This window comes from Spermophilus citellus, assembly GCF_964194105.1.
Source record: "Spermophilus citellus genome assembly, chromosome: 16".
Lineage (NCBI taxonomy): Eukaryota > Metazoa > Chordata > Mammalia > Rodentia > Sciuridae > Spermophilus > Spermophilus citellus.
In genome coordinates, this window is record NC_138196.1 from 74,464,865 (window position 1) to 74,747,009 (window position 282,145).

At 47.2% G+C, this 282,145-nt stretch overlaps 8 protein-coding genes across 26 annotated transcripts in view; 5 read left to right on the forward strand and 3 right to left on the reverse strand.

The window, feature by feature from the left end:
* Positions 1-14,436: 14,436 nt before the first annotated feature.
* PPP3CC (protein phosphatase 3 catalytic subunit gamma) lies at positions 14,437-86,346 on the forward strand. Of its 2 annotated transcripts, XM_081268936.1 has the most exons (14): positions 14,448-14,927; positions 40,281-40,478; positions 40,808-40,932; positions 44,297-44,408; positions 53,247-53,392; positions 54,736-54,875; positions 62,235-62,312; positions 62,399-62,493; positions 66,444-66,569; positions 67,464-67,529; positions 75,743-75,824; positions 76,395-76,492; positions 84,679-84,708; positions 85,821-86,346. In XM_081268936.1, exons 1-14 carry the CDS (start codon positions 14,879-14,881, stop codon positions 86,003-86,005), a joined length of 1,530 nt encoding a protein of 509 aa, XP_081125062.1. In that variant the 5' UTR covers positions 14,448-14,878; the 3' UTR covers positions 86,006-86,346. The 2 variants fall into 2 exon arrangements, with proteins under 2 accessions (XP_081125063.1, XP_081125062.1); XM_081268937.1 differs by lacking the exon at positions 84,679-84,708 and having other exon boundaries at positions 14,437-14,927.
* Positions 86,347-94,831: 8,485 nt separating this feature from the next.
* SORBS3 (sorbin and SH3 domain containing 3) lies at positions 94,832-119,700 on the forward strand. 8 transcript variants are annotated; one of them, XM_081269034.1, is made up of 22 exons: positions 94,832-94,849; positions 95,739-95,889; positions 100,281-100,437; positions 100,700-100,817; positions 102,066-102,259; positions 102,962-103,025; positions 105,727-105,765; positions 106,198-106,294; positions 107,893-107,983; positions 108,178-108,270; positions 108,367-108,420; positions 109,509-109,598; positions 110,070-110,116; positions 110,621-110,814; positions 110,942-110,994; positions 111,094-111,140; positions 111,315-111,429; positions 113,910-114,035; positions 115,670-115,981; positions 116,673-116,776; positions 117,048-117,154; positions 119,279-119,700. In XM_081269034.1, exons 2-22 carry the CDS (start codon positions 95,783-95,785, stop codon positions 119,344-119,346), a joined length of 2,277 nt encoding a protein of 758 aa, XP_081125160.1. In that variant the 5' UTR covers positions 94,832-94,849; positions 95,739-95,782; the 3' UTR covers positions 119,347-119,700. The 8 variants fall into 8 exon arrangements, with proteins under 8 accessions (XP_081125160.1, XP_081125162.1, XP_081125159.1 ...); XM_081269036.1 differs by lacking the exon at positions 94,832-94,849 and adding an exon at positions 94,962-95,044 and having other exon boundaries at positions 100,745-100,817; XM_081269033.1 differs by lacking the exon at positions 94,832-94,849 and adding an exon at positions 94,964-95,044.
* Positions 119,701-122,965: 3,265 nt separating this feature from the next.
* PDLIM2 (PDZ and LIM domain 2) lies at positions 122,966-135,032 on the forward strand. Its single transcript, XM_081269409.1, has 10 exons — positions 122,966-123,307; positions 124,681-124,818; positions 125,545-125,696; positions 127,842-127,911; positions 127,996-128,147; positions 128,311-128,389; positions 132,263-132,342; positions 132,546-132,691; positions 133,759-133,876; positions 134,484-135,032. The coding sequence occupies exons 1-10, from the start codon at positions 123,149-123,151 to the stop codon at positions 134,659-134,661; spliced, it is 1,272 nt and encodes a 423-aa protein (XP_081125535.1). The 5' UTR covers positions 122,966-123,148; the 3' UTR covers positions 134,662-135,032.
* A 4,268-nt stretch (positions 135,033-139,300) lies between these two features.
* LOC308635133 (uncharacterized protein C8orf58) lies at positions 139,301-144,643 on the forward strand. The gene is made up of 7 exons (XM_081269403.1): positions 139,301-140,075; positions 141,179-141,666; positions 142,011-142,151; positions 142,290-142,398; positions 142,540-142,652; positions 142,857-142,963; positions 143,719-144,643. Exons 1-7 carry the CDS (start codon positions 140,030-140,032, stop codon positions 143,825-143,827), a joined length of 1,113 nt encoding a protein of 370 aa, XP_081125529.1. The 5' UTR covers positions 139,301-140,029; the 3' UTR covers positions 143,828-144,643.
* Positions 144,644-145,233: 590 nt separating this feature from the next.
* On the forward strand, positions 145,234-160,042 carry CCAR2 (cell cycle and apoptosis regulator 2). Of its 2 annotated transcripts, none has more exons than XM_081269401.1 (21): positions 145,234-145,426; positions 146,287-146,382; positions 146,651-146,742; positions 147,132-147,223; positions 147,418-147,532; positions 147,753-147,882; positions 148,057-148,153; positions 153,400-153,519; positions 154,464-154,686; positions 154,771-154,884; positions 155,221-155,384; positions 155,817-155,979; positions 156,072-156,302; positions 156,411-156,665; positions 157,280-157,424; positions 157,536-157,618; positions 157,970-158,116; positions 158,266-158,377; positions 158,472-158,660; positions 158,810-159,015; positions 159,242-160,042. In XM_081269401.1, exons 2-21 carry the CDS (start codon positions 146,325-146,327, stop codon positions 159,284-159,286), a joined length of 2,781 nt encoding a protein of 926 aa, XP_081125527.1. In that variant the 5' UTR covers positions 145,234-145,426; positions 146,287-146,324; the 3' UTR covers positions 159,287-160,042. The 2 variants fall into 2 exon arrangements, with proteins under 2 accessions (XP_081125527.1, XP_081125528.1); XM_081269402.1 differs by lacking the exon at positions 145,234-145,426 and adding an exon at positions 145,599-145,987.
* A 132-nt stretch (positions 160,043-160,174) lies between these two features.
* On the reverse strand, positions 160,175-197,557 carry BIN3 (bridging integrator 3). Of its 5 annotated transcripts, none has more exons than XM_081269404.1 (10): positions 197,466-197,546; positions 180,289-180,337; positions 175,361-175,401; positions 175,115-175,265; positions 174,942-175,003; positions 169,681-169,817; positions 169,134-169,174; positions 163,973-164,114; positions 163,656-163,790; positions 160,175-161,153 (listed from the first exon to the last, which is right to left on the reverse strand). In XM_081269404.1, exons 3-10 carry the CDS (start codon positions 175,374-175,376, stop codon positions 161,007-161,009), a joined length of 831 nt encoding a protein of 276 aa, XP_081125530.1. In that variant the 5' UTR covers positions 175,377-175,401; positions 180,289-180,337; positions 197,466-197,546; the 3' UTR covers positions 160,175-161,006. The 5 variants fall into 5 exon arrangements, with proteins under 5 accessions (XP_081125530.1, XP_081125531.1, XP_081125534.1 ...); XM_081269406.1 differs by lacking the exon at positions 160,175-161,153 and adding an exon at positions 161,160-162,840; XM_081269405.1 differs by lacking the exon at positions 175,115-175,265 and having other exon boundaries at positions 197,466-197,557.
* A 16,516-nt stretch (positions 197,558-214,073) lies between these two features.
* Positions 214,074-219,901, reverse strand: EGR3 (early growth response 3). 2 transcript variants are annotated; one of them, XM_081269472.1, is made up of 3 exons: positions 219,117-219,254; positions 218,654-218,706; positions 214,074-217,828 (listed from the first exon to the last, which is right to left on the reverse strand). In XM_081269472.1, the coding sequence occupies exons 2-3, from the start codon at positions 218,691-218,693 to the stop codon at positions 216,819-216,821; spliced, it is 1,050 nt and encodes a 349-aa protein (XP_081125598.1). In that variant the 5' UTR covers positions 218,694-218,706; positions 219,117-219,254; the 3' UTR covers positions 214,074-216,818. The 2 variants fall into 2 exon arrangements, with proteins under 2 accessions (XP_081125598.1, XP_081125597.1); XM_081269471.1 differs by lacking the exon at positions 218,654-218,706 and having other exon boundaries at positions 219,117-219,901.
* Positions 219,902-236,947: 17,046 nt separating this feature from the next.
* Positions 236,948-282,145, reverse strand: part of PEBP4 (phosphatidylethanolamine binding protein 4) — a 190,713-nt gene continuing 145,515 nt past the window's right edge. For all 5 annotated transcript variants that reach the window (XM_081269476.1, XM_081269475.1, XM_081269477.1 and 2 more), the window contains 3 exons: positions 249,807-249,852; positions 247,603-247,719; positions 236,948-237,217 (listed from right to left, as the gene is read on the reverse strand). In XM_081269476.1, coding sequence (XP_081125602.1) covers positions 237,069-237,217; positions 247,603-247,719; positions 249,807-249,852 — 312 coding nt within the window. In that variant the 3' untranslated portion in view covers positions 236,948-237,068. The remainder of the gene's footprint in view (positions 237,218-247,602; positions 247,720-249,806; positions 249,853-282,145) is intronic.

The following is a 282,145-nucleotide window of genomic DNA, read 5'->3' on the forward strand; positions in this document are numbered from 1 at the left end:
CCTTGCTACTTAACCATTTGTTGGAGTTCAAAATGACATTCACTGCATCCTTTGGGGTGTGCCCCCTCCTCTGGAAATCCTCTCCTGTCTGCCCTGTTTCCTGCCTTCCCCAGCTGGCTTAGGCTCCTCTCATCATACCTGGGCTTGCACTGTACTGTTTTTTTGTAGTACTGGGTATTGAGCCCCGGGGTGTTCTACCACTGAACTACATTCCCCCCCACCCTCCACCTTTTAAGTACTGGGTATTGAACCCAGGGCCTTGCACATGCTAGGTAAATGCTGTACCACTGAGCCACATCTCCAGCCCATTTTTTTTTTTAAATTTAACTTTGAGACAGGAATTTGCTAAGTTGCTGAGGCTGGCTTCGAATTTGGGATCCTCCTGCCTCAGCCTCCCATGTCTCAGATTATAGATGTGTGCTACTGCATCCAGTGTAATTGCTGATTTTGCACCAAACTCCTGGGTGGGACTATATCTGGTTTCTTTCTCTGATTTTGGCACCTGCCATGCAGAAAGAATGGGTGAAAAGACCGAGTGAGATACCTGTGGATACTGGATGGGTGACCTGCTCCTTCTCATTGGCAACAGCTGCTGGTGTGTTTTCCTGTTTGGTGATGGTTTTCCTTGTGTCCTCTTTCCTGGTCCACCTTCATTTAGAAACAAATTTTGAAAGGAGAATTTGTGGCCCTTACAGAAGTAAATAGGTCATTAAGAAGATTAAAACCTTGACCTTAGCCATCTTTGTAATACTCTTAACCAGTTAAGCCACTTAGGACATTTTTGGTAGAAGGTGAAACACAGTAAAATGTAAAAGGTACTATAAATTAGTACTCTTCTATCTTGTTGCTTTGCACATTCTTTTTTGAGGGGGGCGCTGGGGGGCTTGTGCATGCAAGGCAGGCACTCTACCAACTGAGCTATATACCCAGCCCCCTTGCACACTCTTTTTTACCATTCAGTGATGCTTAGATCTGATTTGAGTGGCATCTCTTCCAAGAAGTAAAGGGCATTGCATGTGAACCCAGGCTTTGATCTGCAGAGAAGCTGAACGCCCGTCTATTTTTAAAAATTTGTCTTCTTCACAATGTAGTATGAGATACCTAGACCTCTGAAGAATGACAGGTTCAAATCCCTGTACAAGTGAATCCCTTTGTCCTTCTGGTATAAACGGAATTACATTCCACTCATGGTAGGTTGGTTTTTTTATTTTTTAATACAATAGGGAAAAAGCCAGCGGTTGGGAAAGATCCAAAGGTCCCTCATCAGCTTTCAGCAAGTGTGTTAAGAGTCAAAAGCGCATATTCCTCTCCAATATCACAGCCCCTTCTTACTAGGTGTTTCTCAGGGTTTATTTTAAAGGAAGGGAGGGAGTTACCAGACTATCCTCCCTGTAAACAGCAATCTTTTTTATTATTGTATATGTATAAATATACATATATAGTTGTAGTTGAACACAGTACCTTTGTTTTATTTATTTAATTTTATGTGGTGCTGAGGATCGAACCCAGCTCATCATACATGCCAGGCAAGTGCTCTACCACGGAGCCACAACCCCATCCCCTATCACAGCAATCTTTGACCCTGGAGACAGGCGAGATTCCAGGAAGGTAGTAGCCTCACTTGTAGTTAAGGAACAACCCAGAACTGTTCTAGCCCTGCTAATCAAAAGCCAAGAGGTCGTTGTTTCTTCCACTAGGTTCTAGATGGGTTGTTGGTTTGTCTTTGGGCTTTTCCCCCATACGTCTGTGGTTTGTTTATAGATCTGTTGAACACTGAGGTCGCCTAAGAATAAATTTAGGCAATAGTCCCCCAGGTTTTCACAACTATAGTAAAAGAATCATCAGTTAATTTCCCAGTGGAGGCCCTGACAGATTTTTTGGGGGGATGCTGTTACTGGGAATTGAACCCAGGGGCACTTTACCACTAAGCTACATCCCCAGCCCTTTTTATTTTTTATGATGGGTCTTGCTAATTTGCTGAGGTTGGCCTTGAACTTGCACTCCTCCTGCCTCAGCCTCCTGAGTGACAGAGATTACAGGGTGTGTGAACCAATGGGCCTGGCTCTGACAGATCTTTTGATGAAATAATTCTAGATGAAATGCTTTCTTACAATACACATCTCCCTGCATCTGGCTAATGTTTTAAATGCATCAAGATCAAAGAATGACACCCAAGTCAGTTAGCTGGAGATTCCTTCTAAGAATATGATACCACACTTGTGGTTTTAAAGAAGAAAAACAACTAATTCAATAAAGGGAATGCTTGTTTTGCACACATAAAAAGTTGGATCTTTACTTATAGATGCTAGCAAGGAGGGGAAGGAAATCTTTGATCTTAAGTATCTTCCCAGATTGGGAGATTCTTTCAAGTGCCATGTTCCTATAACTACCTAAGATTTACAAAAGGAGTCTTTTGAGACTGTTGTCTGCTTGTGTCTTATAGACATAGCCTTTGGGAAAAGACACTGCCAAATTCACAGAGTTATGATAATATAACCCAAATAATGTAGAGGTTTATTTGCTCTTCTTTTCTTGAAAATGAATGTATAGGAGAATTATATTTTTTTAGATATTTATTTTCTAGGAAAGATCTTTGTTTGTTTGTTTTAATAACAGGAATGGAACCCAGAGGTGGCTAACCACTAAGCAACATCCCCAGCCCTTTATATTTTTTATTTAGAATCAGGGTATTCGCTAGGTTGCTCAGTACCTTGCTAAGTTCCTGAGTCTCACTTTGAATTCATGATCCTCCTGCCTCAGCCTCCCAAGCTGCTGGATTATGGACATGCATCACCATGCCCAGTGGAAAGCTAATTAAAAATGTACATATTATAGTGATTTTTTCAGTATAGATGATTCAATTATATATTCTAACAAAAAGGGCAGATAAAATCTAAACATTAGAGATCTCAAAATCATCTTCATTTGGCTTTAAGATGTATTTATGCCTACAAATCTAGTTTCTCAATTATACTCTACTTAGCCTAGTAGAAAATTCTTTTGTATCTTGGTTTACATGTTACTTTAACATTCTGTTTTAAAACTTCGGCTTGATAGCATGGGAAGACTGCCTTGATCTGTATAGCCAACGGTAATATTTCTTCACTGAAAAACTTAATGCAGTTTATTGGCTAGTTTAAATGGGAAAGTCCTTAGAACTAAAGTGTGTAAATTTGCTGATTTTTGAAAAAAAAAATGTATAAAATAAGCAAGCACCAATGCAATCCCCCCGAGTTCTGGATTCTGTCCTTATGTTCAGCAGAAAGAGCACAAGATTTTGAGTCCAAAGAATGTATTTGCATCAATTCCATCCTTTTTTTTTAAATATTCTTTTTTTTTTTTAAAGAGAGAGTGAGGGGAGAGAGAGAGAATTTTAATATTTATTTTTTAGTTTTCGGCGGACACAACATCTTTGTTGGTATGTGGTGCTGAGGATCGAACCCGGGCCGCACGCATGCCAGGCAAGCGCCCTACCACTTGAGCCACATCTCCAGCCCCCATCAATTCCATCCTTGACTCTCTGTGTGATCTTTAATAATATGTTTAACCTGTATGTTGCACTTTAACGTATTTATCCACAAAATAGAAATGATAGTCTCTGTTCTAGATCTCTAAGCATAGCAAAAATTAAATTTAGGAGAAAGTGCATTACCAATTACAACTCCCTACTAGTAGTAATCAACATTCTGTTGTTTGGATTCCCTTAAGAATCTGAAAAAAAAAAAACATTTTCCCACACATTTCTCACACCCCAGAGGATATATACTCAAAACTTAAATTCATTTGCATGTGGGAAAAGGATGGGGAGAAGAGGGAGAGGAGCAGGGAATGATTTCTTGAAACCATTAGTCCCAGGTTAAGAACTTCTGCTCTAGATAAGAATAAGATGATACCAGGGCTGGGGGTGTGGCTCAGTGGTAGAGCACCTGCCTGACATGTGTGAGGCACTGGGTTCAATCCTCAACATCACAGAAAAATAAATAGATAGAGAAGGCTATTGTGTCCATCTACAAGTACAAAAAAATTTTTTTTTAAAGAATAAGATGATACTCAGCAAATTGTTATGTTCCCATTTGGTGGCAGGAATAGAATGACAGCAATGGACAAGAAGGTAGACAAAGATCCTCTTCTTGGGGAGTAATTGTAGGGTGATGAGGTAGAAGATGGGTGGACAGGTGTAGCCTTAGCTGTGGGGGTAGGGAAGGGCCCTGACTGAACAGGTATCATTTGAGTTGAACCTCAGCTTTTCAAAGATGTAGGAGAATATACCAAGAAAAAAGGCCACCAAATACAAGAGCACTGGTACAGAAACAAGCTTGATGTGTTTGAGGCTAGCGTGTATAAACTAGTGTATTCAGCACAAACAAGGTCAAATTGATGTATAGAGGGCACCAGGAAGAGCTGAATTTAGAAGCAGACCCCAGGCAGACCAGGAGGAAAGTGCGAGGCAATTGAGGGCTTTAAGCAAAGGAATGACACATCAGCTTTGTGCTTTTAGAAAGATCTGCTACGCCCGGCTCAGTGGTGCTCACTTGTAATCCCAAGGGCTTGGAGGCTGAGGCAGGAGAATTGCAAATTCAATGCCATCCTCATTAATTTAGCAATCTCCCTATCAACTTAATGAGACCCTGTCTTAAAAAAAAAAAAAAAAAAGAAAGAAAGAAAGGGCTGGAGATGTGGCTTAGTGATTGAAGGTCCCTGGGTTCAATCCCTGGGAATATCAACAACACAAGAACAACAAAAAGAAAGACAGGAAGCAAGAGAGGGAGGGAGAGAAGGAAGGGAGGGAGATAGATCTGCTGTATAGAAAAATGACTGTAGGGGGAGTAAGTAGACAGGATTCTAAGTTTGGGGCTTCAGGATCTCAGTGAACCTCGGTGTTCTTTACCTATGGCATCTTAGCTGTGGAATTCTGAAAACCAGGCATGAACGAGGTATTGAATTCTATTCTAGACAATGCATCGTGCAGGGGTGCCACCATTTTCTCCTGAAAATAACAGTAATAGGGAGGGGTGGCAGGAAGAACTGGCTCCAATACTTATCACAGTTCTCAGAGTATTGGGTTCTTCTAGGGAGACCAGGTAAAAAACACACCACTAAGGGGTTTGCATGGTACCCCAAAAATTGCACTGAATACACTTACCAGTCAGCAGAACTTTCATCAGCATTTTTTTAAACTTATAACCATCTAAAGAGATTTTTAATCTGATAGCAAACAGGATGTTTTGCTTTAGGTCTTGCTTTTCTAATTACAAAACATATATATGTGTGTGTGTGTGTGTGTGTGTGTGTGTGTGTGTGTGGTTTTTTTTTTTTTTTTTTTTTTTTTTTTTTTTTTTTTGCATTACTGAGGGTTGAATTCGTGGTCCTGAGCTATAAACCCAGGCCCTCCTTTAAATTTGCCCAGGCTTAGCCTTGAGCTTACAGTCCTCCTGCCTCAGCCTCCCAAGTAGCAGAGGTTACAGGCATATGCCACCACACCTGGCCAAACATTTTTATCTGAACTTGATAATTTTTTTAAGACCCTAAGATTGAAGAGTGTCCATACCAAAGTAATTTAATCAAAACTACACACACCTATAGAAGACATGTATTAAATATGGTGTCCATACAACATGTTTTTTTTTTTAAGATGTTGGTGGACCTTTATTTTGTTTATTTATTTATATGCGGTGCTGAGAATCGAACCCAGTGCCTCACACATGCTAGGCAAGTGCTCTATCACTGAGCCACAACTCCAACCCAACATGTGTTATCAATACAAACTCATTTAGTGCTTTTCATATAAAATTGGATAGCTTACACTACAAAAATGCCTTTTATTCTGCATAGCTATTTCAGAAATGCTTATTCTACTCTAGTTTTTTTATTTTGTTTTTAAACCAGGGATTGATTGAACCCGGGGGTACTTCAACACTAAGCCACACCCCCAGCCCTGTTTATTTTTTTATTTTGAGATAGGCTCTCACTAAGTTGTTGAACCTGGCTTTGAACTTGCAATCCTCCTGGCTCAGTTTCCTAAGCCCCTGGGATTACAGGAATGCACCACTGCACCCAGATCTACACAACTATTTTTAAAACTTTTTTAAAAATATTTTTTTTAGTTGTTGATGGACCCTTATTTTATTCATTTATTTATATGTGGTGCTGAGAATTTTACCCAGTGCCTCACACATGCTCAGTAAGCATTCTGCCACTGAGCCACAACCCCAGCCCAACTACACTATTACTTTTTAAAATATTCTACAATTCTTTTGCCTGCATTTAACATAGAAGCTTAATATTTAATGGTCTTATATAAATAGAAACTGAAGCCAGATTACTTTTACACAACAGTGAAAACAAGGACTCCCTGTGCTTTTGTTAAATTAAGAGTTCATAATGATTTCTCAGAGGAGCTGGTCATTAATTAAGACTTATGAAGTGCTTAGGGAGTTCCAACTACCAAGTCTCACAGCCTTGTACAAAGGAACCTAAATTTGAAGCAATTAGTAGACATGCCATTTAACCATGGATCTTGGACATTTCAAATATTTGTGTCCATTCTGATGAGTGCAGAAAGGAAGAGGAAAAAGATCATGGGCTAGAAAAGTAGCTTAGAGGTAGAGTGCTTGTCTGGTACACTGAGGCCCTGGGTCCCCAGTACTGCAAAACAAAAGAAAGAGGTGAAATTCACTAATTAGGTAAAGGGGCAGGTGGGGCTGTCCTCAAACTGAGTGAAATAGGGCTCCAGTTATTGTTGGGAACTGTTAATGTGATGACTCTAAAAAACACCACCACGGCCAGGCCCAACAGCCTCTAATCCCAATGACTGAGAGAGGAGAATCGCAAATTCGAGGACAGCCTTAGCAATTAGCGAGGCCCTAAGTAACTCAGCGAGACCCTATCTCTAAATAAAATATTTAAAAATGGCTGGGGATGTAGGTCAGTGGTGGAGTGCCCCTGATGTTCAGTCACCATATCACAATGAAGGTAAATTTATTCATTGCAGAAAAAACGGGAAGGGAGCTTAGTTAAGAGTTTTTTCCTTTCTGTATTTTCATTCATTGCACTTTCCCCACCTCCCAGTGCTGGGAGTTGAACCCAAAATTTCAGGTGTGACAGGCAAGTGCTTCTACCTTTGAGCTATATCCCCAGCCCTTGTTTGTTCTGATCAGAGAAGTCATTGAGAAATTCTCCCAAATGAAAGTTTTATAATATTCTCTTACCAATGAAAATTGGAAAAATATTTCAATGAGACTTTTCTCTGTGGAGCCAGGCTGGCCTTCATCCTGCCTTAGCCTCTCAAGCAGCGTTTTTTTTTGTTTTGTTTTGTTTTGTTTTGTTTTTTAGTGGTACTGGAGATCAAACTTAAGGCTCCTGCATGGTAGGCAAGCACTGTACCACTGGGCTGCATCTTTTAACTCTTGCACAAGTTTTCTTGAAATACTATTTGATCTTTCTACGCAAGATGTACTTTGATCTTTTCTTTTTTAAAAAAAAAAAATTCTATTTCTATCTTATTCAGAGATTTTTTTAAGAGAAATACTGATTTTAATTATGCAGAATAAGGTAAACTCTAGGCATCCGTCATTTTTCAGCCTAAAAATTAGCAAAAACAGTTGAAAACAAGGCACGTTTTTTCCTCATACTTGTTATGTGGCTCCATTTAGCAAAAAAAAAAAAAAAAAAATTAATGCAAATGTTAAACATAAAAATAGAAGTCTTGAGAGTATTTTTAAAAAGTGTATAAAAAGCCCCACAAAACATGTCAAGGTTGTTCCTGATTCTACAAAATAGCACCAGATAAGAGGAGTAAAAGGTGTTAAAAACCACTACAACAGCATTTCTGAAATGCAGCTTGTCCGACCTCCATTTCCCCTAAAAATATGATGTTATCATGGAATAAAAGAGGATTTTAAAATCTCTGGAGGGAGGATGGAGCTTTTATTGCAGCTTTCCCCTGCCATCTCTTAGATGGGGGGAAAGTGTGAGGAATGTGCTTCTGTCCCTGGATGTCCAGAAAGGATGAGGAATGTGAGCATCTGAGTTCTCATCCGGGGACCTGTGCCTGTCGGTGCGGGATGGGGGGTCTTACCTAGCTCAGCCCCCTCCTTCACGCCCCTCACACAGGAAAGAGGGAGATGACTGAGAAGCCAACTTCTCCTACATAATATATGCAGCTTATATATAATTCTGGTCCACCCCTTCCTGAGTGCCCAAGAGGCTTGTATCGCAGTTTCCAGGAGGGATTTAGCTAAGGGGGATCCTGCCCTTGGGTTTGTGGAGGGGAAAATGCCCTGAATGAGATGATGATGATGATGTCATCCTTGCTGAATCACCATCATGGTGGCAGATAATCTAATGGCCTAATGGCCTTGGACTGAGGCAAAGGGAATGTGCAGGTTAAGATTCACACAGGTATCACTTCCTCTTCTGGTAGCCCTAGGAAAAAGCCATTCATGCTGAGCCTACAGTCTACAACTGCACGCAGAGCTGTAGACACTTTTAAAAAGTCTGCAATAATAGTCTTGGGTGATTTGGCATTCTAACCTGAGTATAGGAGGGCTGAGGGTCTGTGGTTTTGGTATTTTAGCCATTGTTTCTCTGAGTAGTAAACCCAGGAGGGAGGAAAAAAGCCATTTTACTATCTACTTCAAGTTTTAAAGTTTTAGAAGAAGAAAATGAGCTGCTCAGAGCAGCCAGGTCGGATTTGTGCCCAAGGGGGTGGCACCTTGGCCGCCCCCTGCAAGAGAGGGTCAGGTGGCTCAGAGCTTTTTTTAAAAAAAATATTTTTTAGATATACATGACAATAGAGTGTATTTTGACATATTATTTATATATGGAGTATAACTGATTCTAATTAGGATCCCATTCTTGTGGTTGTACATGATGTGGAGATTGACTGTGGATTACTCATATATGAACATAGAAAAGTTATGTCTGAATCATTGTACTGTCTTTCCTATTCCTGTCCCCCCTCCCTTCATTCCCCTTTGTCTAATCCAATGAACTTCTATTCTTCCCCTCCCCTCCTTGTTATGTGTTAGCACCCACATATCAGAGAGAACATTTAATCTTTGTTTTTGGGGGGATTGGCTTATTTCACTTAGCATGATAGTCTTCAGATCCATCCATTTACTGGCAAAAGTCATACTTTGATCTTTTCTATTCCACTATTTTCCATTACAACAAAACAAAAACTAAGATCATACCTGTAGTGTCCAAATCAACTGATTTTATAAAGTTTAACTTATTGAGTAGAATCAATGCATCCCAATCTGGTCTATGTTGGTTAATATGAATAAAAGCTGGCCTCATAAATATCATGAATATAATATCTTTAGTAGCCGGGCACTGTGGTGCATTCTTATAATATCTCAGCTCTGGAGGCTGAGACAGGAGGATTGCAAGTTCAAAGCCAGCCTCAGCAAAACTTGTCTGTAAATAAAATACAAAATAGGGCTGGGGATGTGGCTCAGTGGACAAGTGCTCCTGAGTGTGTGTGTGTGTGTGTGTGTGTGTGTGTGTGTGTGTATGTATATATATATATATATATATATATATATATATATATGCACATGTTTGTAAATATGTATATATTGACAATAGCAATGAACTGCTTTAAGAAGGAAACTGGAGGGTTGTGGATTAGGGATTGGAGTGAGAATTTAATTTTCTTGTAAAAAATTTCAAGTATTCAATTTTTTAAAACCACAGGTATATGTAATTTTTTAAAATATATTTGTCCCAAGCACCATCCACAAATCAAAATAGAAATACACACCATGTCTCTGTGTGTGTGTGTGTGTGTGTGTGTGTCTAACACCAAAAAGACAAAAAGCCTGAGAATAGTTGGGTTCACATTGTAGTTTCAACAACCTGAGAGTGGGTAAGTTATTCAGTATCTTGGGCTCATTTTCCTTTTCTGTTATATAATAATGTTGGCCCATGTGAATGCCTGGGCCTTGGCTTTAGATATTCAAATTTGCTCAGTCATGCTTTGAGTCACCCTTTATCTAGTGGAACATACTGAATTATTAGATATGAGAAAAGCAGGTGACATTGTCATTCATTACAACAGCAACACTCACCAAGCACACACACACACACACACACACACACACACACTAAAAAAAAAGAGCAGGCTACAAACTAGGGATTGAGCCTCAACAGCCTAGCAGGGAAAGATCCACATATAAATGAATTATTCTCTGCCATGTGATAGATGTTGCTGAGCAGTTCATAAAAGGCTCCTGGTGCACAGAGGCAGGGGTCTTTACCTCCATCTGGAAGGATGACAAAAGCTTCAGAGAGTGACTGCCTCCACACAGCTTTACCCAGTCCAGGATACCTCCCCTCCTTGCTCTTGAAATCCTATCCTTCCTTGAGGGGCCACAGCCCTCAAGGGTTTAGGTGAAAGAACATGTATGCAGCCGTGCTGGGACTTGAACCCAGGTTCATTCTTTTATTTATTCATTTGCTCATTCAACAAATCCTTGCTTTTTCTGTTGGTTTAACACACAAATGAGGTACTTATTATGTGCTAGGTATACTTCTAAATGCTTTACAAATATGCATTTTATCCTCACTACAAACCTATATGATAAACACTATTATTATCGCTATTTTATAGACAAGGAAACTGAGACACAGAGACATGACACAAAGCCACACAGCTTAGGAGGCAGCCTAGTAAGCACCATTGTTGTCAGGGAAGCTGCCTGAGCCCCACTACAGCACTGCTTGGAATGTGGGGCACTGGGTCCCCAAGAATCCAAATGTTGTTCTGTTGTTTGGTTTATCAAGGAATGTAAGCATCCTGCAGTTCCATCTTTTCTCATCGCCACCCTTTCCAATGAGATTCATTGCACAGCTCTGCCTTTTAGCCTGCCTCATCCTTTACTTCTGAGTAGCCCTGTGGGCTGCATGCAAATGCCTATGACTTCCAGCAAACAATGACACCCCAGGAGCTCTGACGGACCCTGATGCTGTCCTTCCACCTGTGGGCGTGGGTAAGTTCCTTCACCTCTCTGGCAACATGGGTCTGATCAAATTAGACCCTGCCCATGGTAGATGCTGGGGTGCTCTGCTTAGACCCTCTTCGCCAGGCTGGGTACCCATCCTCTGGCTGCTGCTTCTTCCTCTTTTTTAAAAAAGTTATTTAATTAGTTATACATGACAGCAGAATGCATTTCAACTCATAGTATACATATAGAGCACAATTTTTCATGTCTCTGGTTGTGCACAAAGTAGAGTCTCACCTTTCATGTCTTCATATATGTTGTTCATCTCATTCCACTGTCTTTCCTATCTGCCTCCCCTTCCCTTCCCCTCCCTCTCCTTTGCCCTATCTAAAGTTCTTCCATTCCTCCCATGCTCCTCCCCACCCCCAATTATGGATCAGCATCCATATATCAGAGAAACATTCAGCCTTTAGTTTTTTTGTGATTGGCTAATTTCACTTAGCATGATATTCTCCAACTCCATCCGTTTACCTGCAAAAGCCATGATTTTATTCTCTTTTATTGCTGAGTAATATTCCATTGTGGATATATGTACCACAGTTTCTTTATCCATTCATCTACTGAAGGGCATCTAGGTTGGTTCCACAATTTAGCTATTGTGAATTATGCTGCTATAAACATTAATGTGGCTGCGTCAGTGTAGTATGCTGTTTTTAAGTCCTTTGGGTATAAACCGAGGAGTGGGACAGCTGGGTCAAATAGTGGTTACATGCACATCAGATAGAACACTCATCTCTAAGATATATAAAGAACTCAAAAAATTTAACACCCAAAAATAAAATAAAATAACCCAATCACTAAATGGCCCAAGGAAATGAACAGACACTTCTCAGAAGATAATATACAATCAATAACAGATAATATACAATCAATCAAGAGATACATGAAAAAATGTTCATCATCTCTAGCAATTAGAGAAATGCAAATCAAAACTACTCTAAGATTTTATCTCACTCCAGTAAGAATGGCAGCTATAAGAATACAAACAACAATAAGTATTGGTGAGGATCTGGAGAAAGGACCACTCAAACATTGCTGGTGGAACTGCAAATTGGTACAGCCAATCTGGAAAGCAGTATAGAGATTTCTCTAGCTGCTTCTTGACGGCTGGCTGCAGATGGCTCTTTGGAGACTCACCTTTGCTTGAATGCCCTAGGAAGTTATGGCGACTTCTCCCTTCACTAGGGACAAAGCCTTACCAGTGGGTTTCCAGGTCAGATTGACTTTGCTTCGAGTTGAGGCTGTGTGGTATAACTCATGTTCTGGAGACTGAGGTGAAACAAGACTGAACTTCAAAAAATTCTTTTTTTTTTTAAAGGGAGAGAGAGATAATTTTTTAATATTTATTTTTTAGTTTTCGGCGGGCACAACATCTTTATTTGTACGTTGTGCTGAGGATCGAACCCAGGGTCGCATGCATGCCAGGCAAGCGTGCTACCGCTTGAGCCACATCCCCAGCCCTTCAAAGAATTCTTTAAATCAGGTTCACTTTATTTTGAGGTCAGGGGTGGCTCCAACTTAAGATTCAAATAGTCAGTGAAATTTTCCACTACTATTATTGAATAGTTATTCCTTTATATTGGTTTGTGATGTTTCCTGAAACTTTTATTTTTAATGATCTTATTTATAATCTTCTAGGCGAATTTGAGCATCAGTTGTATTGCTGGGCCCAATGTATTTCTGATCTTTAGAGGTATGCTCTGTTGATAGAGATGTGAACCTCTAATCATGTGTTTGTGTGTGTGTGTGTGTGTGTGTGTGTGTGTGTCTGTGTGTGTAATACCAGGTATTGAACCCTTTTGAGACAGGTTAAGTTGCCCAGGCTGGCCTCTAACTTGAAATTTTCCTGCCTCAGCCTCCCAAGTAGATGGGATTACAGGCATGTGTCACTGTGCCCAGCTCTGATTATGTCTTTCTTTTCTTTCTTTCTTCCTTTCTTACTGAGGATTGAACCCAGAAGCATTGTACCACTAAGCTAAATCCCCAGCCCTTTTTGTTTTGAGACAGGGTTTGGCTAAATTGCAGAAGCTGGTTCCTAACTTTAAATCCTCTAGCCTCAGCCTCACTAGTTGCCTGGCTCTGATTACTTCTCTCTCTTTTTTTTAATGTTTATTTTTTTAGTTGTAGTTGGACACAATATCTTTATTTAACTTATTTATTTATATATTTATATATGGTGCTGAGGATCGAACCCAGGGCTGCACACGTGCTAGGCAAGTGCTCTACCACTGAGCCACAACCCCAGCCCCCTGATTACTTCTTCTTTTTTTTTTTTTTAATTATGATTACTTCTTAAATGTAGAACTTCCTCAGACTATCCAAACATTTGTTTCATTTGGAATCCTGAAGGCAAGACCCATGAAAACAGAACCCAATTCTGTATATCCCCTAAAGTTCTTCTACCTCCTGGGGTTACTATGAAGAGTCTTAGGTCAAAACTCCAAGGGATAATTTAGGGTCTAATTCCAGTGTGTATCTCCAGATTTCCTTTTAATTCATAAATCTATGCTAATGGAGATTTAGGCTTAACTCCTACAGTCTTTTAGCAAGGAGCTGTCCAATAAAACTGTTATGATGGAAATGGCCTATTCTACCATGTGCAATAAGGTCACCAGAATACGCACTAGAAATGCAGCTGGTGCACAAGAGGAACTGAATTATTTAAATTGAACTTAAATATACATAGCCACATCGGCCGCTGCAGTAACTGGTTTGCCTCTAACCTGCATGTGCTTCCTTGGATTTCAGTTTCAATATGCAATGAGCATTGCTAAAATCAAAATACTTTTGACTTTGCCAGGTCCTGTATTCAGTAAGAGAAGACAGTTGTAGCAAGATGGTTCGTATTTTATTCTAGGCTTATACTTTAAGAAGCAATAAAGTTCATTTTTTAACCTAGAGTTGAGCCAGACTGTCAAGAATCTAATAGAGACTGCCTATGGTGATGCAAACTGTCCCGAACACTGCAGAACTACAAACAGCATGTGACATACAAGTACTATGTCACTGAATCAAGGGGGAAGGGACCCCTCCAGGTGGGCAGGTGACATACAGAGTTAAGGCAAAGGTCAGTTCCTTTCACCCCTGACGTGTGGCCCTGGAGTCCCAGGGGCAGGCCCTTCCCTCCCCAAACCCCTTTCTCTTGGACGTAGAAAAGAAGGGAAGGGTCCTTGGACTTCAAGTTTGGGTAGGAACTAGGATGGACGCGAAGGTCCATCTTACCATACTAAGTGCACTCAACAAATATGAGAACTTAAACCAGGCGGCTTGGAGATTTGGGTCGAAACGGGGGAGGATGAAACAGTGGGGGGCAGTGGGCCTGACCGCTCTGCAGGGACGGGGCAGGGGGATCAGGCTGAGGCTGCAGGGTCGCCGGCCGGGGCAAGATGGCCGCGCCTCGCTGGCCTCCCTGCATGGACCTCGGGGCTGCTTTTGGCGTTGGCGCGGGGACAGCGACGAGCTGGAGAAGGGAGTCAGCCGCGGAGACAGCGCGGGCCGAGGAGCCCCGCAGACGCGCCGGGAGCAGGGACCCAGCCGGCAGCGCGGAGCAGGCGCGCGCGCGTGGTGGCGCGCGCGGCGCGGGGTCGCGCACGCGAGCGGCTGCGGTCGCCCTGGTTGCCTCGCTCCGCCGCGGTCGCCGGCGCTCTCGACGCGGTGGTCCCCGCCAGCCGCGGGCGCCGCAGGAGGGAGCGGCCGGTGCGCCCGCAGCCTGTCGGTGCAGTTGGAGGCGGGTCCTCCCGGTGGCGCCGTCCCGGTCGGGGCCGGGCTCGGCGGGCTGACGGCCGCGGGAGCCGAGAGCGCCTGAGAGGAAGGCGGCGAGGCGGAGGCGCGCGTCCGGCCGTCTCCGGGAGCCGGGAGGAGGCCGGGGGACCATGTCCAGGAAGCAATTACAATTCTCCACCACCGAGCGCGTCATCAAAGGTGCCAAGCGGGCCGGGCCTTCCTCGGCGACCCTCTGGAAACGGCCCTCGCTGGGCGGCGGCTCGGGCGCCGGGACCCAGGGGCGGCGGGCGGGAGGCGGGGGCCCGGCCGCGCCCACCCGAGCGGGACCCGGAGGGTGCGGAGCGGCCGGCGGGCGGCACCGGCGTCCTCGGCGGTCCCCGGCGCCCGGACAGCGGGAGCGGTGCCGCGGGGACTTCGCCTACCGCTCCCGGAGGGACGGCGCCTCCTGATTTTTCTTTTACGAAACGGTCCCTCCTTTCTGGTCTCCTGTCCGGCGGCAGCGGGGCTGGTGTGGGCAGGGACTTTCCTGGACTTTTCCAATTAGGATCTTTTAGGATCAGATCTTTCTTGACCCCTCTCCCTGCCCTCTTTTTTAGGACATGTATCGGGTACCTTTGGCCTACTTTCTCTAGACCATCGCTCCATTGCTAAAGGAAACTTCATATGCTGACACACAGAGAGAAGTGTGCGTTATCTTTAAAGCGGATTGACAGACCTTTAAACATGATGTTGGTCTTTTATATTTCCTTTGACTGTAGAGACTTGGAGAATAATGTTCTCTATTCAGATGCCCACCTTATTAGATTTGTTGTTGTTATTGTTGTTCTTATAAGAACAAAACAAAAAGTGCTCCTTTCTGAATCTCGCAGGGTTTTATGTTGAAGTCGTTTCTGTCTTTACACTGACAAGACCTGTCAAACATGACCACTAATTCATCTGCTTCTTTTGTCCAGCCTCGAGACTTAAGCCCAGCCCTTTCTCTCTCTCTCCTGTTAATAACCGGTTTGAAAACACTAAAAGAAAGGAAAAAACTTAGATTAGCTGTGTCAGTGGCCTCTGGATGAAGTGGTTAGCATTACAGCATTATAGAGGAAAACTATTAAAATACTTTTTTTTTTTTCATTTTGGTATTGGAGAAAGGAAACTAAGATTGTGACAATAATACATTTTTTTTTTAAGGGAAAAGCCTATTGCCCGTTTAGGGAAGGAAAACAGTATCAGTATCTTAAATGTTGAATGTTTACACTATCTAATACTTACTAAATATGATAGTATTTTTTGAGACTTATCTGCTCAGTGTTGGATATCATTAGGGATTTAAGTCAATTGCTCATATAACAGCTGAATTATTTTGACCATTTTAATGTAAATCTTCCTAATATCTAACCCATAAGGAGTATATAACCTTCTTTTAAGACTCAGAATATGCTACACATAACCTTTTTTGATGAATCAAGGTCGTCATTTTTGTACATTAACTTCTGTGCTGTACTGTTAATATGGCTGGTGTGTTCTGATGGGTGTTGGCAGTTTCCTCCTGCACTAAGATGACTCCTCACTACTATACCATTTTAGTGTTTTGTCTGTCTTTATCTTTGCAGTACTGTTCTCTGTCAAATATGTCCTTATTGCCTTCTAATCTGCTACTTCTAAGCCAAAGTGGGTAGGGAAACCAGATAAATCAGAACTGTGTGTCAAGTCAGGATAAATAAGATCTAAGTAAAGCTTAGTGGCAGCCCTCAGATCTTCAGGAATCTCAAAATCTGACCACCATTGTACAGCGTAATTTCTACCATAAAAAAGGAGAATCTTATATGACCCTTTAAGACCCTTTAAAAGAAGTAAAGTAAAATACAGCACTGAAATTTTAGGTGCTTGTTATTGCTAGGCATGATCATACCTAAGTGAACGCCACCCTCATAGTCTAAATAATATAAATTTGTTCTTCAGCCAAATTACCATATGTTGTATACTTTTAATACTAATACTACTCCTTTTTTTTTTTTTTGAGACAGTCTTACTATGTTGTTGTCCAGCTCAGTCTTTAACTCCTGAGCCCAAGTAATCCTCCCATGTAGTTGGGATGACAGGCATGTGTCACCATGTCAGAGCAGGCATATATATATATATATATATATATTCTCCTGTATATCTTGTATTGCCCAGGTTGGCCTTGAACTCTTAATCCTCTTGCCTCAGCCTCACAAGTAGCTGAGATTAAAGCATGTGCCATTGTGTCTGATTTAGACTATTCTTAAATAAGTGAAACATAAGCATTTTCAGGCCCTTAAATATGTGGATTTATCTCACATATAAAAACTTTAGCATAAGAACTTGACCACAGTTGGTAACAATGTTGCTTTTTTCCCCTCTGTGCTTTCCAGAGGTTGAAATAGTTGGAAGTTTCTTTTTAAGGATATAAGGTTTGTGCCAGGCATGGTGGCACATACCTATAATTCTAGCTACTCAGGAGGATGAGGCAGGGGTTTGATAAATTTGAGACCCTGTCTCTAAGTGGAAAAAAAGGGGGGGGCAGGATGAGAATGTGATTAGTGGTAAAGTACCCCTGGGTTCATCCCCAGTACCACAAAAAAAGAAAGGAAATATAAATAGTTAAGGTCTATTGTATTAGGCACTAAATCCTGATCTCATGTGGTTCTGTTTGGCCAGATTATCTATGTTTATTCACAGCTCAAAAGCTTCTTCAGAGGTGATGCCACACCCCAGTTATTTTTGGTTTTGTTATTTCCTCTTAACTTTAAATTCTGCTTAATTGTTTTGTTTGAGCAAATCTTGGAGGAGAGAAGGTGGGTGGGAGAAATTTGTATTTTAAGTGTCCTTTAAATGGAGCTTTCTGAAACTGAAGGAGGCTAGACTACTAGTCAAAAAAACCTAGGTTTTACTTCTGCTTCTGGACAGGATTTGTGACCTTGGGTTTGTTTGTTTGTTTCGTTTCTTTTTTCTTTTTACCCTACTGTGTATTCTTGCATTTACATTAAAAATTTCATCTGTAGGGCTGTGGTTGTGGCTTAGTGCTAAAGTGCTTGCCTAGCACATGTGAAGCACTGGGTTCGATCCTCAGCATCACATAAAAATTAAAAATGAATAAAATAAAGGTATTGTGTCCCTCTATAACTAAAAATTTTTTTTAAATTTAATCTGTAATAATATCTTCCCTGACAAGTGCAGGTCATGCAAATGACATAACTGTTGTGGAAAGCTTAAGGTAAATATTATGAATATGACAGTACTTTGATAACAGACCTCTTACTATGTAAGTGGTTAGTAGAGAAACCATTAATGTTTGAAAAATGTCAGATTAGTATATGAAATTACATTAAGAAGCCCTTCTTAGGAAATATTAGTGCTCTGGGTGGAGTTGCACTGGTATAATGTGAAGAGACAGATACTCCTGCTTTAGAACGTCTCTGGCTGCTGATTTCTTCTCTAGCTGTTGAAGGTATTCATTTTATGTTTAAAAATTCTTTTTTTTTAAAGAGAGAGAGAATTTTTCAATTTTTTTTTTTTTTTTTAGTTCTCGGAGGACACAACATCTTTATTTTATTTTATGTGGTGCTGAGGATCGAATCTAGTGGCCTGCACAAGCCAGGCGAGCGCGTTACCGCTTGAGCCACATCCCCAGCCCTTTAAAAAAATTCTTATGCTTTCACCCATTAAATGTTTTTTTGAGTGCTATTTGCAGTGTGCCCTAATAGATGCTCATTTGTCTCTTTTGAAAGAGGCTGAAAGGAGGTAGTGTGTACTCATGAGCCCCTACAGCAGCCCACCCCTTGCATTAGGGTATCACTGTGATAGGCAGCAGGCCACAAGCCCTGCTGGGATTCCCCTGGACTGGATTTAGTCATTTGATCCTATCAGAAATAAGAGCAAACATATAAAAAAGAAAAATGAATTTAATGGCAGTTTGGCCAAAACTGAGGAGGACTTATACCTCCACCTGCCCTAGAGGAACATTACAATTTATAGGAGCAAAAGTTAGGAAGTACAAATATGTAGATTTAGCCAAGCTGTGCTAGCCAGAGATAGGTTATAATTCCAGGTTTTTTTCAGCTTTTCCTGGCACTGTGCTTCCTGCCTGTGCTTTCTGACCAGTTCCTCAGTTTCCATCCTCAGCATGAGAAAGTTCAGTTGCAGAAAAACAATTTTTAAGGGAAGTGGGGAGATTGAGCTTTTAATTTTAAAGGGGCTCAGATACATTATCATTGGTATGGTATTTGGAGCAGAGAACTAGAATCTCAAAAGGTTTGAATTGTGAAATTCTTTCAGTTTGATCCCCAACCACCTACCCCCTGGTTTCCAAATTCCTTTTCCTGCAGAAATTACAATACTGACATGGGGAATCCATTCTCTTAAGTTTGTCGTTTGGTGGCTGAATAGGGTCTATGACTGAAAGTCAGGCGTCTTTTCAGTAAACTGCTGGCCCCTTTTATCTCATTCTCTTGGAATTCAGACAGGCTGTATATTGCCCATGTCCTGTGCTACTACTGACTCCTTAACGTTCTGGCTTTAGGATAAAGTGGCTGTGACTTTCTTAAAAGATGTTTAAGAAGAGTAGTATAGCCATTTCCATGAGTACACACTACCTCCTTTCAGCCTCTAGTACCTATACTTCATTTATTTCCATTGCTCTTGATGCCCTAAAATATTCTTTTCCCTTTTAAATATAACATAACCCAATCAATCATAAAATTTGAAAGGCATAAAGGGAAGAAAACAAAGACTTCATATTCCTTACATCCAGATATAACTGCTTTTAATACTTTTCTACATTTCTATCTGTTGGCATATTTTGAATTTAAAGAAAAATGGATCATACATTTAAAGCTTTTTGGGGGGTGTGTGTGGCGGGGGAATGGTTCTGGGGATTGAACTGAAGGGCACTCAACCACTGAACCACATTTCCAGCCCCATTTTGTATTTTACTTAGAGACAGGGTCTCACTGAGTTGCTTAGGGCCTCACAAAGTTGCTGAGGTTGGCTTTGAACTCTTAATTCTCCTGGCTCAGCCTCCTGAGCCGCTGGGATTACAGGCATGCACCACCACACCTGGTCCATTTAAAGCTTTTATGATGAAAATATTGCATATTATTTTAGCGTAAATTTTGTAATTTAAACATTTTCTGTGATGGTTTGAAAGTGCTAATACTCATATTTAGTTTTCAGGGCAGCACACTAATAATTTATTAGAATACCAATTCAGAATCATTTTTAAGTATAAAATTTCAATGTCAAATAGTGTATATCCGTTGTATTTGTCAACAACATTTGTTTAACTTACAATTGTAACTAACAAGCTGCTGAACTTTTGAAATATTAGAAATTGATGCTATTTGAGATTCATACATCGAGTAAACTCACAGAGCCCTGAAAGGACTTACGTTTACTAGGGCTTGAACCTGGGGCCTTGTACATGCTAGGCAAGTGCTTTGCATTGGCTGCTGCATGCCCAGCCCCAAACTTTTTTTTTTGGGGGGGGAGGTGGTACCAGGGATTATTGAATCCATTGAACCCAGGGGTACTTCCTCAGTCCTTTTAAAATATTTTATTTAGAGACATGGTCTCACTGAGTTACTTAGGGCCTTGCTAAATTACTGAGGCTGGCTTTGAACTTACAATCCTCCTGCCTTAGCCTCCAGAGCTGATGGGGTTACAGGCGCCACTGCTCCAGGCTCCAAACATTCTTAAAAGTTTGTAAAGCATTGAGATTGTGGCAACTCATAAGAGATCTTTTAATAGCTATTGATGATGATAATGATGATGGTGATTACCACAGCAGCTGACATGTATGCAGCACTTCCCCTGTGCTCCTGCTGTTACACTTGTAGTTTATTTGACCCAGTAAGCTAGGTTTTATTAAACCTCTCATACAGATAGGCAAACTGAGGCAAAACAAAGTTAATTTGTCCATGGTCAAGCAGCTACTAAAAGAATTTGAATCTAGGGATGCCTGACATCAATGTCCATATTCTATAAACCATTACTCTCTGCAGCCACCTGGCAGAGTAGAGAAATCTTCTCAGAAATCCTCTTAGCTAACTCATAAACAGATAGGGAAGAAGCAAGCTGTGGGACAAGATTCTACACAGAAGTAAGACAAAGAGCCCATTTATTATAAAGCATTCCAGGGACGTACAAGCAGTGACAAAGTGGGTTGGGGATGGGGGTATGAAGTGTGAAGGAAGAAAACTTAGTGCAAGGCTGGAGAGGTGTAGCATGCAGGGGGATAAACTCAACTGTTCATCATTGATGGTAACTCGAGGTGCAAGCCTGTTCATCAGTTGAGTTTATCCCCCGGCAGGAAGTGCTCACAAAGATGTCAAGCACAAGAAGGTGATGTAGTTTAGTGGTAAAGCACTTGCTAACATGTGCGAGGCTCTAGGTTTTATCATCAACACCAAAGGGGGAAAAAGTGGTTTTCATGTCTTTTGTTCACACAACATGGTTCTTTTCAAGGGCAATAACTGAATCCTTAGTGCTGAACACAGTACCTGGTGTAAATGGTTAAGTGCATAGAAAATGTTTAAGTAAATGCAGGCATAAGAAACATTTTATAAAGGCTGTAGAAAAGAGCATAGTCTCTGCCAATTACTAGCTGTGTGGTCTTTGTTATTTATTCTCCTTGCCACAAATTTAAAATGGGAGAGAGAGGACAGGCATGCTGGTACACACCTATAGTTCCAGCTACTAAGGAGGCTGAGGCAGGAGGGTGGCAAATTGGAAGCTAACCTCAGCAATTTAGGGAAAGCCTGTTTCCAAATAAATAAATAAATAAATAAATAAAAGGCTGGAGATGTAGCTCAGTTGTAGAGCACCCCTGGGTTTAATCTACAGTACCCAAACAAGCAAATAAGTTATCCTGGGTCTGAGAATATAGTTCAGTGGCAGAGTACCTGCCTAAGTATGCTCAAGTATCTAAATTGATCCCCAGCACCATGGGAAAAACAGTTAATCTTGAATCTTGTGAAATTTGACAGCATATCTATTTTACTTAAGTTAGCATATGTTAAATGATTTTAAAGTAATATGTTGTACCCAGTGACTTGGGAGAGTGAAGGAGGAGGATTGCAAGTCTGAGGCCAGCCTGAGCATCTTAGCACAATAGTCTCAAATTTTAAAAACAAAAAAATAAAAAGGCCTGGGGATGTAGTACAGTGGTAGAGTGCCACAGGATTCTTCTCACCACACACCCAAGTGTTGTATAATTTCCCACCTTAGTTTTGTTAGCTTTGAAAGGATTTAAACCTAAAATACTTAAGGGCCAGGTGTGGTGGTGCATACCTGTCAATCCAGCGTCTCAGGAGGCTGAGGCAGAAGGATCACAAGTTCAAAACCAGCCTCAACAACTTAGCAAAGCCCTAAGTAACTCAGCGAGACCTTATCTCTAAATAAAATATATAAAAATGGGGTTGGGGATGTGTTTCAATGTTTAAGTGCTCTGTGTTCAATACCTGGTACCAAAATAATAATATTAATAATAATAATAATAATAATAAATACTTAAGGTGAAATTTTCCTTTTTTGGCAGCATATGTAGAATTTTGGAAATCATGTACTCATAAACAAATATTTGATGAATTCCTGTCATTTCTGGTTATACTTAGAAGCTTAAATACTGCATGAAATGTATTCACACAGTATAGTATATAATAGCTTCCTAAAAATGTAACAGAAAATTAAACCTATGGAGCTGCCTATGACTAATACCACTAGAAAAAGAGCAGTTGACTAAACTGTAGACTATGTCTGGTGTGAAATGTCTGCTCTCACACTCTGTAAATTGATGGTCCTTTAAAGTTTTAAACTTCGTGATCAGTGGCCTAAAGAGATGAGACTTAATTTGTGTTCTTCCAGTGTGGGCACTTAGGTTTTGTTATTCTTATGACCTAGGGCTTTGTGGAAATTTTAAAGTGAAACAGAGTGGTTTTAGTGTATGACTGGAGTAATAAAAGTGGATTTATCCATGGTAACAAGTTGGTTGTTTTTTAGTATTGTGTATTGTTTTATGCAAAATATATGATGTCAGTATAGAAGTTATTGTTTCTGTTGTGTGGAGGCTCCTCAGAGAACTAAAAATAGAACTGCCATATGATCCAGTAATCCCACTGCTGGGCTCATATCCAGAGAAACTGAAAGCAGTGTGCTGAAGGTGTATCTGTGTCCCATGTTCATTGCAGCATTACTCACAGTAGCCAAATTATACAGTCAACCTGAGTGTCCATCAACACTGAGTGTCCAGCACATACATACACAATGGCTAGCATTCAGCTTTAAAAAGGGGGGACATCCTGCCATTTATGGCAACATGGATGAATCTGGAAGATAAAATATTAAGTGAAATAAGCTAGGCACAGAGAGACAAAAATACTGCTTGATCTCACATATAGAATCTAGTAGAATTGAACCCAAAAGTAGAAAGTAGACTGATGGCTACAAGAGGCCTGGGGGGTGATGAGGAGGAATGGGGAGTTGTTAAAGGATACAGAGTTTCAGATAGGAAGAATAGGTTTTGAGGTCTGTCGCACAGCAGAGTGACTATAATTAATACTAATGTGTTTTATATTTCAAAATAAGTAAATTTATCACCATAAAATGACAGGTAATTGTGGTGATGAGCATGTTAATGAGCTTTTTAGTTTGTTCCATATAATATACATGTATCAAAGCATCATATCCCATAAATATATACAATATGATTTGTCTTTTTTGTGTGTGTGTGCCAGGGATTGAACCAGGGATGCTTAACCACTGAGCCACATCCCCAGCCCTTTTATATATTTTATTTAGAGATAAGGTCTTGCTAAGTTGCTGGGGCTGGCTTTGAACTTGAGCTCCTCCTGAGGTGTTGGGATTACAGGCGTGTGCAACTGTACTCGGCTTATCATATTTTTTTAAAAAGCAAAACCACAAGACAAATAAAAACATTATAAGCAAAATATACCAAACTAGTATTCCATGAAGTTGAAAATGTGACTTTGTTTCCAACATGACAGATAGCCTAATTTTTAAAAATGGCACTGCACAAAGAAAGTATCTCTTTATGCCTTCTAGGAAAAAAGCGTTATTGTTTCTGTTGACTGTCACTGAGAGTTGTGATTATTTGGTTGGTTCTAGGAGGGCCATATCTTAGCCTTACTTTGAAAGTGAGCTCCGTGACCATCAAATTGCAGAGGGAATGACTTCAAAGAGCTTGATCAGATCAGTGAAATAAAATTACTTGTTCTATTAAGTTATGAAAGTCTGAAAGGCAATATTATTTTCAGCAATAATAGTTAATATAACCTCTTCAGCTGTTTGAACTGGTTCATGATTGGGAAGGCAGGTGAGCAGATTAGGAAATGAGTTTGCAAAAGTAGGGCAGGCTTGCCAGCTTAAAATAGCATGAAAGCAGAGTCATTTGTAGTCAACCGAGGTAGCTATTTAGGTAAACCCTAGTATCCCAGGAGGCTTAGGCCATACAGCCATCTTAAAATAGCAGCTCATAGGCCAGTAACTTTTCAGGCATGTCTTAATGGTTAAACCCAACATGGCCTTTTTTGTTTATGCAGATTTGCATCAGATTTTACTTATATTACCAGCATATATACATTGTTTATGTAGTGGGTGTATATTATAGCAGTATACTGAGTTGAATTTGATGGTGAAAAGTTGCAGAATTTCTTCAGTGAACTTTAGAAACTGAGTTTTGAAAATTTTATTTTCATGTTGATAATTATAGATTCAGGGATGTTGCAAAGAAATGTACAGGAAGTTCCAAAAAACCCTCCCACAAGCCCCCTTTGGCCACTGCATCAACCTCACATACTATTACAGTACTATAGCAAAACCAAGAAATTGACATTGGCATAATCCAGAGGTTTTTTTTTCTTATTTTATATCACACATGCACTCCATCGTGTGTGTCTATCCATGCAGTACACATGTATTAGCCTTGCCTTACCAGAACAATCGAAATACCCCACAGTGGGCGGAGGTTGCAGTTCAGTTGTAGAGTGCTCAGTTAGCATGCATGATCCTCAGCATTAACAGAAAGAATAAAAAAAAAAAGACACTGAACAGGCTGTCAGCCTAAGACTTCTCTTACATTATTTCCCCTTTATAGCCACACCAACGCCCTTTGCCCACTAGAAACTTAATTTTTATAATTTGGCTTTTGTTTTGAATCATGTGCAGGCCTAGTTTGATTAAGGTTTTGGCTTCTAAGTTAGAAGCCTTGTAAAAGAATTTCTGTTAAAATAAAGGTAATCTAACAGCAACTGACACATGGTAGAATCAAGGTTTGGGAACATTAACAGATGAACTGTCTTAGAATGATGGTTTTCAGTTCTGGTTACCAAACAAAATTACCTGTGGAGCTCATAAAAAACATGAAGAAAAAAATGGTAACATGGCTCTATTTCTGATCTTGAAAACTATGTTAAATATAAAAATGCAGTTTGAGCCAGGCATAGTGGTGCACTTCTGTAATCCCAGTGACTTGAGAGATTGAGGCAGGAGGATTTCAAGTTGAAAGCCAGCCTCAGTAACTTAGCAAGGCCCTAAACAACTTAGAGAGACCCTGTCTCAAAATTAAAAACTGAAAAAGGACTTAGCAGTTTAGCACCCCAGAATTAAATCCCCAGTATCACCCCCCTCCACAAACACGTGTACATATATATTTGAAATGAATATGGAAAACTTAAAAGGCTGAGGCAGGAGGATCCCAAGTTTGAAGCCAGCCTCAGCAACTAAGGGAGGACCTAAGCAGCTTAGTGAGACCCTGTCTCAAAATAAAATATAAAAAGGGCTGGGGATATGACTCAGTGGTTAAGCATCCCTGGGTTCAATCCCCAGTACTAAATAAATAAGTAAATAAATATTATTTTTGTACTGGAGTTTGAACCCAGGGGTGCTTAGCCACTGAGTTACAACCCTAGCCCTTTATATATTTTATTTTGAGATGGTCTTGCCAAGTTGCTCAGGACCTCTCTAGGTTGCTGAGGCTGGCTTTGAACTCACAATCCTCCTGCTTCAGCCTCCTGAGCTGCTGGAATTACAGGCATGTGCTACCATGCTCAGCTAAAATATTCTTACACACAGTATTTACTGGAATTTTCTGTTTTCTCCCTTGTAGTATTCCTTTAGATACAGGGGTGGGTGTTTGCTGTAACAAATTCCTTAAAGTGTAGAAGTAGCTTTGGACCTGCCAGAAAACTTACCTCCAGGCTCAAATTTGTACCTTCCTTGATTTCATATTTGATTCCCCTTATAATCTTCTGTACTTAGTCTTTACCATGCAATGTATTATTTCATGTTTCTGTGGGTATACTCTATCTTGTTTTATGTGAATTATTTGCTTACTTAACTAGAGCATAATGTTCTCCAAGGTAAACTCCGCATGTTAAACTTGTATATTTTACACATTACCCCTAGTGTGTGAATGTGTGAGCATGTGCTAGGTACAAGATAAATAATTATTTAACTAGAATATAATTATTTATATTTAAATATAAATTTAAATTTATATTTTAAAATTTTACCTGTATAACCCTTTGTTTGCTAAAGATTCCAAATTTAACTTTTAACAAATGTCATTATTCTCCCCGGGTACTATGGAGGTTAGCTATTAAAACCTTAGATCTATTTAGTTATTGAATTTTTTTTTCAATTGATAATGTGCAGTCTTTCAGCCTTTAGAAGGATGACACTGAATGACTGGACTGAAATTATAAATCTCCTCAACTGGTGTTAGAGATGAGACTGAACTGTTTGAGTTCCGGAAAGAAACATAAGTTTGTGATTCTACACCAGTCTTTCCTAGCTGTTGTTATTAGGAAAAGAGGAAGGTGGTGTTAATTGTGCTCAGTAGATTTCTTCAGAGTTTGCTGCTTTTAAATCAAATTAAGGAGGTCACCAACCATCCTCTTTAAGTAACTGTTACAAAAATAAACTGTTTCATTGTTATAAAGAAGAGTGCAGTTTTTTCTTGTGGCATTATGTTTCACATATTGAAGTTGATACCAAACAGGTAGAGTTAGTGATTTATTATTTTTAGCTTTTTAAAAACAGAACTGCAAGTTTCTTACTATTCCCCAGTGCAGTACAGGTGTGAAGTGTGTTGTAATTAGTTTGTTACCAACAGGTTTTGAAATCTTGAATGATTTTGTGTCTGTGTAAGAATGAGAGTAGATTCAGGATTACCTCTAATGATAACTTCACTGTTACTTTGGTGTGTGTATGAGAAAAAGGGAGTTATAGTTAATTAAAATTATACAAAATCCATTTGTTTCCATGGTATATCTTGCATATGAATGTTATTTGTTGTGTGTTTTACCTATGTAGTTGTTGTTTGGACTTTAGTGGTCTTTCAGAGAGAGATTGTTTTCATTCTAGCCTATGCCATACTACTCTAATTTATAAAGAAAAAGTGTTAATGACTTATATGGTACTATGGTCTGAATGTCTGTGTGACACTCCCAAATTTGCAAGTTGAAATCCTTATCCTCAAGCCATAGGAGTTGGGTCTTGGAGAGATGAAGTATTTATAAATTTCTAAAAGAAAATAGAGGAGAAATATTTGTGATTTTAGGGTAGACACAGTTTTCCTAGGTTCCAAAAAGCATGCATCATAAACCCTGGTAAATGGGTTTCATTAAATTAAGATCTTATTCTTCTAAAGATGTTTCATTAAGAAAAGGAAAAAGCAAGCCAGACTGGGAAAAAATATTTACACTATGTATGTCTTATGAAGAACTGATATCCAGAATATATGAGGAACTTACAATTCACTAATAAGTGGAAAACCAGCAAAAATTTAAAAATAGGCAAAAGTTTTAAACAGATAAGTCACAAGTGAAAATATACAAATGGCCAGTAACATACAAGAAGACATTCAAAGTCATTAACTATTGGGGAAATGAGATGCTACTACACAACTAAGAGAATGACTGAAACTAAAAGACATTGACTAAGTTCTGGCAGGGATATATAAGTGACTGGAACTCATACACTGCTGTTAGAAATGTAAAATTGTGAAACTGCTTTCGAAAATTGGCAGTTTCATAGTATGTTAATTATACACTTCCCCATACTACCCTGGCATTCTACTCCTAGGTATTTACCCAAGAGAAATGAAAACACAAGATCCATACACAGATGTTTATAGCGTGTTTAGTTACAATAGCTCAAATTAGGAAATACCCAGTAGGTAAATGGAAAATCTTAATATGGTATATACTCACAATGGAATACTGCTTGGCAAATAAAAAGATACAACCCGATTGACTCATGCAAGGTATGGATAAATCACAAAATCATTATGCTCAGTAAAAAAAGCCAGACACATACTGCATAGTTCATTAATGTAAAACTTTAGAAAGTGCAAATGAATCTGTACTGATAAAAAGCAAACCAATGATCATTGTCTAGATCTTTTCAGGGTGGTGGAAATGTTTCTTACCTTGATTGGAGTAATGGTTTGACAAATGTAAACATGTCAGAGCTTATCAAATTCAGCACATCGGTGGGTGCAGCATATAGTCCCTAAATAAACCCTACTTTAAAAAAGTTGTGACCGTGGTTGGCTAGAGGAAAGAGAACCTGTGCTCCATTTGTGTACAATGTGTCAAAATGCATTCTACTGTCATGTATAAATAACAAGAACAAATTTAAAAATAAAAAACAAAAAGCTGTGGACAAAACTCTGGACTTCATGCAGATGATTTACTTTGGCTAAAAAGAGGTTGCAGGGACTGGCAGTGTAGCTCAGTGACATTGTGCTTGCCTAGCATATGTGAGACCCAGGGTTCAATCCCCAGTGCTGCAAACAATAAAATAAAGTAAAATAAAATAAATTAATTAAAAAGTTGCAGCACTTTCAATTCAAGTTGGAGGTCTGGTCAGGGTTTGGCTAGAATCTATAGTTTGGGTGAGTTATTTGAATATACTGTCAGTGGTTTTTTCTTTAGTCCATGTGAATCCCTGAGAAGTTGGTGTTAGATTATTTTATTTTATGGTGTTGGAACCTTTGTGTCTTGGAGAGCTGGTATTTTAAAAAGATTTTAGTTTAGAAAGTCTGCAATATACTTTGTGGTTTGGTTTGGTTCTGTTTATCTGTTTTGCAAGCAGTATTTTTCTGAGCATTTGTGAGCAATCTGTAGTTTCTGTTTCAATTCTCAGCCTCTGCTTCTGATCATTCTTCAGCTAAATTGGAGGATTTACCATTTAGGGGAGTTGATGAAGCAAGCATTGTATCATTATTTGATAGGTTGTAAATGTTTATCAAGCTTTCAGTGCTTTGATATTTTGACCATTAAAGCACTGGGCCATTTTGTTCTTTTTCTTAAATGTCTTAGATGATCATTTATTGCATTGATTGGTATAACGACTCTGGAGGTAACACACTACGAGTCTGCAACAGACAAAAACTCAGACAAGAATTATTATTGAAGTTTGAAATAATGTCCCATATATCTCAAAATCTATTTGAATCTTCCTTTAGTAACCAAATAAATTTTTTTTTAAATTTTGAAAATGGATTGTTCACATTTGCAAGAGTCTGAATTACATCCAATATTTGGTAATTGTCATGAGTAAAGGTCTTGATATATATACTAGAATAAAGGAAGGGGTCTTTATTGACAGTCTAGACCAGCAACTCTTGGACCACTGGAGAAAGAAGAAATAACCAAGAGGATAAAAGATAAAGTCTTCCAAAGTACATGGTAATCAGTAGCATTTTCCATTTGAGAGGTTCTGATTTGTTCAGTTTGTTCGCTGTATGTTCTGCTTCTGGACTAAAACAGTTCTAGAAATCCTGACTCAGCTACAATGTCTCTTCATAATAATGATGTGAGCAACACATGAATAATTTACTGTCTGTAGAATCAGTAATTATGAAAGCATGATACAAATATTTACAGAAGTTCTTTTGATATGTCATCCACAAGACTCAATTACTGATGTTTAGCTGGGAACTTCAGGTGAATGTAAGAAAGAAGCAGAAACCACTTAGGGTTGATGAGACTGTAGGCTTTAGTTAATTTATTATATTAACTGGCATTGTCAGATGAAAGAGTGGAACCTCCTATTATAGTAAAGTACATAATCAGTTTTATAAGGATTTAAGTCACTGATTAACCTGAAGTGAGGACACTAACACACATACAGGCTTTCCATTTATTTATCCTATAAAGTGTATTATGAACTTCATCAGTACAAAGCCTATTTAAACCAAGAGATAAAAATATTTTTACAGTCAGCCTTTATACATGAATATATATTTTCTTTAATCTGAAAGACATCCAAGTGTTGAAGCACAGTTTATTTATTCTTATTGTTATCTACCTACCTACCTATCTATTTATTTATTTATTTTAGACACAGGGTCTCACTGTGTTGCCCAGGCTGATGTGCAACTGAGGCAGGAGGATCCCAAGTTTGAGATCAGCCTCAGTAACTTAGTGAGACCTGTCTCAAAATAAAAGTTTTAAAAATGGGCTGGGGATGTAACTAAGTGATAGAGTGCCCCTGAATTAGATTCCCAGTACCAGAAAAAAACAAAAATAAATAAATAAATTTGTCAATGTTTAAAGTTCTCTAAGAGGCCATTTGTAGGTTTTTATTTTTCCTTGGTGAAATCACGCCATTTGTTGAATTGTACTCATAATCATAAAATATGAAGAAAGTGAGCAGGAGAGGCCCCCAAGAGACACAGACTGAGAAAACTTCACATGACCTACAGTAGGAAGTAGATGTATGTAATCACACATCTTTAAAAGACACAATGTGACACCAAAGACCAGCTGTCATTAACTAAGAGCAGCTCCAGACAGACAGAACTGAACAAAACATTTCTTAGGATTATAAGGACTAAGGCAAAGTTTGCCCAAAGACAGATCTCTGAGATCTGAACTTGCCAGCCTGTGGGGATGAACTTACTAGGCTCATGTCTGTCCTGTCTTTGTGAACTTCCTTTTCATTATGGAGAAGCCAGATTTCACTCAGGAACAAAGCAGTCTGATAAGACTTGAAAAAGTCAGGGGACCCAGCATCACCTTGATGCTCACTGCTCAACAGAAGTATCCTGCTCACTCATTGTCACAGGCAGGGTCATCCTGAGCAGGGCGCTCAAGTGGTCTTGGTTATGCACAGGACTTTGTAAATGTGGGTCTCACCAGAAGCAAGGGGCATGGCTGAATCTTAGTGGAAATTCCAGTTGTGAAAGCCCACTGACCAAACACCAGGAAGGATGTATTTGTACTTTTTTTTAAAAGTTAGGTTTGGGGCTAGGGTTGTGGCTCAATGGTAGAGCACTTGCCTTGCATGTGTGAGGCCCTGGGTTCAATCCTCAGCAACACATATAAATAAACAAATAAAATAAAGGTATTGTGGGGCTGGGGATGTGGCTCAAGCGGTAGCACGCTCGCCTGATGCGTGCGGCCCGGGTTCGATCCTCAGCACCACATACCAACAAAGATATTGTGTCTGCCGAGAACTAAAAAATAAATATTAAAAATTCTCTCTCTCTCTCTCTCTCTCTCTCTCTCTCTCTCTCTGTCTCTGTCTCTCTCTCTCCTCTCTCACTCTCTCTTTAAAAAAAATAAATAAAGGTATTGTGTCCATCAACAACTAAAAATATATTTTTTAAAAAGTCAGGTTTATTTAATTTGTTTCAATAAGCAGAGGAACCTAGTGGTCTCTCAAAAGGGGGAAGCAGTTAGGAAACATTGGGCACTGTTAGATTAGTGACAGTTAATGATTTTAGCTGGAAGTTTGTAATCTGGGAAAGCATCACTTAGAATTTGTAAACTAGGTGAGTTGTTAAAACTCATAAAGCTCTAATGTTAGATCAGATCTAATGTCTGTGCCGAGTTACTGTTAAATTAATTTGCCTGAAGACTTTTTGGAACATGTGGATCTGAAGGATCTAGTTTTGAGTTTAGATAGTCTGTGATGCATTGTGGTTTGGTTTGCTTAGTTTATCTCTTTTATGAGCCAGAGTACTCATAAGTTGTGGTTTCTCTTTCAATTTAAGTGAGGCAGTCAGTGTTACTTTCTTGTGTGTACCAAAAGTGCATCTGTGTGAGGGGTATTGCAGTGGTAGAGCATGTGCTTAGCATGCATGAGGCTCTGGGTTCAAACCCCGGTACCAAAAAAAAAAAAAAAAAAGATGGAATGACAACTGTAGTTGAGATCAAAGTGCCTGCCAAGCTGAGTTTTCATCCTGATCCCTGGTGAAGGACCTCCTTCTAGGCTCATTTAGGTTATTGGCAGAATTTAATTCCTTGCAGTGGCAGAAATGAAGTCCTTATTTTGCTGTGGATTGATTGGGAGCCACTTTCATTTCTTAGAGGCTGCTTGCATTCCTTGTTTTGTGGCCCCTTCTGTCTTTAAGCCAGTAATGGCAAACTTATACATCAAACCCCTCCATGCTGCAGATCTCTTAACCCCTAAATGGCCTTCAGGTCCAAATTTAAAGGTCTTGTGAAATCAGGTCAGGTCTACCTGCACAGGCTGGTTTGGGACCTTCATTACATCTGCAGGTTTCCTTCATGGCAATGTTTTTTTCATGGGCTGGGGATTGAACCCACAGCCTCACATATGATAGGTAAGTGCTCTATCACTGAGCTGCATCCTCAGCTCAAGGCAGTGTTTGATGGAAGAACTGGGAGAAGGTGCATGTGCACCAGGGCCAAGAATCTTAGGGGACCTACCTCCCAACCTCTACAGCATTTTAAAACTGTTTTTAAGCATAAGCCACAGAATTTCCTCTGTGTTATCTTATTAACTCTTGTTTGTTTGTTTTTGTAAGTGTAGTTTAAATTTGATGTTAACTTTTTGAATGTTAGTGGTTAGAGTTGATCTGTGTTGTAGCTATTGATTTGAGAAATGATGTATTTGCTTAAGTATAAAACTGATTAACATAGGGAAAGTCATTCCCGGGGGGATTGCCTATTTTTTTCCCCTTTGGCATCTATTACTTTTAATAAAGTTTATAAAAACTTGGAAAAATTGGAATTAAGCAAAGAAAAATGGAAAATATAATGCCATTGGCAGTCCAAACACCCTTGCTTATAATTTCCTAATTTTACAGTTTTTATTATTTACTTAGAATATCATTATGATCATATAGAACACACATAGTGATATATGCTGAGTTCTTAAATATATAAATGTATTTTCCCTGATTATAAAAGGAATATAGAGTCATTGGATAAAAGTTGAAAAACAGGAAAATAGAAAAAAATAATTTAGAATCTTGCATTAACACCTAGGTGTATTTCCTTGCTGTATTTTCTAATGCATTTTTTAGTTGTGATTTAGGTTATACTATATGGGTTTATTTGTAAGTAGAGTTAACACTGGAATACTAATAGATTTTAAATATGAGGTATTTGGCATATTACTTATCACCTAATAGATTTTCTTTTTCTTTTTGGACCAGGGAATGAACCCAGAGGCACTTAACCATTGAACCATATCCCCCTCCTTTTTTTGTATTTTACTTAGAGACAGGGTCTCTCACTGAGTTGCTTAGCGTCTTGCTTTTTATCTTTTTAATTTTTTGGTTGTTGATAGAACTTCATTTTATTTATTTATATGTAGTACTGAGAATCAAACCCAGTGCCTCACACATGCCAGGCAAGTGCACTACCGTTGAGCCATAGCCCCAACCCCTAATGTCTTGCTTTTGATGAGGATGGCTTTGAACTTTTGTTTCTCCTGCCTCAGCCTCCTGAGCAGCTGTGATTATAGGCTTGAACCATGGTGCCCAGCAGGGAGTATATCTTCTTTAATATTTTGCCTATAATAATTGAGCTGATGTTCCCATTTCATTTGGTAATAGCTTGGAAAATATAATATAGCCCATTTAAAATGGGCTCTTATTTAAAGGTATGAATGGAGGCATTGGTAACTTAGTTCCCCGCTACCTTTAAATAAAGTATCACAGCTTCTACTTTCAAAATATAGCCCTGGCAGGTGGGGGACAGTCTGGGGTTGTAGCTCAGAGCACTCACCTAGCATTTGTGAGGCACTGGGTTCAAGTCTCAGCATGACATATAAATAAATAAATAAAATAAGTGTTCATCAACAACTAAAAAAAAATACTAAAAAAAGAAAGAACGAACCCCAGTAGCATTCATAATCTCATATCCTTTCATAAAATTTTGCCCCTTCCCATAAATAGGTGGAATTTATTTCCCCTACCTATAAACCTAGGCAGGCTTGTGATTGCTCCAGTCAGTTGAGTTTGTTGGGATGTTGAGATGTGACTTCTGAGGCTATAACGTAAAGAGGACATAGTTCCTATTGGGCCTGGTGCTGTAGATCCAGCTACTAAGGAACATCACTTGGGTCCAGGAGTTTAAGGCTAGCCTGGGCAACATAGCAAGACCTTTATTTGGAGAAAAAAAAAATCCAGATATAGCTTCCTCCTGGCTCTCTGTCTTTCTCTTAGAATGCTTGTCCTTGGAACTCAGTCACATGAACAGGCCACATGCAGGTATTCTCATTAAAAACCTGGGCTAAGCCTTGGCCAACAGCCAGTGTTAACCACTGAATGAGTGAGCAAGTGAGACAGAATACAGATGGTTGTAGCCTGGGGCTCTTGAGTGTCCAGCTGAGCCCCAGAAATTGGGGAACAGAGCTGTCTGGTGGCATATACCTGTAATCCAGGGACTCCAGAGGCTGAGGCAGGATTACAAATTCGAAGCCAGCTTCAGCCACTTAGACCCTGTCTCAGAATAAAAAATAAAAAGGCTTGGGGATGTAGCTCACTGGGGATGTAGCTCACTGGTAAAGTGCCCCTGGGTTCAATCCCTAGTCCCCAACACCGCAAAAAAAAAAAAAAAAAAAAAAAAGTTGTGGAGCAGAGACAAGTGCTTGTGGTCCACAGAACCTGTGAGAGATAATAAATGATTATTGTTTTAAGCCACTGAGTTTTGGGGTAATGTGCTACACAGGAGTAGAAAAAGAATACATTTAATTTCTAGGAATCTTTCATAGGGAAACAAAGACTTGGACAAGGTCATATAAACAGGATACTCATAACAGTTTAATTTAAAGAGTAAATAAAAATTTTGAAATAGTCTATCCAAATCCAACTGTAAGAAAATGTTTAAATAAATTATGATGCATCCATATTTCCATAAAGAAAGTACCTATAGTTTCAAAAAGAAAGTTGAGTAATTGTTATACAGATTATTAAAAACAATCAATTATATGCTTATGTAAATAAAGATGATTAAGAACAAAAATGTTTACATATCTAATATAGAACAGTACCCAGCACATATAAGAATGTTTACCAGAGCTGGTAGAGCACTTGTCTAGCATGTGTGAGGCACTGAGTTCAACTCCGAACACCACATAAAAATAAATAAATAAAATATAAGTACTGTGTCCACGTACAACTAAAAAAAAATTTTTTTTAAGAAGATGAAAGGAGCTTCCTTCTTCTTTTTTTTTTTAAAGAGAGAGTGAGAGAGGAGAGAGAGAGAGAGAGAGAGAATTTTTAATATTTATTTTTTAGTTATCGGTGGACACAACATCTTTGTTGGTATGTGGTGCTGAGGATCGAACCCGGGCCGCACGCATGCCAGGCGAGCGCGCTACCGCTTGAGCCACATCCCCAGCCCCTAAAAAAAATTTTAAAAAGAAAAAGAATGTTTATCAGTGAAAAAAAATGTTTTAATAACCAAAAAATTGAATAAGCGTGTTCCCAAAAAAGACATCCAAATGGCCATCAATGGTAAGTGGAAAGGTATTTACAGGGAATTGCAGGTTAGAACCAGAAGAGGCGCCACTTGCTGTGATGGAATAAGATTTAACATATGAGCACTGCCAGTGCTGGCCAAATGGTGCAGTAACCGAACCTTACCCCTCATGCTGGGAATATGAAGTGCTGTGATCCCTTTGTGAACTGTGGCAAATCAACGCCTAGCCCATAATTTTTCAGCTTTGCTGCTAGGTATAGACACAGAGAAATAAATGTTTTATGTTCTCTGAAAGACACATAGAAGGGTGTTCATAGGGGTTTTACTCTTAGTACTCAAGTTGGAAAGCTTGTCTAGTCATAGCATTTTGCTTCTCATGGCTTTACTGTAGTGATGCTTAGCTTTTAGCTGTTTGTATTTAGCTTAATAGGTGTTGTTCATGGAAAATGATTTAGGGTAACCGCCCTCTTACTCCCAGTTTTCTAACTTTTAAAACTATGGTTTCAATTTCTTTCTTTCTTCTTTTTTTTTTTTTTGGCAGTGCTGGGATTGAACCCAGGACTTTGTGCATGGTAGGCAAGTGCTCTGCCATTGAACTATACCCTCAGCCCTCAAATTTCTTAAAACTTTCATTTTTAAACCAGTATGATTTCAGAATACTAAAAGAAAGAACTTGGTGCACAGGTTGCCCAGAGTACAAATTATTAAAATGCCAACTATCTGCATTCAACCCCAAGTACTCTCCTGGATCATTCTTGAGCTTCATTAATTTTAGCTGCTTTTACACTTTTCTCTTCAATTTTCTGTTTAAATAATGTGTTTCTTTTTGTTTTTATGTTTTCAATTTCCTCCTCTGGTTGACTTTGCTCAGATTAACTCTTTTTTTTTTTTAATAGTTGTAGATGGACAGACAGAATGACTTTATTTTATTTGTTTATTTTTGTGTGGTGGTAAGGATCGAACCCAGTGCCTCACACATGCTAGTCAAGTGCTCTACCACTGAGCTACAGCTACAGCCCTCAGATTAAGTCTTTATGCTTGTGCTTTTAGTAGATACTCAAGAGCAGTGCTGTCCATGAACTTCCTGCAGGATAGAAGTGTCCTTCTAGATTTGTGGGCTCCAGTATGTTAGTTACTGGATGCATGAAACTATTGAGCACTTGACATGTGGCTAATACAACTGGGGAACTACGTTTTAGATTTCATTTAAATTTAATTAACTAAAATTTAAGTTTAAATATGGCTAGTACTACCTTGTTAGTATAGCTGTAGAGTTAAAGAAGGATAGGCTGAGAAAAAAATAAAAATTGAGAATGATATGAAATTAGGGGAAAATTGCATTTATTGTGATTAAATTAGAGCAGTGGTTCTCATTCTGTACAATAGGCTGCACGGTAGAATTACCTGGAAAGATTTCTGAAAATACCAATTTCTGAGCCATCAATCTAAAACCAATTAGATCAGAATTTCTAAAAATGAAAAGTGCATCTTATTATCAGAAGTTTCCTAGGTAATTCTAATATGTCATCAGGGTTAAGAATTAGTGAATTAGAATAGTGCTTAGACAGAATGGACACCTCAGGATCTCGTTAAAATATTCTGATTTCTGTAGGTTTGAGTGAGGACCTCTAATCTATGTTTCTGAAAAGCTTCACGTTGATCCTCAGACCACACTTTTGAGGGGCAAAGAATTTTAAGAAGAAAGGTTGAGCAGGAGTCTGTTATGTCTGAAATGAACATTTGATAGCAGAATTGTAGAATTCAACAATTTTTGTCTGGGGCTGGGTTATGGCTCAGAGATAGAGCTGGTGTGTGTGAGGCCCTGGGTTCGATCCTTAGCACCACATATAAATAAATAAAATAAAGGTCCATTGACAACTAACTTTTTTTTAAAGCAGGTTTTGGTTGCAGGGTTAAATAGATTGGCTAGCCAGAAGTTGAGAATAAAAGTTTAAAAACTATAAAGAGGCCTGGGCACGGTGGCACACACCTATAATTCCAACTACTGCAAGGCTAAGGCAAGAAGATGGTAAGTTTGAGGCTAAGAGGCCAACCTGGGCAATTTAGGGAGACCCTATCTCAAAAAAAAAAAAAAAAAATGGAGGAGGATGGGACAGGGATGTAACTTAGTACTTGTCTTGCATGTGAGAGGTACAAGGTTTGAGCCCCAATACTGAAACACCGTGCACAAACCAAAAAGAGGTGAATTAAGTATGCACAGAGAAATGTAGCCTGCGACCCGCGCTGGCTTCATGAAAGAAGGAGAAAATGCTAGGGAGTTTTGAATTAAAGACACAAGACTCTAATTACCTTTAAAACCAGCTCCAGGATGGCTCCTCCTAGCTTCCGCCTCCAGCCACCTAAGGTGGTAGCGAGGTTACTGAAGTGGGGGGAGGGGAGAGAGAGAGAGAGAGAGAGAATTTTTTAATATTTATTTTTCAGTTTTCGGTGGACACAACATCTTTATTTTATTTGTATGTGGTGCTGAGGATGGAACCCAGTGCCCTGCTCATGCCAGGCGAGCGGCTACGGCTTGAGCCAGCCCCCATGTCTAATTTTCAACAGGAAAGTTTTGGGGGCACATTACAGCACTGGATAAACCCAAAGAAAAATCATTCTATAGCAAACTGCAGCCAAAGCAAGGGCTAGGCACTCATAGTATGGTGTTACCAAAACTTTCTAACAGGGTCTTGGGCAAAGGCAGAGGCTATTTCTCCTGGCTTCGATCTGGAGGGAATATTTCTGCTCAGTAAGGAGGAGTTGCTTCGTCCACTTGCAAAGTGAGCTTTGTTAGGTGAATGAATGAATGAATAGATGAATGAATGAACCAAAAAATGTGACTTTGGAAAACAGACGTGGATAAGAAAGATCACTTCACTTTAGAAGAACTAACAGAGATTATATCCTACCTAACACATATGGAAATAGAAGTAATGAGTCTTCTTAATTGTTGCTTCTCTGAAATGCATTGCTAATGCCCTACATTTTATAATGGTACATATCTCTCAGGTTGTCTATATTTCTATATTAAATGTAATATCAAAATAAACTGTTCTTATGAAATGACCAGGGTGTAATAGATCATAAAATGAAAGAAAATAATTACATTCCACTTATGTAGACTTTAATAACTACAGAGAGGTTTGATGTTATAGTAACTACAGAGAGATTTTATAGTAAGTGTATATATTATGTAGATTAAAATATTTTAATTATGATTTCAACATGTAGTTTTCAAATTTATCATTTCATTTTGTTCATTATATAAATCAAGAGTGATTGCAAATAAAATTTTTATAATCTGCATTTTAATTAATAAATCATCCAAAAAGTTAAAAGAAAAAAAAAGAAATGATTCAATGTAGAATCTTCTACTTGCCTAGTCTTTGGATTGCATTTTCAGAGGACTGCTGGTTTTCTGAAATCATCTACAAGGAATTAGATTAAATGTAGCTTTTGGGCTGGTGGGGTGTAGCTCAGTGGTAGAGTACTTGCCATATCTGTGAGCAAGGTTGGGTTGGAATCCTAACACTGAAGAAGGGGAGGGAAAATAAAAGTAAAATGTAGTCTTTTTGTGTGTGTGTGATACCAGGGATTATATTGGATTGTATCTAGGGCCTCGCACTTGGTAGGAAGGTGCTTTGCCACTAAGCACTTTTCTTTTTTTATTTTGAGACAAGGTCTTGCTAAATTGCCCAGACAGGCTTAGCCTCTTGAGTTGCTGGGATTATATATCTATATCTATATCTATCTTTATCTATCTATATCTACATTTATCTATATCTGTCTACATATCTATTATTAGTTGTTCCATTTCCAGATTAGAAAACACAATCAGAATTGTTGTGTCTGTTCTTCTCAAGTTTATGCTCTGTCACTACAGCAGATGTTTTTCAGACCTTGCATCTCATTTTCAGTGTTCTCCTTGTTATCAGTAATAAAATGCAATGGGTAACTACCTTTAAGAATAAAGTATACATCTGTGGTTGCCCTGATCAGGAACTGGAGTCAGACTTCTAAAACATCTGGTTTTATTAGCTCAATTCTGTAGAAGAAATAAATGCTAATTTGGTGTTAAGATTGCTTTCTTTCGGTGTGTGTTGGGGGGGTGGGGGGGTGAGGGGGTGGGGGAGGTGGCAGATGCCCATAATCCCAGCGTCTCTGGAAACTGAGGCAGGAGGATTGTGAGTTCAAAGCCAACTTCAGCAGTTTATTGAGGCCCTAAGCAACTCAGTGAGACCCTCTCACTAAATAAAATTTTAAAAGGGGAGGGCAATGTGGTTCAGTGGTTAAGAACCCCTGGATTCAATCCCTGGTATCCCCCCCCCCAAAAAAAAAAGATTGTTTTTCTTCCATTTGTTTTAACCAATTTTATTTTAAATACTTTTTCCATAGATAGAAAGATAAAGATATTCATATCATCTAGTTCCTTGTTTTACTTTTAATTTATTTCCTGAACCACCTTCAAGTTGATCATATTTGTATTGTAAAATATCATATTTGTACAAAAGTTTTTGACTTTTGACTTGACCCTCTTTCTTTCTTGTCTTTTGTGGTTCTGAGGGTGGAACCTGCATGTTGCACATGCTAGGCAAGCAAGCATTCTTACCACTGAACTACATCCCCAGCTCAAATTGTGATCTTTTTAAAAATTATAATTCATCATTTATGATATACAGTATCTTAGAATTTTATCTTAGAATTTTTTTTCACGTAGTTCTGGTGCTGTGGATGTGAAATTACAGTGATTTATCGAAATTAATTTGTCACATAAAGGAACTGTGTTCATGGTTGTTATATATACATTTTATTTTAAATTACTTTTTTCTCATTCTAGCTGTTCCCTTTCCTCCGACCAAACGGCTTACTTTGAAGGAAGTGTTTGAGAATGGGAAACCTAAAATTGATATTTTGAAAAACCATTTGGTAAAGGAAGGCCGAGTGGAAGAGGAAGTAGCCTTGAAGATAATCAATGATGGGGCTGCCATTCTGAGACAAGAGAAAACTATGATAGAAGTGGAAGCTCCAATCACTGGTATGAAAAGTACTTCCGGGGTTACACTTAGATTTGAGCTAATTTTGAGAAATGATTACAAATTTAAAGGTGGTATGATAATTTTTTGTGAATTTTGAGATAGTGTTTGTGTTAGGATTAATTAGAATGTTTGTTGGTCCTTGAAGAAGTATAATTTTAAATGACTAACATTCTTAGTGGGAATATTTCATATCAATATATTGACTACCATTACATAGCAGTCCAGTCAAAAGTGACTTAAATTAGTTAAACTGTAATCCATGTTGGTGTAATGCCTTTTTTCTTCTAAGACATAAATTTTCACTTTACATTATTTGTTTTTTGCCTAGTGTGTGGTGATGTTCATGGACAGTTCTTTGACCTGATGAAGTTGTTTGAAGTAGGGGGATCACCGAGTAACACACGCTACCTCTTTCTGGGTGACTATGTGGACAGAGGCTATTTCAGTATAGAGGTAAAAATGAAACCAGTTATGTTGGAGCTATCATGTTACCATTAAAAAGATTTGCTTTTCATTCTTTGGTAGAAGAAATTAAAATGTTAACACTGGTAAAATTTATTAAACTTTATTACTTCAACAGTTAAAAAAATAAATGCTTCCCATTGACAGAAAAAGACTATTCCTTTTTCTATCATTATAAAACCTGCATATAGGGGCTGGGGTTGTGGTAGCACATGTGTCTGGCATGTGTGAGGCACTCGGTTCGATCCTTGGCATCACATAAAAATAAATAAGTAAAAGAGAGGTATTGTGTCTATCTGCAATAAAAAAATATTTTTTTAAAAAAGAAGAAAACCTGGCATATAAGACTATATTAACCCAATTTTGAAAATAAATTTAATTTTTATCAACCTTTCCTTTTTGAAGGTAGTGTACTTGCTGCATATAAGTGACGTAAATTGCTTTTCCCTTAAACAGGGATTGAATTAGCTGACCTTAATTATAAGATCATAAACTGCCCAGCTACAATGAACTCTTAGATTAACGGCCAATGGTAAATAATGAGGCACTTAGCTTTTTGTAGGTATAATTTCTGATATTGTTGTACATAGTAAACCCCTAATAAATGTTCATTGAAGGGAAAAAATGAATTGCAGTTAAGTTAATGAAAATTCACAACTTGCTTTTATATATTTTGAAAATTGAACTATAGGAACATGGTTAGAATTAAAAACTAATATAAGCTTTTATGTATAAAAGACAAAACTACTGTAGAACCTAATGCAAGGTTTGGAGTACAGTGGAATCACCATACATTCATATTTAATGTCCATTGAGTGAACTCTGTATGCTTGGCAAATAAAAGTTCAGAAGCTTTTGAAATAGTGTTGCTATTTGAATTTGTAATGTGCTCCAGAAGAAGCACGAGACGAGAAATTGAGTCCACTTGCTCTTGTGCTGTCTTTAGTCCTGCTTGGCCCCTTATAGTATGAGAATCTCAGTGTCCTGCATATGTCCCTGGAGGTGAACAGTTGGTTTTTCATGTAGCATCACTCCTAAATACAAGTCATCTTTTTCACCCAATGGTCAACCAAAGCAGTGTCGTTTTTTTGAAGCTCAAGGAAAAATAAACAGCAAAATTAATTAATTTTACTCTTTAATTAGATTTGCAGTCTAATTTCATGAATCAGAGAAGTTCAGTGTTATTTTGCTATTGCATAAAATTAATTTAGTGCAAATGTGAGGACAAAAGTTAATGGTATGAACTAAGAAAATAAGCGCCCTTTGCCCTTTCCCTGCTGCAAGTTCTCCTGCTGCTCAGTTAATGTCCACAGTGTCTAAATTAAGGCACTAGAGATAGGTGGAGTTCATCATGGGCTGTCACTGAAAAGCTTCCCTGTTGCTACTGTGTTTCAGTAGACAATAAATAAAAAATATGAATGTTTGAAACACACATTGAAAGTTTATGTCTTTGTGTAATTATAAAATGAGGTTTCAGAGGCTGAAGAGCTTTTAATTTTTTTAATTTAATTTTTTACTAAACTCTTAGTCATTTTAATTAATGAGACTTCTGTTAAACATAACTATTAGGTAAAATTATCTTCTTATTGTTAACTCATAATTTAAAAGTAGTTTTAATTCATTTAATATAGCACATGTAAAAAATATGCAATGCCTGGGGGCTGAGGTTGTGGCCCAGTGGTAGAGCGCTTGCCTGGCATGTACGAGGCGCTGGGTTCAATCCTCAGCACCATATAAAAATAAACAAATAAAAATAAAGGTATTGTGTCCAACTACAACTAAATTTTTTTAAAAAAATATGCAATGCTTTTTGTACACCTATGCTGTATTCAGAGAATGTTTGCATTATACATTTTTTTCCTCACAAATCAACAAAATTTCCTGGGTGCCAACTCAGTGACAGACTGTGTGAATAAAAATCATGAGCTGGAAGTTTAGCTAAGTGGCAGAATACTTGCCTAGCATGTACTAGGCCCTGAGTTCAATCCCCAGTACTGGGGGAAAAAAAAAAAAGAATTCATGTTCTCTTAAGAACCTGATAGTCTTTTTTTTTTTTTTAAATATTTTTTTAGTTGTTGATGGACTTTTATTTTACTTTGCTTATTATTATGATATTGTGGTGCTGGGAATTAAACGCAGTGCCTCACACTTACAAGACAAGCGCTCTACCACTGAGCTACAACTCCAGCCCCTGGACAGTCTTATAGAGATATACAGATATGAAAGATATTTCAGTATAATATGAAAAACACTGGTTTAATTATCTTCAATATTCTTCATATTGAGACCTAGCAAGTCTCCTCACACATAGTAGCTATTCAATATTTGTTGAATGAATATTAATAACTAGTTTCTTTATGGATTTATTCTGTTATTTGATGTTGGCTAACTTTGAAAGGGTTTTTCTGGAATAACTTAAGAGATATATGAATTGAAACTGGAAGGTGACAGTGCTGTATCAGTTTCAAAACTGAATTGTGGGATATATCTAATTTCAGTTGGAAGTCACTAGATTTATAAACTACTAAGATTATAAATTCTATAGGCTACAGCTTAGTCCAAAATGATACAAGTATGTAAATGAAAAATAATTTTTTACCATTCCCTTGATAGCCATAAGTATGATGTTTTTGTCAAATGGATGAAAATAAGATTGTAGAATCCTGAATGTATTTTTTATTACAAATAGTTCATTTTTTGTAGAAAAATTTGGAGATACAGAATCTAAGAAAACAAAAACCTTCTAAAAATCAGAAATAATCATCATTAACACTTTATTTTTTTTCCTTCCTTTATGTTTGTAAATTTTTTTAAAGAAAATTGGAATCATTGTGTGTGTGTGTGTGTGTGTATAATTTTTTAAAAAATTTTTTTGTACAGGGAATTAAACCAGGGGTGTCACCTCCACGCCTGGCTTATATATTCCTTTTTATGACTAAAAATATGTATGTGTGTGAGTGGCTTTGTCCGAGGTCTACATATTTACATGAACTATGGAAACATTAAGGGGAGGTTTTCTGTATGCTATTCTCTTTCAGATTCTAGGGCAACAAGCATATCTATACATTCAAAAGTTGATTTTATTTTGCACCTTGGAGCTAATATAGCAAGCCACTTTCAGTTTTTATTTGTTCTTTTTAGATATACATGATGGTAGAGTGTATGTTGACATATTATACATACATAGAGTGTAACTTATTCTAATTAGGATCACATTCTTTTAGTGATATAGAGTTTTACTGTTGTGTATTATATATGAACATAGGAAAGTTATGTCCAAACTTGGATTTATATAACATGTCTTTGTGTGTTATAATAGTCACAAAGAAATTTTATCCTTTAATTTGTCTTGTAGTGTGTGCTGTATTTATGGAGTTTAAAGATTAATCATCCTAAAACATTGTTTCTGCTTCGAGGAAATCATGAATGCAGGCATCTTACAGAATATTTCACCTTCAAACAGGAATGTAAGTATTTTCATTTCTCTGGAGCCTTTTTAATTATTCTTTAGCCTGTTCCAAAGTGAATCAAATAAAAAAATTTAAACAGTGAATCAAATATAAAGGGAAAAAAAAACATCAGTAGAACTCAAATGTTTTTTGAGTACCAGTCAAATTTATTTTTTTCTGGTAAAAACTAAGAGTCCTCTAAGATCCTCCTTTTAGGAGGATAAATATTTATTATTTATTTTGAAAAGAACTTTTGAGTACCCCCCTCCCTTTTTTTTTTTTTGGTACAGGGTATTGAACTCAGGGACATTCGACCACTGAGCCACATCCCCAGCCCTATTTTGTATTTTGTTTAGGGACAGGGTCTCACTGAGTTGCTTAACACCTAGCTATAGCTAGCTTTATACTTGTGATTTTTCTGCCTCAGCCTCTTGAGCCACTGGGATTACAGGAGTGCGCCACTATGCCTGGATCCCCTCATGTTTATAAACTAATAAATGTTGGATAGTTGGAAAACACAGAGAAGATAAAAATTATCTGTAATTACCCCATTTAGAAATAATCACGATCTCACTAATTGGAATATAGTTTTTTGGCCTTTTTTTCTCTCTAAATAAAAATCTGTTATGAAGTAATTGAAATACATTTATCTATGTATATTTTTAAAATAAAATTTGGCTTGGGCTGGGTTGTGGCTTAGCAGTAGAGTGCTCACCTGGCATGTGCAGGGTCCTGGGTTTGATCTTCAGCACCACATTATAAAAAATAAAGGCATTGTGTCCAACTACAACTAAAAAATAAAATAAATAAAATAAAAATTGGCTTTTATTACTTACACTGGGTTTTTGTTTTGATTTTTGATACTGGGTCTGGCTGTGTTATTCAGACTGACCTCAGACTCCTGAACAACTGAGTTGGAAGAGATTCTTGCCACCATGCCTGGCTTATACTATTAAATAAATTTATCTTTTCACTTAACATAATAGCATTTTCAATATTGTTATGTATTTTTTAAATCATGATTTTATAATGTTATTTTAATATTTTTTAAGTACTCCATCTTATTAATGCCCTATCATGTGTGTAATCAATTTAGTAACAATTGTAGGGAGCTTAGATTGTTTTCAACTATTAATACAATAATATAAAAAAAAGTTTTAATGAAAGTGTTTTTTTTTTTTTAATTAAAACATTACTAGCTAATTTAAAAACAAACCAGGGAATGATCAGGAGGCCAGGAGCCAGCAAACTGCATGTTGGAACTGGTCTGCATTTGGGGTCCCTGCCCACTAACAAGAGGGCCACAGGTTCAGTTCAGGCCACAGCTACCAGAAGCTGCTAGAAAGCTCCAAGGAACTCTGAGATGAAAGTTGAGGAAGACTCTCTTTTTTTGGATTGAAGGATCACCCAAACTTTTGCAGGATTTTGGGACTCCAAAATTGAGGAAGATGCACAGTTTATGCCCACATTGGAGGGTTCTAACCAAGAGCCACTGACCAGCCAACTCAACCAGGCACAGGATCTTGAACCTTTGAACTAGTGACTTTCCCTATCTGGGTTGTAGTCTTCTTTTTTTTTTTTTTTTTTTTTTTTTGGCACCAGAGATTGAACCCAGGAGTGCTTAACTACTGAGCCACATCCCCAGCCCTTTTTTATATTTTAGGGACAGAGCCACACTGAGTTGCTTTAGGGCCTCACTTCTTTGCTGAGGTGGCTTTGAACTTTCGATCCTCCTGCCTCAGCCTCCCAAGCTGCTGGGATTACAGGCATGTGCCACCGTCCTGGTCTAGAATGTTCTCTGTAAACAAGGAAGCTAAACTAAATCTCTCTGGTCCCATCTGGCTTTATTTTGTTCTGTTTTGTTTTGTTTTTTATTTTTGTTGTTAGTGGTAGGTTTTTTATTTTTTATTTTTTTTGTTTTTTGTTTTTTTCAAGATGTTTCACTATTTCACTACCTTGCCTAAACTGTCCTTGAATTTGTAATCCTCCAGTCTCAGCCTCCCAAGTAGCTGAGACAACATACATGGTGGCATACACCACCATGCTGGCTCCACCTGGCTCTAAAATCTACCCCTTTCCCTGAATAATCCTTAATATGCATAAATACTATGTTAATATAGTTGATATTTTTATCATGGATTTCACTTTGTGTCCTATTCAGATTTTTCTTCTGAGATTATTATCTTGAAATAATATATTATAAAATATGTAAAGTTTTATTGCCCTGAAAATATTCAAGTTTAAAACTTTTAAATTGTTTTTCAGAAACTTGGAGTTTATTGAGCCCCCAGAACTCTGTGCTGGTCCATAGAACTCACTGGATAGCGTTTCATATGCTCGTATTAATGATCGTTGCCAGTTGCAACTAGATGTGACATGGCAGCCTCCTTCCTTGTAAAGCCTAAAAGGAAAGGTTGTTGCTATTGAAAGAAATTTTAGAGTAATAATACTTTTTAAAAACTCCTTTTGATAGAAAAGTCAACTGCATTTGGGCAAGATGCAGATCATTACAGCCCTGGTGAATCAACAGAAAGATTTTTAACAAGTAGATCTACCACTGGTGGATGTTTAAATTGGTGTGAGTATTTAGAGAACAGTTTGCGATATCTATAAAAATTTTATTAGCATTTTTACTTTGTAGGAATTTATCTTGCAGGCCAGGCACTGTCACACACTCCTGAAATCCCAGCAGCTCAGGAGGCTGAGGCAGGAGGACCACAAATTCAAAGCCAGACTCAGCAATTTAGCAAAACTCTAAGCAGTTTAGCAAGATTCTGTCTCAAAATGAAACATCAAAAAGGGCTGGGGATGTGGCTCAGTGCTTAAGCACCCCTGGGTTCAATCCTTGGTACCCTCTCCGACCAAAAATTATCATGTAGATTGCATAACATATTTAATGTTGTAAAACAATTAATATAAATTTAGTGACTTAAAAAATCACATTTATTATCTAAGAGTAAGGGTAGGTCAGAAGTTCAGGTACAGCATGGCTGAATTCACTGAGCTAAAATCAAGGAGTTTTTCTCTAAGGTCACTAGTTGTTGCCAGTCCTTGCAACTGCAGGATTAAGGTTCTCATTTTCCTTCTACCTTTTGACTTGTTATCGCTCTTAACTTCTAGAGATTACTTGCAGGTCCTTGACTTTCAGTCCCCCATGTTATGCCCAGTATGGATGTTTTGCTTTCTTCTAGGCTCAAATGCATCTCTGAATTCTGCCATTAACCATCTGGAGAAAGCCCTTTTCTTTTAAAAGACCCACCTAATTAGGTCAGGCCCACATGCCATGATTTTTTTTCCTCATATATTGGAACATAATCATGAGAGTTCCATTATATTCAGTTTCACAGAGTGTAAGTCATTACAGGTCATTTTAGAATTCTACATAGATATATGGACAAAATGATAAGATAGGGATGTTCATTGCAGTGTTCATTGTAAAACAACAGATGACCTAAATGTCAGTAGGGACTGATTAAATAAATTATAATACATTTTTAAAAATGGAATACTAGGCCTTTATTTAAACACTAAGAGTTCTATGTATACTTTATGGAGAGTTGGTGGATAAATCGTTAGATAAGAGAAGCCATTAGCAGACCCTGTATACCCTGTGGAGAAGAAACTTTTTTTGTTTTCTGGTACTGGAGATTGAATCCAGGAGTGCTCAACCACTGAACCACACTCCCAACCCTTTTTATTTTTTTGAGACAGGGTCTCACTAAATTGCCAAGGCTGGCCTCAAAACTGTGATCTTCCTGCCTCAGCCTCCTGAGTTGGCTGGGATTACAGGCATTTGCCAGCATACCCAGCTCAGAAGAAATGGTTAAATAACAATCACCTCTGGATGCTGTGTCAGGAGGACTTATGCTTTTAACTTTATATCCTCTTTAGTACTATTTGAATCATTTTTTACTTCCACCATGTACTACTTTTATTTTTTTCAAACCTGTTTTTTGAAAATTACCCAATTTGGACATAAACATTTAAAAGGCCTTTTAAAGCACTCCTAGTAATTTTACTGTGTGTTATTGGTTTAAAATGACTATTGCAAAGTTTTAGAAAGCTTCTACTATTTATCATTTGGGAACCATTTCGCCAAATGTTTTTAAAATTTGAAATATTTTACACTGGATTTCTAAAACAAATATTAGGATATTTCTCATCACGTCTATTTCTTAGGGGAAAAATTAAATCTTGTGTATTAAATTAAAGACCCTGGAGTATAATACTTGATAGAGTCAACTTGTATTATTTAGAAGTAAATAAGTGATGAATAAATATGCCTGGGGATGCCTTCCTTCTGAATTAAGATTCAGGTTGGCCTTTGTTTTGTTACATTTGAGATGGGTCTCACTGTGTTGCTCAGGCTGGTCTTACACTGTCCACACTGTCCTTCTGCCACAGCCTCCCTAGTACCTGGGACTTCAGGCATGCATCACCATGTCCAGCTTAAGGTTCAGATTTTTAAGTGACATTTTATCTCCTCTTTCTCTGTTTTATCAGAACTTTGTTGTTGTTTGTTTGTTTTGGTACTGGGGATTAAACTCAAAGTTACTTTATTTTATTTTTGTACCAGGGACTGAACCCCAGGGATACTTAAATCACTGAGCCACATCCCCAGCCATTTTTATAATTTATTTAGAGACAAGGTCTTGCTAAGTTGCTTAGGGCCTTGCTGCTAAGTTGCTGAGGCTGGCTTTGAACTTGTCCTTCTGCTTCAGCCTCCTAAGCCACTGGGATTACAGATGTTTGCCACTGTGCCCTGTTTGGAGTTCTTTTTTGATAAGCATATTTGGTTTAAAATATTTTTAAAACAATGAACAATAGGTTTAGGAAACATTTTAAGTATCTCCTTTCACACAGAATTTTCTACATCATGTTTTATTTGCTTTTCTCATGCTTTAATGTAGTTTTAGGCTTTTTTTTTTTTTTTTTTTTTTTTTTGGATTCTGGTGATTGAACCCAGGGCCCCATGCATGCTAAGCAAGTGTGCTGCCGTTGAGCTACACCCCTAGCCTTCTTTAATGTAGTTTTAACCCAGTTGCTTTACTTTTCTCTTGTCTATCAAGATATCCTTCTCTTTCATTCTAATGTTCCAACTGAAATATTAATAAATCTTGGAACAAGCACACATATTCAAGTGAAAATTTAAATTTCTATTCCTATATAAGGAAAGAGGCTTTTGTTTTGTATGGGTGTCTTTACTGATAAGCCTGTCTCTTAAACTGCTGCTGAGGCTTTTAGAATCAGTACCTTATAATTACTGTTAAGTGGTGCTTAGATTTAGATTGTGCAGCTGCAATCTTGCAGTCTTGTTAATATTTTTAAGGGGTGTGTGTGGAGTCTTGTATCAATTCTTAAAATTGCTTTATACTGTGGAGATTTTTTAAAATCTTTTGTTCTTTTTTCCTTGTGTTCAAATTCAGAGATAATTTGAGTAACAAAAAAAGTGTAACGGTTGGTTTTTGACATATCCTTTCTACTTGCAAAACAATTTTTTATTGGAGAAACCCATTTTATAATTTCATCTCATAATTCTGGGTTCAAAGTTCTATAGTTGTTCAGTTGGGCCATCTTTTGATGGCTTGCTGACAAGTTCCGGAAACTCTGGTAATTCTATTAATGAAAATAGTATTGCTATGACAAACAATAATTTCTGATCTTTTTCAAAAGTGAGCATCATTAGTCATTGTTCATTGCATCATTATTTAGAGTAGGAAAAGACTGGTCTGGTTAGATGGTGGTATATCCATGAGGTGAAATAAGTTGTAGATATTTAAAAATAATAATTACTAAGCTCCATTTAGGCAAAATTTTACCTTTACCATCTTAGCATCTTTATCAATTTTTTTAAATTGACAAGACTGATCAATAGGAGAGACGCACATATGTTTGTTTAAAATAAGGCTTACATGACATGCTAGCCTTTCTAAGTGTTGAATATTACATGTATAATGAATTGGACAGAGTACCAAGTTGTGGAAAAGTAACTAAATTTCATGGTGAGGCTAGAAGATAAGAGTTGTTTTTTGTTGCTATTGTTGTTGTTGTTATTGTTTGGTTTTTTGTTTTTATTGAAACTGGGGCCTTGTACATGCTAAGCATATACTCTACCACTGAGCTACATCCCAGCCCACTACAGGTTATTTTAACGAGGTCTGTACAGAATTCTCTGGATCTCTATTTCTCATCCTTGATGACAATGTTAGTTTCCTTTTAGTGTAGAGAGGGTGTCTTTCACCAGAAATTTCATCTCCTGCTTTTAAGAAATAGCATGAAAGTCAGAGTGATCTTCTTGCACCTACTGTTTTTCAGTTGCTTTTAACTCAAAATAGTCAATGCAGAGCAGCATATTTTAGGGTGGCATATTCTTAATTCCTTTATTCGTCATGTTAAGATGTTGTATGATCTTCAAAATATGTTATTAGGATGTGGTGGTGCATTCCTGTGTTCCTAGCTGCTCAGGAGTCTAAGAGGCAGGAAAATTGAAAGTTCGAGTTCAGCCTCAGCAACTTAGCAAGATCCTGTCTCAAAATAAAAAAGTCTGGGGATATAGCTCAGTGGTAGAGCACCCATGGATTCAATTCCAAGAAAAAAACACACAAAAGATATTATTAGGTAATAAAAGCAAGATCAGAACAGCTACCATTTTTGGAGAAAACAAAACGAATCTGTGAAAAGAGAATAGTACTTACATATCTTCTTATCTTCTTGCATATGCAGAGAATATCTTTGTAAAGATACCCAGGAAATGAATACTGGGTACCTGTGGAGAGGGGACAGGAGGCACTGTGGACCTTATAGCATTTTTATTTTGAACCACATCAATGAATTGCCTGTTTTTTTTAAAAAAAAAAAAAAAGCAAATAAAAAATTTAAAGAAAAGTAATCAACGACTAGACCAGGTAATTGTTTCTTACAACTAGTGCTGACTTTCAAAATTGCTTTCAAAGAATTTTGTTAAAATTTTTGTTTTGATAGTGATGCATATTAATGCCAGTTAGAACTTGTGTGATCCTATGGTTGCGACACATTTTTCCTTCATTATAGAAATAATTGTTTTATGGGATATATTTTAAATTTTTTTAAGAAAACACTGCTCTTAAATCAGCTAATTTAACCTTTGGGAATTATATTTTTAGTTATTTGGTTCTGCTGTTAAATATTTTACTTTAAAATAATGATTAGGGCTAGGCTTGATGATGCATGCCTGTAGTCCCAGCAGCTCTGGAGGCTGAAGCAGGAGGATTGCAGGTTTGAAGACAGCTTTAACAACTTAGCAAGGCTGTAAGCAACCTAGTGAGACCCTGCCTCAAAATAAAAAAAAATTTTTAAAAGGTTGGAGATGTGACTCAGTAGTTAAGTGCCCTTGTGTTCAATTCCTGATACCCTCCCCCCAAAAAAAGTACCAAAGATGGCCTTGAACTTGTGATCATCCTGCTTTACTGGAATTATTGGTATATACTACCACACCTGGCTAGGCTCCACCTTTTCAAGATTCTCCTCTTAAAGTTCACTTACTTTCTCTTAATATTCTCATCCTGGGGACCAGGCATCCAGCACATGAACCCTTGAGGGACACACACACAAACCATATCCAAACCATAGCACCAAAGAAGGAAAAAAAAATGCTCCTTTTCTCTTAAAAAAAGCCCATCTTTCAGTTTCTCTTTAAAAAGCCCATATTTCATGACCTTTCCTTCCTGGAATATTGTGGACACCGCCTTGTGCCCACTGGAATGTTATCTTATTCTATAGCCCCAGCCTGACAACCAGATGAAAATACAGTTCATTAACCAAATATTTCTAAATAATAGATTCAGGATGTAATTTACTACAGATCTTAAAAAATCATGCTCAGAAAGATTATCGATCTTTTACTGATGTCTCTTAAATTTCCACTTATATATCTTCAATACCTTCGGGAAATCTTTTAAGACCCAATAAAGCTGGGCACAGTGGTGCACACCTATAATCCCAGCAATTTGGGAGGCTAAGGCAGGAAGATCACAAATTTTGAAATCAGCTTTAGCAATTTAGTAAATAAATAAATAATAAATTTAAAGGGCTGGTGATATAGCTCGGTGGTTCAGCACCCCTGAATTCAGTCTCCAGTACTGAGGGAGGGCAATAAAATATTCAACTCATAAGACTACCACAGTCCATGCTTGGCCTCCATCTACTTAGGATGTGGGTCAGGAAGGGCCACAGCTGACACTAATTTTCAGTGATGTTGTTGTCCTCATAGGAGTGCAGACAGCAGTCCAGAGCTTTCTGTTTCTCTTGCCACTATTTCCCCAGCAAAGTCACAGCTCAAGCGCAAGCAAATAGGATCCACGCTAGGCAGATCAGGGAGCCACTCTGACTTAGAAGCCTCATGCATCACAACCGACAGTATCTCTTTTAAAAGCTTTATTGTCAGAACTTTCAGGGTCCCAAAAGGGACTTAACCAGTTATGAGTCACCACCCTTAGAAGAGCCCAAAGCTGTAGCTTCCTGACAGGTAATTGGGTAATTTTTACCACAAGTAATGTGGCCTAAGAAGATAGCTAACAGTCACTTTCAGTTTTTTTTTTTAAACTTTTATTTTATTTGTTTATGAAGTGCAAGGGGCCAAACCCCGTGTGTCATGCATGCTAGGCAAGCACTCTACCACTGAGCCACAATCCCGACCCACCTTACCAGTTTTCCAAGGCAACAAAGCTCAAAAGTTAATCCAGGGTCACAGGGGAGTGACTCTTCAAAAATATCTTTACAAAGATGATTATAGTTTCAAATTTGACTAAAATAAATGGCTTTAAAATAGCTCCATACTCCTCTGACTTATCCTTTGGACTTTTCCCCTTTTTTTGGTAGGTCGAATCAAATATTCGGAAGAAGTGTATGATGCGTGTATGGACACATTTGACTGTCTTCCTCTTGCAGCCCTCTTAAACCAGCAGTTTCTCTGTGTACATGGAGGAATGTCACCTGAAATTACGTGTTTAGATGACATTAGGAAAGTAAGTAATCTTTTATTATTATTATTTTTTAAAATTGTTTCTTTATTGCAGTCAGCCAATAAATCTTTAGCTAAAATCTTTAAAATACAATCAAAATTAAGAAAATACCCGTGGTCTTATCATTGCAAGATAACTACATTTAATATTTTGATATATATTTACCATAGATTTTATCTCATTTTTTTATTAAATCTGCTTTTACCAATTAGAAGCATAATATTTTTAGAGTGTAGCTCTGAAACTGAATTACCACAGTATAGAAGGAAAGAAACCAAGGTTGTAAAGAATCCCAGTCCTACCATTAATTATGTAACCTGACCCACTCAACCTCTTGGCACATTTTCTTGGTGAAATGAGGATGTTGGAATGGACAGTCTTAGGATTCTGAATTCACTGATTTTGACATTGTAGATGATATAGTTTAATTGCTGCACTTGATTTACATGGTGATTATTTCCAAGATTCTCTGTCTTCATGACTGAAAGCAGAGGACCAATGTTTGTTTGCTTCATTGTTCTATATGACAATCTTTCTCTACTTTTGTATTCTCTTAGTTCTCTTACATAGGTACTGAAACTAAAGATTTTTCTGTTTATAAACTGTGTTCTCTGAATTCAGTCACCTCGTAACTGTGTGTCTCTAGGCCCTGGCTTTTCTGCTGCTTGGCTGTCTCTTTTACATAGTTAATCTTGGATTTGACCATTCAGAATCAATTGTATTGATAAAAAGCTCCCCTTCACTCAGCAGAAGGCTTTTCTTGTCACCCAGCTATTCTATTGCTTCTGTTCTTTTGGTTTTTAAGCTTTTAGCTAAAGCAACAGAGACTTCAAAACCTAAGTTAATAACTGATATTGAAATCCCTTCACTGCATAGAATAGGAAGAATAAAAGCCCTATCATAAGAAAACTAGTGCTCTTTCAAAATAAAGGAAACTCCATTGGAATGAACTGAACACAACCATGCCAAAACTTCTGATCTGCAGGCAACTGGAATTAACCATACCCAGTCTTTTCAAAGTAATGTCTTGAGACTGATTGATCTCACATAACTGAGTGATCACTGCCTTCAATGTAGGATTTAAGGAGTCCTTTTCTATAGTGTGGGTAGATGGCAGGGATATCTATAAATATTTATTACAGAAAAATATTAAAAATTGTGAATCTGAAATTTTTTAAAGGCTCGTTTTCTTGTAGGAAAATCCTTTAGCGGCTTACTGCCTTCTCTCCTAACAGATTCCTATAAGTGGAAAGGGTTTTTTTGTTTTTTGTTTTTTGACCCATCCTCTTCCAAGAGCTCTTTTGCTTTCCTGACTTTTTTTCTTTTGGCTTTTGTGTGTCTTCCAGTTAGACAGGTTTATTGAACCTCCTGCCTTTGGGCCAGTGTGTGACCTGCTTTGGTCTGATCCTTCAGAGGATTATGGCAATGAAAAGACATTGGAGCACTATACCCACAACACTGTCCGAGGGTGCTCTTATTTTTTCAGGTAAGCTAATCTTCAAAGTAGAAAATTATGAAATAAATACATTTTATCAAATTGTTTTTAAAAATTTAAATCTCGGGCTGGGGTTGTGGCTCAGCAGTAGAGCGCTCACCTTGCATGTGTGAGGCCCTGGGTTCAATCCTCAGCACCACGTAAAAATAAATAAATAAAACAAAGATATTGTGTCTAACTACAACTAAAAAATAAATATTTTAAAAAAATTAAATCTCAAACATATTAAGTTTAGGGACTTCTATTTAATTTCTTAATAGAAGGCAGAAAATTCTTGTCTGTTTAATGTTTTCTTACTTATTTTGCCCTAAGAAGTGTAATATACCTGACATGGTTGGACATCTTTTAGTGCTTTGGTATTGCCATCTGACCCAAAGTGGTATATATTGTTTGTTCCTAAACACCTATACACTTTTATAAAAATAAAGATATCTCCCCTAGAGATTCTGATTCAGTAGTTCTGGGACAAGGGAATCCTGTTATGCTTTTAAGAGCTTTCCAGCTTTTGGAACCTCTAGTACAGACAAAGATATAAAAAGAACAGTACATTGTGATCTAAGCCCAGGACATTTCCTGGAAGTTGGCTATTGTCCTAAGTCTCACATGGGACCTTTCATTCTAGTTTGTCACTTGAAAATCAGGAGATACAGCTGAGAATGGTGCACATACCTTAATCCCAGCAACAGAGGATCCCAAGTTCAAGGCCAGCCTCAGCAACTTAGTGAGACCCTGTCTCAAAATAAGAATTAAAAAGGACTGGGGCTATAGCTCATTGGTACAGTGCCCCTGAGTTCCATCTCCAGTACTAAAGAAAGGAAAAGATTTTAAAAAATCAGAAGATACAAGGAAGTTTGAAATAGAAATTATTTTAATCTGAGTATTTTATTGTGATGAACAATATATGTATTTGGTCAATACACACACAAGAAGACTCAATTTTGCCATTAGTTTTGACATTCTTCTAGACAACCTTTTTGTATTCCTCCCTGCCAACCTTATCTGTAACTTATGTGATAAAATCATTTAAATTTGTCTTCTTTTTACTTTGCTTGAAGAGCATAATACTTGCTTATTGTTGACAAAATGTAAATTGGTACTATTTCTGTGGTGATCAACTTGACAATATCTTTCAATTATAAATGCCTTTGATTCTAAAATTTAATTTTGTGGATAGGTAGTCGATCCTCACTGTTTGCAGATTCCATGTTTGTGAATTCTACTCACTAAGCTTTATTTGTAATCCTAAAACAGTGCTCATAGAGCTTTCATAGTCATTCATAGGTATGCACTATTCAGAGGGACAAAAAATTTGAGTGGCCTCATAAACATGTTCTCTGCTAAAGTTAACTCTTAAGGTAATGTTCTGCTTTCTGGATTCAGCTCTCCTATTATAAACAAGTACTTTTTTGGCAGTCTATTAAGGATAATATTTTTTGTCTTTTTATGTTTCTTGTTAGTGATTTTGTTGTTTAAAATGATCCCCAAGCATAGTGCTGAATGTTGTCTAATGTGCCCAGGAAAAGGCTGTGTTGTGCCTTTCAGAGAAAATGTATGAGATAGATTAACTTTGTTCAGACATGTGTTATAGTGGAGTTCAAAGTCAATGAATTAACAGTGTGTTTAAATAAAGTGTCTGCATAGAAACTCATCCAACACAAGGTTATGTATTAATTGATTAATGAAAATGCTATGACTGGAGGTCTCTAGTATTTTTCTAATGGTTCATTATTCACTACTTCAGATTTCAAAGCAAAATTATAGCTATTTCAAATAATGAGACTCAGTTCTATTTGCATGTGTATGAGATGTATATACAAGTTTATTCCTTGTTTTATTTGTGCTGAAAGGTTGAAAATAATCTGAATGTTCAATAGAAGACTAGATGCGTAAATTATGGTAAATCCGAACAAGACAATAATATGAGGCCAGTTTTTAAAAAGAAAAAAGAGAAAGAAATAAACTCTTTGTGTACTGATGTAAAATAATCACTAATATAAAGAGATAAAGTACAGTACTGTATACCACCTTCCAACATTTCTGTTTTTTGTTTTGTTTTGTTTTGTTTTGTTTTTGTACTAGGGATTGAACCCCAGGGGCACTTTACCAGAGAGTCACATCCTAGCCCTTTTAATTTTTTTTTTTTTTATTTTGAGACAGAGTTTCCCTTAAATTGCTTAGAGCCTTGATAAGATGTTGAGGCTGGCCTTGAACCTGTGATCCTCCTGCCACCATGTTCGGCCCATCTGCCAACATTTTTTAAAAAGCAAGGAAGGGAGGAGTATGCATATGTAATTGTCTGAAATTGAATAGATTATCTCTGAAAGAATATTCAAGAAATCAAGAACATTGGTATCTATCAGGGTAGAAAGGAGGTATTTCACTGTATATCCTTTTATATTTTTAAATTCCACATCATGTGAGTATGCAGTCTTTTATTTATTCATTTTTTAGCATTATCAGTGCTAAATTTAGCATTAAAGTAAAAATTGTATTTATTTAAAGTGTACAATAGATATTCATATACATTGTGAAATGATCATTATATTCAACCTAATTAACATATTCTTCCACCTCACATAGTTACCATTTTTTGTGTGTATATGGTGAGCACTTAAGATCTACCCTCTTAGCAAATTTCAAGCAACCAGTACAGTATTGTTAACTGTAGTGTATATATGCTGTATATTGGATTTCTAGAACTTATCTTTTATAACAAACTTTGTATTCTTTGTCTTTATTTGGGTGCTGGGAACTGAGCACAGGGCTTTGTGCATACTAAACATGCTATTACTGAGCTACACTCCAAGTCCTACTGTGTACTCTGACTAACATCTCTTTTCACTCAACTCTGTAACCCCCTGAAAACCTCTGCTTCTATAGATTCAGCTAGTTTAGATTCTACATATATAAGTGAGGTCATATACAGTATTTATTCTTTTGTGTCTGATTTTTTTCATCTAACAGTGTCCTTCAGATTTATCCATGTCATTATGAATGGCAGAGGTCTCTTCTTTTAAGACTAAATTACACACACACACACACACACACACACACACTTAGGTTGTTTCAGTATCTTGGCTATTATGAATAATACTACACTGAGCATGGAAGTGCTGATATATCTTCAAGGTGCCAATTTCTTTCTTTTTTTGGGGGGGTATATACCCAGAAATAGGACTACTGGATCATGTGATAGTTCTCTTTTTAATTTTTCAAGGAATTCCCATACTGTTTCCCTTAATAATTGTACTAATTTACTTTCTTATCAGCAGTAACCAAGGATTCTCTTTTCTCCAGCATCCTTACCAGTACTTTTTGGTCTTTTTTGTAGTCATCTGACAAGTGATGTGATTGAACCCAGGGCCTCACCCATGCTAGGCAAGCACTCTAATGCTGAGCCACAACCCAGCTCTTTAAAGCCTATTTTGTCTTACAGAAGGAGGCCATTCCTGTCTTCACTACAATATAACAATATTTTGTTTTTTCTTTGTATTTACCTTTAGTGGTGAGATTTATACTTTCATATGTTTTCATCTTGTTCAGTGTCTTTTTATTTTAACTTGAGTAATTCCCTTTAGCAGTTCTCTTAAGGCAGGTCTGGGGTAACAATCTCCTTCAATAGATTTGTCTATCTCCTTTTTTTTTTTTTTTGTATCAGGGATTTAACGCAGAGATGTTTAGCCACTGAGCCACATCACCAGCCATTTTTTATATTTCTTTAAGTTTAGAGGCAGGGTCTCACTGAATTGCTTTGGGCCTTGCTGAGTTGCTGAGGCTGGCTTTGAGCTGGCAATCCTCCTAATTCAGTCTCCTGAGCTGCTAGAATTATAGGCATGTGCCACTGTTCCCAGCTCTCCTTCATTCTTAAAGAGCATTTTGTTGGGTAAAGTCTTTTAAGACTTTGGTTGTCAGGGTTTTTTGTTTGTTTGTTTGTTTGTTTCTATTACTAATTTGAACATATCATTCCCTTCTCTTCTTGCCTGTAAAGTTTCTTCTCAGAAATCCACTAATAGTGCTCTCTTATTTGTAACTAGCTGTTTTCCTCTTGCTGCTTTCAAAATTCTCCTGTTTTTGACTTTTGACTAACTATAATGCATCTTGGTGTAGACATCTTTGGATTTACTTATTTGGAGACCTTTCGGCTTCATGAGTTGTGATATCTATTTCCCTTTATAGATTTGAGAAATGTACAGCCATTTTTTCTTTAAATGAGCTTTCTGCCCCCTTTCCCCTCTATATTCTCCTTGAACTCTCAAAATGCCTATGCAGAATGCTGCCCCCAGAAGTCTCTATACTTTCTATACTCTTTTTGTTCCTCTAACTGGATAATTTCAAATGACCTGTCTTTGAGTTCACTAATTCTTTTCTTCTGCACAACTGATTTTACTATAGAAGCACTCTGTTTTTATTTTTCAATTAGTCATTTTGCTCTTTTGTTCCAGGATTTCTGTTAGCTTCTTTGTTAATTATTTTTGTCTCTTTATTAACATCTTGGTTGGTTCATGTATGGTTTTTCTGATTTCATTTAGTTGTCTGTGTTTTCTTGTAGCTCACTGAGCTTCTTTCAGATTATTAACTTGAATTCTTTGTCATGTAATTCATGACTGTCATATCTCTGGTGTCATGTATTAGAGCTTTAATAGTTCCTTATTAGTAGTGTAGTGTTTGCTTGATTCTTTATGATTCGTGTAGATTTGCATTGGTGTCAATGCTGGACTGACCTGGGATCATGGTTGAGCAGGGATGGAGCTGGGTCAAAGGGCTGCAGTAGTTCCACATTTGGCAGGCTTACTACTGGGAGCGAGGAAAGGCATATCTCCTGTTGGGTCCTTGGAGGACCACCTCTGAAACTCAGTAGAATGGAAGTCAAACTGGGTCAGAGGGCTGATTGAGATCAGTGTTTGGGTCCAGTCAGCAGTATGACGGGGGTGGCTCCCATCAGGTCTCTGGAAAAGCAGGGTTGCCTCTGGGCCACAGTATAGCAGAGCTATACCTTGGTTGTAGGGATGCTTCAGGTCTGCAATTGGGTCTCTGTTACTGGGGGTATAAATTGTCATCACTACTTTCAAGGACCTAAGAGGGTAGTGCTGCTAGCAGGACTGGAGCTACATCCATAGAGGGACAGTCTATCTCTGGATCTATGGTGGAGACCAGGGTTTGAGGGAGTACTTTCCTTCTGTAAGCACTCCTCCTCAGTATTGGCTCCACCAAGATTTCACAACCTCCTACCTAGATCCTAACATACTCACATAATCACTTTGTCTATGAATGGCTGCAAATTGCTGTTTCTGTGCAGGCACGGGGGCTGAGGACTTTCTATTCTGCTATCTTGATGATGTCCCCTACAGTCTATTTTTAATGAGCATAATGAGAAATAAAGATTTTTTAAAAAATAAACTTAATAATTAACACCTGAATAATTCCAAGTTAATTGTGTTCTCCAGTTCTTCCTATCAGGTGTTCATCATTCAGAAAGATAGTAGTACTCAGACTATGTTAGGAATATGTACAGATATCATATCTTTCATTAGAATGTGTTTGACTGTAATATTTACAAATACTATTGAAATATTCCTGTATAATATTGTCTTGGTATTAATATTATTAGTGAAGCTATAAGTAGATCCTTTGGTTTCTATCAGTTTAGTAATCTGATGGCTGAAGAAATCATGTATGCTGCTTGTAGCATCTGCTGTATCTGACATACAAACGTGTACACACAAGTACACATGCTCGCTGCTATGATACTTTTTATAATCAAGAGTAGTTTTGGCAAGTGCTGGCGAGGATGTGGGGAAAAGGGTACGCTTATACATTGCTGGTGGGACTGCAAATTGGTTCGGCCAATTTGGAAAGCAGTATGGAGATTCCTTGGACAGCTGGGAATGGAACCACCATTCGACCCTGCGATTCCTCTTCTCGGACTATTCCCAAAAGACCTGAAAAGAGCATACTACAGGAATACAGCTACATCATGTTCATAGCAGCACAATTCACAATAGTTAGACTGTGGAACCAACCCAGATGCCCTTCAATAGATGAATGGATATAAAAAAATGCATTTATACACAATGGAATACTACTCAGCACTAAAAAATAACAAAATCATGGCATTTGCAGGGAAATGGATGGCATTAGAGCAGATTATGCTAAGTGAAGTTAGCCAATCCCTAAAAAACAAATGCTGAATGTCTTCTTTGATATAAGGGAGGGGGCGGGACTCAAAACAGAGCAGGGAGGAAGAGCATGAGAAGAAGATTACCAGTAAACAGGGACAAGAGGTGGGAGGGAATGGGAGAGAGAAGGGGAATTTCACGGAAGATGCAAGGAGACCCTCATTGTTATATAAAATTACATATAAGATGGTGTGAGGGGGAAGGGAAAAAAAAGAGAGAGAAATGAGTTATAGTAGATGGGGTAGAGAGAGATGATGGGAGGGGAGGGGAGATAGGAAGGGGATAGGAAGGGCAGCAGAATACAACAGACACTAGTTATGACAGTATGTATAAACATGGCTGTATAACCAATGTGATCCTGCAATCTGCACACGTGGGAAAAATAAGAATTCATATCCCATTTGAATCAAGTGTATGACATATGATATGTCAAGATCATTGTAATGTTTGGAGCAACAATAAAAATAATAATTATACATGATAAAGAGAAAAAAAAGAATAGTTTTGGTGCTGTGTTAATATTGTTATAGTTATAGGTTAAGATGAAAAAATTGAAGGATGAAGGTCCAGTGTGGTGGTGCCTGCCTGTAATCCCAGCGGCTTGGGAAGCTGAGACAGGAGAATCGAACGTTCAAAGCCAGCCTCAGCAACTTAGCGAGGCCCTAAGCAACTTAGCAAAACTCTATCTCAAAATAAAATACAGCTGTGGAAGGGCAGGATTGTGGCTCAGTGGTAGAGCACTTGCCCAGCATGTGTGAGGCCCTGAGTTCAACATCAGCACCCCACAAAAAATAAATGAATAAAATAAAGTTATTAAACAACAACAACAACAACAAAAGGCTAGAGATGTGGATCAGTGGTTAAATGCCCCTGGGTTCAATCCCTGGTACAAAAAAAAAAAAAAAAAAAAAAAAGTTGGGAGAGCTCTTTCAATTCTAGGGTTGTCTGTTATCTTTGTGTTTGATCTGTAACATATTAGTAAAACGGAGAAATAGGGTGGTGAGAACTAAACTTTTAACAAACATTCCGTGGTATATCATATATATAATCTTGAAACAAAATAAAAAAAAAAAAAGAAACAAAATCAGCTCATATCATCTTGGATTTTCCCTTACCTCCTATTAAAAAATAATTTTTTAAATTCTGGATTTAGGTTTCTTAATTTTTTTTTCAGTTATCCTGCAGTTTGTGAATTTTTGCAGAACAACAATTTATTATCAATAATCAGAGCCCATGAAGCTCAAGATGCTGGGTAAGTTAAATTAAAACTATATCAAATATCATTGCAGAGTTTTTATCTTTAATATCAAGACAAACAAGCTATTATCTCTCTTCCAGGTATCGAATGTACAGAAAGAGCCAAACAACCGGCTTTCCATCACTTATTACAATTTTCTCTGCTCCCAATTACCTAGATGTCTATAACAATAAAGGTAAAGGAGTCCAGTGATATTTGAGTTTGAGTTTGTAAGTAAATGTGATCTCTAGTATAAATATGAGAGTATGTGTTATTTTAATTTTAATTTTGGGGTGCTGGGGATTGTGAACTGAGGGCCTCATACTTGTTAATAAGCACATGCTGTACCACTAAGCTATACCTGCAACCCAAGATATTTTTGGCACCCCTGATAGGGACCCTATCCCCTATTTTCAAATAAAAATTTTAAATAAGCAGAAAAGATGTGTTTAGCATGTGTGAGGCCCTAGGTTCAATTCCTACCACCTTAAAAAAAAAAAAAAAAGATAAAAGCAGTCTTAACTGAAACAAAGCTAACAAATTTAAAATTTATACTGTTGTGTGATCTTCATCTTCTAAGAATTATTGGGTTCTTTATTAATATAAAAGTGATTAAAATAAGTTTGTACTGCTCAGTCAAAGCATTAGAAGAATAAATAACTTCAGAAGTATGTCAGAAAAGTTAGCATAAATTGTGGGTTTTGGTGAGTTTGTTCATAACAGTACCTCAAAAAATTACCATTTGGTATTTTAATGTTTGTGAATTATTAAGCTATTTCTGCTTTTCTGGAGATATGGGTAGAATGAATAGCATACAAAAAATAAGAAAACAAACAAAGAAACTCCTTCATTTCAGTCCAAGCCCTACCAGAAACTAACAGTGTGACTTCGGATGAGTCACATAATTTTTATAAACTTCAGTTTCCAATAAAAATATATATCAAATATGTGCATGCCTTTTTTTCCAGAAATTCTACTTCTAAGACTTTTTCTTGTGTTTTTTGAAATTTTTTGAAATTTCAAATTATGATTCCTAAGTTTTCTATCAGGACAGTGGTCCTACCAAAAGCTTCATGTCTCTGAAACTATTTTATTGTTTATAAAGTATGACTATAAAATAATAGGACTTTTAAAACAAACATGCCAAAATGAATATATCCAGATGAGTATTGTCCCTTCAAAGTAGTTACCCTGGGAGGCCAGATTTGTACTCCAACAGTGCAGTCATTGTTCAGAAACATTTTTGGAACTCCTCTTTTGGCATTGCCTTCAGAGTCTGCGATACATTCTTTTGATTATCCTCAATGATGGGAAATCTTCGTCCTTTGAGGGTGGATTTGATTTTTGGACAGCCAAAAGTCATTCGGAGTCAAGACTGATAAATAAGGTGAGTGATCCAGCTAGATGATACCATTTGGGGTCGGAACAAGGTATGATTATAAGGTAATGAGACTGTTTCTCTCATGTTGCTTGTGCACTGGCTCTGGAGGCAATTCCAGAAGAAGAGTTCCAAAAGCGTTCTGAGTAATGGGAGCATCTTTGGATTAATTATATGGCAAGGCAGTAAATTGTGTTGAAAAGAGAACTAAACTACTAGCTGAATTCCTAGTTTAGTCCTGCTTCGCTTTTCAGTCTGTCATTCTAACTAGATACTGAACTTCTCTGGGCTTCAGTTGATCTTTAAGATACTTGTCACATAGAGTTGTTGGAGATAAGATGGACTCATGAAAATGAATATTCAGCATTGCTTTACGTATAAAGTATAAGTGATCCTGTAATGTTTTGCTGTTATGGTTCCTGATGTGATGACATCAAAGGACCACACTCATCTGATATATAAGGTCTCGTGTGTTTGTAGTTGGTGGTTTCTTAAGTCTCATTACTTTATAGTCATACCTTGTAAATGCAGTTGGGGAGAGAAATTTCAAAGAAATCCACAATATACTTAATATTTAAAAGTAAACTCTTGAGAGCTAGGGATGTAGCTTAGTGGTAGAACACTTGCTTAGCATGTACAGGTCCCCTGGGTGCAAGCCCCAGTATTGGGAAAAAAAAAAAAAAAAGTAAACTATGGAATGACATGTCTCATTTAAATCTGATTTAGTGTCACTTCTTCTCAGTGACTTTAAATTCTCTCCTAGCCTTATGTTTTCTTTTTATTTCTCCTAATTCTTCTCTGAGCTATCTTATAATGCTCTGCTTCTCCCTCAGTACATTCTTTCTTATTTGCTTTTTTCTAATTTTTCCTATATATGAATGACTGGTTTTGTTCGTTTTCCTCCCTTATCAATGGTATGCACTGCATGTGTTGTTGGGTATCCTCACAGAATTCTGTGGCCTTTCCCTGGTATGTGTAGTGAAGACTCCCTTCACTTCTTTTTCTAGCTTCCTTATTAGGAGTATCTGTTGATTGCCCAGTGGGCCTATCAGTGTGTCAGCTGAAAATTGCCACCTAAATCAGCAGCACGATGCAACTTAGCAACTCATTTTCTGCCCCATTCTAATCTGGTTTTATTCTTGAATTATTCTTCAGTAAACCTTTTAAGTCACGGGCCATTCTATTTGGGTTTTCCTGTTAGCTTTGACGTAATTAGTAACTTATCTCAAAGTAATCTTGTTGTTTCCTAAGTGTTGTTTTAGGGAAAAGGCATAAAATATGACATCTGAAACAAACTTGGTATGACTCAATTACTCCCAGTACAAGTGCCTTTTTTTTTATTAAAAAAGGAAACTCCATTACCCTTTCCTGCCTCATCTTTCTTCTAAAAGACACTTCAGTTAGGATTTGTTTTATAAGATTCTCATTCCAGGTTTGTTTTTGTTGTTGCTGTTGTTTTGTTTTGTTTTTTTTCCTGTCCCCTGAAACATACCTGAACACAATTTTTTAAGCTCTTCTTTCTAATCATCCCTCATTGAGATCACCTCCCACTTCTTTTCCTGGTTTAGATTGAGGGATTTGTTGAATGATGTTGTATTCATTGAATCTAAATAAAATACATGTATGTGAAAATAATAGGTTGTGTACTCAGCAGCTAGGGTTAGTTTTTAGGAACTGGAAATCCTATATTTGTGTATTTTTTTTTTTAGTCAATGATGTGCATTTTAGGCATTCAGTAACCCAAGTTTTAGAGACACGAGGCTGTCTGTCCTATGACAAAGAAATAGGCACCAGGAAATGACTATAGCAATCATTTCTGGAGAACTACTGCACCTCATTCTATTTTCTGCCTACAGTAAAAATAATTAAAAGAATAGCGCAAATGACATTGCAGGTGATGCAGACTAAGGAATTAGATACAGAAACATTTAAAATAGAAAGAAAATCATTTTGGCATCAGAGTGTGTGTACAACTGTATGAACTGGTTAATATTAAACATTTATACCTTGCTGGTAGTATACTGTGAATAGGAGTAATGGGCATTTTTAAAACCCACTCTATTGTACAGAGATGGTTTAATCTACTTTTGACCATTAATCACAAATTACTCCAAGTTTACCATTTGTATCCCCCCAATGAATTGATAACTGCTGTTTATAAACTCTCAAGAGAGTTTATTAAAAAGCTTTGGGTCTGGCTAAGGACTAGCAAAACAGGCTGTGTCAATTTGATGAGCAATATTTGCCCTCAGAGGAGACATGTGTCTGGTAATCCTTTGGCCTATTAAAAAAAAATTATGGGGAAATTTTTCTCACGTAGAACCAAGGATTCTATAGTTACTATGCAGTGAGCTCTTTGAAGGTACAGAGCTCAGATTCTTTTATGCTTTTTTTTTTTTTTTGAATTTTTAATATTTATTTTTTTTAGTTTTTTCGGCGGACACAACATCTTTGTTTGTATGTGGTGCTGAGGATCGAACCCGGGCCGCACGCATGCCAGGCGAGCGCGCTACCGCTTGAGCCACATCCCCAGCCCCCTTTTGTGCTTTCATTAAATGAGCTCTTAGGTAACTTTTCCTTGGAATAATTCTTAAGAGAATGAACTATATAAAATGCCTAAAATTTTTCATCTGCCTTATACCTAGTCTTGAATCTCCATATGGAAACTAAAACCCTGATTCTCTGTAGTGAGTACACAGTTGTACAGAGCACACCAGTTGCCATGTCATGTTCTTCTGTGTCAACTTTTCTTGCTTTTTCTTTTTTAGCTGCAGTGTTGAAATATGAAAACAACGTCATGAATATCAGACAGTTTAACTGTTCTCCACATCCCTACTGGCTTCCGAACTTTATGGATGTTTTTACATGGTCTTTACCTTTTGTGGGGGAAAAAGGTAAGAGAACTGAAACATGCCTCAAGACCCTCCATTGTCTAGTGACTGAGCACAGGTTGTATTTGCAAGAGACCCCTGGAGTGTTCACAAATGTTTTTCTTAAAGTACATCAGAAATGTTTGCTAATAAGTAGTTGTCCAAGTGTTGTCAAGTTGTTAAAATAATAGTCACTGTACCATTTCCTCAGTGATTTTTTTTTCAGTACTGAAGAGATTTAAACGGGAATTTTTTTAATTAATTAATTATTTGGGTTATTTTAGTTATAGGTCGACACAATATATTTTATTTTTTTATGTGGTGCTGAGGATTGAACCCAGGGCCTCACGTATGCTAGGCAAGCGCTCTACCTCTGAACCACAACCCCAGCCCCTTAGACAGGATTTATTGTTCTTAGAATTTATTTGTACAGCTACACAAATAAGCTATGTAAACATAAAACAAGCCTGTTGGACCTAGGCTCTTTGTAAAATGGGAAGACTTTTTTTTCATGTGCATATCTGAACAAAAGGCTCTAAACAGACTTCTTATAAAACCAAGTAATTCTGCCACAAAATCCTTAAAGCCTGTAGTCTCTTACAGGAGCAAACAGTCTACCTGAATTCTCTGTAAACCCAGTGGTCTACATTTAATGCCAATACTTTATAGCTATTTTTTTAAGTTGTCAATGGACCTTTATATTTATTTATTTGTGGTGCTAAGAATCAAACCCAGGGCCTTACACATGCTATGCAAGTGCTCTACCACTGAGCCACAACCCCAGCCCCTACTATAGCTATTTAATATTATATTAAAACATTGTTGTGTATATTTATTGAACATGTGAATTTATTTAGATATCCATAATACTTAAGAAAATGTTGCTTGTGAGTTATGTAACACTCTTGTCTTATGTAGTCACAGAGATGCTGGTGAACATCCTCAACATATGCTCCAAAGATGAATTGATTGAGGAAGAAGAAGGTAAGCTATTCCTCATTTGAATTATAAACCTAAGACATTTCAGGTTGGATTTCAGTTTATTTTGAATCATTTTTGTCCTATTAAGATTATTAATGTTCATCATAGAAAAATAAAATTTGAAAAATACAGGAAATCATAAATTGAAAAAACACTCACCATAATGCTATTGCATAGATGCCCACTGTTCACATCTTGATGTCTACTGTGCTTTTATCTTCGCATATATTCTTCTCTCTCATTTTTCTTAGTCACAAAAATTAGGTTATGTAATGGTACTTTTTTGTAGATTAATTTCTAATGATTACATAGTTGTTTATGTCAATCATTTTTGTATTAAACAATCCCATGTTGTTGGATATTAGATTTTTTTCCAATTTTTTGCTTTTAAGACCTCTACTGTTTTGAAATTTTGTTCAGATAAATCTTTCCACATACTGTCAACAACCAGTGTTTATTACATGCCTAATATGTGCCAGGTACATGTTTAGATCCTTGATCTCAAAAATCTTAGATTCCAGTGTAGGACAGACAAACAAGAAATAAATATAACTCAGATGGTGACATACGCTATGAAAGAAAGTAAAGCAGTATTAGAAAATCAAGAATAGGGCTGGGGATGTGGCTCAAGCGGTAGCGCGCTCGCCTGGCATGCGTACGTCCTGGGTTCGATCCTCAGCACCACATACCAACAAAGATGTTGTGTCCGCCGAGAACTAAAAAATAAATATTGAAAATTCTCTCTCTCTCTCTCTCTCTTTAAAAAAAAAAAAAGAAAAGAAAATCAAGAATAGGGGCTGGGGATGTGACTCAAGCAGTAGTGTGCTCACCTGGCATGTGCGGGGTGCTGGGTTCTATTCTCAGCACCACATAAAAAAATAAAATAAAGATTATGTCCACCGAAAAACTAAAAATAAATATATAAAAAAAAGAAAATCAAGAATAACTGGAGTGTAATTCAGTGGTAGAGTGCTTGCCTAGTATGTGCAAGGCCCAAAGTTTGATCCCTAGCATTGCAAAAAAAAAAAAAAAAAAAAAAAAAAGGAAGAAAAAAAAAAGAAAAGGAAAAAGAATAACATTTTCTTGGTTGTTTACCAAGATTTTTGGAAATTGCATTTGTATAAATTAGTATATAAAATTTTATATCTCAAGCTGGGTGTGGTGGTACTCTCCTATAATACCAGCTATTCTGAAGACTGAGTCAGAAGGATCACACATTTGAGGCTATCTGGGCAATTTAGTGAGACCCCATATCACAATAAAAATTAAAAAGGGATATAGATGTTGCTCAGTGCTTGCCTAGCACATGTGAGGTCCTGGATTCAATTCTCAGTAGTACCAAAAAAAAGTTTTATTTTAAAAAATAAAGTAACTATGCTAAGAAACAAAACAAAATTATGCTTACTTCATTTAAGGACGTAAAAGACTAGATTGAGGATCCAGGCACAGTGGCACATGCTTGTAATCCTAGCAGCTCGGGAGGCTGAGGCAGAAGGATCACAAGTTCAAAGCCAGCCTCAGCAACTTAGCAAGGCCCTAAGCAACTCATCGAGATCCTGTCTCTAAACAAAATAGGGCTGGGGTGTGGCTCAGTGGTCAAGTGCCCCTGAGTTCCATCCCTGTTACCAAAAAAAAAAAAAAAAGTTTGAGGAAAATGTAAAATGGAAGATAGGTCAGCAGATGCAATCTAGAATGAGATATGAAGAGAAAAAAGGAAAGTGCATAAAAAGTGCATAAGAGACATAGAAAATACTGTGAATAGCCCTAACACATATGTGTTTGGCATTTTAGAGAATGGGGTAGAAGTAATATTTGAAAAGATAATGGGGGCTAGGGTTGTGGCTCAGTGGCAGAGCGCTTGCTTCACAAATGTGAGGCACTGGGTTCAATCCTCAGCACCACATAAAAATAAATAAACAAAATAAAGATATTGTGTCCATGTATAACTAAAAAAAATTAAAAAGAAAAGATAATGTATAAAATTTTACCAAAATGACAAGACATTTAGCTACAGATTGAAGAAGTCCAGTAAACAGAATAAATACAAAGAAAACAACACCTAAACACATCATAGAAAAAGTACTTAAAATAAATACCACTTTGTTTTCTTTTCTTTTTTGGTGCTGGGAATCAAACTCAGGGCCTTGTGAATGCTAAGCATGTGTTCTGATCTTAACACTGAGCTATACCCCCAGTCCAGAGGAAATCTTAAAGCAGCCATCACCCCCCACACCCCGAAAGAAAAGATTACCTTCAAAAGAGAACAGTGGAACTGACAATAGATGCTTTGTGGAAACAGTGGAAGCAGAAAAGAAAAGGGTAACATTTTCCAAGTACTGAAAGATAAAAACTGATAACCTAGAATTTTGTACCTAGTAGAAATACCCTTTAGGAATAAGATGCAGTAAGCATTTTTCAGACACGCCCCCTCCCTTTCCCTTAAGATTTTTACTAAGAGAATTATCAGGAGATATACACTAATGAAATTCTACAGATTATTATTCAAGCATAAGGAAAATACCAGATGGAAGTTTGAAGATTCAGGAAGGAATGAAGAGTAAAGTAGTAGACGATATGTGGGTATATCAGATGAACGTAGATTTTATTAAATGATAATAGTAAGATTTTGTTAAATTTAGAAGAATTAAAATATATGACAAAAATAGTAGAACAAATACAGTTAAAATGTATGAGGACTTCCCATCTGGAAAGGAGAGAAAAGTACCCATTAACATTATACTTAGATAAGTAAGAGATATATGTAATCTCTAGGGTAACCTGCAGAAAAGTTATTTCAATTATATAACTTTCAAATTATAGAAAAAAATGGAATGATGGTGGCACATATCTGTAATCCTAACTACTCAGGAGGCTGTCGCAGGAGGATTACAAGTTCAAAGCCAGCCCCGTTTCAAAATAAAAAATACTAAGGATTGGGCATATAGCTCAATGGTAGAGTGCCTGTGGATTCATTAAATGTAAATGGATAAAGGATAGATTGTCAGGTTAGGATAAAAGATTTTATGATGTTTTATAAGAGATAGAGCTAAACCATAAATATACGTTTTCTACTTTAATGTATATGGAAGCAAAAGGACAGGAATAAATATGTAACATAAATACTAACCAAAGAAAAGCTGATATAGATAGATTGATATTCTGTAAAGTGGATCTTGAAAAAAAAATGATTGACAGTTTCAAGTTTATATACAGTGAACATGGCTTCATAATATGTAAAGCACAAGTTGATAGAACTATCCACAATAATAGTGCAAGAATCTAACAAATATCTCTCAATAACAAATAGAATAAGTAATTAAAATCAGCAAGATTATAGAAAATTAAAACAACACAAATCAATGAACTTGACCTGATGAACATTTAAAAAACACCATGTTCAATGCATGTAGAATATACCTCCTTTTCAAACACACTTGAACATTTACAAAAGTTGGCCATATTCTGATCAACTTTTCAGATTTCAAAGGTTTAAAATCTAATGACTATGTTCTTTGATTATATGAAATTAAGTATAATCATCTGTAACAAAAAATAAGTAAAATATTCCCATATTTTAGGAGATTTTAAAATATACTTATCTGTGGGTCAAATAAGAAATCACAATGAAAATTTCAGTACAATATTTCAAACTAAATGAAAATTAAGAGCATTACCTGTTGAAACTTGTGGTGTACAGCTAAAGCTATGCTTAGAGGAAAATTTATAGCCTTAATGTAGAAAATAAGAAAGGCAAAAAAATCTGCCCTCATCAAGAAATCATCAAAGGACAGATAGCACATTAAATCTAAAGACAGTAGACAGAATAAAATAAAACATTAAGAGTAGTATTCCCAAAATATAAAACAAAATATAGCACAAAGGAACAGCAAAACCAAAGTGTGTTCTTTTGAAAACATTAATACAATTAATGAGCCCCTAGTAACGTTGAATGGGTAAAAAAGAAGACAAAGAATGGGAATGTAGCTCAGTGGTATAGCATTTGCCTAGTATGCAAAGGCCCTGGGCTCAGTCCTTAACAGTTTAAAACAGAAGAAGATGGGTGGGCCAGGGTTGTGGCTCAATGGTAGAGCACTTGCCTAGCATGCATGAGGCATTGGGTTCAATCCCTGGCACCACATAAAAACAAATAAAGTAAAGGTATTGTGTCCATTTACAACTAAAAATATATGTATATTAAAAAAAAACAGAAGAAGACAAAAATAACCAGTTCCAATACTCAGAACAATAACAACAGGTCAAAATCTTTCATTTAAAGTCTTCCTACAAAGAAAATACTAGGCGCAGATAGCATCACCAGCAAATTCTACCAAACATTTAAGGAATAACACCAGTCTTATACAGATTATTCCTGAGAATAAAGAAGAAATGCTGTCCAACTTATTTAATGAGGCTAGTATAATTATGATACTAAAACTTGACAAGGATGTTAATTTAGATATGATGATTGTAAGCAAAACACTAGGAAACTAAAACCAGCAGTATATATAAAAAGGGTGATACCTCCCAGTCAAGTTGATTTATTCCAGACATACTTGGAGATTTGATATTCAAAATATTATCAGCATATAAGAAAATAACAGTATTTTTTTAAATTTATAGTTGTAGATGGACAGCATGCCTTTATTTTATTTGTTTATTTTTATGTGGTGCTGAGGATCAAACCCAGTGCCTCACAAGTGCAAGGTAAGCAATCTGCCACTGAACTACAGCCCCAGTCCTGAAAATTATGGTATGTTTAATATTTAGTTTACATCCATTTTTGAAAAATTAAACCTTATCCCTATCATATTCCAAACACAAAAATAAATTCCAGGTGGATTTTCACATTCAAACATGAAAGGCAAAGGGGCTGGGGTTATAGGTCAGTGGTAGAGGGTTTGCCTAGAGTGAGTCCTTGGGTTCAATCTCCAGCACTACCAAAAAAGAAAAAAGGAAAAACAATAGCTTATAATATTGATAATGTAAAATATCTTCATATCCTTGGAGAAGAAAAAAATTTCTTAAAAGGACTAACCATATAGGAAACTATTAATAAATTGGGCAACATTAAAAGTAAGAAATATTTTATTCAAAAAAAGTATTTATTTTATTAAACAAATGAAAAGAAAGCTACAAAGTGGTAGAGGATTTTGCAAAACAGCTAACAAAAGGTCCATTTGTGAAAGATATAAAAAAGCCAGGCATAGTGGCACACACTTGGAATCCCAGCTGCTTGAGAGGCAACTGTAGCAGGTATGGATGCATGTTTGCATAGTAAAACTATATAAAGATGGCAAGAAAACAATTCCAGTGAAAGTAAAAAGAATGATTTCCTTTGGGGAGGGGCCTGTGGGGAGCTTCTGGGACACAAACATTGTTCTGTTTATTAATCTGAGTAGTGTGGTTTTATAGGCATTTGCTTTTTTTTTTTTTTCTTATTGAGGAACTTTTAATTCATTCAGGAGAGAAAGAACAAAGAATGATCAGCACAGCCAAAACTTCAAGGCTCCTAGGCATGCAGAGCAAGAATCAAGAAAATCAGGGTGGGGACAACCAGACCAGATGCTTTACCCCAGAGCAAGTAATATCATTGCGAAGTGATATCACTGAGAAATCTGGTGGCAGCTAATAGGGATTGAAAGGGTGGTTAGAAGCCCCCAAATTTAGTACAGTACAGTCCCAGTGCATGAGTCCACAGGGACAGTATAAGGGTCCCCACTGGAGTCCCTCAGGCTCCTTCCAGGGCATTGGCTGAAGGGCACTGTGCTGCAAGGTATCCTCCAGGTTGGGGTTCCTTTCCATTCTGGGTTCCTCTGGGATGTCAGCCTTGGTTTTCAGCAGCTTCCAGGGACAACCTGGGCTCCAAGAGTCAGCCTGAGTGTGTGTCTGTCCAATAGCCCAGGCACTGGTACCTTCTGGGAGGTTCAGGGCCCATTGGGCCGCACTGATGGTAGTGCTTGCCTCTTCTTGAGGTAATTGGAGTTCCTGAGCTGATTCAGCCATTGGCTCCTGGATGCTCAGGCCTAGACTTTGTTTTTGGCCCCTCTCAACTCTCTGCTCCAGAAAATTCACATCGCTGCAGCTCTGGAGGCACTGGCAGGAGTGGCGGCTCAGTGCAGGAAAATTATCCAGTGCCCAGGCCCACGCCTGTTCTGGGTTCAGGCCTGGTGGCATGTTGGTCTCTGGACATGCCTTCCTGGGAGTCAAGGATCCTGAGGTTGACGGACAGACTGCCATAGCTTCAGTTTCCCTACCAGGGCAAGGTGTGTACCTGGTCTAGAAAAGGAGCAAATGATTGGCATTTGCTTTTTAATAAATCATTAAGTTATATATTTGTTTTTTGTAATTCTGTATATTTTTTATACTGTATAATAAAAAGATTTAAAAAGTTACATAACCACAAAAATGAGGAGATTATTATAGAAATTTTTGGAAGCTGGAAGAACAAGCGCCTTAGTATTATTGACTCAGCTGATTCAGGAAATCTAAAGCCCAAGTTAGCAATAGGGAATGCTGAGTCCCAGCATCAGTTGCTAGAATTGGGAACTGGGGGAGTGTGATGGGCTAACATAAGTAGATTGGATGAAAGAAGTTAAAGTCCTCATTGCCACTGAGCAGCTGCCACTTCTCCAAGTCTGGAGGCTAATCTCTTTTTTAAAGTGTAAGCCAAAGATTTCTGAACTGGGGATAAAAACAAGTGAAATAAATTACCAAATGCATGCTCAATTCTCTAACTGAGGCCTACCCTGATCCCTCAAAATAAAGCTCAAAGTCAGCAGCCCACACCCTGAGTCATGAGCAAATAATAAGGACTATCAAACACCTAAATAGAGTCTCCAGGAGACACAGAAGAAAATGCAAAAAGCATCTTGAGTCAACTTGAAATTTTGAAGATCTAAAACTTAAAAAAGGAAACTATCCTCTGAAAATAACAGAAGATATTGATTCCATTAAACAAAATCATGAAGTTCTCATTAGATTTGTAAACTGTTCTTTCCTGTATTTTTTGTTATTTGTTTTGTTCCACAAATGTCATCTTTTTCTTTGTCTAATGTTATTTTCATGATGTATGAGAAGTAGAAAATATTTGGTAAAAATAGATGAGAATTCATGCAAAACCATTAAGCTTTTAAGAAATGAAATAAATGACTGAGACATGACTGTGTTTAATGTTCTATTCTGGCACTAAGATATCAAAAGTTACAGCCTGCTTCCCTCAGTGCAATTCACTTTGATTTTTTCCTCTTCCGTGAACACTCACATTTCTTTTCATATTTCTGTTTTCATTTCTTTGTTTCTTGGTGTCTCTTCTCTCAAAGATCACTATATTTAAAGCTATCAGAAAGGTACCCAACTAAAATGTACTAAGAGCTTAATACTTGCTGTCTGTCCAAACATGATTAGTTAAATGTTTTCAATTGGTAGTTGAACAATTTCACACAGCCCTCCATCCTCTCTTTGAGCAGTAATGTCTGGGTTTTCTCTAGACCTGCTGCTCCATCCAGTAGGACTGGAGGTGAGGAAGGAAAGGTTGAGCTTTCTTTTTTCTTTTTTTTTTTTAATGCCATCATCTAGTGCATCCCTGGACGTTGGCCTTTCATGGGTGGACTATTTCCTAGATCTTAGATGAGAAAAAGCCATGAAGTCTTGCATTAACTTTGTCTATGTTGCTTTCTAAAATACCCATCCTTGTAATTTGTACTGCATACTTGTCAGTAGTGCTGTGAGGAAACAACTCACCTGTGTGAGCAAGGGAAACTTATAAAATGAGTGCAACCCTCACTAGGTTCAGGGGAACTGGCTGGACCTTGTGTTCACATGCAGATGACAGTTTCTTGGGTGATCACCTGCCTGCCCTTTGGCAGCCCAACCCTGCACCAACCCTAAGGTGACCCACAGAATTCTGAAAAGAGACCTTTGCTGTGGCACCTGTCTTTGAGGTTCATGAGCATGTGTCTCACTCTTCACTGTGTTTACATTTCAGAATCACAGGAGTTTCCACCCCCTGTAGATCTACTCTGTCTTTTGTGGCCCCTTCCTTCTCTACTTCACTTTTCCCTCCTCCAGGTTATTTTTGTTTGTTTGTTTGTTTCTTTGTTTAAACAAAATAAGGCCTTGATTTCTATAAAAGAAAAAGTTTCTCTTAAATAAGAATTTTTTAAAAGCCAACCTGTTGACACATTTTTTTAACCCACTTTTCCTTTGTATTCTCTAAGGAGGTACTTCAGTTCGAAAAGAGATCATCAGGAATAAGATCAGAGCCATTGGGAAGATGGCCCGAGTCTTTTCAATCCTTCGGTGAGGATCAGTCTGGCACAACAGTGTGGGATAAAGTCATTTTGAAAGTAAATTAGGAGTTAATTTAGTTTTTTTATAATTGGGATTTGGTATTGGAACTGCAAGTCTTCATGTTGAGTACAGGTAGAACTAGACTTAAGGTGAACATTCACTTGGTTCTAGCTTAGATGTGGTATAAATAGTGGTTTAGTGGGGAATTTTGGAGCCAGATTACCTGTGTTCAAAGCCTGGCTCTATCTCTTAGTTGTGCAGTCTTGGATTTAATCTCTGTGCCTCAGTTTCCTGTACATAAAATGAAAATAATAATTGGACCAGGTTCACAGGTTGTTAAGTCGATTGAGTTAAATGATGTATGGGGCATAGTGCCTGGCTGTAAATGCCTTGATTAAAAAACAAGACCTGGCTGATTGTTTAAAATTGAAATATTTAAGGAAAATATCCCTTTCTTTGAGTTAGGGACTGGGTCAGAAGTAGTGGAACCTGCTTTCCATCTCTGTGCCCGTGAGTGCTGTTGACTTTGCTGAATGATGGCTCCCTGGCATTAACCCGAACTTTGATGTTTCTTTGCAGGGAAGAGAGTGAGAGTGTGCTGACTCTCAAGGGCCTCACTCCCACAGGCACCCTCCCTCTGGGTGTCCTCTCAGGAGGAAAGCAGACCATTCAGACCGGTGAGTACTCAGTACACCTTACATGATGCCTCTCTTATGCAACGTGTGCCCCCCCCCTTACCTAGCAGTCAAGGTAAAATTAAAAGTAAGGCATTGTTCAGTAAACAATGCTAGAGCAATTGGATATCCGTCTGCAGGAAAATGAATCTAGACTCCTACTTCCCTCTGTGACAACACTAATTCCCAATGGATTTTAACTTATGTAAAAGATAAAACTCCTAGAAGGAAGTATGGATAATAGGCATCAGGGTAGGCAGATTCTGTAAGCAGGACACAAGTACTAATCTTAAAAGAAAAATATAAATTGAATTTCATTAAAATCAATTTATCACCAGGTGCAGTGGTGCATTCCTGTAATTACATCAACTGGGGAGGTGAGGCAGGGGGATCACAAGTTCAAAGCCAGCCTCAGCAACTTAGTGAGGCCCTAAGCAACTGTGAGACCATTCCTGTCTCTAAAACATAAAAAAGGGCTAGGGATGTGGCTTAGTGGTAAAGCCCTTGGGTTGAATCCCTAGTACAAAAAAATAATAATAATTTCTCTTAGCCAGGCACAGAGGCACTTCCTATAGTCTCAGCTACTCAGAAGACTGAGGCAGAAAGTTCACTTGAGCCCATGAGTTCAAGACCAGCCTGGGCAACATAGCAAGACTGTCTTAAAAATTTTTTTAAAAAATTTTCTGAATGAAAATGCATAATTAAGAGAAGAAAGCCAGGTGTGGTGATGCACGCCTATAATCCCAGCAGCTCAGGAGGCTGGGGCAGGGAGGATCACGAGTTCAAAACCAGACTCAGCAACTTAACAAGGCCCTAAGTAACTCAGTGAGACCTTATCTCTAAATGAAATACAAAAAGGGCTGGGGATATGGCTCAATGGTTAAGCTTTCCTGGATTCAATCCCCAGTACCAAAAAAAAGAGAAAAGACAAGGCACAAACTGAGAGATTTTTGCAATGCATATGTCTTACAAAGGACTTGTGTTCTGGGTACACAAAGAACCACAAATAATAAGAAAATTAAAATATGGTCAAATGATTTTTTAAAAAAAAATAGTTGTAGGTGGACAAAATACCTTCATTTTATTTATTTATTTTTGTGTGGTGCTGAGGATCGAACCCAGTGCCTCACATATGCTAGGCAAGTGCTCTACCACTAATCCCAGCCTCTGGTCAAATGATTTTAATAGGCATTTCACAAAAGAGGATATCAGAATGGCCAATAAACTTAGAAAAGATGCTGAATATAGTTGTTCTGGGAACTGGATATTAAGACCACAGTGAGATACCACTACATACACACTAGAATGGCTAAAATTTTTAAATATGACAATACCAAGTATTTGTGGAGAATTAGAACTAGATATCCTGGTGGGTTTGGAAATTGGTTCAGCCACTTTGGCAAACTGTTAGGTAGTAAAGCTAAACATGTCTATCCTATAACCTAGCAGTTCCACGCCTGGTATATATCCCTGAGAAATTAGCACATTATTTCACCAAAGAATGCACGAAAGGATGCCACTGTAGCTTTATTAAAAGCTTGGGGCTGGGGTTGTGGCTCTGTGAGAGAGCACTTGCTTAGCATGTGTGAGACACTGGATTAGATTCTCAGCATCATATATAAATAAATGAACAAAATAAAGGTTCATCAACATGTTAAAAATAAAATAGCCCCAAGCTAGAAACAACCCAAATGTCCACTGATGGTAGAATTGGTAAATAAATGGCATTGTACTTATGCGGATCACATTGTAAATTTAATAAGCCAGACACAAAAGAGCACAGACTGTCTGATGCATATGATGTTTACTACTCATTCATAAGAGAAGTCAGAGTAGTGCTTGCTCTGGTGAGGGAATATTGACCCAGAGGAACCCTGGGACTTCTGGAGTGTTGAGCATGATCTGTATCACTGTCTGTGGAGTTACACATGTGTAAGCATAAATAAAAAAGAGTTGAGCTGGATGCACACCAGTAGTCCCAGTTACTTGGGAGGCTGAGGCAGGAGGATTGCAAATTCTAGGCCAACCTTGACAGTTTGGCAGGACCCTGTCTCAAAATAAAAAACTAAAAAGGATTGGGGATGTGACTGACTGCTGGAGAGCCCCTGGATTCAATCGCTAGTACCAAAATAAAAAATTTCAAAAAGGAATTGAGCTATACACTTCTGATTTGGGTCCATATGATATATTTCATGAGTAGTTTATACCTTAATGAGGACAGTTGTGAGAGGTTAGAGTTTCTCAGTCACAGAAGGTGTTTACCTCTTTGCCTGCAGCCTCTAGTACCATGGTTACCTCTTCAATTAGAATATCACTTCTAAAACCTATATGGGAGCTAACTTCTAAGCAGAAGGCTTGGTGTATTCCTAGAATGAAAAAATTGATGCTTTCAGGATGAACATAGATTTGGTCAAACAGGGAAGGGACAACATCACATCCTGGAATTATTAATTCTAGGCCTGAAAACTGTCAGAAGCATTACATCTTAAAGTTTCACTGCTTTTTTTTTTTTTTTTTTTTTTTTTTTTGCTCCCTTTGTTTTGTGGAGCTCTTTCTGAAATTTCTTTGGCTTTGTTTTTCCTCTTGTCTCCTGCCACATACAGGAGTCCTTTTCCTCCTGTGGAAATTTTACTGCTGTGGACTTGAAGGAATAACCTCCCTCATCTTTTCTTTTTTATGGGATAGGATTCCTCTTTTTCTTTCTCTTTCAAATTGAATGCTAAAATATTAGAATTTAGCTCTTTAAAAGGAAGACTGAACATTTTTTCCTTGTCTTTTATTTTTTAAGAGACAGGGTCTCTATATGTTGCCTGGGGCAACTGGAACTCCTGGGCTCAAGAGATCCTTTTGTCTCAGCCTCCTGATTAACTGGGACTACACTCTTATGCCACCATGCCCAGCTTAATTTATTTTCTTATTTCCCTTAGTTTCACAGAAAGAATCAGTAAACTATTTTAGATTGCAGGTTTTTTCCCCTCGAATAAATGTGCAGATTTTTAGTAATTTATTTATTTATTCTAATTTGTTAAAGATGACAACAGAATGCATTTCAATTCATAGTACACATATAGAGCCCATTTTTCATGTCTCTGGTTATACATAATACCATTCGTGTCTTCATACATGTACTTGGGGTAATGGATATTCATCTCATTTCACCATCTTACCAATCCCACCCCCCCCCCCGCGCCTCCTCTCTTCCCCTCCCTCCCCTTTGCTGTATCTAAAGTTCCTCCATTCCTCTCATACTCCCCCCCATCCCTATTATGGATCATCATCCTTTTATCAGAGAAAATATTTGGCATTTGATTTTTTGAGATTAGCTTAATTTACTTAGCATAATATTCTCCAACTCCATTCATTTATTTGCAAATGCCATGATTTTATTCTTTTTTAATTTAACATGTATATATGTTATATCTATCTATTTATCTATCTCCATTTTTTTATCCATTCATCTACTGAAGGGCATCTGGGTTGGTTCCACAATTTAGCTGTTGTGAATTATGCTGCTATAAACATTGATGTGGCTGTGTCCCTTTAGTAGTATTTTTAAGTCCTTTGGGTATAAACGGAGGAGTGGGATAGCTGGGTCAAACCATGGTTCCATACCCAGTTTTCCAAGATATCTCCATACTGTTTTCCATATTGGTTGTACCAATTTATAGTTCCACCAGCAATGTATGAATGTGCCCTTCTCCCCACATCCTCGCCAACATTTATTGTTGTTTGTACTCTTAATAGCTGCCATTCTGACTAGAGTGAGATGAAATCTTAGAGTAGTTTTGATTTGCATTTCTCTAATTGCTAGAGATGTTGAACATTTTTTCATATATTTGTTGATTGATTATATATCATTCTGAGAAGTGTCTGTACATTTCCTTGGCCCACTTTTTGATTGGGTTATTTGGTTTTTTTGGTGTTAAGATTTTTGAGTTCTTTATATACCCTAGGGATTAGTGCTGTATCTGGTGTGCAGATTTTTTTAAGCAAAATGCTTTTCCACTATTGATTTGTATGGGAATTAGTCATATAAGATATTCTGGGTCAGGTGTGGTGGTGCATACCTGTAATCTCAGCTATTCAGGAAGCTGAGGCAGGAGGATCATGAGTTCAAAGCCAGCCTCAGCAAAAGTGAGGCACTGAGCAACCCAGTGAGACCCTGTCTCTAAATAAAATAGAAAATAGGACTGGGGATGTGGCTCAGTGGTCGAGTAATAAGGATATTTTAGAGTAATAGGAAGTAAAAAGTAAGATGGGTAATGAAAAAAGCAATGTCCTATAGCTTTCCTACTTGAAAAGTTTTGAAAATTTGTTAATCTACAGAGTTGTTTTATTTTTTTTGATACAAACTGTCATATTTAACACAAATTCTTTTTTTATTTATTGTTTGTTCAAAACATTACAAAGCTCTTGACATATCATATTTCATACATTAGAATCAAGCGGGTTATGAACTCCCATTTTTACCCCAAATGCAGATTGCAGAATCACGTCGGTTACACATCCACATTTTTACATACTGCCATATTAGTGACTGCTGTATTCTGCTACCTTTCCTATCCTCTACTATCCCCCCTCCCCTCCCCTTACAAAGTTGTTTTAATATAAGCCAATTTTTTGTAGATTTTGAAAGAACAAGCAACAAAAAAATTAAGAACAAGCAACAAAATAATTTTATAGATATGTTATTTGGGAATTTGTTTATAATTCTTGGTCACCTTTTGTGCTCAGGTCCCACCTATCAGTTTTCTTCATTTCTCATTTGAATGGGTGTTTTTTTTGTTTGTTTGTTTTTATACCAGGGATTGAACTAAGGGGCACTCAACCACTGAGCCATATCCCCAGTCCTATTTTGTATTTTACTTAGAGACAGGGTCTCACTGAGTTGCTTAGTATCTCACTTAGTGCTGAGGCTGGTTTTGAACTTGCAGTCCTCCTGCCTCAGCCTTCTGAGCCACTGGGATTACAGGCATGCGCCACCCCCTGGCTGAATGAGTGTTTTAATCAATTTAGAATTATTTCTTGATCCTTCTGAAATCTATAGAAATCTCCAAAAGTGTTTGACTAAAGTTACTGCCAACTTTTAGACTTTCTTCTCTCTTATTGATTGACAGGAACTGAGTTTATCATTTTCATATCAGAGGCAGTTCCACAGGTTCATTGGCAAATTGCAGCATTGGCTAGAAAAGACCTTTTACTCTTCATGCAACTTTACTTGAAGAGTTTTTAACCAACAATATCCCATGGCCTTAAAACATATATTCATTTATACTCCATCTTGTTCCAAGAGGGATTGGAGTGAGCTACAGTATGCCTGTCATACAGTGAAGTGACATTAAAGCACAAAAGAAATCAAAAGTAAAGCCAGCAGTCAGCCACAGATTTGACACAAAGCTTCCTAGTAGCCAAAATAAAGAGGAAAGCCAAAACAGAACAAAATTCACAAAAACTGTAAGACAAAAAATCAGATCAGTTAAAAATTGGACTGCAGGGCTGGGGTTGTGGTTCAGTGGTACAGCACTAAAAACCTTTACACTACAAATGGTACTGTCAAGAAAGTGAAAAGACAACTCACAGAATGTGTGAAAGTGTTTACTAAACTATCTCATAAGGGACTGAGATCTAGAAATGATAAAAATCTTTTACAATTGAATGATGAAAAAAGGCATCACAACTTAAAAAATGGATAAAGAATTTGAATTGACGTTTTTCCAAAGAAAATGTACAAATGGCACATGAAAAGATTTTTGACATCAGTAGACATTCAGGAAATGCAAATCAAAACCACAACGAAGTACCACTTCACAGTCACTCCCATGGGTACAGTTAAAAAAAAAAAAGTGTTGATGAGGGCTGGGAGGAGCTCAGTGGTAGAATGTTTGCTCAGCATGTACAAAGCCCTGGGTTCCATTCCCAGCACTGAAAAGAAAAAAAAAAAGTGAGATTCTGGAGAAATTGAGTCCCTGGTACACTGCTAGTAGGATACAAAATGCTGCAGCTTATTTGGTGAAAACAGTCTGGAAGTTCCTCAAATGATTAAACAGAGTTACTATATGATCCAGAAATTCCAGTCCTAGTTATTTTGCTCTATCCCCCAAGAAATGAAATACATCCTCACAAAAACTTACTTGCAAATGTTCATAAATGGCATTCTTCATAATAGTCCAAATGTGGATACAACCCAAATGTCCGTCAACTGCATGAGCAATGTTGTGTGTGTGTGTGTGTGTGTGTATGTGTGTGAATGCTATTTAGCATAAAAAAGAATGAAATACAGGTACATGTTTCCACATTCATGAACCTTGAAAACACTGCCAGGTGAAAGAAGTCAGTCACCTGAGTCAGCATATAATATGATTTCACTACATGAAACATGCAGAAAGGCAAACTTATAGATACAGAAAATAGATGAGTGGTTGATGAGGGTTAAGGGAAAGAGAGGTGAGGGAGGAAAATGGGAAGTGACTGAAGATGAGTAAGATTTTTGGGGAGAGGGGTGATGAAAATGTTTGAAACAAATTACAACCCTAGATATCTTAAAATTATTGGCTTACACACTTTAAACAAGTGAATTTTATGGTATATGAATTTTATTTCAGTAAAGATGTTAAAGAGAAAAGGGGGTAGTGATGTGGCTCAGTTGGTAGAACTCCTGCCTAGCATGCACAAAGCCCTGGGTTCAATCCCCAGTACCACCAAAAACAAAAAGAACAACAAGATGTTAAAGAGAAAAAACTATTGAGTTAGTTTTATATAACTGTTTCTTATACTGTCCCTTAAGATGGGGTGTTATCTTAATGTCCAATATGAAAAGCAATTCTAGGAGAGCCCACAGTGATGTGATACTAGTACACACTAGTACCATGGAGATTTTTAAACTCTTTTTTAAAGATAGAGAGAGAGAGATAATTTTTTTAATATTTATTTTTCAGTTTTTGGTGGACACAATATCTTTATTTTATTTTATGTGGTGCTGAGGATCGAACCCAGCGCCCTGCGCATGCCAGGCGAGCTCGCTACCGCTTGAGCCACATCCCCAGCCCCAGAGATTTTAAACTCTTAAGTAGACCATACAGTTTTAGGAAAAGCTTATTCTCCCACTCCAAACAGTCATAATCCTGGTGTACTATTAGAAAGCACTGTCATTTTCTTGTGCAGTTTATTTGTTCTATGGTGATTAGAGAGGGGTGGCATTGTTTGGTGGACAAACAAAGGCATTTGTAAGTTGATTCCATGCACCATTTTTCACTTTACTGTAGGAAGTCAGCTCTGCAGTTCTGTTTCTCCTCTTGTGGTGACTGTAGAGCCTTAAGAACAGCAAATTTGCTGCTTGTTTTTTTCCCCTGCCCTTAATAAGAAAATTGCTATTGAAGGGAATGATGGGGCTGTCCTATAAGATCTTGCCACAACCTGTCACCTCGTCATATATTAGATTTTTTTATTGTCTGAAAGAGAAGGCACTGATTTTTAGATTGCTTCCATTTCAATTACTGAGGGAGGGCCAAGGTAATTTGTCTTCTCTCTTGCAAACTGAATGGAAGCCTCTGCCACATCTCTAATCCCAGATCAGATTCTCTAATTCTGAATTTGTTGGGAATTGAATAGTTCTAGGCCTTTGCCAGTTTAGTAGTCCATTCTCAGACAAGAAATAACCCCTCACTTCTAACTCATTTTACTCTCCTTCCAAATGCCAGTCTGTTCTTCAAAGGCCACTCTTTTTTTAACTAAGTAATTAAAAAGGACATTTGGCCCTCACATAAGTCCTTTGAGAGCAAAAAGAGAAAAGTAGTATTAAATAAGTGTTTTGAATGGGACCCAGCAGCTCGTTTAATATCATCTGAGATATAATAAACTAAAACACAGTTGTGATGTTAATTTGTTTGATTCAACAAATAATTTTCATATATGATATGCAGACATAAACCAGCATTGGCTATTTCAGATGAAGAGAACAACGTTCTGATGCCACCAGGAATGTTTACAATCTATAAAATCTCTGGAGACCTCGTATTTCAACCCAGTCTAGTTCCTCTCAGTAACCCTTGGCTTCTCTGACTAGTGGACCTAATCAGGACGGGGTAGGCTAGCAGCCCGCCCCTGGGGTGTATGCTGGCAACGATGCTGTTGGTTTACTCATTCTTTTTCTGTCTTCGTTTTTGCATGCCACTGCTCCTGCACTCTTACAGCCACAGTAGAAGCGGTAGAGGCCCGGGAAGGTATGGCGGTACTACTCTTGATAGATGTGCTCATGTGTCTGTCTACAACTTTTTAAAAACTTTTTCAACATTATAAAACTTTTATTTATTGTATCATTAGAACTGTAACAATGAGGAAAGGAATAGATAACCCTACCATGTTCGTGTGCCCTGTATTTTTATTCATTTCAATGACGTTCACCTCGGCTAAAGTCCTTGCTGGACTGTGTCAGTGTCATTGCAGTGACCTAAGCTTAAGCAACTGGTGGTGAGAGGTGAAGAGGTTAATCATATATCCCCTCCACATATAAGAGCCATCCATTTGATTAAGAGACTCAGACAGGCCAGCCTCTTTATCTAATGACACTAAAAGTTATTAAGAACAGAGGCAAAAGTAGGGTAGAATTTAGTTTGATTCATTTCTGAGGTTGCCCTAAGGCACTCAAGCTAAATTATCATTCTTTTGGTGGAGACATATATTAAGTGGATGGAACCTGTTGGAACTGCTAAACCTGTGTTATAAATTTGTTTTATTAGATAAAGTGGTTCAAAATGTAAATTCCTTTTCTTAATGATAACAAAAGTTGAATCGGAAGGAAAATACCTAGAAGCTGTGTTGATGGTTCTTATATTCAGTTCCCAGTGGTGCAAGATAAAAAGCTATTGTAAACAAAAAGATTGCTCTCTGTTGCTTTTTTGTTTTGTGGTCAATGTGGTGTTTGTGTTTGAAGCAACTTCTCTGTTTAATTTGCTTTGTTACCCTAGGGTTACCATTTTTCTGGCATTGAGCATGTTTCTGGCCCATTAAAAAACTCTTTCTCCAATGTGTTGGGGCTAAGAACTTGTTACTTGTATTCCAGGTCTCCTTCTGCCATGATTATTTGCATTGAGATTTTTATGAATATTCATATTGAGATTTTTATGAACATTTCCATTTCTGTTGCCCTTCCTCATGGAAGCAGTAGTTTTAGACAAGACTGATTTCAATCAAATGTTGCCTTTCCCTTCACCAGTTATGTGCTCCCTGGCCACCTTTCAGTGTGTTCCTAGGATGTTCTGTGTGCTAAAAATTGTTAAGCTGTTGTTTGCTGCCTAACTGAGCACTCTCCACCCTCTTTCCTGTTTTTCTATAGCCATCAGTGGGTTTTCACTTCAGCACAAGATTCGAAGTTTTGAAGAAGCCCGAGGTCTGGACCGAATTAATGAGCGAATGCCACCCCGAAAAGATGGCACAAAGCACGATGGGCCAGTGAACTCAGTATCCCCTGCACGCCCAAACCCCCCACACCAGAGCGACCAAGGGAAGAAACCCCTGTGATGTCAGAGTCCTGCTGCTGCACAGGTGGACCCCAAACTCACGAACAAATCTTATTTATTTATTATTGGAAAATGAAACAAAAACAACTCAAAACAACTTAAACCTGGAGGTGCATTCATAATTCATTCTGCATTTATTCTGTAAGAAAGGTGACAGTTTTATAAATTTTTTTAATTTATGTTAAATATATAAAAAGTACATCTGTTTTGTTTTCCCCTTTTTCCTCCTCAATTTTTAGGAACTAATTTGTTGTCAATACATATGTGAAGTCTTGTGCTATAAAGGGACCTTCCCCTAATAAAAGGGCCTTGGAGACCTCAACCCTGGGTTTCTGACTTGAACTAGACAGCCTTTTCTCTTGTTTTTGGAGGGTAATATCTTTCATTTAAGATTAATAGTTTTTCAAACTCAAGATTCTTATCCTTTCTATGTAGTGCCATTGGAGAAAGGCCTCTTAGATTTTAGTAGCTAAAACTTCTTTTCTGATAGAAAACATGATTATTCTAGAACTTCTAAGCAAATAACTCTGTTTTAGTCAGCTTTTTCGAGGCTGTGACTAAAGACTGGACCAGAACAATTGTACAGAAGAAAAAGTTTATTTGGGGGCTCACGGTTTCAGAGGTCTCTGTCCACAGACAGCAGGCTTCATTCCTCAGAGCTTGAGGTGAGGCAGAACATTCAGTGGCAGAAGAGTGTAGCAAAGGGAAGTGGCTCACATGATGATCAGAAAGCAGAGAGAGACTCCACTGACCAGTATAAATATGTATACTAAAGCCATGCCTTCAGTACCCACCTCTTTCAGCCACACCCTACCAGCCTTCAGTTACCATTCAGTTGATCCTTACCAGGGTATTAATTCACTGAGTGGGTTAAGATTCTCATAACCCCATCATTTGTTCTCTGAATCATCATGCCCTGTCTCACACATGAGCTTTTGGGGGACACCTCACATCTAAACCATAATAAACTCAAACACTGTTTTTTTTTATTGTTGGTCGTTCAAAACATTACATAGTTCTTAATATATCATATTTCACAGTTTGATTCAAGTGGGTTATGAACTCCCATTTTTACCCCATATACAGATTGCTGTATCACATCAGTTACACTTCCATTGATTTACATATTGCCATTCTAGTGTCTGATGTATTCTGCTGTCTATTCAAACACTGTTTTTTAAGGGCCAAGGAGAATGTTTTCCATACCAATGTAGTTTCTTCTTTACTCTCAAATTCTTTTAATGTATTCTACTAAAGCCAAATAAAAAATAATGAGGGATTTTCTTAGAGTTACCTAAAATTTGTCCATCTAACCATAAGCATGATTGGTTTGAACTCCCCTTAGAAGTTTGGAGGGAAAAGATTTTCAAAAAGCTTTAGCTGTTGCCAGATTCTTTCACTTTCATTTTTGAATACCAGGAGATTTACCCCACCTGCAAAGGAAGTCACATTTCTAAATGTTTTATAAATGCCCTTAGCAGAACCTTCCACAACTAGAAGTATGTATGCCCTTGTATACCATTGCATCAGCTGTCGCTTCTGTTGTCCCCATCACCCTTTTGTTTTTTAGTGTCAGTAATTCTGCAACTAACTGAGGTAATGGAAACTGAAGATGGCATGGTCCCTTTGTGAACTGAAAGTCTCGCTAAAGGGCACTGGATGAGTGAAGATTTCCTGTCTCCTAGATCTAATTAGAAGATCTGTCTCCTAACTACTGGGTTGTTTCTCCATCTTTCAACACTTATTAGATTGAACTATATATCAACCTTCATTAGCATATTTTGGAACCCAGAAACAAGTGTTCAGATGTAGTGTTTGACTACTCTTCCCTTGGTTTGTTTTTCATGTCACAACCAACTAATGAAGGAAATTTGGGGGGGGATACTTAAGCCCCCATTTTTGGCTTAGCCTGATCACAGGTACCATGTTGTAGCACTCATTAATGAGCTCTCTAATGAATTTGCATGTCTGGAAATATAATATGGAAGCATGGAAAATGCAAATTGACAGACTTCCTTAATGTCATCTGGGATGTGCGAGGGTATCATTGGAGCAAGTGTCTCAAACAGCAAGACTTCATGTTGGGAGCCTCAAGAGACTCCACTGACCAGTATAACAAAAACCAGAAAAAATAATTTTATAAAAACATAATTTTTATTAGAAGAATGAAGATTTAATGCATAACAGTTCCCAGTTTGTCTATGACAGAGATCAAAGCATTCTTGGGGATTAGAATCTGTATGCATGAATTGCTCTGTTCATAATAGAAAGATAGAAAGGATATTGTGGACAGGGATGAAGGATCTCCTCTTGGGTTGTGAGTAAAACATGTAAAAGAAGGGAGGGAAAAATCTTGAGTAACTTGTCTTCCCTGATTGCCATTTCTTTATACCCAGAGAGGGAATTAAGCTCTGGTACACCTTTACATCCCTCTCTCCCACCCCCAGGAGTAGCAATCTCTCCTGTGAAGTTCAGCCCACATGACAGATGATGGAGCAGGGAGTCCCTTGCCCCTTTCTCTTTGCCGTGTGGATTGAGGCTGTACAGTCCACAGGTAGAAACCACACTTGAGGCCTCCATCAGCAGCCTATAGCTAAATACTCGCTGCAAACGCTTATGAGCAAAAAATATTTTACCGATTAAAAAGGTTATTATTTAGAAATATGTTAATTACCTTCTCAAAAATAAGTGGTATGATGAAAAAAGCAAGTTTCTTTGATGGAAAATCACAAAAGGGTATTATTATACTGGTGCCCACAGAGCTGCTGAGGGTCCTAGAGTAGAGAGAAAGTTCTGATTTAAGAAAACATGAGTGTCAGATACAGCACCACCAGCTAGCTCTTAAAGGGAGTTAGGGGCTGGGCACCATGGCACATGCCTGTAATCCCAGTGGCTCTGAGGTGGAGGATTACAAGTTCAAAGCCAGCCTCAGTGATTCAGTGAGGCCCTAAGCAACGTAATGATACCCTGTCTCAAAAAAAAAAAAAAAAGGCTGAGGATGTGGCTCAGTGGGTAAGCACCCCTGGGTTCAATCTCCAATACCAAAGAAAAAGGTGGGGGAAGAGGAAGTTGGAAAATTGTGCTGGATTCTAATAGTGAAGATACTGCTTCTGTTCTGTAAAAAACTAGGTGGGTATTTCAACATTTTAGAAAGTCATGTGCTAAGTGTATCCATGTGATACAGATAACAGGAGATTTACTGGTTTAACCCCTAGTACCAAAAATAGTGTGTGTATGTGTGTGTGTGTGTGTGTGCGTGTAATGGAATGCTACAGCTTTGATTTTTCCTTACAATCTCAAAATGACATTTTGGTTATGGGTACAGATATTGTTGATTTGCTGGGCTTTTGTCATAAATTTTGATCAGCAAAGTAAATATTTCTTGTCACATACTGATGTATTTGTTAGGCTCTTTGCCTGGAACTCAGTGTCACACTGTCTGGGATATCCACTTTTTTTCATATCCTTTTACCTGTGTTGACATCACCTTTTCTGGTCTTCTGTGAACAGCTGCCACCCAAGCAGGTTTCTCTCAATGGCAAAGACTTGTTTTCTTATCCTGATACCTTAGGTAGGGTTTCCTTACCCTGCTCAAAATAGGAAGAGAAAGATCTTATTTGTTTGGCCACTGGAATATTTTTATTTAATGTCATTAAGGAGCAAGGACAGGATTTCTGAAAATTAGATAGCTTTGGAGCCTTTCAGAAATGACATTGTCCCTTAGATCTTCTAAGTGGTTTTAAAATCAAGTTTGAGGTGACTGACCTCTCTATAGGCAGAAAAAAAATTATAACCATCTGAAATACAGCTGGGCTTGTTGCTCAGGATCACTACTCCAGAGTCACTCTAGCCTCAGAAGAGGGAAGACTGAAATCTATTCCCTCAACCCTCCCTTATTTTGTATAAATAGTGTAGCTGATCTCTAGATTTTTTTTTTTTTTTTTTGCTGTATTGTATCTCTAAATAAAAATACAAGCACTGGGCTGGGACTGTTGGTCAGTGGCAGAGCTCTTGCCACACACGTGTGAGGCACTGGGTTTAATCCTTAGCACCACATAAAAATAAATAAATAAAAAATAAAGGTATTGTGTCCATCTACAACTAAAAAAATATTTTAAAAAATACAAGCACTTCAAAATTAAGTTTGTCCTTACCAACCTGGGTGATCAGTCAGTTAAATTAATTTATGAAGAACTTGCCCCACATTGACTGATCCTAGTTTTCCTTTGTATTTCTCCCCGATCTTTGCATTGAAAATTATTTTTCTATCCCATAAAGACTTGTTGAGATGGCATTCTAGAATACCCCATATTTAGTCTAGTTGTTATAGTAACACTGGAATCCAAGTTTCTTTCAAGACATTCAGCTTTCCCTGCCTAGGCAGAAAAGAGCAGAGCCCCAGTCATGGGTATGAGGCTCCAGTTTCCTAAGTTATTTGTGGTTATAAACCATGGGTTCCATCTTGTCTGGCACCTGGCCCCATCTTTTCTGAAATCTGCTAGACCTGGAGTAAAAGGCCATCTACAACTGGCTATTCAGAGACTGAGAAGGGTCTGGGTTATGTGGTAGATGGTTCTGAAGCCTGGTGTTGCCATGGACCCTTTGAGCCTTGCTATGATCAGAGGATCAGAGGAAAGCCTCAAGAAAGAGCAGATGTTGCTGGGTGTGGTGTCACCTACCTGTAATCCCAGCTGCTCAGGAGACTGAGGCAGGAAGATCACAAGTTCAAAGCCAGCCTCAGCAAAAGTGAGGCACTAAGCAAGTCAGTGAGACTCTGTCTCTAAATAAAAATACAAAATAGGGCTGGGGATGTGGCTTAGTGGTCAAGTGCCTCTGAGTTCAATCTCTGGTACCCCCTCCCCACAAAAAAAAAAAAAAATGGAGATATGTATAGTGGAGAAAGTTGTGTAGGCAAAGGACAGGGTTGTTACTCTTAGTATCTGGGGTGCCAGCAGAGGACCATATTAGAGCTTTGTGCCATTGACTGTGTGAGTGAGCGCCTGTGTTACGCTGGGACTGGGGACCTGCTCTGCCTCTATCCAGCCAAAGTGAATGGGGTCATGTTAGCTGCCTTCATCTATGCAGTCACAAAGGTGAAGATGATCCTGAGCATATACTCCCTCTTGGGAGGCCTTGGCCTCACGCCCTGGCAACCGTGGCAAGACTTGCCAAATAACACCTTTGTCTGAGACGGGTTATGCAGCTTCTCCTCAGTGCCCTCATGACAAGTCAAGGTGGCTTCAGATCAAGAAGCGAGAGCAGGACTCAGCGCATTTCCCCGCGCTGCTCTGAAGTAAGGCCGTGCACACTGCCTGCCTGTAAGTTCTGGACCAGGTTCCCTTCATACCCTTGTCACATCTCTCGCCCACCGAGCACCCTTTTTTGCATGTTAAAACGAAGCACAAGTAACAAGGCAGCCATAGGTTTTTGATTTGGGGCAATAAAGCTATGCTTTTTCTGTCACAGAATCTTTTGAAGAGGCTATGGTGGATACAGTATTTCCCCTTCTCTGTGCATTGTACCCAGTGGCTGTGTTTCCTAATAGAAAAGTCGGCCAACTTTTGCTAAGAAGTTCCCTGGTTTTGCTTCCTGGGTGGGGAAGTGGTCAGATGTTTGAGGCTGGCTGCTGGTGTAATTTTTTAAGGTTCTTCTGAATGATGGCTTATTTGCTAGCACTTAGAGATGACCTGCTTTTTCTTGCTTTCAGTTACGTTAAAGAAAATGGCAGAAATGTTAGGTTGGCAGAAGTCAGTTAATAAGTCTTTTTTGTAAACAAGAAATTGCTTTGTTAGACCTTTCTTACTGTAAATTGGAAGTCGTCTTTAAGATTAAAAAAAAAGAAGAAGGAAACTTCCTTATAATTGAGTGATAATTTATTGGCTCCCTGTGTCTTTATTTCCTGGTGGAGGTGTTGATATTTGGCTCTTACTCATTTAATAATTCCAGGAGCAAGGGAAAGCCTGGCTTGTGATATCTGGCTTAGTCTCTGGACAATGCCAAGGAATTCCGCTCTCAAGGGAGTTCCCCATAGCAATAGAGGATCTCTCTCCTTCACCCCTCTTGTTTTAAAGTACTTTTGTATTTTTGTGTTTTTCCCACTCGAAATCCACTCCCTTGCTCCTAGCTGCCTCCTGGCCTTTTGCCCACCACTAAGTCCTGCTCAACCCCCATACCCTCTCCTCCTGTGGCTTCTCCAACAGAGGCTACTACTTGAAGAAAAGGAAGAAAGACATCCCAGGAATCTCGAGTCTTTACAAAAGATAAAAATAGGCTTTTATTATAGTAATTTAATAACCCTGCATGTGATCCTAACAATAGATGTGGATGAATTCCAACTTGGAAGAAGTCAAAGCCAGAGAGGAGTTGAGCTGGACTACCAAGAACAGGAAGTGCAAGAACAGCCTTTCAGTTTCTCTGAAAAGTAGAAATGTCTTGAAGGTGCTGTGGATTCACAAGGACAAATAAGCTCTCTGGGCAGGTGGGAGACTGGGGATGGGAAGCACCAGGGCCTGGAGAGGGAACTCTACAGATCCCGGCAGTTGGGTGGAAAGGCTAAATCCAGGCCTGACAAGCCCAAACATCAATCGTGAAGTTAAATATAGCCACATTAAGGTCATAGTGCAGTTTACAGGCCAGAAAAAAGTTCCCAGATATCTAATGGCACAAAAGCTAAGTATGTGTGGTGGGTTCTGTTATCCTAGTGGTATCCTGAATTAGCAGCATCCTGTTCCTTAGCTAAAGCCTCAGGAAGATGAGGTGATATTTGCCCTGATTTGCAGGGTTGTAGGGAGCTTTTTAAGATCCTGGGAATGAAGGGCTACAATGCAAATTTATGTGGACCTTGCACTAGATCTAGATGGAGTCCCCACTTCTCTAATAATGCACAGTTTTTTTGTTTTGGCGTTGGTTGTTTTTTAAATCACAACTTTCAGGTCTTAGGAAGAAAATCTATTTAATGTTGATACAGTGGGTTGACAATTTAATGGCAAATTAAGTCGCCTTTTAATGTTGATGCAGGAGAAAATTCATTACAGAATTCAAAGAGGCAGGAAGACAAGGTTGTCCTTTGTCTGGAGGCCGGAGCACTACCTCATGGTGTCCCCTGGCCAGTCAGCCTTATCATCCTCCCCGTCTCAGTTTACCCAAGTGGGAAAAAGGCTCAGGCAGACCTCATTCTCCAGCTCTTGGTTCTGTGCCCTTCTCTGTGGCCAGCTTGACTTGGCATAGTTTCCCCTCTGAGGTCACTGCTTATTTGTCCTTCTCTTATAAAGCTGACTTTCTAAAGAGCTGAAGCCACTTGCTCTTCATCCTTTTTTGGAACTAAAAGAGGTTCCTCCAGCTTAGTTCTTCTCAAAGACACCCCATCTGCACATTGTGCTCATTTGCTTGTCCATGAAAAGGGAGAAAGAAATCACGTGACGTCATTGTCAAGGTTTCCTTTGGGGACAGGCCGGATAAATGGGATGAAAGGCTAAGTTCTGTCACAGCCTTAGGAGTTTGGATGTGACTGACCGAGGTCCCTAGATAGATTCCTGTTACATCACGGGTGTGCTATGGGAAGCTCATTCTGTACTTCTGTGGGGTTCCATGGCCCCAACATGACCCTGCTTGGCCAGTACTGGTGGGTGCTTTTTCACTCACAGTCACTTCACAGTGACTAGACCCCAAAAAACTTGGATTCCAGATGGGCCAGGTCATGCCATTATTAGCACAGGAGGGCCTTTGAAGCCTCAAAGTGGGTCACTTTCACTTTTCTCCCTTACTCCACCCTGTTCCTGTGAGTGATTGGAATGGACAAGGGCCATTAGTAGAACTTGGCCAGCACTGCAGGAGCTGGAATCAGCAGAGGGCCCAGGAGAAAGGATGGGGCCCAGGGGATGAAACAGAGTCCAGAGCTGCCCGGATATGTCCAAGGTGACTTGGTTTCTCTTCCTCACTGTTGTGTCACTGTGGTCACCCCTTTAGAGAAGTCCTAACTGCTGGACTTCTTTACTAAGCCCTTCTGGTCTGCAGGAAAATACTCTTGTGAGAGCGCAAATAAAAAAGGGCTCAGAGCCTACTTGAAGAATGTACCAGAGTCATCCCTGGGCAGGAGAATAAAAGGGACAGCAGATGCTCTTCCTTTATCTAATGTGAGGAGACTGGGGCCCAGTGCAGGAGAGATTTGAGTGCAACTAATGGCAAGTTCCCAGCACTAGAGAAAGACATGGAGTGACTGTGTGTCTGTCTATCTTCTCTTTCCCTGCTTGGGAAGAGAATCCCAGTTCTCTGTACCCTACCCACCTGGTCTTCCCTGTGAGAGGAAAGGGTAACTTACACTTCCTGTTGGTGACAGAAGTTGCTTTTCAGAATGAATTGCTTTTTATCCTCCCATCTCCCTCCACATGAGGATATTGGTGGTGCTTGGCTCATGATGCCCTGAAATTGGGGTCGAGGACAAGAGTGCTATGGGGGGATACGGGCAAAACAAAAGTTGACTGCCAGCGTTCCGTGGCACATGCTTGTGATCCCAGTGAGTCTGAAGGCTGAGATTAAAGGATTGCAAGTTTGAGGCTAGCCTGGGCAACTAGCAAGATCCTGCTCAAAATAAAATAAAAAGGACTGGGTATGTAGCTCAGTGTTAGACTACTTGCCTAGCATGTTCGAGGCCCTGGGATCATTCTGTAGTACCAAGAGGAAAAAGAATTTTTAAAAGTTGGTGGCCTTGGGCACAGGTGGGGATCCTGGTGACTGGAATCAGATATCTGAGAAAACAGAGCAGTTATATAACTGAGACTATGTTTACTAGGGCTCAGGTGGCTGAGGAGGCTGAGGCAGCCCCTGACCAAAGGCAGCAGCAGAGTTGGTAAGTGGCAGGCTCACAGGGAGGGCGGTCCCCCCCAGACAAGAAAGTGGGCCATGCCCAGGGGATGAAAGGAATCTGCCCTGGAGCTGATCAGGGCCTGTTATCTGGGACACCTTCACCAGCTCAGCCTGGCCCGGAAGCTGTTCCAGCCACAGAGGCAGACCAGCCACAAGGAACTGAAGTCAGGGGTGGGAGGTAGGAAATCTGACACCTGAGATACTTGGCTGAATCTCAGAACCTTGCTACTTTCCTACTTAATCTACTTTTCAAAGAGGAATTTTCCCTAAATATGGGCAGAAAAGGAGGAAATGTTCAAGTTTCCTTTGTTTTTCTTGCCCAGTGGTCCCAACAATCTCCACCTCCCCCCCCCCCCACCACTTTGGTACTAGGGATTGGACCCAGGGGCACTTAAGCACTGAGCCACATCCTCAGTTTTTTTTTTTTTTTTTTGGGGGGGGGGGGTCTGGCTAAGTTGCTCAGGGCCTCCCTAAATTGCTGAGGTTTGTTTTGAACTTGTGATCCTCTTGCTTCAGTCTCCCAAGTCACTGGGATTACAGGCTTGCACCACCATGCTCTGCTCCATCCTGTCTTCTGTGGGGCCAGCTGAGCCCCAGGGAACAGGGTGGGTTCAAAACTGCAGGGTCAGGTGTTGAGGCCAGACAGGCCCAGGCCTAAATAGACAGGCAGAGCTGAGGAAAGGTCTCTAGCAGCCTTCCCCGTACTCCTCCAAAGCTGTTTACCTAACTCCCCATTCTCATAGAGATGGACCTGGTGGCCAGTCCCCAGCTCCTTGCCCATGGCTGCCACCTTCCTCTGTGAGAAGCCGGAAGTTGGGACCTTTGGCGGCTCAGCAGCACCCTCTACATTAAATATTTATCTTGGAGTCCAGGTCAGAGCCCTAGAGAATAGAGAAGCTCGCTGCTGGTGAGGGATATGGCCAGGATTCCTGGAATTGGAAGATCTTCAGCTTCGCCATGTTTGGAGAACAAGGAAGATAATGAAAGTGATGTGGCCCTTCTTATACCCAAGGACCCTGACAGGTGGGAAATCTCGGGACAAGGGTAATTTATCCCTGAGGGAGGAAAAAGGCTTGTGCTAAGGGGTGGGTGTGTATCCTGCCTTCAAGGAGTGTCCCAGGGCAGCCACCTTCTAAGGGCACTGCTACCCACCCCATCCTCATCTGGAGAGGCAGATATTATTGAAAGGGACCTCAAAGGTTATCTTGCTCAGCCCCTGCTCAGTACAATAGTTGCCTCTGTAAAATTACCTCACAAATGGCAGACCTGGAGCCCCATAATCATTTTTAAATCTTTCTTGGAAGCCTAGGATCTGCTTCTGCGACCTGTGCCTGATGGTCCCTTTTCTGCCAGTGTTGCTGATCTGTGACCACGCAGCAGCAGGCAGACACTGGAAGCCCCTGGCTGCCTCTTTGTAGACCTCCCCCTCAGCCTTAGCATCCCCATATTATCTTGTTCCAATGCTGCCAATATAGCTCTTTACCCCAACTGGGAAAAGAGAGCTAACAGCAGTCAAGGAGGTAGGGGTTGAAATTGCTTCCTCTTTGCTCCATTCCCTTTCAAATTTTGGGCTGAATGCTGTACTTGAAAAACCGTCTGAAGTGCATGGTGGCCTTGGGTGCTAATTAGACACTCAGTAGGTATCCAATAGATACTATCATATTTCCCTAATTATTATTGATCATTCCCAACAGTATCTGAAGTAGATCAGTAGCTATTTGATGGTTGATTGGTTGAGATTTGGGGATCCCAGAGGTTAGCCAAAGGCTAGATGCACTCTAGACTTTACTTCCACTGTCAGTAAACAGTCATGAATCACCCTCATGTTTTTGTAACAGACCCTGTACCCACATACAAGCTTGGCGGGAAGGAGGGAAGAAGCCAGGGCCAGAGTGAACAAGGCGGGGCTCTGGGGACTCATGTCAGAGTAGCGGGAACAGCGGGAAGCAGGAAGATCAAAACAAATACGGTGTATGGGAACATCAAGACCCTCCTAACCTCATCCCCGCCCAAGGGACCCCACCCTCATCCTCTTTAGGGGCGCGGCATGCCCTGGGCCGCTGCCTGAAGCCGATTTCCTCCCAGTGCTTGCACGTGTGAGCATCCGCACATTTGCGAGTGCACGTGTGCAAGTTTTCTTTGCCCACTCCGGGCGCGCGCTTATGCGTGCACAAACCTCCTCCCCAAGAGCCGGAGAGGCGGCGGGGCCTTGGCTCCTGGGCCACCCTGCCTGTGGGGCGCCTTTATCTCGGTCCCCGCTTGTCAGCCTTGAGGGCGCGTCTCCCTCCTCTCCCGGGCGGTGGAGGCGTATCAACTGAAAGCTCCACCCGGTCCCTGGGACTCAGCGTGTTCTCGTTAATCACTCCTGCCCTCTGTCCTGGCTCCGCCGCGCAGCAGCTCGCTTCCCACACCCTGGAAATGTCGCTGGAAACTCTGAGTGGCCCTCGCTGGCCCGCCCGCCCCCTTCCCGACGCCAGCCCCGTGGTGGGGGCCAGGGGAGGCAGCTGGGAAACCGAGCGGGCTCCCCGGGGACCCTTGGTGGCCCCTCCCGGCGCCGCCTCCTTGCCGGCCCGGCCCCTTCTGCAAGGGCCGCCAGAGTCCCCGCGGCGCGCCCCGACGGAGGGCACTCGCACGCCCCGCTGGAGCGAGGGAGGGGAGCCGACCCCCTGCTCCGCCCCACCCCGGCCGGCCCCCGGTGCAGATCCGAGCCCCGAACATCCCCGCCGCACCACTCGCACGGTCCTGCCTCCCTGCACGCCCCCTCGGCCTCCTTCTTCCTTCTCGGGCGCCCAGCCTGGCCCGGCGTCCTGACCCGGTCACGAGGGCCGTGACGGCCCGCGCTTCTCCCTGCCCTCGCTCCCCAAGGGCCCGCCGCGGCCGCGCCAGGAAGGAGCTGGGCAGGGATGCTCCAACCCACCCAGGCGCCCTGAGGCCCTGCCACCTGCTCGCTGGGGAAGGTAGGTCCCAGGGAAGGAGAGGGGCGGGGAGGAGGCGAGGCCCCAGCTGGGAGTGATTCCAGCCTAACAGAAGGCACAAAGCCCCTCCCCCAGGGTCCCTGTCCCAAACTCGAAGTGGGAAGAGTTGTGAGCAGTTCCTCCACCTCTATCCAGAAAAGGCAAAAGTCTTGAAAACTTGTCCCTGCCCACGTGGACTTGTAGCTGGAAAGTACCTGGGGAAGCCTAGGGCCAAGTCGCCAAGGTCAGGGACTCAGAGAAGGAGTCTGCCCGGAATTCCAGCCTTTTGGTGCTGGCTGCGTGGGTGAGGGGGGCTGCCTGAATTCTGGGAGGACTCCAGAGTTTTCAACACCCTCTGTCCTTAGCTAGGCAGGGGACCAGTTCCCCCAGCATGCTCCACCTCCTAATGTCTCCTGGCTGGGATGCCAAGAGAAAAACTAGGACCACCTACCCCTGAATATTGCTGGGGTGTATCACATGGAGCAGATTTGGGGAAGGAGCACATTGGGGCACCAATGGGCAGCAGACCCTGAGAACGGATATTGTTGGGAGAACCTCCTGCCCTGCTCCTCCTACAAGAGGGTACTTCTCTGAGCTGGAAGGGTGGGAAGGGACCCTAGAGGAGGAGGGCTCAGTCAGCTGATGGTCAGGACTGCTGATGCTGATCTGGCAACTTGGCTCCTGGCAGTCAGCAGGGCAGGGAGAGGTGGCTGCTAGGAACTAGCCTGCCCCAGGCCTCTGACCTTTTACTTTGCCTGCCTCACTTTTCTTATGAAGGGAGGCTGGGCAGCAGGAACTGGGGTGTGTCTGCATGTTTTGCTTTGGTAAGAATCCTAATTGGATCCAGCTGGTGAGCTGCCTCTCCCCCAGCCTCAGCCCTCCACTCCCCCAGTCAGGGCTTGGCATGAAGATCTATGTCCCCAGTTGGCCACTCTGATGTCAGAAGGAATCCCCATAAATGCAGACCGGAAATAGTCTGCCACCCAGTCTTGTCACCCCCTCCACCCCAGACCTGAGCAGAAACTGGATACAGATGAGGAATCACAGCCCCCCTATTGTAGCTTCAATCCCCCCAGGGTCCCCACAACTCTTATGCTGCTCATATGACTGTCCGCTGCATACTCCCCCAACTGCTACTCAGTTGACACCCCTCTAACCACAAACCCCATGAGGCTCACATGACCCCGGTGATCCCCCAAGAGCCATATCGTAGCACTGCATGTATATTCCACTGTGTACACACAGTGCAGGGCGCCTCCAGGCATCTGCCGCCCTGGTGAAAGCCCCCCAGACCCCAGAGGTGCGTACAAGCCTGATTCAGTCTAGTCCATAAGGCGGTGGAGGTTGGCTCCCTCCTGGCCTATCCAGCAGCAAAGGTGAGAGGGCCGACTCCACACCATGGAGCTCTTTGGGTACAAAAGCCCCCTCAGACAGCTCGACCCAGGATCTCCCTGTGTTCTCTTGAACCTGTCTCTGGGCTCCCTCCTTTTGTTTGTTTTTGCAGTGCTGGGGATAGAACCTAGGGCTTGACACCTGCTAGGCAAGTGCTCTGCCACTGAGCTACATCCCAGCCCCTCTTGTGTACCTCCATTTCCTGGGTGCCTGCAGCCCCCGTCCCCTGACCTCAGCTTTTCATGGCTAGTTGGGCACAGTTCTTTCAGGGAGGACCCTCCATGCAAAACACAGCCTGGAGGTGCAGGACAAAGGGGAGCATGTGTGTGCACAGAGGAGCACTCAGGGCCATGCACACCTTTGCCCTCACCCGCTGCTTCCCTCTCCACCCCACCAGCACTGGCACCTGAGCCCTGGTCTCCAGGGCTCCTGTAAAGGAGGCCAGAGGGAGCCATTCTCCCTGAGCTCAGGAGTGGTTCCACTTCCTGGAAATGCTCCCCTGGGCCCTGGTAGGGATCAGGGCATTGCTGGCTACTTCCCAGTGGGCAGTGGGCGGCTGGCCTTGCTGTTGGTCAGGGCCTCTCCCCTGGCCTAGGCCCAAGTGACTCCTTGTGCTTGTGGGCAAGCAGATGCTGCACAGAGCCTGAAGGAGGCAGAGGAACTGAAACAAAGTCATGTGTGCCTCCCTCTCCAACAGCTGCCCCAGATCCCCTGTGCCTTCCCTCTGGGGAGCAGACTGGGCTGGCAAGGAGAGCCACGGAGGGCCTAGCCAGCAGGCCCACAGCACCACTCCTGGCCAGCCTTCCCTCCCTCCCTCCTTGCCTGGGCCTCCCCCTCCCCCATCCCACCCGGAGCTCCTGCCCAGACCTAACAAGGGCCCATTGTGCTTCTGGGAGCCAGCACGGGCAGCCTGCAGGCGGGTGCTTGGAGTGGCCTGTTTCCTGGGTCCTTGAGCTCCCACCCAGCTGGCCCCAACCTCCTCCCATAGTTTGGCCTTCCTCCCCCACACCAGGGTCCGGCCAGGGGCCTATAGACAGTGCCTTTCCCTTCTTTCTCCCTTCTCTGCAGAGAACTTGCAGAGGAGCAGTCGGTACACACGGAGACATCCAGCCTTGACCTGAGCATGCAAGGCCCACCCTGCAACCTCCCTGCTGAGCTCAGCCTAGATGACTTCATCCCTGGCCACCTCCGGGCCCATGTAGGGTCATCCTCCCGGGGAACACGGGTGAGTGGGACGGCAAGGAAGCAGGTGCATTGTGGGTCCAGTTATTAGGGACTGCAGGTCAGGCAGGGGAGCAGAGAATTGAAGGGGGAAGGGGGGAGGGTCTGAAGAGAGCTCTGGGGAGGCTGCATAGCTGCCCACAGAAAGGCAAGGCTGGTCCTTGGACCCTCTTTGTGGGGTGCAGGCTGTGCCCAAGTAGCCATTCTGCCCTTTCTCCTGTGGAACCTTCTGGGCCCTGAGCTGCAGCTCCTGGCCCCTCCTACAGGTGCCTGTGATCCGGAATGGTGGCTCCAACACCCTTAATTTCCAGTTCCATGACCCCGCGCCCAGGACTGTGTGCAATGGCTACATCCCACAGAGGAGAGAAGCTTCCGAGCTCTCAGGTGGGTCTGCACAGAAAAAGCTGCTCCAGGAGCCCTGTGTGGGAGGTGGGGGGTCTGAACCCCTGGACCCTGCCATTTGGCACCACTGTGTCAAGAGACAGGGGCAGCAGAGGAGGATGGATGTCTCAAGATCATGAGGTACCCAGGGGCCTGCGGGCTCAGATCAGGGCCCTCCCTCTGCTGTGGTGGGGGAGCAAGCAGGCTGAGGTACCCCTTCCCTCCCACTCCTGCCTCATGCCTGGGGAAGGGGTTGTGCAGGTTCAAGGGTGCAGTCAGCAGGCCAGGGAATGGCTAGACTGGGCTGTTCAGGTCTCTACTCACAGAGCCCAGCAGGAGGTTGGAGAGGCTGTTTGAGAGCCTGTCACCTAGGTCCCAGGGTCCCCAAGATCCTGGGAACCTCTGGATGTAGGCCTGCCCTGAGGGAGGTGGCATCTTTGTTGAGCACTCTCTTGAGGGAGACATTGTAAAGCACTTCCATCGTTCAACAAGTAATCACTGAACACTTACAGCAGCACATAGCCAGGCAAACACATTTTACAAGCCTCATCTTATTTAATCCCTCCTCCATATTCTGGCAAAGCTAGGTTCAGGAACCAAGGCAGAGCTGAGACTCTTACCCTTGCCTGTCTGGCCCTGAAGCCCTTAGCTGCTACACTGCCTACTTAGGGGCTAAAAATTCTGGGGAAATTGACACAGTACCATGACTAGGAAACAAGTTTCTGTCTTCACTGTCCTTGGCCATGTGTGCACAGTCTCACAACGTAGATGTCACTGAATCCTTCCCACCGGTACCCTCCTTTTACGGAAGTGGAAACTGAGGTGCTAAGGGCCTGATTGATGTGCCTGAATTCACACAGCCAGTAGGTGGCAGAGCTGGGGTCTGAATTCAGGTCTGTTCCCTCCAAGCCCAGCCTCTTTTCTGCCACACCCCCGCTAAGCCATCCCCAGCATTCTCTTGAGTAATAATTCCCAGCCCTCATTCTGTAGACAGCCCCAGGAAAGCAGGAGGGGTTGAGTGCGGACACATATTTCTCAAAACAAAATCCATTTTAATTCACTTTAAGAAGTAAACAAACAGAAGCCTGTGGTGCTGCCAGGGATCAAGAGCCTGCGTCATCCATTCAAACAAACAAGGAGCTATTGAAACTTTGAACCCATAGGGATCAATGTTGTGAGGATCTAAGCGACAAACAAGGTCAGGTAGAGGCCCCAGCCTTTAGCTAATGCTCTCCTGCACATACCCCACAGACCCTGCATGGTATCAGACCTGGCCAGGCCCTGGCCCCTGGTCCTCTGAGAACTCGAAGGCCTCTCCACCACAGGATGCCCAGAACTGGTCAGCCACATGGACCAAGGACAACAAGCGGCGGGACAAGCGCTGGGTCAAGTACGAGGGAATCGGGCCTGTGGATGAGAGCGGCATGCCCATTGCCCCCCGATCTGTGAGTCAGGGCTGGGGGTCACGAACAGATGGGACCGACAAAGAGCTCTATTGTTTGGATAAATCAGAGATGGGCAATAAAGGCTGTACCCAGACCATTCCAGACTAAGCTGGGATCTAACCATGATGAGTTTCAGGGGATCATGAACCCCATAAAATTACGGGCACCCTTGTGAGTCTGAGTTGTACAAGTGGGAAGGCCTCATAGCACAGCAAGCATTGAAGAACCTGAGGACCCCTTCAGCACTGCCACAGCCTCCCTCTTCCATCTGCCTCCATATCTTGAGGCAACATGCTTCTTCACCAGGAAGCTGGTGTTAACATACCCTTCCTGCCTCCCAGGGCTGTTTGGGAAATATCATCTCCCCCCTCTCCATTATCACTTTTATTTTTCATTACATAGAAACACATGTTTTTTCTAGAAGCATTAGAAATGTAGAAAAGCAAAAGGTAATGTGTAAATCACCCTAAATCCACAGTGTAGGGATCATGGTTGTATATACTGATGGAGGCCTGCATATGTGACATGCTACTGAAGTTATTGCTCTGGAAAGACACCACAGAAGATTCCCTAGTCCACCCACAGGGCCGTCACCAGGGGCCAGAGAAAGGGCTCACCAAAGAAAACCTTTTGTGACTTGCTATGGGGGGGGGGTGTGTGTGGCTGAGCACAGAGGCCTGACTTTATATCTTCTGATCCCAGAGCGTTGACAGCCCCAGAGACTGGTATCGGAAAATGTTCCAGCAGATTCACCGGAAAATACCAGGTTAGACACCCTCTCCTGCCAGAGTATATTTTGGTATCCAAAGCCTGGGGAGGGAGGGAGAGAAAAAGAGACTTTCCTCCTCAGGGGATTTACTCCACCTATCTAACCCCAAGGCTTTAAAGTCAGTGGTCCTTAACACAGACCAAAGAAGTGAATCTCCATGTCCCCTCCCTGGACTGGGGGCTAGCAGTGGCCTCCAAAGAACCCTCCAGCAGCCACTGATGTCCTCAGTGTCCTCTGAGGGTACCCGAAGGCAGTCCTTCCCTGAAATCCTTCTTTTGACTTTTCTGTAGGGCTGACATTCCAACATTAGTGGACATGAGGCCAACTCATCCAATCAGTCCCTGACTGTGGAGCACTTAACTGTGTTGAGCACTAATCTAGGTGCTGAAGTTAAAAGGGAGACACACAATAAACAGGAACCTTCTAGATGGCATATGGCAGAACTGGCTAGGGAGAAAAATAAAGGCCAGGGAAGTGACCAGTACAAAAAGGCTGTGACTTCACCCAGGATGGTCAGGGAAGGCCCCTGTGAATTGACCCTGGTGCAGAAAGCCCTGGGAATAAAGGAGGTCACCCAGCAGAGGGAACTCCAAAGACCTGGAAGGAAAAGCATGCATGGCATGTTGGGGACCAGCAAGGAGCTCTTGGACCATAGTGGGGGGCCTTTGGTGGGAGATGGAGCCAGAGAAGTCATAGGTACTTTGGGCTTGTTATGAGAACTTTGGCTATTACTGTGCAAGAGATCAGGAGCCAGAGAGAGGTTCTGAGCAGAAGAGTGATATGTTCTGACCGTGATGGCTGAAGAGGCTCTCTGAGGCTGCTGGGTGCAGAAGAGTTGTTGGGAGCAGGGGATCAGTTCCCTGGTTGGTAAGGCTGGGAAGGAAATGGCTGCCATGAAAGCCCTGCTTTAAGGAGACCTAGACCAGGGCAGGAGCAGTGAACCTGCTAGAATCCTTTGGGGATTCTGAATACAACCAGGGACTGTCATTGGACTGTTTTGTTTTTTTTATACCAGGGATTGAATCCAGGGGCACTTAATCACTGAACAGCATCCCCCCCACTAAGTTCCTGAGGCTGGCTTTGAACTCACAATCTTCCTGCCTCAGTCTCTTGAGCCACTGGGATTATAGGCCTGTGCCACTGGCCCAATCAGTCATTGGAATTTGTTGGTGGATTGAACACAACCTGAAAGAGAGGCATGAGAATGATTTAAAACCGAGCAGGCTGAAAGAGATGCTGTTTATAGGAGCAGAGAGGACTCAAGGAGGAGCAGGTTTAAGAGGCATTCAATTTACCATACTAGGGAATGAACCCAGAGATACTCTACTCTGAGCTGTATTCCCAGGCCCTTTATTGAGCAGGGCCTTTTTTTTTTTTTTTTTTTTTTTTGAGACAAGGTCTTGATAAGTTGCCCAGGCTGGTCTTAAACTTGTGATCCTCCTGCCTCAGCCTCCCAAGTAGCTGGGATTACAGGCGTGCACCACTGTGCCTGGCAGCATTCAGAATTGGTACATGTCACATCTGAGTGATGTCGAGTAGGCAGTTGAGTAAAGACTGTAGTTTAGGGGAAAGGTAAAATGCAAGTAGAAATATCTGGGACTCACTGAAAAATGAGATTTTGATTTCAAGTTCCCCAGGTAATTCTAATGTGCAGCCAAGGTTCTGAGTCCCAGAATAGAGGGTAAAATGGTTATTCCTCAGTGGATGGGGGGGAGCTCAGTGGTAGAGCACCTGCCTTGCATGCATGAGACACTGGGTTCAATCCTCAGCACCACATAAATAAATAAAATAAAGGTATTGTGTCCATCTACAACTAAAAAATAAAAATTTTAAAAATGATTATTCCTCAGTATCCCATAAGGATTGATTCCAGGACCCCCTGAAGATACTAAAATCCCCTCATGCTCAAGTCCCTTGAATGAAGTGGCATAGTACCAGCCTGAACCCACTACTTAGGTGTGATTTGAATCGCTGCTAAAATGACATAGTGTTTGCCTATGACTTACCCTTCCTCCCATATACTTTTTCTTTTTTGGTACCAGGGATTGAACCACCCAGGGGGCACTTCACCATTGAGCCCCAGCCTCAGCCCCATCGGTGGGGTCCTGGACAGGAGTGGTGGGGGCAGGAGTGGTGGGCTGAAGGCCTATTTAGAGAAGGGGCAGCCGGGGAGATCGTGATCCTCAGCTAGTTAAGGTTTGCTATGAAGAGAAGCAGAACAGCCAGCAGCCAGCGGAAGGTGGGCTCCTGAGAGGGGAACTTTGGTTTGCTGAGGGAAAGGTGGGCAGGCTGGTCAGTAGCTCTTCCAGGGCCTTCCCAGCCCCAGAAGAGTGAGTCTGGGCAAGGGGAAAGCAAAGCATTTAGAAGAGAGCACAGAAAGCGAAGGGGAAATCCAAACTGACATGGCCAGGGTAGGTCTGCAGAGGTCAGGAGAGGGCGTGTGTGGGAACCTGGAGGGAGAAGCTGGACAGGACTGTTTGGGCCAGGCGACTGCCTGCTCAGCTAGCCCAGGCCATAAGCCTGCCAGAGGCATTTCAAGCCCTCCCAAGAGCTGCTTTCCTAATTCCTCCCCTCCCTGGGACATTCCACAGGCCCTGACTCAGCGCTCAGCCCTAGGCTGGAGGGAGGCTGGGAGTGGCCAGGGCGTCCCATCCCCACTTTCTGCCCTATCTGTGACCTGGTCCTTTTTGTTCCCCAGACCTGCAGCCTGACTGGACCTTCCAGGACCCACCCAAAGGTGAGGGAGTGAGGGCTTGCTCATCCACCCTGGCCGGCTGCCTGAAGCAGGGAAAGCAGCCCCAAGCTTGACTCCAGGGCTCCCCAGTTGGCTTCGTTCAACCTGAGAAGTTTTTGTACTTCATTCTGGGAAACTCCAAAGTCCCTGGGAGGTGTAGTGGTAATTGGGAGTCTTAGCTTCCTTCCTCATCCTGGGAATCCTCACTCTGCCACACCCTGGCTGAGTGGGCTGCCTCCCTTTCCTCATCTGTACAATGGGGATACCACCTACCCTGGAGCTGTAAAACTCTTGGGGAAAAGTCCACATTAAGTGGCCTCAAGAACCATCTCTGCCCCCTGTGAGCCAGCCACCCAGAAGCTAGGGAGGAAGAGGATGCTGGAGCTTCACAGGGTCACCCAACCCCAGCCCCTGCCTTTCTTCTTCCTCCTTCAGTGATTTCCTCGTGGAACTCCTCTGCAAACCCCAAGAAGCCAGGGCCACCGCAAAGAACATCCTCCAGGCCAGGGGGCCCTGCAGCAGCTTCTGTCAGGTGAGCCGGGGGCAGAGGTTGTGTGGGCCTTAGCTTCCCTGTAGGGACCAGTGCCCCCTCGTGGCCACGTCCAGCACAGCCTCAGAGCACGCAGGATGGGGTCAGCTCCTCAGCTGGGCCATCCTGTCACATTTTTCCATCAATACAAGATAAAAGGGGAAAGGTGGCCAGGAATGGGCCCGACATCCATTTCTGGTCAGGAACACCTGCCCTGTGTTCACGGTGGCCAGGAGTAACTCATCCCCTGCAAAAACCCATGGGTCATGTGTGCCTGGTGGGGTTTCCCAGGCACCCACAGATACAGCTGTTGAGGGCAGCTTGGTCCTGGGGCCCTCCACTTTGAAGCCTGAGAAAAAGCAATCATTGTGGATGGACCCAGGTTCCCATCCACATGCAGCTCTGAGACACACTGCAGACAGCGGAGGGAGGAAATGCCTTCCTCTCTGCAGACTGCTCAGGCCCATGGGAACCTGGAGCTTTGCTCTCAGAGTTAAATCCAAGAGCTTCTTATGCCTTTACATGGAGGGATCCTGCTCACTAGCATGGCTATGACCAGCCTGTGGCTCTTGGACACCATCAATAGAGACTGAAGAGCTCCAGATTGGACCCAGAGTTGGGGGTTGAAGCCAGTGCTCTGCTACTAGCCATGTGACCTTGGCCACTTACCCACTCTGAGCCTGGGTGTCCCTGTCTTGTAAGCGGGGACCATTCAGTGAGGACGGAATGAGATCACATTGGCATCCTCATCACGACTGGCACACAGCATGTCTACACAAACATTAGTAATATACAAGCTCAATTATGCCTAGAGCTTCCTTTGATTAGCCACGACACATTCCATTCTCATGATCATTTTTGTTATTCCTAAAATCAGAATAGAATCATAATTATAGCCAAGAAATCCTGACCCCCTCTGGGCAGACATTCCATCATTTGATAAGCTTGATACAGTGGTTTTCCTTGGTACAAACTTTCAAACTAAAAACAGAGGCTGGGACATTAAAGCCAGCCAGGAAAGGACCCTTGGAGGGAAGACAGCAGGGTGCCTCAGTAGCTGGGGTGGTCACTGAATCTAACCAGTACCTCCATGGAACAGAAATAACTCGCCCAGACCTCCTGGAGGTTTTTCCTGGAATAGGATGCAGACTGGGATATGTGTAAGTCCACTCAGCTGTGGCAGCAGGAAAGACCAGATTCATGGAAGCTGCACAGACATATACCAGGGCAAATGCAGGATACCTAAGGCCCACGGGAAAGCCCCAGCTGCCCAGCAGCAGAGGTTTATGTCTGGCCTTCTCCTGAGCACCTGGTATGAATTCCCTTACCCAATCACTCCCACTTCACAGGTGCTGCACCTGAGGCTCCATACAACTTACCAAAAGGTGATGGAGCTGGGATTTGCACTTGGAGCTTGCGCACTTGGCACTATTTAACACTGCTTCTGCAGTAAGGAAGAGGGGCAGGCAGAGACAGCAGAGGCCCCTTGGCGGGATGGGGCTGGAATAGAAAGAAGTGATGCTACACCTTCTCCCAGGGCTGTGTTCTCACTTGTGCCTCAGTTTCCCTAAAAGGAGACTGATGTTCTTCCCTTTCTTTAGGAGAAGCTGGGACCACTCTGAAGAGTTACCCAGAAGCACCTTCACCTATAATCCTGGAGAACTGCCCTCAGAGCTCCAGCCCCCAAATCAGGTAGCTCATCCAGTATGCTCCCCTTCCACCCCAGCAGCATGGTCTGGCCAGGTCTCTCTGCTGAAATTCACAGCTTGAATCTTTAGGAGGGAGGATAGGTACAGGATAGGGCAGGGCCTGAGAGCCTGCTTTTGAGCCTGGGTAGAGCCCCAGTGCCCCTCTACTCAAGGTAATGGCTACCCACATCTGTGCAGGTGCTGAGAGAAAGACGCCGAGAGAAAGCAGAAAATATCTGGACAGAAGATTCTTGGAACCAGTTTCTGCAGGAACTAGAGACTGGGCAGAAGGTGAGTATGGACCAGGTCCTCTGGGTGTGGATGCACCCCCCGGCTTGAGCATTTGGAAAGTGCATTCACCCCCTGACTCCCCTTCCCACCCTTCAGCCCAAGAAACCGCTGGTGGATGACCCTGTTGACAAACCCTCCCAGCGCATCGAGGTAAGTGTTGCATCGGGGCTGGAGAGAGATTCTGGGTCATATGGGCCCCAATGACCATGGGCAAAAGTCATGGACCAAAGGCCCAGACACTCTCTGCTCTCATACAGCACCCAGGACAGTGCCTGGTGTACAGTAGGTACTCAATAAACATGTGTTGACCAAAGCAAGAGCAGAGGAGGGAGTGTCCAGTATGGACTGGAGTTACCAGGAAGTATTCTTGGACACAGAACTGAGGGATTTTTTGTTGTTGTTGTTTGTTTTGTTTTGTTTTTGTACAGTGTTTTATCACTGAGCTACATCTCCAGCCCTTTTAATTTTTTGAGACAGTTTCTCATTAAGTTGTTTAGGGCCTAAGTTGCAGAGGCTGTCCTCAAACTTGTGATCCTTCTGCCTCAGCCTCCCAAGACACTGGGATTGCAGGCATCCATCATGCCAAGCACTAAAACTCAGCTCTAAAAAGATCAAAGGGTGGTCTGGGGATGGGGCTCAGTGATAAAGTACTTATCTAGCTGGGTTAGGTCCTCAGTAGGGGCAAAGGGAGATCAGAGAGCTTGGCCAGGCCGAAAGAGAGCTGCTTAGGGGAGACATATATGCATGTAAGCAGAGACTTGAAGTGGAAAGTATGGAGGAGAGGAATATGCATATGTGTGTGAGTGCATGTGTAATTGGTCTACTAGAGTGGGCACTGAGGGAGAAGGCTGGATCGGTACAGTGAAGCCAGGCCATGGAAAGCCATAGAAAACGATGGCATGGACCTCACAGGCTCTTGACTAGAGACTTGACATGGCAAAAATAAATAAATAAATAAAAATTAAAAAGGTAGGGAGGTGCCATCAGGAAGTACTACCATCTTAGCACCCTGGAGTGCAGGCGCAGAGGGGGCAGGAATGCCCTCCCATATACCCGGAGCCACACCCCTCCCAAGCCACAGCAGACACTGGCTGAGGCATGCCCTTGACCCAAGCACGGTGTGATCTGGCCTGCTGCTCCCATCTGACCTCTGAGCAGCCCCACTGCACACACTCACGCACACTGTGCTACTCTCCTCCCACCCCTCCCCCCACTGCCTAAGCCTTCCCCACCCCCAGGTCCTGCTGGAGAGAGAGCTAGCCAAGCTGAGCGCTGAGCTGGACAAGGACCTGCGGGCTATTGAGACCCGGCTGCCTGCGTCCCCCAAGGTACTGGCCTCCTGGGGTCCTCCTGGGGGATGCCATTGGCCACTGGGGCGGGGACTGGGTGGAGGACGGGCAGGCACTCTGGCTGCGGCCACCTTGGGCAACTTCAGCCTGTTGCTTATTCAGGGCGTTGACTTTCCAAGTGACCCCTAGGAACCCTTCCAGGCCCACTCCACGTCAGCCGGTCGTCTGGGACCCGGGTCCCCGCGTCCCCGCCCCACTCCGCCCCGTCCTAGCGCAGCCCCAGGGACCCCGACCCGTACCGGCCCTAGTTTCCCGGCCCGGCCTCCCTCTTCCGCCGCTCGCCGCCTCCTGCTCCTCGGCTCCCGCGCGCGGCCGACTCTAGGACCCCGCGTCCCGCCGCCCCTCCCCGCCCTCCTTCCCTCCCGAGCCACGAACTTTTCCGGAGGCGGCGGCCTTGGCTGCCTGGGCCCCGGGACCCCAGGCCCTGATCGCGCCCGTCTCCCCGCACAGAGCGCGCAGGCGCCCCGACGGGCCCCGGAGCAGCGGCCGCCGGTCGGGTGAGTGCGGAGACGCGGGCTGGAGGAGGGGTCCGTCCGGGCCGGGGCCGGGGACGGGAACCGACGTGGCGCGGGCTGGGCGGCGGCGCGGGGGCGCTGGCCCGGCCCAGTGCGGGGGACGCGCGGACCCGGGGGAGTGCGCGGAGGAGGGGCCTGGAGAGTGGGAAAGTGGCCGGGAGGGACCGGAGCCGCCGCTCTCTGCAGGGGGCCGTCCTCCAGCGTCCCGAGGGCCACTTGCCCGACCCGGGGACTTGGGTGGCGGCGGTGGGACCCCCACTTCCCACGCACACTGTCGCCATCGGCCGTCTCCGGCCTCTCCCTGCCCAAGGCCTCACCCTTTCCCGGCCGTGGCTGCAAGGGAAGTAGGACATCCTGTTGAGAACCCGGGACCTGGGAGACGCCTTGGGAGGAGGTGCCCCGGGTGGGGGTGGCGGGAAGATTTGGGAGATCAGGGAAGTCTGGAGGGGAGTCCCAAACCGGTGTTCACTCTGTGTGTCCGTGTAGCCCGGCCTCAGCCTGGAACTTCAGCGCCCCGCATGCACCTTACCTGGGTCCCACCCAACCCCTGAGCCCCCACAGAATGGCGGATGGAGGAGGAAGCCCCTTTCTAGGTCGGAGAGATTTTGTCTACCCTTCCTCAGCCCGAGGTAAGGACCCCGCGGCCCCATTACCTAGATGTGCACCTACCAGATATGCAGGTAGGCAGGGAGATCACAGAGCCCCTTGCTTCTCTGTGTCTGTCCTGGGTGGAGGGAGCATAACCCATCCCAACCCAGACACCCCCCAGATATGACCTCCCCAAGTTGAGGTGGTGCTTCTCCACAGACCCTAGTGCCTCCCAACGAGGCTGCAGCCCAGCCAGAAAGGAAGAGAAGAAGGTAAGGAGGGTGCATCGGGGTCAGGGTGCAGGAGGAGGTGCATGGAGCAGGTTTCCTGCCTGATTGAGGTAACCCACTCTGTTCTCTTCCCCTGCCCAGAGAAAGGCTGCCCGGCTCAAGTTTGACTTCCAGGCACAGTCCCCCAAGTAAGTGGCTTTTTCTCAACCTTTTCCCTTCCACTTTGGGTAATCTCTGCACTATTGGGTGGGAGACAGGGCTTCAGTATGCATCTCCAGAGGGTGGAGGGGACCTGGGGTACTCGGCAGGGTCTGAGGAAAAGGAGGCCCAGCTTGCTGTGACATTTCTACTCTGGCCTGCAGGGAGCTGACTCTGCAGAAGGGTGACATTGTCTATATCCATAAGGAGGTGGACAAGAACTGGCTGGAGGGGGAACACCATGGCCGACTGGGTATCTTCCCTGCTAATTATGTGGAGGTGAGTGGGAGGAACAGGTGCAAGTAGGAGCCAGGCTGGGAGGGCCCAGGGCTGGGAAAAACTTGGAGTGCAGATACCTGGTTTCCTAATATGTAAAACTGTGAGGGGCACAAATGCCCCCCCCCCCAGCCTGGCTGGATACTCTGCGTTCACCCAGGAAAGGTTTGCTAAATGAGGGTGGAGCCAGCCCAGGGGAGACCAAGTAGTCCCGCTACTCAACCAGAAGCCACAGCCCTATGAGTGTCTTGGACTTCCACCATTCAGAATCCCTCTCCTAATTGCAACCAGCAAGAGTTGGAAGTGTGTGGCCATTTATGAGCTATATATAAATGCATTACCTCTTTCAGATAGATATATTACCTCCTTTGTTCCTCACTGCCTGGGGAGTGACAGATAATCCCCATTTTACTGATAGGGCTCAGCGACAAATTACAAAGTAGAAGATTAGAATCTGAATGTGATCTTTCCATTCCAGGGACAGGTCTTACTAGAGGCCTATAAGTTATCTTTGGTATTTGTGTCTTTTGAGGAATGTCAAGTTATTGGCATAAAGTTGTTCATATTATTCCCTTAGTATCTTTTTTTTTTTTTTTTTTGGTTTATGGATTGAACACAGGGTGTTTAACCACTGAGCCACATCCCCAACCCTTTTAGCTTTCCCTTTTAGCTTTTTGAGACAGGGTTCGCTAAGTTGCTTAGGGCTTTGATAAATTGCTGAACTTGGCTTTGAACTACAATCCTCCTGCCTCAGCCTCCCAAACTGCTGGGATTACAGGTGTGTGCCACTGCACCAAGCCTTTAGTATCCTTTTAATGTCAGTAAAATCTGTAGTGATGACCTCCCTCTAATGACCAATATTGACAATTTATGTTTTCTTCTGGTTAGAGATTTATTTATTTTTATTTTCTTTTAAAAATATTTTTAGTTGTAGATGGACGCAGTACCCTTACTTTATTTTTTTATTTTTATGTGGTGCTGTGGATTGAACCCAGTGCCTCATGTGTGAGGCAAGCATTCCACCCCTGAGCTTCAGTTCCAGCCTTTTATTTATTTTCTTGATCCTTTCAAAGAACTTATTTCATTAATTTTTCTTTATTGGTTTTGTTTCTAATTTTATTGATTTATGCTTTTTTATTATTTTTTCCTTTTTCTTTTTTTTTTTTTTTCTTTTTCTTTTTGCTACTGGGAATTAAACTCAGGGGTGCCTAACCACTGAGCCACATCCCTAGCCCTTTTAAAAATATTTTATTAGAGACATGGTCTCACTGAGTTGATAAGTACTTCTCTAAGTTGCTGACACTGATTTTGAATTTGTGATTCTCCTGCCTCAGCCTCCCGAACCACTGGGGTTACAGGCCTGTGTCACCACGCCCGTCTATTTCTGTCTTTTAACTTATTTTAATAATATATAATAACAAGGTTTAATTTGCTCTAACCTTTGTAATTTCTTAGTTTATGTTGTTGATTTGAAACTTTTCCTGATATGAATATTTGATGTTATAACTTTTCCTTTAAATACTGCTTTAGCTGCATCTGACCATTTAAATTTTTTTTTCAACTTGAACTATTTTATCATTTCCTTTGTGACTTCCTCTTTGACTCATGGGTTGGATTGTTATTTCATTCAGGTTCTTGATTTGATAGCCATCATAAGGCATCCCCTACCTACAGGTTAACTTCTCTGATACTGAAATTTCACAAGTGTATACAATATTCCATCCCCCCAATTATTTATGTCTTAGTGTGAAATTGTTGATTAGCTTCTTGATTTTTTTTTTTCCAGTATTGGGGATTGAACCCAGGGACACTCTTACTAATGACCTACAATTCTAGCTCTTCTTATTTTATTTTGAGACAGGGTCTTTATAAGTTGCTGAGGCTGGCCTCAAACTTGTGATCCTCCTGCCTCAGCCTCCCAGGTCATTAGGATCATAGGTTGTACCATCATGCCCAGATGGCTTCTTGACTTTTATGAGTAGGGTGAAGCAAAGGCCGCATGGGGATTCTGGGCACCTGATGGGATAGAAAGGGAGGGGGAACCGAGACACTTGAACCAAGGGACACCTGGTTCCCAGTAGTGGTAAAAAGTTAAATCCTCAGTTTTCAAAGAGATTGCCATCTGTTCCCTACAACTCCAAACACTCCATTTCCTTCTGTGGTCCAGCCTTGCTTTCCAACTGGCCCATCTTCCACCTGGCACTTGTCATACCCCCTCCACTAATGCCTCCTCCACAGACCTCTGTTGGAAATTCTTCCAGGAAGCCTTCTTGGACTAACCCCCTCACCCGCTTGGCTGGCTCACCCTGGCCACCCCTGGGGCTTCTGTCTGGGGTCAGTGTCCACAGCCAATGTCTTCTCTCTGTCCTGGGCAGCTTTTGCATATTACCACCTTCTCTTTGGTGCCTCGCCCTCCCATCAGCCCCAGGGGTACACCCAGTAGATGCTGGGCCAGATCTTTCTCATTACCTTTCTTTCCACAGGTGCTGCCTGCAGATGAGATCCCCAAGCCCATCAAACCCCCCACCTACCAGGTGGTGGAGTACGGAGAAGCTGTGGCCCAGTACAACTTCAAGGGGGACCTGGAGGTGGAGCTATCCTTCCGCAAGGTGGGACCAAGAGGGAAGAAGTGGGGTGGGGTGGGGACAGATGAAGACAGATAAACTCTTTTTTCCCCAATGCTGGAGATTGAACCCAGGGCCTCATGCATGCTAAGCAAGCCCTGTACCACTGAACCACATCTCCAGCCCAAACCCTAAAAGGTTTTATTTAGTCAGGCACACTTTCACGTTTTTCCAAAACTCTTAGAATTTTGTTCCCCTTAATTTAATCCATTTTTAAAAGATTGTTATAAACTTCTAGAAGTGTGTTTTTCAACTGCATGTTGATAGATGATGAGGATCAGAATCTGCACTTTCTTTTCTTTCTTTTTTTCTGTACTGGGGAACGCTCAACCACTGAATCATATTTCTGGCCCTTGGTATTTTCTGTTTTGAGACCGCGTCTCCCCAAGTTGCTGAGGCAGCCTGGAACTTGCCGTCCCCCTGCCTCAGCCTCTAGAGTAGCTGAGATTATAGGCTGTGTCACCAGGCTTGGCTATAATCTGCATTTTAAAAGGAATAGGTAGACATATTAGACTGCATTGTGTGGAGAAAGAAAGGGTATGTTCCCCAACTATAGGCAGCTGTGGGTGTGAATAAAAAGACATTTTAAAAATATATATGTTTTAGTTGTAGGTGGACACAATACCCTTATTTATCTTTATGTGGAGCCGAGGATCGAATCCAGGGCCTCATACGTGCTAAGCGAGCGCTCTACCACTAAGCCATAACTGTAGCCCCTAAAAAGACATTTTTAAAAAAATGTGGACTGTGGTTTAAAAAACAAAAGTCTGAAAAATGCTGTCCTGGAAAGCAAGGCCTGGTCTCCCTTTGGTTGGTATTTTTGGGGGGCAGAGGCCATCAGTGCCTGTAGTCAGTGCCACCCAGCCAGCCAGCCCCAGGCACAGAGAGGAAAGGAGGGGCTGCATGGGGAGGGGAGGGGACAGAGGGTAGGTAAGCTGAGGGCTGGGGCCCATCCTCCCTGGGGACAGCCCACCAAGGTGGTGGGGCTCTAACCCTGTCCGCCTGGGGGCTGGAGGAAACCACCTGCTCTGAGGGGGTTGTTTTCTGATGCACTCATGACAGGATTACCCAGAGGGTGAGGCAGGGACAGGACTGAGCCGTGGCAGTGGTGGCTAACACCTGTCCAGTGCTTCTTGTAAGTGTTCTTGCATCTCACAGCAGCAGCATGTTTACCCCACTGAACACACGAGGAGTTGAGGCTCAGAGAGGCAAATCGGCTTGCCCAAGGCCACACAGCTTGGCAGAGCCAGGTTTGCATCTGTGTAATCGGTCACAGGCTCCCCTATGATTGGAGCTCTAGGAGGGGACAGTGCTCTGAGCTCAGTGTGTGGAGGGGGGACACTTAAGCCAGATGTGCTTCCCAAGGAGGCAGGCCCTGACTGGAGCCCAGTGCTGCCGGATGGAGGAAGAGCTTGGACTTCTATTGCTCCCCCGGGGGGTGTGGGTTTGGCTCCCGTTCTGTTCTTCTATCTATGGGATCTCGGATGACCTGCTGACCCCCTCCGAGTCTGGTCTGTGCTGTGTGCCGGGTGTTAGTCTTGAATGATACGGCTCAGGTAAGCATCCTCGGGTGCATGTCAGGTGGACCCTGGCGACACTGACTCCTCCCTGCCCCCCAGGGGGAGCGCATCTGCCTGATCCGCAAGGTGAATGAGAACTGGTACGAGGGGCGCATCTCAGGCACTGGGCGCCAGGGCATCTTCCCTGCTAGCTACGTGCAGGTGTCCCGTGAGCCCCGGCTCCGGGTCTGTGAAGACAGCTCCCAGCTCCCTGCATCTCCCCGCCTGACCACCACTGCCCATCTGGCCCGGCACCCCACCTCTCCCTCAGTACCGTGCAACCCAGCTGACCCCACCGACTGGGGGGGCCGGACCTCCCCCCGCCGCACCGGCTTCTCCTTCCCCATCCAGGAGTCCAGACCCCAGACCCAGGTGAGATGGCCTGTCCCCTACCCTGTCCCCCATCTGACACTGGGAGGGAGGCAGCTGGGCCAAACCTAGCATTGCAGCCCCACCCCCACCTTGGGAACTCCAGGCCCCTTAAGTTAATGGTGGCCAGTGAGCTCCAGCCCAGGGAAACGAGGGCAACCAGCCAGTTCTAGGTAGGTCCCCCAAAGCCACCCACTGTGTCACACCAGACCACTCTGTCCTGATGCCAGTGTTCATCTCTGGGAAGGAGGTGCAGGGAGTCAGGGCTCTGTCATTTGCCTGCTGTGTGACCTGGGCAGGTGACTTGTGCTCTGTGGGTTTGGGTTTTCCCCTGTGAAGTGGGGTAATGATCCCACTGTGGTGGGTGGTCGGGGAGATGTGGGCTGAGGTTTCTCTTAGCTGCAGGGCAAGACAGCTCCACTCCTGAGCTGGCATGCTCCTGGCTGTGCTGGCTCCCATGTTCACCCACTCGCCAGGGGCTGAGCACACATAATGTGCAGGGACTCTGCCTAGGTCCCAGCTTTGTCCATGCTGGCACCTGAAAATCCAGTCACTGACCCCACCTGGACCAGGGGACTTGGGGGATAGATAACCTGAGGCAGTGTGCACGATGCTCAACAGGGAGGCGGGCCACCCATTTCTCTTCCCTCATTCTTCCTCTCTGGAACCCTTCTTTCCTCCTGTGGATCCCCAGAATCTCAGCATCTCTGGGCCATCCCTGTCCCACTCTCGAGGGTCCAGCCGTCCCCTGGACATGGGAGCCTCCTCCCCCAACACCATGCAGATACACTGGACACCGTGAGTACCATCTGAGGGCTCTTGGCCAGGGGTGGGGATCACCAACGGGCAGTGCCGAGCACACTGACCCATACCTCACCCTTCCCCACCCTTGGGAAACTTGTACTAGGAGGGGCTTGTCCTTGCAGAGCTTATAGGTGATTTGGGGGCAAGGCAGGAGAGCGCGAGGGGCCTTGGGAAATTCAGGAAGTGGCAACTCCTGGTAGAACCGCCCACCTGGTCTGGGACAAAGGGGTGAAGTCTCTGGCTGCCATAGTGATGTCTTCTGCAGGTACCGGGCCATGTACCAGTACAGGCCCCAGAACGAGGATGAGCTGGAGCTGCGTGAGGGGGACCGAGTGGATGTCATGCAGCAGTGTGATGATGGCTGGTTTGTGGGTATGTGGGTCTGGGGAATGGGCTGGGGGCTGGCCACAAAAGGTGTCTCAGGGTCCCCAGGGGCATTTGTGGGCTGTTGCTGCCTGTCCACGCTGGTTCAGCAAAGATGCTTGGCCTGAGCGCCTCCACTCAGCATCTGACCTGACTCCGGAGCTTTCCCAAAGCCAGTGTTCTTTGAGCTGCCTTCCTGGTGCCCTGAGGAGGGATGAGGCTCAAAGGAAACTGGTCCCAGTGCAGGACCGTCGACAGGCCACTGTCTGCTCAGGGCAGGTGTCTGCCCCGGCCCCTGCTCCTTCTCATGGCACGCAGACTCCTGGGGAGGGCTGGTGGTGGGGACCAAGTCTCACACAGGGGCATATCCCCCACCTCCCTGCCCCAGCCTGCTCCTCCAGCCTCAGGAGAGGAGGGAGTAACTGTCCCAGGGCAGTTCAGGCAGAGGATAATATAAGAAACCTCAGTTGGCTCTGGCCTGGTTCAAAGTGACCTGCCCCCCAGGCCTCAGCTTCAAAGTATGGGCCAAGTAGAGTGAAGAGCCAGGATCACCCCCCACCCCCTGCAATAAATGGGCTCTGGAGCCAAAGGGTTAGGAGACTACCAGGGAGCAGGGGCCATGGGTGTAGTCCCTTGACCAGGCAGGCTGCGCTTTCTGATCTGAATCCCAATACCTCAGTGCTGACCAAGCTTCTGACACCCAGGATTATTAAGCACTAACTTGTTAGGAGTCCTTCTCTGCTGAGAGATGGCTTGAGCACATTCTCATTTTACTCTGTACACTTATGCTTTTGAGTTATTTTTTTAAACACAACTAACAAGATTTTACACATTTCTATAGTCAAGAAGAAAAAGCAGCGCTCTTGTGGTGTAAGCCACAGTGCTCCAGAGGAATGGCTTGCACCTGCTCTGTCTGTGTGGCAGCCACTAGCCACGTGTAGCCGCTTGGGTTTAAATTAGTTGAAATGAAAGAAAATAAAAAAGTTCTTGAGTGGCACCTGCACATTTCACGTGCTTATTGCCACCTGCAGCTGTGGTCATGTGTGGACAGTGCAGGCCAGGGAGGTGTCCTGGAAGACAGGGGCCTGGATGGGCAGGGGACTGACTTTGGGAGGCTGATGGGAAAACAAGGCACTCTGGGTAGAGCAAGAGCTCAGAAGGCAGGAAGTTTAGATGGCAGCCTGGAAGGGAGTCCACCCAAGTTCTGGGGTACCTTTCACTTCTTTCTGTACTCCTGTGTTTCTAGCATCCCACTTTCACCCCAGAACACAGGATTCCTTGAGACTGCAGCAGACCAGAGACCTAGATGACAGTCCCAACTCTATTCCTAAGCAGCCAAGTGGTTTGGGGGAATTAATTCCCTGGACCTTCTCTTGGGCCCTACCTGCCCATCTTTGAAACGCGGGTGCCATACTAAACCAGAGCGTTTCCTCCCAATATAAGTTCTGTGATTCATCCTGCGGCTTCCCGGAAGAACGGTGGAGTATGCAGTGCTCTGTGCAGAGCTGTGCACGTTTGTTAATTGCTCTGATTCTTTGATTATGGAATTTAGGGAGTGTAGTTTCGCCCACCTAAGCTTCTGCCACTAGGGGGCAGGAATGAGGAAGGCAAACCAATTCCACGCCTCCCTGGGACTCTCCCTGCAGTTCTGGGCCCTGCCAGCAGGGGACCCGTCCCTCACCCCTACATTTGCTGTTACCTGAAGGAGCCTGGGGGATGCTCTTTCTGTCTTTCCTCTTTCAGGTGTCTCCCGGAGGACCCAGAAATTTGGGACATTCCCTGGAAATTATGTAGCCCCGGTGTGAGTGGTCTCCATGGCAACTTGGAGCCAGCCAGGATGGGGTGGGGAGCAGTAGCACTTACAGGAGGGAGTAGGGTCCCCACATCATCCTCCTCCAGACCTGCTCTCCCAGCATCTGCAGAGACCCCAGCAGCCTTCCCTTGGAGCCCCTTCAAAGCCCCATGGACTGATTCCCACCCACAACTCACAGGCATTCCTCTGAAAGCCCCTTCACCCCCACCCCCACTCCTCAAATACAGAGGTCTGCTTTGAAGTGGAGACTGTTTCCAGGCCTTATTAAGACCAGACTCCTAGCCTCCCACCCCCACCCGCCATTGCCTTTCCTCTAACAGGGACCGGCTCCGGGCTTCACCCCCGCCCCCGTGGGGTTCCTCTAACAAGGACCAGCCTCCTAACCTGATGCAGACCAAAGGCCTCCAGCGCCTGCAGGACTTCCTCCCCTTTCTCACCAACTAGCCTGCTGCCCCTTTGCCTTCTGGCCTCCAGCTGGGCCTGGGAGCGAGGTGGGGGACAGATGCAGTCCCTTCTTAGCCTTCAAGCACTAGCAAGAGGTCTTGCCTCAAGGCCTCTGCTTCCCAGAGGCTGCCGAGGTCTGGGCCTGGGTTCTGCACATCCTCCTGTGGCCACAGTGTCCAGCACCATTGGCCTCTCCCAGACAATCCATAGGGAGACTTTGCTGCGCTCTTGCCTCCCAGCTCTCCTCCATGTTCAAAGTCCCTCTGGAAGATGATGTAAAATAAATCTGGATACCAGGGCCCTTGTCTCTTGAGTCTTTTTCCTCTGGGGTGGGCGAGGCCTCCTGCTTGGGATTGTGTGGATTCCTTCTGCAATGGGCTGTGCAGGTAGGTGTGCGTGAGTTCTCAGCCCTCAGGGTGTGGGGGATGGGCAGCCCCCAGGACTGGGCAGCTGATTGACAAGAAGTGCTGAGAACCAACGTCACAGGGGCCAGGACAAGGTCTGTGGAAGACGCCAGAGCCGGGAACTGAATGTGGCCTTGTTTGTAGACTGTTTTGATTCTGGAACGGCCACTGTGGGGTTGCTGGACTAGATGACATTCTAACTGTTCTGCTAATGTTTTCCTTCTGTGCACTCCATTTCCACACTGATGCCCTGGTGTGTTTATTCTTTGGGCTGAAGTTTTTGAGCAATTGGTTTCAGGAAGCTGGGAGTGGTGGGGCACAGCCAGGCAAAGCAACTCTTTTTGTCCTCAGTTTTAGAGTCCTGAGGCTGGGTGGCTCCTGGGGACCATCAGTGATGGCACAGCCCTGGTCTAACTGCTCCTCCAAGAAAGGAAAGCTCCATTCTTGGGCTGCTGCTGAGAGTGGATCAGGGAGTGCTGTAAGCATAATAGCTGGCAGGTCACGATTCCTTTTTTATATATATTTTTTAGTTATCGGAGCTTTTTTATTTTATTTTTATGTGGTGCTAAGGATGGAACCCAGTGCCTCACACACGCCAGGCAAGCGCTCTGCCACTGAGCCCCAGCCCCAGCCCTCATGCTTCCTTTTTACAGGAGAGACTGAGGCTCTGAGATTGTCAGGTGTCTGGGGCACATCAGTCTTAAATGCTGGCACAATTGATGTAATGCCCAGGTAATGCTTTTCCAGAGGTTCTGAGGTGGGTCACGCAGGAGTTCAGGGACTGCCTTGGGGTGGCCCAGGTTCAGGCTGCTTTTATGTTCTGGTCTGTCATTTAAGATGCCCCCACCCCAGGGTGGGGAAAGCTGGTGGCTGAAGTGAAGGGTGGAGATGCCTCGTTTTGTCAGGACAGAGGGGAGGGCCTGGGCCCACAGGGCAGTGGCCTGGCCCTGGCAGGTTGCTTAAGCCAGGGTGGGGCAGCTTGCTCTCCATCCATTTCCTCCACCCAGCACTTACCTCCTCCTGGCTCCAAGTTGGCAGTTCCTGTCCTTGACTAGAAGTGACCACTCTTTAGGAACCTGCTGGTCTGTGTTGGATCCTCCATCCTGGCTCTATTTACATTCCCTGAAGCCCTCATAAAACATCATTGGGTTGAGACTCCTTTTCCCTTAGGAGCCAAATCCATACCCTTGCTTTGATGGGACCCTGGGAACTTTCAGGCAGCAAAGGAACCCTCTACTCCCCTCCCTGCAGGCTGCCACCACCCTAGTCTGTAAGATAGTCACTTTTGTGGCTGGCATGAGGGCGTAGGTGAAGGGAGGGTCAGAGATTTCTGGGGATGGTTTACCCCATCAGGTGATGAGAGTGACTTGTACCCAGGGCAGAGGGTCACTTAGAGCAGGACAGGTCTCTTCTGTGTCACAGTCATGACCCAGGTCAGCTGACTTGTCCTTGTGGTGGGTTTTGTGAATGCACAACTCATAGAGCAGGAAACGCACAGATGAACCTGTAGATGTTTATAGACTGTCCAAAGCACACTGGAGGACGAGCCCCTTGAGGACCACGTAACTCAGTGCCTGGCACACAGTGGACACTCAAAAGAGATATCTGTTGAATGAATTTGTGTGTGTGTGTGTGTGTGTGTGTTACTGGGGATTGAACCTCAGCCTTTTTTTTTTTTTTTTTTTTTGAGACAGGGGCTCACTAAGTTGAATTTACTTGCCATCTTCCTTCCTCAGCCTAAATAGCTGGGATTACAGGTGAAAACTACCACACCTGGCTTGAATCTTTGAATCATTGAGTTGAATAGATAAATTTCCCCTCCTTTGTTCTCCCTTCCCGCCCGCCACCTCCTCCACCCTCTCATTTGTGGCAAGCACTCTGTTTTTACACCTCTTTGTAATCCCTGGACTTTGCCTATGAAGAGCAATCTACATGATGGGAGGGTAAGCTGGGCATTACTACGTGGGGAAACTGAGGCCTGGGAGAGCCAGGAACTGTGCCCATGGTCACATAGTAAGAGGTAGATGAGGCATTTGAGGCTAGATTTGTGTGACCCCCAAGGCTGTGGTTGCCCTGCTTGGATTTCTGCCTCCCTCAAGGGGCTTCCAGGGGCTAGAGGTGTCCCTCAGTGGGAAAGCATGTGCTTAGCATCCAGGAGGCCCCGGCTTCCATGCCCAGGACACACACACAAAAAGGTGGTGGATGCTTCCAATCTAGCCAGGGAGGTAGAGCAGGTGCAGCAGGCAAAGTGCCCCACCAGGAGGCCCAGGATTACTCCACAGGAGAGTGGTTTACACACCCAGACAGAGGCTGTGGGAGGTGGGGCCAGGGAGGTGGCAGGGCAGAGGTGGCTGGACAGAGTACAGGAGGATGAGATGGGGACAGGGTAAGTGAGGAGGTGCTGAGGGCACTCCTCACGGAGGAACTCAGAGGAATGACTCACACCTGAGGCAGGCAGGTTACAGCTGTGCCCACAGGTGCGTTCCCCAGAGAGCCAAGTTGGGAGACAAGCCGGGGGTGCAGGAGGAGGCTCCCAGGGCCCAGAGTTCTCCAGGGTGAGGATTGCCAGGTATGACTCCGGGGAAACCATTGGCCAGATGGCTCCTCCTGCTTAAGCTGACACCTGAGGCTCCTTCTTGGCTGTCCTATCCTGATCCCTAGAGCTGGGATTGTAAATGGTTGGTAGAGGAGAAGGGGCAGGCAGAACCAGGGGTGGTTGTTCACAATGGTCCACCCCAGCCAGGTCAGCAGGAAAGGAGAGGCGCTGGTGACCCCCAGTCATGAGTCTCACTTCATCTTCTCCAGGCCACCCTGCACAAAGCAGGCTTATGGGGTATCTCAAGCAGGGAAGCTGCAGAGAAGGGACGACCGTGGGCCATGCCAAGCCAGCAAGTCGGCTGGCTTGGCTGTCCAGGAAGGGAGGACGGAAGGGTGGCCCTGGCTTGGGATTTGTGGGTGTCGAGACCGCATCTGCGCCAGCGTGGGAGCTGGGGTGGCGGAGGAGCCTGGAAGACCGCAGCAGACCGGCCAGCCCTCTCCCGCTCCAGGCCCGGGCTGGGGGGCTTGAGGGCCCTTTTTGTAGAAGGGGCACACGACCTGCCCGAGGGAGCTGTCTGCCGAGGGGGAGAGGGGTTGTCACTTGAACAGCACCGCTGCATTCAGGGGCGTTCGGGAGGATGCGGGCACCTCGGGAAGACGACGGCAGCCTTGAGGGGTCTCTGGGGAGAGTCTGCCTCCATCTCTCCAGCGGGGCGCGGGCCAGGTGGCAGCGCCTGGGCTCAGCGGCGCGGAGGCGGCGGCTTCCCGGGCCAGGGGCGGCGGCAGGGGCGGCCCCGGGATCACATGGGCGGAGGCAGGTCCCGGAGCCCCGGGCGGGCTCTCCCCAGAGTCGGGCGGACAGCGCGGCGGAGCGGCAGCGGGTCCTCGCCCTCCTTTCCTGACTGCCTCCTTCCCTCCCCTCCCCGGCCTGGCTGCCCTGGCCGACAGGTGAGCGGCAGCCAGGTGAGCGCGCGCCCACCTGCGCACCCTCCGCGGCCAGCGCCGGCTCGCCCCGGCCCGGCCCGGCCCGTCCTCAGCCCACAGCCCCTTTCCCTGCAGCCAGTCCTCGGCGTGCCCCCCACCCCGTGGCCTGTGCTCCACCTCCAGCCCCCTGCCCGCGGGGGTACTTTGGCCTTAGAGGGAAGAAAGCTCCAGAACTGGGAGAGCCGGGCCGACAGGCTGGGCTCCTCCCTGCGGCACCAACAGCGCGGACAGCCGGAGTCCACTGGCCGGCGCAAAGGTCTGGGAATCTCAGGGCATTTGCGAGCCACCAGCACCAGGCCTTGGGGACTGAGGGCCTGGGAACCTGGGGACTTGGGGAGGGATAGAGCCCACGATTGGGCAAAAGGGAAGCCAACTGATAGGGGAGGGGCAGACAGACTCGCCAGCCAGAGTATCCCCCTCCCCAGGGGCCCCATGTTCATGAGAGATCAGGCAGCCCTTGCAGGCTCTGGACCTCCCCAGGGGCAGCCTCAGGATGGGTGCTGGGCTGGGTGGTGCTCAGCCTGGCATTGCAGCTTCCTGCCAGGGTTGGCTCCTAGCTCCAGACCTAGAGACTCAGGAAATCCCACAAGGGCCTGGTCTGCAAGGACACTCCCTTGCCCAGCAGAGGGGGCAGTGGATGGGAGGCCTGTGGCCCCAGCTGGCAGGCAGCATCAGCCCTCTCTCCCTGCTGGCCAGTAGCAGGGGTGGGTGTGCCCCGCTCTGCAGATGAGCCTTGGCCTCCTTGCTGGGGCTGTTCAGAGGGCAGCAGGCCCCTGGGGGCGGTGGAAAGTGGATCTTGTCCATCTGAATCACATTGTCAGGGCCTGGGCAGGCAGCCAGGAGGTCCTTCTGAAGACCTGACCTGACCCAAGCCAGCCCCCAACCTGGTCAGATTTTTACATAGTCTGGTGGGGCCACCCCATTCTTTGCTGTCTCTCCTGTGCCAGAGCCTGGCTCTACCCAGGCCACCCTCCTGCCCTCCCCCAGAGTGGGGAGGAAGTACCTTGTGCTGTCGGTTTTGGGGACAGGAAGCAAGCACTTGAGGGACTAAGTGCTGATGGTGGAGGAGGGGACAGGGAGGAAATGCAGACATCTTCTACCACTTGCCAGTCACTGCCCACCCATTTTCCAGCAAGGCCCTGTGTGGCCTGGGGACAGCAGCCTCTTGGGAGCTCCTGGCCTGAAGACCTCGGAAGGGGGAACTCGGAGTCACAGTTTCCCAGGGTGGGGGGAAGTGAAACTTTGGGGTGAGGGAGGGACTTAGTCATTTCCTCTACCCACCCTACCCACCCCTAGCCCCTGACGTTCTGCTTGGGGACCTGTCACCCTCTTCTCCCTTTTGCTTCCAGTAGGTTGCGGGGAGTGAACCCCACTTTCCAGTCCTCTCTTCCTCAAGCATGGCACTGACAGTGGATGTGCTGGGGCCAGCACCCTGGGGCTTCCGCATCACCGGGGGCAGGGATTTCCACACGCCCATCAGGGTGACCAAGGTAAGGACTGGTTTGGGGAGATAAGGAGCTACCCCCCAGAGTTGCTCTGCCCTGTCTACCCGGGGCCCCACAAATGCCTCTCTTATTTTGTACTGGAGTCTGAGCCCTGCTGCTGGCAGTGTGGGCAGGGGAAGGCTGGCACTGTTGCCGTGGGGACTTGGGGCCACTTTAGGAACTAGCTTCTAGGGGGTGAAAGGGAGTGGGCCAAGGAGAGGGCTTGCCCTTTTCTCCTTGGTTACTAATCCTACACCTGCTGACAGTCATTTTGGGTGGTTATAGGACAAGAGGCCTCCTGAGCTCTTGACAGTCTCCTCTTGACCCAGGCCGGGAGCTTTCCCACAGAGGGCGGTGTGCAGGCCGCCACCTGCAAGGTGTGATTTGCACAGGCAGAGCTCTCTATCCAAAAGTATTTCCCAGCTCAGGTCCTGAAAGTCTGCCACCACACATTCCTGGGAGGCCTTGGTTTGAAGCCCCGGTGTGCTGAGTGGTGTGCTGAGCCTGAGAGGAGAGGGCTGCCACTGGAGCTTTTGGAGGGGATTAACTAACTGGTTAGCTGGACAGACAGTGAAGGGCACAGAGAGGGGTGTGGGTGTCAAAGCTTCATCCCAGCTTCTTCTGTGCTTCTTGAGCAGCAGAGGGGAGTCTCCTTCTGCTCCATCCCTCCCCCAAGTGCTCCATGGGCTCAGTGTGGGTACTGGAGACTCACCTGCTCCTTATCCCTGGCAGGTAACTGAACGGGGCAAGGCAGAGGCCGCTGACCTCCGGCCTGGCGACATTATCTTGGCCATTAATGGGGAGAGTGCAGAGGGCATGCTTCATGCTGAGGCGCAGAGCAAGATCCGTCAGAGTGCCTCACCCCTGAGACTACAGCTGGACAGGTGGGCCTCTCCACTTCCCCAGGCCTGTGGGCCTCCCCTGCCCCTCCGCAGGCCCACTGCCAGGCAGCTGCCTCACTCCACCTGGCCTTGCCGGTCTCCTTTGGCACATGTCTGAGAAGGCTCCAGGCCCACGGCAGAGGGAGAGGGAAGCTGGGTGGGCTGAAGGGTGTCCCTTTGGCCAGCTGGGAAAGGTGGGCGCCAGGCTGGGCGTGCAGCCACGGGCTGGGCAGGGTAAGCTGGCACCAGCTACCTGGAAGCCCGGGTTTGACAGGTTCCCGAGAGGGTGCAGGGTGCAGGGTGTGGGCATGAAGTGGATTGAAGAGGGGAAACTTCTAAGGAAGGTGTGTCCTACGGTCTCCAGGACCCCTGCCTATAAGAGGAGGTGCCTTTTATTCAGATCCAGGTGGAGGAAAGGAATTTGGGCCTCTTTTCTTATGGAACTCATGCATTCTTCCCCATCACCAATCTGGGCCCTTGCTGGGGAAGGACGATTCCTGGGCTTATGGGATTTTGAACCTGGAGGCCAGGGTTGTGGGGGAACAGGTGGCTTCCTGGGGTGGGACAGCACAGTGAGTCAGGGATCAGGAATGCTGGGAGATTCCACAGTCAGGAGAGCCCTCTGGGCAGGCCTGGAACCTGAGTCAGATACCTCCCTCCTCTCTGCCATCACTCCTCCTGCCAGGCCCTCTCTGCCTGCCCCCTCCTCACCCAAGGGCCCTGCCCTGAGGTGCTGCAGAAGCTGGCTCCCTTCATGCCACTCTGGGGAGTGGGACCCAGGGAAGGAGGGGGGAGAGTACCTTATGGCACCTGGGGATGGAATCAAAATCTACAGGAGGTGGCAGCTTGTGACGGAGGAGGGATGGAAGCTGCTGGACGCCATCATTCCCTCTCAGGTCCCTCTTGGGACCACGTACCCGGTCTCCAGCTCCACCCCAGGCAAGCCACAGCTCCAGGTCTCATGCTTCCTTGGCTGAACCCCCTCTTCACCCCTCCCACTGGCCTTCAGAAGCTCTGGGACAGGAAGCAGGGTCCCCATTCCTCACAAGGAGGCAGAGGTTCCTGCTGACTGACTTCTTCAGCAATGGCTAGAAGTCTGGGAACTGTGGAGCATGCAGTCATGGGGTGGCAGGGATGGGAAGTGGGGGCTCTCGTCACCTCCCATTTAGGGTCTCAGCTGGCCACACTGGTAGGGGCTTGGAAGAGGGTCCCTGGAGCAGGGAAGCCCTCTCGCTGGCTGCCACTGTTGGTGGAGAGAGGATCTGTTTGTTTTCTGATTCTCCAGGCCCTTCAGCTACCTGCCAGAGAGGGAGAGGAGGTCCACCCTTTCAGGGTGAATCCTAAAGAAGGGACCCTGAGGGACCTTTCAGAGGCATTCAGGCCACCAGTGGTGGGGGAAAGTGAGCATCTGGCCCTGTCACTGATGGGCTTGGGGACTTTCAGCTGTTCATTTTCTGTCTCTCAGCTTTAGTTTCTCCATGGGTTAAAACTTAAAGGATTGCCAGGCGCCGTGGCACAGGCCTGTAATCCCAACTGCTTGGGAGGCTGAGACAGGAGGATCGTGAGTTCAAACCTAGAGTCAGCAATTGAGTGAGGCCCTAAACAACCAGAGAGACCCTATCTCATCTCTAAATAAAATACAAAAAGGGCTGGGGAAGTGGTTCAGTGGTTCAGAGTGCCCCTGGGTTCAATCTCCGGTACCAACAAACAAACAAACTTAAAGGATTATTTCTGTGAATTCAGTCATCTTCCCCAGCATTGACCTACAAACTGATGTAGACCAGTGAAAAGGCTAGGTGGAGTGGGGAAAAAAGAAAAGGAGTGGGATCATGTAAGGAGTTTCTAATGGAATTGAATTTATTGAATATTTTGCTGAAATCACATCTTTTCTATATTTTGGAGCTGTTCTGTCCTTTTAAAAAACGATGGTGGTCGTTTGCTGGCAGCTGGAAGTTTGCTGGGGCCCCAGTCGTTGATGACATTGTTTGTTTTGAATTTGGCTAAGTCTACAGCTGACAACCTGATGTCCGAATGTCCTGGATGTTCTGCAAGTCTTGAGAACCAGATTCTGGGGACAGCATCGTCACAAGCTGTAGGGGGTTGGAGGCCAGGACTCCTGTGACACTGTTTTTCCTCTTGTTTCTTCAGGTCTGGGGCTGCCTCTCCTGGGCAGACCAACGGGGAGGGTTCCTTGGAAGTGCTGGCAACTCGCTTCCAGGTAAGCCAGAGCCATCGAACCAGGAGCCCTGTCACCTGACCACACCAGGGATGAGGCCTGAGGGAGCCGCTCTTCTCTCCACAGGGGTCTCTGAGGACACACCTTGACAGCCAGTCCTCCCTGAGGTCTGCCTACTCCAGCCCAGCCTCCCTCAGTCCCCGGCCAGGCAGCCCCTTCTCCACCCCGCCTCCCGCCAGCCCGCTGGCCCCGGCTGGAGAGGTAGTGACTGCCCACAGGTGAGTGCAGCTGGTGGGTAGGTACCCTGACCTCCTGGGCCACAGGACCTGGGCCAGGCCCCTCAGAGTTCAGTAGCTACATTTGGGGACCCTGAAGGCCCCTCCTCATCCCAGGGCAGGCTGCTCGGACCCCTGCGCCCACTCTCCATTCCTTCCTTTTCAGTTTCCAGAGTCTGACGCACTCACCGGGCCTTGCTGCTGCTGACCAACTCTCCTATGGGGGCCGCCCCGCAGGCCGACAGGTGAGAAGGCCAGGCGGAGGAGGAGCGCTTTCCTTTTCCCCCTGGCAGCCTAGGTGTCCCGGGGCTGCAGGCAGCTGGTGCCACCTGGGCAGCCTGTGGGGCCATCTCCTAGTGACAGAGGCTGTTGCTTCTGGTGGGCCACATGGAGTGCCTGAGACCTGCCTCCCCGTCCACCCCAGTCCTGCTGGCACCCCTCCTCCCTGCTCCCTGCTGGGCCACCCTCCCCCCCCTTCCTCTGGCTTCCCCTCCTCGGTGTGTTTCTCTTGGGCTGGGGCTGACATAGTTTTGCTGCTGTTGTTGGGATAAATCCCTTTGGCTCTGGCTGCATCTCTCGAACACATTCCTCCCCTCCCCAAGCCCCCAGCTCCCATCCCCCTCCTCCTTCCCGCTCTGCTCTTGGTCAGGTCAGCGTTGATGACCCCCTCGGGACTGTGGTTCTGCCCCAGGCTGCCCTTGGCTTGCTCTCTGTCTGCCTCCCTTCTTTGCTGGATTCCTCCTCCACCCAGGTCCCATGTCCCCTGGTGGCATTTCTCCTCCCCAAGGACGGGGGTGAGGGAGTGAGGCAGCAAGAGTCTTGGGCCACAGCTGCTGGGGGCAGCATGGGTGGGGGCATGTCCAGCCTTTAGGGTGAAGGGGATGAGGCCCAGCTGCTGAAATCTTACCTCCGGCTTGATTCTTCCTTCCAGAAAGCAGAGCCTGGGGGTGGGGGTGGGGCTGGGGCTGGGGAGGGCTCTAGGAACTGGGAGCTTTGGAGAAGGAATGGGAAGGGTCCTCTGGGGCTGCCCAATGGGGGTTCCTTGGTAACCAACCCTATGCCTGCCTCGTTGTCAGCCTGAGGCTACTATGGGAGTAGAGAGGTGCTCCAGGAAATCCCAGTCTTCAAAGAATTTAAGATGCAGTTGTCCAGATAAGACAAATATGCAGAGCAGTTTGGGAACAATTAAGCACTAGACAGTGTGGTATTAATTACAAAAGAAGGAGGTGTTCTGGAAGGGGAGATATAAATGTGGGCCCTGGTGGCCAGAAAAGGCTTCATTAGGAATTTTTCTGGTCACTGGAGGGAACACAGGATGGGCTTTATAGGATGATGGGCAATAGGCACTCTGGGAGAGGGGGACATGGGGGCCCAGGAGAGACCTGGTATGTTTGGGGGTGGGGGAATCTGAGTTTTTGTTCCAGACAAACTGGGAATGACCTTGGCTTAGGGTTGGAGGGCATGTCCCTCCTGACTGCTTTCTGTCTGATTCTCCTGGGGACTGTCATCTCTGTAGGACTCTGGTACTCATGGACAGGCCTTCCTGGTCTCCTTCCTTCATGTCCCCAGCCATGAGCAAGGAAGGCATGTGGGTGGCCTCGGGGAGTGAGTTTCAAACTAGCAGTACCTGGGAACTTGTTAGAAATGCACATTCTCAGTTCCAGTCTAGACCTGCTGAATGGGACATGGGTGTGTGTGGGACAGCGATCTGTACTTCAACAAGTCCCCATATTAAAGGGGAGCCCAGGGCTGGGGTGGCAGGGGGACCCCGATCAGTCTCACCTCTGTTGTAAATTCTGCCATAGACCCTCTTCCTCTCTTGGCCTCAGCCAGACTAGATGGTCTGAGTTCTCTTCTTTGACCCTGAGGACTCCTGTCACTCCTGTGACAAATATTCATGGAGCAGCTGCTTCATGTCAGGCACCCTCTGGGCTCTGAGGATGGTTTGTTGTAGAAAACCAGAAATTCCTATAACCCACAGACTTTGCCTCTGAGCAAGGAGTCACAGGGTCCCACAGCTTCCTCTCGAGTGTCATTGCACTTCAGTGTCTTCGAGGCTCAAAGTTTATGAGAAAGAAGCACATATGATCTGATTAATTTCCAAAATTTGTTGAACCACAGAATTTCTCCTGGCACCCCTCCCCTATCCCATACCTGCCACTCAAGTTCCCCAGAACTAGAGGGGCATTGGCTGCAGACGTGCTCTTAGGCAGGTGAGGAGGGAGAAACCTTCCTGGTCTTGGAGATAAAGGGTCATTCTGGGAAGGGAGGGGAGGAGGCAAGGCAGGCCCTCTCCAAATGAGAGTATTGGGCCCCCAGAAAGGGCTGGGAGTTGGAGGGTGTGGAGGTACCTTGACCTGGCCGTGGCTCCTGACTGGCTGGAGCTGTTGAGACTCTAGGGTGTAGGACACCATAGTCCTTCTGGAAACTGCAAATTGACCCCTGTGGGCAAGCACACGCCTTGGGGAGCCAATGCCAAGGCTCCCTCCCTCCCTCTGTCTGGGAATGAGGGCTTGGCTCCTGAGGGGACCTAGGCTGGATGTTAGCCCTTCATCTGCTATAGGCTGGTGCCCAATGGAGGGCATGTGCTGTTCTGTCTGGAGAGGTGATGTTATTGTTATTGTTTGTGGTGCTGGTGAGGGAACCCAAGGCTTTGAGAATACCAGGCAAGTGCTCTACCACCCAGTTAAACCACACTGAGACACTGTCCTTAAGGACCCCAGGCCCAGTTCTTCAATCAACCACACAGAGCTGGGCTGTATTTAGGCACTTGAGTGTGAAGTCCCAGTTCTGCTTCTGACACCCAGGTGGATTGAACCAGTTACTGTTCCCTCCTGACCCTCAGTCCCCTTACCTATAGAGCATTGTGGGTAAGAACCCTAGAAGCAGCTGGCCATGGTGGTAAATGCTGTAATTCCAGTTACTATGGAGGCCGAAGCAGGAGGATTGCAAGTTTGAATCCAGCCTCAGCAACTTAGCGAGAGAGACCCTCAGCAACTAAGCAAAACCCTGTCTTAAAATAAAATAAAAAGGGCTGAGAATGTGTAACTCAGTTGTAAAGTGCCCCCTGGGTTCAATTCCTAGTACAAAAAAGCAAACAGAAAGACCCAGGAGCAGGAATAGGAACTGCTGAAAGAAGACCAGTGGCTGAAGGTCTTGGGCTGTCTTTCTGAAGATTCTGAAGTTCTTCAGGCTTAAGGAAAGATTCGTGCCGTGCTGTTTTAAATTTTGACTTCATAATTCGTCCTTGACTTTGAGTAGTAAAGTGCGGGAACCTGGCTTGTCAGGATCTCTGCCCTGGGACCAGGTCTCCCTGGCCTGCTTGGTTATCTCCTCTTCATTAGCTGGTACCCCGTCTTCCACTTAGTGGCCTCTGGATGGGGTTGGCAAGGAAGGGGATAGAATGGGAGAGGATACTGAAGTGCTGGCCAGAAACCAGCCTCAAGGGTTGACAAGGAGGTTGAAGGTGAGGAAATTCTGGAGACTGGATGGATGGGTATCCCTGGGGCCAGGGTGTGGACTCCGAATGGGCTTGGCTCCTGAAGTTCTGTGGGGCAGGATCAGACCTCCCAGGGCAGATGCGCGAGGCCCAGGCAGCCCAGGGCCTGGCCCTCTCCTGAGAAGGAGCAGCAGGGCAGCGCAGCACAGCACAGCGCAGCGCAGCCTGTGTGGCAGGAGGCCTGCCCAGCCCTGTCCTGTCTCCTTGGCTCCACCCCTTTGTTTCCATGGCCTCACTGCAGAACGGCAGCTGGCTTCCTCTGCTTTTCTGTGGGATCAGAGCCCTAACAGGTAGCTTGACCTAACAGAGAGGGGTGTGCTGCCTAGAGGGGTGTCAGGATTTGGTTGCTTGGCATCTATCTCTGCCTCTTGCTCAGTCCCCTAGCAGAAGCCACATGCCTCAGTAGCTGGGCACTGGCCTCCCTTGGGTGCTGGAACCCAGCAGCCCTGGTGCCCTGGCCCTGAGGGTGGGGCAGAGTGCCTGTTGCTTGCAAGGGTCCTGCTGCTCTGTGGGGACCGGGCGCCCCCTGATGTTGGTCCGGGGAGCAGCATCTGGCAGCGCCCCTGGGCGCGTCGGCCAGGGCCCGGCGCTGACTCCTCCCGCTGCTCTCCTCCCACAGGCTGGTCTCCGTGCTGGCGACTCGGCTGTGCGGGTGCTGCCGCCTTCTCCGGACCCCCGGTCCTCAAGCCCCAGGTTCAGGTACCAGCAGACCTTGTAGGGTGGGATGGGCACCTGGAGGACCTGAGAAGGACAGGTGGGAAACTGGGATGGGGTCCCCGCCCCCCAAAGCCTGGTGGGCTCTCCTCCAGTTCCCAGAACACCCTCCCCCATGCTCTTCTGACCGGAGGGTGGTCTGAACACCCCGGCCTGGGACCCTCATTCCTGGCTGCCCTACCCTGCAGTGTGGACTCGGAGGCAGGGAGCTGCCTCCTGGAAGAGGACTCGGAAGTGTTCAAGATGCTGCAGGAAAACCGTGAATCCCGGGTGGCCCCGAGGCAGTCCAGCTCCTTTAGGCTCCTGCAGGAAGCTCTGGAGGCTGAGGAGAGAGGTGAGGCCGCAGGGCTCCGTGGGAAGGTGAGGCCCTGGGCCTCTGGGGATCCGACTTCACAGGCGAAGGAAGTGGTGTTTCTTAAGTGTCTATTAAGTGCTCATCGCAGGACTGGGGGCAGGGGAGCACATGCCAAGCCACAGTCCCTGTCCTTAAAGAGCTCACAATCATCTCAGAGTTACCAAGTATGCACACAGAAGGTGGCAGGCTGTGCTGGCTGGGACCAGGAAAGTGCCAAGGGAGTGGGCAGTTGGGCACTGGGGCCTGAGTCTCTATGAGAGCTTCTTGGAGGAAGAGGGATTCAGCTTGGCCCTGAAAGGAGACCAAGATTTCAATCAACAGCCTTAAGAAGGTGGCCTGGGGACACTGGAATGTGGAGGCCTACAGCCAGAGGGCTGATGGGCGTGGCACCAGAGAATAGCCTGGCCTGGCAGCAGGGAGGAAGGTCCCTGTGATGAGGGCCTCTGGAGCTAGGCTGAGGAGCACTCTAACCAGGAGAGTCAGGGAGGTCCCCTTGCCTGGTGAGGTGCCACCAGGAGCAAACAGGACCAGGACCCTGTGGGCTCCATCCAGCCTTTTGTTATTCATTTGATGAACACTGATGTGTACGATGTGACCCTCTGCTCCTGAACAGCTCTTTGTATTGGGCAAACAGGCCTGACCAGCGGATGCTGTAGGATCAGTGTTTCAGGCGGTCAGGAGGAATGCACTTCGGAATAGCAGAGACAGAGAGAGACTGCCTCATCCAAGGGGAGAGAGGAAGAGAGAGATGATAGAACAGGCAGGAGAGGATTTGGAGGTGCAGAATGACCAGTCCCTGGTGGCTGGTTCCAGCTCTGATGTGTAGCTCCTAGGAGTGTTTACAGATACCTGGAGGCTGCGTGAGAGTTGGAGCAGTTTTTTTCTTCTTTTAATGTTGTGGTGTTGGAGATGGAACTCGGGGTCTCATACACGCTGGGCAAGTGCTCTGCCACAGCCCAGCCCGGAGCAAATCACAGCAGTTTCACTAAATACAGCTGCTGCTGTAGGTGGTGAACTCTCAAATTTCTGTCTCTCCCCACTCCCAGGTGGGACGCCTGCCTTCCTGCCCAGCTCACTGAGCCCTCAGACATCCCTGTCCCCCTCCCGGGCTCTGGCCACCCCACCCAAGCTCCACACCTGTGAGAAGTGCAGCACCAGCATTGCGTGAGTGTGGGAGGGCCATGGAGGTGGGGTGCAGCCTGGGGGGCCGGGCAGGGGTGCCCTCAGGCAGGGCTGGGCAACAGTCAAGGACTCTGAAGGGAAGCCTTGGCTGTGGTCTCCGTGGCTTCGAGTCAGACTGTCTGCAGTCTTCTCACAATGAAGACCTGCGCTGGCTTCTTCCTAAGCACCTCCTTTTCTCCTCCTCTTTTCCTCCTCCCCATTTCCTCCTTTCTCCCTGGAGGAATGAGAAATGCTACCGCTTTGGGTTTCCTCTTCCATAATTTCCAAATTTCTGCTAGGCACAGTGGTACATGCCTGTAATCCCAGCTACTAGGAAGACTGAGGAAGGAGGTTTGCAAGTTGGAGGCCAACTTCAGCAACTTGATGAGACCCTGTCGCAAAATAAAAAAATTAAAAGGGCTGGGTATAGAGCTTAGTGGTAATGAAGGGCTCCTGGGTTCAATCCCAAGTCCAAAAAATAAAAATAAAAAAATCTAAGCTTCTGATTTGCCCCAGGTCTCGACTCTGGCTCCTTGGGATACGTGACCTTATGCCTGACCCTGTCTCCATCCATCCTGTCCCTGTCCTGACGATTCTCCTTACCCTGCAGGAACCAGGCAGTGCGCATCCAGGAGGGGCGCTATCGCCATCCCAGCTGCTACACCTGCGCAGACTGTGGGCTGAACTTGAAGATGCGAGGCCACTTTTGGGTGGGCGACGAGCTGTACTGTGAGAAGCATGCCCGCCAGCGCTACGCGGCGCCCACCACCCTGAGCTCTCGGGCCTGAACCCTGCGGTGCTTAGCCCAGCTCCACTTATTACGTTTCTGGACATGGCTGTGCCCAGAGCAAGTTGGCAGGGATGAGGTGATGGTGGGTGGTGGCTTTTAAATGAACTAATTTGGGGGGCCCAAGCCCCCTTTGTCCTCGCTGGGTGAGGTCAAGGGCTGGGACTCGATTCGGACTATGGGCACTAAGGGCAGCCCCACCCTCCCTGGCCTTCCCCCTGCAGGACGGGTCCTGTGCCACGGGCTGAAGCGGCCACTGCGTTTGATGCATTTGTGCACAGGGTGGGGCACAGTGTCTAGGACAGGGGTGGGTCAGAGGCTGACGGTATTCACTGTGCAGAGTTTTGACATATGAGCTCTATAAATATATAAACACGGACAAACGCAGATGCCCTTTTTTTCCCCCCTGCCCTTGGGTAGGAGCTGCTCCTTGATACTGGGTAGACAGTGTGTATTTACCTCTGTGTTCCCATTCCCCCTCTGCCCACCCCACTGCCAGGGTGCAGGATGAGGTGGGATGATGGAGGGGAAAGAGGGTTGCCTCTGTAGGTGGGGTGGGCACTTCCTTAACCCTTTTGTAGAGATGCTTGTTTTCTGGGGATGATCCCTTATACTAGGGAGGGAATGAGTTTCTTACTGGGGGCCTGGAGACGGGCAGGGATGCTAGGGGACAGGAACAGAGGACCAGAGAGGTGGAGGAAGATTTCTTGGTGAGGCAGCTTCGTGCTCAGCTGGAGCTGGGCTAGGCTAGGTCTCTCTGTGGTCCTTACTCTACTTGGTGTGGAGCCGCTAATCCATCTGAGCTGGGTGGGCAGAAGATGGGGGATGTAGAGGGACATGCCTGAGGCTGCCTGCCCCATTCAGAACAAAATCACCATCAATAACCTTGGACTGGTGCTGTAGGTTAGCCTTGCCTGGGAGGGAAGATCCGAGCCTCACCCTGAGAGATTGCCACTAACTGCCTGTGGACAAGCTGCCACTTCTTTCCAGCAGATGGCTGGCTTCATTTTTTTTTTTTTTTTTTTGTACCAGGGATTGTACTCAAGGACACTTAACCACTGAGTCACATCTCCAGCTTTGCCATTGCTGAGGCTGGCTTTGACTTGCGATCCTCCTGCCTCAGCCTCCCAAATTGTTGGGGTTACAGGTGTGTGCCATCACCCCTGGACCCAACCATTTTTTGTATATTTAGAGACAGGGTCTTACTAAGTTGCTTAGGACCTTGCAAGTCACTGAAGCTGGCCTTCAAACTTGTGATCCTCCTGCCTCAGCCTTCTGAGCCACTAGGATTAGAGGTGTGTACCACACACCTAGCTGGCTTCATTAATTTTTTGGGGAAAAAAGCAATTGTCACAGATAGTTCTAGGTGTGCTTTCCCTGGATGGGGGTGCATTTGAGAGGGCTTGGGGAGCAGAAGTCTCCTGCAAGATTCACCAACCATCTATAGTCCCAATCCTGGAGGACATTTCAGAAAGTTCTGTGGGGGCTGCTGGGTGCTCCAGAGCCAGCCTGCCCCCACTCAGCCAGAGATGGGCAGCAGCCTCAGATTTATTTTCACAGAGCAGATCAAAGGTGGCTTCAGAGTGTGTGGGCTCTGATGGCAGCCTTGTGCTATCTGGCTCTTTGGGGAAGGGATCTTGGTGGAGACGGTGTTGCCTCTTTGGGCACCTGTGCATGTAATTTACACGTTGATATAATCGTCTCACCTTTTGCCTGGATGGCTGCCGCAGACAGGCCTTTGTTTTTATAGAAAAGATAAAGACTGGCTGCCCGGCCCAGGAGTCTTGTCTGATGGGAAATGGGGCGGACTCTTTGATGCCACCTAGTGTCCAGTGCAACCCGTGGTAAGGGAGAATGCTCACGAAAGGGGAATTCTGCTTGCTGGTAAATGCTGACTTGGGCTCTCAGCACAGTGAGAGTATGAACAGAGACACATTTCTTGTTTTCCTGGAGATGATGGCCAAGAGGCAGCAATCGAGCTGCCATGAAGAAACACGTGGTAGTGAGTGCTAAGGGCTCTCTTGCTAAGTTCAAAGAGGCAGCTGTGGGTGTGACCAGCTCTTGGGTATTGGGCAGGTGGAGGAGAGGTTGGGGTGACTGTGAGTTGAATGCTCAGTTTACAACAGTGGCCTCTGGGCCTCCTGAGCAAACTCTGTTTGAACTTCACCTTAAGGCTGACGGAAGTGTTAAGCAGAAAGTGTGGGTTGAACTCTCAATATGGTTGGATCCCTCCTGTAACAAACTGTGTGGGTTAGAGGTGTCACAGGAGTGGAGGAAGACAAGTGTGGAGTGGGGACACCTGAAAAGGGTGTATCCAGGTGATACAGGTGGGCTGTTGATTGCCACTGGGAAGCAGAGTGGGTCCAAGCTAAAACCCACCTCTGGCCCTTGTTCTTGTTAGCATCTGGCTCTCCTCCCAGGGGATCTGAAGGTTTCTTTTGTTTGTTTTGGGGTACCAGGGATTGAACCCAGGGGCACCAGGCCACTGAGCCACATCCCCAGCCCTATTTTGTATTTTATTTAGAGACAGGGTCTCACTGAGTTGCTTAGTGCCTCGCTTTTGCTGAGGCTGGCTTTGAACTTGAAATCCTCCTGCCTCAGCCTCCTGCACCACTGGGATTACAGGCATGTACCACCACGCCCGGCTGGATCTGAGGGTTTTGATGCCAGAGTCCTCTGCAGCCACAGGCACAGCCTGGAAGCAGACTCCTCTGGAAGATGCAGTTATTAGTCAAACCAGTTTGTCAGCAGACAAGGTTGGGGGCCCTTGTCCCCACCCCAAGCCAGCTAGCTGAATACCCACTCCCTCTGACCCAGGCTGACCACTTGTGCTACAGTACTTTGTACTTCTCTCTGCATTTGGGACAATACATTCAGAAATGACACATTTGACTTAGAAGTAGCTGAAGATGGTATCTAATACAACCCCCTTCAGATGGCCCTGGGAAAGTGGTATTCACAAAGTTATACAGCCAGATAATTAGTGGCTAAAGACATGCCAGGGACATTTTTAAGGCTCTAACTGCACTCTCACGGCACAGAGGTAGGGCATCCCTGTCATTCTTGTTCTACATGTGAAGAAACTGAGCACCCAGGACTCTACATGGTAAGGGGAGGGGCTGAGAATGGAATGGGAGCCTGCTTCTGGGGCTTCTGGCTTGCTGGGGGTGGGGTTGGGGAAGGGTTGACCCTCTGTCACCAGCGGCAGCCTTCCAGCTGCTGCTCCAGCCACTGCAGGCTACAGTGGGAGGTCAGGCCCCTTTGCCTCTCCAGGCTGGCAGGAGCTAGCTGCCTCCCCCTCTTGGCTTTGTCCTACCCCCACCCCACCCCCCAGGGCCCAGCTGAGCACTGAGCTTGCAGGAAACTCACTTCCTGAAGCTGGGGCTTCCCCACAGAAGAGAGGTGGAGGGATGAGGGCCTTGCAGGCCAGCCTGAGGGATGACTGCTGGGGCCACATTGTGTCCTAGGAACTTAGGGTAGCTGTTCACCTCATGATATGAGTAGCATCTCTTCTAGGTATATGATTCTGGTGGAGGAGGCAGGTCATACAGGGTTAAAGTGTTTTGGGATTGGAGCTGCCACAGTCAGGACCGCAGAAAACAAAGGGAAGGAAGTATGCCGGTCCCCCATGTCAGGTTGGGTCCCCATGAGGGCTGTGGCTTTTCCAAAATAGCCTAGTATCTGCACAGGGGGTGGGGCCATAGGAGGGGAGTGTAGTCGTGTGAGTGGGGGTTCTATGAGCCACACACAAAGCCTTGTGCTGAGACACTGCATTCCTGCTGGCTGGGCTTCCTGTTTCCAGATGCATTCCTGCCCCAGAGTCACCACGGAGACTGCCTGGAATCTGGCCCCACATTCTCCAAATTCAGAGCAAGATCTGGCAAAGGCACCCTCCCTTTACCTCCCCACTCTCAAGTTGGAGGAAGGAAGCCACCTGGCCTGTATGGGGTGTGGCACAGCTGGGGAATTTGATGCCTGCGCCTTCTTGGATTTGCAGAAGGCAGTTCTGCCAGGTCCAGCATCCTCAGTTTCCCTAGTATTTGGAGAAGAGGGATGGGGTTGGGATATCCAGAAGGATTGGGCCAGGAGGGGGCAGTCCAGCAGACCCATGGCTAGCAGGGGAGGGCCTGGCCTGAACATCAAGGTATTGAGAAATGACAAGTAATGGCGATTCAGGGAACTAGCTGTCATTTTGCATGCTGGGGGATTGCCTGTGGACCTCAGTTTCCTTATAAAAATCAGAAAATCTGATCGTTTGTGCCTCTCTGATGAAGGCTCCAGCAGAGAATGTTCAGGATGGGTTCCTGGAAAGAGCAACGAGTAGAGAGGGTCCTCTCCTTCCTTGTTACCAGCTCCTTCTTTCAGTGGCTTGGGCTCTAGCCCCTCCCCCAGAGGCCCAGGTGCAAGTTTGCACGTCCGCCAGCTCCCTTATCTGCCTCCAGGGGATTTGAGTCCTCCTGACGTTTTTTTTTTCCCCCCAACCCTGCACCCTCCCCCAGGTGGGGATGTTTCCTTAGAAGCCACCTGCCCTCATCTGGTCATCAGGTTGTCCCACCCTCTGCAGCTCCTTTTAGGATGGGGGTTGGGAGTGGAATTCCACGGCCCGATAGGAGTGGGGTGGGGACAGGGAAGCGGTCATACTTCAGGTCTGCTTGCAGGCGCTCTTCCCCACACCCTGAAGATGCATCCATCCCCAGCTCCTGGGCACTCGGATGAGAAAGAGGTACAGGGCCGGGTAGGGGGTTCAGATGGAGCCCAGGACACAGCGTTCTGCAGCTGCTGTGAAGGGTTTCCCGGGGCGCCGGAACCATTTCCCCTTCTTGGCGCCAGAACTCTGACAGGCTGAGAGACCTGTCCCCAAGTCGCACAGCTGGAAGCGCCAGGACGCCGGGCCCGGGTCAGCGCTCTTCCGTCTGCCAGCACGTGGGGCTCCATTTCCTTTCCGGCTCCTGTCCAGTGCTCCCCCCGCACCCCAGTCTGCGGCCGGAAGACAGAGCCCGCGTGTGGATCGGGGGCGGCGACCCCTGGCTGCGAGCCAGCCAGCGTCCTCGGGCGGGGCCGCGCCCCTCGAGGGACAGCGGCTCAGGGCCCTTGCCTTGGCCTCCGCCAGGATTGGGGGCGCGCAGTGGAGACACAGGGTGCTGGCCAGCCGCTTTCCAAAGGGCCAGCACCCCTCACTGCGCCGCGGCAGCCCTCGCACCTGCTCGTCCCGCCCAGGACCGCCCCCTGCGGGGAGTGTCCGGCGGCCGCGCCCAGCTGGGTGGGGACGCGCGGGCTGAGCCGACCGACCGCGGTCGGGGACGCGCGGGGGACGCTCGGGTGGCTGCTCCGGCTGCAGCCCGGGCTCCGCGTCGGGCGGGGAGCGCGCCATGCTGGGCCGGCGGCGCGTCTTCGCGGTGGAGCCGCTCGGCCGGGGTGAGTCGCCCACCCAAGGGTCGCGGGGCCTCCTGCCCTGGTGCCGCCACCCACGCTCAGGTCGGGCCCCCAAGGGCAGCGCCCACCCGGCTGCACCCCACTCGCCACTCACTTTTGAGGAGCCGCAATGATTAGGCTAGGGTCGCCTTGCGCATTGGAGACGCTCGGGCGTCTGGGTCAACCAGCCACCACTTCCATCCCACCCACTTCCTCTGGGTCCCTTTCCCTCTTTATTCCGTTCCTGGAGCCTTCTCCCACTCTGCGGAGGATGTCTGACTGCACGGTCCCCTGCCCCAGCCAGCAGTTCCAAAAAGACCCTCTGTGGCTTCGAACCCCTCTCCAGAGGAGCAGTGCAGAGGTGGACTCCTGGCCCAGAGGGGCGGGGGTTGACGTCCAGCTCCGTCTAGGCAGCCACAGGTTCTGCCCCGTTCCTACAGGGCGCCCAGATCCTAGAGGGCCTGGCCCAGAGGTGACAATAAATGGATGCTAGTTTTCTTTCTTTCTCTTTTCTTTTAAGCGCTTCACAAAAAGGTAACTATTTCTCGCCTAAAAGAACAAAAGTCCCAAATGGTTAGAGCTGCTGTTATATTTATTGCTTTTCCACAAGAGCTCCTCAAGAGACTTCATCTTGCATCTTGTGCCTGATGCGTCAGTGGCTTCAGAGAGCAGCGTGAACTCTAGGCTTCACTCTTTGTGCCCTTTGCCTTCCCTGAGGCCAGCCACTGACTGTTCCCTCTTGGGAAACAGCCCGAGAACCTGTGGCTCCTACCTTAGGGACTTGGAGGTATTAGGTACCCCCTTTGGGGGCGGGGGAGACAAGGGATAGGCCATCTTAGGAGCTGACCCGGCATGATCTGCAAGGGCTTTGCCTACCACACGGCCCAAAGTATGGGTTCCTGGTTGCTGATAATTATTGTAGAGGGAACCCCATCCCAACATCTCCCAGGCAGAGTGCCTCATGTGTCTCAAAATGGTTAGGCTGTGACTTGTCTTCCCTTCACCACTGGCCCAGGACACTCCTCCCCAGGGGAATGCTGTGGGTTGCAAGGAATGCTGGGGGTGTTGAGGGCAGCATGCCAGACCTGATACTGAGTCTTCTGCAGATGGGGCCGGGAAGGACCTGGCATGCAGCTGTGTAGTGCCTGGAGTCACCAGTACCTACAGACGGATCCCGGATGCAGCTCATGGTTGCCCATCAGATACCCGGAAGGAAGAGGTTGAACTGAGAAATCTCAGAAGGCAAGTGCCACTTCTGAAACTGGCCTCCCGGGACTCAGGTGTAGAGATGGTGGTTGGGGACAGCCCCCTGGCTACCTTATCAGAACTTTCACAAGACTCTCTGAACCTTGAGCCCATGGGGAGCCCTGAGCACCTGGCCCTTGATGCCACAGAGCCCCCTGCCCAGCTGGGCCGGCTGCTGGCCAACCACAAGCTGGAGCAGGTGCTGGAGCGGTCCCGCCAGCTCCCCAGTGTGTCTGGAGAGCATGGTTCCTTGAGCAAGCCGCAGTGCGGAGTGTCCCTTTTTGGAGCAGGAGAGCAAGAGACCACTGAGGCCGGAACTAAGCTAGAGGCAGGCCTGGAAGCAGAGGTGGTGAGTATCGACCTTGGGCTGGGTGAACAGTGGGGTGGAGACAACCCTGTCAAGTGGAACTTGCAGGGCCCCCCACCCCCCTCTGGTTTTCCCTGGAGTTATCCCAGGGTGGGGCATTCTAAACGCCCCTAATTGGTGGTTGTGTCATTGCTTCTTGTCTCACCCCACCCCCAGCTGTATGTAGCCACCCCTGCAGAGGAGGTGGGCAGGTTTGGGTACCATGGGAGAAGCCAGTTTTGGTGTTGGTTCCTCTTTGTCCATTTGCTGGCTGAGCCCAGCCTGACTGCCCAGAGTGGGAGGCTCATTAAGTCTGAGAGTCTCCCCTACCTTGCTGTGTCCCCCAGGTGCAGGGTGTAGATCCTGGATCTTGGGCCTGCCTCCCGGGGCAGGGTCTTCGATACCTAGAACACCTGTGCCTCGTGCTAGAGCAGATGGCGAGGCTCCAGCAACTCTACCTGCAGCTGCAGACCCAGAGACCCCTTGGGGTGAGTGAGCTGTGGGCAGGGTGGCCAGGCCTTGAGTCTGGGAGACTGAGTAGGGATAGGACCCCCTGGAACCATGACTGCTCTGAAAACAGCTTCGCCTTCTGATTAGGCCCTGACTGCCCATCTCTCCCATCCCAGAGTCTTGAAGAGGAGGAGTCAGCCCTGGTCCCTTTACCTTCACCTTCACCTACCCCAGTTAATGGGGTACAGGGGCCAGGGGAGCTGCTAAGCCGGACAAAGGAGACAGGTGAAGGGGAATTGTGTTTCTCTCTTGTCCTGCCTGCTTCGTGTCCCTGCTCATGATCCCACCAGCAGACCCCCCTGAACCTTAGATTGTTGGGGTGGCATCCTGTTTCTGGCCCTGGGTAACCTGATTATATTTCTGAAGGGGCAGATGCAGCTTTATCCCAAAAGGTGGGAGTGCTCAGCATCAACCCTCCCACGCTGACAGAGGCCCCAGTGGAACCAACTCACAGTTTTCTACTCTCCCAGGAACACAAGGTAGTGATGGATATAAGTGGGGCAGGTGGTGGGATGGAGTGGGTGAACTGGGAGATGGTGGGAATGGGTAGGCACCCAAAAGGCCAGAAACTTTGGGAAAATAACAGGATTCCTATGGAACAGGTGACTTGTCCTGCTCCAAGGACAAGTTGGGATATATATGTGGGGAGGAGCTCTGTGGTTACCCCTTTCCCCTCTGCTCAGCAGGATCTCTCCCACTGGGACAAGGTCAAGGTCCTCCTCAATCGGATCCGCTGGAGGAGCTCCCAACATCCTGAGCCCCCTGCCCCTCCTGATGGTTCTGGCCCTAGGTGAGTCCTGTGCCCAATCTGGTTTAGGGGAGGGGGAGGATACTGATGAACCAGGATGTTGAGATTGTCTTTCTAGTTGTAATTTTTGTTCCTATGAAATTTGAGAGACATGGGGTCAAAGGAGTTTCTGGAATAAATAAAAGATAGTTAAAATGCCCCATTTATAGATGAGGAGATTGAAGACTGAGTGGGGATGAGGGCAGTCATTTCTCCAAAGTTTCAGGGTGAGTCAGTGATAGAACCAGGAACAGATTATGGAAAATATCCTCACCCAGCCCAGCAAGCCTTCACTCCTTAAAACGGAAGTTTAGGGGCTGGGGATGTGGCTCAAGCGGTAGCGCACTCGCCTGGCATGCGTGCGGCCCGGGTTCGATCCTCAGCACCACATACCAACAAAGATGTTGTGTCCGCCGAGAACTAAAAAATAAATATTAAAAATTCTCTCTCTCTCTCTCTCTCTCTCCCTCCCCCCCCCCCCCCCCCGCTCACTCTCTCTTTAAAAAAAAAAAAAAAAAAAACAAAACGGAAGTTTAGGCGAGGGAGGTGGCCTAACTAGGGGGAGAGCAAGATGGAGGCTCCAGCAAAGGACTCACTTTCGGTGAGGTCCTTCATACTTGGGGATTTATCTGACTAATTCTCCAGGGGGAAGAAAGCACCAATTTAACATCTCTGGGTTCCCTACAATAGCTAAATAGTGATCTATTGACATTGGGACCATTGTTTTCTCCTAGCTTGTCTCCTTTTCTTTTCCATAGGATTGAGACCAGGGACCTCTCTGAAAGGCCTCAGTATCACCCCCACCGGAAGACCTTTATGCCATCATTAATGGTTAAGAAGCGACGAGGAAAAAACCTTTCTGTATAATGAGACCTCTTTGTGCATGGTGACTCTGGGTGGAGGGGATTTGCTGTGAAGTCTTCCTCACTCTGCATTGCCAGGGAGAGCTGTTGACTTGCCCTTCTCCAAGGCGAGGGCTGAGTCTGTATCTTCTGAGCAGCCTGGCAGAGGAACCCTGGTTCCTTGAGAGGCTCCAAGGTGCAGCAGCTCCAGGGTTCCTTCTCCCTGCCAGAAATCCCTCTGCTTAGACAATGTGAACTAACTTATTTATCAGATGTTCAAGGAGCATATTTGGCACAGTGATATCTGGACCCAGCATGGTGCAGATGTGTTTATGCATAACGATATGTACATCTTTGTGGGACTATCAGTATTGTGAACTGGCTGGATTCAACCATCCCTACTGGAATCATATATCCAAAGCCTTCAGAGTGAGATAACTGTGGAAGGATGAAGTTGACCTTCCTTCTGTAGTGGTCAGTTACTGAACTGGATTCCTGCTTTCCTTTTCATACCTGAATTGGCAGCTCTAGAACAGAGAAAGGCGTTGTCCTGGCTGCCTCTGTACTGAGTCTTGTCCTTGGGGCACAGCCCCTGGGGCATAGACCCTGAAGACCACATGAGGAATTAAGAGGCTCAGGACAACGTGCAGAATAACCTTCAAGGTCAATTCTCAGTTGCTCTGCTCCATATTAGCTTTTACCTGTCAGAGCTGAAACCAGAAGTCCATACTAGCTTTTAGACCCTGACGAAGTCTATTAACTTCTGAGCCACAACTTCCCATTTGGGATAATGATGCCTGCTCTGCCTACCTCACAAGCTTGTTAAGAGGATAAAGTGAGATTAAACTGTCTCAAAGAGTACTGTGAATGTTAAGTGAATAAAGGGGAGGGGTATGGGTGCTGAGAGAGGCCGGAGTGGAGGGATAATGGGAGGACAGAGGTTGGGGGGGGGGGCTGGAGGGGGAATGGAATTGTTAATGGGGACTAGAATGGCCATTTTCCTGGCAAGATTTTGAGCAAATAATTTTAATGGTCTGTCAGATTTCATATGTGAAAATTAGGGCAGATTCCTGATCTCTTCACTTCCCAAGGTTATTATGGGAGTGTAGCCAGTGGAAGGGCAGGGATAGGGATGGGGCTTATTGACTTGAGTAATAAGAATGTATCCTGTAAATGGCCACTGTCCAGGCAGACATCTTCTCCAGTGAAATGGACTGGTTCTCTTGCTACTGCCATTTGGGGGCTGCCAGAGTGAGGCTTGTGTGCGGGTGGTGTGTTGGGTCAGGGGAGCGTCCAGCTCCAGCTGCCTTTGGATTAGGAACCAATGCTCTGAAGCCTATTTTTCTAATGGGACATTTTAAACAAGGACACCACGAGGCGCGGCTTCCGAACGCGCATCCGATCCGAGGAGGCGCACTTCCGTTCCACAGTTGCAGCGGGATGGCAGGCGAACGTGGGGGAAGGGAGAGGTCGGTGGAGACGAGGGAGGGACCATATCCGGGAGAGTGGCAGCTTCCGACCAGTGGTCGCTCTTCCGGAGAGGCGCTTCCGGTGGCGGCGGCAGCAGTGGCTGTGGTGGTTCCGGGTGCCTTTGTCCCCCTGGTGTCGCGGCCCTGGCCCGCAGGTGGGTTGGGGGACCACCCACTGCCCCTCTGCCCTTTCGCCTCTCCTCAAGCGGAGGAGTTGCGGGGGCCCGGCGGCGAAGATGCACTGGACACGGAAGGGGCTGAGTCCCCTCCGGACAGCAAACCCCGTCTCCCTGGCAACAGCCTCGGCCCTGGGGGCGGGCGGGAGGAGGAGAAACCGCGCGCCTTCGTCCTCCCACGGTGGCCTCTCCGCGGTCCGGCCCAGGAGGCCGTGCGCTGTTGGCTGCTGAGGCCAGAGCAAAGGACCACGGAGCCCGGGAGCAGGAAAGCGGCGTTCAGGCCGATTCGCGTTGGGCCGCTGGGAGAGCTCCCTTCACGCTAGCGGGTCGGGGGAACAACGGGCTAGGCTTCCGGGGAGAGGGCCCGCACCACCTCGCGGGCACCGGCCGCCTCCATTTTTCCGGGTCCTTCGTGGAGCGTTTTGGCATGTTTTTGAATGAATGAATGTCATCGGAGCTCTTTCCAGCCTCCTACTCCGTCCGTCTCTTAGGGGGTTGCATGGCATAGTGAGAAGAGTGCTAAGTTGTTGGGAGACCTGGGTGAGAGTCCCGGTTTTGTGGCCTGGGCCAAGTCCTCTGATCTCTCTGAGCTCCAGTTTCCTTTTCTGTAAAACAGCATGTCAGTATCACGCAACCAATAGGTTACTGTAAGGGCAGAACGGAATAATGTAATTTCTTATTTCATTTCCTGCTCTTCATGGTCTCCAACAATTTTTCCATTCTCAGTACCCATCTCTTCACCTTTCTTAAGGTTCTTACTTCTTTAAGATTTTCCACTTGTCTGGGGATAGACAGAAATCTTTCATGTGAGCATTTAACTTCTTTTTTTCTGATTGAAGGTTTTTCCCCAAGACTCTGAAAGAGGACAGCATTCCCAATGTCCCAGTTTAAGCGCCAGCGGATCAACCCACTTCCAGGGGGACGCAACTTCTCAGGTGATCACTCTTGTCCCTACCTGACCTCCTAGTAGGATGTGCTCTGCAGTTAGTTTACAAAACTCTGGCCCTTGGGATTTCCCAGGTGTGAAGCAACTAGCTGTTAATGTTTCTTAGGAAATGAGGAGATGACCACAGTGGTTGCCAGTGAAACCCTGAGGAGGAGCTGGTTGGAGCTACTTTGCTCTCCTTTACCCATATCTTCTAGTTGTCTCTAATGCTTAACGTGGTAGGTGGGTTTCTGGAGGTTGCTTCTCTGTCCCTGTAGGCGCGGCTTCAACATCTCTTTTGGGCCCTCCTCCTGGTTTGCTTACTCCTCCTGTGGCCACAGACCTGTCCCAAAGTGCCAGGCACCTTCAGGTAGGTTGGGCATCCTTTCTAATGAGTTTCAGCCCTTGGGACTACCCCAGCATGGGGATGCCTGGTATTCTTTCATTTCTTATATTGTAATGGTCAGCATTTCTGACTCTTGTCTTGGTAGTGGGCCGTATGGGGTGACTAGATACCCCTCAGACTGGGGAGTCAGTTTCTGAGTCCAGGGAAATCTTGGGATTAAAGAGCTGGAAGTCCTAGAAGCAGTTTGTAACCCATCTTTCCTCACCATAGAAAATTTATGTCTGCTCTATGTTTCCTTCCATATGAATCTCCATGCTGAGCTGGGGTGTGGATAGAGGGGAGACCCTAGTGGCAGAGCATAATTTTATTCAGGTTGCTTCCTATTAATTTTAACCTGCCCTCTTCTCTTGCAGAGTGGAGAAAAGCAGCGGGTTTTCACTGGCATTGTTACCAGTTTGCATGACTACTTTGGGGTGGTGGATGAAGAGGTCTTTTTTCAGCTAAGGTAGGCTTGAGGCTAGTCTCCTGCTGGAATTGCTTATGGATTCAGTTATGTCACCATGCTGGTGGGGCCCCTCTCTAAAGCCATTGCTTTGTTGTTTTAAGCCATTGCTTTTGTTTTTAAGTAAGAACTCTTGATGGAATGGGCTACATGGGGGCAGGTAGGGTGGCTGGACCAGGTTCTCTCTGTGTTGGCAGTGTGGTAAAAGGCCGGCTGCCCCAACTGGGTGAGAAGGTGCTGGTGAAGGCTGCATACAACCCAGGCCAGGCAGTGCCCTGGAATGCTGTCAAGGTGCAAACGCTCTCCAACCAGGTATTCATCTCTCTTTAGCATTTGCATTGTAAAGGGGAGTGGGAAAGGAAGGGAGGGATTTGGGGGAAGGGGAAGTGGCAGAGGGGAGGGAGAGAAACCTCTGTGCCCAGTTACCTGGGCAGAAACCTTACTTTTGTCGAGGGGGTGGGACTGTATCTTTCCAAGGTAGTGAATGCTTCAATTCTGGGATCCCCTCAATTTCCTGGCAACTGTCCTGCAGCCCCTGCTGAAGTCCCCAGCACCTCCTCTTCTGCATGTGGCAGCCCTGGGCCAGAAGCAAGGGATCCTGGGAGCTCAGCCTCAGTTGATCTTCCAGCCTCACCGGATTCCCCCGCTCTTTCCTCAGAAGCGTGAGTATCAGAGACACAAATATTGGGGTATGGCTGTTTGGGGTGCTCTGGATGAATAGACTTGTAACTTTCAGACTGCTGCTCTCAGAATAAAAATGGGTGCTTTTGTGCATTGGAAGAAAGGGAGGGGAAAACTAGACAGTTTTTAAGTCACTGGCCATTTTCTATCTATAGCTCTGAGTCTCTTCCAAACATCCCACACACTTCACCTGAGCCACCTGAACAGATTTCCCGCTCGAGGCCCTCATGGACGACTGGATCAGGGCCGAAGGTAAGAGGACGATCAGGACGTATATTTCATTATATTTCTGATAGGAGCAATATCCCCCCCCCCCTTTTTTTTGCCAACTGTTGATACTAAATTCTTTCTGCAGCTGGGTCCTAGTCGTTTTTCTCTTAAATAGGCAGATACAAGGAGATTTATATGTACATATAAATTGTGGGACTTTATATACAGAGTTAGCAAACCAGGGATTTGATATGTTCTTTTTTTTTTTTTTTTTTTTTTTTTTAGCTTCTAATATTCTTTTTATTTCCTACATTTAATTTTTTTGGTTATAGATGGACACAATACCTTTATTTTATTATTTTATTTATTTATTTTTATGTGGTACTAAGGATCAAACCCAGTACCTCACACATGCCATGCAAGTGCTCTACCACTGAGCCACAACTCCAGCCCTCACATATTTTCTGTTGGTGCCTCATAGTGCATATTGATGAGATTTGTTATTATGCATTACAGTGATGGAATTTGTTACATATTTGTACATGCACACAATATAAGTAATTTTTGAAGTGTCACGTTAAAATACTTTTTTCTTTTTTGATAATGGGAATTGAACCCAGGAGTTTCTACCTCTGAGTCCCAGTCCTCTCTGTACCCCCTCTTTCTGAATTTTATTTTGAGACAGAGTCATACAGAATTACCCAAGATAGCCTTGAGCTTGAGATCCTTCTGCCTCAGCCTCCCGAGCAGCTGGGATTACAGCTTGTGCCACTGTGCCCGGCTTGAAATAGTTCTTAAATATATAATTTTCCTTTTATTTCTAGTTCCCATAATTGAGATATCAGGGATTGTTTCAAGAAAATAATAACATGTCCAAAAAAGTAACATTGCAGTGTATGTTTTAATTTGTACTTTAAAACATATGCTTTTTTTATGCACGACGCTTAGGTGAGTGTGGTGTTGCACTGTCAGGTTGTATTCTGCATGTGCGTGGACATACAGACAGACAGTTTTCTTGGTCATGTGGGAATCAAGCATGGTTGATTGGGGTCCTTGGAGCTTCCTAGTGATTGTTTGTTATCTGTGAGCTTTAGGGAGTATACCAGCAGTGTGATGTCTCTCCCCTCTTTGGTTCATATGCTCCTAATCTTAATCTCCCTAAGAGTTTTTCTTAACTTTTTTTTTTGATAATTTTTTTTTTAATTGTAGATGGACACAATACCTTCACTTATTTTTATATGGTGCTGCGGATTGAACCCAGTGCCTCACATGTGCCAGGCAAGCGCTCTACCACTGAACTACAACCCCAGGCCTTAATTTTTTAATAACAGAAAATTTCAGTGTATGCAAAGCAAATGGAAAGATATGAATTCTAATATATCTGTTATCCCACTTCAAATATCAGCATCTGCCCTTATTCTTACTTCTCCCTTCATCTAGCTGTTTCCTCCTACTTGATTCGGGTGTTTTTTTTGGGGTGGGGAGGTGGTTACTGGGAATTTTTTTTTTTTTTTTTAAGAGAGAGGAGAAGGGTAGAGAGAGAGAGAGAATTTTATTTATTTATTTATTTATTTTTAAAAAGAGAGTGAGAGAGGGGGGAGAGAGAGAGAGAGAGAGAGAGAGAATTTTTAATATTTATTTTTTAGTTCTCGGCGGACACAACATCTTTGTTGGTATGTGGTGCTGAGGATCGAACCCGGGCCGCACGCATGCCAGGCGAGCGCGCTACCGCTTGAGCCACATCCCCAGCCCAGTTAGTGGGAATTGAATGCCGGGGTTCTTGGTCACTGAGCCACATCTGCAGCTCTTTTTTTTGAGACAGGGTCTCACTAAGTTGCTTAGGCCCTTGCTAAATTGCTGAGGCTGGCCTTGTACTGTGATCCTCCTATCTCAGCTTTCTGAGTTGCTGGGATTGTAGGTGTGCGCCATCATACCGGTGTCTTTTTTTTTTTCTTTTGAAGTAAAAATTTTAAGGTGAAATTTATATAGACTGAAATATATAAATCTTAACTGGAAAATTTTGATAAGTGAAAAATCCTATGTAACCCTCCCTCTAGTAAGATCACTGCAGAAAGTTCCTTCATGTTGGGTCTCATTTGCTTTGAGAACTATACAGGGAAAGGAACACTCTTCCAGATGCCCGTAGACCAGTATGTGGAAAGAGCTGTCAGAGTTGACCAGGGTGCACATTTTGAGGAGTATGGTGTAGCTCTAGGAAGAAGCTAAGGCAAAGTGATATAGCCAGTCCCTATGCAAAAGCTTGGCTTATTCTCTTAGGATAGGTCATTGTGAATTTTAAGTAGGAGCCAGCTTTATCTAGGATTGTTTTCCATATCATCTCCACTATTGAACCTTTTGTCCCACTCTCAAGTCGCTGAGAATACACCCACACTTCTTATTTTCTGGTCTTCAAGTTTCCAGGGACCTTCCATCTTGCCTTTTTGTGAGCTTATTAAAAAAGCCTTCATAGGTTTTCATTGTATGATCATATCAGGTGCCTTTGGGCATAATGTAGTTTGGGTGGCAATCAATGACTGTTGTGGACTTGCTGCTTTTGGTTTAAATTCAGGCTTTGGGCTGGGGTTCTGGCGCAGTGGTAGGGTGTTTGCCTGGCATGTGTGAAACCCTGGGTTCAAGTCTCAGCACCACATATAAATAAATAAATAAAAATATTGTGTTCATCTACAACTAAAAATATTAAAAAAAAAAAAATTAGGCTTTTTGTGCAGTCACGTGTATTTGATTGTCCTGGACATGCCAAACCCTGTGCAATGCTTGTGCATGGTGCTTCAGTGTCATAACTCCTGGAGATTGGAGTTATCATCCCTTGGAGAGAGGTACCACCAGCTGTCAGGGGTGAGAATGTGCAGAGTAGGAAGATGGCTAGTAAGAATTTGTAACTTTGAAGGAACATCAGTTTGTAAAGGACTCGATCACATTAGCATTTTGTGTGGAAGCCAAGCTTTATGTTGAATCCTAGGCTTTGGGATGGAGGGAACATTGGACTACTCCTGCTGAGCTGCTGACGTCTTTTAGACAGGCTGGGCTTCTGTTGTTGCTGCTACTGACATGTCTTCCACTGGCTCTGCATTATGACTTGTTCCTGACCATTCACAGAAAAGGGAGAAAACTGTGGCAGCTGAGCTCATAGAATCCAGTGGAACATGTAGTTTAGGTAGAGCTGGACAGCATTTACTGAAGAGCTCATTTCAGTCCTGGGTGAGCTGAAGAGATGTGTCAGAATGAGTCTGGAATGGTTCTGTTAGAAACATGGAAACACTGATGTCCTGTAAAGTGGAGAAGAAGGTGCTTTTGACAAATAAAGATGCTCCTGAACAGTGAAGTGACCCAGGCAAACACAAGAGAACAAAAACTTTGTGTTAAATATAACCAGCTTTGTTACTTGGATGTGAAGACCAGGAAAATGACCCAGGCAGGTAAAAGGAAAGAACAGAAACCTTCTGGAGGCACATGTAATCAACTCAGTTACCTAGGCTCAAAGAATTGCTAGTTGTTTCTCTCATGTGACAATGGATATTTTTTCCTTCTCAATCTGGTATTTTATAATGAATGGTCCAAAGGTTTTTTTGTCCACTTGTTTTTAATGTACCCCATACTAAGTGATTATGATAATGTCTGAGATAATATCGTAAGTGATACTGTAATAAGCAATTAAAAACATATTAAGTAGTACATACTGTGATATCAGTGTTAAAAGGTTCTTGTCTTCTTTAAAAACCTGTTAAAAGGTAGGTATTAAAGAACTTTAGAAAGTAGAAAATATTTTTTATTTGTCTTTTTAAAAAATTTATTTAAAAAACTTTGTTATATGACAACAGAATGCATTATAATAAATATTACACATATAGAGCACAATTTTTCATATCTCTGGTTGTACACAAAGTAGAGTCACATCCTTGTCTTAACATGTACTTAGGGTAGAAAATATTTTTGAAAATGAAAAATCACTTAGTGCTATTTTTTCTGTGACCTTTTCTAGTTTTTATCTGCATATGTGTATACTCCACAATATATTTTTTAATAGAATTTTTTTTTTTTTTTTTAGAGAGAGAATTTTAATATTTATTTATTTTTTTAGTTTTCAGCAGACACAACATCTTTGTTTGTATGTGGTGCTGAGGATCGAACCCGGGCCGCACGCATGCCAGGCGAGCGCGCTGCCGCTTGAGCCAAATCCCCAGTCCCTATACTCCACAATATTAAGTTTAGATTATTTTTGTGTATCTTAAACCTTTTTTTCCATATTGTAGTATAATTCTCATGATTGTTTTAGTGACTGGTTACTGTTTACTTACTATAAAAACTGGGTGTTCCTGGGTTTGTACTTTGCTCACTCTCAGTTTATGTTGCTTGATGTTTTCCCAATGTATGTGACCTTTTTTTGGCCTTTTTCTTTTTTTATGGTGCTGGGGATTGAACCCAGGGCCTTATACATGCTGGGCAAGTGCTATACCACTGTGCTACATCCTCAGCCCTTTTTTTTCTTTTTTTTTCCAGTAAACTTCCTTTGGATAGATTTTTAAGAGTGGGATTGTTGGAGCAAAGGGTTTGAGTATTTTTATCACATTAATGTGTACTAATGAGGGCTTATTGTCTAATAAGATTTACTTAATAGAATGTATATCATGGTAAAGTGTGTCTCTTGTTTTAAAAAAAATCAGTTAAATTCTTTTTTTCTTTTTTAGTATTGGGGATTGAACCTAGGGGTATTTAATCACTTAGCCATATCCCTAGACCTTTTTATTTTGAGACAGGGTGTCTCTAAGTTGCTTAGAGCCTTGCTTAGTTGCTAAGGCTGGCTTTAAACTTGTTGTGATCCTCCTGAGCTGCAGAGATTATAGGTGTGCACAACCATACCTGGCAAATTCTTTTTTTCTCATTTCAAAAAAATAACATGTTAACTGTAGGTGATAAAAAGTTCAGAAAAATATCAGAAATTATTCACAAACCTATTAAAAGCATCCATCATTAATATTTTATTTCAGTATGTAAAAGCTTTTGCATATTTGAGGCCTACTGTATATGGACTATGCTTTTTGCTTAACCCATGAATGTTTTTCTGTGTTAAGAGAGTTTAAATATTCACTTTTAATATCTTTGTAGCATATTGACATGATTGTTAGTATGGCTTCTTTATCCATTTCTTTGATGTTGGGGATTCAGAATGGAGTAGCTGATGTTTCCAGTTCTTTCTTTTTAGATCAGTATGTATTGAATTCGTATGTAACAATGTAATTTCTTACTTCTGGTAATGGATCAACCTCCAGTGATGACTATGACTCCAAGAAACGCAAACAGCGGGCTGGTGGAGAGCCTTGGGGTGCTAAGAAACCAAGGCATGACCTGCCTCCTTACCGGGTTCATCTTACTCCCTATACTGTGGACAGGTGAGTGGCAAGGCTTGGGGGTGGGCTGAGACTTGTCACAGGTAACACTTTCTAGGGTAAATGAGATACGGTCCCTGCAAGCACGTGAGTGCTTTTACAGCTTTTTAAAAAACAAATCAGTGTAAACCTATTGTATGTACTGTTTGATACTTTGCTTTTTCATTTGATATTTTGTCTTAGAATTTATTCTATATTAACATTAGATTGTTCTTATTCTTTTTAGCAGTATATGTAGCATCCCATTAAATGGATGTATTTAACTAGTACTACATATGTAGCCTAGTTTTCTTAAGTATTATAAACATCCTTCTGCATACATATAGGTGCACAGTGTAAGTGTCCTGTTAATTCCTCAGAATGGAGTAGCCGGCTTAAAGGGTTTAATTTCAACCTTTGATAGCTATTGCCAGTTCTCTCAAAGAGACTGTCTATTTACCCTCTTCAACAGACCATGAAGGACTTGTTTCCCTTGCTTTTCCCAATACTGAATTAGCAGACTTTTTCATCTTTTTATTTCATAGGTGAAAAATTACATTCTGATTTGCATTTTTTAATTATAAGTTAGACTGTGCATATTTTAATGGGCTTTTAAGTCGTAGGTGTTTCTTTTTCTGTGAAATACCTGTTGATGTTCAGTTTTCCCAGTTTTCTCTTAGGTGTTTGAACTTCTTGTTATTGATTTGTGAGTGCCTTTTCTATTAAGACCATGACCATTTCTCTGTCATGTTCTATGAGTGTTTTTCCTTTTCCAGTTTTGCCATAGGGAGACTGTAAATCAAGTAGTCACATCTGATCCATCGTCACCTGTTGAGAGGTGCCTACTTAGAAAGTCCTTATTTCCCAAACTGAAAAATAAATTGCCCTTATTTTTAGTCTTTTATAATTTCATTTTTGAATGTTTTAGTCTTCACTCAGGTCTGAATTCCCCTGCTGTCTTCCTCCAGCCCCATCTGTGACTTCCTAGAACTCCAGCGCCGTTACCGCAGCCTTCTGGTCCCCTCAGATTTTCTGTCCGTGCATCTGAGCTGGCTGTCAGCCTTCCCTCTGAGCCAGCCCTTTTCCCTCCATCATCCAAGCCGGATCCAGGTCTCTGCAGAAAAGGAGGCAGCTCCAGATACTGGTGCTGAGCCCAGCCCTGCAGACAGTGACCCTGCTTATAGTTCCAAGGTCAGCTGGCTGGGCTTCTGTGGCTTTGTCACATTGCCGGAGTTGGAAGGTGGCTCTGAGTGTATCTTGGGCCTTTTTACACAGGTACTGCTGCTCTCCTCCCCGGGCCTGGAGGAGTTGTATCGTTGCTGCATGCTCTTTGTGGATGACATGGCTGAGCCAAGGGAGACGCCAGAACATCCTTTGAAGCAGATAAAGGTAAGAGCTGGGGTGTAGGAGGCAAGATGCAGTCACTGATAATGTCCAGTGCCTATCACATTTTTAGAGGTTGGCTTCTGCTCAGTAATATGTAGAAACGCAGCGTTGCAGAGCAGAAATGCCCTTGTTGTACACAGGAGGAAAATACAGCTCAGAGATGTTCCTACTCGTTAGAAGGCATTAGGTGGTTGGTCCGTGTCAGTGGCTAGAGGGCCCTTGGGTGGTGGGCTTCACCACTTCTGCTGCCTTTGTTTTTTGATTGGTGGCAGCCTCTCCTCACTGTTGCAGGAGGCACAGGCCATGTGGGTTTCTTTTGTATTCCTAATCTCTTTGCAGTTTTTGCTGGGTCGGAAAGAAGAAGAGGCAGTGCTGGTTGGGGGTGAGTGGTCTCCTTCCCTGGATGGCCTCGACCCTCAGGCTGACCCGCAGGTGCTGGTGCGCACAGCCATCCGCTGTGCGCAAGCCCAGACTGGGATTGACTTGAGCACCTGCACCAAGTGGTGAGTGGCCGTCCCCAAGTGTGGCCAGCTCGCTGTGGGGAGAGTCTGTTTAGAAGATCTGGCCTTTGCCCTCTGGCCTGCCAGCTTTCTTCTGTGCCCAGTTATAACTCATGCCACCCCCAGCTACTCACAGATGGACACTGGGGTCCTGAGCATGACCAAGGGTTATGGGGTACTAGAGGTCAGCTGACCCCCAAGCTGTACCTGGCAATCCTTGTTGCCTTAGCTCCGGCACAGCAGCTGTCCATCATCTCCCTGTTGCTTGCTGTTCTTGAGGATTTGGTCTGTATCATGTGTTTGTCCTTTCACAGCTCGCCGTCCAGTATGTGCTTGGTCTGTGCTGACTGGAAACACAGGCATTTTGTGAGCCTGGCGTCTGCCTGAATGTGTTGATTGGGGCTTAGGGCTTCCTTTTCCTTTTGCTGTGAGCAGGTGGCGCTTTGCTGAGTTTCAGTACCTGCAGCCGGGACCGCCCCGGAGGCTGCATACAGTGGTGGTGTACCTGCCAGACGTCTGGACCATAATGCCCACTTTGGAGGAGTGGGAGGCCCTGTGCCAGCAGAAAGCCACAGAGGCAGCTCCCCCAACCCAGGAGGTACCAGAGATAAGGCTGAGCCTTAGGAAGACGCAGAAAGTAGGTACCCTGACACTGAGACCCTGAGGGTCACATCTTGGCTATGGTTACAGGAAGCAGAGTCTACTGAACAGGCCCCTGATGCCTCGGAGCAAGCAGCAGATACTTCTAAACAGAATGCGGAGACTCCAGAGGCCACTGCACAACAAGAAATGGACACTGATCTCCCAGAGGCCCCTCCACCCCCTCTAGAACCTGCTGTCATGGCACGTCCTGGCTGTGTAAACCTCTCCCTCCATGGGATTGTGGAGGATCGGAGGCCAAAAGAAAGGATTTCTTTTGAGGCAGGTGTAGGAGTTTCAGGGGGCTGTGGGTAGGGTGCGGGCTGTGGCAGTGTGGCATATTCCTTTTTCACCTGATGCTCACAGGGTTCTGCCACCCCTTCTAAATAGGTGATGGTGTTGGCTGAGCTGTTCCTGGAGATGCTGCAGAGGGATTTTGGCTATAAGATTTATAAAATGCTACTGAGCCTTCCTGAAAAGGTTGTGACCCCCCCTGAAACTGAGAAGGAGGAGGTGGCCAAAGAGGAAGCGGCCAAGGAGGAGGAAGCGGCCAAGGAGGAGGAAGCTGTCAAGGAGGAGGTGGCCAAGGAGTCCAAGGATGAGGTACAGAATGAGGGCACGGCTGCCGAGTCAGACACCCCGCTGGTGAGTACCTTCGTCAGCCCTGGCTGGGCTGAGGACCACACATAGTGATAATGATTATTGTGATCTGAGTCCCTCACTTGTGCCAGGCATCGTCTAAGTACTTCCCATGTCCCATTTCACTCGTGCTCCCTCACAGTGCATACTTCTTGGAAGCCTGGGATAGACTGAGGCCCAGAGAGATTACTCTCATACCACATAGTTAAGCAGTGGCACACACGGGGTGAGGGAGCTGGCAGAGAAGAGGGGAGGGAAGCATGGCTGACGCGTCATGATGGCATGAAGTCTCAGTCACAAAGAAGGCCTGGGAGAGCAGAGGAGGTTGGATTGCCTTATGGTTAGCTGGATGGACTTTTCACCATTTTAATAATGCAAGTCTACTTCTTGCCCAGATGCTCTCAAGTATACATAATTTTTTCTAGGACTAGGTTGTCTCCTGAAGAGAACCTGGGTGTCTAGAAGTGCCTCTGTTGTGCTCTGGATCCTGTGTCATTCAATTAAACACCTACAGGCTCTAACACAGTGCCTGGCACAGAGTTGATACTCAGATGTTAGCCATTATTATTAGTATTACAGGAATTAGTTCCTTCTCCTCATCACCTTGTCTGCTTCTCTAGAAGGAGGATGGGCTTTTGCCCAAACCACCCTCTTCTGGGGGAGAGGAGGAAGAGAAGACCCGGGGTGAGGCATCTGAGGACCTGTGTGAGATGGCCCTGGACCCAGAGCTGCTACTTCTGAGGGATGATGGGGAGGAGGAGTTTGGTATGTCCAGCAGGGAGCAGATTACAGTCCTCAGGTGGTGTCTGTCTCTTAGGGCTGTGGGGCAAGTGTGGGCCACCGTGGGCTCCCTGTTTAACTTGGGTTTTTTTGTAGCAGGAGCAAAGCTAGAGGACTCGGAAGTCCGGTCTGTTGCCTCAAACCAGTCAGAGATAGAATTCTCCTCACTTCAGGACATGGTGAGACCTTTTTTTTTTTTTCTTAGTTTTTGTGGTGGGAAGCAATACTTCTGATAGGCATACCTCACCTGGGAGGCTACCAGTGACTTTTCCCTTGATAGACAAGAAACAAAATGTGGTTCTTGATTCATGGGGATTATTTCATTTTCCCTGTTGGGGGGAGATGAGAGGGATCTGACCTGGGAGCACACCAGGTTCTTTTTGGGAAAGTGCCCCACAGAGGCCTGGAACCTTCAGCTGTAAGGCTGCTTGGTATTGTCATTTAGGCTGCTTGCTGTAAAGAAGTTGTGTCCTGGGCCATTTAGTCACTGGGATCTGTCAGTAAAGCTGTTCATCTGTTTTCCTTTACAGCCCAAGGAGCTGGACCCATCTGCTGTGCTTCCCTTGGACTGTCTTCTAGCTTTTGTATTCTTTGATGCCAACTGGTGTGGCTACTTGCATCGGCGAGACTTGGAGAGGGTCCTTCTTACCCTGGGAATTCGGCTCAGTGCAGAGCAGGTAACTTCTCTTCTGCCCCATCTTTCTGTCTTTTCTGGATGGCCTCCTAATATACACAGGCCTACAATGAGCTCCTTCTAGGTCCTTGTTCCTCTCTTTGGGGCAGGGTTCACACTGTCTGACCAGCAGGTGTTTGGTGTTTTCTGTAGGCCAAGCAGCTGGTCAGTAGGGTGGTGACGCAAAACATTTGCCAGTACCGGAGCCTTCAGTACAGCCGCCCAGAGGTGGTGGACGGTGGGCTTCCTGAGGAGGTGCTCTTTGGTATGTCCTGTGCTATGCACCTGTGGGGAAAGGGATAGGGTAGGTTGCCTTTTCCTCCTGAGACTTCATGAGATTTTTTCATGGCCCCTTCTAGGAAACCTGGATCTGCTTCCTCCTTCTGGGAAGAGTGCAAAGCCAGGTGCTGCTCCCACGGAACACAAAGGCCTGGTGCCCCATAATGGCAGCCTGATCAATGTGGGGAGCCTGCTGCAACGTGCAGAACAGCAGGACAGTGGCCGGCTCTACCTAGAAAACAAGATTCATACACTGGAACTGAAGCTGGGTGAGTGGTCTAGAGGCTGTGGGGCTTGTCGTGGGTGGGATGGGAGAGTGGGTATCCCCAGGGACTAGGGTGACACCACTCTGTAGGCTTTAGACCCTTGCCCTGTGCTTCACCTGAGTCCATCCGGTGTGTCTTCCCACATTGCACAGAGGAGAGCCATCACCGTTTCTCAGCCACTGAAGTGACGAATAAGACACTGGCAGCGGAGATGCAGGAGCTGCGGGCCCGGCTGACTGAGGCGGAGGAGACAGCTCGGGCAGCTGAACGGCAGAAGAGCCAGCTTCAGCGGCTGCTGCAGGAGTTCCGCAGGCGCCTGACCCCGTTGCAGCTTGAGATGCAGCGGATGGTTGAAAAAGTGAGTGGGGTGTGTGGGGTGACTACAGCTCCTCTTGGTGGAGCTCCAAAAGCCCCAGAGAACAGTTGGCTGCCATGTCCAGTGCTTTCTGTCCCTTCTCAGGTTCTCTCATCTCCATCCTCCATCCACTAGTTTCTTTGGGAACCTAGCAGCATGTAGCTCAGAGGCTCCCAGCAGTAAGTGGTTAGCTGTCCTCTGATGTCATCTGTTCTCTGTGCTCATATAGGCCGATAGCTGGGTAGAGAAGGAAGAGCCGGCACCTAGCAACTGAGGGACTTTGCCCAGGAGTGGCTGTCCTGTGAGGTCAGCGATGGAGCCTGATGACGTTAAAGCCCTTTTGGTACCAGAAAGCCACTGGAGCAAGGCCTGGGAGCCATAGGCAGGGGTGGCTGAGCCCTGTGCTCAGCCTCTGCAGGGGATGTCAAGCCATCAGGGTGGGGTCTGTGCTTTGTGGGTGGAAGTTTGAGGAACCCCAATTCCAGCTACAACTAAATATAACATCTTTTGCACCCCTAGAATGTCATTTTGCCCTCAACCTTGGAATTTCTCCCAGGGCCCTTGTAGTATTGTGCTGTCTCCTGTCCTCTTCCAGATTAGAGTGAGACAGGGGAGGAAAAGGCTTTTCGAGCCTGTGACAAGGTCTGATGCTAATACACTGAAGGAACAGACGTGGAGTCTGGTGGGGGCTAAGAAACCCCTTCCTTTGGATGGCACAAGTCCTATAGGTTCCAGGTGCAGACTCCTGGGGGCCTCTGGTGGCCGTCGTGGGAATGGAGTCTAAGCTAGAAAGCTCTCGGTGTTGGGCGGAGGGTGCCAATAGAACACTGTGTTCCAGCCACCCCAGACTCGCCAGAAGAAACCAGCACCTCCTTCCCCGGCTCCTGTGTTCAGAATGTGGTATTGGCTCTGGCCCAGCCTTTTTCCCTGTTACCCATAATTCTCGCCTCTTTCCATAATCCGTGGTTTCAGTTTGACTTTGTATATAAAGTTGGTTTTTTTTTTTTTTTTTTTTTTGGCTTTTTGTTTTTTAAATAAACCAAAGTCAAAAACAAACCAGTGTGTTCTCCTAGCTCTCCCTGTTCCTTTTCTGGGCTGCCTGGTGCCCTCCCAGCCTCCTGGCCCTAAGCCAGTGTCTGCACCCTGGCAGTTCTTTCCAGAAGGTGGAAAGCCTGAACCTTTGCACCCTAGGCTGCCTGCCTGCTGGAATCAGGCAGAGGCCCTCTGCCAAGTGGGCAGGAACTGGGATAGCTGTACCAGCGGCTCCCCTTCTCTCCACAAGTCAGCACAACACTAGGTGGATGTTTTGTTGGAAACTTTACTTGAAAAAATAAAATTCCAGATATCCAGGTTAGACACAAACCCACTGCTCTTGCTTTGAGGCCTGTGGATTGATGTGTCACATGCTGCATGGGGGGATAGTTAACATCGAGTCCCAGTTACCTAGGGAATGCGGAAGAGCGAGGGCTTGTCCCTGCACTGAGCCCGCCTTTGTCATGCTGGAGTGGGGGGTCTGCTGGGGCTGGAGGAACAGGGCTCTCCTGTTCCCCAGGACTGTGCCTGTACCTTGCCCAGAAGAATCTTTGGTGTGAAGAGCAACGAGGGGCCAGGAATGTGTCCTCGAGGTAGATGTGATCCCTGCTGCGCAAGTGGGGCTAAGACCCTCAACTGCAATGGCAAAACCCAGGCCCTTCCAGGGGGCTGCTGCTCTGACCTGAGGTCAGGTTATACTCTGGACGGTTCTTCAGGAAATAAAAAAGCCCCTAGGGTTTTTCTACACTGCTTACCTGTGTCTGAGGAGAGCAGCCTGTTTGGGGCTCCTGGTGACAGGGTCAAGAGAATGGAGACACTCAGTTCAAAGGATTACAAGGTGGAGCAGGGGCCACCTCTTGTCTCCAAAACAGCAGCCAGTGGGAGAAGCATGAGCCTGTGCCTGCTAAGGGCAAAGACTAGAGAGGTTGCCTGTGTCCCAGAAGTCTTTGAAGGATGGAAGCTCAGTCATCAGCCACGATAGAGAGGGCTCGGAGCTCGCTCAGTTTGGCCTCGTTCTCTCGCTCCCGCTGCTCATCTGAGTGGCCCGGCTGGTCAAGCTGCTGGGTAAGGTCACCAAAGATCTTATGCATTTCCGAGTAGTACACGACCTGGGCAAGAGGCAAGAGTTGTTGGCAAGGGCTGAGCTCCCTTAGCATCCAGTGCCCAAGCACAATACCTGCGGGGCCCAGCAGTCCAGGAGCACTAGCCTAGCCAGGGTCTGGTCCCTTGGGCGGCTGGTGGCTGGCTCAAGGCAGGTGTTCCTACTCACTTCTCCATCACCTCTCTGGCCCTCACCCATTTCCCTGAACTGGTGGTGCAGGAAGGACTGAACCACAGCCTGTGGCTTTCTGGAATGTCCACTGCAGAGAAAGGCTCCATCCAAGACCAGGGTTGCAGAGAGACAATGAGGCCCTGTGGGGCTGGGGGGTGGAGGTGATGCCCTTCAATCCCTGGTTCCTTCCAACAGCTGGTGTGGGCAGGGGTGCCTGTGCACTTGGGAGTGGTTGGAGAACAACATATGGCCAAGGCCAGGCCCAGAGAGAGATGATGATTAGCGGGCACCATACCTCAGTGGGAAAGAGAGGACACGGCAGGTGGTAGATCCCAGGGCCTTGAAAGCCTGCTCTAGAAGTAAAGGTGAGATCAAGGCTCTGGGATCTACCACCTGCCTTCCACTCCTGCCCCACCCTTGTTCCTGGCCTAAACCGCATAGCCAAGGGGAGTGGTTCTAAGGCTGGGCTTATGTCCATAGGTCCTTCTGGGTAGGGAACAGCAACAAGGTGGGAGGGACACAAGGATGAGAGGCTAGGGTGGGGGAGTGGGATAGGCTCTTCAGCAACTCCCCCAGATTGCTGAGGACTAGGGGCTTCTCCACAGAGGGCAGAGGCCATTTCTGCCATGAAACTAACCACTTCCTGATCAAATAAAAAGCGTGTGCTCCCGTGTTCCACTTTCCAAACTCCCCAGCTTGGCTGTCACCTTCTCTTTAGAAACTTGGAGATGCTAAACTGGGAAGGTGCACTGTGCAGCAGGGCCAGGGCTGAGTTGTATGTACCTTAGGAAGTCTCTTGACATCCTAGCTGGCTTCCTCTGGGACCAGGGGAGCTAAGTGAGGTCAGTCCCAACCTATTGCTATCACCTGAGAAACTGGGGACATAGGCAATCACTGGGGTGAGGGCAGGGGGTGGCCCTAAATTTCTTGCCCAGGCTGCACTGCCTGGTGAGTCACCAGGAATGCTCACTTCTCTAGTGACTAATGGCAGCAGCAGCCATGTGAGGGGGAGGTTGGCACTGAGGAGGCAGTAAACAGCCGTGGTTACCCCACTGCTTTGGCTATAGGTCATCCCTAACCTCCCAAACGGCTCCAGCCTGGGCATCCTCCAGCTTTCTCCTGGGAGCTAAGGGAGGGCAGGTAGGGGGTAGGTCACTGGAGGCTGCAGTGGGGTTGTGTCAGCAAAGGAAAGGGATGGCAAGGGTACAGCTGCAGGAAGGAAGCCCTTGCCGCCTCCTTCTGGTGGCTCTGTCTCACTGCCCTCAAGAAACAAGAAAGGACCAAGGACTTAGGTCATTAGAAAATCCCAGCTGCAGGGTAGATCCTGCTCAGCCTTCCTAATGCCAAGTACCTGGTCCCATGGCTTTTGTCTCCAAAGATGCAGGCTGAGAAGTGGGAACCAGACTTTCCCAGGGGAAATCTATAAGGAAAGATGACATCCACTGGAGGGCGCCAGATGCCCAGCAAAAGCAGAAGTGGGCAGGCCCTGGTAGACAGGGACTGGAAGCCTAAAATTTGGTGACCTGGTGACAAAAGATGGGAAGGGTGTGTTGGGATCCTCAGGCTAACAATGAGCATCTATGATTAGCTGGGGTCCATGTGGAAGAGCCCTGCTCTTGGCTCTGGCACAATCTTTCCCATTTTGCCAGTGCAGAGAATCCTAGCTAAAGGCTTGAAGATAGATGGGGTGGGAGAGGCCAGGGGACACACGCCATCCTGCTCTGAGTAGCAGGACACACAGGGCTCTGGCCAGTATACTAAAATGGTGTCTGGTCCAAACACATAGTTGGGCAGCACCACATGCCAGTCTGCGCCCCACCTGCCCTTCCACCAGGGGGTGCATCACGAGGCAGCAGCTGGCGTGGCTCTCTCGGGGGCTCAGGGTCCCCTCCATGGGAAGCTCAAAGTTTCCACTGGGTCTTCAGAGGCCTTCACTCTATGGACCTCTGGATCCCTCACCAACTGGAAACCTCAGGCTAAGAACCTGCCCAAACTAGAGGCTGAAGGTGCTGCCTGGTTTAAGAAGCCAAGGGAGGAATGGCTAACACAACAGGGCCCTCGTCCATCCTGGGGCTGGGATTAACCTACAAGCAACGGAGGAAGCCAGACAGAAATCCTAGCACAGTCCAAGTCCTGCAGTGCCAGAGCCCTATGTCCCAGCACTGAATGATCTCCTGTGGTGGCTGGGGTGCTGGGCCCAGCTGTCCGTGCAGAGAATGACCAAGTCTCCCTTCCAGTGTGGGGTATGGGGTGGCCTGAGGGTGTTCACAAAGCCCAGGACTATCTCCCAAGCAAGAGTATTTGGTCACCTTTGGGTGTGTGAGTGGCATGGCCTCACCTGCGCTCGGATCAGGGACTCAAAGCTGGGCTGGAAGTAGTCGAGTCGGCTGCCATAGAACCGTGGCATCTCATCCAAGAGCTGCTTGTTCTTGGCCTCAAAGTCATCCCGCACAGGCCGCAGCTCTTCTCGGGCCTGAGGAAGGAGAGCTTGTCATCAAGACACTCACTGTTGGTGCAGGATGCAGGTGTCTGGGTGCCGGTAGGAATAGCTGGTGCCTTGGTCCCCAGTACAGGGAGGAACTTGCCACAATGACCTTTCTGGCCACCTTGTCCCTTCTTTGTCAACCCCGTCACCCGCTCCCGTCTCCCTGACACCTGGTGCAGCTTGGCCAGCACGGGTCCTGTCTTCTCCTTCTCCTCGTACTTCTCCACCTTGGCCTGGAGTCTCCTGTAGTCCTGCAAGGCCTGCTCCCGCCGCTTCACTGCCATGTTGAGGCTCGGGAAGACACTGCCAAACCTGCCGGGCACAGTTGGGTTGGACACAGGCCCATTCTGGGAGGGCAGCCTGGCAGCTCATCAGTCATTCACAGGTACGTATGGAGTACCTGCTAAGTGCAGACCCTGCTCCGGGTCTTGGGATTTTACCAGGAGACAGACCGACCAGCGCCTGGTGGCCTGGAGCTTATGTTACTAACAGAACAATGTCCAGGAGGAAGGTCAAGAGCATGTGAACTTTTAGGACCACTCCATTAGGCTTGAGCACCGGGGGCAGAGAATGGATGACACCACTTGTCCAGCTGCTGCCTCCCTCCCTGCCCACAGCAGTCTCACCATACTCCAGGACCTGCACGAGAGGATGGCAGGGCTGGGACACTCCTCCTCAGAATTTACTTGACAGCTTCATCTTAAAAACTGGGAGAACCCAAGGCTAGGGAGATGACACATGACTTGCTCAAGGTCACAATCAGACAGATAGTCCATAAGAGTACTCAAGTGCCAAATTTTCTGTCTGGTACCTACTCATCACCTCATAGTGCCACTGGTAGGTCACAGAACTGAAACTGGAAACTACTCTTTCAAGGGCTCCTCAGCACCACAGGAAAAGCAGAAATTCTGTTGTCCTACCACCGAAAAGGCAGACCAACAAACCAGAACTTTATGACTCGGGGACCTCCTCCTACCCCATGACTAAAATGGACCAAAATGGGAACCACTCATAAGAGTGAGCCATTCAGAAACAGCAGCAGTATTTTCAATGCTCTGGCATCTGGTAATCCGAAAACCAATTCCTCTAATTTAATGTCCATCATGGAAGGGCTTGCTACCTAACTGAAAATGCTGAAGAAGGGACAGATCACCAGGACTTCTCTGACTCCTCAGCTACATGCCCTTATGTGTGGGAATCAAGCCCTGCTCCTTCTTCCTCTCTGGGTTCCTCCAGGAGGAGCTGACTCTTCTGGTCCTGCTCACCAACTCTGCTTCTCCACCCCGAGTGACCAGAGTCGGCAGGCCCCTCAGGTGCATGGCCAGACACTGATAGGCTGCAGGGCAATATTTGACTGACTGACTGGTCAGGCAGGAGACGTGGCCTATTCAATGCTGTGTAAACTGGCAGATGTGGGGACCCTCTCCACCAGGACTCATGCATGGTGTTCCACAGAGTGCGTCTAAAGTGTGATGTCACTGGGAAGAGTTGGTCTTGATGCTTTTGCCCAAGGCAGCTGCACAATGGAGCTGCAGCCGCCAGAGGAGCCCCTCTCCCTTCCTGGGCAGCTGAGCCGTGTGTGGCACAAGGGAGCAGGTGTAGTTGGCCTGGGAAGTTACCATGCTGTCCCTCCCACCCCAGGGGACAAGCGTTCTTAGCAGCTGTCTGATCCTCTTGTCAGAAGTAATCTTCTGCTTTGGTGGCCCGTGCCTGGGAGGTGCTGGGTGGCTGTGGAACAGGAACAGGTACAGGGCAAGAATGAGAGGCAGCAGCGGGGCGCTTTCCTGCCCTGACTATCATCCCACCACTCCACGCCCATCATCTCAGGAAAGGGCAATGCCATGCCATGTGTGTGAGGCACAAGACTGGTGTTATGCGAGTTGGTCAGGGGGCTCTGGACACCTGCTGACCTGAGCAGCACCTGTACCTGGGCACATACTCCCAGGCTGTTTCCATAGCTGTCATCTCCAGGGCCAGAGTCAGCTCCAGTAGCAGTACCAAACAGAGGGACCCAGTCAGCCTCTGGAGAACACAGCAGCGGAAGCTCAGGGCAAAGTGCGCAGCTGGGAGGGTGGGGTGGGAAGGGACTGGGGGTTACAGCCTTGGGAACAGGTAGTGTCAGACGATTATGTGTACAGGTTAATCAAATATTGGCTCCTTCTCTGCCTCTGGAATCGGTGTCACCTGTCCTCTGCAGGTGCAGTGGCTGTGGTTGGAGCCTGACTGGCAGGGAGACTGATGTCCCCCACAAGAACTTCTGTCTCCCACCGCAGCACTCCTCAAACTGAGAGGCCATGCAGGCTCAGGCCACAACTGACGAGTCACTAACAAATAACCATGAGTGGCTTTGGACTTGGGGTTGGGATCTTCTGAGGCAAAGGAGAGAGATCACAGCCTACCCTGAGGTGGCTAAGAGTGGGGGACCAGGATGTTAGCCCCCTTTCCTGCTCATTGAACCCCTACCTTTCCATTTTCTACTTTTCAGCCATGGACGGACAGACAGCCAGCCCACTGGCAGGTGGTGTGTGTACTGTGACACTGCACAGCTTTCTGACAATGGGACGCCCCCACTCCACCCCAGATGTGAAATGGTTCCCTCCACCTTTAGGTCAGAGGTCTGGGTGCCAGTAGGAGGCTGGTCCCCTGTGTCAAAGCCCCTTCTTGGCATGCCCCTGGGACTTGAAAAGGTACACACTGACTTCCCCCAGCAAGGACAGAGCTCTCCCTCCAGATGCACACACGAAGCCCACGCCTTCGTGGTTTTCTCCAAAGAAATAAGGCCAGGGGGCTGGGGCTGGGGCTCAGTGGTAGAGTGCTTGTCTAGCATGTGTAAGGCACTGGGTTTGATTCTCAGCACCACATAAAAATAAAATAAAGGTCCACTGACAACTAAACAAACAACAACAACAACAAAATAACCTTACTTAAAAAAGAAAGAAAGATAGAAAGAAATAAAGAAAGAAAGAAAGAAAGAAAGAAGGCCAAGAAGTCAGACTCTCTCTGCTCAGTCCCTGCTGTCCCTTGGTAAATTAGTGGTAAGAGATGGGGGACAGGATTCCCTGGACCAGGTCTCAGGAAATACTCTGCTCCCAAAACCCACTCAGATCACACCTCCCCCTGCCCACCCAGCCCTGCCTCCCTGCTCCTCAGCGGCCTCTACCACCCGAGAAGTCAGTTCCGAGGACACACGCTCAGGCTGGCAGGGTGGGCTGGCACACCTTCCCCATTCCATGGTACTGTGCCAGGTGGCAGTGAGTACATCTGGGCCTGCCTTCCTGAGGCTCCAAAGTACCTCAGGTCTGATTCACATTTATCCTGGAAGGGACAACTGGCTGGGCCCACCCCAGGTCTTTCCTCACTGGAGTTTGACCCATGGGGCTGTCCTTCTCTTGCTTGCCCAAGCTTCATTAGCAAGCTAGCTCTCCGGGAGGCAGGGAGGCAAAGCGTGGGGTGAAGGGAGAGCGAGGAGGGAAAGAGGCCGGCTGGGAGCAGCCGGCCTGGTGGGGAATGCCTGCCATTCCTCATCTGTGCCCACGCAGCCGGGATCTTCCACCCACCAGGAAAGGGAAATTGAAAGCATCCCTGTCCGACATGTGAATGGGCCAGGGACCGGGGATTAGAGGCTGAGCCCCCTGGGGGGCAGGCTGGGGGCGGCAGGGTGGCCATGTGGCCATGATCTTCATCAGAGGACAGGAAAGCTGCAGTTTCCTGTTTCCGGTCCTGGGGTCCCTGGGAGCTTCTCTCCTGGCAAAGGAAGCAAGTGGGGAGGAGGCAGCAGGCTGTGGTGGTTTCTGTGGTCAGGGGAGATCGCATGTTGGCTGCGGGCTGCAGGGAGCAGCCAGCTTGGGCAGCCAGGCAGGCCGGAGGGCTCATGCAAGGGTCAGAGGATCCACTGCGGAGATGGTGGCCGCCCCCTCTGCCACGCCCCCACCTTCCTGGCAGGTGGTGGGCTGTGCTTGTGGTGGGAAGCAGCCGGGGTTTCTCTCTGTTTGGCTGCAGGATCTGATTTCAAGGCCGCCTCGTTGGTTGTGAAACAGAGACAGGAGTCAACCCCCTGCTCTCTGAGCTGGTGTCCCTGCCGGGCTGTGCCAGCCTGTGGCTACCTCTGGGACCCTGCAGCTCTCCACACGGAGAAGTCCTCTTGTGGGCAAGGTCTGTTCTGTGTTCCTTTCACCCAGCTCTGAACCTCTGACCTGTAGATCAGGCCTCAGAGTCACAAGCACTCAGGCTCATCCTACACCCAGCTCCCCATGTGACCCTGAGACAGGGGGTGAGTATGACTGGGAGGCAGTGGGTGGTGAAGCCTACTCTAGGGAGGCTGGGTGGCAGGGCAGGAGGCAGGAGGAGAAATCCCTTCGTGCACCAGCTCGGCCTAGCTTCCCACTGCAGGCCTGGTTAGGAAGGAGTGCTTGAGGGGTTAGAGGTGTTTTTCCTAACCCCACCCCTTGGACTTGTACAGCGAAGGAATAGATCAACACCCCCCAACACAAGGGACTGGAGGATCAAAAACTGTTCTCTTCATCTCCCTCTGGGCCCTGATCCAGGCCTAATGATAATTAAGCAGGGCCTCATTACCCAGGGCCTGGCAAAGCAGCTGCCAGGGACCACCACAGACGAGGTAATAAAGTACAGCTGCTGGGCTGGAGCACAAGCCTTTCTAGGTCAAAGCCGAGTGGGAGAGGCCAGGAGAGGAAGGACTTGGGAGCTTCAAGGCTTCAGTCTGCTCCTCCCTCCAGGGCCCAGGGAACAGGCCTGTCTGATCACTGACCAAGGCCTGCCAGACAAAGATGAGTCTTGCGGAAGAATTCCTGGTCCTCACAGGTCATGAGCTAGAGGGATCTCTCCAGGCAGGACCCCACTGCTGCACCCTTCCCCATGTGTGGCCACCCCCACGTTTCCAAAGCTGAGGGCTGCAGGCAGCTGCACTCCCACCCGGTCTGAGATGAAAGGCCTTGCTCATGTCCGCTGAGGGCTGGCCAGGATCTCTGCTGGCCGAATCCAGCCAGCCCTGGCCCCATGGGTCCCAACTGGGAGCAAAGGGGAAAAGGGCCAAATGACCAACCGACCACCGGAGCAGTGTCTGGCGCCATGAGGGGACCAGCAGTTCCTGGCTACCTCAGAGCATGTCTGGCACTGACAGTGCTCTGGAGCTGCTGGGAGTCTGCACCCAGAGAGACACAGATCCCAAGGCTGGAGCCCCTTTGAGCCTATCTGTCCCTATGGGGGTCTGGGTACAGGCTGCTAGATAGGCTCCTTAGTCCCCAAGGGGCCAGTTAACCTGCCTTTCCCTTAAGTGCCCTGAGTCCTGTGTCCCCAGATGACATTACTCACTTTTTCAAGGGTTCAATCACAGTCTTTTGGATCTGGTTCACCTGTCAAAGAAAAATCCAATGGCATCAAAACTGGGTGACAGACTCTCCCTAAAAGGGGAGGTTGCAAGTTCCTTGGAAGGCAGAGATCTGTCAGGCCCTTAAAAGCAAGGACAGAAAGGGGATGCAGAAGGAGAGGCAAGGTGGCACCCCTTAACTCCGTAGCTTGAAGAGGCAGAGAGATCAATCAGGAGGCCCAAGGGCCAGGTCAAGTTCATCCTGTTAATGCTGCTGCTAAGGCTCAGACATTGCTCAGTGTGGAAATCTAGGTGGGGGCTCGAGAGAGCTTCAGGGGCCCTGCGTGAGCAGACCTGCCATGCGTATGTACCCTCATGGCCTCACAGTAAAGGGTACACCTCACAGGAGCCATAGGAAGAGGATGCAGCCCAGTCAGGGAAGAGGCAGGTGCGGGCTTGTAATACAAGGACTCCAAGGACTGAATGGCCCAGATGGAGAGGCAGAGGGGGGAGGTGCTAGTGCTTGGTCACTAGAGACAAAGACCGAGTCACCTTTTCTTGGTTGAAGGCATCCATCCGCTTCATGGCTGTGTCCAAGGCTGTGACCATGTTCAAAAAGTCTTGGTCTTGCTCACAGAGGGGATTGGAAAGTAAGTCCAGGGAGATCTTCACGGCAGATTTCGACATGGCTGTAAGAAGTCAAAAAGTGGTGAACCTTTGAAGGAACAGGTTCAAGGTCTCCTCAGTGCTTCCTGCTTTCCCATGGCCCAGGGACCTGCAGCCCTCTTCCCATGCCACAGCTATTAAAACTACATGGCACCACAGAGCCATGTGGCCCTGAGGATTGAACCCAGGGCCTCATGCATGCTAGGCAAGTGCTCTACTACTGAGCTACATCCCAGCCTCTTTTATTTTACTTCAAGACAGGGTCTGGCTAAATTGCCAAGTCTGGCTTCAAACTTGGGATCCTCCTGCCTCAGTCTCCCCAGTAGCTGGGATTATAGGTATGCACTACTGTGCCTGGTTATCCTCAGTGTTTAGTGCTTATTTCTGACTATCTAACACCACATCAAGGAACACTTTCACAAAGCTTTATGGATTATAATGACTTCATTTTCTTTCTTTCTTTCTTTTTTTTTTTTAAAGAGAGAGGGAGAGAGAATTTTAATATTTTTTTTTTTTTTTTTTAGTATTTGGCGGACACAACATCTTTGTTTGTATGTGGTGCTGAGGATCGAACCCGGGCCGCACGCATGCCAGGTGAGCGTGCTACCGCTTGAGCCACATCCCCAGCCCCATGACTTCATTTTCTAAACTCTAGGTTATACTAGGATCATTTGGGTGGGAATCTGTAAAATATCTATCTCTGGCTCCAGAGATTCTAATTCAGCAAACTGGGAACCTGAGAATATGTATTTTATAAACCTCTCCAGGTGGCATGGCTGTGAGGCTTTGGCCTCCCTTATGTACACAAGTAAAAGCACTCCAGTTTACACCTGGCTCAGCACGCTTTCACTGTAAAGGGCCAAAGGGTAAATATTTTAGTCTTTGTGGACTGGAGGAGGCAGCTCCGAAACCTGTTGGCTGCTGAGGTTCTTGGTCCCATAGTTGTTTTCAGGTCTCAATTATTTGCAATCAAAATTCTCGAGGGGCAGGAAGATGGACTGGAGGGTGCCTGTCCATACCAGTTTCAGAGTACATCTGGCTTCCTTAGGGGAGGAGACAAGATTTTGAAAGCATTTTCTCTCCCTCTCTCCCTTGCTTCTCTTCCTTCTTTCCCTTTCTCTTTCTTTTTTTGTTCAGGGATTGAACCCAGAGGTGCTTAACCAGTGAGCCACATCCCAGCTCTTTTTATTTTGAGACTGGTCTCACTAAGTTGCTTAGGGCCTTGCTAAGTGGCTGAGTCTGGCCTCAAACTTGTGATCCTCTGCCTCAGCCTCCCAGGTTGCTGGGATTACAGACTAGGCCACCACATCTGGCTGAATGCATTTTCTTACTACTTGTATGTCACTGAATTTAAGACACTATCAATTTTGTGTGTGTGTGTGTGTGTGTGTGTGTGTGTTGCTAGGAATTGAACCCAAGGCTTGTGCATGCTAGGCAAGCATCTACCACTGGCTATACCCCCAGTCCAAGACATTACCAGTTGTAAAACATACCATTGCTGCATAAACCACTAAGAAAGAAAGAAAAATGCTGCCAATGGAACCAGAACACACCATCAAGTGTTATGGTGCTTAGAAGTCAGACATGTTACAGTGAACAGTGTCTTAGAATTAATGAAGGAAGTCCTTCCTTCCAGCTGATCAGTGTGACCTTCCCTCCACTCATCAGGTGCCAGGAACCCTGAGCCCAGTGCTATCCTGAGGAAGGGCCTGCTTCTCCACTGTGGGTTAGAAAGAACCTGAGCCCTGGGTAAAAGGGGTCCTGCCTGGCCCAGCCCCTCTACAAGGCATCAAAGAGGCCCTGAGTAGCCAGCGGCCCATTCTGAGCACCACCTAGGCTCCACTGAGATCTGGGAGAGGGCTGCAGTCACCTAGCAAAAGGGCCAAATGGGAGAGAAGACTGGAAACGTAAACTTTCCAGAAATGTTGAAACAATGGAGGAAGAAACACTTTAAAATCTGTGAAGTGATTTTGTAGATTAGGAACAAACATTATGCATAACTTGATTTGATTATGAAATGATCACATATGGCATAATTAAAAGATAATAAAAACCTGGATAAAGCTGGAAAATTTCTGAAAAATGTCTTTTACTAATTTTCCTCCCGTATTTGATGGAAAAAAAATCCAAAAGCTGGGGGTGGGGAGACTTTCTCTCTCTGTTTCTGCTTTCCCAGTGCCCACACCTCTGACTCTCATGTGAAGTCAATGAACTGCATCTCTCAAGCCACTGGCTCAGGAGCAGAACTGGGTCTGGAATCTCCTCAGGCACACAGTCCGGTGCTCAGGTCAAGAAAGCCCTGGTCCCTTGGCCTAGCTCACATTCCTCTCTGTCTCTGCCTAGGCTCATCAGGGCATGGCTAGCCAGCACAGCCCCAGAGGCTGGTGGGTTTTAAACCTCAGAGAAAGAGAGGGTCATGGGTCCCCTTGAGTCTTCTGAATTGTAGGATCCAAAGATCCCTCAGAGACTGATCACTCTGAAAGTCCTACAACTTTTTTGAAAGAAAGATCATCTTTTTTAGAAAAACAACTGGGGATTTTAGATTCTATCTGGGGAACTCAGGAGCTTCTGAAGTCAGGAAAGGTATAATTCAATTCCCCTCATCGTCAGGGTCACTGGCTCTTTCAGGGTGTCCCTGATCTGGCTGCACCAGTGTCACCTGGACATGCATCAAAGACACATCTCTGGGTCTCATTCCAACTGGATGAATCAGAGATCTGGGGGTGGGGCCTGAGCCCACCAGTGATCCTGCTGCCACCAACATGGGAGGCTCTGGGTGTGGCTGTGAGGCCGCAGCCGTGTGCCCAGTGAAGAAGAGCCTACTCTGCCCACACTCTGCTCCTCACTCAGGGGCCAGTAGCCCTCAGCTCCAGGAGCCACCCACCTAATCCTAAATTCTCCATAGCCAGACTCCTTTTCATGGATCCTGATGTTCTACTTGGTTCAAAGCAACCCACTACGAAAACAACAAGCCTTCACTCCACTCGCGCTCTCACAGTGCAGCTGTCTGAGGAGGAGGGAGGGGAGGAAGTGGCAGGTCACAGCACCTCCCCTGCTGAAGACAGTGCAGAGCAAGAGACAAATGCCATCCAAATAATGCAGACCCTGGAACACACAGAACAAATAAACCCCCAAGACCAACCCTTGGCTTGGAAACGTGAGGGGCCAGCAGCGAAGTGCAGCTGTGTTCAGGATGGCCCATACTGTCAGGATTAGCAATGGCCGGAGGCTCTGGGGCCCTGATCAAAGGGGCTGGCCCTCCTTGCACAGGCGGGCAGCTTTGCTGCTGGCTCCCAGCTTCTAGAAGGTAGAGAACCCTGCTCCCGGGGAAGGCACACTTCCCTCTGATCAGCTTTTTAAAGTGCCCTTTACTGGAAAGATGCATGTTTATGTAAGTAAATGGCTGAAGTCTTAGCATCTGGGAAGAAAATGAGAGAAAATCCAAATTGTTGCCTGTGCTAGGGACCTTCCATTGCACATCAAGTAGGACTGGGTCTTCTGATGCCACCCTGAGCTGCTCAGTACCTTGTGCATTCTGGATGGCCTCTGGAGACCTTGATGCTGCCCATCTGGACTCGGCTCATGAGGCACCCATGCCAACACAGATGGGCTAAGGTTCTAGAGTGAAAATCTGCCATTTCTACTAAGAGGGGGGCAGAGGAACAAGTGAGATGGTGACAGAGGACAAGCAAGAAAGGGGTAGGCTTTTCTGTCCTGAGACAAGGGACTGAACTAAACGGTTTATTCTCTCATAAAATGGACATCTCACATTCCCTGTCAATCTCAAGTTTAAAAGAGATAATGAGGGTAAAAGTTCTAGGAGAACTGTTTCAGGGCTTCACCGCCATCACGGAGCATTTGTTTGTGGGTGGAATGGCCAAGTACGGGAGATGGATCCTCACTTCCACTGTGGCCTCACCTGAGCACACAGCCTCTGAAGAAAAGCCTGCTCCACTCAGGGCCTTGGCACTTGCTGGCCTCTGCGTTCAAAGCACTGTCTCCTCAGATATTCTTGATGGATGATTCCCTCGTCCCCAGGGAGGCCTCCTCCTGCACCCTGTCACGCTCCTGCCCTTATTCTTCCTCATACTATCACTGTAACATGGCATTATAACATATACTCATTGACTTCTTATGTCTCCCCTCCTTGGACGGGAAGTTCCTGTTGAATCCCTAGCTCTGAGGCACGGGTCCAGCATTTATAAAGTGAGAGAAGGTGGCGAACCCTGGTCAAACCTAAGTCTCCCTCAGATCCTACTCTAAAGTGACATTCACACATGCTGACCCTCTCTGAGAGGCCACCACATGCTAGTGCTGCTCTCAGTGCTTTTTACTAAGAGCAACTGAACCAACTGATTCACATCAGCCAGAGGGATCAGCACCTCGAGCACCTGTGTTTTCTGGGCCAGGGAACGGAGGCACAATGAGTTAGCCTGTGGTCCAAAGTGACCGGCAGAGCCGGAATTAGTGGTAACTGTTGGTCAAGTGCGGGGTGTCCCGGGGTGGAGACAGTAAGGGAGCACTGCTCCACTGCTCCAGCTGCTGGCTGGCTCCCTGGGGACAAAGCCTGTGGACACAGTCTCCCGACACTGCCTGACTTGAGAGCTGTCTTTGTCTCAGAGCTCCTGGGCCTAGCTTTTCCTTAGCAAATAAGACCTCTTCAGCTAAGAAGCCTCCCCAAGGCCTTGGCCATTTCCTGGCACCTGCTGGCTCTCACTCACCACAGACCTTTCAGTGCCCTTCACAACAACAAATTTATCCTGAGGTATTTGGCCGTATACTTTAACCCAACTCTGTTTAAATGCACAACAGCTTCAGTTCCTGTTACCACAAGAAAACCAGGAACTCTTGTTTCTGTGAGCAGGGAAGGCACTGCCTGAGCTGATGGCCCAGATGCTGAGTAGTGGAGGCCCCTCTGCTAGAAGTTTCTACTGGCCAGGGTTCCATTCTAACTGGAATTCCAGGAGAGCCTTGTACTCATACCACTGCCACAGTAGGGCAGGAGAAAGTGGTGCTCTGACCTCAGGGCACTTCTCAGGGACACTATTTTGACATTCTCTGAATGTGGTGACTTACAAGTCATCCCCCTGAGGGAGCAGGACACCCCCAACCCTACCAGCCACACCAGGCATGGGCAGGGCACCTACCCAGGTCAGCATCGGTGCTCTTCTTCATGTCCTTCTGCAGTCTCTTGGTCTGCTCCTCCAGCCTGCAAGGCAGGGGCAGGCCTGGGTGCTGGGCCACACGGCACTCAGGCTCCTCCGCCCCTGACCTGAGAAGGCCCACCAGGGAGGGAAGGACCTCTCCATGGGGCTCTTACCCCAAACTGCATGTTCTGCAGGAGACCAAGTCCCCAAAGGCTACTGGTAATGACTCTTCTAAAGCCATCTGCTGGGGGAGAACTGGCAGCCTGGTGACATGAACTGGCCTCAGCTTCCAGGTGCTAATAGGGCTAATGAGTGGCCCACTGACTGGTCAGAAGGAGACAGGTAGGGTGGGGAGGGAGACCTGGCAGGAGGTATTGCCCTTCCCCAACACCCGCCTCATCCCGGGATTTGACACTCACTGCTGGAGTTTTCCATACTCCCTTTCAAAGTCTCTCTCCACCTGTAACAAAAGAGATAACTCGATCAACAGAGAAATGACAACACAATGGAAAACATCTCCCAGCCTGAGATGCTCCACACCCTCCCCGTCTGCAGAAAACAACGCAGTCCAGTCCATGCAAGCTCCAGCAGATCCTCAAGGACACAGTATCCCCTGTGTTCCCCAAATTAATGAAGTGTTTGACTTGGGAGAAGGCCTCTCCTCCCAAAGGGGCCAGCCAGGCAAGCCACAGTGGATTGTGGCTCTGCTCTGCCACCACGGGGAGTGAGGTGCCAGGCTGGGTGCCCTCTCTTCGCCCCCACTCTGGTGGCAGTCAAAGTGCTCTGGAGTATGACTGAAGTGCACCCAGGAAGGCAGTAGGGCATGGAGAAGAGGCCGGCTGCAATTCAGGACTGGCCCTGCCTTGTGGCAGCCAGGAGGCTTTACAGGACGCCACCCGCTCAGCCTTGGTTTCCCCTCCGGTCCTCCTGCTGGCAGCTAGGTCTGCGGCAGGCCAGGAAAGTCCACGTATGTGACTTCAGGTGCCAAATTTGTTGTGGGAACAGGGAAGGGGCTCTGTCTTCAGTTTAGAGGATAAGCAGACAGATAAGATATGAGCTCTGACTAGCTGTGGAGCTTAAAAATATTTCCTCACACTCTAGAGCCTCACTTTCTTTTCTGGTAAAAGGGTAACTAACTTCAGTTAGTCAGTCGGGTGAACCTGAGGGGCTTACAAAGCATACACTGCTTAAACAGGCAGTATGGGCAGGGCACAAGCCAGGTGGCTGGCCCACTATGGTGCTCACTGAGGGTGACGGTCCAGAGTGTCTGTGAGCCTCTCCTGCACTGAGTGATGGAAGTAGCCTGGGGAGGCAGACTGGGCTGTCGTCTTTCCAGCAGAAAGGAGAAGCAGCCCAAAGTGCACAGGCAATGGCAGCCAGGTAAACTCTGACCGTGGCTAAGCATGAAGCACTGTGCTGGGCGCTAGGACAGTGTGTGGCTCCTGCTCAACCTCAGAGGACATGTCTTTACAAGTTAAAAGTAGTTTTTCCAAAGGGATGAAATGAAAACTAAGCATTTCTTAGTCAGTCAAGCTTTCCCTGAGATCTACAGCACAGAGTAGGTGCTTGCTCTCTGGGAGGAGCCCTGTGCTGTGCCTTTGGCTTCCAGTCCTCTCTTTTGCAATCCCGAGAGTGCTGATGTGTGTGGGATGTCAGAGAACACCTGGTTTCCCTGCCTGGGGACTGCTTGAACTTGCAGAGAGAGGGACCTTGGGTTTCCAACTAGGTGGGATTACTCAGGTTTGACGAGAAACTTGAGGTCTCACCTTGGGAGCTGAATGAGGGTGAATGAAGTGGGACACGACCCTTCTACCTGATGCCACTCAAGGCCACCTGAAGTCTAAAAGGAGAAGTCTAAACATTCTGCTTCCCTACTTTCAGGAGGCAGGTGCAGGCTGCTTCTGTAGCTCACTGGCTCCAGATCTATTCACAGAGGAAAGACCCACTGGGGACAGCACCAAAATCCCAGCTCCTTAGACAATGGCTAAGGGAATAAAAGGACACATTGGAGCCACATTCCAAGGTATATGCCTTCTGAGAGAACGAGCCAAGCAGAAAAGATCTGAACATCTTTGAATGCTTGATGCCTTTGCCAAAACGGCCACTGGAGCCCAGTCAACAATGCAAGTGTAAACACATGTGCACGGACCTGCAGGGGACCACTCAGGCTGGGCCTGGCAGGCCAGGTTAGTGCAGGGAGAATCAAGCTCCAGACAACTGCCCTCGGCTGCTCCCTGCATTCTCTGGGGCTCGGGTGCAAGGGAGGGGCTGTGCTGCTTGCTGCTGTATCTGCTGGTCTAGGCCAAGCCCTGGTGTAGCAGGAACTAGGAATGTGTTAAACGAATGAAAGGGCTGTTTTCCCAAAACTTGAACTCACAAGTGAAATGAATAAGGAGGCCAGGAGGCAGGGCCAGGGCTTCAGGGCCAGAGCTAAGGTGTGTCACATCAGAGCTGAGGCATAGGGGGCACTCTGAGAGCCCCTTTTCGAGGGATGCTCTCAGGGGACAGCTGCCTTCTCTTCAGTACACTCCAAGATGAAGGAGGGTGAGGGAAGCGAAGGTTCCTCTGCTCAGCATGAAATCTTCCTCAATTGGAAAGGCTTAATGTGGTTACCCCTTCTTGCCCTAACTTTGCAGGGCACCTACCTAGCTGGGGATCTTGGTGTGTGCTTTCCTTTGCACATAAGACTGGGGTAATCCTGTTGCACAGGACCATAGAAAGGAAAGCTTTGAAGAGCTGCTCCCTGCTCCTGGGTTAGGTGGGGAGGTGTGGCTTTTCTCCACATCAGGATGCCCCAGTCAATTTATGGGCCCTGAGGGGCCAGAGGGAACTAGGCAGAAGGCTGGCATGGGGAGGTAGGGGAGCTTTGTTCCTCCGCCTCGGTGCCAATGGTCAGCCCCTGCAGAGAACACGCCATTCCAGCCAAAGCTTCGACAATGGTGGAATATGCATTAATAACCTGGGCAAAGGAGAGCAGCAGAGCAAAGACACAATGCTTTCTTTGTGGTTGACAATTGAGTGCCCTGAGCCAAAAACCTCCTGAAACTCTCTGAAGATAACATGAGCATTTCTTCCCATGACAGGGGTGCCATGACTTCCAATAACCTGGGCGGCCACATCTGCTCCCCTCCCTGAGAGTGCCTGGGCAAGAATACCAGAGTGCGTCACTGCCATCCGGGGGCAGCTGCCAGAGATGCTGAGACAACCACACAGACTAGGGGGGGCTGGAGGAGGTAGGGAAAACGCGACTCTGAAGAGGCAGGGTCTTACTACGTATACTTCAGTGCCCTGGGGAGTTGAGGAGAACGGGCCAAGCAAGCAAGCAAACAACTCTATTCCAGACCCCAACTCGGCTTTGACTCCTTGTGAGAGATTCAAAGGCCCAGCCCATGGCCCGGGGGACTGAGCTGCGTGGACAGGCTAAGTCCTCGATGGCTTATGAAGGAGTCAAATCTGCTGGCTTTCTGTAGTGCATCGCACTGAAGGCTGGCTACGGGCCAGACACTGGGCTAAGTGCCTTGCATCTTGCATGCACTGCCTTGTGTCAGACTGAGATGCCAGCCATGCCATCTTCATCTTACACATGAGAACGCTAAAGCTTGGAGAGGCCAAGGAACATGCTCAAGATCAGACACCATGTGACAGAACCAGGATGGAAACTGAGGCTGCAAATCAAACATGGCTTCTTCCCACTCCCTGGTCTACGTGGGTGAGCTGAGGCTGTGAACCAGAGGACAATCCCACCTCAAGTGAGTTGGACGCAAGGGAAGAGGGAAGCCACATGCATCTGTTTTTCCCTGGGTCCTTGCTACCTCTCAAGGCAAAGGACTTAAAATTGTTCTATCTACAAACTCTGGCAAACAAGTTGAAAGTATGTTCTAGCCTTTGGTTTTTTTGGGGAGAACAAAGGCCATTTTGATGAAGGTTAGGGTGTTGGGAGGGTTTTTGTTTGTCTCTTTGTTTTTGGTAGTGAGGATAGGAATGAAAGACCCTTCTCAAAACCACTTCCATTTAGGATCTGCCATGGATTAAACTCTAGAGGCTCAAAGCCGCACCTTCCCACTTCCTGTAGCTGGCTGGAGCCGGCATTTGCATGCCCAGATTCTTTGGGCTTCAGCTGGAGGCCTCCACAGATGGTCAGCCCCTGCACGGGAGGCAGTGGAGCCTCTCAGTGACCTGCATCTGCATGAAGCAGAGGAGGACTCTTTTAGCTCAGACCCAGCTTCTTTCAAGTGACTTCACTTCGAATTTCCCAAAGATGGTGCCATTGGTCAGATGTGTGCTGAACTTCCTACCAAAGTAAAGCAGTAGTTTGCCTGTGGTCCTGACAGCTGAGCTGAGGAAGGAGAGTCAGTAAGACATGGAGGCCTATCAAGGGATGGGACAACGGATAAGAGTCTACTGAGTAGACAGAGTAGAAATTTCAGAAGTTATTGAGAGAGGGGCTCTACAGTTAACAACCAGGTTAAAACCAAGGACCACGCTCCAATTGGTGGAAGAGGGGCTGAAAAGGCTACTCCAGACTAGAATTCCCAAACCTTAAAGGTCTTCACAGTGAGAAGCAGCACAAAGCAAGGGAAGGAGTACTCGAACCTGAGTCCTAACTCCAGTTCTGCCAGTCTGGCCTTTTCACACTTTAGCAGTCACCACCACTCATCAGGAAAAATCAGGAGGTTGACCAGATGAGTTCTGTGGGCTTCCAGCTAGAACTCAGGTTCTGTGAACTGAGGTTCTCCTCTCCCATTCTGGAGATAAAATAGGGCTAAATCCTGTGGGCTCACAGAAGGTAGCAGCCAGTCATCCCCTCTCACTGGTGACTCTGGATCATGGGAGAGGACACATTTGATAGGGCAGACAAAGGGACGAGAGGCACGAAGTTACCTGGTCTTTAGTGGAGGAGATAGCTAAAAATAAAGCCTGGGCTGTATCTTAGGTAGGGAGTCTGTGTTCCAGGATCCTCTTAGGAAAGACTACTCAGAAGCAGAGCCTTTGCCATACCTTTGTAAACCACCAAGAATGGGGAAGATCCCCAATACCCCGGAACAGGAGGCCCCTGCAAGTCCCAGTCTTTAAGAGGTTCTAGATCAACATAACTGGCAATAAGGCCTAGGTGGGGGCTGGGGATGTGGCTCAAGCGGTAGCGCGCTCGCCTGGTATGTGTGCGGCCAGGGTTCGATCCTCAGCACCACATACAAACAGGGATGTTGTGTCCACCGAAAACTAAAAAAAAAAAAAGGCCTCGGTGGCTATCTTCTCAGCTCAAGATGTGCCGAGTCAAAGCTTTGGTTCTATGCAGAGGCCATGTAAGACAGAACTGAGTCTCAGAGGGAAAGATGAGGTTACTCACTGTTTTGGGTACAATCTGTTTCTTGGGCTGCCCAATCTTGAAAGGAATCCTGGAAGAGACAGAGAGACGAGGATACCTGAGAAATGGGGAAGAATGTGGTTGAAAGAATGGATGCACCATTGGTGCTTCTGCCCGAAGAGGGTAAGGAGTGGCTGAAACTCACTATCTGGCGCTGGTACCCCAAGCCCTGGAGGGCACAGGACCATCATAACCAGGGCCTTGTTCTAGAAAACAGATCCTCCTATCCAGTGTCCCTTGCAGGCTCTTAGGCACCACCTCCTTCCCCAGCACGTCTTATGAACCGTCTGTTATTTAAATACACAGCCGTGTGTGTGTGTGTGTGTGTGTGTGTGTGTGTGTGTGTGTGTGTATGGATATAAAGCAGGAAAGGGACACAGCCCCAGATAACAATCACTACAAACCTTGTGTCCTGAGGAGCTACAAATGAGAAATCAGAGGCTCACTGTAACAGCTGTCATTCTTGGAGACATGGCTTTTAAAATCCCCCACAAAAATTACTATCATCTATGCTAGGTGCTTCATTGCTTCTCTACAGGGGGACAAACTGTGGGTCTGCAGGCTTCTTGGGAAGCTGAGGAAAAATGACAAATTACATGGCCATTAATGACTGGTTGGGCCAGGTTAATCCCCTGGGAAAATGGACAAAATCTAAATGCAGCTAACTTGGAGAAACTGGGATCCAGCCTGAGTCTTCCCAAAACTTGCTAAGAAGCTCTGCACCTCAGAGTACCCACTGTAACCTGGAAGAAGCCTGGCCTAAGGGAAGGAAGGTCACGGGGGTAGGGCTTGAGTCGAGCAACTACCTGGTCCACCTCCCTAAGCAGGCTGTCATTTGGCAGCTAACTGCTACACTGAGACTTACTTTCCTCCTCTGTAAAATGAGTGAAGCAAACTAGAAAATTTAGAAGTTTCCTCCAGATACTGAAAATTCTGATTCTATTGAGCCCAAGAAGAGAACTATGGCCAAGTTGGAAAGCCAACACAGTACAACCCAGTTGTGACAGGAACAGAGTGCCACTGCCTCACCTAGTGGCAGGTAGGAAGTGAGGGAATCCCTGGGAGCAGCTGGAAGGGGCCAAAGCTGGCTTCTCCCACGGCTCTCCTAGAAGCTGTGGGGTACAGGTAGAGGCTCTGCATCCGAACCTTCCATTCCATTGGCCCCATCCTACCTTCTACTCACGCCCCCTTGTCCCAGAGCCTGCTTGCATTTAGCCCAAACTGACCAACACTGCTGCTACACCCAACGGTATAATTAACTACCGATAATAACCCCAGACAACAAGCCAGTTGAGGGGATGGGCAGCCTGAGTCACAGAGGTTTAAATTTAATTTCTGGAGGACATCCTGTTTATTGTTAACCCAGCCCCATAATTTGGGAGTGTTAACCCTTTGGGGGCTGATTGGTTCACGTGGCTTCTGTAAACTAATCATCTCAGGCTATGCAATTACCAGAAAGGAAAGGTAAACTATGGAAGCTAGGGAAGAAAAATCGAAATTGCTGTTTCCCTTTCTCGAACCCAAAGAAAAAAGGTTCAAGGTAAGATGAGTTCTCTCTGCAGGCCCCTGGTTTCTTTCCCCACAATTCAGGGACTGGAGTTGATGGATGCTGAACAGCTGTCCTCAAGGGCCATTTTGGAGACAGTGCAAATGAGGTCCTGGTGGCCTTGTAAAAAGATGGCTCCTGTGGGAGGCCTGCTGCAATGTACAGAGTTCTAACCAGGAGGCAGAAAACCTGGTCTCTGCCTTACTAGCTTTGTGATTTGAACAAATCACAATCACTCTGGAGTCATTTCTTCAACTATGAAACAAAGGAGTTGCAACAGCTGGTCTGTTCCACATATCTAGACAGAATCTCATTCTAGAATGTGGGGAGTGGGATGAGAATCCTGAAGAATCCTTGGAGTCTACACTACCTGCAGACCAGGAACCAAGAAAGTCAGAACTTAGTTTCCATTATTTGTAGTGCCACAGCTTCTCTCTAAATCTTAATTTAGAATCACAGTATTTTTAGAACTGCAAGTCACCATAGAATTTTTTTTTTTTTTTTTCTGTTCAACCCTCTCATTTTGTAGACAAGGAAGCAGATCCAGAGAAGTTCAATGACTATCCTAGGGTCATTGTGCTGGTTTATAAGAAAACCAGGAAGAAAACCACCAGGGACCCTGACTTCTGGCCATTTTCTCTCTGCCACTCACAGTTCCATACTCTTTTCACATGGATTTCTTAGATGTATTTGATCAAAATGCTTAGTCTTAAAGTACCATGGGATCAGAAGGGGCTCATGGTTCTTTAAGAGACTGGAAATGAAAGAGAAGAGTACTGTTTGGAACTGGGGCTTTGCACAAACAGGTGACATGTACCACACAGACTGAGCTGGCTGCTCCTTATATTTCCACTGCAGCTCTGGCAATCACATATAATTTTATCAGGCTAGTCTGATTATTTCTCACCTCATAGCCCAAAAGCCATCTATCTGGCAGAACACCTTTATTTTTTAAAAGAAAAATAAACGTAGAAATTTTATATTCAGAAAATTTGTAAAGAAAGTATAATTCCCACCCCTCCCCTCAGTTTCCTCACTTTAACTAGGAGCTGCTGCAGGCTCATCTTGTACATTTCCTGCTCCAGCCCTGGGGTCGGTGGAAGAACTTGCATTAGCTTTCAACATGCCTCTGTATTATGGTCTCAACCTTCCTTTCAGCCTTCTTTCTCAATCACCCAATTCAACTACTCTGACTCAGGCACATGGCCATTTGTTAATCCTTCAGATAAAACCTTCTGTTCCAAATTGGGACTTCTTAAATTTTTTCTAGTACTGAGGACTGAACTCAGGGGTATTTTACCGTTGAGTTATACCCCCAGTTCTTTTTAAAATTTGAGGCAGGGTCTTGCTAAGCTGCTGAGGCAGGCCTTGATCTTGTGATCCTTCTGCCTCAGGCTCCAGAGTTGCTGCAATCGAGGGTATGTGCCACCATACCTGGTCCAGAGAGGGACATTTTTGAGTGGTCATCATCAGGATAGTTTAATTATACAGGGAAACAGGGACATGGCCACACCACCCAAACAGAACATCCTTCCTCCTCCTGACTCACTTCACGTTATTCTCAGGTCTATAGTCTTGCTTAAATAGCCTTTTATAGTTTTATCCCTTCAAAGAATAAAACATGCTCATGAGAGAAAACTTGAGGAATATAGAAAAAGAGGATGGGTGGGGGGAGGAGAAGAAAAAAACCCAGTCATAATAATCTCATATCTAAAAGATGACCATGGTTAATGTTTTAGTAGTACTCATTATATTTTTTACAATTTGCAGAGAGAAAAACTGAGGCAAGTAGACTTTTTGTAAAAATAAATCAACCCCCCCCCTTTTTTTATTAAAAAAACAGCACCTGATTGGTGTTAAAAACTTGGAAGACATGGAAAAACTGAAAGGACAAAACACAAACATAATCATCCCCACAAAGGAGAAAGTAAGCAGTAATACCCTGAATCTCAGTGTGTACCTGTATTTGTACACATATATACACGTGAATATTTAAATAACTTTTTAAAAGTAAAGGAAACAGGAGTGTTTTGCTACTGATCTAAGTTCTACTTTTACCAAGTTACACATATGCATAGTTTAGTAAGGCAACAAAATTTAAGTTAACACATTAGTCCCTAGGCCCCCTTAACCTTATTTGCCTGAGACAGCCATTTCAACTCAGTTGTTTTGTTTGTTTTTGGCATTCACATTTGCATCTCTACACAGAAATGCTCATATTCCTTCCTCTTGATCACTATGGCTTTTATTTTTTATTTATTTATTTATTTTTTGGTACCAGGGATTGAACCCATGGTGCTTAACCACTGAACTGTATCCCCAAGCCTTTTAATATTTTATTTAGAGACAGGGTCTCATTAAGTTGCTGAGGCTAGCTTTGAACTTGCGATCCTCCTGCCTCAACATCCTGAGCTGCTGGGATTACAGGTGTGCACCACTGCGCCTGGCTTGATCACTATGCTTTAAGCACTGGGTACTTACTGTGGAAGACAGGGTTTGACCAAACAGAAACAGTTTTGGATGCTACCTCCACTCTCTTTCCATAGTTATATCCTAACTTACAGCAACAAGTTAACAATTATGAGGACATTGTGCTGTTTTTCACACCAAGTGTGAGAGCAGTGGGTTGCTCAGGGCAGTCAAACAGGAAGCCTGCAGTGCTAGCCCATGTATACAACAACCTCCTTAGAGTTTCCCAGCCAACCTCCCATCTAAGTCACTTCTAATTCCCAACCAACAGAAACTATTGTTATTTTGAGCCATAGAGTCGTGGGATCATTTGTCATGAAGCAGTACGTAACTAACAACACTGCATATTTTTTACTTTTCTTGGCTGTGGACTTATCCCTGATTCAATCTGTTGTCTGACTCCACTCCTGGTATATTTATTCTTTTCAGTTGCTCCCATGGTCATCTTGAAGCTTCTGGAGCCTCAGCCCTGCCCATCAGGACTGTCTGCAGGACTGGCTGCCCTTGGTCCCTGCTGTGTAGCTCTCATGCCTGGCTCTCCCTTCATGATGATCCTTACTGGGATGACTTTGACCTTTTTCTCATTAGCCCATCTCCCATCTTCTCTTTCTTGATTTACTCCTCATTTTGGTGGAAAAAAAGGGTATGAAAGATAAATTTTTTTCAGACTTTGCATAAAATTCTTTTTTTCTATCATCAGGATAGTTTGACTGGGTATAGAATTATAAGCTGGACATAATTTCTTTTAGGATTTCAAAGACACTGCTTCATAGTCTTCTGGTGCTGTTGTGAAATCTGAAGCCACTCTGATTTCTGTCCTTTGTGTGTGGCCTATTTTTTATTTTCTTTATATGAGTTTATAGGATTGTGTTCGTCCTGAAGTTGTATAATCTTATAATGATGTATCTGTTTTATCCATTGTACTAAGTAGGAGAGTTATAATTTTGCAATTTATAATCTTTAGTTCTAGGATTAAAAAAAAATCATTGCTGGGCAGAATGGTGCACACCTGTAATCCCAGCAACTTGGGAGGCTGAGGCAGAAACTTCAGCATTTTAGCAACACCCTGTCTCAAAAATCAAAAAATAAATAAATAAAAAGGATTGTCATGTAGCTCAGTGTTAAAGTGCCCTTGGGTTCAATCCCTAGTACAAAAACAAAACAAAACAAAAAAAAATAAAACAGTAACACCCCAAACACCCAAAAACAAATTAAAAAAAATTGTCATGTCTTCTCCATTTTGTTTTTTACTTTTTCAAATTTTTTTACTTTTTTAATTTTTTAAAATTTTTTAATTGTAGATGGACACAATACCTTTGTTTATTTGTTTTTATGTGGTGTTGAGGATCAAACCTGGTGCCTCACATGTGCTAGGCAAGCGCTCTACCAGAGAGCTACCACCCCAGCCCCTGTTTCTGACTTTTGATATTGTTTTAATTTTGATGGTGATCCTACTTGGCCGGTCCTCTTTGTTTCTCAACATTTCACCTTCTACTACTTTCATTTTCTAAATGAAAAAAATGAGTTTAATTCATTTCTATCAGATTTTAAAAAATCATGACTTTAATCCCAACGAGATGGATTCAATTCAGTGCATTAGGCAAAAGAAATCCATTTGCTAATAAAAAAGCATTTGGTCAGTCTTATATTGTAACCCAACCTAATAACCACCACCATAATGCCTTGGAATGCCAAGGCTGAAGTTTTCACATGTTTTTTACTATATATTATTTTTTAAATTTTACTATCAGACCTTTAATTTCTAAGAGTTCTATTTAATTTTCAGAATGTCCCTTTCTTCTTTTATGGTATCCTGTTTTTATTTCACAGATGTCTTATCTAAGGATCTTAATAACAGCTTAAAAAGAAGTTTCTTCTCTTTTTATAGTCTCAGTTTCTCTCCAAGTTGTTTTTTTTATTATTTAATCTTTTTTTTATATTAAATGCTTTCTGAGGGTGTACAGCACTTCTTGGTTGCCTGCTCACATATAAGACTGGGTGATGAAAGAAATCTAACTAGCAACTGTGAGCACATGAATAAAGCTGGTCTGTTGTGTAGAGTGGTCTGGCCAAACACTTTGGGAGCAACTCCCTGATGTCAGTCTCTTCCTAGTCTTTTCTCCTGGCAGGTAAAATTCCTTAGAGAAGATTCTACCTAATCTCTTGCCTTGGGAATAAAAGCCCAGCAAAGTGTTCTGGGAGCTCAGCAAGTGGAAGATTTTGTGTGTGTGTGTTGGGGGAGGGGAAGGGCTGTGTCTTGGAAATTCATGCCATAGTCACTTCATCCTCATGACTTCACCATGGTAGTCCTACCATCATCTGCGCTTCTCTCAGAGGTAGGTCCCTGTTTTGTGGGTCTGAAGCTTATAAAATTTTGCAGGTCTCTTTAAAGAAAAAGAATACAAGGGCTGAGGTTATAGCTCAGTGGCAGAGTGCCTGCCTAGTGTTCATGGGGTCCTGGGTTCAATCTCCAGTACTGCAAAAAAATAAATAAAAAGAGTGCCAAATAATAAATAGAAAAATAGATATTAAGATGAAAATTTAAATGGATAAAAAAGCTTAACAAATAATCTTTAAAAGTGAACAAATGACACAAACATCAGAAAGTCAAAAATAACCTATTATTATTATTAATCATCTGCCTGACACACCTCTATATTTTTACCCCTACATTTTTTGCTGCAGTGTTTTATTGCCTCTGCATGTGACAGAGCTGGTAGCATAATTTTCTTGAGTGAAAAGAAAGATAATTCAGTCTTTCCTCTACTATGGTTGATTGAAATTTGTTTTCCACTACTGACAGTTTAGAAAAGCTTTTTTTTCTAGCTTACTGGTAATGTATAAATATAAATTTTGGGATTGTTGTAAAATTTAGGAAAATCTCATGTTTCTTTCACAAACAAACTATAAGATTTCAGGGCACATTTCAAGATTTTTTGTACAGTGACTAATCTTCAATGCTCTCTATTAATGACAGTAACCAGTTTGTCATTGATGTCCTTGTAGGAGGGCATATCATGAGTTCTATTATCTTTGTTATGTCTTTCATGTTAAATCTACCAGAAATTTCAATGTTTTATCAGTGTGTTCATATGATCTGCTCCTCCTCTTCATTAACTGCATTATCAAACAATCATCACTCTTACTTAAAATTGATCTTATTCTCTTAATGGATTAGTAGCTTTTGGTACCATTTGAAAAATGCTGTTATGCTTTGCTTGATTTCAGACTGATTTCTACTGATTTAAATGCTCACCTTTATCACTTGTACTTCATTCACTTTACAACTTGTATTCCATTTTTAAAGTTTTCTTTATTTTGTACTAAGGATTGAACTCAGGGGCACTGTACCACTGAGCTACATCCCTGGCCCTTTTAATTTTATTTTGAGATAGGGTCTTGCTAAATTGCTGAGACTGGCCTCAAACTTGGGATCATCTGTCCTCAGTCTCCTTAGTCATTGGGATAACAGGTGTGCATCACACACGTGGCTGTATTCCATTTTAAAATCCAATTTTTTAGTTTTTAAATAAATTTAAAGATACTAAAAAAGGTATCCTTCGTATAGTTCTAACTCTCTTGAGTCAGCAATTTCTCACTTGTTTTATTAAAAATTTCTGCTAGGTGCAGTGGTGCATGCCTATAGTTCCAGTGACTTGTGCCAGTACCACAATATATTAATTACTGTAGCTTTAAGGTAAGTTTTAATACTGGGGAGTGATTCCTTTAACTTTGTAGTTCTTTGTTGAAATTATTTTGACTCTTCTGTGTTCCTTCCATTTACATATTAATTTAATTTTTAAAAAATATTTAAATCTTCACTCAATTCACAAATTATTTTGAGTGCATGAATACCAGTTGTTTTAATACTATTTAAAAAATACCTTTGATCCAGGTGGGATGGCACACGCCTATAATCCCAGTGGCTCAGGAGGCTGAGGCACGAGGATTTTGGGTTCAAAGCAAGCCTCAGCAATGGCAAGGTACTAAGCAACTCAATGAGACCCTGTCTCTAATTAAAAATTAAAAATAGGGCTTGGGATGTGGCTCAGTAGTTGAGTGCCCCTGAATTAAATCCCTGGTAACCTCTGCCCCCAAAACAAAGCAAAACAAACAAAAAAACTTTGAAAAACCATTTTATCAGTGTTAAATACTTCTACTATTCCATATCATAAACCAACCTACTCTTTTGCCAATAACATAGATTATTTAGATTTATAAAAGATCCTAATACCTAGTAGAATGAATCCCTCCTTTCTAGGTAATTTCTGGGCTATTTTCTTTTGTAATTCAAGGAAAAAAGACCATACAGCTTTACAAATATTAGGCTTACTCATTTAAGAATATAATATTTCTTTCTGCTTATTTAAGTCTTTTTATTATGTCCCTTGGTTTTAAGGTTTTTTTCATACAGGTCTCTACATTTATTTTATTAAATATTAAGATCCCAAAGTAACACCTATATGTAAAACTTTTAGCTCTACACATCTTAGATGCAGTCCATGGAATTTTAATCCCTATCTATGTTAGGGACATTCCACAGAATTTTTTTATTTTAAGGACTTCTATTCATTTTATCTTGCTGGTACATTTGCCCTGACACCAGCTACCATACCTCCATGCTTGACCTATACAGTCCAAGAAGTCCAAGAACAAAGATTGCATTTCTGCTTTTCAGTATGCATGTAGGTGACCAGTTTTCTCTCCTATGACCCATCACTGTGATAAACTGTGCAAATATACTTCCCAATATCAAGCCATCCTTTCATTATTGAAGTGACTCTGCTTGGCAAAGGGTACAGGCTAATTAACTTTGAGGTGTCTATGTCTTGCTTTCTGATTATGATACCTAGTTCCTCAAGGGCAGGGAATGAATATAATGCTTCTTTGTGACCCTGGCAAAGCACTTGTACTAGGCACAGTGCTACTGCCAGTCTTTTCATGGATCAATAATTAATCAATATTTATCAAAGACCACTTTTGTGCCAAGCACTGTGCTAGGTTCTACAGACATCAGGATGAACAAGACAGACTTAATGATTTCATGGAGATTACAGTTACTACAGTTTATGCACATAGAAAGCACTGAATAATTAAATGAATGAGTAAAATAAGTGCATTGCTCTAGGGCCTTGAAAAACACCAAACTGTGATTTAAAGTTCCTGAAAAAAGCTACTCTTAGATAAGGCTATATAAAGAGCCAACAAAAGTAACATCCATGTCTTTGGCCTCCTAATCCCCATGTGATCAAACCCCAGCCAGCTGGGTTGAGGAACAGCACATGTAGCGGAGACCAAGAAAACAGAGCTGGCCTCCGCCTTCAAAAGTAAAGCCTGGACAAGTTCTTGGAGCATGGGTCAACAGGAAATGTTTTAAAGAGGATATATGAAGGGAGAGGAGTCTCCTGGGTTTATTCAGAGGCTGCCAGACACATCTCACTGTCAGACACATCGCCAGACAACTGGAGTAGGTGCCCTGATGGAAAGAGCAGGTTCTCTGCCAGGGAAATGAAGTGAAGTGAGAGGTGGCATGGAGAAGGCAGGAGGAAAGAGCAACCCAACTACACTTTACCAGGCTCCACGTCTCTCCTGCCCTGTTGTTCAAGTCATGCTGGCATGTGGGACTCCCTAGGAAATAGCTGCTGCTTCTGATGGCTGCCGCAAGAGTGACAGCATAGCAGTATCTCCAGGCACTGCTGGGTCACACGGGTCACTGCTCATGGTCCTCAAGGGCAGGGAGGACCATGAGGCTGCAGGACTTTTGCTCCTCCTTCTCCCAGCTTTCCTCAGTGTTCTCCCTGTGGCACTGGGCAGGGCAGGTGGGGGTAAGCAGAGGTCCAGTGAGAAGATGGGGCTTGCTCCCCAGAGAATCTCTAGGAGAAATCAGGAGGGTTCTGGTCTCTATGCCTCCAGAGTAGGAGTCCTTCTTGGTTCTGCTTGCTTTTCCAGAAACATCAGCACCAGAGGGCAGGAGAAGGGATATTTTAGTCTCAGCAACAAAGTGGAGAAAACAGTTCTCTCAGCCCCTAATATGCCCCACCTCAGGAAAGGAAAAAAGTTCAGTGTATACAGAGGGAAAGGGGGGAAAAGATTCTATTTTCTTTCACAATAAAGAAAAGTCAACAGGATGTTCTCCAAAGCTACAAATATACTTTTTCAAACAGTAAATATCTCTATTAGCAGCATGATGCCAGTTGGCTAATTCTGTCTGTCTCAGTAAAACCTTTCCAAAAAACGCTCCTGCTCTTGTGTAATGTCTATTTACAAAAACAGCTCTTTTGCATTTTCAATTTGCTGGGTTTCTCAATCTTTTGTTTCCTCACCCCCTCTACTGCAGAGGCAGAGACAAGAGGCAGACCCAGATGGCAGTTGGGTGGGGATCCCCGGGTCACCCCGGCAGATCTCTCCATCCCTGCCTTCTTGGGAGAGTCCTCCACTCCCATTACAAAGAAGAGTGGAGCGAGGCTAAGAGCTCGACATGCTTCCCTGTCTTCACTTGGCTTCCAGAATTTGTTTCTAGTGAATGTGAGTCTGGTCTCGGCCTGGGGTGGAAAGAGCCCTGAAGTGACTCAGTCTCCTCCGCCCGGTACCCTTCTGATATCTCTGGCTGGGCAAGAGATGCACAGTGCTGGGGGAGGTAAGGGAGGTGAGAAGGGAGGGAGGGCTGAGCAAGAGTGGGCGGTGGTTGATAGTGGCTGAAATCCTGGCTCCCCAGGGAGTGGTCTGGGCCTGAGTCACTGTCTCAGCAAGAGCAGGAAGGTGGGCGAAAGGCAGCAGCTTCTACAGGCTACAAGGACCGGCCCTCCCCCCCCCCCCCCCCCCCCCCCGTCCTTCTGTGGCTCTGTCCTCGGGGTGCCACCTGTTCTGGTCTCAGGCCCTATGAGGCTGCCACCTTAAAAATCTGAAAGAGAAAGCAGGAGGGCCAGGGCCAGGCAGGGCTTATGTAGTCATCTGGCTCCGGTGGAACAGCTGCTTGTTGGATCCATCCTCTCCAGATGAAGGGCCAGCTGGCCGCAATGCCAAGGGCCAGGGAAAGTTCAGTCTGAGCGAAGACATAAGAGACCCCCTCAGAGGGGCAGTGACCTGAGCTGAAACCATTCATCTCAGTGTCCATGACCACAGCTTCTGGCCTAATTAACTGGATCCAAAACCAGAGCACATGGAACATGACCCTGACCTGCCATCAGTCCAAGGAGGGGTGCGTGTGTGTTTAAAAATAAAAGGCATGACTCTGTGACTTGGCTGACTTGTTACTGTGACCAGAACAATCCTTGGGCTCAGCTGTGATCCCTTCTTCCCCATGGCTCCCCAGGATGCCCTCTGAAAAGCAGACAGAATGAATCACACGATGTTAGGTCATGTGAGAGTCAGGGGACATTCTAATTAAAGTGACCATTTATTGAGCATCTACTATTGCCAGATCCTATGCTTCTGATACATCAGTTCACTTGAAGTGGTCCCCTCCTATACTTCACTGGATGAAGATGGACTCCAGAGCCATAGTGCTGGGGTTAAAATCTTAGCTCTGCTGATCACTGGCTTGAGACTTACGACAAGTTCCCTCGCCTTACCAGGTTACAGGTTCCTTGTCTATGAAGTGGGATGAAAATCTACTTAATTCTACAAGGTCTCTGTGAAGGTTAAGAGTTTCATGCTTAAAACAGCACCCAAGCTTGCAGTAAGTGGTCTGTAAGGATTTGCTGTGAGGGTGGGGGAGGGTATTTTGGTGAGGAAGATCACACCACTGCCCAGAAGGGGTGACTGCACTGAGCCACAAAGAGATAAGTATACTGCAGTGAATGGTTAGGAAATCTGAAACTATTTCTTCTGTTTTAAGGACAAGCAGCTGTCCCATTCCATAATGCATCATAACCAGGCTCAAGTTATACAACTGTTTAAACCTGAGTGGTGACTTCCTCCTGAACAGTGGAAGAATTTGTGACAGAAGTGTGAAGGCAGGGCTGGGGATGTGGCTCAAGCGGTAGTGCGCTCGCCTGGCATGCGTGCAGCCCGGGTTCGATCCTCAGCACCACATACCAACAAAGATGTTGTGTCCACCGAGAACTAAAAAATAAATATTAAAAATTCTCTCTCTCTCTCTCTCTCTCTCCTCTCTCACTCTCTCTTAAAAAAAAAAAAAAGAAGTGTAAAGGCAGCAACACCTGGAGGACAAGAAATTCAGGGAGGCAGGAGACTCTTAGTATCTGACAGACAAGTTGTCACCTATTCTAATCTGAGGGGTAGGAAATGGGTTTCCCCATTTTATAAGAAGAAAACATAAGGCATTCGGAGCTGACAGCCTTGTTCTGCTTACTCAGCAAGCAAGAGAGAGAGCTCAGATGGCCTCATTTCCACCCATAGGCTCACAGTGCCCAGGTGGAACTCTGAGAGCACCAGACCAGCAGTGCCACTTCTAAGGCATTCTCTCTAATCTCACTCTCACTTCAGTCTCCTACCCCCAGGAACTGATGAAGAGCTCCCACACTACCCTTTCCCTCTTCTCTGCTGAAAGTTTGGCCCTTGGGAAGCAGGAGGTAAAAGGAGCAGGGCTGAGGATGGAAACAGATTTTTGGTCCCTCCATATATCATCCCGGGCCCTGGCCAGAGGGCAACCTTTCTCATGCGATGGAAAGTGAGGTCTGCCCTGGTGATGATCAAAAAAATAAAAAAGTATGAAATACTGCAAACATTCAAAAAGTTATAGAGAATATATACTAACTATTCATGGATCTACCAAATGGCTTTGTCAAATTCAAACTTTAAGCCATACTTGCTTCAGGTCTTATCTTTAAGCAATAGAGTCAGAACTTCAATGAGACTGAACATCTTTGTATGGGTTTTTGTCCCTATGGTTTTCTTTTCTGGAAAGTGTTGGATAAATGTTCTTTACAACTACCCCTCTGGATTTCTCATTTTAACCCTGCAAAAGCAACCAAACTAACAACACTATCTTTAGCTAGCTGGAATCAAAAGCTAGCTTCTAGTTTGAATAGGTATTTTTCTAACTGGGGTCCATGCAGAACAGTATCACAAAGCTTCCGCCCGCCCCCCCCCCCCCAAGTGCTGGTTTTTGAAGCCAGGGCACATAGATCACTTAGTCTACCTACATCATTCCATTATATACACATATCAAAGGTAGTCATAAAAGCAACTGAGGTGAGTTGTTCTTTAAAACACACAAAAAAGAACATACCAGGGTATATTGCACATATACTGAAATGCATGCATGTGAGTTATAATGTCCAAAGATATTTCTAACAGCAAGTGTGCTCAAAATTTTTTGGAAGTTTTGGTCCAAGTTGGCCTCCCTGGCTCCTTTCTTTCTCTTTTCTGAGCTGTCCCACAGGCTACTGCCAAATAATCTGAATAAATCATTTCTTTTGTTAAGCCACTTTCCTGCTCAAGAACCTTCAATTTTCCAAAGGCCAGGCTCAATTTCAATTTCTCAGCATGGCACTGAAAGCACTATAAATGTGCCCCAAGCTAAGAATGCCAATTCTCACCAATGAAGCCTCTGCTCAACCATTATTCACTGCACCCAAACTAGCCTCCTGACTGTCTGCGTCAAATACTCTCAATACATCTCTCTGCACACACCTTTTCCATGCCATTCTGGTAGCCAGATCCCTCTCTCATTCGCCATGGAAACGGTATGTGCTTGATAAATCACAGTCCAGTTAAAATTCTATCTCCCGCTTGAAGTCCTTCTTGTTGAAACCATGCTGACATTCAGTGATCAGATGTCCTTCCTTGGACTCCCTAGCACTTTGCAGACACTGGCTGAAGACAGGGTCTGACTCATAATCTTTCAAATGCCTCCCCAGCACTTAACAGAGACCTCTGAATACTGTAAATGTTTAATAAGCATTAAAATAGCAAATATTTGTTGAGAATCATCTACATGCATCACATTACACAGATGCTCCTCAACATATGATGGGATTACACCCTAATAAACCCACTGTTAAGATAAAAAGATCTTGAATGAGAAATGCATTTACTACACCTAACCTACAGAACATCCCACCTTAGCAACACAATCCGCAGTAGAATATCAGTTGTTTACCCTCAGGACTGCAGGGTGGATTGGGAGCTGCAGACCAAACCTGAGGAATACCCAAATTTAAGGGGCAAACTAGAGTCTATATTCAGAAAGGGATTACATCTGCAGACAGACTCCATTCTTTTAACTCTGCCATTAGGACAGCAGACTGTGTGCTTGGGTTATCTATTTCATGCTACACAGAGAAAGGTTGATGGGCCACAGTGAGCAACCAAACCAGAACCTGAACACAGCACTCTACCTCCCAAACTTTTCTGTACTTCCTCTAATTTCCTTCTTTCTCAAACTACCAGACCCCTAGATATAGGAAGAGTTCCTCCCATGTTCTTTCTTGTCATAAGATCATCTAGGTATATGGTTCCAGGGAAGGCTACTATTCCTGGAGACAGCTAAATTAGATTAAGATCATTACACTTAATTCTCTCACCATTCCATAATAAAGACAAACATACAAAAGTAGAGAGAAGAGGAAGGGAGAGAGAGAGGAAGGAAAAGAGAAAAGGGGGGAGAGGGAGGGGAAAGCATTTGGCTTGGGGTCAAGATGTGAATCAGTGATCTAAGATGTGAATATTGAATGCTTTCTTCCTGGTAAGAGAGATCACTGAGTTGTCTTGCTGAAAGGCAAATGGGTAGATAATGCAGTAAGGCAGCAGGTACCCACTAAATAAACTGGGTGGGCGGGCTGCCTGCACAGAGGAAGCAGAGAACAAAACCTTCTCAATCTTCACGTAAAGTCCACAGTGTGCATAGGGCATCAATATTGGACATTTCTCACTGTGACATTTTGAAAGCCCAGCCTATAACAGAACAATGGTTACCCTTTGGGGACCATGGGCCATGTGCCCCTAGGCCTTATTTAACTATGGCTGGCATAGCCCATGTACTTGGTGAACTTGACCTTGGGCATCAGCCTCCCATGATGTCTCTACGTCACTCTGGTCTCTTCCCCTACTGAGAATTCCAGTCTCAGATGAATGGATGGATTCATTCTGGGAGCAGGAAAACCACTCTGGGAATGAATCAGAAGCACCCAGCCCTGGTCTCCTTGCCAGCCATTGAGCTAGGAACTGAGTGTAATTGTGTGCCCAGGCGCCGGTGCTGGTCCCCTCACATGGAGAGAGGGTCAGGGTCCACGCAAGATATGACGTCGGCACCCTCTAAGGAGGAAAAGAAAGGAATCTCAGCTTTGAGGGACAAAGCACCCTTTTGGTTGTGACCCTCAGTCCAAGGAGGTACCAAGATGTGCATATACTGGTAAATTAGTTCTACTTCACAAAAATCTCAGCTCCTGTTTGTTAGACAGCCGCCAATTTCAATTCTCTCCAACCTCATGGACTTTAGGAAATGGGGGGCCAGTTTTTCAGATTAGAAACTTTCTGCAAGACAAGAGGAAACAACTTGCCTCAGCTCACCCAGAGAATAATTTACCTTCAGTGGTCTCTGTTCTACTGTTCTTCCAATTAGAGAAGAAAAGATGAATTCAGTTTTTTAATTTGTAAGTGCCAATCAAAACAACATAAAGCATCTGACTTTCTGCTTCTTACTTAAAAAATCTGGCAAGAGAACTCCAAAGATTCAGGATGCAGAGGACAAGATAATACCTTATCATACTTATAAGGCTTAGGGGCACAAAGGATAACCATTGTTCTGGGGTAGGCTGGGCTTTGAAAGAAATTTCTCTAAGGGAACTGAAGAAAGGGAACTTTGCCCATCACTAGCCAGGTTATAACAAGAAAAGTTACCTTTTTAGGGTTCAGCCCCTGTTGGCCTCCTGCAGAAAAATACGGAGGGAAAAGGAGCAGCTCCAGCTGGGGCTTATCAGGGGATTTCTCCAGGCTTCCCTCTCTTGCTGCTGACTGTCTGACATTTGCCCATCAATCTTGGGCTAAGAAGCAGGTGGAGGAGGGGTCAGAAATGGTTTGAATATTATATTAGAGAGCTAGCCTGGACACTGATTGACATCAGCTGCTTGTGGCCAGGGGTCGGTCTCTGCTGATGGCCGAACATCAGAGGTCAAAATCCTTCCTGAAGGATAATCTACTATTTTCATTTATTCATAACTGATTATCATGCACTCACTTTGCACAAACAAGTTAGACTCTGAGCATGTTCCCTACGTTAGTGTGACTGGGTTTTAATTCATCTTGCACATTTCTGGGAGTCAAATTATTCATACAAGTGCCTTAGAGGTGGATCTCCTGAGGTTCAGATGTTGTGAATATACAGGTTCTGGGGCCTGATGGCAAGGAAAGAGCCCTCACAAGGCAGCCTCTAAGGAAGCTCCATGGTTGTCTCCTGGGGACGTAAATAATCCAGACCCAGTAACAGGGACTGCGAACTGAATCTTACAAAATAAATCAATCACTAAACATTATGAAGTGTCTACCATGACCCAAATATCACAGAACTCTGCGGCAACTGGAGTTGTGACTCCACTACTCTGAAGATTCCTTGGCATCTATTCTCATGGTTTCAGTTTCCTTAAGGTTCAAAGCCTCTATTTTAGAGGGAGAGTAGTGGGTCATGGCCCCGGAAAAGACTTAAACCTAGTCCAATCCCACACTGGGCAGGTGAATGTAGATTGTCATTCTGGCCCCTTCCAAAGGAAATTCACTTTTGAAGACGGTAAAGTGATGCAAAAACCAGTTATCTGAAGGCGAGTAGTTATCTGAAGGCGAGTCACTAATCTGAGGCAGGCGGGCGGCGGTGGAGAGATGTTCTCGGGGGCCAAAGAAGACACCAACTCTACTTCAACAGATAATTAATGAAAGAGAGAACAAGGAAGTCCCTCACTCAAGGAGATGGGAGGAAACGGGTCCGGCTCCTTGGAAGAGACAGAGTAGGAAACAGGATCAGACGCGGGGTCCCAGGCTAAGGGCATCCTCCGGCCCGTATCCCTGGGAGTCCTGCGTAGAGCAGGCGGCTCTCCAGGAACGACCCCGGAGCTGGGGCTCTCGGGCCGGCTCTGGGGTGAGGGGTCGGTGCAGGAAGGGCGGGTGCCGGGACTCCAAAGTGACGCACAGGCCAGACGCACGGCGGGCTGCGGCTCCAGCCATCCCCTGCGGCCCCGGCCTCACTCACCAGCTCATGGTCCCGAACCTGGGCCGCCCGCCGGGGTCCTCCGCCGCAACTCGGTCCTCTGGGATCACTTCCGGATTCAGACAGTCTCCAGGAAGTGACGCAATCACGCCCCCTCTGCCCGGAAGAGGCAGGCAGGAGGGCGGGGCCCGGCGGGTTAACCCTTTGGCCGCCGCGTGTTGGCCGCGGAGTTTCCCTTGCTGGCGACTCTCCTGCCCAGGCTTGGGATTCTGAGGCTCGGCCTGCCGCCGAGGCAGGAGGACCTCTGGAGGCGTTTTCAGCCGTCAACACCGACTCACAAAATTCTCTTCCGCTTCCCAATAAGGGTCCTTAACGGGCTCATCACCTGTCTTAAGGTTTCTAGTCCTGAGACTGGGGAGCATTGTCCATGGGGAAAGGATCCATTGGAGACACAGTGTGAGGGAGACTCAATTTGCCCTGTACTCTTCCAGTTTTTAAATGTTATATTCTGCACATGCATTGCGTGTTACAATAAATAGATCTTTCCCTCCTTCAGGGTGGTCCAGGGCTCAAATGCAAATAGAATAGGTGCTTTGCGGGCTGAAATATTCTGTAGATCTACTCAACAAGACTCTGAGTAAGGATTGCTCCCAAGCTGCTGGTCCTTCCCTTCGGTGGTCTCCTCTACAGGACCCAATGATGTGAATGGTCCCACTCTTTCTATGCCTTCATTTAATAAATATTAACTGAGCTCCTGCAATTTTGCAGGATCTTTCAAATCTTAAGGATACAGCCACACAAAAGAAGTTTTGATCCTGCCCTCTGCCCTCCCAGAGCTGCTTTCTTGCAGAAGGAAGTAAACAGGCAGTTACAGTAATAATACAGGAAGGGATATAACAAGACTAGGGCAGCCTGTAAGGGGACCCCTAAGTCTCATGTGGGGCAATAGTGAAGGTTTCCAGGAGGAGCCATTGTGGAAACCAAGCTCTGAAGGTGGAATCAGGCCAGCTGAATCTGAGATGAAGGGTGTGGAGGGCACACAGAGGGAACTTGCCATAGCTAAGAAGAGGACTGAGGACCAGTAAGCAATTGACTTGCCTCAGGTCTCCCAAAGTCAGACTTTAGGGCCTCAGTCCCTCATAAGCTGCCTGGGATTCTGGGATGAATTTTATTTCTCAACCCAAACAGCTCCCTCTCTAAGGAGAGAGAAGAGCTGGCAGTGATGTCCATGCTGGCCCCCACAAAGACCTGCTTTCTGAAATTCTTCAAATGACCCTCAACTGTTTCATAAGCTGCCTGGGGAGCAACCAAGGCAGTGATCTAGACAATAAGAGATAAATGATTTGTTCTGACATACTAGGGTGCAGTAGAGGGCTCAGAGTGTGGGACATAGGGGCAAGTCTCTAATTTGTGTTTTCTGTTTCTACTCAAAAGGGTTCACAGTTTAATTCAAACAAGTTTTCTAGTGAAAGGTGGCTCCCCAAGCACATCACACAGATCAGCTTCATCACCGTGTTATTCAGGAAATGGGCCAACATGAACACTAGAACAGCCTTGGAGAGAAAAGAAGTCCCCAAAGGGCAGCCTGGGTAGAGAGCATGGGTGGAGAATGGTCAGTCCTTGCAGCCTTGCAGAAGATTTAATGGATGGAAGGGGTGCTGTGTGTTTTTGAGTCTCCTGGTGCTTTAGCACCTGTGGATGACTCCCCCACCTACATCCTCCCTTCTCCCATATTCTGTCTTCCTCAGGGATTCTGCAATGATAAATATTTCCAAAAATGTTAGCCTGCCATATATCAAGGGAAGTCTGTTTCAGGGATGGGAGTGGAGGTAACAGACACATCTTGTAGGATGAGAATGAATGGGTTCTGGACTAAAAGACTGGAGGATACCAAGGCTCTAGTTCCATATTTGACAACATGACTGACCTCAGACAAGATGTGACCTCAGTCACATCTCTCCTGGCCTTGGTCCCCTCCTCTATAAGTGAATGACAAGATAACATCACCAAAATCTCCCACATTCAAATTCTTAGTCCACTGTCACATTGACTCTACAGGCTTTTGGGAATAGGTGAATAGAGGAGGCCAGTGAGGCAGGTCCTTAACAGAGGGACAAGCCCAGAGAAGTTGTTGCGGAGATGAAGCTAGGTATGAATCTTATGGGAGGGAAGGAGTCACCTGAGGCCTGACTGGGACTGTGCTCAAACCTTTAATGTAGTCAGCAAGGAATAGTCAGGGCCCCGGCTCTGGTTCCAAATGGCTTGAGGGTGTCTGTTCCTTCCTTAGGGCTTCATCATCCTTGATCACAATGTAAAGGTTCCTGGTTCTATCTGGGGTGGCAAATAGGTGTCATTCCATATGCTAACTTGGATCATTCATTGCTGCCTGCTTGGAGTGTTGTGTTGAGGATTCTAGAGAATCTACCATTGGCAGGAGAGTTCTGTGATTGATTAGTAATGTCTGTCTTGGACCAGTCATGGACATGTGATGTATATATGTCATTTTTTAAAATGTTGTCATTATTTTAGCTGAGTTACTCGTTGAGCACGCATGACATACTGGGTAAGAAAGTAGTTCTTATTTAATTCTTACAACCCTATGAGGTAGGTACTACTATTATTATCATTTTACAGAGGCGGGGGCTAAAACATAGCCATGGCGTGGTGAAGCAGAAATTCCAACCTGGTGTCCTGGCTCTGACCCTTGTGCTTTTCACCACTATGGTATACCCCCCCACCCCCGTTCCTTGGTTCCTGAGGTTCCTGCCTCTGACAATCGATGGCTCTATTGAGGCACAGCGAGGTCCCAAGGCACCAAGGAGATGGGGTCATAAGAAGCGCATGGACTGAATGGCCAGGTTGGCAGCACAGGACCAGGCACCTAAGAAGGAATTGACTGTTGCTCCGCCTCATCCTGGGAGCTTTTATATGCTTCCTCCCCTCTGGAAACCTGCGACCAGCAGATGGCAGTACCTGGCAGGGTTGGGAGCAAAGGGCAGCCCCTGGCTTGGCATGGCAGCCCTTCAGGGACCAGACAGCCCAGATGTCAAGGAAAGCAAGAACAAATGAGGGTGTGGAGGAAGGATAGCCATGGGTCCAGAGGAGGAGGACTGACCTTAGACCTGCAGAAGCCTCATTGGCCAATGCTTTAGTCCCACCCAGCAGTGGGAGCCTCTGGACTTGCATCTCATGGAGCCTGCTGTAGCTTTTTTTTCCTCCACTCTGGGAGAATGACTAACTTTAAGGACTAAAAAAAAAAGTGTTTTGATTACACTGCCTTTTTACCAACTGGGAGCATTAGTCACCGTGGATTGCTGCAGATAACGGGGAAGGCAAGCAGCGTCCCCCTCCTCCCCCTCCTTCTCTCTGATTAGCTCACAGGCCCAGGGAGGAGACAAGTGAGAGAGAGTGTACCCAGGAGGGAAAACAGCCCCCACCCTGACGATGTATTCCCCAGGCATCAGGCCAAGGGCTGCTAGGGCCATGGAGCTGCTAGGTTGGGCTGGGCAGCCCCCTCACAGTGGTCTCTGAGGTAGGCCCAGACCAGTGGTAGAGGTGCTCACTAGAGAAAATTGGCAGAAGGGTCACTCAGCCAAGGCCCCTGAGGTCTGAGGTGGCTCTAGGTGCCCTGGTTGGAGCAGAATATACCCAGGAAGGGGACATGGGAGGAAGTCACTGTGATATGGGGATAGTGCTCAAGCTGTGGTGTGGCTAACAACTGCTGCCTTGGGCTGGGGCCCTTGGGTTTCTGACTGGGGTTGAGAAGTTGCTGGCAGGTGGACATGGTGCCCACATCCTATTCCCATACTTCCTCTCTGTCCCTGAGGGGCAGAGCCTCATACATTGAATGGCCTTCCTGCCCACAGGGGCCACTTTGCTCCCACCTTGGTGCTGGGGGGCCGAAGGGCTAAGGCACTCTTCCAGTCTGGCCTGTTGACCCAGGGTGCCAGCTCAGGGTCTTCTTGGGGACTCTGAAGCAGAGAGGGATAGAGCTGGACTGCTTCAGGGACAGGTTAACTATGTGAGTCCTGGCCCTTTGGCCCAGCTCCCAGTAGTGGTCCACTCTGGAAAGGAGATGTTCATCTGAGTGGCCCTTCAAGTGGCAGGACCATGGATATTTATGTGAAGGATTTTGAGCATTAGGACAAATAATGTTTTTAGGACAAAATATAGAAACACTATTTTACTTCTTCTCTAAGGAGCAGAATGGAAGTTTTGCTGGGCTTTGCTGATTTGCTTTTGAAAATAATGTTTGAAAAGAAAACATCCACAGGTGTTTGATGTTTTCTGGCCTCATAAAGCTTCCATGGCACTGCATTATGGCAAATGGGGTTGAAACAGTAGGAGCAGTTCTTCTGGAGGCCTATGAGGTGTCCCCTAGCCCCAGGGCTATAGCTGCTATAAAGTGTCCAGGCCCTGGGGTTGTCCCCTCAGCTCCAGAGTCTTTTTAGGCTTTGCTTTCCCGAGTATCTTATGGCTGGTATATGATGCTCCCCACCCCCACTGACGGCCTCTTGCAGTTCCCAATAGTCATAACTACCATTGTGGATGAAGCATGTTACACATAGCAGATAATGTGTTCTTCTCAGCAACTTAGTGGGACAGCTCCTCAAATTATGTCCTTTTTACAGATGAGGAAACTGAGGCTGAACTAGCTGCCCAAGGCCATAGATTTGATCATGAGAAGCATGAATGTTTAAACCCAGGCTGTCTAAATTGCCTTGGAGTATAAAAGAAAGTAGCATAAAGTGGTGGCGGTACTGGGAGCTGGTATTTAAAAGTTTTGCTTCCTTAAGTCATGTCCTTAGTGCTTGCTGCTTCTCTGGAGAAGTATGATGAGGCTTGCTGGGCTAAAGGTCAAATCACAGTCCCTCCTGCTTGGTGTCTGTACCACCCAGAGGTCAGCTTGCAGCCAGCAGGTTTCCCTATATAGGAAGTTAGTAGGTGGACGACATAGTTTGGGCTGATTGTGGAGGAATAGAGTAGGTTTGGGACTTTTGTCCCTTGGCTGGGATAAAATTCCAGCTAAATCCATAGGGTGTCCTGAGTGAGTACAGCTCCCTGGAGTGTGTGGCTTTCCTAGGGAATCCTTGCAGGTCCCCCACATGGTGAGCAGACCAGGGCATGGGCATGACTGCCCTGGCTTGACCTCACTCCAAGCCTGGCTGTTCTGTGTCCGCTTCTTGCCTCTGTGGCCGAGACAGCCCCCAGACACCGGCAGGGCAGGTGGCAATTATCCCTGGGTACTGATTACACCGCAGGGCCAGTAGTGCCCCAAATAGCCCAGCAACCCAGCCTGGTGCAGGGAGTGGGGGAGGAGAAAGGTCCTGCTGAGGAGGAAGGGGGAGGACCGAGGGGCGTGGGGCATGGATGGTCAGGAAGGATTTCATGCTAAGTCCTCTGCCTTTTGTGCAGTCCATGACCCTCAAAGAAAGGAATGAGGTACTATCATAGTATACCAGACCCAGAGCAATTAGATAGGGCACATGCCACTCAGTCTGGTCACAGAGAAAAGTGGTGCCTAGCATGAGGGGCATGTGGAGGGTCTCAGTGCTGGGTAGGAGGAGCTGGTAGTGCCATTGAGCCTGGTCAGCTGCTGCCTCTAGCCCTAGCCTGCTGAGCCTCTGGTCTGACCAGAAGGGAAATCCCAAAGAGGGAACATGGCAGGGAGGAAGAGAGGCTAGGCCAGAACGAGGAGGCTGCTGAGAATACCAGCTCCCCCTACCAGGGAGGCCTGTTGGTTGCCCCTCTTCCAGACTCAGCCACACCGTTGGCCTTGCTTGGGACTGCAACTGTCCAGGCACCAGGGCCCTCCCTCAGGGTCCTTTTTAACCAGAGGCAAAGTCATGCAGCTACCAGCTTTGGTGGCTGGGGGCCTGTGACTGGGGCCAGAGCCTATGGGATGGAGTATCTCATTGAAAGACTGGCTTGTTGCCCCTCCCATTCCTAACTATTCTCCCCTCTGACAAATGTGCTTGGACATTGGTTTCCCTGAGATGTCAGAAAGGGCTGGAGCTTGCCAGGGTAGCATATCCACAGGGGTAGGAAGGCAGGGAGCGCCAGTTTCTCATGCAAGTGGCAAGAATTGATAGATTGGCCCTGAAGGCATTCAGGTTGGGGGAGAGGCAGGTTCCTTTGGAGCCTCTCTGACTCCCCATAAACTGGCTTCTTTTACAGACTGCCTCTTGGTGAGCTGTGTGGATACTCGGAATGGCTATGGCATTGCATGAGACAAACAGGGAAAAGAGAGACAGCCCCCCCTCCCACCATGCACTCCAGTCTTTTTCTGTTAGTACAAATTCCTCTGTATGGACCACCCTCCCATGGAGAGTCTGCATCCATGGCAGCATCCCACCTGTCAGGGAGAGGCTGAGCTGACTCCCCTGTCTCTCTCCTGCCCTCCTTTCTTCCTTCTCTATGCTGCAGCAGAGAGAACACCAGGGCAGAGGTTGTCCCAAAATTCACCAACTTGGAGACCAGGCAGGGCAAGCACCTGGTTTTCTAGGGGTCTCTGAACAAGAGCATGACAGTGGGTCATGGTGCCCGGCCTCTACTCCATCCCTCCACCTGAGGGACTCAGCACTCATCTGGCTGCACCTGCTCAAAAGCCACCTGTGAGTTCTGAGGACTCAGGCCAGAGCAGGAGGCTGTGAGTGGCTCCCAACCACCTCTCCCAGCAGCTCTGCTAATCCAAATAAGATAGGGAAAAGGCAGTGGGAGGAAATGATAGTTTCATGGTTATTTTCAGAAAGGAAACAAAAAAAAAAAAAAGCAAACAGGAGCACACCCTGCATTTTGGTACAAAATCTAGGAGTCTCAGGGAAAAGAACCCACAGTTCTTCCTTTTTCTTGTCTTCTCACCAGATGCTGGGGAGGGGTAGCCTGGGCTGTGAGGGCCTCGGGCTGCTTTTCCATACAAAGGAAAAGAGGTGAGGGGCTGCAGGAGGCAGGTGTGAGAGAAGCTAGCAAAGACCCTTCCCACAAAGACTTCTGGAGAAGGAGGCATCTTTGTCTTGTGGGCTGGTGGGGGCCCACCCTTTGGGGGTGGAGGGAGCTGTAGGAGCACGGGAGGTTCTGGAGCTGAGGCCTGTAGAGCACAGTGGCAGGGGTGGGATTGGTGGGCTGGGAGGGTGTGTCCTACAGGCACAGTGCAGGGAGAAAAGAGGGGGAGGGAGAGCAGGAGCGCAGGTGCTTGTGGGAGAACGGAGTAGGGCTGCTGCGTGCATGTATGTGCAGGGTGTGTGCAAAGATAGGGCCACACCACCCGGGCTGTGCGCATCAGGGATTGCTCAGGGCCCAGCCAATTGCAGAGGACAGTACCCTATGCCAACCCCAGAGGGAATCTGGGCTTAACTCTCTGAGCTCTGGGTTTCCCTGGATTGGGTGGGTCAGGAAGCAGGGGCCTGAACTTCTGCTTTGTCTACAGGCCTGTTTGGTAGGTGTATGCCTCCCCCACAGGGAAGTCTGCAGAGACCCTGAGAATAGGAGGGTGTGAATGGGAAAGAGGTGGAAGCTGGGGTGGGAGAAAAAGCTAGTGGCACTGATAATGAGGATGCAATGAATTAAGACTCCTAAGTGTTTGCGCATGATGTGTTCTAAGAGCAAGGGTCAGGGAGAGCTGAGAATTAGCAGGCTTATGAGAACTGAAAGAGTGCATTGGAAAACGAGCTGATCCAATGTCTTTCCTTGGGGCAGGAGAGGTATTATTATCCCATTTTACAGATGTGTCATCTGATGCCCAGAGAGAGGTTCACTAGTGTGTCTAAGTTTCCATGACTGGCCATAAAATGAGGTAGGAAGGGAGATGGGCAGTGAGCAAACTCAGGTGAACTGTTGGGAGGTCTCTTTGGTGACAGGGGCTGTTCCAGAGAAAACCAAGTTAGGCTGACTATCTGGAAAATCCTGGTCCCAGGAGACCCATGGGCTTGGAGGTTCCCCACATGGAAGGATGGAGCCTGCTGAACCAGACCCAGCCCTGGGACCTGGGAGGGTTGGAAGGAGATGGAGGCAGTGACTCAGCCCATCCAACACAGGCTTGACCTAGAGGTGGTTGGGTAACCCTGCAGACGCTACAGCAGGGTGAGGAATGGAATAAGTGGCTGATGGTGGAGATAAGGGTGAAAGGGTGTGCCAGCAGGGAGGGGCCGCAGTTCCAGGCAGTCCATTTAGGAGAAGGATGAGGGGAAGCATACTAGGCTTTGGGGATGGGGAGGAGTAAGGTTCCTTGACCTCCTGAGAGGCAGAAACTTGGATGGTGGGTTTGGAGCTGGTAACCAAAATTGGAGGGTTCTTAGAAGTAGGAATGCTCAGGATGGACCCCAGGTAGAGATTCAAAGCCTTCCAGGTCCCTGCTGCTCCCTCACTATGACAGTGGCTCTAGGAGCTGACCATCTCTTGAAACCTTCCAGTCCATGGATGTGAGGCTGATCTGTGCACTGCAGGCCACTGCTGAGCATTTCTGGCATGGGGTTGAATGGGACCCCAACTAAGGACTTTTCCAGCAAAAAGGAGAGGAAATTGGTTTAAAAATATATTATAAGAAATGAGTACAGAACAGAACATTCCCATGGATTCAGGCCAAAAAGAACCAGGGTTTAGGAATGAGAGGACTGAGGACTCAGAGCCCCAAGAAACAAGTGAAGCCATGCCACCATGGCACCCATGGAGGACAGAGAGGACATGGAGAGGACTGGGTGCTTCAAAGCAGCAGGAAGCAGGATCTTTGGATTCGTACCTTATCTGTTATTACCGAACCCTGGCTGAGTCCCAGATGTGAGGTGGAGGAGTAGGTCTTATACACAAGGTGATGGTCCTGGGACTTCTGCATGTTAGGGCTGATGATACTATTTGGGTCCCCTACTAGGACAGCTTGCTTTTCTGTGGGATTTCAAGACATAGAGAGGGACTGTGACTTTGCAAATGTCATACAGCTTTGTCCCAGTGTCGGAGCCAAGATGAGAATCCAGGTCTCCTAACTCCTGAGGCAGTGAAGCCCACAGGTGCCTGCCGTATACATTCTCATTGGTTGGAGATTTTAGTGCCCTAAGACCCAGGAGATAGAGTTTCCACAGAGAAGCGAGGATTATTCCTGAGCTTGTCACCTCTGAGTCATCTGGATCCTGTGTGTTTTGCTCACCTGACCTGGTGAGAACAGTAACTGAGTTCAGACCAGGCTCCTAGCTCCACCTAGAATATCTTCCTAGATTATTCACCTGTTGAAGGAGAAGTGTCCTCACCTGCCTCCCTCAACAACCTTTTCCAGGCTTCTGGGTCAGGGCAGCTCTTTTTCATATAGTTACATTTCAGCAGATCCTCCCCACTACCTACTGGAGTAGGGTATCAGTCCATGGTACAGATGTGGGGGCGGTGTAGTTTGAGGCTCAGCCAAGTGAATGAATTGACTCCTGGTCCAAAACAAAGAGAAAAGTGTTTCTGAGACAGAAGTGACAGCTTTGCTTTTTGATGGAGAAGTTGGACCTCTTGACCAGCAGCGGCAGAGAGGAAGCTGAGAGAGGGGAAGGTAGAGGGTTGTCCATGCCTGGAATGGTGGTGGCAGACTCTAAATGCCTTAGAGGAAGAGGATGTGGGTGGCTTTTCCTCTCAGCTCTCTATCTCAGGTCCTGTGTGGAGGAGCTAGCTCCCACATCCCAGGGGGATGCTCTGCCTGGACCAAGGGAATCTCAAGACAGAGTCCCCTTTCTCAGCCCTCCCCCAGCTCTGGAAAAGTCTGTCCTGTAGCAAGGAGAAATAACCAGAATGCAGTACAAGGACGTGTCATCTGGGTTGGACAACCTCCATCAAGCCAGCTGGGCACACTCCAGAGATGCCAAGCTGCTGCACTGTTTCCTGGGACCCATGGCCACTGGGATTTTCTCTTCCTCCTTTAGGAAAAGGACAAAAGAGTGTGCAGTCCCCAGGCCTCCAGGTAAGGGCCTTGGGGTAGCTCCACTCCACCTGAGTCTAGTGGGATAATTCACGTGATATCCTTAGCACAGCGCTTGGCATGTAGGAAATACTAGTATGTTCATGGTTTTATTATTATGGGCAACTTGAAAGAGGACTTTCTGAGGTCCTCTAGGAAGTTACCCTTCTTCATTTCCCACCTTCCCCACGCCTGGTGTCCCCACCTCCCACCAGACTCTGATTTAGGTACCTTCCTATCAGGGACCACCATTATCATGACACTATTCCCAATATATTGGAATTATCTGTGTCTACCTCCCTGGACAGAAGATCCTCCAAGGCAAGGACTATGTCATATCCATCTTTGCATGGGGTGGCCACCTTTCTCATGGGATGCTGAGCACTGTTCCTGGCTTAAAACAGTTTTGCTTCCTTAATAGATGAATAGATATGAAGAAGCTCTGGATGGTGTCATGTTGCCAGGAAGAGATGGAGACTGAGGAGAGCTTTTGGAAAGACAGGAAATGGAAGACCAAAAACCTTGGAGAGAAGGAGGAAGACTTTTTTTTTCCATGAATGAAATTGCTTAGATAAGGCTGGAGAAATGGGGTACCAAACAGATTTCCAGGAATCTAGGGAAATGGAGAACTTGTGGCAAAAAGTACATTGTGGGTCAAGTGACTTTAGGGATGTCCTGATTTGCATGCTCTGGGTTCAGGTTACAGATGGGAATATGGCCATATTGACAGAACCTGGCCATCTACCAGATTTGTGCCGAGGCAGGAAATGTGACCACTCCAGCCACAGAGAAAGGAAGAAGTTGAATTTGTAGGAGTAGTTTCTGAGAGATGAGCCCAAGAGACATTCTCACTCATAGATTGGGCAGCAAGAAGAGTCCTCCATCTTGCTAGGGCTTGGCACCCAGGCAAAGGTCAGTGGGAAGAGGAAAGGCTTTCAGGCTGTGGTTGTTGAAGTGGGTGTTCTGGCTGTCTTTGGCCCAGCTGAAGATTAAGAATCACCAGTGGACCTGATATCCCTGATGTGAAAGAGAGATCAAGAAGACGGCAGTCAGAGGTTATAAGAACAAGCAGGCCTTGGGGACAGGGAGATGTGGTCTGGGGGGGAAGGATAGGTCAACTATGTCACTGTGGCCTGGTAGCCCAGGTATATTTTGGGGTTCTGCTCAGGGCCTGTGGGACCTTTCCTTGACTGTTAACCTTCAGTGTTAGTTGGATTCTTTTGGATGCATTTATCTCCTTTAAAGAGCTCCTATGATCTGGTCCCACACTGCCACTCGGATTTCCTCTCTTCTTGTGGACCTCCTTTCTCACTCCTTCAGCAACTCTAGCTCCATGGTATTCCTTAAACAGCCCAGGACACCAGCTCACCAGGACCTTTGTATTTTGTCTCCTCTGCTTGATCCACATAGCCCACTTTATCACTTCCTGGGCCTGTGTTCAATGGTCCTCCTTCCTGGGAGGCCATCCTGAAGTACCCATAAGTAATGATCATTCCCTCCCCCCACCAACATTCCTTGTTCTTCTTACTCTCTATGTTTTTCTCCGTAATTTATGTCACAGTCAGACCTAACACATATTTGTTTATTGGTTTTTATCAGTTTCTGTCCTGGAGAAGGTAAGCTTTGAGAGGGTGGGGCCTTTGGTTTACTCCTGTTTCTTCAATGCCTAGAAGGAAGTGTTGCATCTGGAGGGCCCTCAGCAAATACTCACTAACTAATCAAAGTTATTAACACCTTTCTTTGGAGCCCTCCACTGATGGGATGGGGATCTGAAAGCTTGGCTGTGCCCTTATTAGATGTGTGAGACAAGCCCAAACCTCTGTAGACCTCCGTTTCCTCATCTGAAAAGAAGTCTGTTGGGTTAAATGACTTGAAAAATCTAGGGGGATCTGCCCACAGAGGCGGGATAAGGGAAGGGCCCTGAGGTTCATAGTTTTCTTCAAAAACATTACATCATTAAAATCCCGGATGCCATTCTGATCCCAAACTGGGGTTGGGCATGGGCAGTGCCACCAGCCCAGTGATTGGAAGCGAAGAACTGCCCAGAAGGCTGAGGTTAAGGATGGATGACTAACAATCAAGGGAGAGGGATGGATGAACAGAACTGGGGCAGCTGCGTTTTATTCAAATCCTTGATAAGGATCAGGAAGCAGGCAACAGCCCAATGACACATTAATTAACTTTGCAGATGATACTGAATCAGGAAGGTGTTATATTCACCCATCTTGGTAAGAGAGAGAGGACAAAAGGACCTGGAAAGGGGTCAGAAACCAACCCAGGAAATGACAACAATGAACCTTGGCTGTGGCCAAGGAGGAAAAGGACCTGTGCTCTCTTTGGGTAGATGGGGGGGGGGGGTGGAGAGAATCCGCGTTCAGAATACTGATCTTCAGTGAATGGCAGGACTTAAGGTTGGTGGTGAGGACGACATGGTCCTTTGGCTGTGTTTGAATTGAGACACTGATCCTTGGTGGGGTCAGAGCTCTTTTTCTCACATCAGAGGATGGGGATGGGGGCAGGGGAAACAAGGAAAGGATAGAAAGATATTGATGGAGCCCCCAAAATGAGCCAGGTACCATATACATGACCTCATTTGAATTCCACCACAGAGGTGAAAATAAAGGAGGAAACTAAACTTCTGAAAGACCAAGAAACTCATGGACAGTGGCACTGGGAGGAGGTGGCACGGTTGAAATTGAGGTCCAGAATGGAGGCTGGGATTCCAAAGGAGGATGTTTTTCCTAAGGGAAAATTGAAGCAGTTGCTGGCTCATCCAACTGCCACTTCATTCTCAGGACTGAGATCTGAGTAGGCACCAGAATCTCCAAAGAAGGTTTTCGCTAGTACCCTGGGGTCCCACCAGTGTTGGAAGTTGTTGGCCCTCTTAGGATGAACTGACCTTCCTAAGGAGTGGGGAAAGGAAGCAAGGAGCAGTGGCGGAGTGCTAGGCCATAACTACATGGAGAGACCAAACAGCGAGAGTAGAAAGGTACCAGAGCTCTTGTACCTGTTGTTGAAAAGATGCTGAAGGACTTAGGTGCTCAGTTCTGTTTTGGTCACTAACCTCTCTCAGGGCACTGATGGATTCTGGGCTGGTGGGTGGCCACCTCCTGGGGTGAGACATTCCAAAGAATACAGGCTCACAGACAAGGGTAATGTTCCCTGAAGAGGGCTTGGGGCAGCCCTAGCCTTAGAAGTAGCAGACATCTCTTCCTTCAGGGAGTTGAGAGGTCAGGCATGCCAGGAACTACCCCAGGAACTCAGTGTGTGACCAAAGGGACCTCAAATATGTAGCTGAATAGTCTGTTTCTGGGTAGGTAATGAGACCACAAAGAAAGGCCCAAGGCCCAGATGGCTGTTGACCCTGGGCAGTCCTAGAGGGGAAGCAAGCCTGAAGGACTAGTGATCATGCTTCATGAGAGATGAGCAGGGCCCAGGGAACACCACTGGGGCCACAGGAAGATGAGAGAATGGTGGCGTCCCAGAGGGCCCAGGAAAGGGATGAAGGAGAAGATTGCAAGAGTCGCAAGAGAGGCCTGAGGTCCAGAGAAAGGGCCTTTTTTTAATCTAGAGAACTTGGGACCAGAGCAGGATCTCAACAGACCCTGAAAGCCACATGTTCTGACCCTGAGACAATGTACTGGGGACTCCAAAGGCAAGGCCAGGAAGCAAGCTAGGCAATGTTGAAAACATCAAGTGGTCTGACTCCCACCCAGACTAGCACTTAGAACTTTCTAGTTGGCATTCTTGTTTGTAGCTTTGTGGACACTTCAGAGACTTGATTGCAAACTGGGGAAAGCCTCACTCCTATCCTTACAGAGGGCTGTGAAAGTGACCAACCTTGAAAACAACGGAGATGGGGTTGATGGAGACCTTTAAGCAAAAGGAATGGTCAACTTCAAGAACTGGGTGTCTAGGAGAAGCCACTGGGATATGATGTCCTCTTGGCCTCTGTGGATGATCTATGGTTAGGACCGAGTGTCCTCAGGGCTGTCCCAGGGACTAGTCTGGTGTCTGGCCAAAGGTCTTCAAGATTCACTCAGATCTTTCCCCTTTCTATGAAGATCTCTTTCCTATTTTCAAAGACTGGGTTTTCTGAACAGAATGCTTTGGGATAGATTTAGGATTATGACTTATTGTTAAAACCCCACAGTACCTTTTAGAAAGCCCCACTAGTCACTAAGATTTTGCCAGTATAATTTCTAGCTTTGGGACACATAGAGGCTCCCTTCTTTTCTCAAGCTTGAAACACAAGGGAAGCCCATCAGGGCCAGGATGAGGAAGCTCACAACCTCCTCATATATGGCAAACAAATCCTGGACTAGCAAATGCAGGGAACAGTAACAACTGGCCACAAGCTATGGCCTTTGTTTACCAAAATCCACCTTGCTATTCCTTTCTATATATTACACACACACACACACACACACACACACACACACACACAACCTCCATTACCACCATATAAAAACATATGCTACTCCTTACTCTACATTCTCAAAAGTATCTCATTTATACCAAACTCTGGTTCACCAAGTACAACCTTGCAAAAAGCCATCACTTTCAGATTGCCACTTTTAAGATGGTGCATGTGTGTGCATGCCTGTGGTGTCCTTTCATTCACCCTCAAACACCTTAGAGGGTGCTTGGAAGGAGCTATGCCTCTAATTCTCCCATACTTTAATGATTTTGCTCCAGGCTTATTTTCTGCAAAGTCTCCATCAATTCCTTCTCATGGAATTCCTTCTCATCCAGGCATTTCCTGCATCAATCTCTGCTTCATCCTTAAGTTTCAGGGTTGAGTCTCCTCTCCCCATATTTGCAAAACCCAGGCAGGTTGGGTAGTCGGTGTGATGCTATCAGAGGCAGCCTTATCTATCTACAAAGTGTGAATCAGTGATTACACCACACAGGGCTGGTGCCAGCCAGGCGGACTGCCATATTGCCAAGTAACCCAGTGGTTGAACCAGGTTGGGCTGAGTAATATCCACCAATGGGAAGTGAGTTTATTAATCATGCAGTGTTGTACACTGTTGACGAAAGTGTAACTCTGAAGGCCTGGTTTGATTGGAGAAGGTGCAGGTGGGGCAGGATGCTAACTATGAAGACACCCAGTGATAATATCTTTACCTCTGATAATATTCACCTGAAAACTATAGAAATCTGGAAGGAAACATCTAGTTTAGTGAAAAGATGGACTACAAGCGCAATCATTAGGACTTCTCAGCTATCTTGGATTTCCTTTAAGAAGGAACTCTCTGTCTATAAAGCTGTCTATAAAGCTGCAGTTTGGAATTCTGAGTTTCTTGAGGTGAGAGAAAGGAATTCAATATGGCAACCAGTGACCTAGAATTGTGTGGGTGCGAGAATTTAAAATTCCATACTGCATTCTCTTTATTCATCTCTCATGTCAAAAACATTCTTTTCTAAGGCCGCAGCCCACCTCCTCCACCCAGCTCTGGCCTCAACTTTTTGGTAACTATAGCCCATCAGAAATGTCCTCCATATTTCTGTGATGGGTCTGCATTGGGGTGTCAAGAGCACTCTTTGAGCAGGGACACATTTCTGTGACTTTGGGCCTGGCCTGGTTTGCACCTCAGGGGCAGACACGCTGACCCCTCTCACAATCTGGTGCTACATTTACACAGCGCATTGTCATTTACAAAGCCTGAAACTTTGGTGAGGCAGATCACATGCAAAAGGCACAGCAGAGAAGACCAGGTGAATTTTCTATAATGTGCACAGAAGGAAAAGGAGAGAGTACTGAGTTGTCCAAAGACTGCTCTAGAACCAAACTTGCAGGGATAAAGGATTTTTAAGACTACAGGGAGTATGGTGAGAGGAGAGGGTGGAGATGCAGACACAATAAGTGAAATGCACATATTTTCCTCAAAAGCAATGGAGAAAGCTCTAGGCTGGGTGGTAAACTTGGTTAAGGATGAGGAATGTTCTGGGAAAGATAGCTGGCGGGGTGAGGGAAGCACTATTTTCATGGGAGATAGAAATCATAAGATGTGATGGTTTGATGCTACACAAACTTTCCCTGCATGTTTTCCAAATCCCAGATGTCCTTCTTTCCCTGAAAAGCATTGGGTCACTCATAAGAGCTATTTTTGAATCAGGACCACCTTGGCTACCTTTCCCAGCTATTGACAAGTGAGGCCTAGAGGAATTCTGTCCAAGTGGGATTAAAGTTGTAGAACTTTAAAATCTGATTTCCCCCCATTATCTGACCACAAAAGAGTTGCCAGTCTTTTCAGTTATCTTGCCAACCCTGAAGAATCCCTGTCAAGTTTCTGTTTTTTTAGGCTTCAAAAAGCTTAAGCAAAAGAGGCCCTTCAGAGTCCTCCTGTTCAGGAATTCCTTAAGATCATTAGAGAAATACTTCACAAAGTAGGAGATTTACTCATTGGAAACCAGAAGGAAGGTTCTAGAAGATTTCAGTCACCAGTCTTGACTCCCATGACTTTATCCAACCTGTTCATTTAATCTGTGATAGTTTCAGACTCCCAGAAAGGTGAAGTGGGATCCTATTCTCCTAGAACCACAGTTGGCACTCAAAAATGGATTTGAAACTCTGGAACCCACACAATATTCTGACCCACTTCCAGTAACACCAGGTTCCATATTTCCAGAGTTTTTAGAACAAGAACAGCAAAATGAGGCATAGCAACCTATCAAACAAACCACCAGCCCAAAACAAAACAAGACAAAAAACAGGCCAAACCAAAACTTTATGCTATGAAAACAAGAAATAAAATAAGGAGATTTAAAGGCCGGCTGATTGTCAGCAAACACAATATATTTACTGTATTGGCATTTGCTCACAGTGCAAATGGTACAACATTACACCATTTCAATATTTCGGTTTTTAAAAATGCTGTTTTCATTAACTATATTATATTGGCATAACAATGTGACAAAGGAGCAAATGAAATGTTGGTGAAGAATCTCACCTTTTCACAATATCAAGCATTTTTTTTAACCTTAGTATAAGGTACTATAAATCCAAGAAATAAAAACATCCACAAAATATATTACATCTGGTTTGTCTTTTTCTAAGTACTCAACTTTGTACAAAAGTCTTTCAAAAAATATCATTCCCCATAGGTTTTCCTGTTTAAAACCTGATTTTTTTCTCTCAGTTCACATAAGTTAGAGTGCATTTTCTTTTGTTGGTTTTAAAACATGCAGACATATAAAAAAATCTGGATAGCACAACCTTTTGGCAACAAAGTTATTTTTCTCTTAGTTTAGCTTAAATGTCTGAGAACAGTTTTATTAAAACAAAGGAAAACTCAGAGTAATCATGCAGTAACATGCATATCCCAGGAGGAGCAAGGAAAAAATATTAAAGGATATCTGATTCCTCCTTCCAGCTTTGAAGTGACCAAATTTTTTTTTAAATAATCATCACATTATAAAAAGTATTCAGCAAAATACTGTCTCTGCAAAGAAAGATTTTACCCTTCAGCTGAAAAAATATGGGCCCTCCTGGCAAACTTCATCTTCCTCTCTCTCCTTCTACAAAAAGCCCAAGTACCTGGAAATTCACAATCCCCCTATTTGAGTTTTTCTCCCCTTTCACTAGAGTCCTCTTAGTATTATTATCCACCACCAAAAACGGTGCTTTTTTATAAAAAAAAAAAAAAAGTGGGAAACGCATAAAGTGACTTTAAAAACAGACATTCTGTAAACTCCAGACCTTTGTTCCTTCTCTCTGGGCAGCTCACTGGCCACAGGAGAAATAACGCTAATAGGGAACAGTACATTCAGTCAAGACTGCTGGGAGCTGTGTCAGAGAGCACCCTTCCCTACTTCTCCACTTCAAAAGGGCCACCCTGTGTGAAGAAGGGCTGGGCAGGACAGCTGGGGAAGAGGGGGCGCCTGAGAAGAGGTGAGGTAGGGCAGGGAGAAGGTGAGACTGGGGAATGGAAAAGATGTGCCTGATTCATCAACATGGATTAATGCAAAAAATCCTCATGTAACTTAGAGGAAAATTTGGACAGAGATATGTGTATGCATATATACACACATATATGTATATGTGTATATATATATCCACGCATACAAACAAACATGTAGATATAATTTCATCATTTAATATTTTCATAAAAAATAAATCATTTAAAGCTGTATATGCCTACTAGTTCTCTTTATTCCAGTGCACTGCGCTGGATAACCAAGTACCTTAGAGATTTGATTTTGCTAGGAATACATATGTATGTATGTGTGTGTGTGTGTGTGTGTGTGTGTGTATATATATATATATATATATATACATACATACACATGTGCACATACATATACATACACATACATGCACACACCATACACATATATTTAAATTCTATTGTGTTGGTGATGACAGAAGCAAACAACAACAAAAAACATGGCCAGCTTTCTCATGAATGGTGGGAAGAAGAAATAAGTATGAGAGTGAAAAAACAAAGTTGGGTGGCTGGTTGAGGCCTGCCTTTCTGAAAAAAGGTTTTGAGAGACATGGGGAAGAAGTCAGGGAGAGGGGGAAAGAAGAGGGAGAGGGCAGAGGGCAAACTCAGGAGCATAGATTTTGGAAAGGGGGGCCGAGAAAACATATTTTTTAAAAGGCAGGCTCAGTGATGGCTGCTCTTTCTCCCCGCAGATCAAACTGCCCTGAGGCCTAAGAAGGAAGCGCTCGGAAAAGGGGGGGTTCTGAGGGGCCAAACCCTAAGCGGCTGCAGCAGCACCGCGGCGGCGGCATCCGAGGCATTTCTGTAAGAAACATTATTTCGGAGCAGATGGAAGACCATCTCCTCCAGCCACGTGCAGGCCCCTAGCCTGGGATATCCCGGAGCGGCTTTGGGGACCCGATGTGGGGAAGAGTTTGGGGGTAAGACACAGCCCAGTTCAGCTCAAGAGTCTCTCACACACGCGCGCGCGCACACACACACACATATACACACACACACACACACGCGAGCACGCACACACTCGCGCGCATCCCCGCACGCAGGCGCGCGTGCGTGCGGCGGGCAGCAAGCTCTGCGCTTTGGTGCGCTCCATACCCCCTCCCCCTCTCGGGTCTTCGAGGGGGAAGAGACACACAGGGGGGAAATCAGTGAGGTGCTTGGGTAGGGCGAGGGTTGGGTGGGACCCCGCCTTCAGTCCCCCCCGCAGGTCCTTGGCGCGGCCCAGCGGCCCCTGGATCAAGGCGATCCCAACTGAACAAAGCGGGCTAGACGCCACCTTTCCGCCCCCACGCCTTGGCTAAGTGGGGGACAGCGAGGGGAAGGCGCCTCCAGCCTGGCCCTCGACCGCTGGCCGGTGTGAAAGGATGGGAATGGGGGGCATCAAAGGGGTGCAAAGGGCCGCACGTCCATGGAGAGGCCAGGGCGCGGCCCTTGAGCCTCCGTGGCTGGCTTTCCCGCTGCCTTCAGGCGAGCAGCCGGGAGGCACTGGAGGGGAAAAGAGGGGATCTGGGGGCCCGAGCCTCAGGCGCAGGTGGTGACCACTGGGGCCAGAGACACGGTGGGCGCCGAGGACGCGGAGGGCGCACCCCCCTTCTCCGCCTTCTTCTCCTTTTGCTTGAGGTGGATCTTGGCGTGGCGCTTGCGCTCGTCGCTGCGCGCAAACTTGCGCCCGCAGAACTCGCAGGCAAAGGGCTTCTCGCCCGTATGCGTGCGGATATGAGTGGTGAGGTGGTCGCTTCGGCTGAAGCTCCGCATGCAGATCCGGCACTGGAAGGGCTTGTGGCCCGTGTGGATACGCAGATGCCGGGTCAGCTCGTCCGAGCGGCTGAAGCGGCGGTCGCAGCCCTCCGCCGGGCACGCATGGGGCCGCTCATGGAGCGGGGTCTTGCTAGGCCGGTTGGGGTACTTGCGGGGCCGGATGGGCTTGAGCGTGAGCGGCGGCTGGGGCAGGCTACCGAAGCTCGGGTGGATCTGCTTGTCTTTGAACGCCTTGATGGTCTCCAGAGGGGTGATAGGGGGCGGATTGACCCGGATGGGGTCCATGCCCTGGAAGGGCTTGTGCTCCGGAATGGAGCCCATGTCGTTGGGGTGGTGGTACAGGTTGTAGTCAGGAATCATGGGGAAGAGATTGCTGTCCAAGGCTGGCTTGGTCGATTGGTAATCCTGGGGGGAATAGGCGAGCCCGGGGTTGCCCTGGGGATCGTGGAAAGATACGGGCTCCGAGTAGAGATCTCCGCAGTTGGAATAAGGGGGTAACGCCGGATACATGGCCTCCACGTCTCCCTGCGGCGGCTGCACCATGCTGGCGGTGGATGTCTGCGTGCTGAGCGCCCCTGAGGCCGGGGGCACCCCCAAGATGCCGGCACTCATGAGGCTAATAATGTTGTCCTGGCACCAATTGGAAGGGGAGTCGAAAGCGAACTTTCCCAAGTAGGTCACGGTCTTGTTGCCGGGGGCTGGCTGGAAGGAGCCCGAGTAAGAGAGTTCCGGGTTGGGCTTCTCGTTGGTCAGACCGATGTCCATCACATTCTCTGCGGAGAGCGGGGGAGAGAGGGGAGGGGTGAGTGAAGCCGAGTCGGCTCCGGGCCGTGGCGCCCAGGTCCTTGCCCAGGTGAGGAGGGTGCGGCCGGCTGGAGTGCGCAGCGCATGGGGTAAGAGGAACGCTGGGCCCGGCGCAAAGCGGGCGGTGCCGCGCTCCCGGGCGCAACCTGGATACAGCAAAATACTACGGATCGGGGTGTGGAGTGGCTGCGGCACACACACCGCACACGCCGCGCACACACTCACGTACCACACACACACACACGCGCGCGCGCGCGAGAAGCATTGTTGTTCTTCCCGAGGTGGGGCGGGCAGGTAGCTGCAGCTACAGGTAGTTTCAGACCCGGAGCGCGCCGGGCTCTCGTTTTCCAGCTCACACAACTCGGCCTCTTCCCCTGGCCCTGTCTACTCCAGGACGCCGCGCCTTTACCGCCAGGGCGATGCCCCCTACGCGCGCTGCGCCTGGGTCGCGGACCCAGAGCGCTTCAACGCTTTGTCCTCGGAGCGTAGAAGGGTGCCGCCCGCAAAGGGAGCTCTCCGGTCGCCTCCCCGGTCCCCAGCCTCCTCCTGGCCTGAAGGGGCTTTCAGCTCTTGCTGGAGGGGAAAAGCCTATGCCCAGCCAGAGAGGGTGGAGGGCGGCGGAAAACCGGCCCGTGTCTCCAGCGCTGGAGCGGCCGCCCTTCCCAAGCTCCCGGGTCCCAGGATCGCCCCCTGTGGCAGTACCCCAGCCCCGCGGGAGAGCCCCCTCCTTCTCCCAGCCGTCCCCACACCCCCACGGTTTTGCTGAACGCCCCGGAAAGGCAGCGTCGCAGTACCTCTCCCACCGCGGGGACTCCACGCCGCACATGGCTCCATCCCGGGTGGGAGGCTGAGGGAGTAAGGGGGGAAAGCGCGGGTGAAAAAAGACGCTGGGCTCCTCCCGAGAAAGGGGGCGACAGCACCACGCCTTGCTAGCAGCCCAGAGATCGGGCCCCCTGCGTGGGGAGGGAGAACCCCAGAGCAGCTCGCACCTACCTCCCTCCGATCGGCGGCTGCCCCCACCCGGGAGAACAGAAGCCTCTACCGTGGCGTTGCCAACCGAGCCTTCCCGATCGGGGAGGGCGGGAGGAGTGGGTGGGAAAAGCAACTCGCCCCCCAGAAAATTCCCAGCACGCCCCCACCTCTCCATCCATCCATCCATCCATCCATCCATCTATCCATCCATCGCTAGCTCGTTCCTTCCTTCTCTTCCTCTCCCCTGCCTTCCTCGCTGCCTCGCAGCCTCCCTGCCACCCTTACCTGTAGCCATCTGATTGTAATGGGCCACCGAGTCGCTGCTGCCAGAGAAGAGGTTGAGCGCGCTGGGGATCTCCTCGGGGTACAAATTGTCAGGCAGTTGGTTTAGCAAACTGCTCATGGTCACCGGCAGCTTCTCGGCGAGTTTGCCGGTCATAGCACTCCCGAGCTGCCGCCGCCGCCGCCACCGCCGCCGCCGCCGCCGCCGCTCGCTCCTAACGCAGCTTCCAGGCAAGCGGCATCGGAGAGGCGATCCGTGGTGCAGGGGAAAAGCATGCGAGAGGGAAAGTTCGGGGGGAGGGGGGAGGGAAGAGGGGAAGGGGTGGGCCAGGGGAGGGGATCTTCTCTTTTTTGGGGGGTGGGTGGGAGGGGGGCAAAGGGGGTAATCCTCTTGGGTGCCTCAGCTGGTGCTGTGTGAGGCTGGGTCGTGGGGGGTGGGGCGTGTGCGGGGGGTGGGGTGGGGGCTGGGCTCGGGGTGATCTCGGCTCTAGGGGGTCGGACGCGGCCTCAGTATTGATCTTACAAACAGACACGCGCCCGCCACCCCCCCCGTCCCCCGATCTGCCACCACCGCCGCCACCGCCGCCGCTTCTGCCGCCGCTGCCTCTGCCGCCGCTGCCGCCGCTGCTACCACCACCACCAGCCCCGCTGCTTCCTAGCAAGCTCACTGCTGCCCAAAAGCTCCCAGCCAGGGAACTCCACCAGCCTATTTATCTGAGCCCCGGGAAAACTCCGTGACGTAGCTGCCCATATATGGACAGACAAAGCCCAGCCGAAGGGGCGCGACGTCACAATGGAAGCTCCTCACAATGGAACATTAGAAAGCAGGAAGCGGGCCGCAGCCAACGTGCAGCGCCCGCATCGCTCGCCGCTCTTAAATAAAGAGAGAAAAAGAGAAAAGTAGAAGAAAAAAAAGAGAAGGAAAATGTGAAAGAGGGATGCTGCTGAAAGCAAAGCGCGCAGCACGCAGTGCTTAGTGCTTAGTGGAAAAACCAGTAACCAAGCCTGTGTGTGTGTGTGTGTGTGTGTGTGTGTGTGTGTGTGTGTTTGCGCGCGCGTGCGCGCGTGCACGCGCTTTTTTGAGAACTGAATTAGCATGTATGGGGGGTGGACTGGGGTTGCAACTGGCCTACAGCAACCCCAGGAGGGAGAAAGAAAATTGAATACACCCGATGATGTCCCCTTGGTAGTCTGAAAGCTGCTGGGGAACCCGGAAGGTATGCGCTCAGACTGTGCTCCTGCGGCGCCCCTAGAGTTCAGGACCCTACTCGAGACTCTAACAAGAGTGCTTCCCTTTGCCTGGGGGTTCCAAGGTGTTAGGGCTCTTTGGTCCATTATCCTGAGAACTTTGGTGCACACCTCACTCTGATTCGCAGCCCCTGCCCCTTCCTGGACCCCTGGCCCGGAGCTGACTTCCAGTTGAACTCGGTGATGGTGGGGTGTTGTAACTGCCAATCGGTTTCGCGGGAGGCAAGAGTCCCACTCATCTGGAGTCGAAGATGTGCGGTTTTGGTGGTGAGGAAGAAGAAATGAAGTTTAGGATAGAAAACACGTGCACCAAGTCCCAGATAAATTCCCTAACGGTTCCAAAAAAACCCCTTTGGCCACAGGATGGCAGGAGGGCCCAGCAGGCCCCAGCACAGTCGCTGTCAATTGCTGCCTGCGAAAGGGCCACCGCTGAGTTGCACCAGGAGAACACCGAACCCACGATCTCTGAATACCCGCCCCCCCCCCGCAGCCTCCCCTAGTCTCTACCCTCCGCTTCGCCTTCCACAGGGCTGTCCTCATTGCTGCCTGCCCGCGCCCTGCAGTCAAGCGCGGCCTATGTGCCGACCCGGAGCGCTGTCACCTCCCCGAGCGGCAGCGGATCCCCGGGGCGGGTGATGTGTTTCCCGAGGCCTGCTTCTAAAGCGCGCGCGGCCGGGCCGCAGGCGAGGGGGAGGAGAGGAAGGGCGCACAGAGGCGCGACCCCGAATCACACCGGCTTGGTGGGGGAGGATTCTCTCCTCGGTGGCCGCGTGGGCACGGTGAATCCCGCGTCCCCCGCTGCAGAGTCGGGGTTGGGGGACCGTGCATCTCTCAGGGGGAGTGGGAGTGTTGACAAGGAAGAAGAGAGGATCCCCGGGCCTCACGCCGTGGGAGGGCCATGCGGGCCGGGGACGTGTGGGAGGAACTCCCGAGCTGCGCACTGTGGTGGGGGTGGATGACAACCTCCCTTCCCTCCCCGCCACTCCACTCCATGGAAAGCCGAGGATGGGAGCGCCCGGTCTCCCCCGGATCTTCTCTAGTTCTTAGGAAAGGAGGGATTCCCGCCGCCCGCGAGCCCCCTCTCCACCACCCCCGCCGCCTCTCCCGCCAGGCTCCCAATTCCTATGCCGGGGAGGCACAGCGCCCCCGGGCTCTCCTCCGCCCGCGCGGCGCGGGGAAGCAGCGCGCTGCAGCGGTCCCTGGCTCCGGCCGGAATCAGGGCATGCAGCGCCTCCCGCCCCCGGTTCCCTGGGGGAGGGGGGCGAGCGGCCGGTCGGGGGGCGTGGGTGGCGGTGTGAGCCGGGCTGGATGCAGGAGGGGCCCTGGCGGCTGCAGGGAGGGTCGCGGGGCGGCTGGCCAAGCCGGGAAGAGCCATACAAGGAGCGGATCCGGTGACGTGCCGGCCGCGCCCCTTCTCCTTCTCTATTTGGCTGCAGATTCCGGTCCCCGAATTTGCATATTTTGGCATCCAGTGGAAAAGGAAAGAAGAACGGAACCCGCAGCCTTTAAAGGAACCGTAGAGGCTGTAGCGTCACCTAGGGAGGCGGTCTGGGGGGCGTGAAAAATTAGCCAGCTGCTGGGGCCTCTGGCCTTAGAGCTTGGCGGTAAGAGAGGGGCGGGGAGAGGAGGGGACCCGCGAGCTTTGGGCGCGCCAGTCCCAGTCCTGGCTCCTCAGGGGCGCTTTCTGTTGCGCGTGCACGCCGAGGATGTGGTTATGTGTTTCCCTGAGGGTGTCTGCCCAGGGCCAGGTGATGCTGCGAGGTCCTCCGTCTTGGACAAGCCGCAGACCCCAAGACTGACTGCACTGCCCACGTCTCCCGGCACGAGACACAACTCAGCTCTTGCGGGGGTGTTGGAAAGGAAGCGAGAAGCCTCTGGCTCAATTCAACTCCCAGGATCCCTCAATGCACCCACTTTCCACCTGTCGGGATCTCTTCCCTGGAGGACGTGCAATGAGGAACTGGGAGCTTTATTCCTGAACCACAGGAGCCTGCAGTGGGAAAGGCAGAGGCAATGGTAGCCTTTGGTTCCTTGAAGGCTTCCAGGTTCCATCGCAGGTGGAAGGGTACATCCACTCCAGAGGAGGCTCTCCAACTTTAGAGTCTAGATGGACCTGTTGCTCCCAAGGAGGATTTGTAGCAGAGCTTATTGACTGTATTAGGGCCTGCTTACCTGCTGGGGGAGACTAGATAGGAGTATTTTGGAGCAGGATGCCCTACCCCTCTTTCCTACTAATTCTTAGTATAGAATGGGAGCATTCAGTTCAAGTCAAGTGTTCATTAAAGTTTGAGTGTGACCTTGGGCAAACCTCTGTCTTTCTTAGCCTCAGTTTTCTTATCTGTAAATTGGGATAATAATAACAACACCTACCATGTAGGAAGAATTAGAGAACCCTCGTAGACTACTTATGCTAGGCCCCTAGCAAGCAATCAACAAATGGCAATTATTATAATTAAACTTTGTCTTTCCCACACTCCCATATGACAGAAATGCCCTTCTTCCTGTGTATCCCAGAAAGGAGTTTAGACTATCCAGTAAAAAGGGCTTGGTATGGAACTCCATCCCATATCAACAAGAAATATTTTTTATTATTTATGGAGAACAGGAAATTCCTATCTGAGTGTTGGACAGCATGCCAATCACAGCATGGTTAAGAAATGGTCTCCATTCTACAGGAGCGCAAACAAGGATTAAGATCTCAACAATTGGTGTTAACACCAGAGTAACAAGAAGTCATGTAGTCACTCTTTTTAAAATTTTTTAAAATAATTATTTTTATGTTTTATAATCCTACTACATCGAGTATAACTTCCCATTTTTGTGGCTGTACATGCTGTGGAGTTTCACTGGTTGTGCGATCATATATGAACATAGGAAAGTGATGTCCGATGCATTCTACTGTCTTTTTATTGTACTGTCACATCCATCCTTCCCTGCCTTCCAATCTGGTGAACCTCCACTCCTCCCTCCCACCCCAGTCACTCTTGAACACTCTGGAGCACCCTTTTAGACTTTCTTGAGGGGTGGCTATAGCTCCCCCGGGGGGGGGGGGTGCAGGATGCTGTGCCTTCTCTTTTCTACCATTAAAGTAGCCATGTTGGAGAAAGCTAGCCCTGCAAACTTAGGCCCTCATTGTATGTTTCCTGTTCCAGTGGCAGTGCCAAAAGGTGTTGACTGTCACCTGGATAATGGTGGCAGAAGGAGGCCAGGGTTCTGTGGCAAGAGGGATGACCATGATTGTGGAATATGGTAGAGTGTTTGGAGTGGCTACTTTGTAGAATACTAGCCTTCTTTCTTCTGGTTGCCAAGGCTGGAATTCAGCTTAGAAAAAAAAAATTTCCCCTGTCCTCCCTCCTTCCCTCTTCGTTTCCTCTCTCCCTCCTGAAGAGGAGCTGAAGGTGTTTGTTTCAGTTTTATTGGCGGGCTTAGGTGAGATTGCCAAGGGCCTAATTACCTGAACTCTAAGCCCTGAACTTGTTGGGGAGCGAGTAGGCACTGGTTCAGAGCGTCCCCCCAACCCCCAGGCTGGTGAAATGCAGGCAGGCAGGCGGCCCCTCTGCAACAGAGCCAAGGCCGCCCAGGCCTTGGCTGCTCTCTCTCTCTCAGGGAATCCAGCTAACCTCAGCTGCTGCACTTACAGGGACTACTGCAGCATGTATGGGAGCTGGTGTATTTGTCTTGGTGAAGGGTAAAGGAAGGAGATATGGTCGTCGGAGATCCACTGCAGAAAAGAGCAAAGTCACAACTCTGGCTTGGCCCTTTTTCCATAGTCACCACTACACTCAACTTTTGCTCTCCTTGATGCTAAACATAGTCTTTCAAGAAAGACCTCACCCCATGAACACAACCTGGGACATTAGCTATTTAGTGCATTGCCATTCTCAGAGGGTATTTGCATCTTAAAAGGAAATGCTTAGAGAGGGTAATAGATACTTTAAAGAAATTAAGTTCAGTACTTAGCTTGACACCTGAAAAATGGTAGGTGCTCATTAATGACATAAGATCAAGCCTGGGGACACGACCTGTGAGGATTTGAGCAGAGAGATGACCGGATTGCTCAAGGTATACCAAGCATTAGTGTAGAAGGCCACCTTGGTGGGATTACTCCTGAATGGAGTGATCTTGAGGGTCCTCCATTGTTTTCCATTTTGGATTGCTGCACAGGAGGTGCAGAGGAGAACCACAGCTCACCAGTGAAGTCCCCCTGACCAGCCCTCCCTTCAGTTCTGGAGGCCTTTGGCATTTCGTTGGTAATGACAGTCAGAGGCTTTTGCCTAGAAGCCTGTGGAAGGGGAAATACCATTGGCAGCCCAGCAGGCTTCCTGAAGAGCTAGAGGCTCCTGGTTAATTCAGAGCTGAGCGTGTTCTCCGAAGGAACAGAAGTCTTAGGCTTGTAGAGGTTCCAGACTGTAGCCCCAGAAGATGGAGGTGACTGATGTCAGATGCCTGCCTTGTCCAGGCCCTGTGGACACACTTTGTTTTCTTCAGTCTTTATAACAGTCCTGTGAGGAAGCTTTTAGGACTGTACTTATTTTCTTTCTAAGTCAAAGATCTAAGTTGTTGGGAAGAGTAAGTAGCTTGCTGGAGTTACCTGGCCTTGAAGTAGCTGATCTGACTTCTGAACTCACCTTGCATGCCTCCAAAAAGAATGTCCTTAACACTAATGTTTGTTCCCATTATGGCCATGTCAGGGGGAAGAAATGAGACGGTAGATGTGGGTGAAAGCATGAATCAGTATAAAACCTGGGGAGAAAGCAATGCATAGAAGAAAGGCAAACTTGAACGTGGCATCCCAGTATCCCTTTGGATCCAGTGTGGAGGTAGGGGAGGTGCCCTTACTAGGGTGTTGGTGTTGGTGGTGTGTGTATGAATAAAGGGGTACGATGCTCGCCATTCCCAGGGAGATCAGGGAGGAGTAGTAGTATTTCTGCCAGGGACTCTCAGTAGATGTGAGGGCCACTGTGCTATTTTGAGCTTGGGCCCTCCCTTCCCTAGGATGTGTCAAAGGACACAGGATCCTCCCCACGTCAATCACATACTTCCATTTTAAACACCTGTTTGTGTCTACATTCAAACTAACTCATTATAATCATGAAGGTATTTTTGGTCATATTTTAGGTAATTTCAGGGAATTCTGGTGACCAGAGAGAGAAAGTCTTATTACAAAGTACATTTGCTATGAGGGCCCCAAGCCCCTTAGATGGATAGTCCTGAGACCACTCCCAAGACAGAAGTCCACAGCAGTGAATTATTTGCCAAGGCAGGTCCCAGTGTCAAGAGGTCAGGGTCAGGCCAGCCAGGGGACATAAAGGGAAGGACAGATGTAGAAGGTGAAATCTGAGCGAAGTGCACTAGGGTAGAAATTTCAAGCACCATACCATTCTGGGAATCAGCAGTTCTGGATTTTGCCGTAAACTTCTATGACTGTAGGTCTGGGCCCTTCTTATGCCTGGTTTTGGGAAAGGGTTGGACTGTATAACCTACCTCTAAATTCCTCCTAGTTCTGTTAATCTGTGGGTTCCTGACTTGAATCTGTTAGAATTTCTAATACATTTATGGTTCTGGAGGGCTGGGCTGGATCCTTAGCTCAGGGGAGGGAGGGGTCAAGGGATGAGGGCTTGCCATGAGGTTAGCTCAGGAGGTCATGGAGGATACGTGGAGTCATGTGCTCCCAGGGTCTGTCATTCCCCCAGGGCCCACAGTGGGACAGCCCCTTCTCAGCTGAGAGGGATGGTGTCTCTGTTGAAGGCCTCTCAGGGGATGGGGCTTTTTGGAAAGAGGAACTTTGTGAATCGAAATGAACCAGAAAAGGCATGAGTGTGGGGGGACAGTGTGGGAGGCAGTCAGGGGGAGTAAAGGGGGGGGGAGAATATGAAAGAGAAGAGGGCAAGTTCTCACCTCCGTGGCTTGCCATACAACTACCTCTTGCTGGGTGCAGACTTTGCCCATGGGGTAATTGCTGAATGGAAGTCTAACAGATTCCTCTCCTCCCTAAAAAGCCCATTTAGGAAAGCAGAGAGGGTTGCAGTCCCTAAGTCCTTGTCTCTTCTCTGCTTCCAGCCTTAGCAACCTCCTCAGCCTCAAAAATCCTGGCCCTTTGCCTCATCAATCCAGGTGAGGAGCTGGAGGCACACTTTTAGTTTCCTTGTTGTTCTGTGTAGTCAACAATCTGAGATTCAGAAAAAAGCAGTTAATGACTCTTTGGGGCCCAGAATTAGAAATCCTGGTTGTATTAACAATATCTTTTATCAGGTGGTTTAGGTAGGACTTCCTGACCTTTGTCATACTAGGAAATGAAACTCTTTCTACAGCCACTGCATTAAGGGACTGAGGCTGCCCTGCCCTCATCCCATCACTCCGAGGGCCCAGCTGGAATCTCCTCCAGCTGGAGAACTGCACATTGGCTAGGGACCCTGGCTGATGGCATGGACTTCCCTGCCAGGGCTCGTGGTCAAGGGGCAAAGGAAAAGTGTCTCTCAATACTGCAGAATCATCTGGGTTGTTCAGAACTATTTGGCCCAGGATTACCCAGGAAAGTTACCAAAAATCAAGAGATGGTATCCAAGCTTCCTGAGGGCAGGGAGTTTTAGTCATTTTTGTCCTCCAGGTACTGTCCCTGTCCCCAGTAGGTACTTGATAAAAGCTGCCTGATCCAGTTCGGGTGCCCAGTTGGTTCTGTAAGGTGGCTGATCACCTTTCCCATCTGGTCCCTTCCTTCCTAAGTCCACCCCCAGCCCCCACTCCCCACCTCACAAGATGGGACCCTCTTATCCAGTTGAATTTCATTTGGGTGTGGGGTGGGCTCCTGGGTTTGGGACTCAGCATTCTCATATCACAGAGACCTAAGTCTACAAAACACTTCCTGCTACTCTTCGGAGAAGGAAACAAAAGTGACACTGGGGTTCTATACTCAGGGAGCAGGCTGTTTAATGTGAAAAGGGGAACAAAGCTCCTGTGGAAAAGATCACATCCAGGCATGATAAATGTACTACAGGAGGTACAAAGAGACAGCTCCGAGGAAGGTCCTTTGCTGGTTTGGAGGAAGCAGCTATTCAGGGGAAGGGGACAGTCTGGTGGAGGATGACCAAAGTTTTGAGGAAGGGCTAAGAAGACCCCAAGTGAAGACGGCGGGAAAGGAGAAAAGGAAGAGGAGTGGGGGGGTCCCACAAGAAGCTAAAGATTTTTTTCTGCTCCTCTTTATGCTGACTTCCCTGTTTTTGTCTCTGAAATTGGAATCTATTAGCATTGTTCTCACCAGACTCATCCTAAGTGCCTGCCTGGCCTAAGCCTGATCATGGTTTGTGGTCCAGATGAAAGTCCTAAAGGGAGAAACAGGGACAGAAGGGAGCCCTGGCTACATACCAGATCTCATTTAGACATTTGGGTGCCTACCAGAATGTAAGCATCATGAAGGCAAGGACTGGACATGTGACCTTCATGGCTGTATCCCAGCAGCTAGGACTGGGCTCATCTGCTCTGCTCATTGGGGAGCTCAATAAATACCTGTTAAGAAGATGAAATGTGCTAAATGCTCCACTCTCCTGAAAGGTGGCTCATTTCCAGTCTGAACTCCAGAAGGAAGGATCCTGGGGAGACAGGATGGCCAATGAAGGGGCACTAGGGAAAAACGTGGATCCCAGGTTTGGGGAGGGGTGAGGTGGGGTAGGATTAATCAGATATAAACTCAAGGGGTAATAGCCCCGTTAATTGAGTGGTAATGATCCTTGGCATTTTTCATCTTCAAAGCCAGGAACAAACTGTAATTAATACTCCCGCCACCCGGGGGCAGGGTGTGTGTGTGTGGAGGGGGGGGTGGCGTGGAGAATCTTGAGCTACAACTACTACTCAGGCAGGGAAACTGAGGCACTCGAAGAGAAAGTCTCCAGGAGAGAGGTGGGGAATCCGTGCGCAGCCTGGGATCTTTGACGGTGTCTTGAACACATCAGCGCGTGGCCCCCTCCAAAACTCAGAAACTTGGAGAGCCAAGGTCTTGATTGGGGAAGGGGGCGCCGAAGACCCTCTCAGGCACGACCACGGGTGGCAGTGGGGAATGGGGTTTGCAGGTGGATTGGCCAGGAGAGTCGGCCCAGGCTGGTGCTCTAAGGGCCGGACCGCCCCCCCCCCTCCGCCCGGGCCCCCGCTGCGTGCGGCATCCCCGCGGCCTTAGCTCCTGGCGCTCCAGGGGCAGCGCTGCATGGGGCAGAGCTGGGAAGAGGACCCGGGAGTCCTCGCGCTCAGCGGCAAGCCCCCTCGCTGCACACTCAGCGTGACTCACAGGCGGCTCCGAAATGCTTCCCGGTTTCCTCATCGCAGTCTGGCTGCCCCGAGCCCCGAGGGAGTTTTTCATTAGAGTGATTACCCTACTGTCATTAAAAGCTGGTAAATAGCACCCAGGGACCGAGGCCGCGCGGCCGCTTCTGAACTGCAGCCCGGGTTCGCAGGCCCCCGGCGTGCGCGGCGCCGCTCGGCCTCCAGGCTCCAGGGCCACCAGTTGGAATCCTGGGGTTCCAGTGCCAGGGGCCAGGACCCGCCTGCCTGCGCGATCCCCAGGACCCAGGACGCTGTCTGGTCAACTCGCGTCGCAGCGTGCACAGTCGCCCTGTTTTCTTTTCCCTGGACCGCCCCTCCTGGTGGAGGATCTGGGTCTTCTCGGAATTGCACTCCAAGCAAGCCTCCATCCTTCAGTTGTGCCCCAGCATACTCAAAAGAGCCTACCCGGGGATGCCCCCTTTCAGGTGGTAGTCCACATGTTGCCCCAGACTTTGCACTCCTTCCTGCTTAAGTTTTAACTTTGTATTGTCGTCGTCTTTTGATAAACGTCTATCTCCCACCCTCCCCACAAATATTTGCTCCACAATGGCAGTAACTAATGGTTTTGTATGATTGTAGCCCCTCTCTCCCCTGTCCCTGGCCACTGCCCCTCTCCTGGCACCTGTGTCTGGTATATAGCAGGCCTCAACCTTTTTGAATTACCAAGTCTCTAAGAGGCAAGAAACTGTTCGATGACATCCCTTTCCTCCCATTTATTTTTAATTTTGGGGGGTAATTATTTATTGTGCATCTACTATGTTGTCACACACTGTGGATAAGGCATCAGTGAAAGCAGTCCAAGTTCTTGCTGCCAATCACAGGTCTGAGGAGTGTTCAGGATGGGGACAAATAAATACGCCTGAGGTGGTGATGAAGGGTATGAGGAAAAATGGATTAGGACAAGGGCTCAAAGAGTGGCAGGGCATCCAGGTTGGGATCTTATCTGCTCTAGCAGTTCCTCCTTGTGTTTGGATCCAGCAATGGTATATTGCTGTCTTATCAAAGATATTGAATCTAAATATGTGGGTCTGAGTTTTAGTTCAGCTATGGCCTAGTTTATTGGCTGTTATGAAAAACTCGATGTAAACAGGATCTTTGTAAAAAAGAAAGTTGCATCAAAGTATAGTAGGGCATGTCAAGCTCTGAAGGCAAAGTTACCTTGCCCCTGGCTCAGCCCCTCTAATCCTGGGTTGGCTTTCCGCTCTGCCACCAGGTGGCCTGAGATAAAACTCAGATAGTGGGCGAGGCAGGATCATTTTCAGAGGCCTCCAAGGAGGGGGCAGGTGACTGAGTCTATGGGTCCCCCAACCCCAAATCTCGGAACCCCGCTCCTCTCTTGCCCAAACCCTTTCTCAGAGAGGCGAGAAAGCTTCTTTTAGACCCCAAACGAAAGAAAAAGTCACCGCAATGGAAACTCGAATGAAGCCTCCCCTCTTGCCCTACTTCCCTCCCGCGGTCACACTTCCGGCCGACGCCACAGGGTATTTTGGGCTTGAAAACAAAGCGTCACATCTATTTGAGCAACTTTGTTCCATTGGAGTAGAAGCCCAGGGGCCTGTGGCCGCCCTGGGCTCAGCCACTTCCCCAGGGAACTGACGCGTTTCCCTTTCTCCACCAAGGTCGGATTTAGTAACTCAGACTGGCCACTTTTGGCTTCTTTCCCTGTCTAGGCAGTATGCAGGCAAGGGGCCATAGGTAGGGCTGCTAGGAGGGTGGACTTGGGTCTGGGTGCCTTCCTTGTGGACTTCAGGGGAAGGCCTCGTTCCTGTCTACTGCCAGAACCTTCCCTTCACGCCTCCCAACTCCCCACCCCCAAACCACATTCATAAAACCTCCATTACAATCACCCAAAATCCATTTGCAGCGTCAGGAGACTGGAGCGAGAGTCATGGTCAGGTCGTGCCTGGTCAGTCTAATCCAAAAGGAGGTGTCTCTGTGTCAGTGGCTGGCATATGTTCAGATTGTGAATGAAAGGGGTGAGCATGGATGGAGTTTGCATGTGCATGCAAATCCCTTGTGCACATTCACTGGGGTCAAACGGTGCATGTGAACACAGCCTGCATGGATGTCTAGAAAGAGCTTGGCAGAGTTGATACCCTGGAGTGTCTTGTGGGTGCATACACCATGTGATTTGTATGGGCTGCTGTATTTACAGTATGTGCAGGTTGCAGACGGTAGAGGTGTGTAAATGTGTGCATGAATGCTTGTATATATGTGGATGATAGGGCATGGCTTGCGCAGGGTGGGGAAGACACCCTCACTCTGGACAAAGGTGACCAGTGTCTACATGGGCAAAGGCTGAACTGTAGGTGCCCTCTATGGATCAGGCTTTGAGAGCAGGTAAATGAACTGCCGTGTGGGTGTGTCCCCACTGGAGCACCAGCAGCTGATTGGTGCTAATGTGCCTTTTGTTTCCAGCTTCTTTCTTCAAGCCCCTTTCCCCTTCCAAGGGCTGCTGCATCTCCTCCAGCTGGACCCTGTCCCCCGGGAATGTCCTCCTGATCTCTCTTCTGGGGCTCAACTCTGATAGGCCTCATACTCACAGAACTTGTTTTTGCCCATCTTGTCTCCCACCATACAGAAAGAGTTTCCAGGGGTCAGAGCTGTCTGGGTTTCTTTTCTTTTTCTTTCTTCTTTTTTTGGGTACCAGGGACTGAACCCAGGGGTGACTAACCACTAAGCCACATCCCCAGCCCCTTTTTATTTTGATCATTTTGAGACAGAGTCTCACTAAGTTGTTGAGGCTGGCTTTGAACTTGCAATCCTCCTGCCTCAGCCTCCTGAGCCATTGAGATTACAGGTGTGCACCACCATGCCTGGCCTGGGTTTCTTTTGTGGTCCTGTTGATTCTCAGCACACAGCAGAGCCCCACCTCCATCCTGGAGAAAGCTGGCTGAGAGCTGGCTTTACAGCCGCAGACTGTCCTAAAGTGTCAGTTTCATTAGGGTGATTTGAAAGTGCTGCCCCCCTATTTCTGTCACTGTGTGGGTGTGAGGCTAGTGTTGGGGTGGAGAACGGCATTTGGACTGCTGGGCTGCTGCTGTGGCCCTCAAGGAGGTGCACTCAGCCTGATGTCCTGCTTGCATCATGAGACTGGAAATGAAAGTGAGAACCCAGGGGCCTTGCCAGCCTGCCTTGCTGATGGGCTCGGCCTCCTTTTTAACCCTCTAGCCCCTGCCTGACTTTTGCCTGTGAGGCAGATTCCAGCTCATGCTTCTGTACCCTACCCTTGGACCCCAAGTGCAGACACAGGACCCGGATGCTCCTCCATCTCTCCTCTACTAGGTGCTGAGGATGCCTGCATGGGTTTCCTCTGGCCTGGATTGGGGCGGATGAGCTGGCTTCTCCTGGGAAACCCCGGGCTCTCTAGCTCTCCATATCTGTAAACTCATCTTTAGCTTGGGCCTCCCACTAGGATTTTTTGGCTCCTGCAGCCAAATACTCTTTTTCATTCTGATTTCTGAAAATGCTCATTCTACTCTATCCTGGCTGCTTCTGCTCATTTTCAGCCAAGGGGACAGTGATGGTGGCTTCCTCTGCCTCTCCAAGAGCAGAACATTCAGTTGAAGGAACCCTTGAGAACACCCATCCCAAACTATTTGATAGTTGAGGAAACTGAGGCCCAGAGAGGGTGGCTGACTAGACCAGGCTCACACAGTAGTGGATGGTGGAGCTGGTATTGGAAGTAGATCTCGACTCCCTACTGGCAGTTCTTATAGCAATGTCTCCTCTATTTTCTTCTCTTAGGGCTGGGGATGTGGCTCAGTTGTACAGTACTTGCCTAGCATACAGCAGCCCCAGGGTTCATACCAGTATCTATTTCCTTCTCTTTCTCTTTCTCTTCCTTTCCTTTTCTCTGGAAACATTTCCTTGAAGACATTCTCTCTGTGTTAAACAGAAGGACTTGTCAGGTGGTTCCAAGGTGAACTTGCTCCGAGAGCACTGTCTTGGTATGGGTTTTCCCAGTCTTTCAAAAGCCTTTCCACCTTCCTGTTTCTCATCTCCTAAGATACCCTGGGACCTTGTCCTGGCCTATCTCGGAACCATCTTCTTTAGCTCCTGCTTCAAAGTGCCGAGGAGGAGGTATATGGGAACTTAGGAATTGCTCCTCTCTTTCACCTTCGTTTTCTGGCCTCTGAAATGGAGCAAGAGTCTCAGAAGCATAAATATGGGTACCAGTGTGTACATATATAAATGCAGCTCACAGGTCTCCCAGCAGCAGTTGGGCAGAGGGGAAATGCAAATAGCACCAGGGTTAAAGGGTTCTGGGATCATTGCAGGTACTATCAGGATGGCCAGGAGGGTGGCACGAGAGGCTTCTAAAAGTCCTGGGGGTGGGCACCCCTAGCCACACTCCTGCAAGGCAGATCAGACACCTGGAGAGGCTGGGGGGAGGGAACATTCTGAGTGAAGGGTCTTTGTCTTTACAGGGAAATGCTTGCTAGTTGCTAAGGAACTGGGTGTCTTTCCTGATCCAAGCCTCCGATGTTTTGCTCAGCTTGGGAGGGGGATGCTGGGCTGGGGCCTGAGGCTCCCTTGGCAGTTGGTCCTTTCCCGGGGACTGCCAAGGCTCTAGGGGTCTTGTGGGAAGGCTTTCACCTGGGCGACATGGTTCTTCACCCTCAGCCTCACTGCTCAGCCGAGCTGGGGAGGTGAACAGGTGAGGTGGAGGCAGGGAAGGAAAGGAAAACATGCACTTACTTAACAGCCCGCCTGCCAGGCCCTGTGCTCTGGTCTTCCCTGCTATGTCACTTCACCATTGGGACATTTCCTGGGAGGAAGGCAGTTGTTTCAATTTTTTTTCATTGGATTGTTTTTTGTACTTGAAACACAGGTTTGGAATGGTTAAATAAATTGCCCAAGGTCACTGGGCTGTCAAGTGGCAGAAGTTCTATGTAAATTTAGGTCTGTTGTGCTTCCACAACTATACCACCTCATGCATCTGCTAGGGTTTCTTCTCATCCCATGCCTGCTCAGCCACAACGCCTGTCACCACCACCATCACCATCACCATCAGCAGTATCACCATTGTCACCATTACTTTCATCACCGTCACTACTGCCAGTATCACCCTGTCACTATCATCACCATCATCACCATCACCACCACCAGCTTCACCATTGTCATCATCACTATCGTTACCACGATCACCACCATCAACATCACTGTGATCACCACAATCACCATTACCACCACAACCACCTTCACCATCATCACCGTGGACTTCCTAGGTGGCTTTCTGTCCTTTTCAACCTCTCTTCCTTACCTAAGAGCAGATGGAGGGGGAGAGGGAGCTGGGTGACTCAATGGGTTGAGGGTTGGAAAACTTTGGGGTGGTGCCTCGGGCAGATGGCCTGGGATGGGCCAGGCTATTGCCTGGTGTATTCTGAAGCCCTCGCCCTCTCCACAAATCCTACTTGGTCCAGGATGCCTAAAGCTTTAAATTCCTCTGGAAGTACCAGTCTTCCCTCTTTGGTCCACTCCAGATCCTGAATGTGAAAACCCTGGCCCTTATTTCATATTGCCCAGATGGTAAAATTAGAGTGCTGTTTACCTCTGAATACTGTGGTGAGAGGGCTTGAGTTAATACCAGATTCCACCACTACTAAATATGCAACAGATTCCTTAACTTAAAGGAACGTTTCCTCATCTCTGAAATGAGAACACCGTTATCTACAGGATTAGGTTTTTTGTGACCTCTGAATGAGAGAACCTGTATGAGGTCCCTGGCAGGCTGTGAATCAGAGTGGGAATCCATTAAACGAGATACCACATATAATAAAGCCTGTGGCACAGTGCCTGGTATGCAGACAGTGCTCAATAAATGGTATCTGACAACGATGATGATGATGTTAATGTCGGCTTTCTTTGTCCTTGTCAAGGGGTCACTTCTGTCTTGCTTGGCTGCTTGATTAGAGATCTCAAGGCAATTTACATACCCCTCTTGTTTCCACCAGGAGGAGGTAGTGAAAAGAAGAGGGGTGAGAGGCCCAAAGAGCTTTGCAGGCAAAAAGCTGAGTCAAGGATGATCCCCCAAGGATCATCCCCCCCTCATGTCCTCTGGGTCTCCCCTCTGCCCTGGGTCCTCCTCCTCTGTGGTTTCCAGGGATGGCCTGGCAGGGCTGGTTTCAGTCTGAAATCTGGACCAGCCAGCTGTCTTCTTTTTTTTTTTTTTTCACATTTTGGGACTAGAAGGGTGGGGGTCTCTCCGGCAGCTGAACTCAAAGCCCAAAACACCGGGGCAAGAGAAGTGGGGGGAGGAAAGCAAGCAAGCCGATAATTTCCTCGAAGGATAAACATCCGATTTTTTTTCCTTTACCCAAAATAAACATGCTAGCCACAAGGAATTAAAAGCAGAAGACGGGAGGATGTGTCTGGATTTGGGGCTGTTCTAGCAAACTGACCTTCTATTTATTCTGGCCCTGGGCACCCGCCAGAGCTGCCAATTACACTCTACACCTGGTGGGGTGGGGGCTGCCAGGAGAAGGTCCCTAGGAGTAGCAGACTCCGAAGGTCCCTTCTGAGTCTACCTTCATGACAGTGCAAATGGGCACTTCCTCTGGCTTCTTATTTTATCTCTGCCTGCAGGCTTGCCTGGTGGCACAGAGGGAGTGGGAAAGTCCCTTTTGCCCTGGGCTGTCATCCAGTGCCCTTCTTGAGCACAAGAATTTGCTGTGCATTGCCTGGGCAGGGACTGAATGAATGTGTCAATGGGAGGAGGACATCATCCAATTGCCTCCCCAATCACAAACTCGTCTCCCACCCGCTGCATTGTCCAGAGCCCACCACAAAAACCATCCAATTAGTTAAAAGTGTGCTCAGCTAGGCTGAGGGTCAGTGGGGGCCCCTGCCTTGCTCTACCTTGGGACATGCTTCACAGAAGGTAATAACCTGGTGTCCAGCTGCAGGCTGCGCCTTTCATCTGGGGATCTCAAAGCACTTTGCACACATGAGTCACCAAGGCTACTGCATCCTAGCCAGAGAGAGGGGCTTATTAAGTCTTGGAGGGAAACTGAACCGAGGAGGTGGTTAGGCAGAGCCGAAGGACTAGTGGGGAATTGGGACGCCCAGGCTTAGGTTGGAGACAAGCAGAGCGTCATCTCTAGGGGGCCTCTGGGTGGGAAAGCCAATAGGCCTACCGAGGAAGTTCAAGGGAAATAGATGTGAAAATCCTTTCCCTGGAGATACCGCATGGCTTTGTAAAAGCACACTCTGATTATGTCACCTATACCCTCCAATCTATCATTTGATGATATCCCATGGCTTCTAGGTTTAAATCCAAAGCCTTAATGTGGCTACAGGCCTAGAGTGGCCTTTCCTGTCCCACCATCCAGCCATTCTCTTCTTTATATATTTCATTTCACCTCTACCACTGGCCCTTCACTTCCTAGGAGAGGCCATACAAGCCCCTGCTGGCCACAGCAGCTCGGAGGAGTTTTGGAATGCCTTCTATCCTGTCTCCACTCAAGTTAAGCCCTACCCCACTTTCCAGCCCTGAAGTTAAACAGCACTTCTTCCCAGAGGACTTGCCTGAGTCCTTCACCCCCATCAGAAACCAGGCTCCCTTGAGCTGGGCACAGTGACCCATGCCCGAAATCCCAGGGGCTCAGGAGGCTAAGGAGGATTGCAAGTTTGAGGCCAGTCTCAGCAACTTAGCAAGACTCTGTCAAAAAAAAAAAAAACCCAAAAAACAAAAAACAAAAAACAAAAATGCAAAAGATAGAGAATGTAGCTCAGTGGTAAAGTGCTTCTGGGTTCAGTCCCCCGTTTAAAAGAAAGCAACAAAGAAGAAAGAGAAATCAGCCTCCTCTCTACTCTCACAGTAGGTTATAATTTTCCAGTGGCTATCTGAGGAACCCCCCCCACCACACACACACACAGAAAGCTCCCTGTGGGCAGCACCATGTCCTGTGTGACCTGATTACCCACACAGTCCCCTGTCTAGCACAGGATAGATGCTGGTAATACTGGTTGAGGGAATGCTGTTGCATGTCAGAACTAGAGAGGTCCATGGTGGCAACCAGTTGTCCCCTATTGCTTCTGCCTGTCTCAGTGTCATGGCTGGAGGAAGAGTTTTGGGGAGGATGAGTGATTTGCTCAAGGGCCCAGTGACTGAGGGACCCATTACCAGTTCAAGCCTAGGGATCTCCACTTTCTGCTTGTCCACCCATCCAGTGCTCCACCCGTTTGTAATTTCTGGAAAACCCCAAACTCCAGGCTGAATTCCCCTTGTTGGTTTTGAAGGTTTAGGAAACAAAACATCAAGCCCTGTAGGGTTGTTTTTTTTTTTTTAATTTTGAAGATAAGGGACCCATACCCAGAGGGGATTCCATCTGTTGGTAGGCAATGTGGACACATGCCTAGAAGTTGAAGCCTTGGTCCAGCAGGCAGTTATCTCTACTTGGGTTTGTCCTTGAAATACCTGACGCCTCCCCTGAAAGCCTGGATCATTGGTGAGTCATGGGAGTTCTGGGTCATGAACTGGGTACTTGCTTCGGGCTCTCTCAGATGGAAGCGGTTCAGAAAACTTTCCATATTCCAGGAGCCTGGAAGAACAGATGAGCATAGGGAGTCAGTAAGAGGGACCATGCACCTGAGAGCTGGCAGGGATTGGCCAGCTCTGGGGGCATACAACAAGCAGACTCTCCCGGCTGTGGGGCTTTGAGGACAAATTCCTGGGAAGCCTTCTGGTCCCTCGCTGCCAGGGATGCTAGCAGAGCGGTTGAGAAGTAGCAGAGTTAGTTGCCTGATTGTCAGAGGACAATGGGGACTAATCCCAGACCAAGTCAAGGCTACCTTGGGACTCCTTTCCCAGGGCCCCTTATGTAGCATACCATGGCTGGGATGTAGCTCAGCGCAGAGCATTTGTCATGCAGGCAAGAGGCCCTGGGTTCAACCCCCAGCTGGGAAACAACCACCACCACCAATAATATTTAGCACAGGTTGCCTTCTTTGCCTGCACAGAAAGGAAATGCCAATCAGGTGGGCCCATCACCCCTCCACCCACCCCCTCTTCCTGCAGCTTTCCTGACCCCATAACTGAGGCTTCATTGCTTCTTCTCTCCACACCTGGTGACCCCAAGTGCTGGGGCTGAGACTGGCGGGGCTGTCTGTGCTGGTTCTTACAATCTCTCCCCAACCACCCCCTGCAGCAGGGCTCGCCCTGTATGGAGGTGCAGCGATGGCATTTGGATTCTGGGGGGGGGGGAGTGAGTGTGGGAGAAATGTTCCTAGGCTGGGCCTGGAGACACTCAAGCAGCCCAGTTTGAAGGGGGCTCTCTTCAGGGGGAGATGACACACCAGGGGTCACATCTTCTGGGGTGAGTGTGAACAGGCCTCCTGGCAGGGTAAGGAGGGCACTTCCTGGGACACCAGCACCAGGGAGAGGTGAGGGAAGTGGTCAGAGGCACATTCCCACGCTCTTGTTTCCCAAAGCCTGAGCCTCAGGCACCCTGGGCAGATGGTTGCCAGAAAAATACAGGAAGCCCAGTTTGGATTTCAGATAAACAACAAATAATTTGTTATGTGTTCCACTTATTACACAGAACATACTTAGACTAAAAACTTTTTCATTGTTTAACCAGATTTCAAATTTAATTGAAATTGAATTGCATCCTGCATTTTTGTTTTCTTTTGGGGTCTAAATCTAGCTGCCTTCTCTGGATGGAGAGAACACTCAGGAAAGGCCTTGTTCAGAGCAAGTTAGCAAGTGGCAGATTTGCCATGGTCTGGTCAAAACCAATCATCTCCAGACAGAGGAGGGTTAAGGGCTGGCAGCCTGGAATTCTTAAAGCCTCACCTGAGAGCCACAGGTCACCAGTGCCACACCTGTTGGCTCCTGTGTGTACCCATTGCTCTTTTCATAACAAGAAGAAAATGAGTCCACCCAAATGTTCCTCTTCTCCATTTACCCTCTCCCTCCAGGTGTTTCAAAGATATTCTCAAGCAGAGGACAATTTTTGATCCCCAACCCAAAACACAATAATAGTAATAAAGCAAATAATAATAATAGCAGCAACAGGACACCTCTGCAGTGCCTTCTGTGTGCCAGGTGCTCTCCCAGGAGCACTATACACATTAAGGGTCATATTATGGGGGACTGGGTATATCCCTGGCTCACCGATGGGACGATGGGACCTTGTGCACTACTGGGGAGAAAACTTCTTGGGAGGCAGGGATGAGGTCAAGGTCTTTCCAGATTCTCTCAATCCCATCTGACTCAGTGACCGTGTACTTGGATTGACCTTGAGAGCTGCAGAATGAGGGCTTGCAGGGGTGTCTCAGGGAAAGGACAGGGAGAGTCCAGCTTGTTGGATGGGTGCTGACTGCCCTGGTGCTTCCACGGTGGGGCTTTGTGTCACTCAAGAGCCCTTTCGGAGGCACTGTGTCTGGTTGGAGCCTCTGCACCACAGGGATCGTGATGGCTGTAGAGGAATTCTGGTCTATGAACCTGGGAAACTTTGGCACGTGTAAATGTGTGTGCACACCAGTGCATGTTTGTGTGTGTTCACGTGCATGCCACGGAAAAGGCTCATGGGTAAATTGATGTGTGGCAAACACAAGGGGACAAGGGGCCTTCCCCATTGAGTGGGACAGGAAGGAACCTGGGTGGCAAGGAGGGAATTGAAACCAATCACGAGATCAGGGCAAGATGATGGAAAGAAATCCCCTATACCTTGAGAGAGACCAGGCTCCCCTCACACAGGAGCACAGGCCTGCCCGCTTAGAAGCTGCCTTCTGTCTGAGCTCAGAGTTGTCCCTGGTGCCTCAGGATTGTTCCCAGCCCCATTTCCGACAACCCTGTGGTTCTCGGGCTCCTTGGGCAGCTGTGGCACCCAGGCCTTGTGCTGGCTAGCCTCGGGCCACTTCCTCCCCTGGCTCACCCAGGACTCCTTAAACACCCCCCACCACTCTGTTTCCTGCCACAGAGGGCGAGAGGAACTGACCCTGAGCAAGTTCTAGAAGGAAGAGGGGTGAGTCAGGCACTCAGGGGTGTATGGGGAGAGATGGGGAGCTGTGGCTTCTGTGGTCGCAGCTCAGAGGAAAGCCCCTTCCTGTATGGCACTGCTCTGTCCCTGAGCTGCAGGGAAGCTGCTGCCACGCAGGAAGAGGGCTGTGTCTGTGCCAGGGCCAGTGAACTTGCAGCCAGGCTCGACTTTACCTGGGACAGGGCAGGGGCGGTGAGTGCACTCCAGAGGCCTCTGGGGGAAGGCAGCCTGCCAGTCTGTCTCTTGAGCTGTACAGTGGCAGCGACACAATGTCCTGGGCTCCTCGGGTCAGGGCTGCCGCCTGATGTGTAGGTTGGTCCCTGCAGGACCCATTTCTGCAGAACCAGCTGCACACCCTGCCTCGAGGCCGTTCCCTCCCTTGCTGGTCAGTGCCACTGGAGACCTTCTTAGGTGAGGGCTGTTGGATGCTGGAGATGTTTGGGGAGGAGGGGGTTGGGGGACAACTCATTTAAAGCTTGGGTGTCTCTGAGCCAACATTCTGTGCCTGACCTCCCGTCCGACACCAGGTGGAAGGAAGGACCCCTGTCTCTAGCAGTGGGGGTGGCCTCGTTCTCTGAGTCTCAGTCCTAGGAACAGCCATGGCTGGATGTTTGGAAATGACTCTGGAGGATGTCTTGGCAGTCACTCTTTCCACTTCCAGGTCCTGAATCTGAGGGGCTGGCTCTGCACAATTTGGCTTATCACACGATCCCCCTAGCTAGCTCCCTTGGGCCTGTGAGAGCCAAATGGGCCTCCAAGAGACTGAGAAGGGGATGTGCCCCCTTGTATTGTCCTGATTCCCCCAGGCTCAGGAGAATGCGGAGACAGCTCCTCTGCTAGAATGCACATGCTCAGTTGAGGGGACCTGGGATGCAGGGTCCCTTAGCTAACACTGGCAGCCATCCCTGGGCCTCTGTCAGGCAAGTGGGATGAGGTGCTTTACCTGGTCTCACTCCTGCCCTCAGTGACTTTCTAACAACACAATCCACAGAGGACAAATAAAAAAACTAGTCCTTGGAAGGGAGGCCTTGGCCAACAGCTGGGCCCTTGACAGATGCTCACAAGCCCTTCTGTGGGGCCAACTCTTAGGCTTTTCACCAGCAAAGGACAGTGCTTCCTGACCCCTGACTTGCCAAGGACATTCCCCACTGGACTTGTCACTTGTCCTTTGAGGGCTCTGAAGTGTTTCCCTGTCAGCCTGGAGACTGGGACTGGGGACTGGGAAGACAAGGGTGGGCTGGAGAACAAAGGGGCAAGGTTTTGAGCCCTTGAGCTTGGCTTCCTGCTCTGGAGGGACCTGGGTACCTGTCCCCAAGCTGCCCTGTCCCCCTGGGCAGGTGACTCCTGTCTAACCACGGCAGCCTCCCTCTTCCCTGCTCTACTCTCCTACTTGGCAGGGCACTGCTTCTTGTCAGGGGACGGTGGCCCTGAAGAAAACAACAAGAATTCAACTCCAACCTAATAACCGCCCCACACAGGGCCCGGCTCAGGTCTGTAATTTGTCTGGCTCGGCTGGAGCTGGCTGCGGTGGTAGAAGCGCTGATGCCTTTCTCCTGAGATTAATGATGTCCTGGTGGTGGTGGGCGGGAGGCCCGAGCCTTTTATTTTTTGTGCCATTAAATGACATCCAGAGACTTTCACTCAGGAGCTGAAAAGCCCTCGTTCCATCACATCCGATTACTCCTGGAGAATATTTGCTGAGTGGCTGATCCTGCAGGCTCCAGAGGCGACAGAGGCCTGAGGAGGTGACACTTGGCCTGTGGTTGGCGTGAGAAAGCAGGGAGGCTGGGGCAGTCCCAGGATGGTGAGGGGCTACCAGGTCTCCTCTGAAGAAGAGAACTTAGGAGAACTGGAAAGCGGAAGGATGATTCCTATCTGCCCAGCAAGTAGATCACCCAGGCCTCCCTTCTCCATCTTGAGGCTGAGGGTGAGGACCGGGAAGGGAGCCAGAGAAGGAGGCCCGAAAGCTGCTAAGGCAGCTCCCAGTTATCAACTCCAACATTTGGTAGTGGCAAAGGTTGGCTGGGACTTGGGGATTCTCTGTTGTCTCCCCATCATCTGTCTGATGTTCCTTGGGACAGCTGATGCGTGGCTGGATGGGGCATACTTCTCCAGGACGTCTGCCTCATGCCTATAGAGATTTCAGGCAGTCTCTAGCCAGGGTGCTTGTCTGAGTGTTGCCCAGATGGCCCCAGCTGGGTGGCTGCCAGGACCCTAGTCCTACCGGCCCTGCTAGGTGGGTGGGGCCCTTCGGAGGCAGAAGAGAGCAGCCTGCCGCAAGCCCACACGGTGATCAGGGGTGGTCCCTGGGGGTCTGGTGCTGGGCCAGGTGAACCACCATGGGAGGTCACGGCGGGTGGGGTGGGCTGTTTTGCAGTGGGCTGTGTGTGTTTGTGTCTGTCTGTGTGTGAGCTGGAGGGGGCCTGTCTGAGGCTGCTCTCCACGCAGGGCACCTTTCCCTCTGGGCCTCTTCCCTCCAAACTTCCCTATACTCTTCGTGCCCCTCGCTCCTCAGGTCCCTGGAGTTCCTTGCAGCAGCCCTGTTCCTGCCAGTCAAAAGCTTCCCATGGCTGATGGCTGCTTGGGGCTCTGGGCCCCTCCTGTCCTTGGCCCCATTATGCCCCATGTTTCACTCACCTGGAAGCCCCGAGGCCTTCAATGCTACAAGCAAGTCGTAAGCCTCACTGTATGGCAGGCCTCTGCCTGTTCCTTCTAATCCTGAATCCATCTGGCCTATAACCCCAAGGACCCTTGCCTGCCACCCTTATCCTGTTTTGCAACAAGTGAGCTTTCCCTCCAAAGGCTTCTGTGTGCCCCTGTGAGGGGGCAACCGAGCCACCCCTCTAGTCCCTGCCCAGGCACTGTGGCACGATCCTGGGCCCATGGCCTTGGAGTGACTCTGAAGCAAGCTTTGGCATTTGGCCTATCATGGGACAGTGAGAGAATTTTCCCAGTTCGTTCACCAGAGGATCATGAACACAGCTTGTCACCTCTGGGTGAGGCGACTGGAGTGTGGCATGGTGCAGACCACAGCTCTCCAGGAGCTCAGCCACAGCTTTTTACCTGAGGGAAGGACAGACTGTCTGCCTCAGGGCAGCAGGATGCAAATTCTCCCTGTCTATCCCTGGCCCGGGGCCCAGAAATCTGGTGGTCTGGGTGGAGGGAGAAGGTGCCTTGCAGCAATGGGAAGAGCCCTTCCCCAGGACTTAAGAAGATTGGTCAGCTCTTAGCTGCAGACCTTTGGTCAATCCTATCTCTCACTGTTCTGGGCTTCAGTTTTCTTGTTTGCCCCCAGGAGATGTGGCAGCTGTCCTGCCCACCTAATATGATGGGCAAGGCTCCAGTGAAGGGCAGGGCAGACTGGTGGCCCTGCCTGCTTGGGGTTGGGACAGGGAAGACATTTGGCCTGGAGACTGTCATTTGTGGGCACTGTCTCTTCAGGTGCTGGAGGAAGTTGATGAACGTGGGGGTGTGAGAATGTTCAGATCCATATGTGTGTGCAGGGAGCTGGGCACAGTGACAGGTGGTGAAAGGAAGGAAAGCAGAGGTGAGCTCTTCTCTCAAGGAATTTATACTTCGTGGTGGAAGAAAGGCTGACAGGTGCGGAATGGGATTTAGTGGCAAGGCAAAAAATATAGAGGCAAGGTGCCTGAGGAGGCCCAACAGAATGTTGTGAGAGGGGACACAGTGAGGGGGACACTAACAGGAGAGGGCAGCGCCAGGCTTGGCCGAGAGGGAACAGAGTTTAGCCCAGGGGTTATTGTGGATATTCACAAGGAAGTGACAGGTGTGCTTAAGGCAGGCAGGGCCTTCCAGGACCGGGAGATGGAGAAGTGGTGTGCCCAGGTCAGCAGGCAGATCTGTAGTTGGGTGAGGTTGTGGGTGGCTTGACATGAATAAAAAGCAGGGGTGTTCTGGCAATGTGTGGTGCATGTGAAGGCTGCTTGCGGGGTCCCTCAACGGCTTCTGTTGTTCCTCTGGAATCTACAAAACTCTATCTAGAGGCCAAGTCTGAGGCTGCTTCTTGGAAAACATGTAGGGGGACCCTGAAAAATCAGATGAGCCCAGAGGCCAGAGCTGGGACTTTGGGTGTGAGGAGGATGCAGAGCAAGGACAGGAAGCAGAGGTGGAAGTCTAGTATAGGGAGGCCTGAGAGGCAGAGTGTGGCCTTTGGGACAATGACAGTGCAACAGGGCCAGCTCTTGTCAGAGGCAGCCTTCAGGCCCTATTGGCTTCAGGGTCCCCTGTCCTTCCCCCATTTGCTTAAGCTGCTTGGATGTCTACCTTGCTCTTTGTGAGTGCCAGCTCCCCACGGGCTCCACCATGGTGACACACATGTCCAAGAAAGTAGGGACAGGTGGTTCCCTTGTCTACTACCAGCACCTGGCACCATGTAGGACCTAGGTGGTCTGGGAAATGTGGGCCATGGAAGGAGGGGGAGGGGCATGACCACGGGCTTCCTCAACCAGAGGCAGGGTAGCTGGACCCCTGCTAGGCCCTTGCCATGGTCCTGGTGGCCCACTTGCTAGGAAGCCTCATGGGAGGCAAATGTTGAGTTGGCTAGGGGAGTCAGACCTTGTCCACTCTCTGCATATGTGTGGCAGCACAGAGTTGAGAAGAGCCCAGGAAGGAGTGAGCATACCAGTCCTGGGTCATTGAGCCTCGGAACAGCTCGCTCGTCCAGCCCCTCATCCTGATGAGGTAGAAATCAAGATCCAGGGATGCAAGGTGGCTTGTCCAAGGTCACACATTGGATGTTTGAATGTCAAAATGTCCTCAGTTGCTGACCACATGTCTTGTCCTGAGTTACAGGACAAACAGGAATCCTTTGGAGATCTCACCTCCTTGGTCTTGAGCAATGCCACCCTGTCACCTATATAGATGGTCCTGACAGGTTCAATTAGAATAATCTTGAGCTCTCTTCTCACCCTCAGCCTGTCATTTACACGTGAGTCCCAGGGAAGGCAGGGGTCTGACTAGGACTAGAACATGGCTCTCTACCATGTTTTTTCAGTGAGCTGAACACTATACCACATTGAGAACCTTTAGGTTACTTCAGTTTCAAAACCGCTTTGCCAAAGTTTCTTATAACCTCTCAGCTAACCATCTATGTTGATGCCCCCTATCCAGCTTCCACAGCCTGACCTTTCCCCTTCAGTCTCTAGAAGCCATCCCTGATGCTCCCCTCCCTTCACAGCTCCATTCCCATGGAGAGAAAACTAGACCAAGGCAGGTCCCGGGGCCTGTATTCATTGGCAGGGCCCCATGTCCTGGCCTCTCGAGTGCTGGTCCAGACTGGGGCTGCACAGGTCCCCAAGCACTGCCCAGGTGCCCAGGCCCTCTGCACTGTGATGTTGAGCAAGGACTGCTGCTTCTGCTTTTGCAATCTCTCCCACTGCCTCACATCCCTCTACCTCTGGTGGCCCCCTGTCCTCTCTCTCTCTCATCACTCAGTTTGACATTCCTGGGTGGCTTCTCCTGTTAACATCTCTAAAGGCTTTCCTTGGTCTACCTGCCAATGTTACAGGTTCTCTGCAGGACCGTCAAGAATCTCTACAACCTTCCCATTTCCTTCCCATTTTCTCACATTTAAAATAAAAATCTTTGCATCTCTGGTTTCCCCAGCCTGGAGCTCCCTGCTCCTTTACTCAAGGATGCGATTCTCTTTCTGTGAGGTCCAGCCCTTGTCCCACCTGGAGCCTCAGGGCCACAGACATCTGTTGCTCGTCAGCAAATGATCACCTCATTTTCTAGGGAGGAAATTGAGGCCCAGAGAGGGTCATTGATTCACCCCAAAGTCACATCATTAGCTAGAGAGTGGAAGAAATATTTCCTCACCCTGCAGTGAAACACCTTTTCCCCCTGCCTGGCTGAAGAGGCATGCTGTCCTGGAGAACAGAGGGACCTAGGAAGGGAAAGGACCTAAGCCCACTTGGTGATCTCCTGTGCCCTCAGGGTCATAACTGAGCACTTTAATTACAAGCGGCTCCTTATTGTTATTTAATCAGTTCCAAGTAAGCTGCTTGAGGGCAGGGAAAATGCCCTGAGCCTGGGGATCAGGTTTTCTCAGAAGCTCCCAACACAGGGCTAGGCACCTGGAAGGCTGTCCTAGCGCAAGACTGGTACCTTGGCTGCAGCTTCCATCTGGGAAGGTCATTTTCTTGCTTTCATTTCTGGCAGCAAATGAAGCAGCACAGGAGCCCAAGGGACTGCATCCAGATGTAAGTTTTCATGAGAATGGAAGGTGGATCTTGTGTGTGTGTGTGTGTGTGTGTGTGTGTGCGCGCGCGCATACATGTGCACAGGAACGGTGGTTTGGGCAAAAGTCCACAGGGATTGATAAAGGGTCTTAGGACTGATGGATATCCAGACTCTTGGCCTTGCCACCTGTGACCCAGGATGACAGGTGGCCTTTGCTGGGCCCTCTCATCACTGTGTTTTTTGGAGGTTGGCAGCCATCAGATCAGGAGCCCCAGCTTGGCAAAGGTGGGCAGTGTCTTGGGCATACACAGCCTCGCTTTGTTCCTGGCCCCTGTCACTGCTCCTCCTGGTATCATCTAATCCTCTCTTCCCCTCTCCATTCTGCCCTTTGAAGGAAGCACCCAGGAGAGGCTCTTGGGTGTGACCCTGTCTGAGCATCTCCATGCAGGGCTTCTGCATTGGGACCTGGCATCTAACGGGGAGTGTCTGAGACACTGCCTCACTCTATGAGAATCCCCTGGGGGGTGGGAACATCCTAGGCAAAGGTGTTAGTTCCTGGCCCCTGGAAGTCACAGTGCCTGAGCTGGTGGAAAGGACTTCCTGACATCTTTGGTGAGATTGATTCCCAGGATGCTGGAGAAATTTGTCTTGGCCTGGAAAAGATGCAGTTTTTCTTCCTTCTCTGTATTCAAACTTCAAAGTTTGTCTTTGCTAAAGCCATTTAAAGAGATTTGCAGGTTGGCAAGGTGTAAGGGCACCTGGAGAGGGTTCATGGGTGGAAAGGTCCTCTGGGAGGCCTCTGATTGGTGGCCCCTGGTCGGCCTACGTCTGAGCCAGTGCTCTTCTGGACTCCACATTCCCCTTCTCTGGGGCCTCGGGCATTGGGGTTGTGACAATATCTGCACCAGCTTCTCAGTGGGTGGATGTTGGTCAGGGTCACTGGGTGAGAGGAATTGGCTGATGACATCCACCCTCCCACTCACTTTCCCGACAGCCTAGGAGATGTGCTCTTTGTACCCTCTAATGTCACTTGTGCCTTCCACACAGCCCTCCCTGTCCTAAAACTGGGAGGTGATAGGGTGCATAGGGATTACTTTATTTCCTATGCCCCCAAGAGAAATCTAGGACTATGGGGGGCGTAGCTCACACAGTTGAGTCACCTGCAGTGGGTTGCTGTGGCGAGCTCCACAGCTCCTCCTGCTTCCTGGCCCTGGTGGCTGGAGGACTGAGGCCAAGCAGGTTGGGTTAGTCTTTAGGAGGTTCGGGAAATGGGTCCTGTCCAGTGTCCGAGGAGAGCTGTTCAGAGAGGCTGGTGGAGGGGGCGTGGCTGAGGAAGTCTTTGCCCCAGCACCCAGATGGCAGGGCCGACCAACCAATTAGCCACCAATGAAGATAGACCGGCAGGGTGGCATTCCAGGGCCCTCTTGCTCAGATCAGCCTCAATTATAGGGTACAATTACCTGCTGAGGTGTTGTGGGGTATTTGCCTGCACATGCCACAAAAAGTTTCGGGGGTGCTTCTTGGTCTTTGGGACTTACTTTTGGGAGAAGACCATATCTGAGGTCAATGTCTCCTTTAGGGCCCCTCATTCCGGTTCACTCCCAAAGAACACCACTTTTTGACCCCAGTCTCCTTGGCTCATGGGTGGGGGTCAAGGTCCCGATAGCCCCACAAATGCATGAAGGTGCAGTTTTACCCAGAAGTCCACCCTGGCTGTAGTGGGAAGAACGCCAAAGCCTTACCTCGAGATTCGCTTTCCCTGGGAAGAAGAGAGATGACCTCGTCCCTTTCCTGAAGGTAGACTAACAACTGGTAGCGATGGAAGCCACTATTTGCTGGTGGGGAGGGAGGCTTGTAGGCTGCAGGTGGAGAAAGGGAGAGACAAGTGAACTCACATCTCTGCTACCCAGGGCAGAGCTCCTGCTTCCAGAGGCTGCTGGCTACTCGAGAAAACAACCCCCTGTGTCTTTCCAAGGCCCTGCTGACCTTCCTGGGGCCCCAGATGAAGGTTTACCTGCTGCATGCCATTATGTTTGGCAGGACCTCCCCTTTGGTATTTTCACTTCAGATGTCCATGTTGGGGTCTGGGGTGGTGGAGGAAAGAAGGTGGTCCTGGAGGAAATGCTCCAGGTTGGAATGAAGGTCTGGGGTGCTGCTGTGGCTTCCAGGGCTCACTGGGTCAGTGGGTGCTGGTGTTGTCCTGTTTTTGCTCTAGTCTATTTGGATGGATTTCCTGCCTCAAGAGAAACCCATCTTCCCCCGTGAGTGTGTTTGGCAGCGAATTTTTATTTATTTTTTTCAGCATTTCCTTATGAACTCAATCCCCAAAGAAGCCAGTTTCTTGGCTGGGTCTGGAGGATCTGGAAGTGGTTACGGGGGTGGGTGGGACTGGGTTCAAAGGTTTGATCATAGGCGCTGGGGCACTGAGCAGAAGGTTTGTCTTCCTCCTCTTCACTCTCCCTCTGGGAGACTGGCCTTTTTGGGTGTGGGGGGAAAGTGGGGTGGAGATGTCTCTTATCCTTCCCTTGAGTCTATGCAGGGACCTGGTTTTTGCTGGCCTGGACTGAAACTTCTAAACTGGGCCTCCTTCCAAGAATGCTGTGCCCCCTCCCACTCCCCTCCCCTCTCTCCACCTCCCTCTCCAAGGAGGAGAGTCAGGCGGGAGCCAAGAATCTTCCTGGGGTGGGTGGGGAAGGAGTGTTTTCAGTGAGGATGCTGGTGGGAGGGAGTGGTGGTACTTACGGCCATCCCCCAACTTTCCTCTCCTGACCATTAAACAAAAGAGTGACTGGCTGCTTGGCGCTGTTGGAAGTATTTCTCATTGTGTACTTCCGGCCACTGGGGCCTTCAGTGTGCCAACAGCCAGGGGAATTCCTGACTGTTCATCTTTCCCATCGCAAATCAGATGTGTGTGTGTGTGTGTGTGTGTGTGTGTGTGTGTGTGTGCGCGCACACACACACACACACACACATACACACTCAGAGAGAACAGAGCAGGGTGTGCCAGGAGCTCTGTGAGTTTGTGGTTTAGGGTCTGTAGTGAGGCAGGTGTGAGTATGGGAACAGCCCGTGTGCCAGAGCTCTGAGGCTATGGCAGAGGGTGTGTGTGCATTTGGGTAAATCAGCCTTTCTTCACAATCACCGCCAGTGCTGGGAAAGATTTCTGAGCATGGGGTGCTGAGTATCTCTTTGTGTGAATGAATTTGTGGAGGGCAGGTGGGATGTGACAACTTCTGGCCAGGCTGGTGGACATGGGGGTTGCTATGTACCCTTGAGATGGACATATTCCATGCTGCCAAAGCCAGATGACCAGGATTCTGTGTGGACAAGTCTGAAGTTGGAAGCCACTGGTGCTATGTCTTTAGGGTAGATGTAGAAGACCCCTCTCACTAGGGCTTTTCTAAAGAATCCTCCACTCAGAACCTCCGGAAGTACAAACTGGGGTGGGGGACACAAATGCTGGGGTGCATAACCTTCACTTATGGCATCTGCATCCTCCCCCACCTCCCTCTGCAGGTGGGTATGATCTCCATTTTCTGGAAGAGGAACTGGAGGCTGAGAGGTCAAGCCAGGCCACCAGGAGCTGGGATTTGAATCTAGACCTATGTGGGGCCTAAGCCCATGCTGCTTCACAGACCAGGAAGACTTTGTCCTCGGCCAGCTCACCACCTGAGTATCCCCTGTAAATGGAGTCCAGGGCACACCTTGGGAGTGGAGACCCGAGGAAGGGGCCTGGGGCGCTGGGAGAAAGGGAGGGCAGGTCCTACTCCTATTTTATTCTCTTTAAAACAGCAAACTTGTGAGACACTTGTGCAGATGACATCAGGGTGTACAGGGACCTTTGGGGTTGGTGTTTGCACTTTGCAAAGCAGCACCAGGAAGCTGTGTTACTATGACTGTCATCGAGACCCTGGCTGGGGGAGGGAGCATTGATGGTTTTACTCACGTGTTAGCACCTGGCCCTGAATATTCCCTTTCTTTAGGTCATTTCCCTGAAACGAGAGACAAACAGAGCCACGGTTACTTCTGGGGCAGCGTAAGCCAGCGCCACCATGCTTTAGTCCCTGGGGTCTACGAAGCAAGATGGAAGAGGAGGTGCATGGCTGCTCCTGGGGGATGGGCTATGGGGCTTTAGAAGGAGTCCCCAAGGGGCCTGGGAAGAGAAGACACAAGGTGTCTGAGGGTGGTCTGGAGGTGAAGGACAGACAGCTCTGGGAAATCCTGATAGGGCCCTCCCCAAAGGGCTGCCTCATGATCACTGTACCCTGAGATTGGGCCCAGCACTTGATTGTCAACCTGTAGATCTGGGCGCCTAATTGTTCTCGGGGACTTGCTAACCAGCCCGTCCTCTCAGGAGGGAGAATTTGGCTGACTTTGGAGACTTTCTGCAAGTTAGGCCAACGGCATCCTAAGCAACCAGAGGGAGGGGCTGGACGGCCTTGCTTGAGGAAGCTCATTCAGTCACAAGGTCTGGGCAGTTTTTTGGCCTCAGTTTCCCTCCTTCTCTTCCCCCTTCCCTCCACTCCAGTGTCTGTGGGATAATGAGGTGCTCCTGGGGGCGGGTGCTAATTACTGTTTGTGCAGGACTGGGAGATGCTCAGATGAAAGGGACTGGAGCCGGGCCCCTGGGTCTGTGCCACGGTTCAGGACCCCGGGCCATGCCAGGGAGCCCTGCGGCCCCTAGGTGTGGAGTTTTATAGTCTTAATGATGGTGATTAGCATGGTGCTTAATTGATTCTGCCAACACCTAACTGTGCCCTGGCCCCCTTTCCACCCAGCCCTTCCTGGGATGGCTCTTGCCCCTTGCCTCCAGCAGATGCTCATGGGAGTGCGGGAGAATAGGGGAGGGCTGGGAGGCCCCACCTGGGTAGTGGGGGAGAATTGGTGGTGGGAGTGAGATCCCACCCTGGGTGCCCACTGGCCCCTTCCAGAACCTACCTGACTTCCCTTTAGGCCGCAGCTCATTCATTACTGTCTTCACTTTGGAGTTTCCTTGCCAGTATCCCTCTCCCAGTTTGGGTCTAAGTCACTTTTGGTAGGAAGAAGGAGCAGGACACCCACCCCCTGCACCCAAGAGCCCACCACACTTGGTTTTCTGCCCCCTGTGCAGGTGAGTCTCTTCTTTCCATCCTTCTGGCCTCCCTAGAGGGACAGTGAGCACCCAGGCAGTCTTCACCTTCAGCCCCACCCATGCAGTGGCATGCTCCAGCTGTACCTGGCTGGCACTTCCTCTGTAGTCTCTTGATTCCCCCAGTTTGGGCTCTGAAATTGTCCAGGCCCAGATATGGCCAGGGACGGAGAGTAAGGGGTGGAAGCACTCCAAGAGGAGGTCAGGACCCAATAGGGGCCTAGCAGCCACTCTTCCCACCCTAGCAATATCGAGAGAACCAGAGCAGGGGCTGGGGGTGGGGTGGGTGGTGCTGGCCCAGGGAAGCCGGCCCAGCCCACAGCTCTGTTCTGCAGCCTCCTCCTCAGTCTCTCCCAGTCATCCTGGGCCAGGCCAGCGGTTTGTTTAAACCAAACAATGGCAACCCAGGCTGCCTGTTTCTTTTCAATTCCCCACAGGCTTGGGTCCCACCCAGAGTGATAAACAGGCCTCTCTCCTCCGAGGGAGGTGGTGCGGGTGGGAGCTGGGGCCTGTAGGTCAGTGAGCCTTGTCCCCAGGGCTGGGCCAGTGTGGAAAGTCTGATTTGCAGCCTTGCTCAGGGCGGGAGGCATCCCCCCACCCTTTCACCCTGGGAGTGTCCTCTCATCTACTGGGGCCAGCTTGGCAAAGACTGTATGTAAACTCTGGGGTGGGGTCACTGAGGCGAGCCACTGACCCTTCCTGCCTGCCTTCCCTTCCTAGCTGCCCCCACTGCCCCTGTTCTCTGCTGGGGCACAGAGGGTCTCAAGCTCATCTTATAGACAGACACTGGCTCTTGCTGGCAGAAAGAGCAGGCATGGACCCTGTGGTAGAGAGCTTCCACAAAGTGAGTGGATAGAGCAACTGTGATCTTCTTGGGTAAATTGATTGGCCAAGTTCCCTTCAGTGGTCAGTCCTGAGAAGCTGAAAATTCGGCCATAGAACCCAAACCTGGCAGGGGCCTTAGGAAACGGTATTCTGAAAGGTGAGAAAGTTGGGGTACAGAGAAGTCAAAATAATTGTCCTGAGCCATTTGAGTAGTGAATGGAAAACCTTAGAATGTTCAGGGAGGAAGGGGCCACAGACTCTGAGGCCAGCTGTCTCCAGGGCCTGGGCCTTTTGGTCCACAGTGCTGTCCTGTGTTTAATCCATGAAGTCCCAACAAGCCCACCACTGTTCTGGGAGACATGATTTTTAGAAGACCCTTATTGGTGGTGCAAGGAGTGGACGTAGCTCAATGTAGAATGTGAGCTCAGCAGGCATGAGGTACTGGGTCCAATCCCCGGCACCCAAAACATAAAAAATAACAGAAAATAAAACTCTTACAAAAACATCCAGACATAGTCTGGGTGGCTGGGGCTGAATGGAAATGCCCACTCCCCCATCCTATATCAGCTCTCCTTAAATTCTTTAGAAAATCATGTCTAGCCTTTGATCACCTTAGAAAGCTAGAACTCTCCAGGGATGGGTGAGATTCAGTTGCAGGAGGTGAGCAGGGAAGTCATAGTTGGCAGCACTGCTCAGGAGGAGAGCCAGGGAGTGCCCTGCAGGGGATGGGGTGGGAGCCAGGGTTGGAGGAGCACAGACACCACAGAGATGGGCTTTGGAAGGAGAATCCTCAGGAGGCTAGAGACTGCTGAGAGCCCCCTACACTTTGGGCCTCCTCTCCTCTACCTGCTACCTCCACCTGCCCCCTGCCTGGTCTCCAGGTGTGCTTGCTTCTCTTTAAGAAGGGCCAACTACCAAACCTCCTTTCCCTTACTGTAGCTAAAGACAGGTTGACATTTTCAAAAGGAACTTGTCTAAATGCTCAGGTTAAAAAAAGGAAATAATTATGGAAATTACAAACAGCGCAGACACAGTTGGGTTTCTGATCCTTAAGAACACTGAAAAGTCAAGGATGGGTTTTTCAGAACAGCAGGACAGGGGCACCTGAGGTGTTTGGGAGGTGTACTGGGAGGACATTCAGGGATAGGATGGCCTCAGGGAGGCAAATCTTCCTTTGTAGCATCTTCTGGGGTTGGGGAGTCTGACCCATGATCCTCTTAGCAAGGACATGGAGGAGGAGTGGTAAATTGCTCCTTATAGGCCCAGGATATAAGAAGAGCAGTTGCTCCTTTTCCTTAAAAGTTGGTCCCAGTGTGTGTGTGTGTGTGTGTGTGTGTGTGTGTGTGTGTGTATGTGCGTGTGCGCATGTGCATGTGCATGTGTATGTGAATGTGCACATGTACAAATGTGTTTAGGATGCTGGGTACATGCATGACTCCCTGGCATAGGAATAGGCACAATTTATTCTTATTCTTATGTGCAGGGGAGGAGCTGGGCCCTCTGGACACTTGGGGGGAATTTCTGCATTTATAGAACCTTTGACTTCCCGAGAGTTGGACCTAGGGCCTCAAGCTGCTAAGGACACAGTCTACATTAAACATCTGCTCCTTGCACCATCAATCTCTCTGAGCTTTAATAAGGGTCTTCCAACAACGATGTCTCCCAGAGGAGTGGTGGGCTTGTCATGACTTGGTGAACTAAACACAGGACAGCACTGTGGACCAAAAGGCCCAGGCCCTGGAGCCAGCTCTCTCCCACTTAAGCCCCCACTGTCTCTGTCAAGCTAGTTTGGAACTGGCATGTGAGATGCTTAGGAAAAGTTGGGGCTCCACTGAGGTCACAGCAACCCCATACCAGGATAGGGGTGACACAAGACTGTCTTACTTGTTCTGACTGGTTTGTCTCAGGTCAAATCAAGAGCACAACACAGGAAGCCAGGTGTCTGTTTGTGCCCACTATTAGTTTATATCCCTAGCAGGTATTCTCCAGGGGGCTGTCTCCCACCGATTGACCTCACAACACCTCATGTGTAGGAAGGGTAGAGTTTTATCCCTATCAGACTAGAATGAAAGCAGAGGAGCTTCAGCTTCTCCAGGGAAGGGATGCATTCTGCCATTTTTCTAGTCCAGAGACCCTCCTCTTCCGCCCTGGTTAGCCTTGCAGGCAAAGGCTATGTGGCTGGACTTGGCTAGTGAGCTCTGGTGGGTGGGGAAGGGGCCTAGCAGTTGCTGGTCCCAGCAGGGATGCTGGCTGTCCTCATTCCCTTTCAATTACCTCCAGGCAACTGCCCGCCCACCTGGGCTTTGAGAAAGCCTCAGGTCCTCACACCCACTGACCCCCTCCCCGAAGGTCAGCAGCACATTTCTTCGAGCACGGGAGAGATGATTTAATCTCTTCACCCACCTCTTCCCATTTGGACAGGGGTATTCAATCACTCTGCCTGGCTGTGAACCCCCGCCAGAGCGGGAAGTTTCAATTTTTTGATCTCTGAGAAGGTGGGGGGAGGCATCTGAAGAGCCCTGAACTTGAAAGGTGAGGCTTGGGAGTTGAGGGAGAGTCCTGGGAGAAATGAGCCACAGAGCTCTTGGATGGAAAATAGAGAGCGGGGGAAAAGAGAAAAGGGAAAACAGAAACAGAGTTCCAGACTCCCTGACACTGGCACCGAGTGAGAAAGCTCCTTGCTGTTCTGCACAGCTGCCTGCAAGCTGCCAAGTGGCGAAGGATCCAGGGAAAGGCATGGCACTGGGAAGTGCTATCCAGCTCTCTGTGTATTCTGCAATTAACAAAGGGTAAGTGAGTGGAAGGCACTGACAGCTCCCAGGCTCCGGATCCCCAGGGGCCATGGCTGCCAGGCCACTGAACAAATGCTGGCTTGGAGCAGACTCAGTCTGGGAGACCGTGCCTGCTCTAAGGGAAAGGCTTCCAGTCAATCAACCCCATGGCCTGATCTTTTGCCCTGGGATGGAGAAAGGAGGGACCACCACTGAGGTGGGTGCAATGAAGCCCATCCTGGCAGGAAGTGGTAAGAAGGAAACTCACAGATCTGAGACCTGACTGTTTCTAGACCCCAGGGTGTAGGATGGTCAAATATTTTGTGCACCTGTTTCGCTTGAGAAATGTCAAGATCAAAGACTTGATAGGCCACTTCCCAGCAACCTCATGGGCAGTGGGAACAGCATGGTAAATATCATCTTCTGCTTTATGGATGAGCAGCAGATCCTGGTATCTTGGTACCAATTGGCAAGGACCCCTGAGTTTTCATTCATAGCTTGGCTTCCAATCTGGAGTTGGTACTTCCCCAGGCAAGTGGGATGGGGTGGGCTGGGACTGAGGGGGGGGTGATTTACTTCTTGGAGAAGTAAGTATTTATCTAGGATGGGAGGAGCTTTACAAGAGCTTCATCTTTGCTGACACTGGGTTTTCCAAGACTAAGGTCAAGGTCAACGTTGCCTGTGGCTTGAATTTTAATTTTTGCTGTGCTGGACTCAGGGTCTGGAGCATGCTAGGCAAGTGCTCTACTGCTGAATTACTTCCCTGCCCTCTCTGTGTCTTGAAAAGTAAGGATTGCCCCGGCCCCCTGTTCCAGCCATGGTTCCCCAATAAGCCTCACGCTCTGAAGGTTGGGTGTGTGTGTGTGATGGTCTCTAGCAGGGAGCTGAAGAATGGCGGCTGGAGAGATGGGAAAAGGAATGCATGATTGAGAGGCTCTGTATTGGAGATGGAAATATAAATAAGTGTTCATGGTATTAAGGAGCTCATGGTCTAGTGGGGCAGATAAATCAACAAAGAAATAACTACAACAGGCAATGTCAGAGGAACACAGAGGATGGGAGTGCAACTGCTTGGATGGTGATCAGAGAGCTATTAACAGAGGCTACACTCCACACTCTGGGCTTTGAAGGATGCATAGAAGTTTTTTTGGTTTTCCGATGGACAAAAAAGGGACTGCTTCAGCCGAAGAAGCTGCCTACGTAATGTCTAAATGTATAAGTGAGATATGAGAAGATTTCCCAGGAATGGGCTGTCTACTGAAACAAGAACCAGCGTGCATGTCTGGAAGAGACTCAAAGGAAGGCTAGAAGACAGGTGGGAGGTCAGGCTTGAATGGCAGGCAGTGCTTCTGATTTCTGAGAAGCAAAGCTATCAGCAGGCTGACCCTTGAGTCCATAGATCCCAGGCAAGGCTGTTTCTGTTTTCCAAATGCTCAGCAGCTGTGTCCCAGGAGGGTCACCAGCCCCACAGGCTGGTTGAGCTGCCTCTCAGGTCAAGAAAGCATATGGATGGGGTGGGGCTCTGGGCCACTGCCTGTGCAGCAGGTCAGAGAGGATGCAGCCGAGTCCGCCACTCATTAATGACCTGGCTCAGAGCAGGTGAGTTCAGGATCCCTGGCCCCCAGTCACTGCTCCTTTACAAACAGTAGCTTTTTTGTTTCTGCTCATGAAAGAACAAAACGTTTATTGCAAAAAAAGATTTAAAATGCCGAAAAGCACTCAAAAGGAAAATAAATAAAAGCCTGGATTTTACCACATGGACATAACAACTGTCCGGAGAACATCCTTCCTTTATTGTCACTCAGATACCAGCTGCCAGCCCCTGGCTCCTTTGGGACCTGCAATGACCAGGACTGCCATGTTTCTGTCCTGGGTGACTCTTGCTTGGTGACACTGGCCTGAGTTACTTTCAGTCCCTGAAACCCAGGCAGTAGAATGTACCCCAGAAATTGTGGACCCTTGTTGGTCATGGTTTGCTCATTCTGTGGACATGGCTCAGGGGAAGGGTTAGGAGGAGGGTAGGAAGAAGAAAAGGAATCAAGCATCCGGCATGTGAGAAGACCCAAGATATTAAGATAGGTGGAAAGCAAATGCCACTAAAGATTGCCATTTCTAGATATGCAGGACAAAAGTCAGAGCTTTTGGTGTCAGAATACTCCATTTATCTGGAATCATGAAGGCAACAGGGTATACCTCCTAAGTACATTTCCCCTGATATCTCGACTCATATTTTTAGCTCCCTGACTTCTTTTATCTTAACTATTTTGGATAGCTATCTTATCAAAACACTAGCTCTTGTCTTCTTCAACACAGGACATGGAGAAGACCTTACGTAATCTTCCACACCATCATGGTTGTCACAGTGAACAACAGTTTTGCACACTACTACAGCACCAAGCTGTAAAGCTGAAAAGCCAATAAAAAGAAGGTGCCATTCAGCCTTCCACGCTTCAAGCTCCCTAGAGGCCAATAATGGAATGTTTACTCAGCGGTCACCACCTAAAGGAAGGGGAACCCCCTTGGGAGAATTCCTGCAGAGTGGCAGGCATTTTGCCAGGCTCTGAGCATGAGTTAGCCCCCTCTTTTCAGGAAATTCCCTACTAAGTGCAGTGGCCTCGGAGACCCCAGCTTGGACGGTGAGGGCCCACTACCCAGTTTAATGTGCAGACTTTGTGGTCTGTCTTCTGGCAGCCACAGGGACTCGGGAAATGGAGACATTCAGCTACAGCAGCCCTACTTGGGTGACTCAACCTCCAACAGGCCATTCTACGGGGCAAGCCAGCCTCAGTCCATGTCATTACCAATTAGCTATAAGACTTTGAACATGCCACTCAATTTCGCAGTGTCTCAGTCTCCATGTCTATAGTGATGGTAATGACACAGCCCTGATTTCCTCACAGAGTTGTGAAGATGCAATTTAGAAATGGAGTGTTCTGGAGTCCCACGGTGCTGTCCAAGTGCAAGGGTCATTACTGAGCTGAGCTCCCAGAGAAACTTTGTCATGAAACGACTGGTGGAGGAGGGAGGAGGGGCCTTGGTGGCTGTGAGCCTCAGAACCCACCCCACCAGCAATCTTTGGCTATGACAGGTCCAAGAAGTCTCTGGGCAGGGTCAACCTTGTGAGGCTAATGGCTGTGCCGGGGGCTCAGAGGTTACCCAGCTGTGACTGTGGCCCATCCTGCTGGGCCTGTGCTCACTCCGGGTGTGCGGAGCGAGTGGTGCGTGATGTTTATTAATATGCCTTGATGAGGGGCATTAGTATCTCTTAATGACACCATCTGAGCCTGGCCTCCTCCTTTTCTTGTTCCTTGCTCCTTTCCGTGCCCCCACCCCCCATCCCATGGAGACACATACTCTCTCAGGGACACAGAGACACAGGCAGGCTGCAAGGAGGCTCAGGACAGAGGCCAGGGTGGGAGCTGCTGACAAGGGGGATCTATGGTGGAGGTGGGTCCACCTGGGGGCAGGGAGAGAGCCAGAGCCAGGAACCATGAGGGGAACACACACTTTCAAAACATCGTTGCACGTTTCATGCTCACACACATACACACCCCACACTGCCACGTGCTCATAGACTCACACCCATGTGCTCACATGTACCTACATGCCCTACACGCTCACCTGGAAATGTGATCATATACACACACCCACATAATCACACATACACTCACATATGTGCTCATTTACACACATGTTCACACACTTACACACAAATGGTTACCCCACGTGCTCATACAACCTACATATTATACTCAGTATCACACTTCCTATACTTAATATGCACTGTGCTCACACACTCACACATGTTTTCTCTCATGCTCACCTACATCCTCATGTATGCATACACACACAAATGCACAAATATGCATATAAGTACACACACACTCACACCTGTTTTCAGGTGCACACTAATGCACAGATGTTCACACACTGGCCCTCTCCATGGGAGGAGCAGGGAACATGGCATCTGAGAAGAGGCCATGGGATTAGAAGTGGGTGTGGGACTCTCTGGCCCCTGGAAGGGCACCAGGACAAACAGACAACTGATTGGGAATGAGGTCTGAACAGGCTCTCGGCCAGCCTATTCCACTGCGGGTGTGAGGGTCATGGGCTGGGAGCTATGGAGGCCGGCAGGAGCCATCAACTAGGAGGCAGCAGGGCACCAGACTGGCCTTCCTTCCAGCCTGCATGTGGGAGGCTGCAGGAAATGATTAGGAAAGGGGTGCAGTTAATCCCCAAAACAAACAGGGCTTGGGAAACTGCAATGCAACCAGAGAGGAGGAGCTGCAGGGCTCACTCCTCAGCCCCTGCTCTTATCACTCTCCATCTCTCATCCCCAGCACCCCATTTTTCTGGCTGGGTGGCCGCACCCCCAGGAGGCAAGAACAAGGGAGGGCCCTAACTCTGGCTGGACAGAGGTTCCCAGCAGACCCCTGGCACCCACCTGGCCTGGGCTGTGGTACCTGGCCAGGTTGGTGTCTGGAGCCCATGCCTGGGGCTTATGGGGGCTATGATTTCTGCCTCAGGTGCCCCAGGTTCCGCAGTGTCTGGCCCAGTAGTTCTCTGCCTCCCCTCTAGTTGGCTGAGAGGTGCTCCTCAACCCCCGGCCCTGAGCCATCCCACCCTGCTCTCACTGCCAACTGGAAATGGTCAAGGGTCTCCAGGCTGCACGGCCCTCCCCACTTCCCATGTAAGAGAGGAAGGTCCTCCCTGAGATCCCAGCCACACAGGCTGGGGTAGGGGATGGAGTGGGAGGAGGGGCTCCACCTTTAGGAGCCTCAGCCTCGCTGGGGAAGAGCTGCCAGAGCCAGGAAGGGGAATCAGATTCTGGGTTCCCTTTTCTGCTCTTCCTCCCTCCTTTGCTCCGTTTTAGGATTCCGTCCTCTGCTTGGCTGGAGAGAGCTGCTTCTCTTCCTCACCACAATGGGCCCAGGCCTGGCTGCCTCATGAACAGGGAGGAGGGAGGAAAGGAGAGAGGAAGGAAGGAAGGAAGCAGAGAGGGAGGAGGGAAGGAAGGAAGAAAGGAAGAAGAGAGGAACCCAGTGGAAGAAAGGTCAGGAACACAAGAAAAGGTGCTGGCAAGAGTGAGAGGCTCTGTGAAACCGGGTGACAAGGAGCAGAGATAGTCCAAGCCCCGTTTGAGTCCCGTCTTGACCTTCTGAGGACTGACAGTGAGCCTGCCTGGAACCCCAGCACCTCGCTACTCAAAGTCCCACCTGGGACGGGAGCTCCTTAGAAATGCACCATCCTGGGCCCCTGCTCTAGGCTCATGAATCAGGAGCTTGGGAATTACAATGAAAAAAGAACCAGAGGTGATATTCACACACACACACACACACACACACACACACACACACACACACACATCAACTTCTTGACACACCTGCCCCAGACCTGCCTGATTCCTTGGGGTCTCTGGGCCCAGGAAAGGGACTGAATCCTCATCAGACCTGTGGTGGCAGTGATGGTGGGAACCCTCTGAGCCCTTATCTGGATTGTGCCCCCTTTCCTGTCTCTTATAGAATTTGGCTCCCTGGGATGACGCTTCCCCCAGCAGGACCTGGCTGACCTTCAAGTCCCAAGGTGGCCCTGGCTGTCAGGTGAGGTGGTTCAGTCAGGTGGTCAGGGGCAGTGAACTGTGTGGGAGTCAGCAGGGCAGGGGCTGGGGGGGCAGGACCCCTCCTCTCCCTTCTCAGACCCAGGATGCTCTGAGCCTTTGAATTCCTGGGTAGGTAGGGTGCTCTGCTTGATGGGTGCCCAGGGGAGGGTACCAGGAATTGAACCCACTGAGCCACATTTTGTCTCATTTTGAGACAGGGTCTCGCTGAGTTGTTTAGGATCTTGCTAAATTGCTGAGGTTGGCTTTGAACTTTCCATCCTCCTGCTTCAGCTGCTAGGATTACAGGTGTGTGCCACTGCACCTGGTTCTGTTTGTGGGCTCTAGGTACCCACTGGTGCGCCTTCCTCAGACCATGCTCCTCTGTCCCACCCTATGTGAGGAAGGGGAAGCCTGTTCCCAGGTAGGCGGGGACCTTAGGGGCCTGGGGAAGGAGAGAGGCAGGAACAGAGAGCTGCTGCTCTCGTAGCCTATAGATCAGAGGAGGCATGTGGAGTGGCCTAGGTTTAGGGTCACAGTGTGCTCCAGGGCCCTGGTCCCAGAAGGACCCCTGTAGCCAAGCCACTTCCTGGGTATTTTTTCTCTCTCTCCCAGATGCCCAAGCAAGTTGTCACCTGGGGAACTGCTACTCTCCCTGAGCTGAGGCAGGGCCTGTGTGGGGGCCTTTTTTATCTCCGCCTGCTTGTGATAAACTGGGCCCAGGGGAGGATGGACGTTGCCCACCAGGGCCCGGCTGGGTTCCGAGACCAGGCACTTGACGGCCAGGTCCAGGCTTGCTCTTATTCTATTGTGTCACTTTTAACAGTGCAGATGCCAACCTGGGAGCTTGGGAATTACAATGAAAAAAAAAAATGATCCAGATTAGCAGTAAAGTCCACCCTGACCTTACAGTTGGTCCCATGGGTCTCTGCAGTATATTGGGAACCGACACAATTCCTGAACAGCAGGGTGACTCTGGGTGGCCATTTGTTAGGGCAGCTCAGGGCCAGAGGCTAGGAAGGTTTGCGTGTGGAGGAAGCCTAATCGCCCCCTGCAGGCACAGGGCTCAGCTCAGGGTAGTTCGTGGTGTTTGGCACACAGCACCCACCACCCCTCCCGCCATAAGGAGCATCCTCATTCTCTTTCAAAGTGTTGAAATCATCTTTGCACAACCTTGAGGAGGGCCTGGCCATTCCAGGTGATGGTGCCGAGGGGCATGAGCAGATGGGAGGAAAGGCCACTGGGTAACAGCAGAGGAGAGCCCCAAAGGGAGTCAAGGGACAGCTACAAACTCCTAAGGCCTCCTGGTCCCTCCTGGTGTGAGGCTCACCCCATCTCTTTCCAGTCACAGTCCACCATGCTTCGTCCCCAGAGGCCGTCCAGTGAGGAGCCTGGGAGTGCAGAGCGTCTAGGCAAAGCCGCAGGGACTGAGTCAAACTTCTCCACTGAACTTTCTGTGGTAAACAGTTAATTGCCTTAGCCACAGTGACTAGGGTAGACAAGCAAGGGGCCTTTAATGAATGCCAAGTGACGGCTGATTAATCCGCCTGCTCTGGAGGCCCACTCCTCTCTGTGGGCTCTGGCCACGCTCCATTCAGCCTCCATGGCCTGCACCAGCAGGTGGCCTCCAACACTGGCACTTCCATCTCTCTGGCCCCCAGGCCTGAGGTCCTGCCATGCCTGAGGCTCTGTAGTCACCTCTCTGGGGACGAGAAGGGGGCAGACTGCAGGGGAGGACCCACCAGCTTGCTCAGTGGGATTTGTGCGAAGGGGTTAAATTTAGGAGGTGAGCAGGGGCACTGCCCAGGCCAGAGCAGGTGGTTTGTTTTTCAGCCACGTGCTGACCGTGGCCTTGAGTAAGTGGCCAGGCTAGGAGATCCTTGGCCTTGTAGGAAAAGGTAAAGAGAGAGTGAGGGGCTAGAACAGAGTCTTTTTTTCCCAGTTCACATGCCCTGCCCTGACTCCTGGCTTATGCCAACTCAGTCCCCACTTCTAGGTGGACAGCCCAGAGGGCCTAGTAGGGGGAAGGAGGGCTTCCTGAAAAGAGCGGAAGAGAAGTTCTGCAGATGGCAGTGCCTCTCAAGGAAGTCGGGGAGAGCTATGGGCTGGGGTGGCCTCTTATGCTAGATTTGGGATCTGAATAGGGTCAATTAGCCCCAGGCCTTTATCATACCCTCTATGAGCTGCTTGACCCTCCTTTGGTCTGCCGGGCTGCAGGGGGAGAAGGAAGCTTGCCTGAGGGGCTGTGAGAGTCAGACCTAGGAACAGAGGCTTCTGACCCCCTCCTGGGCAGGACCCCTTGCCTGGAAGTGGGAGCAGAGCTCCTCTTTGCAGGAGAAACCCCTTCAGTTTCTATTGCAATGAAGAAAGGGCCCGAGTCCTCCCTGCAGCCTCTAATGATGGGGTTGGGGTGTAATGAATATCTGCGAGCTCGTAAAACAGGCTAATGACGGGCCTCATTTCATGGACACCTTTCATCCTCACTGTTCCCAAAGCAGAAGGGACTGTCCTGGGGGCTGAGGCTCAGAGCCTGATGACAGCCAGGGCCACAGCTGTTCGGGGTTGGGGGCCATGGATTCAGGAGGCTACCTTTTCTGTCCATGCTTTCATCTTGTTCAAACAGCCTGTGGATTTGAGGTGGACGGCTAAGAACCCAGCCTTAGGAAGTGGGCATAGGCAGGGGACGGGAATGGAGGACACACAGACACCCGGATTCTTAAGAATGGAACACTCGAGGCAGAAAGCCCTCGGGCTGTACCATGCTCCCTTCCCCTGGCCAGGTGCTGATAGGAGCTCACTGAATCATCTTAGCTGCCATCCAACACCTGAGAAGGGCCAGACTCCGGGAGGGAGGGGCTGGCCTGCTGATTCACCAGCAGCACCTGTGTTTTGCTTGGGAGGTCTCCCGTTCAGGGACCAGCCAAGCCTGACCCTGTTTGGCTTCCTAGAGCTTGGTGAGCTCACAGCCCCGGGTGTTGTGGCAGCAGGCCAGTGTGACCTGCTATGCAGGAGGATTTCTAAAGAGATACTTGCCCAGTGTTCCCAGGAATCACTCAATGAGAGAGATTCAAGTCGTACTTCAACACCCCTCCCCAACATTGTAGAAACTGGTCAAGGGGACATGTAATCACTTGGGATAAAGCGTAATGGAAATCAACAATCCAGCCCGCTTGCCATGGAGAAGTGTGAGCTGGGTAGGGGCTGAGGGTGGTTGTCAGGGGGTCTTGGTGAGTGTAGCACCTCGGGGAGGTGGATGGGCAGAATCAGAGCCCCCACCCACCCTGGGGATGGAGAGACAGGACTTTTGCTTTCCCCAGAGCTCTGGAACTGATGAGCAGGGGTCTTCCAGTCATAGCCTGGACAGGGGCCACAGGCCACCACGGCAGGGTCTGCGAGTGGCAAGAGATTCATCTATGAGTCAGCCTGCAGTCTCAGTGTTCCCATCCATGCGCTGGCCCAGCCCTGCCTCCAGGCAGCCTGCAGATAATTGGGGTCAACAGAGGGCATTTGATCCCAAGAATGTGGGTTCCTTGTGCCCAAACCTAATCTCCTTTCTTCAGCCCTCTCTCCCCTGAGACAATTGCCCTCTCATTAGGCAGGGCCGACCAAGCACCACCCCCAGGTCAACCTGGCCTTCTGTGGGAGTACAGCAGTAGGAACGGAACATCTAGAGAGGACCAGGTGCCAAATCCTTGGATTGGGAGGGTGGGGAGTGAACAGGCTTAGAGAGTCACTCAGAGGTGGTGTCAGGGTGCTGCAGGGTGAAGACAACCATCCTGGAGGTGAGCCAGCAAGGTGCACCACAGGTGTGTCTGGTGCGTGAGTGCACCACCACATCACCTAATCCTCCTCTGCCAGGAGGCCGATAGGGCAGAGACTGTCACCCCTGATTGCAAGCTGAGGGGCACAAGCCCTTGAGAGGTGAAGTGACTCCCTGAGATTGCAGTCCCACCCGGCAGCAGGTTCGGAAGGGGAATCCAGGGGTCCTGGCTCATGTTGTCTCCTGACTAAGCCCAGCGTTCCTCTGCCTGTGCTTCAGAACAAAGCCGGAGTGTGGAGGGAACCAGTTCTGAAGGGGAGGGTTGATGTCTCTCCCCTTCGCTAGAATCTCTGGTGACCTAGATGTGCTCACATGGAACGGAAGGACCAGTTTAGAGCTTCTTAAACTCTCCTGTGTCAGGCTAGGGACAAAAGACAGGGACAGGCCACTTACTGCAGTGACCACTTGACTTAGGGGACTCTGAGGGCCAATGGTGAGAGGGGAGGGACTGTAATGAGCCAGCGTGTCCCTGTCCTTGGGTTCCATGGAGGCATCCCTGGTGAGAGGGGAGGGAGACCTGTAGGGATGTGGGGCAGCCTGGGTGATTCGGGGCACTCGAGGCCCCATGGCTGGAGGCTCCCCTCCTGCAAGTCTGGGCCTCTCCTCAGGGCCCTCGTCTAGTTTGACCAACAGAAACTGATGAGGTTCCTGCTGAGCTTGACTCATAGATTTTCACCATCTCAAGTGCCCTCCTTGGATTCCCTTGATTCTTCCTGTCCACTGGGCACTTCCTCCCTGGCCCCCTGGGCTTGTCTCTACTGTGCTGGGGACCCCACTCTGCCGGGACCCTTCTTCTGCCTCTCCTCTGACAGTGAGCAGTTTGAGAGAGTCTTCCCGTACTCTGCTTCCCCTTGTCACGCAGGAGGAAGACACACAGTGAGCATTTGGGGCACAGGGAAGGAGTTGGTGCACACAAGAGGGCCTGCTTTGTCCTTGAGTTCTACATCCGTCAGGGCCCTTCAAAACCGCAGCAGCCCCCAAGGCAGGAAACTGAGGCTGGCGAGGCGGGGCCTGTGCAAGTCATTAGGTGGCAGATTTGGAATGAAGTGAGGCATTTCTGATGTTACGGAGGATGCTCTTGCCCAGCTCAGTGCTATCTCTCAAATGTTTGCTTAGAAGGTTGTGGGAGGAAATGACACAATGGATTGCTCATGTGTCTATGGAATGGAATCAAAGTGTCCCCTGGTTTGAAAAACGTGCCCAACTGGAAGCAAGAGAAGCATTTTAATACAGTAGACCAACTGATCTTCCTTCCTTCCTTCCTTCCTTCCTTCCTTCCTTCCTTCCTTCCTTCCTTCCTTCCTCCCTCCCTCCCTCCCTCCCTCCCTCCCTCCCTTTCTTTTTTCAAAGATGTATTTTTACTGTCAGGGACTGTGAAAAGGACCTCAGGGTGCCCCAGTTAGATCTTCCCTCCCAGTGGAAGAGGACAAGGGGCATCTTTGCCAATTAGGAACTCAGGTATGGGAGCCGCCCGGGGGATGTCCCTGGTCATGGTGCCTGTGATTCATCCCTGTCCCTGGGACTTCTGGAGTAAGTGAAGAGAGCGTGAGTCTCCCTGAGGCTAGGACCGGTGGGTTGGGGTTGGTCAGACAGGACACCTGCCTCCTTCCACTCCCCCTTTCCACCTACCTTTCTTTCTCATTCAAGCCTCTTTCTCACCTCTCTCTTCTCTCTCCCCTCCTCTGTTCTGCCCACTCTCATCTTTTTTCTCTTCCTCTCCCTCCTTCTTTTCTTCCTTTGTGGGAGACCTCAGTCCTCCATCAGGGAAAGGATTCCTGCAGGACACCTGATACCCAATCTACTTTTCTCTAGATCAGCTCTGTCCACCCCAGTGCTCTGTGATGTCTGGAAATATCTCGCCCTACACGATGCTGTAGAGTAGTGGCCAGTTGACTGTGCCCATCAAATACTGCACAAGAGAATTAGCACTACTGAGGAACAGAGTTATAACAGCAATTATCTCACTTTAGTAGTTTAAATAGAGCCACTCCTGGTGAGTGGCTACTATGCAGGACATCAGAGCCCTAGGAGGTCCCCAGAGGCTCCCACCACCCTATCCAGACCTCCCCTTTCTCCCAAGCACCTCTGTCTAGGCCTAGCCTTCTGACCTGGTATTTTGAGAGGACACAAGGTCTGGATTCTGGGCTTAAAGTGGGGTGACCTTGGGTGAGTCACTTGATCTGTGGGCCTCTGTTGCCTCTTCTGTAAAATAATGAGGATAATTTCTTGCAAGTCTCAAGGTTTCTCTCCAGTTCTAAGGTCTGTGTATTTGTCTACATGTGCATGCATGCACGTATGAGGAGGAGGGGCGCTGAGATGCAGAAGCAGGTCCTTAGGGGATCCTGCTTCTCTGCCTGGCCCCCCTCACTGAATAGTCTGAGACCTGGAAAAGGGTTGCAGGCTGCAGAGTTAGAGGAAGGTGCGGCCTGACTCCACTCCTGTCAGGCTTTGCCCACTCCCTGGCCTGGGCTCTTCCCACAGCACCCAGATTTCCTCTTTGGCCATAAAATTCTCCTAGAAAGCCTTCCCACAGAGGCTGCTGGTGTGAGTGTGAGTGTGCACAGACGCTATCCAGCAGAGCCCACAGCAGTGTGCACACCCCCCTGCAGAGCTGTGGCCTGCACTAGGGGACATGTCTGTCCTGGCCTGGGTGGAAGGAGGAGCCAAGATTGGTCTTTGCCTGGATCCAGGCCCTGGCTTATGCAATACTTAGACTTTCAGTCAACTTGAGCAACTGGGGCTTGCATCAGCGTGCGCGTGCGCGCGCGCACACACACACGCACACACACACACCTGCATGCCCCATGCAGAGAGGTGTGAGGAAGGGAGATAAAATTGTCTTTACTGCTTTGCCCTCCTTCCAAGCTTCTGCCCACAGGTCTCCCCGGATCTGGAGAGGGGAGGGGCATCCCCTAGAAATGGCTGTTCTCAGGCTGCTTGGATGTGGCGGTGGCTCCCGTCTAGGGCTGGAGTCAGACGGACCATTGAGAGAGGTGCTCCAGGGCCAGGGGAGAGAAGCCCAGCAGACAGTATTGACAGAGAGCAGAGGATGGCTTCTCCTTCTGTCTCTGAAAATGCCCAAGCCTCGGGGATCCTGGGTCACAGAACCCGCCTGGTGGAGGGTTGCGTCAGAGCGAAACTGTGTTAGATGCCTCGGGGGAGAGGGCAGTGAGGGCTTGTGAGCCCAACTTTCCAACCTCGAGGTGCTCAGGGTCAAGTCCTTGGCCTCTCTCTACCAGCACTCCTGCCCTCTCCCAACACCCTTCTGCACTAGACTGCTATGGACGGAGGTGGTCTCTGGGGGGAGTAGGGAATGGGGGTGAGTCAGAGGTCCTCAGAATTTCATCAGCCCTGAGTCAGAAGGAGGGCAGGGAGGAGGCTGAGAACAACTTTAGGCAGTCTTGGGGTTCCCTAGGAAAACAGCATCCTGGGGAAAGAGAGCCCTTCTGGAAGGTACAGGGCTCCCCACTTACAGGTTGGCCCTTCAATAGGCCTGGAGAACAGGAAAGGCCACCACAAGGCCCAAATGATTTAGGAGAAGCACTTCTAAGTCATCCTGGTGGGTCCAGTTGGGTCCTTGAGTCCCTCTGAACTCCTTAATTTCACCCAGAGGCCTCACCACATCAGTGCTGCTTTGCCCTGAGGACCAAGATGAGCCCACTGAGTTTAAGTGGTTTTACTGTTGGGACTGGGGAACGGCAGTCTTGTGTCAGGGTACCTAATGGGTGTGGGTATGGGCGGGCATATCCCATACTGCTCTGCTGCAGAGCCTGTACTTGTTCCCAGGTTTTGCCTCCTTGGAAGTGGGAAAGAGTGGAAATGGCTTTTGGGTTATGCAGGGTCGTGGCCAGGAAGCTGTGTGTGTGTGTGTGGGGGGGTGTTTCTTCTTATCCTAGCTCGCAGTCCTGACTTCTCACAATGCAATGATTGGGAGGCTAAGATCTGGCCGGTTGGTACATCCCATGTCTCTCTGGACCTCTTGTTGCTTTCATCTGAATGCAAGAGTTCCCATCTATGTCATGTCACCCCCAGCAGCACGCCCACCTTCCTGGGCTCATGACCTCCACCTACCCACTAGAGCTAGAGGGCCATGTCTGCCCCAGGCCTCTACCCATCTCCTCTTTCTCTGGACAGAGGTGCTACCATGCAGAGCATGGCCCCTATCACAGCATGTGGATCAACTCTCTGAGCTAGTCCCCATTTGCAGTCTGTCTGAACGTTGCCCTTGTCTGTCCAGTGGGGTGCTGTGGGCAGCTGGGTAGGCAGAGAGGAGCCCTGAATGATGGGAACCACAAGGGAGCCCAGCAATCCTTCAGCCAGGCCCACCTGCATTTGACAGAGGAGCAAATTCAGGGCATCTGTGGGACCAGATACAGAGAATGGCTTGAGTCTGCAACCCAGTTCTCTTGATTCCCAGATTGAGATTTTTTTTTTGGGGGGGGGGAGCTACTGGGAATTGAACCCAGGGTCACTTAACTATTGAGCCACATCTCATCCCTCCCTTCCTTTTTATATATACTTTAATATTTAGACACAGCATCTTTCTAAGTTGCTTGGGGCCTCACTAAGTTGCTGAGGTTGACTCATGATCCTCCTGCCTCAGCCTCCTGAGCTTCTGGGATTACAGGTGTGCACTACCATGCCCAGCTGAGATTCTTTATAACAAATTAACGCTTTCATTTTCCTAGAGCTTGGATATGCATGAAATTGGGAAAAAATTTTATCTAGACAGAATTTTTTTTTCTTCTTCCCAAAACAAGGTGGACAGTTCTGGGCACATGGCTGGTATTTCATAAAAGCTTGTTGATTGACCTCCTCCTCTGGGTGACGCCTGTCTCATCCTTCACTGTTCTCACCCTTGCCATTGCCCCTCCTGGGGATAGTTAGCTAGAAAGGAGGATGCCAAGGTCACACTTTACACTGTCTTAGCTCCTCTTAGTACTAAGACCTGAGCAAAGGAGTAGGTCTCCCCGGTGCAGCCAACCTGACTGTTAGAGAAATAAACAAGATGTTATTGTGCCCAGGGAGTTGCATCAAAAGTGTCTCAGAGAAGAAGAAAGCCAATTTTTTTTTTCTTATGTGAGATGCATGGATAGGGGGAGAGAAAGAAAAAAAAATGCCTGGGTAATTAACTTAATAGGTTTCTTAAAGAATGCCCTTGTGAGTGATGTTCAACACATTCAAGTGTTGACAAGAAGGCATTGAACTTGACGCCCACGCAGCGGGCAGAAGCATGCTCTCGGCTCTGACACACCTTCTTTGTCTGAAACTTGTAGTAAAACTCAGTGCTGGGTTGTGAAATCTGTCCCAGGGAATTCATGCTGCAGGGGCTCCAAGGTCAAGGCCCCTGCTTCCAGGGGTCTTGGTAGGGTTCCAGGTAGGTTGAGATTGGCCCAGGTGGCCCTCTGGACTAAGATCCCGTGAGTAGGGGAGCAGAGGTGGAAGTCCTCAACTCAGAAGCTCAGAGAAGCTGTTAAATGTGCATAATACCTGGAGAGTGCTGAGGGTCCCCAAGATATTCTGTGACTCTTGGAAGGGGGTCAAAACAAAGTCCTGTCCCTTCCTTCCAAGTCCCCATTGCCTTGGAGAGCATGGGTCTGATAACCAGGACCCCAGGTTTTTCTAAAACCTGATGAACTGGAGTGAACTGGAAGAGGAACCCAGGTGAATATGTGAATGTGGAATTTCTTTTTCTCTGAAATCTACAGTGGGGAGAGAGGCCCAGTCATTGGTGGGCTGGTAAAACAGGAGGCTTGTCTTAGAGGAGGGAAGTGTGTGTGTGTGTGTGTGTGTGTGCGTGTGGTGTGGCCCTATATTTGTATTTCAAGTTGCTCTCGGTTGGAGCACAGATCACGATTCCAGAAGCAGAGGAGAGCCCCTGGCCAAGCTGCTTGCCTCTTCCAAGGCCCTGGATGAGGATGGGCCTTGGCCTCTGAGCTTGCCGTGCACTTGTCAGCCTGCCTTCCTGCCTGCTTGTCTGTCATCCAGCCCTCCCTTCATCAGCTATCCTTTCTTTCTGTGACGTTAGGCTCAGACTTATCAGATCAGAGTTTTCAGGCCAGGACCTGAACGGCAGGGACTCTGACACAGTCATGGCGGCCAGATTTGTCAAATGGAAAAAGGTGACATGAGTATCTTTGTGGAAGAATTTTTTTTCCCCCTTCTTAGATACTTAACAAAACTCTCTGGAAGTAAAATAATGTGAAACTACAGTTACCTGGCCACCCAGAGGCAGCTCATCTTAAGGAAGCTATCGAAAAGTCCAAGTGGACGCCCATGGTTAATGGGTTCCCAGCCTGTCAGAAAGAACAGCACTGCCCCTCACCTGTCAGTGAGGTTCAGCACCCAGCAGTGTCTGCTTTAGGTGAGGGACTGCATGTGTCTATGTATGCGGGGGAGAGAGTGGGGTGAATTGGAATTACCCGGTCCAGGAAGGGAGTCCCCTCTTGCCAATGGAAAGTCTGGATTAGCACTTTGGGCCTGTTCTTGGCACCTGTTCTTGCTCTGGGGATTCATTTCTGCCTGGAGAAGCCATCCTCAGAGAGGCAATGTCACTATTGAGGAGGTGGAGTACATGGAGGTTTGCACACACTCCTAAAGCACTTCCGTTTCTAGGAGAAGGGAATCATTCAGCGTCTTTCAGTCTCACTCTCCACGCATTAGGACCTGCTACTAAAGAAGAGGCAGTGGACCAAGCAGGGCACACCTGTTAATTTCACAGTGCAATCTCCCTTCCTCTACCACCCTTCATCTCCATTCATTGAGACATTGCGGCTGTGTTTCTCCATTTCCTGATTGCCCAAGTTCAGTTTCCCAAAGGCAAACTGAAGGGTTAATCAGATTCCCCACTTGCCTGCTTGACCCAGGTGTGTGCTGGGTGAGCAGCCTGGCAGCAGAGTTCAGCACATTCTTATGAAGGGGCTTCTGGGCACAGAGCCAGGGCTGGGTACCATGGGGACATAAAACTTATGGTCACCCAGCTCCTGCCCTACACCACGCCTGCCAGAAAATGGATGCTCATGGCTGCAGCCAGGACGGAGCCATGAGCTTCCCAGAAACAAGCAGGTTCCCAGAGATGTCACCTCCCCTCCGCACTGAGGCTGGGGGGGCCAAACGGACTCCACAACCACCAGGGTGGGACACCTTTTTGCATCAGGCTCTCTTTGAGAGCAATTTTTCCTTTTCTTGGAGGCACCTGGCGTGGGTGAAGCGGACTTCTCAGTCTTGACAAAATAATGAAATGGGATCAGTGAAACTCTTGGTGTGTTTCATGTGGACAAAGGATGCTGGGAGGACTTCAGAGCTCAGCAGTTTCAGAGTAGCTGCCAAGAGATGAGGTTGAAGTCCAAGGTGCAGCCCTTTAGAGTGGCCCAAGTGAAGTCCTTCTTGAGGCCTCTACTACTTGTGGGGAAGTGGGCAGGGCAGGAGCCAGGGTCCCTTTGCTGTGCTGGTAGCCGGCAGCCTCAGCACTGGCTTTTGGATGAAGACAAAAAAAAAAAAAAAAAAAAAAAATCTCTGGACTAGACTTCCCCACCCCTGCGTGGGAGGTGAGAGGGGCTGGAGCAGGGAGGCAGGAAGTGAGCGCAGATGGGCTGCTGGGACAGCTGTGTGGGGAACAGAGCACATCTGTCCGGGTGTGAGTCTGGTGGGGCCCCTCCCACCATCTCTGTGTGGAGTGTGGGCTGGGTTTGGGTCCCAGATGGGGAAATGATGGGAAAGGAAAGTCTGAAGATAGAGGCTGGAGCTGGGGGCTGCCGATGGGGGACATTCCAACAGAAACAAAGAATGTCTCTGAGCTCTAGGGGGAGAGCGGGGACAAGGGGCAAAGTAGAAGTTTGTTAAATAAGTAAATGATTTTGTGGCCTGAACCAACTTGAGGTCTCCTGTTTCATTCCTTAATTTTCTCTAATTGGCTTCAAATATTGCTGGGAAAGTTTACCCCGCGTAGACACCCGGGAGAGATCTTTGGGAGATAGAAGCAGGATCAGACTTCTCATTGGGAGTTTGCCTGCAGGCCTGGGGGGAAGTTGGCCTTTTTGCTCTTTTCTAGGGAGCAGAGTGAGGAGGAAAGGCTCATTGTTCCAGAAACTGTACCCACGGGCTTGCATCATGGCCATTTGTGTGGCCTCCTTGGGGCGGTCGGTCGTCACTCCCTCCACGCAAAGCTGTCACCTGCCTAGCGTCAAGCCCGAGAGGCAGGAAGCTCAGCTTGTACAGACCTCAGCAAGCACAGAGGCTGATGGGCCCCCTCTACCCCTTCCCTCTCTCCTCTCCCTGGTTTTCACAGTGGAATGAAAGGAGAGGGGTGTGTGAGTCCTGGTTAGCTGTCTGGCCTCTGGGGAATCATTTCTGCTCTTTGGGCCTCAGTGTCTTCTCATCTGTATAATGGGCAGGTTGGGCCAGATGGCCCCTGAGACCCCCTTCAGGTCTGGACACCTATGAATCTGGTAGAATGGAGTAGCAATAGGGCCCTGGGTGGTTATCACTGTCCCCGAGCCCCTGGACTAGGGCTTGCTCCTTCATGCAGGCTCCGGTCCTGCTGATTCCTGGGTTCACCCACTTGCTGCCAAGATGCCTCTTCCAGAACGGTGGAGTTGGGTCCTGCTCGGAGTCAGCAGGTCTGTGTGAACTCTTGTTATGTTTCCGAGGCTCCGGCTCCTGGGTTTCTGCTTTTCTGGTGAGTGCAGCAGAAGCACCAATAGGCAGGAAGAAAGCCCTGAAGCCCCTGGGACCTGGGGCCCAAACAGGACACGCAGGGATGCCCTTTTCCACCATCGTCCTCGTCATCATCATCACTCATTCACATTGTTAAACATTTATTGCTCTTTGTTCAGCCACATACAGTGGGTGAGTAAATCAGCAAGAAAATCTGGTCCCAGGAAACCCGCCAGCCTAGGCAACTCCTGTGGAAGCCGGTGCCTCTGACCTTTACGGAGGGGTTGAATCTGATGGTTAGGAAATGGAGCTAGCGGCTCCCAGCTCCTGTGTCCGCAGCTGGTTCTCCTTTGGAGCACAGGCCTCAGAGTTCCAAGCTACCCTTGTGGCTTTTCCTCTTTGTAACCCTCCCATCCCTCCCCTGGGGACCAACGATGCTTCTTGATGATAATTATTATAATGGTGCATCGTGAGAAATCCAACAGGGGAAGTGGGCCTGGGGGCGGGGGGGGCCAGGGTGTACTGAGCTGCCAGTAGTCAAGAAACATTTAACTTCTTGTCTGGGGCATCTTCTGGGCTAAGGCCTAGAGCCGTAGGTTGCAATACTAGTGTGGGATGGCTTTGGAGGTGGGGTGGCAAGCCTCCCGCAGGAGGTGAACTGCTGGCGCCTCCTTCTGGCCCCACAGGGCTGGAACAGGCCCGGGGAGGGCTGGTGCTGGAACCTTCGCCCCTGGGCTCCAGGAATGTGACCCCGCCTGCCTGAGACCCTTCACCTGGGTAGAGGAGAGCTCAGGCGAGCCAACCAGGGAGGGCGAGGGAGGCTGTTATGTAACTGGTTTAACTCCCCGTCAAGACTGGTGACTAATTCAGACAGTCTCGGCCAGATTGGCTCGGCAGCTTTGCAGTTAGCTACGCAGAGGCCAGTCTGCGGCTGATTTCTCACACCCTCTGCTGGAAGGATCTCTCAGCTTCCTCGCTGTCCTCACCTCTGCCACTTGGACAAGGGAGGTTAGGGAGGCAGTTCTTTTCTCTGTGGTTCCAAACCCCCATCTGTCTGTCCCTTCTTGCCTTACAAAAAAGAGGCCAGAGAGAGAGAGAGAGAGTTCACCTATGTCTGTCCCAAGACCCACTTGCCTGCGGCTCCCTGAGCCCCACCATTGCATCTATGGGAGGGAGGGGACAGCAATGGCCTGCTGACCCTGGGTGGCCGGCCAGCCTGGGCTTTGTGGCTTGCAGAAGCTGAACTGTTAGGTTCAGAATTCAGTGGCCCATCTCCATCACTACTCTGGGAGAAAGAAGTCCTGAACATGTGGCCACTCCTAGTTCTCTGACCCTGGAGCCCTGGCTCTGTGGCTCCCAGGCTTCCTGGGTGATGCGGAGGAAAGCCCCGTGTGTCTGCCTTGGTTTCTATTTTTCTTGTTCAGAAGGAGGTGCATAGAGTGCTTGGTCATCCCTCCTTCAGAAGGCTGTCGGTGGGGAGACAGGTGCAGGCTCTTTGCACCTGTGTGGAGGCGGATCTTGGGAAACATAAAGAGTTGTCCCGAGGAGCTGACAGCCCCACAGCATTGGCCACAGCGAGTGCCCGCCATGTGCCAGGGATCATTTTAATTACTGGTGAACCAAACAACCTTTTTTGCTTGGGATTATTCCCATTTTATAGGTGAGGAAACTGAGGCCGAAAGCAACTGGCTGATTTGCTGAAGTTGGAAAGTGGCTGAGCTGGGATTTGAACTCACACCGTGGAGACTTGGAAGCCTGAGCTGGTCGTGACACTTTGCCTTCCCATGGTGTTCCCGAGGCTGGTTCCGGGGCCCTTGAAATGCTCTCACATCTCAGCAACTTCATGGCAACTGCCCAACCAGCCCTAGAAGATAATGCGGCCTTGTACTCCTCCTGCCGCTTCCTTCCGCCAAGTAGCTCACAGACATGACCTCATCTGCTCTCCCAGATCCCATACAGGCTAGGGAGGGGTGGGGATCCTTAACTCTACTTCTCAGGGAGGACAAAGGGGCACAGAGAGGCACAGAAGCCCACCCTTGGTCACACAGCCTGATGGCAGGAGAGCCATGACTGAAATCAGGCTTCCCCGTCCTGGGAGGAGAGCTTGATGGAGGAGAGCTAGACTAACCCCTGAGATCCACAAAATTAGGGTGCTCCTCTGGGAGGGGGTGATTCAGGGGCTAAAAATCTCCAAGAGAGTCGGGCTTGTTTTGAAAGAGGAAAATGTGAGATCCATAGAAACTCAGTCTGTGTGAAAAGTGGGTGGCCTGAGACCAAGAGTCCCTGCCCTTGTGCCCTCCTCCTGGCTGCTGGGCTGCTGATTGCCTCTCTGTACCCTAGCACCCTTGCCCGAGGCCCTGGGGTCAGAAGCAGCCTGGTGTGATGGAAAAAAAAGCACTGGCTTTGAGGTCATGGGACTTGGGAAGGAGACCCACCGGGGACCCCTCATTTAGTCATTTGACCTCTCAGCTTTTCCATTTCTCATTCAAAAAAAAAAAAAAAAAGGGGGAGATGCTAATTCCACGACAGAAACATGGTGAGTGAGATATTTCCTCGTAAACCACGAAGCCTGCACAGAGGGTCACTGCTGGTGCTCCCAGGAGCCCCACCTCATCCCTGCGAGCAGCACTTGGGAAGGGTTTTGAAGCGAGCAAGCGCATTGCAGAGGGTAGTGGCCCTGGTCATGCATCTGTCTCCCACACTGTGCTTTCTGGCTGGGTGTCCATAGTACCTAAAGCCTGACCCTGCCCGCTCCGTGGGCTGTCTCAGGGGCCTGCAGATTTTCTGGAAAGGCCTAGGTAGGAGATGTTTGAGCCTCAGGGGGCCACGTCTGGTGTTAGTCACATGTTCTTGGTTTGTTTGCTGCTTTTCTTACAACCCTTTAAAAATGTAAAAAACTGTTTTTAGCTCCCAAGCCCTACTTAAACCTACTGATACGGCCTGCAGGCTACAGCTTGGGTTGGGGGTAGTTTACCTGGTGGGTGGGAGTCTGGAAATAGGAAAGGCCCAGAACAGGAGTTTTGCCTAGCTGTGTGCCTCGGAACCCCTGCTTGAACTTAACTGCCTGCTTTGTGGCTCTAATGACGTGGGCTGGAGTGAGTGCTTTTCATTAATGATGACAGGGACCACTCACTGAGCACCTCTTGGCCCCTGCACACCCATCCTCCCAGCCAGCCTGTGTCATGCTGAGGGCTCAGGGCCTTCGCTCCATGGTTGTGGGGCCTGGAGCTGGGGTGAGGACAGATTGGGGTCGTTGACCTGCTCTGTCTGACATCCTCCTGCCGCCCCCGAAACTCTCTCTGCTGTGGGTTCAGGTTCGGGTAGGGCGCTCTGGCTGGGGGTGTTTTGAGATCTTGACTCTTCTGCAAAGTACAAGGAGAGGTGCTTGGTTCTCTTGCTGCCAGAAGCACCCCCTCCCCCAATACTCAGCCTGTGCCGTCTCATGGCACAGGGTTCTGCTGAGACCAGACTCCCAGAATGTCACCAGCAGTGTGACTCAGAGCAAAAAGGGCAACATCTTAATGGTTTCCACACACCTTGCTCATTTCTGTGCCCCCTTCCCACTATCTAGAAAGCACTCGGTCACTTCTTTGCTTGGTGACCATCTCCTCAGTCCTTTAGAACACAGCCCAAATGTCACCTCTTCCAGGAAGGTTTCCAAGATTACCTAGGCACAGTGGGTACCTCCCTCTTCCTACCTTCAGGCACTATTTTCCCCTTTTCTTCTTTGCACTGATGGAGATGGGACCCAGGAACTTCCTCTTGCTAGGCACTGGGCTGTACCCCTGGCTCGCCCTTGTGCTGTTTGTTGAGCATTGACAACACCCTGGAGCTGTGCACTGCATTATCTCGTTTAACACTTAAAGGTATTTTTACCCCCATTACAGACAAGGAAACTTGGACTCAGAGCAGCTAAACAACGTGCCGTGCCCAGGGGTCACCTCGCTGTTAAGTGGTCAGTTTGGTGTCCGAATCCGGGCAGCTGGACTTCAGCACCCTCCTCCTAATCGCTAAATTACATTGCTTCCCTTACAATCGCCCCAAACTGTAATTATAAGTTTATGGGTCTGTAAAAGTTTCCATCAGTAGAGACCACGACTTATTCATCTTTGCTGCCCTAGAATGTTGCCTACAGTACAGTGCACACAGTAGGTGCTTAATGGATGTGGATGGGTTGAATGTTGAATAAAGAGGCTGAGTGGACTGAGGCCACTGAGGAGGCTGGAGTGCCTGAGAATGGGCCTGGGAGGCAGCCAAGTGGAGACGGTGCTGGGTGTCTGGAGCCCCGAGCAGGAGAGGAGGATCTTGCAAGGCCTGTGCTAGGCCATCTTGGAGTCCCCAGCCTTGCCACAAACACCAGACCCTACCACTTGGTGAGCTAGAGAGAGCTTCCCACAGAAGAAAGGAGAGCTAGTGTAGGGGTAGCCTACAGCCTGTTCCTGTAGAATAGATTTGGCACAGACTCCTCCTGAGGGCAGGACCTGGTCTATGTGACCTTGAACATGACTCTGAACCTTGCTGGCATTCTTTGAGTCCTGGTGTCTGGGTGCAAAAGTTCTCAAGTGCCTTAGTCCCCTATCATGCACGCAGACTTTAAGGGCAGTGGGGAGCTGTGCACCAGATCCCCGGGCTCTCCCTAGCCCTCTCTGCCCATGGCGGGGGGGGGGGGGGCCCTGCCCAGGCTTGGGGGCCTCCCAGCAAGCTCAGATGGGCCTGTGGGGTCATGCTTCCTGGGCCTGACGGGGAGACAGCTGTCACACCTTGCAGGTGGGCCTGCCTTGGGAAGCCCCTGGGTGGCATGTGTGGGAATCCCTCTTGCATTATTCAGAGCCCACTGTGGGGGCCGGCAGTGTCCCCTGAAGTCAACCGGAAAGCGCCTTGCTTGGCCGGAAGAGGCCCAAGGCATGTGCGGTACAGACAGGGCGAGGCGAGGCTGGGGGAGGAGGGAGCTGGAGTGTGAGAAGACCCCCCTGCAAGCCGCGTTCATACAAAATGCATTTCCCAGCGTATCCCTCTGGCCTGTCGAGGCCCTTCTGCTCACTGCTCTGTTTGTACATGATAGACAACTAATTAACAGCCAAACCTCTTGAAAGGTCTTTTCAGAGGTAATGTTCTGACAGATTATGTCAGCAAGGAGCACTGATTTGTCTAAGCATGGATCACATTGTTTCAGATTGAATGAGGTGAATATTAAACTGCTTTAAATGTACTCTTCATAAAGCACTAATTACACACTCCCAAGGGGAACAGCCAAGGAATACTAAACAGCAGAGAAGTCAACAGAGGGTTCTTTTTATAGTATGTTGCTGGGCTCTGTGTTTTTCTGTCTCCCTCTTTCTCGCGCGTTCTCTCTCTCTCTCTCTCTCTCTCTCTCTCTCTCTCTCTCTTTTACAGTAAAATCACAGCACGCTAAAGAATACACATTTATAGCACAATGCTTCTCATCTAATTATATGGCAATCATTAGTTTTAAGCTGGATGCATTATATTTTCTTTGATATATTATGCCTTAGGCATAACTCTGCATTTATTGCTGCTTCTGGCAGATTTTAGTCCCCACCACCCCCCTTTCCAAACCCCAACTCCTCTCTACCCCCCACCCTTTAACCAATTATTTAACCCCTACTGTTAGTTTGCTTATTGTCTCAAAGGAGAGAAAAAAAATCACAATATAAATTGTCAAAAGAGGGGGAGACAACACACCCTTCATTGATTTTAAGGGGGAAAGAAACAGAATCTCATGTTTGGGGAGCTGTGCGATTTTTTATTAACTAGGGGGTGTCCTGAATACACAATCCCTGCTCCCGCACCCCAGCAGAATTCCTTTGCCACCAGTTCTTCCAGATCACACTGAGTTCTCACTTGGCTAAGTTTCATTGTCCCTCAGGGAAAGAGATATTTATACGTATATAAATATATATATGTCTATGAAGCCACGCAGGGGTGGAAAGCCATGTGTTGGGGAAATTCCTTCCGAATGCCTGGCTACAGAGGTTGCCAGAATTCTGCCCCATCAGGTTTTCTGGGTCTTTCTGACATTCACCCTAGCCCATGGTTAGGGGAAAAGAAGGATCCATGTTGAGATGCCTTAGACTCTTGGCTCCTTGGTCCTGAAGGCAGGAAAAGGCTGAGTTCCATGGAGATGGACGGCCTGATATGACCCACCTGGCTTCTTCTTCATTAGGTCTCCAGTGACCAAGCCACCGAGGAAAAGAGAGTAGAGTTACTTCTGCTAAGGTAGCAGAGCGGGGCTGTCTCTCCTCCATGGTCTTCCATTTCCTCCCCCACACTGACCCTAAGAACTGTGCGATCCTGGAAGTGAAGGGATTGGAGATTCCCTCTGCTCTTTGTTTTACAGCCCAAGAACCTTGGCCAAGAGGGACCATGCACAGCACTTCACATCACACAGCTACCTACAGTGAAGGCTGGACCCAGTATCCTGACTCCTGGGCCAGCATCCTTTTCCAAGTAGCCCCAAGCCACAGTTCCTTCTCAGGAATGACCAAGAATTAAAGGACAAAGTGGGCTGGGCACAGGGGTGCATACCTATAATTCCAGCAACTCAGGAGGCTGGGACAGGAGGATTACAAGTTTGAGGCCAGTCTCGGCAGTTTAGCAAAACCCTATTTTGGAATAAAAAATAAAAAGGGCTTGAGATATAGCTCAGTGGCAAAGCACCCCTGGTTGAATCCCCAGTACTCCCCCCCCCCCACCCAAAAAAAGGGAAGGATCAAGTGATGGAATTTTCTTCTTGGAGAATTGGAAGAAATCTTAAAAGCTATGGAGTCCACCCATTCTGGTTGCTGCTGAGTCCCCTTCACAATGTTCCTAACCAAGGACTTGCTCATTTTTGGCTCTTGGCTCCCTTCCATGGTGGTGGGATCACCATGGTGTAGTTCTCACGGCCGGAAGCAGGTGTTTAAGAGCAGTGAATATGGGCCAGCCTGGCTTCAGATCTGGAACTGCCACCCGCCAGCACCCTGCCTTGGGTAGTGACTTAGCATGGTTTGTTTGTTTGTTTGTTTTTTGCTTCTTTTTCCTCCCTGGCTGTAAAATGGGGCTTTGGGAGGATGTGACAAGGTGATGCATGTCAAGCAGTAGCCATCCAGTGAGGCTGACTAGCGTTAGCTGTTATTATTGGTAGAACACTTGCCCTCCTGGCTGAGCTTTTTGCCCCCAGAACAATTACTGTGAAGAACCCCTCCCCCAACCACCATGGCTGTTGTTCTGCCTGTGGCTCCTGGATCAAGCTTTCCTCCAGCTGACTGCTGTTGACTGTTTGTTCTTTCACCACACAGCTCTCCCCAGGTGACCCCTGCATGCCAGGGACAGCCGCTTCCTGCTCTCAAGGAGCCCACAGCCAAGAAGAACTTACAATCTCTCTTTGGGACTCCTCTTCCCCGGGGAATCCTTACTGGATTCCTCCCTTGCTCTTTACTTAACACAGTGCACTCGTTTCCCACCCATTTTCTCACGTGAGATCATCCAAAGAAATAAGCCAGGGATGAAGTAAAAATGGCATCAGATATGAGACTCCATTACCCAAGCATCCCTCATAGTACTGAAGAGACGGGGGTTCCCCTGGGCTGGAGGGGACTCAGCTGAACCTAACACCTGTGCGCACACACGTGAAGAGGCAGGTAACTGTCGTCATGTCCAGGCTACTCTACTGAGCTATCGCTGGATCTTCGAGGGGGTAGCCGATGGCATGTCACTCCTTCAACAGTCCCCTGCTCACCGCACAAAGCCCAACCTCAGGTGCCAGGGCCAGCGTCCTGGGAATGTGACCATTGTAGTTCCATGAGCTGTGACCTGTGAAGGGCCCTGCTGTTTGGGAATAAAGCTCTGCGGCCATTGACTTCAGCTCCTGGTAGTTGTGTCTTAGAACCTGTGTTTTGTGAGTGAGGGCTGATGGGAGAACGGAGAGGAGAATGCACGGCGGATTCAGAGCTGAGTGGGAGCCTGGGCCCAGCTACAGAGTGGAGACCAGGCACAACCCCCTGCTGTGTCTTGGGGTAGGACAAGCGGTGACCTCTGACCCCCAGCTGGCAGCATTCAGTGTCTCTTGCCTACACCCAATCAGGGATCAGCCACCTCTTGACTGGAGGTTGCAATCACTGGGGATGTCCCTGGCTGTGAGGGTGGGCGGGTCAGCGAGCAGAGGAGACTGACTTCCCCTCTTTCATTTCCACCTGAACCAAGTCCTGTGAATCATGGAGCCGGCCCTGCCAGGGACCTAGCCGAGTACTCCCTCTTCATTCCCTTCCCATCCAGGTGTCACCTGCTTCTAGTTCATTCTTAGGGACCCCTCGGAGGTGTCCCCAGCCTTTGCTCTCTTATCCTTAATGCCAAAGTTGCTGAGGTGGCATCCCAGAAAACAGATGACCAGGTCACTCTGCCACTAAAACCCCTTGCACAAGATTCTCCGTCAGCCCTGGGATAGCACAAAAAAATCCTTGGTAGGTGCCCTTGTAAGTGCCTCTGTCCTTACAGATACTTGACTTGCCTCCTCCTGGGTGGCCTCCCTCCATAGCCTGCGCAGTGCCGAGGTTGCGTGGGCTTTTGTACCTCCCCTCCCTGTTTTAGACACTGAGGACACGACTACATTTTATCCAGTTTCTTATCTTACAGCCTAACACTGTGCCTGGCACAGAGTAGGTCGCTGATATAGGTTTAGTGAATCGTGCAACTATGACCCTAAAAAATTTAGAATCCTGGGGAGGAAACATATTGCGGTGGAATCAGGATCTGGGGGAGCCGTTTGGAGGAAAGCTCTTGCCTCACACATCCGGGCAGCCAGCTCCTTGGCCTACTCGGATGGTCCACTAGGAATTGCATCTTTGAACCTGTGTTTTGTAAGTGAAGGCTGATGGGACAATGGAGACTGACTGTGGACACCCACCTTCCTGCCAAGTCCATGATTCCTCCCTTATTCTCACACTGAATATCTGACCAGGATTGGGGTTCCATCTGGTGACAAGGACATGGTGGAAAGGACATGCTTTTCAAGGTTGGACAGACATAATCCTACTTGTCCATGTGATCTTGGGCAGTGAAGCCCAGGCATAGGTAATGAGCACCCAGATGGTGCCAACATAGTAGAAGCAGCTGGTTTCAGGGGACCACCATATAATAGGGTCCCTGCCTTCACGGAGCTTGCAGCCAAGTGACGAGTTGCTTAACTCTCTGAGCAGAAGCTTGGAATACCCGGCCACAGATTTGCTGTAGAGATTAAGATAACACACATAAGGTTTGAGACAGAGCAAGCACTCTGTGGGTATTCCTGTGCACCCCAAGAAGTTCAGGAAGAGACTGGCCCTTCAGGAACATGAGCATCTGTCCATATCTTTGTAGGGATGTGACCTGGTGCCTCGATACGTTCCTACACCTGGCCTTGGTGATAACTGAGAATGGAGCAGATGTCAGTGACCACGGAGGGCACCCTGGCACCCCTAGCAGAGCCCAGCTGGGGAATATGGCGTCCAAAACG

Excerpts from the sequence above, each read along its gene's own strand:
- CCAR2 (XM_081269401.1), top strand. The coding sequence starts at position 146,325 with ATGTCCCAGTTTAAGCGCCAGCGGATCAACCCACTTCCAGGGGGACGC. Across the intron at positions 147,883-148,056 it reads CCCGCTCTTTCCTCAGAAGC|CTCTGAGTCTCTTCCAAACA; the intron begins GTGAGTATCAGA and ends TTCTATCTATAG. Across the intron at positions 159,016-159,241 it reads TGCAGCGGATGGTTGAAAAA|GCCGATAGCTGGGTAGAGAA; the intron begins GTGAGTGGGGTG and ends GTGCTCATATAG.
- SORBS3 (XM_081269034.1), top strand. The coding sequence starts at position 95,783 with ATGGCCAGGATTCCTGGAATTGGAAGATCTTCAGCTTCGCCATGTTTG. Across the intron at positions 103,026-105,726 it reads GATTCACCGGAAAATACCAG|ACCTGCAGCCTGACTGGACC; the intron begins GTTAGACACCCT and ends TTTGTTCCCCAG. Across the intron at positions 110,995-111,093 it reads CCAGAAAGGAAGAGAAGAAG|AGAAAGGCTGCCCGGCTCAA; the intron begins GTAAGGAGGGTG and ends TCCCCTGCCCAG.
- PPP3CC (XM_081268936.1), top strand. The coding sequence starts at position 14,879 with ATGTCCAGGAAGCAATTACAATTCTCCACCACCGAGCGCGTCATCAAA. Across the intron at positions 40,479-40,807 it reads AGTGGAAGCTCCAATCACTG|TGTGTGGTGATGTTCATGGA; the intron begins GTATGAAAAGTA and ends TTTTTTGCCTAG. Across the intron at positions 66,570-67,463 it reads ACCTTTTGTGGGGGAAAAAG|TCACAGAGATGCTGGTGAAC; the intron begins GTAAGAGAACTG and ends TGTCTTATGTAG.
- BIN3 (XM_081269404.1), bottom strand. Across the intron at positions 175,004-175,114 it reads TGCAGAACATGCAGTTTGGG|GCTGGAGGAGCAGACCAAGA; the intron begins GTAAGAGCCCCA and ends CCTGCCTTGCAG. Across the intron at positions 161,154-163,655 it reads AGTCCCTGATCCGAGCGCAG|GTCGTGTACTACTCGGAAAT; the intron begins GTGAGGCCATGC and ends CCTCTTGCCCAG.
- LOC308635133 (XM_081269403.1), top strand. The coding sequence starts at position 140,030 with ATGCTGGGCCGGCGGCGCGTCTTCGCGGTGGAGCCGCTCGGCCGGG. Across the intron at positions 142,399-142,539 it reads AAGCCGGACAAAGGAGACAG|GGGCAGATGCAGCTTTATCC; the intron begins GTGAAGGGGAAT and ends ATATTTCTGAAG. Across the intron at positions 142,653-142,856 it reads TACTCTCCCAGGAACACAAG|CAGGATCTCTCCCACTGGGA; the intron begins GTAGTGATGGAT and ends CCCTCTGCTCAG.
- PDLIM2 (XM_081269409.1), top strand. The coding sequence starts at position 123,149 with ATGGGCGGAGGCAGGTCCCGGAGCCCCGGGCGGGCTCTCCCCAGAGTC. Across the intron at positions 124,819-125,544 it reads CGCCCATCAGGGTGACCAAG|GTAACTGAACGGGGCAAGGC; the intron begins GTAAGGACTGGT and ends TATCCCTGGCAG. Across the intron at positions 132,692-133,758 it reads TCTGGAGGCTGAGGAGAGAG|GTGGGACGCCTGCCTTCCTG; the intron begins GTGAGGCCGCAG and ends CCCCACTCCCAG.
- EGR3 (XM_081269471.1), bottom strand. The coding sequence starts at position 219,270 with ATGACCGGCAAACTCGCCGAGAAGCTGCCGGTGACCATGAGCAGTTTG. Across the intron at positions 217,829-219,116 it reads TTACAATCAGATGGCTACAG|AGAATGTGATGGACATCGGT; the intron begins GTAAGGGTGGCA and ends CGCTCTCCGCAG.